Source organism: Zeus faber (assembly GCF_960531495.2).
Source record: "Zeus faber genome assembly, chromosome: 2".
Lineage (NCBI taxonomy): Eukaryota > Metazoa > Chordata > Actinopteri > Zeiformes > Zeidae > Zeus > Zeus faber.
This window is the reverse complement of record NC_137189.1, coordinates 20,540,820-20,787,414: the sequence shown is the minus strand read 5'-3', so window position 1 is coordinate 20,787,414 and position 246,595 is coordinate 20,540,820. Positions and strand designations below refer to the sequence as shown.

Genomic DNA, 246,595 nt, shown 5'->3' with positions numbered 1-246,595 from the left:
TATGTACAACTCATTGTCATACTCTGAGAGGTCTGTGTCAGAGTATTCTTCTTCTTTTACAGTTAAATCATCTCCAGGGAGTGCGGGGCAGCTCTGCTTGAGGAGAAGCTGGTCAGATATTGTTGGGCTATTGGCAGATGAGATGCAGCGTGGTTTGACTCGTTCTCGTGGTTTTGGAATCCAGGGACTTCTTGCCTTCCAGCCCAACACATATCGAACTGATCTCTGATTTCTCTCTCCATCCATGACATTCTTTCTCCGAGATGTGGGTGTAGAGGTGGCCACCTTGTGTTTCATTGCCTTCCAATCCTGGTTCTCATCGTCCTTCTGTCTCTTTGCCCCCACATCTTCCCGTGTGTTCCCAGTTAACATCTTGTGAGCACGCTGGAGGTCATTGTCCATATTCCTTCTCCTCCTTCTCGGAGTCCAAACCCTCAGGGTGCTCAGTGAGGTTTTCGGACTCCCTGCATAGCTCTGGATGTCTGGTTTGCTGTGCGATCCCTGGAGGTTGCCCATGCCCAGGAAGGCTTGGGGCTCGGTGATGGTTTCCTTAGCCGGCTAAGCTCAGCGGAACTGTCCACCCCCACACCCACAAGATTCTCTTTGAAGCCCATGAGCCTATATCTACTCACTTGAGGCCCCTGCAGGGTTTGAGTCGGCCCCACCCCCTTGGGTTGGAGCTTAGCCTGGTCCCAGCAGTGGGGAAAGCAGTGCCAACGAAGAGGGATCATTTGTTCACCATTTGTCTGGAGTCGTGCCACCAGCAGATATCTGAAACAATCCTGCCAAAAAGAATAAAAAAGGGAGTTTCAGAGTATCGTTTCTGTGGATTAAAACGAAATTTATGCGTACACATGAAATGCAGAAATACATTCTGCATTTGAAAATACTGAGGGTATTTGCAAGAAAATGCGTGGACAATTATTTGTCAGGTGAATGTGGTGTGTGACAACATCACCCATATTGAACAGAACAGTCATTGAAGTTCACTAAATACTCAATGTAAACATTGGTGACCCTGCAATCACTTCTGTTGTGAAGAAAACGAGTGTACTCTTGTAATATAACAAAAGGTTAATTTATATAAATAACTAAATAAATAAATAAAGGGATGAACGAACGATAAATGAATGAATGAATGAATGAATGAATGAATGAATGAAAAAATTAAAAGAAATCAACGAAAAACAATCAAACTCACATTTGTACTTTTTCCAGAACATCTCTTTGTCCCGGCGTCAACGTCATCTCTTCAAGGCTCGTGAGTTCAGCGTCGACTTTCAGGTGACAGAGACAATGCACCCGCCCAACGCAATGACGCACAGCACGTTTAGCTAATCAACATCAGCCGGAATGTGTGCCGCTTCTCCTAGAAACAGTAGGTACTGGTACTGGTACCGGTACTGATGCTGGTACTGGTGCCGGTACTGGTTCTGTTGCTGGTACTGGTACTGGTGCTTGTACTGATATTGGTACTGGTACCGATACTTGTACTGGTACTGATGCTGGTACCGGTAGTGGAAGGTTAAATGGAAAAACTTCCCCTCTGGTCATCGATTTAATCCCCTGCTTTCGGGATTCATTTCCCTTTTCGTTTGTTATTGGACATAGGTAGATAGATAGATAGATAGATAGATAGATGGATAGATAGATAGATAGATAGATAGATAGATAGATAGATAGATAGATAGATAGATAGATAGATAGATAGATAGATAGATAGATAGATAGATAGATAGATAGATAGATAGATAGATAGATAGATAGATAGATAGATAGACAGATAGATAGATAGATAGATAGATAGATAGATAGATAGATAGATGGATAGATAGATAGATAGATAGATAGATAGACAGATAGATAGATAGACAGATAGATAGATAGATAGATAGATAGATAGATAGATAGATAGATGGATAGATAGATAGATAGACAGATATACAGATAGATAGATAGATAGATAGATAGATAGATAGATAGATAGATAGATGGATAGATAGACAGATAGACAGATAGATAGATACAGTCGCTGTGTCTAAATGTAGTTGACTAGTATAATGGTTGAAATAATGAAATATTTTGACCTAGCGTCTCCCATCCACTAGATGTCAGTGAAGGTATTTCATTCTGTCTCTTTCCAGGAGGATCCACCGCCTGGAAATTATAGGAGACTAAAGAGTATTTACGCAATTTATTTCCTGACATAAAAGGCAAGTGAATTAGTGGTTTAATTATTACATCAAGTGTCATAAATTTACCCCTTTTCCAAAGCCCGATCAGAGTTCAAATAAACAAATGAAATAAAGTTAAAATTTGATTTCCCCCACACATGCACATTGACATACCTACTACATTTTTGTTTATATTGTCTGATTATTATGAAAAATATAATCTCTATCAAAAAATGTTTAATAGAACCAAACGGTGAGTATATATAAAACGTGTCAATATGTTATTATACTTATTTGGTACTTACTGATGTACTTACTGGTGTCTCATGTTTCTAATTGACTGTGTATACATACATACAATACACTTTCAGTGTAAAGTAGTTTGATTACCATTTGTATGATAATCGAGAGAAAGACATACTACTACTACTACTACTACTACTTCATTTATTATTATTATTATTATTATTATTATTATTATTATTATTATTATTATTATTATTATTATTATTATTGTTATTATTATTATTATTATTATTATTATTATTATTGTTATTATTATTTCAGAAAGCGGGGGGTGACGCATCCTAACTTTGTATTCAGCACTAGTGCTCAACACAAGTCTTGACTAGAAACAAATCACACAACAAAGACCCTTTATTTGCATCTTCTTGACTCTTATTGAGCATCACTTTACTGCCGTGTCCATCCCAGAGGGTGTTGGGTGGCTGCAGAGTTCAAGGTACAAGGAGGGTGCTGGGTGCAGGATGTGGGGAGAGTGCTGGTACAGGGTGTAGGCAGGGTGCTGGGTACAGGGAGGGTGCTGGGTGCAGGGTGTAGGGAGCATACTGGGTATAAAGTGTCGGGAGGGTGCTGAGTACAGGGTGTAAGGAGGGTGCGAAATGCAGGGAGGGTCAAGGGTGCCGGGTGGAAGAAGGGTGCTGGGTACATAGAGGGTGCAGTGTACAGGGAGGGTGCAGTGTACCCCCTGTACACTGCACTCCCCCTATACACTGCACTGGGTGCTGAGTACAGGGTGTAAGGAGGATGTGGAATGCAGGGAGGGTCAAGGGTGCCGGTGTGGGGAGGGTGCAGGGTTCAGGCAAGGTGTAGGGAGCGTGCTGGGTGTGGGGAGGGTGCTGGTTGCAGGGTGTAGGGAGCGTGCTGGGTAGCGGGAGGGTGCTGGGTTTAGGGAGGGTGCTGGGTTAGGGAAGGGGCAGGGTGTAGGGAGGGTGCTGGGTACAGGGAAGGTGTTGGGTGTAGGGAGGATGCAGTGTACAGGGAGGGTGCAGTGTACAGGGGGGTACTGGGTGTAGGGAGGGTTCAGGGTGTAGGGAGGGTGCTGGATACAGGGAGGGTGTGGGTGTAGGGAGGGTGCAAGGTACAGGGGGGGGGGGGGTGCTGGGTGTAGGGGGTTGCTGGGTAAAGAGAGGGTGCTGGGCGTAGGGGGGGTGCTGGGTAAAGAGAGGGTGCTGGGTGTAGGGGGGGTGCTGGGTACAGAGAGGGTGCTGGGTGTAGGGAGGGTGCTGGGTACAGGTGGGTGCTGGGTGAAGGGAGGGTGCTGGGTACAGGGGGGGGTGCTGGATACAGGGACGGTGCTGGGTGTAGGGAGGGTACAGTGTACAGGGAGAGTGCTGGGTATAGGGAGGGTGCTGGGTGTAGGGAGAGTGCTGGGTGTAGAGAGGGTGCCGGGTGTAGGGAGGGTGCAGGGTACAGGGAGAGTGGTGGGTGTAGAGAGGGTGCGGGATGTAGGGAGGGTGCAGGGTACAAGGAGAGTGCTGGATGTAGGGAGGGTGCTGGGGGTAGGGAGGGTGCAGGGTACAGGGGGAGTGCTGGGTGTAGAGAGGGTGCCGGGTGTAGGGAGGGTGCAGGGTACAGGGAGGGTGCCGGGTGTAGGGAGGGTGCAGGGTGCGCGGAGGGGGGTGGTGGTGGTGGTGTGCACGGAGCCCTATATGGCTGTGGAGCTCGACGCTAATATCGGCTTGAGGGGAAGAGCATCGCGTTTCTGCCTCCAGTCAGCGGTGGCTTCCAGAGTCTGAGCAGGCTGCTTTCCAGCCATGGCTGAGGGCGGAGAAGGGGAAGATGAGATTCAGTTCCTGAGAACTGTAAGTAGCCTAGAGATCGTCCGCTACGTCTCTTTTTAATGCATAGTTTGCGCTCAGTCTCTAGTTGTCTTATTGTTTTTTTTCTTCCTCGCATAACCAGTTGCCTGTCAGCGAGCGGTCAAATCACCGGGCTGAAGTTAAACGGTCGGATTTTTCTTTGTACTGGCGATGGAATTGGCTTGTGACGCGCGTTTCGGGGCTTATGTTGCAGATTTGTTTTATTTTTTAATTTTTTGGTGTGCACCGTGCTCACTTGCCGCAGGTGTCCTGCAGGGTGCCGCAGGGTGACAGGGCGTCATGTGCACCTGTCGACATGACCTCAACTGGGGAATTTTAATGAGAGTCCCATCTGCAGGTGCAATGGCAAAACGACTCCAACGCTGTCCTTTCCACATTAACACATAGGCATTAAAGTGGTAATCCGTCACACTATTTTGTTAAAAAAAAAAAAAAAAAAATCACAGATTGGATTCTCTATTAACCTAGCACTTTATAAGAAACAGACATTCTTTGTATTTGCGTTATGCGTCTGCTCCTTTCTGTGCTGTTGTCATTGTTGCTGGCGGATCTGCCTTTCTGAAAAAATAAAATAAAATAAATGCACTCACTGGCACTTGAAAGGAGTGAAAGGCGGCCACAATGAATATGATAAACCAGAGTGGCTAGTTGTGGTCAGCCAACAGTCAATATGGATGAATATTCACAAAAAAATCTGCAGCCTGGGTTAAAAAATATCCCCACCTCCTCAAGTGATTAAAAACCCCGCGTCACTCTGCATCAATTTATCAGAATGTACTTTTGAAAAAAGGAAGTGACCAGTCTAGGCTATACCTGGAAAAACTTGAAAAAAAACTTGTTGAGGTTTTGAGTGGAATCCAGGGACTTGTAGTGTAATCCAGCCAACACAGAGAATTTTATGTATTAGCAATAAGATTTTCTATTTATCACTCTTTATGAATTGTCATTGGCAGCGAAACAAGTTTCAGTAAGTTGTCAAGTGTAATTCACCCTCAGCGAATTACTATTTTAGTTGTTTGGCGCAGATTGCTCGGCTGTATGCGCAGCGATTCAGCTTGTAAATGATATGACAGATTCTATGTTTGTGTGGTGGGGATCGCCCATGCCGTATTAACGCCTCATGCGTTTAGTTTTTTTTAATATATAAATTAGGCATGTTACAATATCCAGTGATTTTATATCAGAACTTTGGACTGTCTACTTAGTCTATAGGGCCAAATTGATATAGTATGTAGGCAGGCATTGTTTAGTGCCAGAATTGATACTGGTGTAAGTTACATGTTTGTCTTGTGTATTTGAACGCTATAAGCAATATGTTTATGTGCAGCAGCATCCCGCCATGCCATGCCTTCCTAAACCATGTTGGTCTGTATCTTAGCTCCTCCCTAGATTTCTCTGCATTTTTATTTCTCAAATATCTGACCTCGCCCATATCCATTCTCTACTGGAATGAGGACGTTAAATGGCCAAGATAAAAAACAAGCAAGCTGGTTCTGCAGGCGGTGCTGACATTGAGACATTTTGTTTGTTTGTTGTTATGTTGATATTGACCAAAGTTTGCACAATTATGGCTTATTTCTTCAGCAATATTACTGCAGTATTACAGCAACATATATGTTATTCAGAAATATTTCCATCATTTAATCATCAACATTCTGAATGGGTTATTCGGTCGCTTGATGTTAATAGTCATTCAGATTTTCACGGTTTGGGATAGTATGTTGGATATAATTCAAATAACCCTAAAAATAAGGACAATGATAAAATAGTTGAATCTGCTTTCTGTAACTTGCAGTGACATAAGGGCTGACATGTTCATCCATATGGCCTGTGGGTGCAAGAGACAGGCAGGACCCTGCATTTAACAGCCCCTAGTGTCCAGTGTGCCTGCATATGCTGATCCTCAAATTCCACTGTCACAATGGCATGTTGATTATTTGATGACAACAGCTATTTCGAAGGGGGCTTCCCTCAAGAATACACACCCTTGTAATTTAACTTGGGTGCTGAGAGAAACATCTCATAACCGCAAGCCACCAACGAAAGCTTTTTTTAAAAATACACAGGAATCACTCAACGAAAAGGGCCTCCCGCGGCGCTCGCCTTGCGCCGCGTTGCATGTTTGATTTTCACGCCTCAATATTTGGCTTTGATCTGGACTCTTGGTTTCATTAGAGGATATGGTAGTGCTGACGTGTCTGCGCTGTTTGCATCAGAGTGTGTCTTTGTTGCAGTGAGCCACAGCACCCAAATAGATATTGTCTTTTTTCCCCTGAAACCAGCTGACGAGAAATGATCCGTTTTTGAAATTCCCAATAAGCGAATCTATCTGCAATACACCGACCTCAAGCGCTCCCAGTATTTGATATCGCTCTTGGCCAACGACGATGGCCGGGACATTCTGATTAAATTTCAGCCCGGCTGCATGACGCACAGCGCGTATTGAGTCTCACCTTGCTGTGTTAGTGTGACTGGGCAGAGAGGGGAGCCTTCCTTGTCAAAGGAAATAACAATGCAAAGGAGCCGAGAGGCAAAACAATGTTTCACCTCCCGGACGCAGACAGGCGGCCCTTCTTGAAACTTTAACCTGACTCTCACTCATTAATCGTTGATGCTTCCCGTCCTCCCCAAGCATTCATTGTTGAGGTCCTTCGAAGTTACCGTGCAATAGTGTGTAACTGTGCTTAGGCGCTCACATTGACACTCCCTCTACAGGCTGGGCTTGTTTTGCACAAGGCGTGGCAGATTTTGTCATCAGTCCTTCGGCTCAGAGTGACGGCAAAAGTCATTAACAAATTAATAGTTTTCTCTTTAATGCTTCATGTTTGCGCTCTAGCTCTGGGCGATCCTACTAGACGGTGTCATCACAAGTCATGAGATTTAAGAGTTAATCAACAAATTGCAGTAGTATGCAGCAGTGTGATTAAGGATTGATGTTATATAATCACTCCTTAACGAGAGTCCTCAAAATACTCCATAAGTCAATGATATTACCCTTCACACACTGTGATATCATGAAAAATAATGAAAATATACAACATGATATTTTGGCCACATTGCTCAGCCCTAGTGTGCACGGTATTATCACTCACTGCTTAGTAATTGAATTCATGATGGTGATCACAACTATGTGGACGGTGGTTTTTAAAATGTTGTTGGGAGCTTTATTTGTATGCATGTGTTGACTCTGCTGGAATGTGAACAGGAAAAAGTTGCTCTCGATAAAAACAAAAAAAATCACACACAAAAAAAAAACGCAACTTCATTGTCTTTAAAGCTGTATAGCCAGGTGATCCAGGCTTTCCTCTCCGCCCGGTAGCTGCTGCCCGAAGCTCATTTGGAGTTTATGTTGTTCTAGAAGCCTTGCTGCATACCAAGGCGGTTTACTCGGAGGGTTTAAATTTAGCCTTTTAAAAGCTAATGCTTCCACAGCACATACAGCCCTGGCTGCCTGGCACCCAACCGCACCGGGGTCGTGGCTTCATCCGGGCCACCGCGTGGCCAGTGGCACTGACGGCATTTTTATTAGGGATTAAACTACCATTTAGAAATCAACAGCTAAGCAACGCGAAGTGACATAACTATTACCCATCACAATGTGTCTCTCAAATGCAGCGCAATCACAAAGCAGGGGAGGGAGTGAAACCTCTTCAAAACACCTCAAGGGCAATAGGTTTCACTCTACGACAAATCCTTCGAACTAAACACGACGAGAGCCGGGCTTATTTGACAAATGTTTCGTCCAAATGCGCCAGCTTTCGGGAGTGGCTCTGATTTTGTTGGCACCCACTGATATGGAACAGAAACAAATGTATTCATCAGCTGCTTTGCACAGACAAGGAGTTTGACGTGGTGGATCTGGATGAAGATAATGATCCAAGCGGTGCTACCCTTTAAAGCACGAGCGTTGTAGGGAGTCATGTTTATTCTGACTTGACGTATTCACAGTAGAGGTATTGATCCATGAAAAGGGTTTGAATAATCATAACACGAGTACCCTGATATCAACCATTTGGGGATGACTATTGGTGCTTTCATAAGATATTTACACACAAGGAATATTTGCCAAACACTTAATGAGAGGCAACTGATGGGTAAAATGAATGTGTAAAAAGTGATGTGGATGAGCAGGTAGATGCATTGAACAGCTAATAAAGTAAACCACAATTCACCAAAATCCCAGACTATCTAGTCTCATATCACAATATTGATATTGTAACTGTGTTTTTCCCCAGCCCTAAGCACCATGCGAAAAAGTCAATCAAACAGTCTTTACAGTGAGCCTCTAGCAGACAGAGCCTGTAAGTGTGATTGCGTTGCACCAAACAAAGTTATCTCCGGCCGTGACTAATCCAAGGATAGAAAGAGAGAGAGAGAGAGAGAGGGGGAGAGCGAGGGAAAGAGAGAGAGAGAGAGATCCCCGAGAGGCGGGCAGATGGATGGAGACGGAGTGAGCCGAGTCGTGCTCTGCGGTAGAGCCTCAGGTGAACCTCCTCTCTGCGTTGAACTGAATTGAATGGGAAGGATTTCCTCCGTATTGATCGAGCCGCGCCCGGTGGTGCAGCCACCGCGCTGTGTCCCGCGGCGTGGCCGACGCCCCGGTAAAGCGCAGCGCTTGCGGCTGCTCTGTGGTGGGGGACAGCAGCCCTCTTCCTCCCTTCCTCCTTCCCATTCCATTCCAATTTCCCTCAACCTTGACATGAAGGTGGCAGACGCTTCAACCACTTGAACTTTACTTGCATGGGTTTCAATTAGGGGCGAGCCATTAATTGAGTATTCGATTTTTAAGTCAAATTACATTTTGGTAATACCGTAATATCGTAAGTCATACTGTGTGAAATTTTCCAACATGCGCCAAATGACAGCTGCTTGTCGTTGTTCCATATTATAGAATTAAAAGCTATTTTAGACGGCAAGAGGAATATATTAAGCAATTTCAACATGTCTGCTTGGAGTAAGATACAGTATCTTCCAAAGAGGATATATCATCATTCACTTTTTTTTACCCTGATTTTATGATCTATATGAATTGTATAGATTAATCAACTAATTACAAGAATATTTGAATGGTTCAAACAATTTGAACGCAATTTAAAATCTAAAAAATCTTCTGTGGCCCACCCAAATCTTTAATCACAACTCGATCAACACACGAGACATAGTCTAAGTATTTCCCTATATATTTTTTTATTTCATAAACAAAACCATTCTATGTGAACACGGACCTCTGACAATTTGTAAAGCAACAAATGTAAAAATAGGGTTTGCAAATAAAATAAACTAGGTTCGATAAATAAAGAATAACACGTAATTTAAATCCTATGGCTTTGTTTCATTGGCTCTGATTGCTTTTTTGAATGTAAACATTTTATGGTAATTTCAAACTTAATTACAAAATTTAAAATTGAAAACTATATGTTTATTTACTGTAAATGACCTCTCGTGGCCCACCTGCAGTAACTTCACGGCCCACCAGGGGGCCGCAGCCCGCACTTTGGGAAACACTGGGAGTTCTGATAGCAGGGCAGTGGGATGGAAGTTATTTAGCATCTTGGTAGATAAGTATTCCATTTTTCATTTACTTCTCTTTTTGTGCTGCACAGAAGTTCCTTTTGCAATTATGTGAAGGATTATGAATGCGAACCAATTTATGTTTTATGGACGTTTTCTGCTGATCATATTTTCACTGATTTCTCGACAACAAGTGGATGTGAGTGAAGCATTCTCAATACACACAAGCTGAAGAAACCCTACGTTTTTAATAACTAATACCACATGTTTTAATAGAAAATACCAAATTTACAGTGTTAGTGTAGTTAAATTGGTGATTCTCTTGTTTGGTGACTATATCTCATGTTTGTATAAGGACTTATACAATAAAACGGGTGTTATCACAACTGTAGACAGCGCTTTTATTTAAACCTGCCCCTGCTACTAGAGAGGACAGTGTAACCCCTTTCAGTGCCCCTGTAGCCTCTTTATTTGCCAGAGAGCTGTCAGAACTTTGCATTATGTGCACAACCTCAAACCAGTGTTGACAAGGCTTATGAAATGCCCATGAATTATGAAGGTCCTCAGACATGGCTGTTCATTGTCTCCGGTATGGGCCAACGCAGACGAAGAGGTCGGGAGTTCTCTGGAAAGGTTTTATCTCCAAAAAGGCCATCCATTCAAATACAATAAGGGAAATTGAATTTATGTTTATAGGTGAAATATATTTCGGACCGAAAGGATGTGTTTTTTGTTTTCAGTGTGTGGATTAATGAAGTAGAACTTGTGAAGAAACATGTTTTAAGGGGCCGTCTGTCTGCCTTCACTTGTCCGCTTGAAATGGCACAAAACAGAGAACTGAGAAGGACCGAGAAGAACTGATTCAATCAAAGGCGATAAGTTTGAGTGGCTTACAGTGACTACGCATTATGTCATTAATCATAACCTGAAATCTGATGACCCCGATAGACCCCTGATACCGATAGAATCAAAATTGTAGTAAACTGCTGGCCTTGTTATGGCTTAAGCACGGAAATGAAGGTACTTATTCTACAATGGACAGTAATTCATTGGAGGTCTTTGCAACGGTGGCATTAGTATTCACTGGGAGCTGTGGTGTAGGGAGACTCATCTTTAATAATTACTTTCATTAATCAACAGAAGACTGAAATTGACACAGACGGTCAGGCTCATTGAGGTTTGTTTTCGCTTGTGAGGTTACCAAGTTCATTCTCATTTAAGGCCGTTCCGCCTTGTAAGTTTGCATGTTGGAAAAGGGGTGTTAGTTATTTTTCATGGATCACGATGACGCAACAATGGCGTCAGTGCGAATTACTGATAGCGTCTCAGATCAAGTTAAATGGCCGCAGTGGCCCTTAATTTAAGGCAAACATCATACAATTTGTCAATTTGTTGTAAACTTGGCTTGAATTCCAACAGCTTCCTTAGGTACACCGTTTTCTATCTGCAGTGTGCGTCCCACCATGACAGTCGCTGTCTGGAGATGACGTTCCGTTGCTTGGAAGGGCCCGGGACAGATTCCACCGGCTCGTCGGGAGGTTTACCTTGTCAGAGGCTGCCAATGATCCAACCGTGAAACCCTTAAACACTCACTGAATCCCCTTCTGTCTGTCACGTCCGCTCTGCGGTGATGCGGGGGAAAAAAATCACTTGACTGGAGAATTTCTATTACTGCTTTTGTTTTGCTTCACCGCTCAGGTGTGCGGCTGCTTATTGTTTTTGACATGAGGTTTCATGGTGCGTTAGGAGAGTCTCAGAAGCCTACGCATGCATGCGGGTTGCACGTACGGACGAGGACAGGTGCACCGCGTGCATTCAAATGTGTCTTAAGAATGCACCGGACGCATGCATGCATGCGATGGTTAAAAGTCTGCATATCATTAAATGTGTTATTAAGAAAGATTCTATTCTATTTTGTTCTTTTCTATTTTGGCAGTCAAACCTATTTATAGTGGTTATAATTTGAGTGTGGTGAAACAGGATTTTTTTTCTCAAAGATCTCGCTTTTAATAATAGAAAGCCCCTGAGAGGATTGTCTGAGGCAGAGAGGCAGCTGAGATCAACTAAAAAAAGCTCTGAATCACACTGTGATGGTAGTGCTATTAATGTTTTTAGAAGTGCGGGAAATTTACACTTGGAACGGATATCCATATTATGATTCACCTCCATAAAAATGGAGGTAAATTGTAATTCTGTGTGTTGGACAGGCTGGAATGATAGTTACAATGTAAACAACAATTATGTATGATACAAAATTTTAATAAAGCCCATTTTCCATCTAATCCACATATTTATAGAAGGACTTAAGTAATCTCAAGGGGAGGCCTCGGTAATGAACTCAAAGGTTTGAATTCTGCGTTGCACCAGCCATCTGGTCCTGTCAGTGGTATACAAATAAAACACTGAGACACGTCATGAGGCATCTGAAGGATTTTCCGGACATTGGCTCCCGAGTGCCCCGAAGACGTCCACCAAGTGAATATGGACGATTGTAAGCATACACCGATTTATCCAAAGATTTTCTATTGAATCAGCTCATCATCACTGCAGTTGTCGGGTCTGCTGATGGATAGTGAGATGTGGACATATAACTCACAGGCACCAACATTTCATCTTTAGTTCCCGGTGCCCTGTACACAGCTGCACTTGTTAAAGGGGACTTGTTATGCTTTTACTTATTTTCTGTCATACAGGTACTCCTCACTTAACGACCTCCCTGTTTAACAACCGTTTGGACTTACGACCAGCTCTCTGATCAGTCTGCATTGTGTGGTTGCACGGGGCGCTGTAACCCAGGTTACTGTGCCCCTGGCACGGACCTCTCCGCTTCAGCGAGCCACGGCCACGGCTCACCCCGAGCCTCTCTCCCTACGGCTAACTGAAGCCGGCCCAGGGAGGGATGGGTCCCCCTGCTACCGGTGTAGGTACCAGATGTGCTCGGCCTGGCGGATCAGCTTGCACAGACAGAGGGTGAAACAAATCCCGTGGCGCAATGAAAGCGAGTGCTGGCGGAGGTGCGGGTGCCAGGTGCACCACTGGCCCGTCTCATCTGCGCCGTAAAGGAGGTGGAGCGGCTACATTTTGTATGAGCATTATTACTGGACATTTTGACTGACAAGTGTATATAAATTTTTATTTTTTATGTATTTATTTTACCAGCCAAAAAAAACGGTAATTACCGAGCCAAACATCAAGGAAGTGACGTAGTGCCACAAAGCCTTACACACTTTTCCCTTCCCTCCCCACTTGTTTTGTACCTAAACACAGAAATTACATAGTGCAATAACAGGTGTTGGGGGGGGTGCCCATTCTCCATATTACAAATCAGTGTACCATCAAAATGATTTTGAATATGATAACAAAGTTACAGTGTTGTTCTTTAAATTAGGCCTTGTAGATCCAATATGAGTGAGGAACTTGATTCAGCAAGTTGACTGCTTGTTTCTCACCTCAAATTTGTTTAGAAACAGATTTTAGTGCACTGATAAGGTGTCATCAGTGAAAGTTTACAGAGTGAATAAAACAGAAACCGGAGTAAAGGTCAAAACCCATTGGCTCAGAACCAGGGGCTTGGCTGCTCATTCACAATCAAAGCTACACACATTGAAATAGCCCCTTTAAAAATGTGTAATCTCAGTGGTATTTTCAGCAAAACAGCTCAAAGACATGTTTTTGGGACTTCAGAGACCTATATTAACATGTGTAAAAATAAGCATAATAGGTCCCCCTTTAAGGAAAAGGCTCGAAATATGGCAGTCCGGTGCTGCCAGTGTTGATAGCACAGTGCCAGGCTGACGATGAAGGGCTATTTTGGGAGGGAGTTACCAGGCTTTGATTTGTTTAAATCATCCCGGTCACACCTTCTCTCTGTTTGAACGTCTAGCTCTGATTATTCCTCCTACCTCTAGGGTTTTGGTATTTCCTGCACTGTGATGATTAGCCCGTAATTGTAATTGTAAAGGCAATTGTAATGGTTGATTACAGTGGCACAAGGAGTCTGAGTCCCTTGCTCTTTTTTACCTCTCTTGCTTTCTCTTTCACATCTGCTTTCTCTTGAATGACTCATTCTTTTTTGGACGTTTCTTGTAAGCTGTGCGACTCTCTCCGAGAAATGTGATCATTATTTTTCCCACTCTTCATATTTTTCTCTCCCAAGGCTAGAATGTTGTTTTTGCATTCAAGATTTGTTTGGCACTCGGGGCGTCCTGGTGGCTCAACCACATAAGCATGCGAACCATATAGGCAAAACGGCTGCGGTGGGTTTCAATCCAGCCTGCGATTATTTGCTGTGTGTCTCTCCCTGACTCCACCTCCCGTTTCCTGTCTCTTCCCACTGCTCTCTACAAAAAAAAAAAAAAAGATTAATTTGGCACATCATGAATAATAGGCTCATTATTTTTACCTACACAGCAGACGAGATAACTCATGACTTGTGAATCCAGTGCTTTTTTAGCTGCGGTCTTTGCTCACTTGTCTAGGCTGTGCTGTGCTTTTGATTTATTAGACCAGGGTTTGTTATAGTTTTGACAAGCTGCGGGGGACACGAAACTGCATTTGGTTTCCTATCCAGGGTGCCTGGCTCGTTAATACATACTGGTATCCTTGTTATGCGTGGGAACCATGGGAAACGGTGCTGTGTAAAGTGGGCAGTCTGAACTGCAGCTTTCAGAGGCACCAACTTCACCTGGCGAAAAGCTGATGCCTCGCACATCTACACAGTATCTTCTTTGATCTCAATAATCTTAGCTAAGCTTAACTGAAAACACGACGCTCAATCCTCACTTAGCGCCTTGCCTGACATTTACGAGGAACATGACCCCCTAGCAGCTATTTGGACTTGGACTGCGTAGCCAGACAGCGCGAACAAGGGGACAAAGTTGTCAAAATTTGCCCAATTCCTTTCCATTTGCCCTCCCTGGAGGTTTTCTCTGAACCCAAAGTCAGTCTCTCGGCCTGCACAGTATGTGTGCCGCATGCATGTCAAGATATCCTGGCTCAGGGATTGAGCAGATTCACCTTTTCTCAAGTTCACATCGGTGGCAGTGGCGGGGTGAGCGCTGGGGGTTTATTTGGTAAGCCGGAGCTCTGGGAGTTCTCGGGTTTCGGACCGATGGGATGCATCGGGCCATGCACACATACACACGCACACGTCCACACACAGACACCTGTCACTGTCCGTTTGAAACCGCCATGGAGGCTTGTTGAACGATGAGCGAGGGAGTGAGAGATTAGGAGAAAACAATTGTTTGTTTGTGGATGTGGGAATAAGAGAACAGTTTCCAGATGGATGGTAGTGCACTGGGCTTGACATAACGAAAGGCTGGGTTGTACATCAAACTTAGCTTGGCTTTATGTGCAGAATCAAGAAAAGTAACTGCAAGGAAGAATGAAATGCACTCTGAAAACTCGACTCCCAATGAATTTGTTTGAAGCGTTTCGGACACATAGGCCGTCATTGGGGAAATGCTTCTTTGATGGCAGAGTGTAAGGGTGAGCAATGGGCAAGGGTGGGTTGTGTGTCCAGAGTGAAAGAGGAATGGGGGGGTGCAAGGAAGTGGTGGGGGTGGGGAGAGGGCAGGGTCAAGTTGCTGCTCCCCCATCCCACTCCTCAAGCCCCAGGTGTGAGGGGCCAGGGGGGGTCCTATACATAGACCTTGAAGCTGCTCCTTAGCTGTCTAGCAGATGATCGTCGCAGATTCAGATTCTCTGGCTCTGCATCAAGACCAGCGTCGGTCCGAGAGAGAGTTTTAGAGCCTTTCGCTCTGGTTGACTCCAAAAATGAACAATGATGAAAATAATGATTGTCCACATCTTATACACGACATCAACTGAGTCCAGAACAGTGGAAAAATTCAAAACGTGAAGGTGGAGATGGGACGTGTACTCTGGTTGGGGTAAAATGAGAATCGGCCATGTCTTCTAGAGAAAAGACATATCAGGTTCTAATTAGCAGCAGCGTCTGCTGCATGTACCCTGCTTTGTAAGAAGATATGACAGTGATTAGTGTGATTTGACACTGTGATACATCTATTTCAAGTCCTGGAGCCCTAAAAGAAAGAGATTTGCGGTCTGTGAACGAGAAATTACATGTACCAGATGTATTCCCAAACAAGTGGTTCAATGCTCCAGACTACCTGACTCTACTGTCTATTGGCATTCTTAGCACAGCTTTAGGCTCAGTATTGTTTTCACAGAACAGACATACGAATCGTATGACTCTCAAGCATTATTTGAATGCATCAGTGAAAGCTGGTGCAGAACCATCGATGGATCCCTAATCATAACAGACCGTCAAAGAGCAATGGAATGGAATGTCAATATACAGCTATTCTGTGAAAAATATTCTGTTGTGAAAGATGTTCAGAAACTGCTATTTGCCATCTTGCCAAAACTTATTTTGCTCATTCAGTACATGCTATGACCAGTTTGCGTCCAGACACAATGCGACAATGTGACTGCCTCTGGTTTGGAAGATCCAATAGCAACATGAGCAAATTCCTTTGTGTACAGACTTGTCAGCTTGCCCTGGTCTGATCAGATGAACAAATTGAAAATGCCCTCGATTCACTCAGCTGACTGAATTTGCCAAACTGTTGGGCTGCCATTGCCATTTGTTTGGTCTCACTACCAGAATTCCAAAAAGCTAAAAAAATAAAAAGCTGTATATTTGCTTAATTTTGAAGAGGTGACAAGTCTGGGGTCAGCCTATTTCTATATTAGGTTTCCCTATGCTTTACGGAGGTGGGAGTGGTGGCTGGGGTCCTCCTTCCAGTAAAGGAATGGACGACTGTGAGCCAACATCGATGCTTTTGGTACTCCGTAATCGCTTGTCTGAGGACCCCAAGAGGGTGGATTAATTAATATGCCGGTCTGCTCTTCTTTGTGCTGCCAACTTGGCCTCTCCCTCAGTCTGCCCTGACATTTCACTCTGAGGAACCAAGCAAGCGCAGCGACTCTCCGGACCTGATTGTGTCCTCGCATCGTGTCGTCGTTTGCAGTCATCGTTTTGTTTTTCTCTCGGTTTGGAATTTGTGCAGTTGTGTGTGTACATTTTTTTTTTTTACGTTCTTCAGATGTGCAAGATTAAGATTAAGATTAGATTGTGTCAACTGTTTCCGACTGTTTGTTTTACACCGAGGCCAGCCAGTAATTGCTGCCTCACACCACCTATAACTCCAGGTGTCGTATATATCCAGATTTAGGTCCCAGGGTGTCAATTTTCCTAACTTGTGAATTGAGTCCAAGGCATTAGGACTGTAGTTGGAATCCACTGTTAAAATCTCTTTAGCTCTTTGCGCCTGGTACTTCATCGACTCCCCTGCACTGGTTTCATTTTAGCTTGCTTACACAGGATGCAAACTTCGTAGCCTGACCCCTTAGCTATGAAGGCTAAGAAGCCTTGTTAAAGCCTTGTTTGGCCGTGTGGGTGTAGATTCTAAGCCTTCTTCTCTATATGTCACCAATTGTCCAATGCTACCGATTATGCACCGAACCTCCAACTGCTCCTGGCGAGCTGGTTGTCAACTCGCACAGTGGACATCTCCGTCGGTGCGTCAATGTGTGTGCGAGTGGATTGCAAATCACTTTCCTTGAATCTCAGAAAATAAACCCTCATGTCCAGAAAGTCATCCTGGTGTCCGCGGTCAAAGTCACTGCTGCCACATCATAACTGGGGAACTGGAGAGATGCATGGCACATTTTTCTGTCTGGATTTTTTGATTAGACAATATAAAAATTGCACACCTACACCTACTTGCACATTCTTTCAAAGACAGAAATACCATCTAACAGTGTGTTACATAGCCTCCTTTACCATAGTACATTCATTAGCTTGCCATCGTTTCACATATTGTCTGCTTGACTGCTTATCTTCTCTTCTCCGTCTGTGGGAGCTCCACAAGCTGCCTTTTTATCTGTCAAATTAATACCCCCGCTAAGCTGCTGGGAGCCACAACCATGGCAACCATCACATGTGGGATGTAAGCTAGCAGAAAGTGCATACACACACGTAGCCTCCATCACGCGTGCATGGCCACACATCGATTTAGACACGCAAACACACACACAAATATGTTCAAACTTGGAAGGCACAAACACTAGGCTTGGGCGATATCCCAAATTTTTAATTGCGATGCAGTCCAGCCCAAATTTTCGATTCCGAATATCGTTTTTCCGTCAATAAAAACACTCTGTATTTGTTTTTTTGGAGAAACGATGAACCTTTACGTGGGATCACGGAGAACAGATGCTTTATGCCACTCCAACTAAGTTGCCCGTGGGCGTTCATGTAACATGCGTGTAAAAAGCATCTCCCTTTCACCAAGGAACAGTGATGAGCACCAAGCAAGCGCGAGTGAGGAAATATATAAGTAGAATATAAAATAAAAAAGCAATTGTACTTATTTTGGGATCAGCGTGATAAATCACGAGGTGTGGGATGTGAGCGTGTGATCTGGTTGATATGCGTGAAACGTGAGACTTGGCAGCTCTGTATAATAGTTTTTTAAAATTACTACAGGTAATAACCTGGACCCGCCACTTAATCACCGTACCATCCGCACCACCATGTCCAAATCTTCCATCCGCTTCCTTGCTGTTGCACGCATACGTCCACATACATCTGCTCTGCGCTCCGCTGGTCCGTCCGTCGATCACCCCGGCCCCGTGGGGGCGGATTTTTCGATACTGTGAAAATAGCACATAGGGTGGTGGCAGATATCGTGATATTCAATATTATCAAATATTGGCCTAAGCCTAACAAACAGATAAGCGCATGTACCAACAGACACCCAGGAAAGCACGGGGTCGCACACGTTAATAACTTTATAGATTCACATTCACTGTGATGTAACCGGCTCAGAAGCTATCTCCTCTCTCGCTCGCTCTCCTTGCTAGCTCTGTGATTAAGCTATTTCTGTTCCGTGTTTAGTTTCAACCTCCTGCTGTTCAAATGGCGCGTTTATTTATTGAACTATTTTTTGTTTGTGCTGCTGTATTCGATTGGATATATCTCAAAATCTCACCCTGGTATAAATATGTTTACAGATCAGCTGTTTATACACATTTCAGATATGTTATACATCATTTTTATTTTAAACCATAACAACAGGAATCAATCTATTCTATTCAGTGAAAGAAGTTATTTATAATCTTTGGAAACCTCTTGTATTGGTTCAAAATTAATCCCAGTGTTCAGTAATCAAAGTATTTTCACTTTCACCTTTATTTTCCAATTGGAAAACGTCAGCGTCGCCTTCCTGTTACAAAACAAAATGGCAGCAAAAGGTATTATTCCGTAAAATTTCATATGGTGAAGCATAAGCAAGAAAAGACACATTTGAGTCCCCTTCTAGTCCATTCGTCTGTACTCCATCTGATCCGCTGTACTTTGAGGTGGACTTACAACCAGGGCAACGTCAACAAAGTCAAAATCAACTCTCAGAACCAAATATTCTGTTTATGCACTAAAATAATTATCTGGAGCGTCAAAAAGCAACAATGGTGTTTGTCTGGGAAGGCCCTTCCCTCTCCTCCGCCTCTAACCCCTGCTTCTCGCCCGCCAGGATGACGAGGTGGTGCTGCAGAGCGTGGCCACCATCCAGAAGGAAAACCGCAAGTTCTGCCTGTCGGCCGAGGGTCTCGGCAACCGTCTCTGTTACCTGGAACCCACGTCTGAAGCTAAGGTGAGTGTCAGCACGTCATCGCACACGGTTATAACAGACGTGACGGGCAGAGGCTGGAGCCTTGTTTTGAAACATTAAGGGCCAGCCTTGAGAGCCATTTCATGAAGAAACAAGCTGTCTTATTGATTTCAGTGGATTGGTTTCATAGCCTTTAGCCCCAAATTGACTGTTTCTAGAGAAATTATTACTTTTTTTTAAATTCTGTATTATTATCAACTCACTTCATGCTCATATTGTTTTTTGGAATTATTGCTGTACACTGCCACCTTTTGCATTCCAACCATTTTTAATGGCCATTCCTTGATTCCTGTTTCAAGGTTCTCCCTAAGGTTTTGTTATTATTTTCATTGCATCCTTCCTTGGTGGGTGGGTGAGTGGTGTGGTCCTGCCTGAACTAGGGTTAAATTTGAAACTATGATTAAGGGATATTTATCCAAACTGTATTGATTTGGCCTTGATTTAAGCGAACACATTCAATGTTTACACAGACCCATCAGGCCGAGAGAGGCGGAGCCATATAATATCTTGTGTCCACAGTACAGCTGGCAGAACAGGGATTTATAATAACCCACATCATATCCACCTTCCTATTGAATTGACACTCTTTCATATACTGTATTTCCTCAAATATACACCAGTAGTCAAATAAAAACCAGGCCTCTAATAAATGCCGGGGGCGTGGTCTACAGGAACAAATACAAGCTTGCCTCAAATAAAGACTGGGGCAAAAACTGATGAGAGCTGAGGTGCTGTTTTTATGCGGAGCTCCGCTCCCAAACAAAGCAAAACAAACCAAACAGTGTCTTTTTTTTTTTTTGTAGGTGTATTTAATTTACTCTGTTTCCTACTGCTGCAGAGCAGAACATAGATCTCTTCATAGGGCAAACACCCTGTTCTGAGCACTCTCACTCTCCAGCGTTTAAGGCAAACTCGGAAAACGAATTCCCTTGTCGGCTAAGTGCGACTTTTACGGTGGCTACGAGCTCTCTTTTTTCACCATACATGTGTTTGCATGGCATGGCACCCAGACAGAAGTTCATACTAAAATATGATTAAAAATACTAATAAAACAGAGGGAATTAGATATAAAGCCTGCTTCTAATACAAGCCTGCTTCCAATAAAGGCCTGGTACCCTCTGCAGTTTAGGTAAATAGAAGTCCACGGTTGCTATTTGAGGAAATACGGTATTTCAATTTGGGTGGGGGATTTTCCCCAAATGATCGATGGCATAGCCTTCTGTTTGCATTATTTGGTCTAATTGAGCAAATGAGCATGGGAAACACGATGCTCCATTGAAATGAAGGGAAAAGCATTTTGTCATGTCAAATCCCACCGTCTTGCTTGTTTCTTGTCTCAAAAAGCCTGCTACATAGCCCGATGATCAAATCCCCATGCAATTAAATCAGGATTCATCCTCGTCTGTCTGATTAATTCTTCCGGTCAGATAAATGTCAGTGGCCCACAATGTTGTATCAAACATAAGTCACTCTGGACCGAAGTCCATCTCTCCAGCATGCGGGGGGCCAATGGTACTAGGGTTGCAACAAATTATTATTTTCATAATTGATCAATCTTAGCGCATTAGCACAACCAAAACTGCAATTACAGCAACTAACACTTAGCTGAACCGATAGAGGTTTGATGCATTAAGGATGCAATGTCTCTTCACGCTGAAACATGAGGTCATGTTGTTGATTTGACTTTAAATCCCTAGGGAGATTTAATATCCAGTACTTCAGTAGAATGCTGGACCAGAATAGTGTTTTTTCACGGTATTTATACCAGAGGCTTCTTCCGCCGTGTCTGAAAGATGTAGATGGGATGGAGGCGCCGTGGTTTGGCAGGGAGAGAGGGATCGTCATCTACGGGGGCAATAAACAGTGTTGACACCACCTTTTCTGGCCCCTGGACACTGCTGGCTCTCTGCCACTGCAGGTAGACAGGAACAAGGCACTAGAAAACAAAATATATATGTAAATAACATATTAATCTGGCGGAGCCCTAGTTACACAAAGCATTTTTATTAGGCTTTTGACCAAAGGTAAAGAAAATTGTTAATAAAGACGAATAACAATTAATAGATATTAATAGATATTATATTAACTTAAAAGTTCATTAGACAAATGTTGTTGACACATCTAGGACAAGCCCAAACCCAACGACACTGAATACCGCACATGGGTGAAGTATATGCATTTTTTAATTGGCCAATGATGTTTCAACTCGTGAAGGATCGTCACATCTTGAGCCAATTTGTGCTTCTAGATCCGAGTGGAATACGAAAAAATTCAGGCAATTCTTAAGGTCGACATGACAATCAGAAAAAAAAGAAAAGAAAAATCTCTCTCCTATTCACAGCTCCCAACAAGGGGCTGCATACATTCATACCGGACGAGCGGACCAATGATAATTGAGGAAATTGAGAGTGAATAATTCATGAGAAGTGTAAATTAAACAGCACGACGCAGAAGAGGTCACAGACTATGGGGTCAGGCCAGCTCATCAGGCCATAACCTGCTGCCGGTGCAACGTCCTCTGCGAAGCCTGCAAGATGCTTTCATGAAAAATTTAAAAATATCCAACGTTGCTGCTTTATCTTTCACTTATTTCCTTTACTTTAGTTTTTCCCATCAAGAAACCATCAATGCTATTCCAACACGTCAATCGACATCAATGGATTATGTTGTATTTGGTTCCTCTACTTGCATCTGGGTGGACGGACAGGAATCTCTTTTCACAGAATTCTGCATGCAGGTGCAGAATCTGATGGAGCCGAAGCCTGATGAATTAGATACCAACACAGTATAAATGGAGAACTATACAAACAGTGCACACACATAAACACACACACACAGACAAACACGCCAAGACACCCACACAACAGCAGCAGCGGGTCGTCTGCATATTTGTGTCAAGTTACGGGGCTCCGTCCTCATTATCGCCCGGGTGGTCCTCACCTCCGCTCGCTTGGCTGCGGAGTCCAGGCCTCAGTCTCACCGAGTCGCTTGGGTGCCCGAGGCCTTAAATCATTCCTTCTCCTGCGTCAATTTAACACGAGACAAATGAAACTCCATAAAAAATGTGAAATGAGCCACTCGGATGGCCTCCCACATGCACAGGGCGCTCTTGAAAAGGACAGCTGTAAGGATTATTGTAAAAGTCGATGTGGCTCCTCTGTCTTTTCAGTGAAATATATTCATGGAGGCGCTTGGCAAAACACACACGTCGCAGGGCCTCTTTGGTGCAACGCGAAACCTTATCATAGATCATAGGTTTTCAGATATGTGGCCGGCAGGGTTTGGACACTGGTAGTTTGAAATGCCCAGTGGACATTTAGTCACGCGTAATTTATTTGTTATTGTTTATGTTGTGTTTAGGTTACGACAGCCCCTGACGCTAAATGTTAATCAACAGTGCCATCTAGCACATGAAAATGAAATCCACCTTTCAAATGTGGATGAACCCATTCTCTGATACCAACTGAAGGCTGTTCATACTCATTCATTTCCTACTTTGGTTTTTTGTGATTTGCCAAAATAACTTTAAATCATCTCCGGCATTTTCTTGCATTTGGATATTACTTGAGGAAAGTCAAGGGATTTGCATGTGCATACATCTTCTAAATGTGTTTGATTTGCTACAGATGACTTTATACGAACGATATGACTACATTAAGCATCACGTCACACAAGAATGGTGCAGCAGAAGGGGGCAATGATGAAGCATTTAGAAGAAGAAGAAGAAGTAGGTTCGGCATTAATGACTACAGCGTAACTCCCGCAGGGCTCCCCACCTTTTGTGCAGATGCTCATCATCCCCAAGCCAGTGATTAAGAAAACATTGGCACAGGAAAGAGGCCCCAAGTCATTGGAATTATTTATCACCACCTCCTGCTAATAGTTTAATAAATTGGTTTCCTCCCTAAATATCGCTACTGCCGGAATGTATTTCGCCCTAATGCAAATTGCTGGATGTAGTAAAACAGTAGCGATCAGTCACTTTGAGTGAGTGACTGAATGAATTGGTTCCCCGAAAAGCAGAAGTACCGTCCGAGTATAACAAGGAGAGTGGAGAGGAGTTTTGGAAGTTTGTCCTTTCTTCATTCGTTTTTCATGTTGTTTCTCTCCCTCTCCTCTTCCCTCCCGGTGCAGTATGTTCCTCCAGACTTGTGTATCTGTAACTTTGTGCTGGAGCAGTCCCTGTCGGTGCGGGCGCTGCAGGAGATGCTGGCCAACACCGGGCAGAACAGCGAAGGGGTGAGTGCCGCCTGACACCCTGACTTCTATTAGCATAACACACTCATCAACATAATACACAGCTACGTGCAGACACATAAGCTGCTTTCACACATGCACTGCAACCCCGAAATTATCCGGACATTACCCGGAAGAGCTGTGTGAGCGCAAATGTCGGAATCAGTTGGACTGGAGATTAACCAGACTTTATCCAGCCAGCACCCTAGTATGAAGTCTGTGTAATATTCGATTGAGTGGTATGTGCGAACAGACTAGGTAATTGTCCGGAGAATACGCAGTGAGCGAGTGGGTGTATCGTGTGTTGATGATGTCTCTATCATGCGACTGGTGATGTCATCAACACATTCACTGAGAGTGAAGAAGGGTCATTTACTTTCTTCCAAATAATTGTGCATTGAGCGTAGCTGCTGCGTACTCCTTTCTGCTTTCCTTTATATTCCTTTCCACTCTTTAGTTTACATTACGGATACGTTCAAATACATCGTCCGCCATCTTGGATGTACTGTAAAACTCTGCAACATCATGCATCATTGCGTCACGTCCCGCCTCCTGCACCTTCCACCCAGGCTCCGCCACTCGTTTAAACTAAACAGATAATTTCCAGTGTGAGCGCGTCTGACTCCGGTTGTGTCCTACTTGTGTGAAAGGGCAACTCCAGACATGTCCGGACCTGATTATCTGGACATTGTCCGGAGTTCATGTGTGAAGGCAATTATACACACACATGCTCCCACACACTCACATACATACACACACAGGTACACCCATACCAAGATACACTCATACACACACAGAAACCCACAAACACACACACACACACACACACACACACACACACACACACACACACACACACACACACACACACATGCACACACACACATACGCACAAACACACACACACACACACAAACACACACACACACACACACACACACACACACACACACACACATGCACACACACACATACGCACACACACACACACACACACAGACACACACAGAAACATACACAGACACACAGAAACATGCACACACACACACACACACACACACACACACACACACAAAATCATGCGCAGACACACAGACATGCACAGACACACAGAAAACCTCTTAAATGTCCTTGCTACATGTTCATCTCGATAAAGGGGCAAGAGAGAGTTTCGTTACACAGAGTTTTCTAGGGCGCTTTTATAACTTGAAAATGCAGCCTTCTAATTATGCGTTCATATAGATGATAGCTCGTTAAATGTTTTTAAAGCGTGGCTAGTTTACGTGGTCGCAGTTATGAAGGTGAACATATAATGGAATTAGAGGCGATGAATCCCGCCCCGTCGTCTACTCATCAGAGGTCTGCGCTAAGCAGAGGCTGTCGTCTGCCAAAAGAAGGAGGGGAAATTATCTGAGTGCATTGTCTCCCCTTTCCTTCTTCTCCACCATCCATCCACCCTCCAGTTTGCCACGTGTTTATTGGACAAGGTAAGTGGGCAGGAATCTCTCACAATGCAGTTTTCCAGGGATTTAACCACTGGGGTTTGTCGGGTGTCACCGTTACTAGGCTCTGAGCGGAGGGGGTGGAGGTGGGGGTGGGGTGGAGTCAGCGTCGGACTGTTTGCATTTAAGCAGTAAGACACACCACCTTTGGTGTAATAATCCCACGTGTCATTTCTTTTCATCAACCTAGTACTCACAATCTTACCAACAGGCCTTAAATTATGAGCCCAGGCGTAAATGTGAGAACACAGTGCCTCGCAGATAACACGGCAAACAAAAAACAAGCCTTTTTCCAAGGCAATGGTCATCACTGGTCCTGTGGAATCCACTTTGGTCCGCGGCGGATGAGGAAATTATTCCCTTAATGACCGCGGTGATATTTCCGACGGCTGACCGCTGGCATTAGAGGCACAGAGATGACCATTGGTGGCATGATTTGTATTCTGGCTGGTAGTTTTTAGACATTTGCAGAAGCTCCACATAAAGTTATTTCCGTTCCGCTCACACTGCTACAGCTGCCGATGGCAAATAGACTGAGGTGATTGGAAAATCCGACTGATCCAAGTGCAGCATGTAAGCAGGGTGGGAACGTCTGCAACTGGCTACCACTGTACCATATAGCTTTAAACTGGCTGTTCTTAACTTCTTCACTTCAATTAAAAAATACCTACCATCCCTTCTTGGGAGATTTAGAGTAAACCAGTTAGCCTGGCATTGTATTCGCCCGCACAAGAAGGTCTAGTTTGTGCTGCCAAACAACAGCCGTGCTTGGCAGCACGACCTGGCTCGTATCAAACACAGTGTGCCAGCTGGACTAATATATAATTTCCCTTTTTCATTGCATACCCCGTCCCATCCATCCATCCCACCTCTCTGAATTGTTGCTCTCAGATGTCATTTTCACTGCCGTACATTAAAATAATGCTATTTTCACTTGTATTTGTCTGTTACTAGCACGCTGATCATTACAAATGGGTAGGTCCATCGGTTCATTCATTCGTTCATCATGTTGTCAGTGTGCATGGCAGCTCTACTGACCCTTAATATAGAAAGGCTCAACTTTTGTCACTTTCACTTCAGTGTTGCCTATTTTGCGATTGCCTCATTTGCATACTGAACTGAACCACTGTTGTGTTTTAGACCTCATCTCTCGAACATATCGATCAATCAAATTTGAGCTGATACATTTCCTTCCTTTGCATTCTTCAACTCGCACTTTCTCGATTCCCACAGCTTCAACATTAACTAGTAGCAATCTCAAAATAGAATATTTGTCACCTTGCGCACATGGCTATTTCTTGCTTGTTCTTTTACAAAATTGTACACGAGTGCAAACATTTGGAAGTGAAAGTGTCTGCTATTTAATTTACACAAGCCTCTAGCTGTCATTTAATGCTTTTAACAATAGAAAATTGCAGAAACTCGCTTATTGCTTGCTTAATGGTTTAGAGCTGACTAAAATGCACTGTAAACATGGATTTTCACCATTTAAATTGACCAGTAAAAAGATTTCCCTAATCTCTGAAGCTCTCCCATATGTCCCAAAAGGGCTTTAAAGCCAATGTGTCGACAGACGACTCACTTTCTTGTGGTGGTTTGTTCCGTCTTGGTTTCTAACATTGTGAATTTCAAGGGTATCAAACATGAGGAAATGTCCTGGAATCAGCCCTGATTCCAAAGCGTTTAGGGACACTGCCATTGAATCTTAACTGCTGTGGCTGGAGCATCGATTACCCCCCCGCCGCGCCTGCTCTCATCCCTCATGCACATTGTGTTGGGGTTAAGCTTTTTTTTTTTTCTTCTTTGCTCTCCTAGGGACTCTCCCTTATTATGAATCATAATTTATCATCAGGCTGTTTTTATTGATTGAATTGATTTGAATAAATGTAATGCAGGAGAAGACCTAAACCTGTTCATTCCACTGTTTTGAAGGGCCTGGCGTATGGGAATCCCATACAAAAGCACTTAATAAATCTGGAAAAAAAGCCCCCTCTGCTCCTTTTTATGCTCTTAAAATATGATTATTGACTGATTTCATCCATCCCGTATGAGATACCTGTGTTCAAAAGTGAGCATTAGAGGCTGATTACCGAATCACCTTTTTGGCCGCGACGCCTCAGCCCTGGCACAGATATCTCAGTTGGCGAGAGGGTAGAGTGCACATTTGGGAACACAGTGTTTCCCATTCTTTTTTCTGCCACGGCACATTTCTTACAATTAAAAAAATCCCACAGCACACCAACACACTATCCTCAACCAAATCTCAAAAAAAGAGTCAAACCTTTCATCACTACCAATAGTCGTCACTTTCAGAGTGAAACTCGTTCTGTTCACCACAGAGCTACTGTTCTGGCAGGAACTGATGAGCTGATGAATGCAGCCTCGCAATTTTGATGCTGCAACACAAAAGCTAATTTGCATTATTTTTTTTCAAGTTTGTGGAAGGGGAACTCCCAGTAGTCACGACCACCGCTTCAGGTTACAGTACATTTTTACAGAGGGCCATTTCCAATCAAAGGTCAGAGTTCCCTGCACTGATTTGTCAATGTGGCAGCATGCCTAAAATACACCCCCACCCCCCATTCCTCACCCCCTCTCTCTCTTTCACTATGGCTCCAGCTCCCTCCCTCGCTCGCGCTCCCACTCCCCTACTCCAGCTCCCAGCTGTTGCTGGATACTCCCGTTTTTCTTTTGATCGAAGCTGCCTTTCCTTTTTCGTCCGTCCGAACAGGCCAGCTGGGACTGACTCGGCAGGCGAAGGGGGAATATCAAATTGGGGGTCGGGTTCAATGGTGAGAGTTGCGGGTTCCCCTCAGGTCAGTTAAAAAGAGACCATGCTTTGATACGTGCAAATAACTACTGAGAGCTGTGCAGCAGCGGGAGGATAAACAAACCAGTGTTGTGTGCTGGATAAACTGGCGGTGAAAAGGGTTAGGCTCAACATTCGGGGTTCAGGTTTTCCTCTGTTTCACTGTCGAATGAGAGATGTACACTGCAATTCATTTCATAGATGGAAAAAAAAAATCTATTCAGATTTCAAGGCATCCCGTTTCTGAGGATATCTAATTGACTCCAATTGGAACAAAAGTAAACATTGCTATATAGTTTGGAGTGCTTGTCCAAAATGCAGTACCAATGTATGAGGTCCTAGGTTCCTCTCCAGTACTTAATGGTTTGACACCATTAATAACTACAATTTACTCAACTCTGATTGTGGTTGGACAATTCACTGCTTACTGAACCTCCACTTTCTGTCTCATGCTTCTAGAAGTTGGTAAAGAGGGTAAGTAGAGTCTCCATCGTTGTCATTTCATCGGAGGTTCTTTTCTTACACTACTTACACCCCACACATTTCCTCAGCCCTGATACTACAGTGAAATGAGCCTTTTGTTTTCATCCCTACAGTGTGAAAGCTCGGGGTTTGTGTTCGGTGGGTTTGTTTGTAATTGTGTGGTGTGGTTTTGTTTGTTTACAATCCTTTTCGCCATCTATTCACATTCGGGATAGGGTTCAGAAGTTCTCCCATATTCCAATTAGTGTTGACTGCAGATCAGAGGCAAAGTAGGGCTGGGTTTGTTGAACTGCTGAGACCATCGAGAGTGAGTAGAAGACACCAAGCTAGTATTGAGATGGCTCCTTACACACAAAAGAATCAGCCAAACAATGGTTGGAGAGGAGGCAAATTTAAACTGCGGTAGAACCCTGTTCCAGAGACCTGAGATGGGGCAACAGTCGAAGATGCTGTATAGCAGAGACAAGACAGGGGCCAGAAATAGAAGACAATCAGATATTGAGATAGTAGCCGTACATATACAGTATGTGATATAAGAGCGCGGTTGAAAATAATAGCATTCTTGCCACCCAGATTCTAGCACCCTAACTGATCCATGGCATGCGTTTCCTGCTTGCTCCCTGGCAGGCGGCACAGGGGGGCGGACACCGGACCCTGCTCTACGGTCACGCCATCCTCCTGCGCCACTCCTTCAGCGACATGGTGAGATAAGACTGTTTACAATGTGCGTAACATCATGTACCATCGGTAGACCTTGCTTGGGGCCACGTCAAACATCAGGAGCTTGATTTGAATAATGTGATAATATTGCGAGGGTAAATATTGTCGTCGTAAACTGTATGTCACAGACAATTAATGAAACGATCATCAGTATTGTAGTCATGGTGGCCAAGCATGTGGAGACTCATTGCTAATTTCACAGTCTACAAAAATTGGTTAACTTTACTGTTATGCAGCCTTTACAACCAGGAAAACACAACATTTTACCTAGATGATTATAAAAGATACATAGATATATAAATAAACATTAATGTCAAAATCTCAGACCGTATCCAGTCTCCTATCAGGATATCGCTATTATATTGATACGTATCGCCCAGATCTAACTACTGTTTGGAGAGTTGTGGGACATTTTTGGCATTTTCATTGCCGGGTTATGTTCAAAGCATTGAAAGAAAGAAAATTAGAAGAAAATTACTACCACTTACCAAAAATACTAAAGCGAATAGGAAATTTTGCTGTGAAATACTGAATCTTCATTGACCAAAAATGTTTCATAGGTATTGTGATCTTGTCCAATGATGATGATGATGAATGTGTACTTGAATTTGAGCTGATGTGTTTCCCTCTCCCAGTACCTGACCTGCTTGAAGACGTCGAGGTCTCTGACTGACAAGCTGTCCTTTGACGTAGGACTGCAAGAGGATTCAACAGGTAGGACTTCAGCAGTCAGTTTGAACTCCTGAATGAGCCATTTCCGGTCACCCTCACCCAGAAATGGAATTGGTATCCTGAAAGCGATACATCTGCCAGTAGTGCTGCTCCCTATTAAGGTGACACATGAACTACAAAAAGACCCCGCGCAATTCATCAAGCGGAAGTGATACTTCAACAGCTCCTTCAAGACTGACTTTTCAGCATGCCGTGGCTATATTTACGCTTTGTTTCCTTTCAGACACACTTGAAGGAGGAGAAAAGGACAAAATCCTTGTTGGCTTGCAGCTCTGCTGTCACACTGTGTTGTATTTTCATGACCGGTAAAACAAAAACCGGTAAAACAAATATATGTTGATGAGTAAGTCAAGATGGAAAGTAGACGCTTTTCACAGAAGTGTCACAGCGGCTTGGGTAATCCCAGATGCAGCTCATAGCATAAATTATCAGTCTGTTCCTTTTTGTTATGGCAGTGCACCAACATCCACAATTCAACTATGAAATAATTGTATTGAATCATTATTCTACATTGTCTACATTGGTGCACTAAAATGAACAGAGGCATAATGCATAATAATAACCCCTAATAAAATAACTCCCTTCAAAGTCCTAATTACTCTGTCAGGGGTTATTTTGGGATAATTGACCGCCTGGCCGCACATTATCCAGCTTATTACACAAATACATTGAGATGGAATATTGATTTAAAATGATTTTATAACTAGTAGGTCGAGATTAAGAGCTTCCTCGAAGAGAAATAGTCCACAAGAACGTCACTGCAACAGCGTAGCATATAACTATTCGGGCTACATATGGGGCCAACCTATTTTCTGACAATGGTCAGTATTTAGAAAGCACTTGTTGACGCTATTGATTAATCACAATCAAGTATTTAACAGCGGCGTATAATAATTAATGCCATGAGCCATATCTGTGTTAAACCGTGATGGGTGGTGGTGCTGTGCAGGAGAGGCGTGTTGGTGGACCATTCACCCTGCGTCCAAGCAGAGGTCCGAGGGAGAGAAGGTGCGCATCGGTGACGACCTGATCCTCGTCAGCGTGTCCACAGAGAGATACCTGGTAAGCGCCGTTGTGATTCCAACGACCCGCTCCCTTCATCAGGTTAACACTGTTAAACTAGCTTTGAGAATATAAGGACGCTGACTAGCAAACAGATGGCGTTGGCTGTGTGTAGCTACGTTTTATGGTTTTAGTCAAATTCTCCTGATATTATTTGGCTTTTGAAATTTTAATAGCCCGAAATGTCCTGTAAATGCAGCAATACTGTAACATGTACTCACTGTGACTGACTGCCACTTTCCCATATTGGGCTCACTAGTCACTAGTTAGCGTGGCGCTACTTCATGTTAACTTTGCTGTTCCTACAGAATGTTTGTTTGTTTATCCCATTTTAATTTGTATTTCTTTCTCTTTAACTTTTTTCATAGAAATAATTGCAATATATATATATATATTTTTTTTTTTTTCTAATTTTTTTTTTTTATGGCTTTTTTCCAAAGTATTTTCCTTGAGTATTTTCTTTTTGAACAATGTGACTGACCTCTAAGGCTGGATGTTTGGACAATTTTATTGATTTATCTCTTCTAGACTTTTAGCTATTTTTCACCATCTGGAACAATAATATACACAGACTTTGTGATTATTTTATACAACAATCATAATAAATACAGGTGATTTCAAAGACATAATTAATACATAATTAATTAATACATACATAATTAATTTTAGTTTTAATTTATACTTTATTGTAATTTTTTCTAACAATGTGCAATTGAAAACATTTGTTAAATCGAATACTTGTTTATATTTCAATACAGACAACATTTATTGAACATAAACATTAATTTGGAATTTGACTTATTACGGAAGGGCTCATGCTTTTTCTATTTTCATTTCATTATCGTTAGCTTTAGAAAGCTGCGTGTATATGATTTCTTTCTACAACAACGGTCTATTTTTGCCTTTAAAGCAAACCATGTGATTGTTCTTACTTACCTTATTGTTTGTGAAAAGATCTGGGGTCACAATGACGGAAGTTGACGTTTGGTGTCTTCTGGGGCAATGATGGGGGAAAGGTATAATATAATAAAAATCCTAACAATAACATCCCTACTGGATGGACCCCTAATAATAATAATAATTATTATAATATTAAGCGCATAAATGTGCATGAACGTGCGGTATACCTAAAGGTCTCGGTATAAATCCCATGGCATAGAACTCCATTTGGCCCAGTTCAGAGTGAAATAAAAAAGATATCCTTTATCATCGGTGAAGATATATTCATATTCTCTTAAGCAATCAAAGGGGAAAAAAGGTTGCTGCTCGTTCCATAAAAGACGGAATTGTCCTGTGTTTGACAATCAAATATTGTGTCCCGTTTTGAATCAGTACAGAATTAATCTATATAAATAAATCATAAGCATAAATCTAAGCTATCTAAAATAAAAATATAAAACTAAACTTTTTTAATGAGCAATTTAACCTGACAAAGATTTTACTTCTTAAATGTCAATGTTGCCAAGTGTAGGTGGGATCATGCATGTATATCAGTGCACAATACGGTTTGAAGCACACAAACTGAAATAACTGAATAAGTTCCTGACTAAAATAACTAAAGAGGGAATCAATGAACAAATCGATGGAACTAAAAGAACTGTAGGAAACAGTTGTGAACTATTTCTACCAGTTCTTTAGGTCCGTTCGCTGACCTTTTGACGGAAGGCGGGCTCAAACGAACTAATCATTTTGGGGAGGATTCAGTTCATAACGTTCACTTAAAAGATTCGGTCAAAAAGAATGAATCAATCGCAAACGACCCAACACTAGTCGGTACTCATACCTGGAAAAACTATAATGGTTCTTTGTTACATACCTGACCGCATTTCATCCCTGGATATCCACGCATATGTTGTATGTGATAATTTCTAAAGTGGCATTTGCGTCGTCCTTTCATCACATAAAAGTCACCCAGCAGGCCTTCAGTCAGCCTCTCGCGTTCATCTGTCTGGCTGTGCCGACCAGATTTCAGCTATGCTCCGGCGTACTCTTGTTTTGTGTTAATTTACTTTTTTTTCCCCCGGTTTATTTTTGCAAACACTGCACTGAGACCTCGGGGAGAACAGTGAGGGAAAAGCAAATGCAAAGAGTGGTTGTTGTTGTGTGGAGATGCAGACACACGTCCAGCGCCAGCCATCTCCAAAGTGACATGGCAATTCAAGGGATAAAAAGTTTCACTGCTATCTGTAATTAAAATCAGATTATCAGCCGCCTCGTTATTCAGTATTTTTATTATTATTTTTATGGAAGGCATCTATAAGACAGATGAGCCGGGACTATCCGTACCCCATCATTCGTCGCCAAATCAGTCGTTTTGACATTAATTGAAATTTTTCTGAATTCAATCGTATACAGTATATTGCTCAGCTTTTCCCCTCACACCATAGCAGAGTGCCTTACGATGTGTTTCATCTATTTGGAAGCAACATGGACTGCGAGAAGTTACTCATTTTGGTTTTTATCATTAACTCAACATGAACTCTGCCAATCCATGAACATCCAATTGATAGTTTCTACCTTTTGAGTTCTATTGAATTCCTAAGGCTCTGTTTAAGTTCCAGTAGCAGTATCAATCTAAAGTTTACCACAGTAAAAGTTTGAGAATAATGCCGATTTATCCCAAACAGTGACCTGGAGATAGAGAGCAAGAAATGGAGAGAGCGTGATCAGCAAAGGCTTCCAGTGTCTGCTCTATCCTTCAGGGAGGGGAAGTGTGTGATAAAAGCAGAGGTTGGAACACTGTCAGACTTTCGTCTGGACGGAAGGGAATCTTCACCTGATTTAGCCCCCAAACGCAGACGCCCTCCCGTCGGAGCGCAGATTGCAACTGAGACCTACATTGCGGAGGAATCGACTCTCCTTCATTGTTAACTACCGTAGCTGCTGTGGAGTAATCTAATGCAGCGTGGGGGCCCCTGGCACCCGCCCAGGGGGGTCCACAAAAATAAATCAGTTTTATGGTCCTCAAATAATGCACCAATTGCTCTACGCGATGTCAGGCAGGTCTAACCCTTTTCCACTGCAGCGGGCAGGTCAATGCGCCTTTTTCTTCTGTGTTTTGGCTCCATGTATCATTTATGGCCAATTGCCAATATCAATTGGCATTCAATATGTAAGGCGTTCCTGGAAATAAATCTCCCCTTGAAAATGTTGTGATGGTTTGTAGACAGGACCCTCTTGCAAATAACGGCAGATGGATATTTGAATGGGTTTTACTGGGAGTGACCCAGGAACACAAGGAACGCCCAACAGTGACTAAACGGAAGACTCCAACAGAAGTAAATATAATGAACTGCAGATCTAGTCCCTTATGGCTACAGAGACTCTGCAACCCAAATAGAACAAAGACAATATAATGTAAATATAAATATGCACTTACTAAATAATCACTGAATAATCCAGAATTTGGAAATAAAACTGCAATTTTTGTGTAATAGCGTGCCCAGGAGCTCACCAGCCATTGTGACAGAAAGAATGTCAATCAAACAAGTACCAGTGCTTCAATAGCTATTTGTCACTGTGTGTTCTTACCCAATTTGTCAGTGACAATCCTGGAGTTCAAGCCAACAAATCAGAAACAGCAACAACTGTAGTGGCAGACCATAACAACAGCAACAACTGTACCCTAAAGTAATCAGTATTAATACTTCTTTGGAAAGAGTAAGGGAAGTGAAACTCCCCTTCCACTGTGTTAAAATCAGCGTTTGCTGATTTGAACACAGGCATGAGGTCCCTGGGAAAATTTGAACATAATGAGAACCACTGGGCAAGACTATAGATACGCGCCTAAGTAGCTTCCGCTGATTGAATAGTCTCTTTGTGTGCCTGCTAGCGCTATAAAGTTGTCTGCCCTAGACGTCTCACATCAGGTTTAGAGCGGAGTCCAAATGGCCATCGTCATGACAGCCTGGCGAAAATGTGAAAGATTTGATATTTAAAGTGAGAGACATGATAGAATAGGATTGTTATCATGTGGCAGCAGGGGTATGGATGGAGAGCGAAGGTGAGTCGGGTAGAAGTTTCCACCACCTTATCACCGCCCTGGGGGAGACTACACACTGCAGTAGGGTTTATCTTCCTCCGTATCCCTCGGACGGTTCAGCTCGTTAATCGGGCCTCCAGACACATGGCTTACCCACTTGCCAAGAAGACACAGCGGTAGTCTGGTCAGTACAACAAGAGGCAGCTCAACAGATTTTGTTATTTTTAGATTCAAGAGAAAATGCGCAAATATACCTTTTTATACATGGCTGCAATTAAATGGATTAAACACCCAGTATCTCTGAAACTCATTGAAGCAGAGAGAAATTTCAAGCAGCCAAGGAATAAATGGCTTGCGTATAGTCTCTCAGAATAGGGACTGTGTACAAATTAACTCAAGAGTTGTCCGTTTTTGTTTTTTCTGTTATACTGTATATTAAATGGATATTGTATTTGCACCCGTCGGTTTTGCCGGGCTTGACATCTTGCTCACCCCCCTCCCTTAGAGGATCACAATGGGAATAAGCCTCTGGGCTTTATTGTGTAATTTAATCCTCGGCAGTTTGTAAGTGTATTTGATAACTGTCATCAGGTGGAGCAGTATTATGTGTATTTTATGATTTTCAAATACATCTATCTATCTAGCTATACAAGGTTCATTTAGATGGAATGCACTCCTACATTTTCACCACTGAATTCAAAAGCCAATTCGAAGGCATCTTGTGCTGAATCTTGCCCCATTTATAATGGATTGAAAAGCCATTTTCAGTCTTTTACACACAGTACTGCACAGGCAGTCTTAAGCTGCCAACCCGATCTGGAGACCAAGTGTTGGGCAGTTTTTTGCAGAGCTGAGGAGTATAGGCTTGATTATTTGGGTCTTCAGTTTAAAGAATTGGAAAAATAATGTATATGTTCAGTTGCACTGGTGGGTATAGTTAAGACACCCAAAGTACAGTGTAATGTACATAAAAAACAAAACACACACACAGGACCCTAAGGCTCCGTTTTACCCTACTAGTGACAAGTCAACAAAGTTATGAAATCCATGAAGAAATAACAGAAAAACAAATGTAACATTAATGAACAGTAAGACTTGAAGTCTTTATTTGGCAATGGAGTAATTGTCAGACGAGACAGTGCCTCTCCCACACATCTCCTCCAGGGCCAAAGGAACGCTGCAACCTGCAGTCTCCTGTCTCATCATGCACTATAACAATACAGTTGTTGACATATGATGATGGTTTCTCTACACCCATCAACCCCTAACCATATAATGAGAGATGAAAGGAGTAATTATGTTGGTATCACTAGGTATTGCTCTTTCTCTTCTCTCACTGTGTCTACACCTCTCTCGGCAGCACCTCTCCATCTCCAATGGAAACATCCAGGTGGACGCCTCCTTCATGCAGACACTGTGGAATGTTCAGCCTACCTGCTCAGCCAGCAACGTGGCCGTAGGCAAGTCCCACAACATCATACCAACAGCACAGTCTGTACAGAGGTGTCAACGTTTACAAAGTGTTCTCTTTGTAAAGTGTAAGTAAATCTCGAGCTTGTACTGTGAGCCCACTTCAGTATTCGTAGATGAGGTAACGTTCACGTGGGTTTCATTCTGGATAACGAGCCCAATCGGAATTCAACGTCCATCACAGAAATTGGAGTTTCCATGCAATCCAAGATGAGTTGTTAATGAATTGCGCAATGCTCTTTCCGATGAACAGGATATCTCATTGGCGGCCATGTGATTCGTCTGTGCCACGGCCATGACGAGAGTTTGACCATACCTGGTGCAGAGAAGAGCGAGGATGAGCAGAGGTCGGTCACTCCAAAAACTTCCATTTCCATTTAGTCCTAGTTTAGTTTCTATCTATCTGTCCGTCTGTCTGTCTGTCTGTCTCTCCACCGAAGCAGTGTATGCAAAGTCGTTCATTAATAAATGATGGCATACTGTGGCTGCACTCCATTGAAATTGTCTTGTAAGTGCGTGACCGTACGGGTGTGAAGTGCGGCGCTGTTAGGTAATTACCCATTTCAGGTTGAAAGATTGCTTGGCTGCTTATCATGCATCAAGTCCCACTCGCTCACTCTGAAGAGGTCATTCAATCAAAAGTTTTGTCACTGTACATTATTGTCCTCCTTATTCATTAATGGAATAGTCGGGACCCAAGTCTGCAGTGTTCAATCAACCACAGGTGTCCTTTTCTAAAGTGATTCAGGACACCTCAACGGGGTTGGGGATTTTGTTATCAAATTGCTCATTCAGTAAGATTTGTATTAAACCTATTATTGCTGGCTTCCCCCCTTGGCAGCAGCTGTACAAGTCTTGTTATGCACGCTGTAGCTTTGACGATCCGGTACTCAAAGGTACCCGTCTTGTGTTCTCCCAGGGTAGTTAACTATGAGGCAGGAAAAGGAGCGTCGAAGGCCCGCTCGCTTTGGAGACTGGAGCCCCTCAGGATCAGGTGTGTGCGATCAGACAGAAATGCTACACACACACACACACACACACACACACACACACACACACACACACACACACACAACTTCTTTAACATGAGGTTGGACATCATAAACAATATAAAGGTGGTGAATCTCGAGTTATTTGATGTATTCATTACACTATACCTCTGTGTAACGAGTACATTAAATAACTAACTCTTTCACTTTGCGTCACATTAAATTAGGAGTCTGGTTCTTGTTTTCAGCCTCTCTCTGGTGCCTCTCTCTTTTTCTCCTCTCCTCCCTGGTGCACAGATTTCTCTTAACGGCCCGCCCACGCAATTTCACTCTTCACTGTTCCCCCAGTTCTCACCGCGGCTAACTGTCACATTCCCTTCACTTTGAAATTTCAAAGGTGCTTTTGTTACGTCGCACCGCTCTCTGATTCAAACCCCTAACCCATCGACTAGGAACATCTGCGCATCGTCCTCCAAAAAATGTGTCGTTCAATAGCAGAAACCTCAAAAGCTCAGTTGTCGGGAAACGGTGTACCATTCCGGTTGACTAATTGTGAGATCACATACGTCTGCCATCCAAAAGAAACACACCACGTGTTTTAGAATATTCTGCATATCCCCAAATTGAAAATTCTGAAATTGAGAGAACCTGGTTATGTGGTTTCATGTTGCTTCTAGTAACGTGAAAGGTGAACCATACATGGTTTTGCCTTTGTGAGTTCACATTTACTTAACACTCACAAAAGTGCTAAATGTATATCCAGTACGTTTGTGTGTACGGTTCTTTCTGATGGGTTTCCCCACTGCAGCTGGAGCGGTAGCCACATCCGTTGGGGGCAGGCATTCCGGCTGCGGCACCTCTCCACTGGCTTCTACCTGGCCCTGACCGAGGACCGCGGACTGGTCCTGCAGGCCCGAGAGAAGTCCGACACCAAGTCCACCGCCTTCTGCTTCCGCCCTTCCAAGGTCAGTATTGAAACAACATATCGGGAAACCAGCAGCAGTTTCTCGGCTAGAGAGGGAAGAAGCCTAGTTTAGTTATCAGTGACCAATTTGTAAGGTCACTAGTATGACTTTGGTGAGTTCCCTTGTTTTCATGGCTTTCCACTTTCAGGATTCGACTGTCATTTGCTAAGAGAAAGCAGCAGAGCTGAAAGATTGACAGTGACAATACATCCAATTTTAAAAAACACACATTTATTTGCCCTTTCGAAACCCTAAGCAAGCTGGTAAAGCCTTTGCATGCAGCCTTTCAAGATCTGAGTTGACCTTTACAGGCTGCTGTTTTTTTGTCTCATGTCTCATTGGATTTTTGTCTTGAAGACTTCTGGGGATATGAGGCATTGATTGCGCATATGGTCTGCCACTACTATGACCTTTTCATTTGCAGTAATTACAATTTACAGTAAATGTTGGAGCAATTGGCCAAGCTGCATCTGGTCGTGTCATGGCAAATTTTAATTGCGAAGCCACCGTGCATTGATCCAAAGCAACTATAGTGTCTGGTAGTATGCTACCATAGCAGTTTTATGTGTGCTTTTATACTGTCTTCATCTTCCACCCACCTTTTGTATGTTTCTTTCATTTCTTTAACCAACAATCTAATCAGGACTCTTCCCTGCATGATCCCAAAATAAATCCGAACAGCCCAAAGTCATGCAAAATATATGAACATGTAACCAAGTTGATATTTTACGTAAACATTGGACTCTTCAATGATTACTCAAGGGTGTTTCCTTGTTGGGGGTTCATATCTGTTTTTATTTTCATACCTTTTTTTTCTCTAGTGAGGGGTTTGCATGTTCTCCCAATGCTTGTGTGTGTTTCTTCGAGGCAGCTCCGGTTTCCTCCCACTACACATGCAGGTTAGGCTAATTGGAGACGATGATGACTATAGTTAGGGTGTGTGTGTGTGTGTGTGTGTGTGTGTGTGTGTGTGTGTGTGTGTGTGTGTGTGTGTGTGTGTGTGTGTGTCTGGGTCTGTGTCTGTGTGTGTGTGTGTGTGTGTGTGTGTGTTAGAAAGTGTCCCACCAAAGTGCTCCCCTGTCTCATGCCCTTAGTGAGCTTGGATGGGATCCAGCCACAAATGACCCTGAACAAGAATAAACAACTCAATACATGATTGAATGAATTGCTTTGCTTTGTGATTTAATGGGGTTTCTGCGACCTGCTGTCAACTGTAATCAGCGGCGCAATTCCATTCCCACCGAGCTGTGAATGTTGCCGAGCTAACAAGGCCAGCGACTCAATCTCCCTGCAGGCCAATGAACACCTTCCCTCAACCTGGCTCTCTGATTCCCATCTAGTACTGATAAATCTTTGTTATTTTACTGTAACTAATTTTGCTATGGTATGTGTGTGTCTGCGTGTGTACTTTCTGTGCCTTCTTTTGTAACTGTATCAGGAAAAGGGGGATTCCGACGTGAAGCGGGACATCGACGGCATGTGCATGCCAGAGATCAAGTACGGAGAATCGGTCTGCTTCGTCATGCACGCAGCCACCGGGCTTTGGCTCTCCTACCAGGCGCCCGACGCAAAATCATCTCGCCTGGGACCCCTGAAGAGAAGGGTAAGAGGAGATATGCTGTGCTTTTAGTCTTTTTTTTTTGGATGGAATGGTGTCTGAAATAGTATACTAGCACACTACTTAGAATACCAAATTAGTATGTAAAACTTTTTAGTATGTCCAAAAGCATAATATACTCAAATAGTATCTGAAAAGTACCAGGATGACATACTATGTCCGATGACATACTACATAGTAGTATGCTAACTCTGCAAAGTACACTGGCAAGCGTATCCCACAATACATTGTGAGGTAAAAGCTTCTCTTTGGTGTTGTCATCAACCCGCAACCTGCCGAAAGGAAGTGGAGTGGCCAAATGGTGATGTAGTATGTCCAAGAAAAGCCATCGTTCTTTTAAAGCATGTCAGTCTGCTTGCCTGTCAAAAATCAAGGTTTAAAAAAAAAAAAAACTATTAATGCTTGACAAGTTTAAGCGTATGTTAGTGTTATATGACATTATGCCTTTTTTTTTTTTTACAGTAATCTTCAATGAATGCGTAGAATCTGAAGTTTTATTTAAAGTCATGTATCGACCGGACAAGCAAAAATATGGATGCCCACTTCCTCAGTTGCCACAGGAGTTGCCATAGATACCGGAACCATTTTTGACTAAAGAACAGCAAGCAGAGCGCTCTGGAAATATCAGTCCAGAAGACCCGTTCGTCGCTAGGTTAAAGATAACCCGACTGTGCGATGATAAGTCCATCCTGGAACTGACATCTGAAAGCATCAGATGGTCTGATTGGGGGGTTTACCTCCTTCTGCGTACAATAAAGTGTCATATAAGTCCATTGTGTACAGTTAACTGTGAGGTTTATTGGATATATTCCCCAGATATTTCCATTTTTCATGTCAATACCTGCGTCAAGCGTCACTTCACTAGCACGTTAGCAGTGCACACAGTACCCACTTAACACTCACCTACCCCATCCCAATGTCACTATTTAAATGCTGATGGAGGGCTGGGTGGGGGCTGAGGGGACGGGGGGGGGGGGTGAGGTGGAGAGTGAGAGGGCGAGGGCATGAGCCTGGGAAGGTGCTGGAATGGTACCGTTGCTCATCTCTGGGCGCACCTCCAAGTGTCCAGACCTAGACATGATGGCATGCCAGCACCCCCTTTCAATGTTAGAGGTAATCACCCCCACACACACCCCCACACTCCTAAGTCGATGTGATTAGCCCGCTTTATCAAAGCAAATCAGGTTTCAGGAGCACACACACAAACACGCAGCGGTGTGTGTCCGCTTGGGCTGTGGGATCTGGAATCATTTATTATCGCAATTGTCGAATGTGAATGTATGCCATGATTTTTGCTCCTTTAGATACTGTTGCAAACAACCTGTGAGGGATGTCATATCTTCTTAACATCAGTTAGTGGTTGGGATGTACAGGACAAATCTAGAAAGCTCTGTCTCTCTCTGTCTCTTTCTCTCAATTCGGTTAAATTCAAAGTGTGGGGCGAAACATACATTTACATTGCCAAAGCAAATAGAAAACAAAAAAGAAAATTTCAAATTACAGCAGAATCTACATGTTGCAGTGAAAAAAATAATATGAGGTAGCTACGTGTAGATAACCTGAAATGAAAACATATAAGTGTAAATAATGTAGTTTGTGTGACGTCAGTGATAAACAATAGGGGAGACTGTGTGTGTGTGTGTGTGTGTGTGTGTGTGTGTGTGTGTGTGTGTGTGTGTGTGTGTGTGTGTGTGTGTGTGTGTGTGTGTGTGTGTGTGTGTGTGTGTGTGTGTGTGCCCACGCACCAGGCCTGCCTACACCTTGAGGGCCACATGGACGACGGGTTGATCCTGCAGCGCTGTCAACATGAGGAGTCCCGGGCCGCGCGCATCATCCGCAACACCACCCGCCTCTTCAGCGACTTCATCAAGTAAATTGACGGCAGCTCCTGCAAACATACTCTCTCTCTCTCTCTCTCTCTCTTGCACACACACACACATACTGTACACATGTTATGTTGAAAGCTAACAGGTGAAAGAAAAACGTCCTCCAACTCCTCTAAAAGTTAGAAAGACATGCTGTACAGTATGTTGGTTATGGCAGTTCCACTGTGCGTGTGAAGCATACCAATGGGATTCAACAGCGGTCGGTCAGACAATATAGACTTGGAAAAGCGGTGACCCGCGGTACTTTTTCTCCCTCTGTCCGTCATCTCCACTAAAAGGGAACATTTATCAATGCGGGAAGACTCATTTTCAGTCTCATCATTTTGAGGTCAGTATCTGCTGATATCGCTGCTTGCTGCGGCTCGCTCTCTCTGTCTCACACTCGCTCAATTCCCAGCCAGCACTAAAAGATCAGAGAATATTTTGATTATGGTGTAGATCAGTGGATCTCAACGTGGGGTCCGGGGCGCCCCTTGGGGTCCTTCAAGAGCTTCCAGGTGGTCCCCAGCAAAGTGATTAATTATTGAACTATTTTATTTCATTGAAAGACATCATTAGATAATCTACAATAGTTACTGTTTTCATCCTAGTTTAACTGTTATCTCCTTAACTAGAATATAGACCGGTGAACAGGTTTAGACTCAATTAGTATAACGATATAAAGTCATATATAACGATAAAAATCTTCTCAGATTGGGGTCCCAGAGACAAAATCTTATCAAATGGGGCCCATGGCCTAATGCAGACTTGTCACTGTCGTTCCTCCCTGTTCCCTCTCCATCTCCGTTGACCTGCCCTGACCTGCCGCAGGGCTTTGGACAGCACCACGGCGGGTGAGAGCACGGCTGTGGCCGACTACGTGGAGGAGGTGCTGCAGACCCTGGGCGACCTGATCCAGTACTTCAAACAGCCGGACTCAGAGCTGGAGCATGAGGAGAAGCAGGGCCTGCTCCGCTCCCTTATCAAGCGCCAGGACCTCTTCAAAGAGGAGGTGGGGTCTGATCTCACAGCTGAAAAACATATGATCCGGTGACATTAACTTTACTAATATCTGTGTTGAATTTAGCCTCACCAAGCTCAAATGAAACTGTCAGAAAATTTTCCGTTGGTGTCGATGTTTCTTTGTTGTTTTTTTAAGTAAAGGAAATGCAAGCAGAAATGATTTTTGATTGTACAAGAAATTAGTTTTGTTCTTTAATCAAGTGCCTCTGCTGTTTTGGAGTGGTTTATTTGGTGCCACAAAATTGTTAAGAACCTAGGAAAGATTGAAAAGACAACAGGCAACTCAAGAATAAGATAGTGATGTTTTCGCAAACATCTTGAATAGTAAACTTCAGGGAGCAATGCATACCAGTTTTTGATTATATATTGAATTGGGCAGTGGCTCATGAAGCAGATCGGGTCATCTAGTAGTCAGATGATTGCCGGTTCGATCCACGGCTCCTCCTGCTAGCATGCTCAAGTGTCATTGAGCAAGACACGTAACCCCTAACTGCTCCAGATGGCTGCGTCCATCTGTGTATGAATACATTGTGAGTCGTTTTGGACAAAAGCTTCTATTAAATAATGTAATGAATGGGGAAAAATGTCTAATGGCGTTTTCCTAAATTATTTGTGTATCTGTTCGAAGATAAACTTTCCGTCTCTTCTCGGCATGCACGTCACCAGCAATCCCAAGCAAACCAAAGAAGACTGTTTGATTAGATTCTTGCCGTCCTCAGGGAATGCTGGCCCTCCTCTCCAAGTGCATCGACCGCATGAACCTGTACGACAGCGCTGCTCACTTTAGCGAGATGGCTGGAGAGGAGGCCGGTGCGGCATGGAAGGACATACTCAACCTGCTGTATGAACTTCTGGGTAAGACGTGTGTGTGTGTGTGTGTGTGTGTGTGTGTGTGTGTGTGTGTGTGTGTGTGTATGTGTGTGTGTGTGTGTGTGTGTGTGTGTGTGTGTGTGTGTGTGTGTGTGTGTGTCACCTGACAATATCCACATATGATGTATGAAATGGGAGTGGGTAGGGAATGGAGCAAAATATATAAAGATAATTCTCAGCAATCAGGAAGGGAGGCCCAGAAGCCTGGGAGAAGCTCAAGCCTGCTTCACACCGAATACAACAAACTGGAAGTCCATTCATTCCTATGGAGAGTCAGATTACGCACACAAAAAGCTGTGACACGCTGCTGTGCAGAATTTACGTATCCGATAGAGGGTCCGAGATGTGTACCGATTTTTAAACTCATGCGACAAGTTTCGGTCCAACACTATGACCGGAAGTGACGTTGGGCAAGTTTTCTTTATTGGAACTGGGCTAATAAGTAAATAAATCATGTATTTGAAAAAAAATAACATTAGATGTCATATTCACCATTAGTCAATCTCTTTTTATGTAAGTGAATTGTGAGTTATAGCAGTTTCGCCTTACATTACATTACATTTAGCAGACACTTTTATCCAAAGCGACTTATAATTATTCAAACGCCGACAGGCGCAGGAGCAAATAGGTGTTGAGTGTCTTGCTCAAGGACACTACAGCATGCCTATTGCTCTACCAGCCTTCCACAGGCTGAGGAGCAATAGGCGTACAGCCACCCTGATCCTGGGCCCAGTTACCTACACCCAAGACGGGTGTGGCTTCTCAAACCACACCACATAGCCCCCACACCAAACTTACGCCAGGCAGAATCCCTAGCCGGGCCTACCCCCCCCCCAGCAGAGAAAAGAAAAAGAAAATGCCTGGACTCTGAAACGGGGTGCCTATACTTTAAAATAATACACCACCGGACTCTGATACAGGGTTCCCACACCTCAAACAAACAGGTGTCCAACAAAACTGAATTGGTCTGGGACCTGGTTCCCCGGAACAACACGGTCAATTGGCAACCCCCCCCCCCAGGGCTACGAAGCAGACTATCCCCTCCTGCCTTCCGGAGCATGGGGCCTCGGGCTGCTGTGCTGGCTGGTGGAAGTGTAGCTGGGCTTGGCTGTTGCGGGGGCTGCTTGGAGGTGTGTCCTGGCTGCTGCGCTGCTGGATGGCTCCGGTGGTGGCTACTGGGTGGAGTTACCCGTGGTGGTTGCTGCGGCTGCTTCTCCCCCGGTCGGGAGAGTGTTGGAGCTGTGGTCATCCGCTGACCGACTGGTGGCTCCAGGGCGTCTTCGGACGGCCCTTCTGTGTCCCTTCCCCATGCCAGAGAGTCACTGTTCAGGTGCCACTGTGGCAGTTTCGCCTGTCACATGCCAACCCAGTGGCGTTTCCAGGGCCCTCTGGCACAGAGACACAGACGATGAGGTTGAAAACACACCAGTTTATTGTAGAAAGTGGGCAAGGTGGAACAAGCCCGGAGCAAGGGCTCCTCTCCTGTGTGTGTGTGTGGGGGGGGGGGGGGTTACCTGTTGCTCGTTGATTACTCTAACAAGCAACAGGTGAACAGCCACACTGTTCCTGGGCCCAATTACCTAGACCCAGGACAGGTGTGGCTGCTCAAACCACACCATCCCCACACCACATGAGTATTTTTTATTTTGTTTGAACTTTGCAAACACAATATAAAGGGAGTTTAAACTCATTCATGGAAAATAGTAAATGTTCAGCTGAGCAAACCACTCACTGTTTTACTGTAAAAAAGCAAGCTCTCCCATTTTTACATATTTTGTACGCAGTTCACCCGACAGGCACTAGGGAGAACTGACTGTCTGATGTGACTACGCATTCAATGTAAATCAGACTTAAGATATGTTTCAGTTTCCTTTCATACGCAAAACAATATACAAAATACATCTTGAAGGAAATTATCACCAAAAAAATGAGAAAATGTCCACACTGTTTGGTGTGTCACCTTATGTAGACATGGACACTTAGTGTCCCTATTATGATTTACTCCCACCACTCCTGACACAATTTTCAATTCAATAAAAAAGAAAAAAAGTGTTTATTGGCACCAAATTTAGATATTTGTATCACTGATCTAGCATACAGTGATGCAAGCATTTAGATAAATAATACATAACTGTGGGAAAACAGTGAAAATTGGATGTTTAGCTATGATTCTGTAGATTTTCTAGGAGCTCTAACATGCTATCAGAAGTTTAGTTGCTTTCAAGCAAAATGTTCTCTTTTTTCCAAAATGCTTTATTGTCATTTTGAAACTTAAAAGACAAGCATGATGTGACAAATTTAGTAGAATCTGGTGGAATAGGTGACGTGAAGAAGTGAAATTCACTCTTTGTTAGCCATGTTTGTACACGGCAGCCTGTGTTTACATGAGCCAGGCGGTGTTCGCAGAGTCTTGACTTTTCTCATTTTAGCAACAGCGTTCACCTTGCCTTGTGGGTTTCCACCCCCGCCACACACCCCTTTCTGTCCTAAACATCCCCCCGCTCCACCTTGCTTTTTCCCTCCTCTACGCCCCATCTGTAATCCACAGCTGGTGATGGCTGAAGGCATGCCAGAAATGAGAGAGAGAGAGAGAGAGAGAGAGAGAGAGAGAGAGAGAGAGAGAGAGAGAGAGAGAGAGAGAGAGGGTTTGTGTAAATAAATAAATGCCTCTTGTTCTTTGACATTTCGCTGGACTCACAGTTCAGTCAAGTTGCATCGCTATCATTGTAGCTTTACCCTCAGCATACTCCCCTCCGCTCACCTTGACTGCCCTCGTATTCATCATCCCCTGTGTGCACTTCAACACACACACGCAAACGGCAAGCGCAGGCACCTAATACATACAGACTAATGCAAACACACTCATTTTGGGCAGCTCAGACTTCCCATCGCCGTCCCAACACAGAGGTCACACGGCAGGATGCCAAGGCAGTCTGGTGGCGGGGGCTTGCGTGATGAATTATTTGTCCATTTAGTCTGCCCTCAAAACGCACACTCCTCTCCTCTACTCTTCTCTCGTTGTTTTGTTTCTATTTCTCATCTCATTTCCCCCATCCCACCAACCCGGTCTCCAGAGCGTTTCGGCTGGAGGCTCTCTGGTCTGTTGAGGCTGTTTAAATTCCCACTGTGCAACACATTGTGCATTCCCTCCCTGGTTCAGGAGGTGGCTTCTCCTGCCCGCGTGTTGGTATTGACTGATGGCTTTTCAGAGACTGGCAGAATTAAAATAGATTTAGCGCCCATCAGTATTCCTCTAGCATAAAAGCATCCGTATTATCATCCTGCCGCCATTATCTGTCCAGTGTTCCAGAGTCCTAATGGTGAAAAATTAGATGGCAAAGTCACAGAGACTTCTTAATGTCATCCTCTGGTGCAGAGAGGGGGCCTCGAGGGGAGCACATGAGCACTCTCAGAGCGCAGCGCTCTCACCCCCTGCATAACTTTTTTTTACCATTCATATGTTACCACAGACCTCACAAGAGTTGAAGCCAAGTCCTCGACTTGAAGTTTGAGGACAGTGAAGGACTTCAGTAGCTTTCAGAAAACCCTCAGCTAGCTAGCTCAATGCTAGCTTGCATTCCTAAAAAGTATAGTCAAGCCAAGTTCTGAATAAAGTTTTCACTGTTTGTCTAGCTTCTCTGATCTGCGGAAACCGAAACAACTGCACCCAGTTCTCCCAAAACTTGGACTGGCTGGTCAGCAAGCTGGAGAGGCTGGAGTCGTCATCAGGTCAGTACTGTGGGGAAGGGTGACTTATGAAGTCATTGCCATGGCCTCGGATCTGGCCTTTGAATGGATATAACTCTTGTCTCTGACCCGACTAGGCATCCTAGAGGTCCTTCACTGCATCCTGGTCGAGAGCCCCGAGGCGCTGAACATCATCCAGAGGGGGCACATCAACTCCATCATCTCCCTGCTCTACAAGCATGGACGCAACCACAAGGTGGAGGAACCGTATGGGCGGTGAACTTAAGGGCCCCATTTACGAAAAAATTTCTCAAATTCTTCTGACTTGTTCCTGAGAAAAGAAAACCAATGTTGAAGTAGTGTTGAAACGAAATGCACGAGACCCTCCTTTTTTTATATGCTTGAGGAGTACCAGATGATAAATGCCATTTGTTCCAAAGCTAATTGTGTGTGCCTGTTTGTGTTGATCAGGATACTGTAGCTGTTGACACTCACTGTCAACATGAAATGAATATAAGTCATCACTCTCAAAAAATCTATGGAATTTCCTGAAGATGCGCTTTCTATCCCATGCAGGCATGATTAGCTAATTGCTGTTGGGTGCTTGACATATTACCATTAATCCTTTGAACAAGTTTTGTTTAAATGTTTGTCATCAGTAGACTATTCTGTATGTAAATGTAAATGTCCGTTGTCTATATGAGGTTCAGCACTACGTTAACTGATCTTGCATACATAATAAGAGATTCTGAGTAGAAGCCACGTCAACATAATGCCTTCCGGCATATTTCAAAATGTTTTTTGCCCATACCAAGGTAGAAATTCAACAAAGGAAAAATAAATAATCTGTGGAATCCTTTCTGTCTGTAAACAGCCCTTGGCTGTTTGCCTCCGGACAAGGGGAAAGAGTAAAGAATTAAACAACAGAGACCGGCGATAGCGTTTGAGCATCGCTCATCACAGCTTGCCGGAATTGCTATAATAAATCTATGCCGTGTTTGTAAAAAAGCTCCGGGACTATTTAATCTGTACGTGTATGAATTAATAGCTTTATCCTACTGAGCGGAATTGTTCAAACATGTACACTTGCCAAGCAAACATTCATTCCTTTCAACAGAAGAATGTTCACTCTGAATAATCTTAGTTTATTTTAGACCCAAATGCTGTTCTCAACAATCAGAATTGGAGGGTAACCCCCCCCCCGTAGCAGGCCTTACCCTCTGCCTGATCCCCTCCCCGAAAATCCTCACTCCTCTCCGTCTCTCCGGGTGAGAACAACAAAGCTAAGCCCGGCACACGTCCGTTTGTGGCTGAGAAAGGATTTACATAGTGCAACATCTTGTCAGTTCGTAAAGCCCTCAGACAGTGTGAAGCCAGGTCAACCTCACAAGCTTCCCCACTGTCTTTGGCCCATTAACGATCTATTTAAGGCTTTGTCATATGCAAAACGGCCACGCATCAAATTACTTTGTTTGTTTTCCCATGACCTCCAGCTATGCAGTTTATATGCCGCGTAAACGCACCACCGTCTCGCAATGTTTGTTTTATGCGGCGATCTTTGGCATGGGGGATATCCTCATAAACAACAGCTGCTGATCAGGACTGGCAGGTGGAATTCTGTGGCCCCCTTGAGTGGAATTGAGAACCCATTGTGCGATCCTACACGCTATATAGGCGGCACGCACGCCCAGATTGTCATTGAGTGGTTCATTTTTTTAATTGAGACAAAATAACGAGGTGAATTGTCATCATGCGGGCCATGCAAAGACGAGTAAAACTATGTGACACCTTCATAAAACAGATAAGAGGGAGAGTGACAGCCTGTCATAGCATGGAGAGACCATAAGAAAGAGATGAGCTTCTTTCAGTCTTTCTTTCCGTAATTTCTTCCGTCCTCCCTTGCAGATTCTGGACGTCCTGTGCTCCCTCTGTGTTTGTAACGGGGTAGCCGTGAGAACCAATCAGAATCTGATCTGTGACAACCTGCTTCCAAGGAGGGACCTGCTCCTCCAAACACGACTGGTTAATGATGTTCAAAGGTAACGCAGAATGAAGGACAAAGCAAGTGATTTAAAAACATATGCTCCGTTGGCAGAATTACCACTTTCAGGTAATGATGAGGTAGGTACGTATGATTGTGGCTGTATCACTAAAGCGGTGCAGCCAAAAGGAACCCAAAATGTCTGATGACAAAAGTTTACCAGATGTGGAAACACATTAAATATAAAATAAAATAATTAACAGGGGAATGGATTTGTATTTTTTTTTAATCATTCAAGCTGCATTCAGGTGGGTAGTACAGTAACTAGTTACATGTACCTAGTTACATCCCCTGAAGGAACTAAATAAAATCTGTTTAACACTTTAGTCGAATCAAATAAACTACTCATGCTTTTACGACTAACTATAATTATAGTGTATCATTTTGAGTACTCTACCCTCCTCTGCTGATTCCTTGTCCCCCTTCTCCCGTTCCAGTATGAGGCCCAACATCTTCCTGGGCATGGCCGAGGGCTCGGCCCAGTACAAGAAGTGGTACTTTGAGCTGATGATCGACCAGGTGGATCACTTTATGACCAGTGAGCCCTCCCACCTGAGGGTGGGCTGGGCCAACACTGGAGGCTACGCCCCTTACCCCGGTGGCGGGGAGGGCTGGGGGGGCAATGGTGTCGGGGATGACCTCTACTCCTACAGCTTTGACGGACTCCATCTCTGGTCAGGTGGGTGAGGTGGTGGGTTTTGGAGATTTCAAAGCTTGTTGCCAAACAAATACCAAAACAAAACTTTTTTCATGGATCTCCGGTAGTAGCTTCAAAAAGGTGCTCACATGTGTTTTTGTTTGTGGATTTTATGAGGTCTTAAAAAAGTCTTGCACTATAAACAATACAGGTCTAAAATGTCAGAAGAGTTTCAAACAACACACCTTATTTCATAGCTACACCCTCGCCTCACTCACTGCGCTAAAAACTAGCCCTGTCACTCTATCTGTCCCTTCTTATCTCCCCCAAAGATGTCCCCATCTTTCCCTAAAAGCACGGCCCTCCCCAGTCCACTAAAAGCCCCATCAGCCACCCTCCAATTCTCCACTCACCTCTCTCACCCTGCACTACATTCCCATGACTTTGCTGCTGCTAGCAGCCATCCATTCATTTCTCCCCTCACCTCCCCTCTCTCTCGCTATCTCTCTATAAATCTCCCTCTCCCTCTGTGCTGTCTAGGCCGGATCCCCAGGGCGGTAGCCTCCATTAACCAGCACCTGCTGAACTCTGACGACGTGGTAAGCTGCTGTCTGGACCTGGGCGCCCCCAGCATGTCCTTCAGGATTAACGGTCAGCCCGTCCAGGGCATGTTCGAGGACTTCAACATCGACGGGTTCTTCTTCCCCGTCGTCAGCTTTTCCGCGGGTGTCAAGTAAGAGCTCCAAAGCCGAAATATAAGAAATTGGGAGCAAAATAGTCTTTGCAAAGATGCACAGTTCCATCTCGAAGACTTTAGGAATCAAATAAAAGCAGTGCTGTGTTTATGAGGGGTTAACATGGAAAAATGATTTAATATCATGGAAAAAGTACCTTTGAATAAAAGCCTTGTATAAAAAATATTGTTAGAAACTCAGATTAGGGTTTCCTCCTTGGTCTGGTGCACAGGGTTCGTTTCCTGTTGGGCGGTCGCCATGGAGATTTCAAGTTCTTGCCCCCCGCCGGTTACTCCCCATGCTATGAAGCACTGCTGCCCAAGGAGAAGATGCACATGGAGCCTGTGAAGGAGTACAAGAGGGACCACGAGGGGGTCCGGGACCTGCTGGGCACCACCCAGTTCCTCTCCCAGGCCTCCTTCATCCCCACCCCGGTGGACACTACCCAGGTGAGAGGTGTACATACTGTTCCAAGTTTTGGGATAGGCTCTTGTAAACTTACAACATCAATTCCCAGCTCAAAATCTTAGCTGGGATATTCTTCGAATGGCAATTTTCAACAAAGACAATATTTCCTTCCTAAATCACTTAACTGAGATGAATTTAATACACAGTTCATAAGTTAAAGCATGACCGACTGTGTTGATTAACAATTAAGTTTTAATCAATTTGGATCCCACTGTGTGTTACATTCCACACCCCCCTCTTTACAATCGAAGATCAAATCCTCTACCTCTTGAAATCTGGATGTCTTACAGGTATGGTTTGCACAGCAGAGGCTAAAGGGTTTAACTGTAATATGATAAAAGAATAAAAAGTACTGTCTGCATTTGCATTGTTAATTAAAGCTTATAAATGTCAATGTAGCTATAAGTCAGAATGAATGCCGTTTCCTAAAGGCATTTTTTGCAATACACTTTACAAATATGTTTTAATAAAGCTAAAGGGAATTGCTTTTATTCCTAGAAATACTAAAATATGTGACATGTTAAGTGCTATGTTCCCTACCTACCATGTGGGAACGGGGCACGTTCTTCTGGAATGAGGAAATGGATGCTGAAGAATAAACACTGGTTAATAACAACTCGCTTAACAAGTAAATACTTGTACTATTAATCAAAAGAAAATACAACACTCGTTAAGTGAATCCGACACTTGATGTCGGGTGGTACTTATTATCTTCGGCCACTGATGGGTCCATGAAAGAAATACATTGAAATCAGGCCATTGGCACGTCTTTCATTAGTCGGCGGATAACGAATAGTTTGGTTACAGATTGACTTAATAAATAACTCATGATGATACTCTTGACACAATTCTTCTTTAACACATAGGAGGATTGTAGAAAGGTCCTGAGGAATGTGTTCTCATTTCATGGTCAGGGGCCTAGGAGAGTTCACACCTCAGTGTGACGTCAGTGATAAACTGTATGTGTGTGTGTGTGTGTGTGTGTGTGTGTGTGTGTGTGTGTGTGTGTGTGTGTTTTTACAGAAGGGCAGTAAGGTTAGAAACACAAAGGTTGTGAGTCGCCTTGTTGTCTCATGGGGTGTCCAGACTTAGGGTCCGTGTTTGTTATATGCCCGTCAGAGTGAGACAGGTAGAGGAGTTACGAGTTCATCACAGTTCACTGACCCCCCTGCGGTTAGATGAGGGTGTTACATCTGCTTTTCCAGATCTGGTGACCAGAATGGAGCCGTTGACAAGAACACAGTTCAGAAACACATGCTTTCACATCTGCTCGTCTACCAGTAGGCGAGCGTTAATCCACAGTTCTGGTATGAAAAACAGGAGTCTGAGGCACTGTCCACTACAGAATATAAGAGATGAAAGTAACCCAGGTGAAAGCGAGATCCAAAATGAGAATGACATTCTCACTGTGACAGAAAACATAACAAAGGAAAGACTGAAAATTCTGTTGAAACTACACTACACTGAGATCTGCCTCAGATAGAGCAAGCCAAAGCAAAAGCCAGCATTGGGTTTCTCCTATGGCCCCAACCTACGATGAAATTGTTGCTCGAACCGAGAGTGTGGTATCTGCATGCCATGACCCCTTCAAACGCTTCAATGCCGGGAGCATTGTCACCACCAAGAAACGCAGGGAGATTGTGAAGCACTTGACAATGGGGGTGAATTCAACGATGAAGAAATTAGGGACATGGCTGAAAACTTAAACATTGAAGTGAAGACAACTGCAGCTTATCAAACCCTCACTGAAATCCCGATGAGAGTGAAATGAGACAACGAATGTGGCTGGAAGACAGCCCAAGACTGGGCTACAGTTCCTACCAGCTGGTGTTCCGGCAGAACCCAAATCTGCCTTCGGTTCTCACTGACAAGCTCTAGAAGGTACTGCGTGAGTACGTGGATAACCCAGCACATCACAGCATTACATGCTGCAAGGAGAGCATTTACAGAAGCTGAATGCTCTGAGAGAATCCGAAGAGCCTTGGTAAACAACTGAGGCCCACTGATGACCGATACAAAACATGGGACAAAGTCTACTACAAGCGGGTGGGTTGTACGGAGTGGAAAGGCCCAGGTGTGGTCATTGGCCAAGATTGCGCAGTGATATTTGTGAGGCATGGGGGCACCTACATTCGCGTACAGCACTCCAGGCTCGGAGAGGTGGATGCACAAGGAAATGAAGTACAAGTAAAGTAAAGTGTTAATATGTACAGTTGTAGTTATTCAACAAACATGACCCTTAAACAGTTGTGTGACATTCAAGCAGGGTAATATTTGCAGAATCCTCTGCAATATTGACCTGAAAAAATGCTGGCTGTTTGATTTAAGTTGGAATATTTCACTGCACTATACTGCAGCCTGCAAATGAGGACAAAGTGCTCCGTGAATTTAAATTATTCCCCACAAAACTTATAATTACATAGTCAAGGGTGAAAAAAGCGCAACTGCTTTTTTTTGGATGCTGTCCCCCTGGCAGCTCCTGATTTTCCAACTAAACCATCTGTCCTTGTTCCACTTGGCCCCAGGTCGTTCTGCCACCTCACCTGGACAACGTCCGAGACAAGCTGGCAGAGAACATCCATGAACTGTGGGGGATGAACAAGATCGAGCTCGGATGGACGTATGGCAAGGTACAGCAGACACTTAAGGCACTAGACCCCTTCAACATGGTGTCAGAGATTTTCCTTCCTTCTACAGTATATGTTGAGGATTTATTTAGTCACAAAGATAATAACAAATGCAAATTGGGAGGCATTTTTTAATTCTCAAGTTCTGAATAAATACATTTTTATATAATGTTTTAAATGCACATCTGCAATTCCACGCCCAAAATGATCTATGCATTATATATTTTTAGGAATCCTACTATGCAATACTTCAGCCCCATTTGTCAAACAAAATAGTAAATCGTAGGCATTAGCAAGCACTGGCTGCTGGGGGTGTCTCCCTCTCCGGTGTAATACAGTTAATGGCCAATTAGCCTGGACTTTTCTCGGTCATTTGGAAACAACAAAATGCAATAGGTCAGTGGAAGAGGGTCACTCCTCGGTTCGGCTGTCAGTATCACATTCAATTAGGGAAAAGTACACACTTCTACACTCGGGCGAATTCACAAAGAAACGGATTGCGGCCACCAGTAGCACCATAAGTTGTACATCAATTGTGCCCACTATCTGCGCTTTCTTAGCGTCCGATTCACAAAATATATTGCACTCATGATATGTCAGCGCAAACAAGCCCATACATTTTTGCATGTGATCGCAATTATCCATGTGGCAAGGAAATAATCCATGTGTCAGCATGGGGGGGTCTCCATTAGAAAGTAACATGCATTTACGCCACTGCTCTACACTGACCTGTTTTACGAATTATCAGTCTTAAATAAATATAAAACTAAAATAATTGTCGGACAGTAGTAATTTTGTAATAGTAATATAATAGTTATTTAAAGTGTTTAATGAAAATGTAAAATTATTAGGAAATGGAGGGTCGGTGGGTGGGGTAGGGGGCCTTGGGGGTTGGGGGACCACAGGTTTTCCTTTAGTATTTTTAGGTTTATGTGCAGTGACTATAAAACATTTAAATAGTATGAGTAAATCTATAATAACACTTACTCTTCCCACACAGTTAATTTATTTCATGAATAAAATGTACTTAAGAAATTCTAGTTCTCATTGAATCTTAATATTGCAATGTAGGAATGATGACAGTTCATTTAAGATATTTTGCTCTACAAAGTTCTGGGCCACTGCACGGAAAAGGCCGCGGCCTGTGGAGCTGTCCATGGTACCGAGGTTCGATTCCATCTGTGGTTCAATGCCAATTTTGTCCATTATATTCCACTTTTACTCTGTTCTCTATAACTTTTAGTTGTTTTATTATGATATCTTTTGAGTTTGATAGGAATTATGGAACAGTTTTTGTCAACGTTTGTAATACCTTTTTGTACAATAAATTATTTAAAGTTTCAGCAAGTTGCTTTCGGAGTGTGTTTTGAAAACCATGGATTGCTACCCGTTCCGCTAGCTACAGATGCCATGACAGTAGTAATAATTATAATTATAATGATCGCGCAGCTCTGTCTTTTTTCTTTTAGTTACCACCAGGTTTCTTCAGACGCTTATAATTTCACTCTAACTCTGTGTGGCTATTAGCGCTGGTGTTTGTGAATCTAACACTATTTGCAATGAGGATCCTTTGCATAGAAAGGGGCAATTTTGCAGAGACTATTTGCGTGGCAGCGCAGTTAACGGTGCATTTCAGCGTTTCTTGTGCTTTGAGAATTAGACGCTTGCTTTTTCTGTTATTTGAGCCGGTTTAGCGACCATAAAAGCCACACAATGGCTTTGTGAATCTGCCCTTCAGATTCTACGACAGCAGGACACTAGAGAATAGAGCTAAGAAGGAGGTGGAAAACCCAATATGTCTGTGTCTCATCAGATCCGTGTCTTGAATAATTTCATCCTGCATCCATTTTTCTTTCACTCTATTCTTTCACTCATATCTTTCACATTGTAATGGTTATCATAAATTCATTACCCAAGGCCTGTTGACACAGCGGCTATTTGAAAAAGCTTAATAGGTGTCTCACCTCTCAACGGTGTGACAGCCAGATTAATTAAGGCCGGGAAGCAAAGAGGCACATGTGGTTCGAAGGGCTTTATTTATTTAGTATTTAGCTACCACAGCTGCTGCTACAGCATTTAAATTTCTTCCGACGAGCCCTCAGCAAGTTCAAAGTGACCTTATCCGCCATCCACCTTGTCCCCCGCCCCCCAAATCCAGTAGGACCATGTTGGACAGGCTGGACAAACTTGGCAGGCGTCCGTGATGATAAGCATTGATTAACTCGGACGCAGCTACATTGTTTCCCCATCCAGTGAAGTCTTACACAGAATCTGGACATATAGAGAGATGGGTTGGAAAGGTTGTTTGGTCGATGAGCTGGTCAATTAATTGTAGAATTTGTAGAATTTGAATGATGACATTGGTAAGAAACATCCAGCGCTTTTTTTCAGTCATCAAAATCAAATCACCGCTCTTTCTCCTCAGGTTCGTGATGACAACAAAAGGCAGCACCCGTGCCTCGTGGACTTTACCAAGCTTCCTGAAACCGAAAGGAATTACAACCTGCAGATGTCCAGCGAGACACTGAAGTAAGGCTTACCCGGCGCCCTGTTTTCTAAACAATCCAATCTGGGATTCACAGAATACCCGCGCTAGGATCTGATTTCATCTGGCAGGGTGATTTGGGCTCCAGACTTGAGCATTGCCTTCCAATGAGTCAGACCGTTCCTGCAGAATTTTTTACGATTGATTTCTCGGGTCTGAACCTTATTTCAGCCAACCACTGAGCCATCCCACTGTACCAACACTGGGCTCAGATCCACAAATCGGATCCCTCTCTTGGCGCTTTAATCAGATATGCAATCTTGACAATTTCGTACCAGAAGAGCGTACAACACAATAGATACTGTGGCCACAGCCAAAGCAAATATTGGCTACTGCCCCAACCTGACGTGGTACCGATTACCAGGGAACTATCAATGTTCAATCGGCTGCGTTTAATCGTCTCGTTTTGATGCATTCCCCCGCTAGGCTTTTTCTCCGTTACATCTGAATGCTTATTCAAAATTGAATTGCCGCTGTTATAACATCTTCTGGTGGCTCATACTCTCTAGTTTGTCTACAGCTGTTTCTCTCCGGCTTTGTGTCTCCTCTCAGAACCCTGCTGGCGCTGGGCTGCCACGTGGCCCAAGTGAACGTTCATGCTGAGGACGATCTGAAGAAAATCAAACTTACCAAAGAGTATGGCCTCCCACTTCCACTTTGCCACAATCACCCCAGACACACATAGTATGAAAAACAACAAGGAAAAGTCTTTCTGTTGAAACATGAAACAGTTGGAATTGTATTATCAGTATAGAAATACTTAAGCTACTTGAATGAAATAACACATTGTCTCTACCGGTGCTCATATTATGTTCAATACATGGAACAGCGCCATAATTAATGCTATGACCTCAACGTGTGTGCTATGGCTCCATGAATCATTTGGTTGACTTGGGCACTTTGTCTTTTTCATCCCAGGTCCTAAAGTGACTTTCAGGATTTTCCGTGTTGCACTTTTAGCAGAGTTGCGATCACAGACCTTACACAGGTGCTGTGTGTTTTTGCTTGTAGTTACATGATGTCTAACGGATATAAGCCGACACCGCTGGACCTTGCTGACGTGAAGCTGACTCCCGGTCAGGAGGTTCTGGTTGATAAACTGGCCGAGAACGCCCACAACGTGTGGGCCAAGGACAGAATTAAACAAGGATGGACCTACGGCATCCAGCAGGTAGCGTCACAGTCCTTTCTAAGAATCTGGAACATTTGGAGGAATTTTCTAGAATTGTTCCCTGCACTGTTTTGCTCATAGTATCAGTTTGTGTTGTTCCCAGGATTTGAAGAGCAGGCGTAATCCGCGGCTGGTGCCTTATGCTCTGCTGGACGAGCGCACTAAGAAGTCCAACAGGGACAGTCTGAGAGAGGCCATCAGGACTGTGGTTGGATACGGTTACAACATCGACCCCCCAGACCAGGAGGGTGAGCGTGCAACCTTTTTTTTAAATAATGAAAAAGTTCATGAATTAAATATTATTATTGTTTATTTCTAGGTATATTTCTATTGGTTACAGTTCATTTCTAGGCCTATTTATATTTGTATTGTTATCATTAGGTCATCACATATTGCCAAAATTCTTATTCTTCACTGCTTATTTTAGGCTTATTTTTACCAGTTTAATGGAAGATTTAATTTTATTCCTATTGCCATTAATTGCATCAATTTTAAGGTTAATTGCATATTGGCCACTTTCCCTAACCTTTGTGCCTTCTAGTTCATCTCTAATTTACCGTATATTGGCCTTTTTTTTTGTTGTTTAAATTTAGGTTTATTTAAAAAATTTTTTTCGATTTATAGATTTATATTTTATTTGTCTAAATTTATATAAACAAATATTTCATTCATATATATAAATTTCATTCAATTATAATATTTACATTGTTACTTCTAGTGTCCATTACCAAATTTCAACTGTTCTATCTATCTCTCTATCTCTCTACCTCTCTATCTCTCTATCTATCTATCTCTAAAAAACTCAATCAAGCCCCCCTCCCTTTTTGTCTCCAGCTGTGCACATTACAGATGGCCAGAGTATAGAAACCATTCGCTTCTTCCGCGTGGAGCAGACGTACGCGGTGAAGACAGGCAAGTGGTATTTTGAGTTCGAGGCCCTGAGTGGCGGGGACATGCGCGTGGGCTGGGCCCGACCCCGCTGCAGGCCCGATGTGGAGCTGGGATTGGACGACCAGGCCTTCGTCTTCGATGGATACCGGGTAAAAAAAAAAAAGGCGTGGCAAGTCAAATAGACGCACCGTTCTAGAATTTGTCAATCATTTGCACTATTGTCCATTGTCCGTTTTCGCTTTCACCAGCTGCCCAGGGGATCATCATCATGTGTCATCTGGTGATTTTGTTGTTGTAATTTTGTGTCCCTCTCTCCAGGGTCGTCGGATGCACGCAGGCAGCCGATACTTTGGCCGGACATGGAACAAGGGTGACGTGGTGGGCTGCATGATCAACATGGAGGACAAGTCTATGATCTTCACTCTCAACGGGGAGCTCCTCATCACCAGCAAGGGCTCGGAGCTCTGCTTCACTGACTTTGAGACTGAGGACGGTGAGGTTCCTCTATCGGGTGTTCACTCTGAGAAGATATCCGGCTTCAGAATGGTTATACCCTGAACAAAAATTACTGACGCCCTTTTTTCAACTGAGCTTGCATGACAAATGTATTAATATCTTTGTGTCTTGTGTGTGTAGTTCTCATGTGTGAATTTAGAATGCATATTATCTGCACTGCACGCTGCCGATTTAAACAGCGTTTACTCTTCATGCACCTTGAATCCTCCAAAAAGTCTCTGAAGACGCATCAATTATTTCTTGGCAGCAAATCGTTAGGCAGTATCAAAAAACAAACAAACTGCGAAACAAGTAAAACACTAACAGTGTTACTGGGAATACTACATTTATTTGGCAAATTGACTTAAAATGAACTGACCTTTTTACAAAGACTATAACTCTGTGTCAACCACATTACTTACATTGCTACAGGCCATGCACGGTGGAGAAAATTAGCTGTATAGGAGAGGTGGGTAGTTCCATGTTATCTTTTTAAAGAGATTTTGGAACAATACAATACTAGATTTTGTAACAATAGGTAACGCTGCTTGAGCATATATGTTATGTTATATGTTATAAAGTAATGTCTTTTTACTGAGTTACATTTTGTCAATATCTTCTGGACACGTTAAAAAAAAACATTTTTGTTTTTCCAATTTCTCAATTAGTTGAGTAACTGTTTGACCTCTTACTCAAGTTGTTTATCATTAGTTATTTATTGACAAGCTACTTTTATTTATACTTGAATGAATCAAAAGTAGCTTGTCAATATTTGAAGTGCTTTATTAACTTGACTCTACCTTTTGGTGCTCTACCCAAATGTCAGCCCATGCTCTAAAACATAGGCAAGACAGGAATCATGCTTAAAAAAGCACTCAAATGTTCTTGACATTCATTTTGTAATGCAAGAATGAACCCTGACAAACACACTATTATTTCGTTCAATCTTTCAAAATCAGGCTTCATCCCAGTGTGCAGTCTGGCCATGTCGCAGATAGGCCGGATGAACCTGGGCAAGAACGCCAGCACCTTCAAGTACTACACCATGTGCGGCCTCCAGGAGGGTTTTGAGCCCTTCGCCGTCAATATGAACCGAGAGGTCACCATGTGGTTCAGCAAACGCTTGCCCACCTTCGTCAACGTTCCCAAGGACCACACCCACATTGAGGTAACGGACGTGAGGTTACTAGCTGTTGTCAAATGTGAGGATTGCACTAAGGAAATGGAGAAAGCACATTTTGTTTAAGATAAAATTGGTAGTTCACACAAATATAAAACAGGAAGCCTCTTGCACTTGACATTAATCATTTTATTCAAATTCCAAGAGTGGTTCAAAAATACTACCTTTTAGATAGGTATATAGATAGATAGATATGTAGATAGATACTTTATTTATACTGGAGGGAAATATCAGCGTCAGCAACAGCTTATATATATATATATATATATATATATATATATATATATATATATGTGTGTGTGTGTGTGTGTGTGTGTGTGTGTATATATGTATATGTGTGACCCAGAAAAAAACTAACTGAAAATGAAATGAAAATTTTAGTCATACACAATGAAATAAAGCGAGCAGTGAACCAAAAAGCTGCGCCTAAGATGAGAATGAGGCAATGTACGATAAACCTCATGACAAAACATTAAATATAAGCCTAAACAGAATTGATAAACCAAAAATGAAACAGTCAACAGAATGTCAATATTCTAGAATGAACAGTAAGGTTTTTAGTTATTTTTTTTACAATACATACTGGACCTTGTCGCTTAACATGTTCATTTTAGTTGTACCACACCCACACACCGGGGACGTGCAGTCAGGGGAGGCAGGGGAGAGAGAGCCTCACCTGTCATACTCCAATGAAAATAGCGATTATGAAAAGTATAAAAAATACAATATATATCTTTTTTTTTCATTTTATTTTTTATTTTTTTTCACTGATTTGCATTATGGATGTCATTACTCTATGATTCCAATCATTTTTTATGGTTGAAATCAGCAAATTTGCAGAGCTCTGCTTGTAGACCCCTTCATTACATGTCCTCACCTTCCATAGTCCAGGCAACTTATTTTGTGTATGTGTATAAACTTGGGATATTTCGGCTCGCTGGTCTCATCATAAAAGTGCAATGAAAAAGCACCCTGGGAGGCAGCGATGCCTCACTGAGGGGGAAGTGTCTTGAGCCAACGTAACACTCCCTCTCCCTCTGAGTTAGCTGACTAGACTAGTCTTTTAAAACTAAAAGAAAATGTAGAGGACTTCTACAACAAAGTCACTGACATCTTTGTCCAGAAGGATAGGCGAATGTACTTCATTTACTAGTAAAGGTAAGACCATGCAATATATATTTACATTTGTGTTGAAAGAGTACTGTATGAATAGTGGAACTGCATTTGCATATAAAATGTAAATCGAATACGTAACTTACCTGTATGTGTTGATAAAGTCATGAGATGTGAAACATACTGTCGCCATACCAATAGTCATTGTGCAACCTACCAACTGTATTTATTAAATTAATTTGGTGAATTTAAGCTACCTCTATCGGGTCATATGTGTGTAAATCTGGCTCTGATACTTGCCAGTACCTCTCCAGCCGTTGACGTTGCCGCATGTCACTGCCGCGCACACCTAACCACGTTTGCTTCCCCCCCGTGTCCATGGTGTCCGATTGTGAACCCCCCTCCTCAGGTGACGAGGATCGACGGTACCGTGGACAGCCCCCCGTGCCTGAAGGTCACCCATAAGACGTTTGGCACCCAGAACAGCAACAACGACATAGTGTACTGTCGGCTCAGCATGCCCGTGGAGTTCCAGTCGTCTGCCGCTGCACTGGACGAGTCGCTCAAACTCAGGTAAGATTCATGGAAAATTGCAATATCGATACTTAAAAGATAAAAAGTGGAAAAAGGAAATGGCGGTACACAATAAACCTCATAGTTAACAAGAGAATGGGAAAGGTGTTTGCATATACAATAAAATGAATAATCAACAGTAAAATAAAATTAAAATATGGTGATATACAATAATAAACAATAAATACAAACCTAAAAAGTAACGAAAAAAATTAGATAGTGACCATAAAAAATAAATGAGAAAAAATTGTCAATGTACATAAACCCAACACTAACTAGCGTAGAAGATGGATACATTTGCTATAAACAATACAGAGTGCCATAAATCTAAGATGTTTACAATAAAATGACCCAGAAAAATGTCCCTAAAGATAAACAATGAACGGTAAAGATTTAGTAAAGAACAATAAACATTCGGTTGGAAGTTACAAAACCATTTTCCGCTTTGAAATACCACTGTAGTTGCAAATAATTTCAAGGATTTAATTTCTGTATGAATTTGTTCTGTGAAACATTCTTTTAATGCACGTCGGACAGTACGTCGAAAAGTTGGTAGCAATTTGCATTATGTATAAAATGTCAATTCATTGTTATAGAATCATATGCTATGGGATTGAATGATTCTCAATTCTGTATTCTTCCCCCTGCAGTCAGCCTCCCAAAGAGGACGGAACTGTGGACTATGGAAGTATCACAACGGTGAGTGCACCTCAAAACCCTTTCCACAGATTAAAATGTGGAATGTTTCCAAATGTGTAATGTATCCATTGGGGAATGTTTCCGAATGTGTAACATTTCCGAATGTGGAACACATTCGAGTGTTTCTTCTGACACTGCGTGTTTCTCTACCACAGTACTACCACTCGGTGAGAGTGTTTGCTGGACAGGACCCCGCGTCGGTCTGGGTGGGCTGGGTCACCCCCGACTACCATCTCCACAGCAAGAGCTTCAGCCTCAGCAAGACACGCACGGTCACCGTGACGCTGGGTGACGAGAGGGGCCGCGTCCATGAGAGGCAAGGCGCTTTCCTACCCAATCACAGGGCCAGTGACGCCAGAACGCGCCAAATATGATGTAGTAGCTGTCCACTCATGATTCAGCCTGCTACCCGGCGTGGTCACAGCTAGCTAGGGTCATCTCAAAGCTTCTGCGTTACTGCGTGAAATGAAGTGGTCATGGAAACCATCAACTTTCCTTGAAATTATTGAGCAATGCACAAAGGGCGACATTGTTACGACGAACACACCGGTGTTTTTGGATTTAAATCCGCTGAGTTCTACACTTTGTCCTTCCAGGGATACTGTGGAAGGCCTGGCAAGCAGGCTGAATTTAAAGAGCTAAGATCCACTAGCGTAGTAACTGTAGTTTTCGGACACCGATGACACTTTTAATGCGTATCTCCACAGCCCTGGCCAGGGGACGTTACCCTGTCAGGTCATTAAATTACCTGTTTGCCAAAAGTGTTAAGACTGTTATCTGGCGTTTGCCTGGCAGCTTTTGCCACTTCCGATAAGACATGCAGGGTAATCACCCGTCAACGTCTTGTTTTAGTGCTTCTACGCAAGCCGGATATCATAACTTCAGACCATATGAACCTGTTCAAACCCACCCTTCCGATACCGCTAATCCCTCCACTTCTTGCTGGGTACCAGTGTCCAGAGGAGCAACTGCTACATGGTGTGGGGGGCCGACGCGGTGGGCTCCTCCTCCTCCGGACGCTCCAGCTCTGACCTGGAGATCGGCTGCCTCATTGACACGGCCACCGGCTTGGTCACCTTCGCCGCCAACGGCAAGGAGCTGCCCACCGCCTACCAGGTAACCCAGACCCTTTACTCAGCCAAAATTCTGAATCTTAATGACTGCAATATGTGTAATTGGTGGCCTGGTCAACCCCAGATGACCTGGATCATCTCAAGCTTTTGACCTTTCTGACCCAACATTAAAAGTTAAATGTTTTCTCAATTCCTATGGCATGTTCAGAGCCCTTTCCCTCGGCCCATTTTTTGTTTTTGTTTCACCGACTATGAAGTCAAGTGGCATATTAAACAGGGGGCTCTTTTCCGCTGCTGCTGCAGTCACCTCTTGTGACCCCCCCGTCTCTCTTTCTCTCTCTCTCTCTCTCTCTCTCTCTCTCTCTCTCCCCCCTTCTTCCATCTTTCCGTGTCTCGCTTTCTCGCTCTCATGCTATCGTCTTTGTGTCTGGTGCTCTCTGATGGCTGCCTTTGATATGCCACCACAATAGGCATAACTCCGGCATTTTAAACCCAGGTTATTCAACGAATTGTAGGTTGAAAGCCCTGAGTGACATTTTGTGTAATTGCCCCGACCATCCGATCTCATCATGGCCTGATCATAGCTACGTGAAGAGCAGAGACCCATGTGTTGGATTATGAGAGTTATAGATAATGGATCTGACTGGCAAGTATTCAACTCTGTGTTTCACTTTTCCTTTCTAGGTGGAGCCCAACACTAAACTTTTCCCAGCAGTTTTCGTGCAACCCACCTGTGCAAACCTCTTCCAGTTTGAGTTTGACAAGTGCAAGGTTTGTCACCCTGAAGATTCTTCCTCGCTGTCATTATTTTGAGACCGTGACTTGTCGCGGCATGCAACACTGTATGCATCTCAGTCACACAGCCATTACCATTAACAGTACCAGCGACCAGCATAACAAAGTCAAAATAATAGCATTGTCACTGGGACTTTCTTCAATTGGCATTTTTGGTTCTGATCTTGTGCAATAAACTTGTGCAATATTGTACAGTATGTGCAATAACACTGGTATTACACTGTAGATACTGTAATAAGCTGTAATAAATTAATATGTAGTAATAGTTAATATTTATAATTTAATATATCGTCACCAGCCTGAGACTTCTTGCTCCAGTCATTACCAATCGAAGGCTGTTCAATCCACTGCCTACACATATTTTAATACATTTTTACAAATACAATAATTATTGTAAATCTGGTCGAAGACTAGTCGACTGCTGCCAACAGTGCTGACTAGTGGTTATAGCAGCAGACTAGTTGACTATTTGGTGAATCCCCTACTATGGAGTCGAATGTGGAGAAACGCACCAAACCTCATCAGAACAAATTCCTGGTATAAGTAAATGTACCTGGCGAATAAAACTGATTCTGAAGTAAAAATAATAGCATTTTTATGGACTAGCGCACGCCTGTTCAAAGTGTAAGACTTTCTAAGACATTTGAATGGCCCAGTTTGACAAAATGTCAATGATTTAGTCCTGTCATCCACAATGGAGGAAGAAAATGCCGGTTAAAGTCGTACACCGGGGAGAGACGCTCTGTGTCTCAATCTCAGAGCCCTGAGTCAATGTCTATTAAATGTTTATTAATATTGTAGCCTGTCTAAATTGCATCAAATTCGACACTGCACATCCTTGGGTCTCCAGCAATACACCCGCGAAGTGTGAAGTAGATCGGAAAAACAGTTGTCAAGATAATCAAAGGACATACATACACACATAGACACACAGGCATAGAGATACAGACAGACAGACATGCAGACATTCCTTCTTTAATAGTTCGATATATAAATATCAAATATTTTCTTGGAAGATTTATTCAATTCGTTGGAAGCACTTTGTCTATTGTTTTTTTTTTTCCTTCATCCAGGACGCCATGCCCCTCTCGTCGGCCATCTTTAGGAGCGAGCACAGGAACCCGGTGCCGCAGTGCCCCTTGCGGCTGGACGTGCAGACCATCGTGGCAGTGCTGTGGAGCCGCATGCCCAACACCTTCCTCACCGTGGAGACGGCCCGTGTCAGCGAACGACACGGCTGGGTAGTCCAGTGCCTGGAGCCCATGCAGATGATGGCCGTGCACATCCCCGAGGAGAACAGGTCCCCATCTGAATTTCACTCCACATGCTTTTATATGGAAATAATGGTTAATTGTGAAACCCCTCTCTCGTGAATACCCCCGTTAGTGTTTTGATGGAATGTAGGATGTACCATCATTTGGAGATATATAGTTTCACTGTTTTGTATTAATGTTGTATTGGAAATGCTTCATGTGAGCCTATAGCTATAATAAGATACTTTATTTGTATCGAACGATTCACACATCAGCTGTAACTGAAAGTGCTTTACAGAAAATAAAAATGTAAGAAATAGAAAAGTGTAGTAAAAGGAGAAGTACAATCAAATAAGAAAGTGCATAAAGATTAAAATGGATGAAAAGATTAAAAATACAGGTAATATAGATAATTAAGATCAAATAGATTAAAAGAAGTAAAATATAATTACTGTACTATTTGTGTTAATTCATTGGCCGGCCTTTCATTTATTTTTTTTCCTACAATGAGATGTTTGATGCATCTTTTAGTCATAAATTAGGGATGTGTTACGATAGAATGAAAACATATTCTGGACCCAAGCTATCAGCCCAATATTGAGGTGCCATCAAGTGCATCAGCATCACAACCCTGAAGCATCTTAAGACACACTCTTATCTGTCATTTTTACCCCACCTGTGTTCTCTCCATTTCTCCCTCTCTCCTCCTCCTTCTCCCTCAGGTGCATGGACATCCTGGAGTTGTCCGAGCATGAGGACCTCAGGAAGTTCCACTATCACACGCTGAAGCTGTACTGCGCCCTCTGCGCCCTGGGCAACACCCGCGTGGCCCACGCCCTCTGCAGCCACCTGGACCAATCACAGCTTCTTTACACCATCGATAACCAGTACCTGTCTGGCATGCTGAGGGAGGGCTTCTACAATGTCCTCATCAGGTGAGTGTCTGGCCCAGCCTCTCATGTCACGGTGGCAAGAGCTCAGGAGGTAGAGTGCGTCCTCTAGTAAACCGAAGGCTGCCAGTTTGATACCCGGCTCCTCCTGCTAGGATGCTGACGTCGGCCTGAATAAGACACTTCACCCCTAATTGTTTCTGATGGCTGTGTCCACTGGTGTATGAATAATTGCATATAAATTGCTCTGGACAAAAACGTTGGCTCAATGATGGTGTAAATGGAATGCTCAGAAGCAGATTACCTAGTTATAAGGCTGAAATTAGGTCATTATTGTTAGCACGAACACTTGAAATATGATAGAAAATTATATGTGAGATTATTTTATGTTATTATTATTGTTATTATTTTAATGTGGCAATCCAATCCACCTGTGTTCGATGGATTACACTGCAACTGCGAGTCCCCGAAATCCATTTGAGTCTAGTTGGTTTCTTTTTGTGAATTTTGACAGTTTACTGAACACAACTAGTTATTAAACAACTAGTTACAATTTATTAAATGTAGCGCAGCTGCCTTTCACTTCTCACACGTGCCTCATCAGTGCATTCTTGGCAGGTAAGGCGAACCCCGCCACCAACAATGGAAACAGCAGAGGACCACATGCATAACAGAAATACATTGAATGTCTGTTCTTAAAAAGTGGCAACCAAAAAAAGTATCAAATCGAGGATTTCTGAACGATATAATATCCCGGATAACCACTTTAATTGTATTCCTTTTCAAGCATGCACCTGGAGACGGCGAAGGAGGCCCGCCTCATGATGAACAACGAGTTCATCATCCCCGTGACTGATGAGACCCGCTCCATCAAGCTGTTCCCCGACGAGTCCAAGCGCCACTTGTTGCCTGGCGTGGGGCTGAGCACCTCTCTCAAGCCCCGCGTCAACTTCTCCCCTGTGGGCGTCATCAATACCAAACGCCACCAGTACCTGCACAGCCCACAGCTCCCGATGGGCGTGCTGAAAGAGAAGGCCATCAGCATGCTGACGGAGGCCGTACAGGGTGGCGGTGTGCACATTCGGGATCCAGTGGGAGGCAGCGTGGAGTATCAGTTTGTGCCCATTCTCAAGCTGATCGGCACGCTGCTCATCATGGGCGTGCTCAACAGCGAGGAGGTGCGGCTCATCCTGCTGCTCATCGACCCCAACGTGTTCGGGGAGACACAGGAGAGTGCTGAGGAGGGGAAGGGACACGAGGTGGCACTGCCCGGAGAGAAGGAGGAGGCGAGCAGCAACGAGGAGAAGGCGGTGGAGGCCGGCGAGGAGGAGAGCAAGGAGGGTAAGACACTGCTGAAGGGCCTGCTGGAGAAGACGTTGCCCGAGCCGGTCAAACGCCAGGTGAGGCCGTGCCCCCGACCTCCACCTGCACACTTTAATTGAGCTGTTAGATATTGGTCATAGCTGTATATCTGCCAACTTTGCAATTTCCCTTAATTTTATTGGACTTGGTGTGTCTTAATTTGTCTGCTTTTCACATCTGTTGTCTTTTATCTGCTAGTGGTACAAACATCAAATGGATCCCTGAGCAGTTCACTGGCAAAATTGAATCACAACTACAAACTGTCAAGCACTTGTCACATTTTTCTATTCTAGAACTATCACATCAAAATTACTGTCAGTTTAAAATGTTACCAGATCAAGTACCAGAAAACTCTATTTTCAAATAACTATTTGAGTAACTGTGACAAAGCATTGAGTCAAACACTTAAGACAACACTTACACTTACACAAATCTCTTTTAATTTGAGCTTGAGCACTGAGCTTAAGCAATGCAGTTCTACTGATTAAAATATCAGTAGAAGTGCAATGCTCAAGCTCAAGTGTTTACATCCCCTCACACAGTTTGGCAGACTGAAGATCTTCCAAATTCAGCCCGGTCACATGTGATCGTCATGGAAATTTGACGCTCGTTCGTCAACAGTTTGACTAATTTATATTTAAACATCGAGGTAATGATGATTACTGTATCAAGGGAATTGCTAAAGCTATCTATGACAGCGCTGCAGATGTCCTGGGAAATAGCAGATTTGCTCCAAAAGAAAGAAATATTGTTTTTTCCTCCAAAACAGAGAGAGACAAAAATACACAATATGATTACATTTGACGATATAAAGATGTAATAATAAGATTATAAAATACAATCTTTCTTTTGACCTGTATCTGTTTCTCATGTGTGGTTTTGAGTTTGGAGTGCCCTCTTCACTGTATCACTATCTTTGATTCATAGCAAATGTGTGAACCAACACCTACATATTTTTATTAACGGCATATTTTTAAAATCTATCAGGAAGTGACAAGTATATTTACAAGTGTACTAAAATAGTTCATATATTAAGTGCTTTTTGCGTCTAAAACATCTGTACGTGATAACAGGAAGAAGTAGTGACCAAAGCCACTCACGGTTCTTATTATTATTTTTTTCTTAGATGTGTGAACTGCTGCACTACTTCTGCGACTGTGAGCTGAAGCAGCGCATCGAGGCCATCGTGTCCTTCTCCGACAGCTTTGTCTCCAAGCTGCAGTTCAACCAGAAGTTCCGCTACAACGAGCTGATGCTGGCACTTAACATGTCTGCCGCTGTGACCGCCAAGAAGACCAAGGAGTTCCGCTCGCCTCCACAGGAGCAGGTACTGTAGAAAAGCAGTAGGAATGAGCAGAAGTAACATTATGTCCGTCGGACCTCTTGGAAAAGGAGAATCCATACCCTTGATATTAACCTTTATGGCTTACAACCCTTGAATGACCACCTTTTTAGGCGGCCCTGTTCCAATCTTGTTTAACTGTAAGATGGGATTCTCAAAAGGCATATTTTGGCATCTGTAAGGCTAAAATAAACAGAATTTATCGCTAAAGGGAGCGTGTCTAGTATTTGAAAGTAAAAATTGCTTTTACCCCCAAATGGTAAATCATTAATGTGAGGTCGTTGTCAACATTTGACAAACTTCATGATATTTTGCTGCCGAAAACCTACATCAAGTTAATCATAACATCCCACAAGAGGGATAACTGCAATTTCTTCCCCATTTGAGACCCTCATACCACCTCACCCCCCACCACCCCCACTCACAGGCCCATAGCAGATGCTGGACTAATCTGCCTATTTTGATCTGAGAAGTCACACTCAGGTTTCCTCATGGTGTCCTTGGAGCACCAACTGTCCTTCACGGCTTCATTTCCTCCTCCATCATCTAATACAGTTATTGCTATAGAAGGTTGCAAGTCCTGGGCACCTCGTCACCACCTCCAAAGTGTCAAACAAAATGCACAGCAGTACCTCTTATCCATAGAGAGAGCAGTGCATCTGCAGGGCACGCCTTAAGGCGATAGCTTTGTTAAGAAAGGCCATGACATTTCTGTAATCATGCCTTAAACACAAACCGTTGTTCTCGTCATCCAAATGGCGTAGAAAACCGGTGTTAATTCATTGAGATCACGAGGTTTGAATTCACGAACGCAGCTTTTGCAGCTCGGAGAAATCAATCGCTTGCACCGTTATCACAGTAACCTTTGCACTGCACCGCACTTTTTAAGCATCAAGCTGCACAGTGTGTTAGGACTGCATCAGCATTCTGTAGGGCTGGTAGCACAAGCGCCTCACAACCAAAGACTAGGCTACATTACATCTCCAATTTTCTCTGTTTGCCTCAGAGCCAGAGGAGGAGGGGGGGACATTACTCTTCTTTTGGACCCCCAATTTTTTCTCCTCCCCTTGGACGGACACACACACACACACACACACACACACACACACACACACACACACACACACACACACACACACACACACACACACACACACACACACACACACACACACACACGCACACGCACATACACAGCTCTACTCTGATCTGTAGAAAAGAAAAAAGGTGTGTACTCCAAGCTCACTTTTCGCCAAGATCACTCAGTCCTCCCATGGTTTATTAAGAAGCAGTGCCAGAAAGCCAGAAATAGACACCGGAACAGTCTGAAGCGAATTCGGTGGCGGTCCGCTTAGCCTGACGAAACGCCTCATTTATATTTAGCTTGTTATTTTTATTTCCCAGTGAGCTAGAAATAATCCAGAAGGCACATTAGATGTGCAACTATCGAGAATCTCTCTCTGATTAGTTGTTTTTCCCTCGACATAATCTGACGAGTAATCACTTTTAAACCTCTGTTTTAGCCCATGGCAAGCTGCAAAAGTAAATTCTGCTGTTTAAAGTCACACTTTCCCTCCATTTGCCTTTGCCCACAATCTACCCATAATTGTTTCTATTGTTGTTTCATACATTTATATGATATTCTTTCACTATACACAATATTTCTTTCAGTTTGCATTCCCTGCACCAATCTAATCCGCTGTGCTGCTGTTGTGTAGATCAACATCCTGTTGAATTTCAGTGCGGGGGAGGACTGCCCCTGTCCTGAAGAGATACAAGAAGAACTCAATTCCTTCCACAACGAACTGCGACTGCACTGTGGTACTTTACCGCACCTAGAAACTCTTGATTTATTTCGGTTGAGAGACAAATTCATAATTTAGTAAAAAGAAAAAAAGAAATGCATTGTAGTCAATTGTGAATCAAGGATATGATAAAAGGTTAGAGTTAAGTGTGGAACTCTAGTAACATAACTATTTTATGGCTCAATAATAACCATGATATCACTAGCAATAGTTGTGCTATAATGAATATTATTTTAAATAATGGTATTTAGCATTATCTGATTTGATCAAAATCGAATGAACTTCCTTTATTAATGATGTGCTTCTCAGATAGAGGTATAAAGGATATGAAAGCTTACTCGGTGCTGTCTGTCGTCACACACACAGGCATCCCAGTGGAGGAAGAGGAGGAAGAGCAGGACACTTCTATCAAGGGCCGCCTCCTGGCTCTGCTCTACAAGATTAAGGGTCCGCCTCAGAAGACGGAGGAGCCTACTGAGCAGGAGCAGGCTGCACCCAGTAAGTAACCTCTCCCGGGAAGAAAATGATCAATCTAGTTTACTGATGATGGGATGGGGGGGGTTTCTAAAATAGGTGGAACGACAAAAATCCCACCTTGCCATCACCAATGGTGTTGCATAAGATGTCTCAGTTTTCTTGGAGAAACAGTGTCTTGTTTTGGTTGCATTTATAGAATGCTTGATTAAAAACAAAGCCATCCATAATAAACTTAAAGCTCCTCATATCCTCAGGATTCTCTGTTCATATTTTGATACCTGGAAGGAAACCGTTGCACAACCTTTACTGGTTTTAGGTCCATGTATCTCCACCGTTGTCAATACCAAACAGTATAAAGGGCGGCATGGTAACAAAGTATGGCAAGCCATTGGTGACAAAGTTGTGAAAGGCAATAAAGACAGCAAAAAAACACATTGAGACAAGAGCTATTGAGATTGTAATATTACCAAAAATGAAAAACAGAGACAAATCACAAAACAACCTTCCCATTAATGTCAACCTAATTTGATTACCTTGGTCCCTGTGGTATCACATATCGCACATGGAAGAACAGCTTACGCGATTAAAAACATCCTTCATCCTTATCCGCATGCATATTCTCCACCCACATCGAGCACCGTCTCGTGGTTCAAACGCAAGAACAGACCGATGGATAGAATCTCTGGGAGATATATTTTAGAATCCAATGAATTTTAATGCCTTGCACTAGACGTGTGTGCCCACCCTGAATTATTGACAAAGCTTTACAAGTCAAAAGATGATTTGATCCGGGGTGACTGGGATACAGGAGGGACATCTTGGCAGCATTACACTGAGACAGGTGCCAGAACAAAGTCCAATCTTTTCCGAGGAGGAAAGACTGCTTTATCAGTTGCTGTTATTAATAATAAAGTAACATAATAAAACTTTATTTGTATAGCACATTTCATACAAGGATTGCAGCGCAAAGTGCTTCACATCAGTAGTTTAAAAACAATAGGCAAGTGGTAAGTGCAGTTATTATGGAAGACAGTTAGAAATGTAAAAAGTATAAAAACAATAAAGACAATAAGAGCAATAATCAACATCGTATCCAATCCTGGTGTTCTGATAGGTTACTTTGAGTTATCATAATCTAGTTGCACAACAGACATGAACATACTAATTTATCGTATTAGATCCTAGTGTTCTAATAGGTTACTTTTGGTTATCATGATCTGGTTTCATACATACACAAACATATTAATTTGCATCATATCAGAGCCTAGTGCTTTGATAGGTTACTTCATTTACCATGATTTTCATTACACAACATACAGGAGGAGTCAGGGGAGAAAGAATAATGATTAAGAAAATAAATTTAAGTTTAGTAGTATTGAAAGTATTAAAAGTGCACATCGGAGTGTCAGATCATAGTGCAAGGATGGGGTAGTTAGTGAAATGCTTTGGTGAAGGGATATGTTTTAAGCTGCCTTTTGAATACATCCAATGTGTTTGCTTCTCTGATATTTGTGGGTGGTGTATTCCATAGTTTTCGGGCATATTAAACAAAGGCTGCATCACCAATCAATTTTTTACTGCTTCTATTGATCTCCTATAGCCCTGAGTCAGATGAGCGGAGTGTTCTGGCTGGTGTGTAATTTGTTAGTGAGTTTGCAATGTAGCTAGGTCCTTGTCCATTTATGGCTTTGTATGTGAGTAGCAGGACCTTAAAATCAATTCTAAAAGTTATGGGTAGCCAGTGTAGGGTGGCTAGAACTGGGGTAATGTGCTCTAGCCTCTTTGTTTTGGTTAGTAATCTAGCTGCAGAGTTTTGGATAAGTTGGAGTCTGCCAGTGGTTTTCTTTGGTAAGCCGGTGAAAAGGGCATTGCAGTAGTCTAGTCGGCTAGATACAAACGCATGAATTAGCTTCTCAGCATCATTTTGATTTATGTATGGTCGTACCTTTGCTATGTTCCTGAGGTGGAAGAAAGCTGTTTTGGTCACTTTGTGAGTTCAAATTTAGGTCTGAGTCGAGGGTGACACCGAGACTGGTTACCTCAGGTTTGATCCAGGAAGTTAGGCTTCCTAGGTTTTTTGTTAGTATCTCTCTTTTTGATTTGGGACCAATAAGAAAAACTTCAGTTTTGTCTTCATTTAATTTGAGGAAATTTGTATTCATCCATTTATTTATTGCCAGCAGGCAGCTTGTAATGGATGTTGTTGCTGTTGTATCGTTTGGTTCGGTGGATATGTACAGTTGTGTGTCGTCTGCATAAGTATGGAAGTCTACATTGTATTTTCTAATGATGTCACCAAGCGGTAGCATATAGAGAGAGAAAAGCAGGGGGCCCAGGCAGCTCCCTTGTGCAACTCCGTAACAGCTTTCGTATTTCTCTGATACATTGCTTCCCAGACTAACGTAGAACTTCCTCCCTCTGATATATGTCTTGAGCCAATTTAAGACACACCCGGAGAAACCAATATGTTTTTCAAGTCGATTCATTAGGATGTCGTGGTCAATGGTATTAAAGGCCGCACTGAGATCCAAAAGGATGAGGATAGACACTTTATTTGCATCCGAGTTTGTTCTGAGATCGCTGATTCATTTTGTAAGGGCAGTTTCAGTACTGTGATGTCTTCTGAAACCCGACTGAAAGTTTTCTAATATGTTATTTTCATTTAGAAATTAGTTTAATTGGATTGAGATTATCTTTTCTAGTACTTTGCTAATGAATGGAAGATTTGATATTGGCCTATAATTTGCTAGTGTGTTGTAGTCCAGGTTGGGTTTCTTTAGTTTATGCTTTACTACGGCTGTTTTGAAGCTGTCTGGGAGGACACCAGTTGTAAGGGACGTGTTTATGATGTCCAGTACCGGGCTTGAGATACTATCAAATACTTGCTTGAAGAACGTTGTGGATATGGGATCGACATCTGATGTGGTTGATTTGCTTTGAGTGACTGTTTTGCGTAGTTCACCCATTGTGATGCAAGTGAACTTACTTATGGTTATATTGCAGGGCCTGTCAGTATCTGTAACAGCGCCACTGCTAGTGATATTAGCTCTGATCGAAATTATCTTGTTCTTGAAGAACTGAGCCAGTTCTTCACATTTATCGGTTGATGATAGTGGGGGGGGGGGGGGGGGGGGGCAGTGTTTAGTAGCTGATCAATAGTGGTGAAGAGAACTCTGGAGTTTCCAGCATTGTTTGTAATGATATTAGAGAACTATGTTTTTCTGGCTAGGCGAATGGTCTTGTTATAGTTAGTGCATTTTTGTAGATCTCGTGATGAATGGTGGATTTTGTTTTTCTCCATTTTCTCTCTGCTGCGCGGCATGTTCTTTTTCCTTCACTGACATTTTTCATTTTCAGCCATGGGGATGTTTTGTCTGACAACTTCTTTACTTTGGTTTTAAGTGGGGCTACCGAATCTAACACAGATGATAGGGCGTCATTGAGATTGTCCACCATTTCATTAAGGGAGCATTCCTGATTTGGCTTATATAGACTGATTTCTTCTGTGAAGTTTTCTACAGCTTTGTCATCTAGATATCTTTTTTGGGTTAGGAGTTGGTTTGTTGGGTTTGTTATGTTGGTTGCGATGGTTAGCTCAAAGAAAATACAGAGGTGATCCGAAAGTGGTAGATCTGTTACTGGAGGCATTATTTAAGTTTAGGCCAATTGTTATCACTAGGTCTAGTGTGTTTCCTTTCCGGTGAGTTGAATCAGTTATGTGTTGAGTTAGATCAAAGCTGTCTAGAAGATTTAGAAGCTCAATAGTTCGGGGGTCTGTTGTTTTATTTACGTGGATGTTAAGGTCTCCGTTTAGGACTATTTTATCATATCTGGTGACACATAGTGATAGTCATTCAGACATTTTCTGTATAAATATTGGTGAGTGCTTGGGTGGCCGGTATATTATGACGAAGAGTATTTGTTCTGTTGTGAGCTCCATGGCAAGATATTAAACAAGCCAACAATCACATCGAATTCCAACAATACATAATGCACCCCACTTTGTTAAATATGAATGCAAGGGGATTATTTTCCTCTATGTTCCACTAGTTTAGCATTCATGTTGTTGTACACATCATACAAACCTCTGGAGCACGTTCGACGTTTTCTTTTGTTGCCTAGAAGTCAACCCTGAGCCTGTACTGCCCTGATTTGGAGACAAGCCAAGAGGTAGAATGCGACAAACTCCATCTCAGGGATTTGAATAAAGGACTTGGCTGCAGCCCAGTGCTGTAACTGACACCTCTCAAAATGTGTTTTTGCACCACAGGAACCTTTTCATAGTTTCAAGAACTTTTTGGAGGAATCGTCGTTTTTTTTAATGTCCACACTGCAGGAACTAGGAACGTTCCTAGTACATCGTTCTTGAGGGACATTTAAGCTCCTACTCCAGGGCAGGGACTAACTGGCACAAGAGGAACCGGCTCCTCGCACCCGACACACTGAGGACAGTCTCCCAGGTTGAGTTGCATCCCTCTGGGTGGGGACCAGCCCATGTACACTCAGCATAATTAAAAAAAAATACCAATAAAAATAGTATTTATTGTAGATGTATTCATTTAATTTGTTTTCCGATGTTAATTGGATTCATTAACGTGTGCCCCTTAATCCCCGTGCACCGTCCCATTGCGAGCCCTTTCCTTACAAAAGTCATAACTAACATTTAAATGCATCTTGTAGATCTATTGAGCGAAGATCCAGCAGCTGTATTTCTTATTTCTCGCCTCAAATCTGTTTAGAAACTGATTTTAGGTGACTGATAACGTGAAAGTTATGGAGTAAATACAACATGGAACTTGTGCTGAAACCACATTGGATGACATCGGCGTCACTTCAGAGTTTCAGTGCAGTGCAAACACAACCAGAAAAAAAAAGCTCTTGACGGTATTCAGTTCTCGGGGGACCTCCCCAGTTCCCCGGGAGTCCTCAGAACTGTTCGGTGCGAAAACACCTGAAATGGTGAAAATGGAGGGGGGAGAAGGGCGTGGGTTGGCGGTCGTTCTTCATACGTGAAGGGGAACCAGTACCCGGTGACACACACAGGAGAGAACGCTTGTTAGGATCTTGTTCTCGTCCCATTTCCTGCCGCTCTCCTCAAACATCAAAACAACGACATGAAGATATTTGAAAGATATATTGAAACAGTGTTGAGGATGATGCTGAACAGATGTGCAGCGGTGATAGACTCAGCCGCCCCCTCTCTTATTTAGGATTCTGGTCCCATCCAGCCGTATACGCGCTCCAGTTGCTCGGCTGTTTAACTTTAGTGCTCAATGTTCACAAAGGGCAGGACAGATGCCTTGGAAATGGCAAAGATTTAATTCAGGAATATCGGTGTGGACTGACTGCAAATGGTGTGCGTTTATCATCTAGTTGAGGGCAAATACGCTCTGTTTGTTTACCCGTTACGTCCCAAAAGGATTTTGTATGAGACGATAAGACAACCAAGGGTAGACCGGGCCAGAAATCGAGTTTGATATGACTCCGCTGCGTCGCTGAGCCGATCCTAAATAAATACACTAAGATTGACTAGCGCTCAGTTTCACAAAAACATTACACCTAATTGAGGCGCATAGAGAATACAATAACCCCAGCTTAGAACTCCTTGAATTGTTATTTCATACAAAAGCCATGAAATTGTATTCAGAGATGTTAGAGAGAGATGTTAAAATGCCCATTTCAAATGACAGCTGTATCAAACTATTTTTTTTATTCAGTTTACACAATTTAATCTAATCTAACTATTTGATATATTGTTTGCACATACAAGGACTAGATCCGTTTTTCAGTTAAAGGGTCAACAAAGTAATAATACAGAGAAGGCATTAATGGACTGGTAGCTTTGGGCATATTTACTAACAGTGTCTTTGAGTTGGAAAGGCAAAATCTCTGAAATCTCACAATTTGGCAATTATGTATACCTTTGCTGTTTAATAAGAGTATCTATTAAACCTTACGGTGTAAAGAAGTAACGTACCTGTAAGTAAATAAGTCACATCTGGGCTGTCTACTGAGTTGCGCATTGGAACCTGTGATAAAGCCTCGTAACAGTGGTAGCAGACAAGGCTGAGGAGGTATATTTCAGACTTATTTCCCATGTTGGTAAAAAAAATAAAAATAAAACAATCAGCAGTTAACCCACAGAAATAAAAAATAACAAACATACAGAAGGACAAGAATTCCTTATCCCGGATTTGCTTTGTCAAAAAACAAACACAGGACTGCCAAATGTACTCCTTATTCTACGCCAGCATGACTGACAACCTGGCTCTCCCCCTACTAGCCCAGAGTGACAGCTTATACAGAATATCCCTTTAGAAACCGCAGGATGGTACAAATTAACCTCACCTAAGAACATATGAGGCAAGTATGTTAACTTAATTCAATTAAATCATTGGAAAGACAGAACTGAATTCAAATCCCCCTGTACTTAGTTTCACCCTCGATGTCCTGTGATGATTGTAAGTGGACCTTCATTTAACCATTTCTAGCCACGCTCCATTTCTGTCCACATATTCAGTAATAATTGCATTCATTCGGTACAGCTATATTCACTAACCTTTCACATTTCGCACCTAAAGTCCATATCCCGTGTAAGTCTGCACCGGTAGCCCAATGCGCCACCCAATACAGAGTCTCCACCTCCACTGTGAGGGGAGCAACAGACGAGCGTCGCTGCAGATCAAATCAGTCGCTCCCAGCTGCGTCTGCTCCCAGCTGAGCCACTGCTGAAATGTGTAATTAGTGTAATGCTGAAAAACAGTCCAAACCCTGGATGGCTGGGACCCGTCCTGTTACAGGGTAGCCATGCTAAGTGATCAACAAAGAAACAAAAACCTCCACTGTGTTAAGTGTGTAAAAAAAAAAAAAAAGTGTAAATGAGTGTAAAATAGTAAATTGGTGGCGACTTTGCTTGTGGGACTTTGAACAGTGTTTCTTTTTAAAAGCATGAAACACCCGGAGATGGAACTCGATGCCGTACTCTCGGGCGGGGCAATCTCCGTCAGTCGTGATCCTGCGGTTAGTCTTCTTAAGCACAATGTCGCCTCGGTCCGTGTTTGTTTTGTGCGCTTGTGTTTGTTTATTGATTTGTGTCGAGGATGAAGTATCAACCTGGCTGCTGAGTTCTGACTCAGCTAAGTGCAATCACAATCACTGTGCCGGAAACAATGCCGCCCCCTGTCTTTTCCCGGGACATCTGCCGTGAACTCAGCATTGTTTTTGCCTGGTGCAACATTATAACATGTTTTAAAAGCGGTGGAATAAGGAAAAATAAACTGTTGACTGCAGTAGCAGTCTGTGGTGTATTTATTTTTTATTTCTTTGGTCACAATCCCGTTCATTATAGATGTTGTCCTAGCATTTAAATGAGCTGCATTTTGTTCTCCATATCTCTGTGCTGCGTTTATTTTTGGACTGTCATCAGTTTCCATCTGCATCGGGGCTGGGCGCTTGATTTCAATTGTTTTCATTTAATTTACATTTTTAATTTTCTTTTCTTTATCATTTCAATTGAATCTGCTTTAAAATGAGTACAGGACTTTATCCAAACAACTATGTATTACCTAGTATCTATTTCAGCTAACTAAGTATTTTCTACAGTGAGGGAGCTTTCCATTTAAATACTTGAGAAATATTTGTACTGCAGAAATGAAAACCGAGAAACAAACTTCTAAACATCATTCACATATCACAATACATATTCAACTGTTATTAAATAAGATGTAGGAAGTGTCCTTCCTACGCTGTTTCATCCTTGGAATGATTTATTAATGACCGCTATGTCACTCCTACAATGAATGTTTCTTTCTTGTTGACTACTTTTCACACAAAAACAGTGAAACGTAAGCCTCACATTCATGAGCCGAAATAAAATCTACTAAGACTCTTTTTAGTTTTTTTATAGGGTCTTAAAAATCTAACTTTGCAACGCTAAGGCACTGTGATATTCTGCCTTCCCAACCTGCCATCCTTTCTAAATCATATTGATAAAAATCTTTTGTCATCCAGCATAATTATTACTTGGATATTTTATGAGCAAGGTAAGTTCAGTGACATGCAGATGCTGCAGGGGACGATAGACTATACAGGTTACTTTACATGTTGTATGAGCCTTTTGCTATTGGAATAGCATCCCCACACTCGCGACAGGGTGACCTTGGACTGCATGCGCTCACTATCCCATTGCTCTCCAGCCAACCTGAAGGAGCTCATCTCCCAGACCATCACCAGCTGGGCCCAGGAGTGCCACATCCAGGACCCCGAGCTGGTCCGGGTGATGTTCAGCCTGTTGCGGAGGCAGTATGACGGCATCGGAGAGCTGCTGCGCGCCATGAGGAAGACCTACACCATCAGCGCCACCTCCGTGCAGGACGCCATCAACCTGCTGGCCTCGCTGGGTCAGATCCGCTCCCTGCTCTCCGTACGCATGGGCAAGGAGGAAGAGAAGCTCATGATTGACGGCCTGGGGTGAGAAGCTGAAATAAGCAAAGCAAAAAAAAAACATCTGGTGATGGTCTTTTTCTTTTTCAACAGTTTAATAATCAACCATTTGTAAAGGAATATCATGTGTTATCCACGGCATTATAAAATGGACAATATTATTTTACAAAAAACAATCCAAAAATATTATATTATAACTGCCTTTATAAACAACTTGGTTAACCAACTTGCTACAATGATTTTGACTGAGTGATAACAGCAGTCTCACCTGCGTAATGTATATTGACTTTTGTGTAATGTCTTTATTTGTTTTTTTCTTGACAGTGACATCATGAACAACAAGGTGTTTTACCAGCACCCAAACCTGATGAGAGTACTGGGCATGCACGAGACTGTCATGGAGGTCATGGTCAATGTGCTAGGGGGCGGAGACAAGTCACAGGTGAGATTACCAAAAGTTCAGGTAATAAATTACACACTAGGAGTTGAACCATATTGGCGTAGTAAAATGTACTGCCAGTGTTCATGATGAAATGTCATGCTGTCAGACGAGGGACAAAAAGGGCACCACGCCTTGATCTAAAGAGTCCTGGAGTGAAGTTTACCACTGGTACCTGAACTTGTATTCTTCCATATCAAAATACATCATTTTTGAGATCTGTTACATGCAAGGAATTTACACACTATGAACTATCCTGAGCTGCAAGGGGTCTTGATGTGGTACTGAAAGGTGGTTGAGCAGCACTGAAAGAAGTGACTATAATTTAAATCAGATCTTTGTGCAGGACCTTAGATGCACTGACAGACAGACAGACGTCGGGCTTTCATCTTTCACTCCAGTGGGTTCTTCATAGAGCCAGAGACATAAATTCCGACCCTATTTTACTGCCACTTGATATTTGCAGCTCACTCACAGTAGCCCTCTTAAGTATCAGTGGTGTAACTGTGTGTGGCACAGTAGTTCAAAGAGCAGGTCAGGCTCAAAATATGAACTGGGACTTTATTGTAGAATCGTCCTTATAGTATTAATGTAATGGAATGTCCTTGGTTGGAATAACACTGTTTACAACACTGCATTAGGTTTTCAAAACATCATAAAATGAGTAAATAACTGTCACCTCCAGTTTCGGAGGCATTTCAGGGTGTGCTGGTGTAATGAAGAGGAAAATGGTTGTTTCACTTTTACGAGAAGAGTGGGATTAAAATCTTTAAAATCAATTCTCTATTTTGTTCTCTCTTTCTCACAGGAGATCGCCTTTCCCAAGATGGTGGCCAGCTGCTGTCGCTTCCTGTGCTACTTCTGTCGCATCAGCCGTCAGAACCAGAAAGCCATGTTTGACCACCTGAGCTACCTGCTAGAGAACAGCAGCGTGGGGCTGGGTGAGCACAGTGCAAATAAAACAACTAGTAATAACAACATGAGCATAAAGGTAGTTAGGTGTTGGCTGGCAGAAAAAGAAGATTACTGGGTATGAAAATGTTAATGTATTGAAAGACTTTCTTTAACATTGATGAGAGAGAGACGGAGGGGCAAGAGAGATAAGTTAAATATGACTTGAAAGGCGGAGGAGACTGAGGGCAGGGGTGTTTGACGGAAGCCGGTTATTTATGCATGCAGGGTAGGAGGGATGAGTTGGGGGTCTCTGGCTGTAAAGAATGTCATGGTGCTATCAGGTGAACCCAAATGCAGGACACAGGGAGACTGAGGCAGGAAATGCTCAAACAAAGGTATTTTTACTAAAGAAACTTAAAACATTACAGGGTATACAACAGCACGAAAAGGGAATTTTATGACCGACAAGTGCTGACTGGGGAAGACAAACTTAACACAATCGGTAATGACAAGACGAAACACAGCTGTGGGGAAAAAACACAGGAATGCTTCAGGACAACACACAGGACCTGGAGGAAACCAAGAGAAAGGGGCAGCTAGAGAGAGACAGAGACATAAAGAGAACACAGGGAGATACCAGGGGCCTATACTATACTACTTACTATAGCAAGTTCAACATACCCAGTATATCTTTTCGTTAGCTGACTTCACTCAGCGTAACAACTGCAATCACACATAAGCGGTGTCATGACGGTGGTCATCAACTCAAGTCAATCCAGGTTTTCCCAATCTAGTCCATGTAAAAGGGGCAGGGTTCACAAACAGGGTCTACCAGAGCCACATATTTTACACAAGATGAGCAAACTCTAATATTAAACAGAATTTTGAAATATAATCGAGGCTAAAACTAACACAGTTGCTGCTGCCAATGGTAGGAAAGAATACCACTGGCAATCCTTGTATCATTCATTCATATTCATATCATTCATATAATTTCATATCCGATTTAGAATCCAAAATCAGAAAACCAATTACGGGCTGTTTTTCGTTATTTAGATTTTGTTCTGAAATTAAAAATAGACAGGCTGCTGGGTTCGAGACCTGGTGGCTTGCTCCAGGTGCTTTCTGGCATGCGGAGACCTGGCGAGGCTGCGGAAAGCGCCTCCAGGTGCCTTCCGGGGCATTCTGTCTGGTCGGTTGTGTTGCGGCCAGCCTCACCCTTGCGCGGGGTGTGGGTGGGCATAGGGGCCCCGCGGGTGAGCCTGAGGGGTGGGCGGTTCGGGCAGGGTGTTGGGTTGTTGGTCTGTCGGCGCGGGACCTGGCTCCGGACCTGCGGTCTGTGCCTGGCATCTGCAGCCTAGGTTCTACGCCTGCGGCTTCTTCTTGTGCCTGCACGTGGGGGTGGGTTGAATGTATGCGCCTCAGGGGTGCGGGGTCTCCTCGCATGCTACAGGAATGGGTCAAGCTCCTCGGGGCCGGGCTTGGGTGTTGCTCTGCGGGCTTCGGGCTTCTCTGGGGGCTGGGTGGTCTTCTTTGGCTGCAGGACAAGGTTCTGGGGCTTTCCTGCGGCTGTGGGGTGTCTGTACGGCTGCGGGCCTCAGGGATGGCTTCGGGGCCTTTTCTGCTGTTTAGAGGCGCTACGATATAACACCGACCTTATACTCCATAACCAATTGGGACAAGTCCCGTATACTCACCAGTGGACACACACACACACACACACACACACACACACACACACACACAGCTGCTTTGAACACACCCTCACCCTCCCGGTTACATCCCTCTCCTTTTCCTGCTTTCTCGCTTTCCTGGACTTAATTATCTCCTGTTTGTTTTTTTTCGATACATGTCGTCTGAGGTTTATGCTTTTTCATGTACATGTTGTTGTTTGTTTCTATGTTTGTTTTTCCATGTACATGTTGTTCTATTTTTTCTTTTCCCTTTTTAAAATTTTCATTAAATAACAACATGGTGGATGACCGAGGGTGGCTCGGTGCGACCCTCGACCAGGGCGGACTGTCCTCAGTGCAGAGGCTGACGCACGCACAAGTCAGGGTCTCACAAAACCCTGCGGCACAATGAAAGTGAAAGATTGAGGTGGGATCCAGCCCCCCGGGGCTCGGGCGCACTAAATTCGAAATAATTAAATGATAAAAACATGTTTTTTTCTCACATTCTATTTTTAATTGTAAAACAGAATCAAAACAACGAGCGAAAAATTATTGGTTTTCTGTGCACTCTTAACACTTGATTTAGCATGACTTTGGCGGTCTCTCTGGCTGTGGGCAATTTAGTCAGCGTAATAAAGTGAGCAACTTGGAGAACCCATCTACCACAGTGAGGATAGTAGTGTTACCTTCCGATGCAGGGAACCCAATGACAAAGTCCAGAGAGACATGGTACCACGGACGACGGGGAATGGGCAGAGTAGGGAGGAGACCAGCTGGCGGGAGTTATTTTTCTGTGAGCATACAGGACATGTGGCTACAAACTTCCGGGTGTCCGCATCTATGGATTCCCACCAGAAACGTTGTCAAGAAGGGAGATTCCTGCCTAGTCCTGGATGGCAAGCTATCTGGGAAGAGTGTTCCCACTTCAGAACCTGAGAGTGTACATCGGCTGGAACAAAAAGGCAGTTATAAGGGCAAGTGCTGGGAGATGGGTGGTTAAATAGAGAGTCCTTTACCTTCTGCTCCACCTCCCAGGTAACGACAACGATTATGCAGGAGGCAGAATCTTATCTGACTGTGAAGGATGACCCTTAGCTTGGTAGATGAGAGAAAAGGCGTCAGGTTTGTTGTTCTTTGAGCCCGGACGGTATGAAAAAGTAAAATCAATAAAAAAATAAAATAAATTAAAACGGCGCCCACCTGGACTATCTGGGATCGGATGTATTTGAGGTAGTTGTGGTCAGTCCAGTTAATGAATGGTTGCTCTGCTCCCTCCAACCAGTGCCTCCCCTCCTCCAATGCCATCTTGACTGTAAACAGCTCGCGGTTCCCAATGTCATAATTGCGCTCTGCAGGGGATAACTTGTGAGAGAAGAAGTTTTTGGTCGACAGCTGATTTGGGAGTGTACGGCCCCTACTCTTACATCTGAGACATCCACCTCCACCAGAAATGGAAGGGAAGGGTCAGGCAGGTTGAGAATGGGTGAGGAGATGAACCATCTCTATAAGCCACCGGAAGCCTTGTCTGCCACAGGTGAACAGAGGAAAGTAGAACTTTGTGGAGGTTAATGCAGTGAGTGGTGCCGCCACCAGGCTATAGTTCCAGATAAACCTTCTAGAATTTGGCAAACCCCAAGAACTGCTGCAACTTTTTCCTGAAGGCCGGTATCGGCCAGTAAATGACTGCCTGAACCTGGCCGGGTCCATCTGCACGTTACCTTCAGCAACGCTAAAGTACAAGAAGGAGTCCTTGGGCTCATGGAATTCTCACTTCTCGGCCTCCGGAGAACACACCTTACATGGCAGACATGCTCCTGCTCAGATCCCGAGACCATAAGGATATCGCCCAGGTAGACAAAAACAAATACATTAATAAAGTCTCTGACAGCATCATTCACCATGGCCTGGAAGACTGCAGGAGCATTGGTGAGAACAAAGGGCATTACCAGGTGCTCATCATGTCTCCTGGGGGTGTTAGAATCCGTTTTCCATTTGTCTCCCTCCTTGATGTGGACCAGATGAGCGTTCTGGAGATCCAGCTTGCTAACCATGGCTTCCCTGTGAAGGAGTTCGAAAGCAGAAGATATTAATAGAAGGGAGTACCTGTTCTTCACCGTTATATTGTTACGACCATGATAGTCAATGCAGGGTCGCAGCGACTTGACCTTCTTCCCCACAAAGGAGCCCGCTCCGGCTGGATATAAAAAGAGTCGAATATTACCTGCTTCCAACGACTCCTGTATGTATGAGTCCATGGCCTTTGTCTCTGGGATGGACAGGGAGTATAGTGCCCCTCTCGGGGCATAAAACCAAGAAGAAGCTCAATACTGCAGTCATAGGGGCAATGAGGTGGAAGCGAGGTGGACGGAACCTCGTTTAACACCTTTTTCAGCAGCAAGTACTCAGGAGGTACCCAGAAAAGACAGGCAATTCTGTGGAAGGAAGAGAACTAGGAACAGGAGACGGAGCAGTTCTGAGGCATACTGGAGTTACAATATGAACTCCATTGTAGAATGGAACCCGTTCCTCAGTCAATCTGCCAAGGATATTTGAGTGGAATCTATATGTTGGAATGTAAGGGTTTCATGATGGTTTCCTGATATGCGAAGATGTAGAGGGACAGTACGATGAGTGACGTCACAGTGAAGGTAACCATCCAGAGCTCTGGCTTCAACACCAGATCTTGATTCTGGTTGAGCATTTTTTCGGAGTGGATTGCATTGCTAACCAGCGTCCCCTGGTTGGCTGATGAGTTTCTCCTTTTACGGGACAGTTGGACACGTAATGGCGCCCCTGACCACAGTACAGACAGCAGTTCTCCCACCGGCAGAGGTGTCGTCCCGCTCACGAGAGCCTCATCATGCGAGCTGCATCGGCTCTGCTGATTGGCGAGGGGTGCTCGAGGTAGGATTTGACAAGGAAGGAGGAGGCAATGCTGGCAGTCACGGAAGACCTTGGGATTGACTGGTCAGCGCCCTCTCACACCTCTGCTCCAGGAGACGTTCATTGATGCGGACGGCCATGGCAAACTCACTGGACCCCCTGGGCCAGGTTAAAAGGTCCACGAGCAGCCTCACAGCCAGGTGTAGCATGGTTGAAAACCCTCCGGACACTGTCAGATAAGGCTGTCACCGAAGAGCAGAGGTTCTGCTTCTCCCAATCTGTGGTATTCCAGTCCCAAGCCCATCCCATGAGCTGGGTGACAATGAAAGCCACCGGTAGATAACTGGTGCTCTGTAGAAGCGTTCGAGAGTGGAGAGGTGAGGTTCCGTACTGGAAACGGCACAAGCAGGAAAATTGATAGCTGAGCAGCAGTTTTTCATGTCTCACCAAAGTGAGCTGCCAAATCCTGTCGCAGAGAGCCTCCAAATATTCGTCATGGCGTGCGGAGTATTCCTGGAATACCTCCGCAACGGCAGTGAGTTGTTGCTTGTGTTGGTGTAGAGCACAAGCCTGTGCCGCCATCTCTCGTCTGAGTCTCTCTGAATCGGCTGGGTTAATTTCTGGCGAGATTTTACTGTTATGCTCACTGTCTCAGAACGGATGTGAACCCTTAAGCACAACACAAGAACAATCAGGTAAAAAGTCCACAAGGTTTATAAAAAAAAAACAAAAAAAAAAAACAGGTAGCTCCACCAGGAGATCAGTCCAAAAAGGCAAACTTGTCCAGCAGGGAACAGGAGGAGGTTCGGACAGGAATCAGGAAGTAGTTGTAGTAGCTTACAGGCAACAGCACACATAGGGAATTTTATGACAGTCAAGGCCTGACTGGGGAAGACAAACTAAATACACTGGGGTAATGACGAGACACAATTGAGGGGAAAAACACAAAGGTCATCTGCAGGACAAACAACAGAACACAGGACGTGGAGGAAACCGAGAGAGAGACAGCTAGAGGGAGAGAGAGAGACCGAGAACACAGGGAGATACCAGGACAGGTGGACTACATACACTAGGGAGAGAAGGCTAACAACAGGGAACAGACAGAGGGCAGAGTCATGACAGAATAGCTGCTTCTGCCTGAGCAAAAGTACCCACCTGCATGAGATGGTGGAGAAGGGACATCCTTTTTGTACAGAATTAGTGGATGAATACCAATGAATTTCACTGGAAGTCTCTATCAGGAGCCATTTGTTAGCTGTGATGTGTCCAGCTGTTGATCTAGTTATCTTAATTAAACGCTGTGTAACCTGTCATTTATAATCTCAGCGGGTGCTGCAGCAGAGATGGAGGGTTTTAACTGGTAGTTGACTATTTGAATCACAAGTGTGTGAATGTATGTCTGTGCAGCCTCTGAGGCGATGAGGGGCTCCACCCCCCTGGACGTAGCAGCCTCCTCGGTGATGGACAACAATGGACTGGCTCTGGACTTGGAGGAGCCCGATCTGGAAAAGGTTTGCTGCATTAGCACCGCATACAAAATCAGACACTCTATGCTTTTAAAATTAATAGTATTATAATATATTTCATTAATATACTATATGGAATATGTGCAAAGTACAGTATATTCATTTGCATTGTATTGTATATACTATACAGTACAATGCATATAAATACATTTCTCTCTTCTTTCTTTGTATAAAACATATCTCCATTTCATGTATTGTGAAATAAGCTGAATAAAGAAACTAACTCACATTCTGCCACTACCAGTTTTCCTAATTAAAAATGATGCACATTTTTCTTGAGAGTTGAATTAGCTCTGTCAGTGCATTCAAGCTGTCGCTTTTTTCTGACAGTTCCATTGAAAAGACTGAGTGTTTCATTACAACACGAGGACAGGCTGACTGTGTGTGTGTGTGTGTGTGTGTGTGTGTGTGTGTGTGTGTGTGTGTGTGTGTGTGTGTGTGCGTAGGTAGTGATGTACCTGGCAGGTTGTGGTCTGCAGAGTTGTGCTATGCTTGTTGCCAAGGGTTACCCAGACCTGGGCTGGAACCCCATCGAGGGTGAGCGCTACCTCTCCTTCCTGCGCTTCGCTGTCTTCAGTAATGGTAGGTGTGTAGGGGAGCTACAGCGTTAATGAGTCTACATGATATCTCAATGTGATGTTGTCTCACTAACACCATAACGCTTCCTGTGGAGGCTCGAGCACCAAGAAGGCTTATTTTAAGGAATTGCACAGGCAACTAAAAATCGTTCTTCTCATGCATCGAGTGTCTTTCCAGGTGAAAGCGTGGAGGAGAACTCCAACTTGGTGGTGAAGCTGCTGATCAGACGCCCAGAGTGTTTCGGCCCCGCCCTGAGGGGAGAGGGGGGCCAGGGCCTGCTGGCCGCCATGCAGGAGGCCATCAAGATCTCAGAGGACCCTGCTCTGGACCTGCCCAGCTGCACCTCTGCAGTGACATCAGGGTAAGGGGTGCTACTGTCAATGTACTGTCAAAGGGGTGCCACTGTCAACTGTGCATCAGTTTAATTAGGAGTACAGCTTCAATGGTATTCAGTGGAGGATGAAGTAGTCGAAACAACGCCAAAACTGTCTAAAGTTTGATGCTTGATGTTTTATCATTTGTGTGGTCTGCCCTAAATTAGTTTTTGCAGCGTCTAGTTGAGATAAGCACACACTCTGGTCTTCACATGTACTGGTTAATGTTCATCCCTATACAGGAGGCATCCACAGCATAGGACATAGTGATTATAGATGATAAGTGGTATTTTGTGTTAGGTTTGGGCTGTGGCTTTGGCGTTAGGTATGGGATTTTTGTACTGGATCTTTAATACTACTACTCCCTTTTTTTGGTCTAGTATTAGACTGATACCATCCCTAACTAGCCGTTTAGGATTATTCTTCCCCTGCTTGCTTCAATACTGCAAGAATGCTTTGAGGCTTCAAGAAGTTGCCTGGGCACTTAGAATGTACTTTGGAATTTGATATAGTGCATTCTAGACATTATTTCAACAAGAACTATAATCGACAAACATAATCTAATGACATTAGTGTATGGAATTGTTGGTACAGTACCAGCCACTCAGAATGGCCACCCCAAGCTGGCTACCACCATATAATTAAATCAAATCGAACATTTACTCCGATACGCAGGTCAAAATGGAATTGATATTGCACCAGGGGAGTTGGAAGAATTGAAACACATAAAGAATCATAATAATATTGATGTCAACAATATGCTAAAACAATTACTATTAGAGTTTTTAAAGTGTGCTGATAGCTTGTGATAGCCGCTTGCCACAATGTAGAGATTCCAAATAGCTGAGAACTGTATCCCTGCCAACAGCACCATAAAAACGATTTGCTACAGAGGCAACATGTCAGTGCAGTGGAAGGGAATTGGGGAACAATCTATGAGAGTGAGCCATAAGTAAAATAATATATTGCAGGAAAATGGCCTTTTAAAGATGTTTGCATTCTTGCCCTTCCGCAAAGCAGCCATCAGTCATGTGTTATGGCTTTATGAATGTGTTCTTTCTCATATTATGATGATGATGATGAGTAGACAATGATGATTTTGTCACTCTGGGTCCCTATAAACTGTGTGCTTTTTGATAATTAGCTGTTACTCAATGATACAGTGGCGTGACAGTGTCTTTCCTGTCTGCATCGCAGATCTGGCGAGGAGGAGGAGGAGGTGAACCACATGGGGAATGCCATTATGTCCTTCTATTCTGCCCTCATCGACCTGCTTGGCCGCTGCGCCCCAGAGATGCACGTGAGTCTCGCCAAAAGGAAACACTTGCAGCTCAGGAAGCGCTTGCAGCGACCTGCTCTTAAGCACACAGTTTAATCTACGCCATTTATCTGTTTGTGTCTCCCCCAATAGCTCATCAACAAAGGTAAAGGTGAAGCTCTGCGTATCCGCGCCATCCTGCGCTCCCTGGTGCCCACCACAGACCTGGTGGGAGTCCTCAGCATCCCCCTCAACATGCCCATAGTCAACAGAGGTAAGGTCCTGTCTGCAGTCTCTCTGTCTGTCTGCAGTGTGTGTCTCTTGGTATGATAAGTGTCATTTAGGCCAACTAGTAAACCATCTGATTCCATTGGTTAGTAAGAGTACCGGAAGAGTAGTGGAACTTAATATTTGACAGTTTACAAGGAAAGAAGCACTAGGCGTGTCTTCCTTTAAATAGCTACTGTTAAACAATCTGTCCAAAGATATTATAATACTTATTTCCATTATTGAGATTAGATTAGATTAGATTCAACTTTATTGTCACTAGCAGAGTACAGGTACAGAACCAATGAAATGCAGTTGACGTCTAACCAGAAGTGCAAAAGAAGCATTTAAATACCAAAGTGCTATTTGAGTACAGTGTTTCTGTACAGTTATGTAGGCAAAAGAGATGCATTATGTACAACAGTGTAAGGTTGTAAATACAGGTTTGTCAGGAGTGTAGGGGGATTATGTACAGGGAGTATAAATAGACATTTTATATTAAATACTATATATGTACATGTAGTATATATATGTATATTGTGCAGGTTTTGGTCAGGTTATGGAATATATAAAAAAAGTTCAGTTAAAAAGAGTACTGTGCAGTTTTTTAGGTGATAGCAGTGCAAGGGCAACTGATGAAACAGTGCAGTAGTGAGTGTAAACAGTTATACAGTGCAAGGCAATAAAATGTAAACAGGTGAACATTGTGAGAAAGTGAGATGGAACAGGTAAGCAGGTAACAACAGGTAAGCAGGTAACCATTTAAAAGTCCAGTGCTAGAGGGGGGGTGGGGGTTTATTCAACAGTGTTACAGCCTCTGGAAAGAAGCTGTACTTGAGCCTGCTGGTGCAGGAGCGCAGGCTCCTGTATTGCTTGCCAGATGGGAGAAGGGTGAAAAGTCCATGGTTAGGGTGGGTGTCATCCTTGACAATGGATTTGGCTTTGTTTAAGCAGCGGTCATGGTATGTGTTGTGGATGGGGGGGGGTATACAGCCAATAGTCCTCTGGGCAGAGTTCACTAATCTTTGTAATGCCTTGCGGTCGGCAACGTTGCAGTTACCGTACCAGACAGAGATGCAGTTTGTAAGTATGCTCTCAGTGTTACAGTGGTAGAAGTCTGATAGAATCCTAGTACAAAGCTGTGCTTTCTTAAGGGTCCGTAGGAAGTGAAGGCGCTGATGAGCCTTCTTCGCCAGACTGGAGGAGTTGAGGGACCAAGAGAGATTTTCTGTGATGTGGACCCCAAGGAACTTAAAGCTAGACACACACTCCACCTCAGCACCGCTGATATGGAGGGGGGTGTGTGCCCTGCTCCCGGTTCTCCTGAAGTCCACAATGATCTCCTTGATCTTCTCGGTGTTGAGTTCCAGGTTATTGTTTTTACACCACGTAGTCAGATGTTGAACCTCATCCCTATATGCTGTTTCATCCTCATCTCTGATCAGGCCCACCACAGTAGTGTCATTTGCGAACTTGATTATGGCATTGGAGCCATAAACAGGGGCACAGTCATGAGTGAAGGGAGAGTAGAGCAGAGGGCTGAACACACAACTCTGCAGCACGCAAGTGTTCAGGGTGATAGTGGAGGAGGAGAGACTCCAAATGTAACAGCCTGGGGTCTGTTAGTAAGGAAGTCCATAATCCAGTTGCAGAGTGAGTTGCTGATGTCAAGCTGGCTGAGCTTGGAGATCAGCTTGGAGGGGATCACAGTGTTGAATGCAGAATTAAAGTCAATAAACAGCATTCTAACATATGTTTTGGGGCTATCCAAAGTGCTAGTGGGTGAGTGCTAGATGGAGCACTGTGGAGATAGCATCCTCTGTTGATCGGTTGCATCGGTAGGCAAATTGGTACGGGTCCAGTGAAGGGGACAGGCAGGCTTTCAGATGTGAGAGGACCAGCCTCTCAAAACATTTTGCAATGAAGGGTGTCAGTGCAATAGGGCGGAAATCGTTCAGTTCCTTGGCTGTAGAGTGTTTAGGCACCGGAACAATGGTGGCAGATTTTAAACTGTGGGGAACTGTTGATTGGGCTAGTGACATGTTGAAGATGTCAGTGAAGACACCAGCCAACTGCTCTCGCACTCTAGCACACATCCGGGGACTCCATCAGGGCCAGCAGCTTTCCAAGCATTCACCCTGCTCAGGATGTCGCAGACCTCTGAGGTGAAGAATTGGAACGTGTCCTCGTCTGGTGGAACAGCTGACTTGAAGGCTGCCTCCTTGTTTACCCGATCAAATCGAGCGTAGAAGTGGTTCAGCTCGTCTGGGAGGGAAGTGGAGGACGGTGGGGGAAAGTTGCATTGGGATTTGTTGGTGAGTGTATGTAGGCCCTGCCACATACGCCGGGGGCCGGAGGAGTTGAAGTGCTCTTCAATCCTTTGCTTGTAGTTGTGTGTGGCCCTGGATATTCCTTTCCTAAGATTGGATCTGGCAGAGCTGTAGGCCTCCTGGTCTCCCGACTTGAAGGCTGCGTTCCTGGCCTTAAGGAGAAGGTGAACTTCTTTGTTCACAACAGGGTTTCTGGTTAGGGAATAATTTCACTGTTTTATGTGTCGTCACTCCCTCTGCACACTAGTTGAGGTAATCCATGACGGATTTGGCTACTGTGTATGAATGTTGGTATGAGAGTCCTTGGTGGCATCAGCAAAAAAAACCTTTCCAGTCAGTGTGTTGGAGCTGGTCTTGAAGAGTGGGATCTGCATCTTCCATCCAGACTTTAATTGTTGGTTTCACACGTTTAATGAGAGGGGAGTATTTTGGCGTGAGAAACAGAGAAATGTGATCGGACTGACCAAGGTGGGGGAGGGGTGTGACTTTGTAAGCAGCAGCAACATTAGTATAACAATGGTCTAGAGTTTTACTGCCTCTTGTGAAGTAAGTAACATTTTGGTGAAATTTAGGGAGAACAGTTCTTAGGTTGCAATGGTTAAAGTCTCCAGTGACAATAAAAGCCCCATCTGGATGTTTAGTCTGAAGCTTATTAATGGCAATGGAAAGTTCCTTCATTGCCGCTTTACTGTTGGCATCAGGTGGAACATACACAGCAATGGCAACAATGCACCTGAACTCATGTGGAAGGTAGAAGGGCCTGCATCTCACGATTAAATACTCCAGTTCATCAGAGCAATGGGCATCAAGAGTGACACAGTCCGTGCACCAAGTTTTGTTTACATTAATGCATAAGCCGCCTCCTCTGCTCTTCCCCGTAGTCTCTGCAGTCCTGTCGGCGCTGAAGGTAGAGCGTCCTTCTAGTTCCACCACGCTTGTTGGAATGTCATTGTTAAGCCAAGTTTCAGTGAAAAACATGATGTTACAGTCCATAAGGCTTTTCTGTGTGAGGCTCCATATCTTCAGTTCATCCAGCTTGTTGAACAAAGAAGGCACGTTGGCAAGGAAGATGCTAGGCAGCGCAGTTCGGTGCGGGTTTAGTCTTAGCTTAGCACGCACTCCACCTCGCTTACCCCGTCTCTCCCTGCGGTCGCGTCTCCGTCTACGAGCCTTTCCGGTCAGTAAGAATTGTACATCTGGTTGCGGTGATCTGACCAGCTCCGGAGGGAGCTTTAACGGGTGATCCAAAACCAAGTTCTTGCAGCTTTGATGTATATCCAGAAGTGAGTTTCTGTTGTAGGTTCGTTTCGATCGAGTGTTTCGAGTGAAAACAAGCAGGATAGTCAGATAAATAAACACTAATTCGCAAAAGCCGGAGAGACGCCAAGCCGCGCGTTGTGCACGCGCTGCCATCTTGGATGCCCAATGTTACAAAGTTACACCAGTACACAAATTGCAATACATCTGGAATCGGCAGCTGGATGTTGTGTTAACATTAACTCGAAAAGTCAAGCTCAGCCTCATTACATTTCTTGACTTTGGGATCTCTGGAGCTTAGTCAGCAAGACACCAAGTCATGGTGAGTGACTGCTCCTGGCGCTCGTGCAGCTTTCAGGCATTGGTTTCTTTCCATTCCTCACACTGTCTGCAGGGCCTACACCCCCCCGTCTATACTTTATATAGAAATCATCACGTCTAGTCATTACCGTCTTTGCGGAAAAAGCTAAAAGGAAAAAGTCGAATTAAGCTGCCTGGATTTTTCACGACAGATTCTAACTTGGAAGTGAGCAAGTTTCCCACAGGAATAAGCTCCAGAGGTCCCGTTTTCAAGATGTCTCCAACAGCTTTATTTTTCCTATCTACTTTATCTCACTTCGTCTTCGTTCCTGAGTTAATGATGACAAAAATATCTACAGCATTTCCTGAAACACATGTGTGTTGAATTGACTTTGACTATCTGGATGTGGTGTAGATGATTTGTCTTTCTTTTGCCCATTATTTTCATTTCTGTCCATATGCACGTCCATTAATAAACTGACTATGAATTACTGGGGTGTGATTTTATTTAATATGTAATAAGAAAGTAACTGGAGCCTTATTCCTTTTCCTTCTCTTCTGCGTCCTGTTCAGATGGCTCAGTGACTGAGCCAGATATGTCGGCCAGCTTCTGTCCTGATCACAAGGCCCCCATGGTGCTCTTCCTGGACCGTGTCTACGGCATCGAGGACCAGAGCTTCCTTCTCCAGCTGCTGGAGGTGGCCTTCCTGCCGGACCTCCGGGCCTCCGCATCCATTGACACAGTGAGTGAAAGTCACACAGATTGGGACCACAGTTGTTGTTTGCTTGTTTATTTCAAAGCTTCTTTAGCTGCAAGCCTCATACCATCAAACTATGGCTGATTTGCCAGCAACAGAAATGAGCGTCTGATCACAGAGGTTATTCAGAGTAACCAAAACCTTATTTCCACCACAAGAACACTCTCTTATCAGCCCGCTGTTTGGGTACAGGGATTTGTTACATTACAGAAATTTAAGTCTAACCCAGTAAAGTAGACATTTTTCCTGGTAATTGCAGGAGGGACACACTCACACAGTTGTATTCTACACAAGACTTGGGCTTATGTCTAATTCAATAAGTAATTTGAATGCAAACATTGATCCAGGATTCTGGGCATCAATGAGAATCGTCTCAGCCAAAACAAACAATCAGCAGACACTTGCCGCTTCCATCAAACGAAGAATTTGTTCAGAATGTATATGTTAACAGCTACATCAAAGTAGCTCTGTAGAGTCCTCCATGATCATGATGTCATGTCAGAAAACTACATTGTCATCCATTAATCCTCTAAATGAGCCCTGTCTTAGGGAATCAATACCCATTTTGTGGGAGTAATTTCAAAGTAACTCCTTAACCTTTTTTTTTTTTTTTTTTTTTTGATATCAGTTTCTTCAGATAAAGCACTCCTCTGCAAGTCTTGTCTTGCACTCATCCAGTATTCTCTATCGGAACAGTGAGGCAGCCACTGCTGGATCAATGCAATTACTTTAGCATAATCTCCCAGGGAATAATAATGACATTCCAACTACAGTACCACTAATTCAGCCAAACAATTATATCCTAATGTCAGTAGGATCAGCTTCAATGCACAAACTAGATTATACTGAGGACATTGTGTGGCTTTGTCCGACGCGGTCAAAGTCCCTCAAATGGTGTTTAGAATGTGCTATGCAAACAACTGTATTTTGACTATGCGTCCTTGACCCTTCAAGACGTAGGTTGCCTCCAGGACAACTACGCCTGATTTTATCTGTTTTTTAGTTAAGCTTACAGATGTTAGAACACAGTGTTTTGTAACACAAATGGATATTTTTCTCTAAACTATCTATGCATCATTGCCCAAAATAAAAAAAATAATTCAAATGATTTAAATAAATCTGTTATAATTCACTTCCTAAGCAGCTTTGCCTGTACCAGACATGTAACCAAAGGACTCTCACTCACCCCGGGACTGGTCTGTCAGTCGGCCCCCGGTTGACAACCAAGTTGGGCTTCTACTTCACAAATGTCAACTCAAAACATGTATGAATTCCATGGCTTTTCACTAGTATTTCTTTCCTTTTTCTTCTTTCTTGCTTTCAAGTTCTGTGCTTATTTGTCACTATTATTTTGCCGCCCCTTGTGGTCGCCTGTGCGAGCTCCTCCATGCGTTGCAAAGACATTTCACTGCATATATGTATGAACGTATAATATACGTTCATACATATATGCAGTGAAATGTCATGTACAGTATATGTATGTGACAATTAAACCTCTTGAATCTTGAATCTATTTCATGGTGGTTACCATTACTCTTTTGCCAGTGACTCCTGATTCCTGAGTCATTTAAAAGATAATTTCACGATGAATGAAACGTTCGCAATTCTTGCATCACGGAAGCCATAAAACTAAGGTTTGTCTCACCTTGCTAATGCCACTGTCTGCCCCTCAGGAGGTGTTGAGCACCACAAAGACGGCCCTGGCCATGAACAGGTACATCGGCTCGGCGCTGCTGCCCCTGCTGACCCGCTGCGCGGATCTCTTTGCCAGCACCGAGCACCGCGCTGTGCTGATCGACTCCACCCTGCAGACCATCTACCGGCTGTCCAAGGGGCGCTCGCTCACTAAGGCCCAGAGGGACGCCATCGAGGAGTGTCTGCTGGCTGTCTGCAAGTAAGCCCCGTCGAATGGAACCAAATAGGACAGAGTCCTTATTGCTACAAGTTCTCCTTTTTATGTCATTTTTTTATAATAATAAAAATAATAATAATTATATATATATATATATTATTATTATTTTTTTTTTTTTTAATACTGCATTTGTCAAAGCACTTGTCCTCATGCCTTTTTGACGCCATAGAAGTGTACTGCCACCTAGTGGAGAGTTACTGACCTGGCCTTGGTAACTGTAACCTGTTACCTTGGAATGAATGACCATTTTAGCTTCAGGTATACCAACTTACAACTTGTATATGAACTCTATATATTATGTATAACTTACCAGGAAAATGTCCTGATATTTTAGGATTTTTTTGGGGGGTTAAACCAAACCCAAATTTGTATAGCAGAGCATATATTTTCATTCATTATTAATTGTTATCTTATGTTACCTTAAAGTTACAATCATTTAAAAGGTGATACATTTCAGAACATTCTCGTAATTTGATTCAACCCACCCGCAGACACCTGCGTCCTTCCATGATGCAGCAGCTTCTGAGGCGGCTGGTGTTTGACGTCCCCATGCTCACAGAGTACTGCAAGATGCCCCTCAGGGTGAGAACTCAAACATTTCATAATTTCTGTTGCCTTTCTTTCTTCAGATGAATGTAGATGGCTGAAGTGAGTGATTTTCTGCGTTTATTGTATGACTTGTGGCCGGTCTCACATCCACTGTGTGGACTGGATGGGTGCTTTTACCCCCATCCAAAATGACGAATCCATCCATCTTTCTCCCTGAGAACACACCAGCTGTCTGTCAGCAAAACAGATCAGTTGTCATCCATATTCATCCTCCAAATTCTGATTTTATTTAACACCTGATTGTATATAACACCTGATTGTATATAACCCCTGCATTCACACAAATGCAATCTAGTCCAGTTTGTTGAGCCACATGTAGAGCTGCTTATTGAGACAAACAAAAGGTCTTTGGAGACCTACACTTTATTTTACACTTTGTCACTTGACTTTCATGACTAATCGAAAATATAAAGTAAACAAAGACACTGTAATCGTGGCCTTCTCTCTGTAAATTTGGTTGAGGGGGGAAAAAAAATGTGTGAAATTCTTGGTGTTTTTTTTTTTAAGAAAAAAATCAGATACAATACTAGTGGATTTTAAGATAAAATAATTTCGCGTCCATATCTGTATTTTGCAGAGACATTTACGCTGATTTGTATGTTTCCCTGTAGTTGCTGACTAACCACTATGAGCAGAGCTGGAAGTACTACTGCCTGCCGTCCAGCTTGGGAAGCTCGGGCATGGCTTCAGAGGAGGAGCTGCTGCTTACCAAGAAGCTCTTCTGGGGAACCTTCGACTCCCTCTCTCAGAAGGTACAGCTGCAAACACCAAGTCCTTGATTGTTGACTGAGAGACTAAGATATGGTTGATTTCTCTGAAGCCTTCATATCTCCCTCTCTCTCTCTCGATCGCTCCTTTTTTCCTATTCCCTATGCGAGCCTTTCTTATACAATGGATATTTAGAAATACAAGTGGCTCGTTTCTTCAAATCACTGTCCCTGGTGTAAATGGAACATGTCCGCTAGCGAGGACCTTTTCGAGGCACAGTGCTATTTATTTTCTTGTTGATTCCGAGTTTCATGGCTTGAACATACTCCCTTTGGGAGTAATGCTCTGGGTATTCCACCCCAGTGAAGTGAGCAATGAAAGGCTGGTGAGGCTGAGCCAGAATCGCTGAATCATTCAACAGTCTTGTGCAGAACATTGCTCCATGCCGTGCTCTCTCTCCTCTCTCTCTGTCTCTCTCCTAAGTTCTGTCTCTCAGTCAAGGAGACTTTTCCTCTCTCATAAAATACAAATAGATACATACATACCCTCTGTTGATCTGTTTCTATATGGCTCTGCTGCAACATTATCCTCTGCAGAAGTATGACTCCGAACTTTTCAAGATGGCCATGTCCTGCCTGTGTGCGATCGCCGGGGCCCTGCCTCCCGACTTTGTGGACGCCAGCCCTGGTGCCACACTGGAAAAGCAAGCGTCGGTGGACGCCCAGGGCAACTTTGATCCCCAACCCATTAACACTGCCAAGTGAGTAGCCACAAAAGTGTGCTTCTTTGACATAACTGGTCAAATTAAAAGTCTAGTATGTGGAATAAATGTCGAGATTGGAAAGGGATCAGAAATGGAAGTGAACATCATTTCATTGAACTTTTGATTTATGGATACTTAACAGATTCTATCTGGTCGATGTTGCTCCCTTTCTTCTTTACAGTATCTCCCTTCCTGAAAAACTTGAGTACATTGCTAACAAATACGCCGAGCATTCCCATGAAAAGTGGTCCTCGGAAAAGGTTGGTAATTGTGAATATGATGTTAAACCTGTACAACAAACCAACCAAAACATCAAGGAGAGTTTGCCATCCAAGCTGGTTTTAATTTCCACAATAACAATGCATAATCATCCCTTTGTATAGGACAGTAAAATGGTAAGGTACCTTGTATTGCTCATTACAAAGGTAATGGGACCATGGTGTCAGTTTGTTAGCTCAATGCTATGTCGACCTACTCTGTAACCTGGAAGCCGGGTGTATTTCAAGGTTTTGGAATGATGATCTTTGCAGGTGTCAGCTGAATGGAAACTGGGTAATAGTGTGGACGACCAGGCTAAAACCCATCCACTGCTGAAGCCTTACAAATCTCTGAGCGAGAAGGTACATGAAATCACCCTCCAGAGCCACTGCTGTGGTAACACTGAACTGGGATGTTATAATATTCAACCTTTTGAAAAAAAAATTGTTTAGAAACTAAAGTTAATGTCACATTGCAAATCGTTATGAAACAAAAAATGCCTCATAATCGTCTGGCAATAGTCTTCATTAATGAGGAAATGTTCCCCGTGTTTGTGCGTATGCATGCTGTTTCTCATGTCTAGGAGAGAGAGACGTACCGCTGGCCAGTGAAAGAGTCACTTAAGAGTATGCTGGCCATGGGCTGGAACATTGAGAGGACCAAGGAGGGAGAGGCCTTGTTCCAGCAGCGAGAAAGTGAAAAGCAACACAAGTCCTCTGAGCCTCAGGTGGCTGTCCGTGCACAGGGTGACAGGGTTCGAGTCCTCAAGTGTAGACTTCTCCATTAGTCCACAGCAGTTTTAACCACATCTCAGACTTGAAATTGTAGTAACTCAGACTTGACTCAGTCTTGCGCAGTGGTTGAGTGTTTTATTTTTAATTTCTGTTTCTGAAATGCACAAATAGTACACACAAGTGCAGCATGCTATTGAATTTGAGTTAGTGTCTAGTGTCTGCCTTTACCAAAGTTTCAACCCCATTGGTGAATGTGGTTCACCAATTTAAAGTCTTGGAATTGACTGTAGACCATAATATTTGGACTCTTGGTCCTGCCTTGGTCTCCCTCTGGGTGGTCGTGACTAACAGTGGCAAATGATGATACAGTTAGAATATATCTGTTAAGGTATGGGAATGCACAATTCTTCTTTTTGCAATAAGTAAAAAATTCTCACACTCTTTCATCTTTGGTTATCTGATTTATTGTCAAATATGATTCTATCCTGCTAATGTCCGTTTTCAATTCTGTAGGCTAATGGATTTAGCCCTGCTCCAGTAAAACTGCACAATATCACCTTGTCCAGAGAGTTACAGGTGAGCCTTCACCCAGCAGCCAATATTGCCATTTTAAATCAATGCCAACATTTCAACAAAACGTAGCGTAAAGCAAAAACAGATTGTAAAAGGCATGTTTGGCCCCAAGATTCACATGAATTCGAATATGAATGAATGAATATTTCATCAAACTGATACCCCCACTGCTGTTGCAGGGCATGGTGGAGGTAGTTGCTGAAAATTACCACAACATCTGGGCCAAGAAGAAGAAAACTGAGCTAAACAGCAAAGGTAAGTAAGTGCACTCTAACATGTAAGATATTGTATTTTCACTTTGTATCTTGGAGTCTAACTTGTTGTTTTATTGTTGTTTCTCTGCACTGCTTTGTCTCGAAAGCATATCATCGCTGATATAAAAAAAACACCTGTAATCATGCTCTTCTGACTTGGTGTAGCAGGAGGAGGGACCCACCCACTGCTGGTTCCCTATGACACCCTGACAGCTAAGGAGAAGCACAGAGACAGAGAAAAGGCTCAGGAGGTTTTCAAGTTCCTGCAGATCAGTGGCTACGCCATCAGCAGGTTAGCCAGCCCCATGCTGTGCAGTCTGGTACAAAGAATCGATGTGACGTGTTGGTATCCATGCGCCATTTTGGTCACGACCCACTAGGAATGTCAGCTGCAAACTCGTACGATTTGATAGTGTTGAAACTCAAAAGTATAAAGAATTAAGAGTTAGCTGATACAGCCAACAGCTGAAATGCAAACCTCAATTGTCTTAGTCTTCAGTGTTGGCTGCCGACACTTTCAATGAGTTATGCTTACATATGTAATCCTTCACTATGACAGAGGTCTGAAGGACATGGAGCAGGACTCCTCATCAATAGAGAAGAGGTTTTCCTACAAGTTCCTCAAGAGGCTGCTGAAGTATGTGGACTCCGCTCAGGAGTTCATTGCCCACCTGGGTGAGTGTATGTGTGTCAGACTGAAGACACTGATTGTTGTTGGAACCATAAAACGGAAAAACGTTTTCAAGATTTAGATTAATGATAGAGACATAACTTACACGTGTTGGACTGTTGTTGATCCAGAGGCCATGGCCACCAGTGGAAAGACAGACAAATCCCCTCATGACCAGGAAATCAAGTTCTTTGCCAAGGTGTGGGAATCACTCTTCGTTAGTAGTCACCTCAAAATCATTATTTCACACCTGCATTTGGTGCAGCTCAAATGTCTTCAAATTGTTTAATGTGAAGTATCGGTATGGCTTTTCTCCAGGTGTTGCTTCCTCTGGTAGACCAGACCTTCAAGAACCACTGTCTCTACTTCCTGTCCACGCCCAGCAAGAACATGAGCAGCTGCGGCTATGCCTCCCACAAGGAGAAGGAGATGGTCACCAGGTAACACTGCAATACAATCTCAAGCCAACAGTAAGAAGTCAAATTACACAGGATACAAAAGCCCCTTTCCCACATGGAATCTGTAACATTGATGGATAAAAAAGGCAGTAGGTAGTCATTCCCACATAGCTTCCTTTACGGAAAAGTTCCTTATAGAGTCTGTTCCCACATACAGTAAATTACTGTTACGGATACATTACGTAATGCTGGCACGAGAGGTGCTTGATATCACGCGAGACTAGGCAACAGAATCGTAATTTAGACCAGCGCTTCGCTCCCCGTCTCCCCGGCCAGACTCTTCCCTCCACTGACAGTGAGGGGACAGAGCCCCGTCCCCGGACACAATAACACTTACCCAAAGTTATTAAATCAGTGTGGTCATTTTCAACCTATCTTACACTTTCTACCTCTGGAGAATGAACATTCTCCACCCGTTCTACCTCTCCGTGTCCACTTGCTCGAGTAGCATTTTTAAAGAGAAAAATAATAAAATTTAAGAATATAAAGACCTGTCTCCGTAGAGACCGGACGTGTTTTAGTTTCTTGTCTTTGCAGCTGAGCTCCACAGTTTGGTTCGGACTCGCCAATATTTGGTGTATTTGTTTGACATTTTTTAAATGTTTGTATGAAAAAACATTCGTAAAAAGCCACTATGTGTTCTTTATTTGGATTCGGCTCCACCCCTTCTTTACGGAAATGTTACTGCTTCCATTCCCACATACCTCCATTCACATCCGTTCCGGCAATTTGCCAGAAATTATACTACTTAGAGAGCGGGGAAATTTACAGAACAACTTTTCCAGAACATCGACACTGGCTCCCATTCCCTCATGACGCCGATGTGGAATATTGATATACATAATTGATATACATAAGATATACATAAGCATATTCCCCTCTATCTATTGATATACATAATTGATATACATAAGATATACATAAGCATATTCCCTCTATCTATTCCATTTTATTTCATTTTATTCTATATATTTTATTTTATTCTATAAGTATTCGACTTACTGTATTACGTTTTAGGAGTCAGTTAGTCGGTCTATTAGAAAAAAAAAAATTTTTATTGTGTGCTATCACCGCATTACATTTCACTGCATATATGTATGAAAGTATGTATATGTATGTGACAAATAAAAATCTTGAATCTTGAATCTTGCCTGTAGATTTACGGCTTTCGGTGCAAGTGGGAAAGGGGCTAAAGACACAGACCTTTTGGCAACTTAGCCGGCTGTTTATGCAAAAAGCAATTTCCATCAATTAGTCACTCTGTTCAACATCTGCATGTGTTGCAACCTAGAATTATTTAGGAATTTGCATATTGATTATTTGAACTAAAATAAGCTGAAATAGATCTAATTTGTTTACGCAGAAGATAGTCTTCCTTTTCATTGTATTTTGATATTGTTAATGTGCCAAATATGATTCTTATTAATGTAACTTAGTAGCGGTCAGAGTTCAGTATTAACGAGAGCGAGTGATGTCATCTATATGCGCAGTAGAGCGGGTGATGTCATAGATATGCGCAGTAGAGCGCGGCAGAAAATGGACCCACGTTGTATTTGCATTCCGTGTACTGAAAATGGCGACAGTCTTCTTTGGGTTAAACCGTTACGACCAAGAACTGAGGTGAATAAAAGTTGCCAAATAGAAGAGACAGAGTCATGTCTGCTTGAGGGTGCAACACATGTCTTAAAACACATTAGATGGATTTGACATAATGTTATACAGTATCTAAAAAATTAATTGAATATAAAGCAGTGGCATGAATTGCAGTCAACCACATAAAGACACAATGCTTACGTCCATATATCCATATCCGTCCAATTTCCTCTCATTGTATATAACCGAACCCATACACTAAGTGCATGTCTACATTTCCCTCTCCTCCCCTTCCCCTTTTTTCTCTAACTCTTTCGGTACTCTGTTCATTTCTCTCTGTTTTTTGCTTTCTTATTCCTTTTCCAGCCTGTTCTGTAAGCTGGCAGCTCTTGTCAGACACAGGATTTCTCTCTTTGGTAAGGAATGGGCATTGCCTCTACCCGTTTTCCTGCCTGGCTGTGTGTCATTTGTTTACTTATCTTCATAATAATGTGCCGTTCTCGCAGGCAGTGATTCTGCAATGATGGTGAGCTGTCTGCACATCCTCGCTCAGACTCTCGATACGAGGTAAACACCGCAACAATATACGTCCTCTACTGTTTTCATTCAGCTTCATGCCATACTTTGTTGAGCAATAATAAATACAAAAATTCTCTACACACTCGGAACTTTGCACAACTTTTTTATCCTTTAGTTCCGCTAAGCCTTTGTGGACCATAAATATTGGAAAAAATCCATCCATAATATATGATTGAATTTATTAAGAAAATGTATAATATAGGATTTATCTAGTCATCACTTTTAGATTTGCTCTAAATAATTTACCCTCAGTTTGGGAACCACTGCTCTAGCTGAAAAAAAACGCCTTTTTTAGGACGACATTGATCCTCCTGTTCTGTTCCCCTCTCTATCATTTTTATTTTTTCTTTCTTTCTTTCTTTTTTTTTTTTTTTTTAGAACGGTGATGAAGTCCGGCTCGGAGTTGGTGAAGGCCGGCGTGCGGGCGTTCTTCGAGAACGCGGCGGAGGACCTGGAGAAGCTGCTGGAGATGCTGAAGCTTGGCAAGTTCATGCAGTCACGGGCTCAGATGAAGAGCGTCAGCCAGAGCATCACCTACGTCACTGTAGTGCTGCTGCCCGTCAGCACCGCGCTCTTCGAACACATCAAGACCCACGTGTTCGAAGTGGACCTGCTGTGTAGGTTCAGAGTCCAATGTTGTGACATTTTTTTCGTTATTTACACTTCAACTCTATGAGTTACCTTGTGGTTTCTAATGTATATATTCTGGTTGACAAAAAGATGTTGAGGTTTGACCACCGGTTTGTGTTGCAGTGGATGACTTACAGCTTTCCTGTTACCGCATCCTGGCCTGCCTGTACTCCCTGGGCACTGGGAAGTACATCTATGTGGAGAAGTAAAGCCTCTTTATGGTCCAATTGAAAACTGCTTGTGGTTCTGTTAGAGTTTTGTCTCACAGGGTTTTAATTTTAGTTCATTTTTAGTTTGGCCACTTTTTTCACCCTGTGTATTAGGAGGAACACACTCTTTTGGAGTGGATATTGGCCATAACAAATTTTTATATTACATAGACAAACACAATCAATAAGATGTTTTTATTTTGAGCACAAAATAGTTGTGATTGCACTGTTCACCAAATAGCATATAAACATAAAAATGCTTTGCTTTGTTTGGTTCTGGAAATTAATTTTTTTTTTAAATTGAAATCAAAATTAAAAATGAAAAGGTACAAGGCTTTGGTAGAAAATAACTCAAGTAAAAGTGTAAGTACTGAATTTTAGTTTTACTCAACATGTTACATGTGAAAACGTACTCAAGTACTGTAATGAGAGTAGTTATAACTAGCTACTTGTTTTTTGAGAACAACCCTGTCCATGTCAATCTCACGAAACTACTCGTCAACCCAGGCTTTCGTTCTAGCTACATCACTTGGATACATGGTATTGGCGCCTCCAGAGTGCAAAAGAATACGTCTAATAACAAACACAGGAACCAAGTTAATGCGCCTGATGGGACTGACGTGTTATTCTGGTTAAGATAAAGTTGAAACAAAGTACTTTGATTGATTAAGGAAGAGCTTCCATGCATATGCTTCAATGTTTGAGTCCAACAAACATGTCAAACATTCCTGTGGGTTTCAGGGAAATGTTTTTTTTCTACTAGCATGTCGTTTTTTCAGGCACCTGCCAGCTCTGGGGGAGTGTTTGGCAACCCTTGTGGGAGCCATGCCAGTAGCATTCCTGGAGCCCCACCTTAACGCCTACAACCCACTGTCTGTCTTCAACACCAAGACCCCCCGGGAGAGGGCCAGTGAGTGTATTATGTATTACTAATTATCATCCTCTGGGACTCACAAAACGTACAAACAGGAGGTGTCTCACAATGCCCGGCTTGTGATCTGTCTAGTCCTGAGTATGCCAGACACGGTGGAAGAGATCTGTCCGGAGATGCCTCGACTCGACGGTCTGCTCAAGGACATCAACGACATATCAGAATCTGGGGCTCGCTACACCGACATGCCGCAGGTGCGTGTGGTCGATCTGAACATTGGATATTTGAAGTGCAATCCAGATGAGACACAGAGAAAATGGTTAACGTGATCATTTCAAATGGAAATGGTTTCACATGGCTACATTTTTGCCACCTCCTCCTTTGCATGTACAATACAACACAATCATTTTATAGAACGGAAACCTCTCAAATATTGAGTAATTTCGATCAGGACAAAATCGAATCAAACTGGATGGATCTTTTGAAATTAAACATTTTATGAGGTAAATCAATAGGCTCTATGGTTAAAACAGCATCGTCGTGTCATACTGTCCCCTGCTTAGGTGATTGAGGTGATCCTTCCCATGCTGTGCAACTATCTGTCCTACTGGTGGGAGAAGGGTCCGGACAACTCCCCAGCCGAGGCCCATTGCTGCACAATGGTGGCCTCAGAACACCTCAGCATCATCCTGGGAAACATCCTGAAGATCCTCAACAACAACCTGGCCATCGACGATGCTCCATGGATGAAGAGGATCGCAGGTGGGCACTCACAGTCTCAAAGCTCAGAAGACACATTCACAGGGATATTTGATTTGGATTGAAATGGCAATATTTTTAGTATACAAGAGCAATCGAGTCCACAAATGACCCAGCAACAAACAAGGCTGCTCTGGAGAACAAAGAAATGTATTAAAATCCCATGGACAATACTAAAGTACTTGGCAAATTGTGTAAGCTGAAACTTGTTAAGGGGAAATATTTCAGCAAATTATATTTGTGCCCCCATTAATTTTAATGGTGTCTATTAAACTCATGTGCACAATGTCTACCGCTGCAGTTTACTCTCAGCCAATCATCTGCAATGCTGCGGCTGACCTGTTGAGGAGCCACTTCTTGCCCACACTAGAGAAACTTAAGAAGAAGACAGTCAAGGTAACGAGACGAGAAGGAAAGGTGGTTTTGAAGCTATTAATTAATGTATCAAACCAAACATATGACCTTATTCCTGTACTGGAGGATGAATCATCTATTAAAACTTTTATGTGTATGAAGATCAAATGATCCAAAGACATGTCGATTGAATGTTTCCATAAACATAGGTTGTAGCTGAGGAGGAGCTGCTCAAGGCAGACAGTAAGGGTGACAACCAGGAGGCTGAGCTGCTGATCCTGGATGAGTTTGCTGTGCTGTGCAGGGACCTCTACGCCTTCTACCCCATGCTCATACGCTACGTAGATAACAACAGGTGGGTCGTACACAGCCGTAAGCTCCGGAAATGTAAGAGCGACCCCAACGTTAAGTCACAGAGGGCAGACAACTCGTATTTGGAATTACATACACACATACAAAAATGTAACTGCACTGGGAATGCACTGCCCCCACCCCCCCCCCCCCAAACCATGATGTAATTGTATTTTTCCCCCTTGAGAGACGATTTCATTGCTAAAGCTGAGTTATGTATATTATCAAATTTCCCATTGTCTGGACCAGTAACCACTGTATAATATAGATTAACCTTTGACCACCAGGTGCAGATGGTTGAAAGAGCCTGATGGAGACTCCACTGATCTCTTCAGGATGGTGGCCGAGATCTTCATCCTCTGGTGCAAATCACATGTATGTCTCACCTGTTCTAATTAGGGAGAATCTTTACAATATATTTTTTCAGAAAATCTAAAATCTAATTCTAAGCCAGTCTATCTGATTATGAATGTTTTCTTTCCCCATCTTTTGGACTCAGAACTTTAAAAGGGAGGAGCAGAACTTTGTGGTCCAGAATGAAATCAACAACTTGGGCTTCCTCACTGGAGAGGGCAGGACCAACATGTCCAAGGTGAGGTGACTTGTTCAAGGTAACACATTTAAAATAATAAAACTACTACAGTATGTCTGTATCATTGTATATATGGCTAAAAATAATTTACTTTAATTTACCACTTACTCAGTATACACAGCGAGTGAGAAGAAAGAGTTTTGGTGTAAATTATTTATATGAATTACATCTTGTAGAAGTGTTTAACATTAACCCAGCTGCATATGTTATGGTTGAAGTGACTCAGAATAAAGGAAAGACCCTGAGATGTCACTTTTTGGTGAGCCATGGGAATTCAGCTCAGTTACTGTATCTTCCTTATCTTCCTCTTTCCATTCTCACTATGTCAGCACTTTGTGGACGCACGTCCAAAAGTCTCCATTTCACTGATTTTAAACCCTGAGCGCTTGAAAGCTGCCATTTTAGTAGACGTTGCTAATGAAAAAAGATGTGGTGAAATGATTTTTCAGATGTATGCTGTAGGTTTGTATCGCTTGCTGGACTAATGCATTGAGCAACCTCAACTTATAGCCGTGACATGCTCTGAATGCCAGCTTTATTGGTTTAGGCTTGTTGAGCTGTTGTATACTACACGTATACATTGAGCTGTATACGTGTAGTTTTGACAAATGGTTTGCTTTCACGCAGACACCCTCAAGTTTATATGGATGCTTGCCCATTTATCTTGTGCTGTCAGTGTTTGGTCGGGCAGCTACTTGCGGAGCTGTCATAGTGAACATATGATGTGTATGTGTTTTGTCAGAGCCAGCAAGTGTATTTATTTCTCTCTCTCCCCCTGTTTTGAAGGGGTTACTCTCACTGAAGCAAAATTCTTCAGGTCCGCAGCCTAGAGAAGTTGGTCTTTTGCTGATTTATGACAAACCTAATTCCATAACATTGATTCACCACTCAGTCTTCGAGATAATTAATGATTTTATTTTTATGCCATACTGATTACTTACTTGCTGCCACTCAAAACTTATGACAAGAGTTTTGTATGCAACTACAGTTCTATGGATTTGATGACTGCAAGAAGGGGTGCTTATCTCCTAGCAACTAACACAGCTGTGGGAACCAGAGTATTTTTTATAGTGATAGTGATGAGAGAAACTCACTGGACTGTACCTTACAAGGCGATAGAAATTGATAGGGCATAGAAACTGGCAGGGCGCTAGTGTTTTGGGCATAAGATGGTTGGTTGGAGGTTAAGGAGGATAATGATAAACTTTCTTTGTATAGCACTTTTCATGCAGAGAATGCAGCTCAAAGTGCTTTTACATTTCAGCACAAAACAAAAGTAGAAATAATAAATAAACCACCCAATAATAAACAAGAACAAACCACACAATCCAAGGGGCATGAAACAGGGAAGATCATATAAGGAAAAGATTAAAACAATTTCAAGAATGTGATTAAAAATAATTGGTAAAATAAACAATTAAAAATAATAAGAACAGTGTTGCTAATTATAAGATATATTAAAATGGTATGGTTCCAGTTGCCATTTAATAATGCCCACTAACCCCAAATCGAATATTTTTTGGTACAGTGTTCCACAATTTAGGTGCATAGTGGATGAAGGCTGCTTCCCTAATTTTATTTTGGGGGACCTTTGGAATGTTTAAAGGAACTAATAGGGGTCCTAATAGAGGACCTTGTGAAGGGACATAAAACAACAACTCTAAAAGATATAAGAGCCAGTGTAGCTAAAACCCGAGAAATGTGCTCTCTCTTCCTTGTTTCCATGAAAAGTCTAGCAACAGAGTACTGAATTACCTGTAATTTCTCAATTTACTTTTTTTGGAAGAGCAGTAAGAGGAGCATTACAGTAGTCCAGTCTACTTGAAATAAAAGCATGACTGAGCTTCTGAGCATCCTGTTGACTTAAAAACGAGCGTACGTTGACAATATTTATTAGGTGGAAGAATGTTGGTTTGATCACCTTGTGTATGTGGGATTTAAAACTTAAATCAGAGTCTAGAATTACACCTAGACTTGTTACTTCCATTTCATTTTATATACAACATTTCCTAACCTATTAGAAAGTGCGTCTCTTTTGGCTTTGGGGCCAATTAAGAGTATTTCTGTCTTATCTTCATTTAATAAAAAAAAATATTGCTCAAAATGAACATTGTGTTCCCTGATGATATTACCTAGCGATAGCCTACAGTTTCTACAGTAATGACAAACAAAGGGGATCAAGACAGCTTCCTTGTGCAACACCTAAACATATATCATACTGTATTTATTTGATATGTGATTTCCAAGACTAATATAAAATGATCTCTCTGTAACGTATATTCGGAACCAGTTAAGAGCACATTAAAAGGGACCAACCCAGACGATTCATTAGAATGCTGCGGACATATCCAAAGAAAAATAACTGAGACCTTGTTTGCAGCAGCACTGAGTCGACTAGCACTGAGTCAACGATTTGGCTATTTTAGTTAGAGCAGTCTCGGTACTGTGATTAGATACAGTAGTAAAGTTGATTAAAAATTACCTTTTCAAGTATCTTGCTTATATAGAGTAAGTTGGATATAGGCCTGTAATAACTTAGCACACTTCAGTCTAAATTTGGTTTCTTCAATAGCGTTTTTATGTGTTGGAGAATACTCCAGTCTCAAGAGTTGCGTTAATTATTTTTAGAACAGATGTGGAGACACTAATAAAAACATTTTTTTTTATTTAGCAGGGACAGGGTCAAGACAGCAAGTTGACAAGTTGCCTTACAATCTTACAGACTCCTGCATCAGAGATGTGACTAAAGTTCCTCATAATAGCCTGGCTGTTACAGGGCAGCTCACATGGGTTGCTATTGTTTCTGACAATACCAGCTCTAATAGTTATTCTAATAGTTATAGAATTGTTAAAATTCTTCACATTTTGAGGTAGAAGCCAGGCAAACAATGTCAGAGCCCGGAGGGGGATTTTATAATCAGTCAATATTGAGAACAGTACCTTTAGAGTTTCTGCAATTGTCAGCAATGATCTTTGAAAAGTTAATCGCAAATGGTAAGTTTAATGCACTGCAGTAGCCCTCTTGCCAGACATGTAACTGGGGAATGCAACTGAAGTTCACGTCCCCAAAACAGACCAAGGGAATTGGGCAAGAGTTGTTTTCTGGAGTCAAGTAAGGCTTTTAAAATCAGCCTCCAGTTTTTCAGTTAGCCCAATTCTGATGTCATTAGACCCAATATTGAACAATGATTGTAGATGCGGTTGGGTGATCCTGAACTGTATATGGAATGGATGAGTTGATGTCTGAAAGAAGTGCTCCCGAATAGCAGAAGGTTTCGGCTGTTGGGATGGTTAGGTGCTGTACCATGGACCAGCCGACGACGAGAGTGGAGGAAGAGGGGGGTGCGTTGAAGGCCTCTCAAGGTTCTATTCCCAACGGAGTGAACCACAGTGCTCCGATGCACACCGGTGTGGCGGCTGTTTTGACTGAGTGGACCAACCCGAGAGGGCGCAGGCACTAGGAATGGCGGCGAAGGGCTGGATGTAGCAGCCGCAGGAGCAGTGGTGGCCGTAGGTGGAACTCCCGTAGCGACGGGTGAAGGCATTGGAGTAGCAGGCCCGGCTCCAGCAGCAGTTGCATAAGCAGCGGGACAGCGGCAATCATCACGCTATTGCTAATGCTAAAAGGACTGGGCTGCTTAAAATCTTAAATGTACATTGAATTGCAATAATCGATATTACTCGACGACTTGCTCAAGATACGTAAAATCCTCCACAGAGTGGAACTGTTTAGCAGGCGAAGTTCTCTCCCTCTCTCAGCGTGTCCTGCAGCGTATGGAAGTTGTGTGGGAAGCAGGAAATGCCAAGATTAAGGCAAACTCTGAAGCCAAGTTGTGGCCAATTTTGAACAGCAGGTCCTTGCCTCACCCCGGGGGTCTGCTCAATGCTGTTTATAGATCCTGCGTGAAGCCACTGTAATGAAGTTGTCAGGTCCTAACATCCTTGGCAACTGTCATGCAACCACAGTCGAGATAATTATTATCAGGCAGCCTTTATCTTAACCAACCATTGTACTTTGTGCAAACTACATAGAGTATCACAAAGAACATTCCCCTTTGTAGTCAGGTGGCGACCAGGAGAGGAAACACAAGCGGCGTCGTGGAGAGTACTACTCCATCCAGACCTCCTTAATCGTGGCCGCCCTGAAGAAGATGCTGCCCATCGGCCTCAACATGTGCACGCCAGGTGACCAGGAGCTAATTTACCTGGCCAAGATCCGCTACAATCTGGTGAGCCTGTGGATGACACATTGATAACGCTTTTTTTTGACTGATAGTATCGTCTCATTTCTTACGCGGGACATAAAAAAATGTTGTTGTGCAGGTCATTCTGTGAACTTTTTTCTCTGTTCAATGATACTAAGACAGTTTTAAAATGTTTGATTAACTTTGTTAATGCGTAAAAATAAGTATTTAATATGGTGACTATTAATAGATACCTATTTATCAGATTTGATGTTCGTTACATCCATGTACATTGATATACAAGGTTGTGCAAATGACTATTGGCTACTAATTACAACACCAATACAGCTATTATTATTATTATTTCTAATATCCTCTCAACATAGAAAGACACAGATGATGAAGTGAAGGACTACTTGCGTCAGAATCTCCACCTTCAAGACAAGGTAAGCCACGTGTGGAAGTAGCATCACATAACACTCATTTCATACAGTGCAATCTTTTATTCCTTCACTTCCATCGGTGTTTTACAGTTTAGAAGTCATAATAAAACAGTGCAGGTGATATGATATAATGTTGTGCTCTGTTGGTTGTTGTGCTGCAGTCTGACGACCCAGCGGTGCAGTGGCAGTTAAACCTGTACAGGGATGTGGTGGTGAAGAGTGAAGAGCCGGTAGACTCTGACCACACTGTGGATAGAGTTCAGAGTATCTCCGCTGCAGTGTTTTACCTGGAGCAGGTAAAAAAAGACAGACACACACAAAAAAGGACTATAAGGGATATTTAAGAGCCAACACTTCTGCAATAAGCTCCCCAGCAAGCCCGGTTCAAGCCCACGCTCCAAACCCAAACATTTACAAAAAAACGAGTAAAACAGAGTGATTATGGTAAATGCTTTTCATAGGATCATTAGTACACTTGAGCAAATAATAAATACATAACACTCAATAGTTTTCAATTGCATTGTTTTTGTAGTTTCAACGTAACATTATCTATGTGGTCTAACTAAAGTGATGTGTTCCTCATGGCCAAGGTGGAGCAGCCTCTGAGGAATAAGAAGTGTGTGTTGCAGAGGCTGCTCTCCAAACAGCGTAAGCGTGCCGTGGTGGCCTGCTTCCGCATGGCACCACTGTATAACCTGCCCAGGTGAGCCTCCCCAAACACATTGTCAAAATGTCAATAAATGAAATGTTGACGTGCAAGAATTGTAAAACAGCCTTCTTCAATCTAACTGGGTGTAACAAGCAGACAGCCAGTTGTATTGGGGTGGGGTGGTGGTGCATATTTCTTGACTGTGTGCCCCTGTTTGACCCCCGTCCATCATGTCCCTAACAGCATTCTCTCTTCTGTGTTGTTCTCTTGCATAACACCACACCAACCTCCCTCAGATACAAAAATAATAATTACTTCCTGAACGGATATCGTGAGGTTTGGCTGGAAAGGGCGTTCAAAGCCTCCAGCTTTGACCGCCTGTTCTCCCTGCTGACGGTAAAGTGAGACTGGGGCGAATGCTTCATTTGCTCAAAACCCCCGTTCATCCACCAGGCCTTGGACCAACCCTCCGCCTAGCAACCAACTGTCAGCACTGTTGATTCTGATTGGTCAACTAGAAGTACTGAAGTCAATATTATCCTTTTTTTTTTAATTTGGAGCAAGATTTCTATGCTTTCATCTGTGAAAAGGAAAAGGAAGGAAAGTGGAAAATATGGATTGCATACTAATGATGATTAGCTTTTACAGTTGTGTTTGATTTGGTCTTTGCTTTGTAAACAATCTGATTATTTTGTCTTGTATTAATGACTATTATGACAAGATTAAGATGTGTTGGTGTTCTTTAGTAAGACTGACACTCCTACAAAGGATGTGTTGGGGTTTTTTCAGCACACATTTGGGCTTTTGTTGGAGGAATGTACATCTTATGTAACTCATCAATGTGTAACCTCAACAAATGTTGATACTTAAGGTTTACTCTTGCCAGAGACCTTAGATGTGTTATGAATGAATTCACCTTCTAAAACATGCATGCTCTTTGAATTAATTTCACAGCGAGATGGCAGAGAGAGTTACAAAAGTAGGGTTTATTTGGTGACCACAAGTGACCAGTCAGAAGAGCCAGTGGGTCCCACATCGACCAATCACTGCCCCTGCCTGAAATTGCACTTCGTGTAACCCCCTCCCTCCTCGACATATCTCCTTCCTGTCTCCTCCTAAACTCACCAGAGCCCACCCTAATGCCACTCTGCCTCCCTCCCTTCCCGCTCCCCTCCATTCCTCCTTGCTCCTCCTCTCCCCTCTACACCTCCCTCCACCACCACCCTCCCCAGGCATCGCTCTATCAACCTCTTCATCCCGGGTTATCAGAGGCTATGGATAGAGGCAGAGGAGTACTCCTTTGAGGAGAAGCTAGTTCAGGATCTGGCAGTAAGTACCGGGCTCACCCGGCCCCTGCGCTCCGTGCCCCCCCTGCGCCCCGTTCCCGCCGTGCCCTGCGTTGGCACTGCTCTGCCGGTCCTGTCTGCCGAGTGCTTCTTTAGCCCTGCGCCTGTCGAGCCCTGGGAGCGCGCCCGAGAGGGGGCCCTCCCTGCGCCGTCCGGGGCCGCCCGCTCTAGCCGTGTGAAACCCTCCAAACAGAGATCGATCAGGGGTCAGAGGCTGCATGACCAACTCAGGAGACGCAGGGCTGGCGCCGGCGCACACAGCTCTAGAAAGACAGGCTATTCCTGCTATCTCACAGCCGTGGTAAGGAGGGGCCTGTTAGGACCTTATAGCTAGCCGTGATTTATTTTTCCACCGTCAGATTTTCGGATCCAACCCATAAGTTGTGGTCACGTCTATGGTGTACTCTGTAAGTCTGTAGTGTAAGTGTGAGGTGACGTTGCGTTAACATTCTGTGGCCGTGACATCAGTGGCATGCTCGAGTAGCCGTGTGAGGGTCATGCGTATTTATTTATTTCACGCTAGGTACAGCATATGGATTCAGTTAAACTGCTAGACTGTAATAAACACTATGGAACCTTTGAAAGTACCTCTAGTAAAGTATCAGATACATTTTTACTGTTGACCGTAAGGGAAAGAATTGTGTAAGACTACCAATATAGCATCTCTATTGGTAAAGTTTATATTGTCCCAGTGGGTCCAGCTTAGGTGTCATTAGTTTCCTGCTCATCGTCACCAAATGGCTTCCTGCTTGCACCTGTTTGACTGCTGTCATGCACGAATGTGAAGACTGGTTCCACGTTCATTCCACATGAACCTCCTTGTCTGATCCCTTCCATTCGACCACCTGGACATGACAGGTCTCATTTGCATGTGCCAATGGTCGTTGAATGTTATTGAAATTGTTTTTGTGTTTTATTTCATCTCTCTTTTTTGCCTTCAAATATGTTTTTATGGGCTCAGTTATCCCAAGTGTTTTCCTTGAGAATTCGAGAAATGTGCAAAGATATAGTCTATATATTTTTAAATGGATGGTTTAAGAGGATGGTTTCTGAGGGGTGTGACATACTGTGTGGCAAAGCTAACTGTTGATGCCTGCGGGCTCCTGCAGAAAACTCCGTTGAAGATCGTGGATGAGGAGGAAGAGGAGGAGGCCGAGGTCAAGCCGGACCCCCTCCACCAGCTCATCCTCCACTTCAGTCACAACGCTCTCACCGAAAGAAGGTGAGAACATGTTAGAGGATGAAATGTAACATCACTTGTTCAATGGAGGATTTGACTACCCTGCTGACTTCTGTACTCACTTTCTAGCTTTTTAGAGTTTTAAAGAATTTCATGCTTCAACCTTTTTTTCTGAAGGCAGAATGTCGTAAATGACAATCGTCTTGTTCTATTGACCCAAACCAATGGTAAAGTAATTAATCAGATGGGTACAGGGGATCAGACTGTACTTCATATTAAACCATCTGCATCTGCACAATCTTTATGTCCCACATTTACAAGCCTTTACTTGTTTTCAGTTACTTGGAAGAAGATCCTTTGTATATTGCGTATGCGGACATGATGGCAAAGGTAGTGGACTTCTAGCTTCTGTAGATTAAATGAACAGTGTTTTATTCATGTCATTTATGTGGAAATGAGTAAAACAATAACTTGTTTCCACAGAGTTGTGCTGAGGATGAAGAGGAAGAAGAGGAAGAAGGAAAAGAAAAGACATTTGAGGTAAGTTCATCTGTTCACGTAACAGGAATTCTTGAAAAAAAAAAAGTCCACTTGTATTGCTCACCTCGTTCAAAGCAAGACTAGGAAATAAATGTTTTGTATTGGTAGCTGTGGCCTGTTTTAAATTCAGTGAGAGGGGAGAGGACACTGATGAAAAGTTAAAGCAGCCTGTCCCGGGATACTGGGTAATGGGAGGAATGCATGAAGGTCTGTGGGACTGTGTGTTGTGATGGTCTGTCTCATCTCACTGGCACAGATTAAAGTCAGATCAGTGTATTATAGGGAAAAAAAATAATACTATAATCATTGCCAGGGAGTTTAAGTGTTCACTCTTAGTGGTGGAGAGAATCTGTCGTGGTGTTTTTGATTACATAGGCAGCTGCACTTACCTTTCAATCTGTGTGTGCCTATGCTCTGCCACAGGAAAAGGAGATGGAGAAGCAGAAGATTCTGTACCAGCAGGCGAGGCTGCATGCCCGTGGGGCTGCTGAGATGGTGCTGCAAATGATCAGCGCCAGCAAAGGTAACGTGTTGTTGTCTGAAATACTTTTTCTGAAACCCGCTTGAAACATGTCGGAGAAGAAGAATCTCTTTTGTCACACACACGCTACACATGCACTCATGCGGTGACGGCGACCAACACACACACACACACACACACACACACACACACACACACACACACACACACACATACACACACGCACACACACACGCTTTAAATGGCCGGGGAAATGAGATCTCTGACCCATCCTGGCTAGGACTTGACCTAGGGCTGGAGCAGTTACAAATGTCCATCGCTGGTCAGATGACGATGTTCTACATGTTTTTGGTGTGGGTCCTTACTGATGTTACATGGAGAAACCCCATGTGAGCATGGGGAGAACATACAAACGCCACATAATGCACTGTGCCACTGTACCCACGAAATGTGAAATGTGTTGTCTGAAACCTGTTTGAAACGTGCTGTCTGAAACCTGTTTGAAACGTGCTGTCTGAAACCTGTTGGAAACGTGTTGTCTGTCTGAAACGTGTTGTCTGAAACCTGTTTGAAACGTGCTGTCTGAAACCTGTTGGAAACGTGTTGTCTGTCTGAAACGTGTTGTCTGAAACCGGTTATCCTAAACATGCTGTCTGAGACATGTCCTAAAGTGCGAGGCAGAAGCACTCTTTTCAGTAATTCTCACAATATGTGAACTTGTGCCTGCAGTCTATGAGCAAACTTGCTCATTCCATGGTGTGCTAGAAACCTCCTGACCTCCAGCCGTAGCCCAGCTTCAGTAAGTTAGAGGACACAGCCGTTCAAATGCATGATTTAACGGCTATTTGTACGGTTGTTTGAAGTGACTGGAGGACAATAAAATGCAGCTCCAACCATGATGGGTTAAGAAATTGAGTTGGCGGCAAACGTAAACTGCAGAGATTTAATGGTGACCCTACACTGAAACATTGAAGCTTTTCTCTCTCACTCGTTGCAGTACTGTAACAGGCAGCTTTTCCCCTTCTATTCCAGGTAATCTTGGCCCGATGGTGACCTGCACCCTAAAACTGGGTATATCCATCCTGAATGGAGGCAATGTGCAAGTTCAGCAGGTCCGACATTTCCCACATTACTTTTCTCATTCTGAGTTATCATTTACTTTTTTCCTAAAGCTATTTTAGTCTCTTGCGGTTAAGAGAGATCCTCACTCTCCAGCTAACCCACTGAAGATGCTTTAATGTGTTTAATGGGACTGTGTTTACTGTACACACATGCCATTAAAACACTTTTGTCTAAATGTAGCTGCTTTCACACATGCACTGCAACCCTGAAATTATCTGGACAGTATCCGGAGGAGCTGTATGTGTGAACTCAACTGTCCAAATCAGTTGGACTGACATTAAAGAAACTTTACCCAGCCAGCACCCTAGTACAAAATCAGAGTAATTTAGCGGTACAGTGGTACCTCAACTTACGACTGCATCTGCTTACGACTAATCCAAGATACGAGGAGCGATATTCACGAAAATTTGTATTGACTTGCAACCGACTGCTCCAAGATACGACCGTGGAAATTTGCAGTAAGCGCGTCGGCAGCCAGTCAGCAGCTAGTCAGCAGCCAGTCAGCAGCCAGTCAGTCAGCAGTCAGTCAGCAGCCAGTCAGTCAGCAGTCAGTCAGCAGTCAGTCAGCAGTCAGTCAACAGTCAGTCAGCAGTCAGTCAGCAGTCAGTCAGCAGTCAGTCAGCGGGCGACCTACATCGTGTGTGCACGTAGTTGGTGGCTTATCGATATTTTTTTCATATTTACTGTTTGTGCTGTGTATTTTGTTTATTTTCACCCTTCATGATTTCATAATTTATATGGGAAAAATTTCTTCGACATACGAATGTTTTAACATACGACCGTTCTTATCAAACTAATTACAGTCGTAAGTCGAGGTACCACTGTATGTATGAACAGAGCAGGCGATCGTCTGGAGAATTCACAGCGAGCGAGTGGGTATGTTGATGACGTCACTATCATGTGACTGCCGCATGTAAGTGATGTCATAAACATGCCCACTCACCGACGGTGAAAAAGCGTAATTTACCGCCATAACATACGAGAACAAAGAATATGCAGATAATATACTTTTATATTGCAGATAAGTCCAAATACATGTATCAATGCAAAAAAAGTCACAATTTCTGATAAGATGGAAGCCTCATTCACATACATGCTACATGTGACAATGTCCGGACCTGACTATCCGGACATTGCCGGAGGTCATGTGTGAAAGCAGCTTATTATTATGAATACATCTAGTGTTTTATGATTTATTCATTATTCGATAAGTCTCTGTGTACAGCAGTGACATCACTGGACAGAAATGTATTTTCCTCTTGTAAAGATTTCCTTTGTTCTTTACATTACAGAAAATGCTTGATTACCTGAAAGAGAAAAGAGATGCAGGCTTTTTCAAAAGTCTCTCACGACTGATGCAGTCTTGCAGGTATCATTAATCACCTACAACGATCGTAGAAAAGAGGAACAACTTAAATATTTGACATTTGATCTTTTTATTCCAGTGTCCTGGATTTGAATGCATTTGAAAGGCAGAACAAAGCAGAAGGACTTGGAATGGTGACAGAAGAAGGATCGAGTGAGTTAAGTTGTTTCTAATTGTATGCACTGTTTATAAGATGATATTTTGAATATTGTGATTCATAAACTCCATATAAGGAAACATGTGTGACGGATGCTCTACAAGGACTCACATTTCTCTGCACCCCCCCCACATACAAACATACACACACACAAACACACACAAACACACACTTGACTTGGCACTTTTCATGTGGATTGATGTCTGTCTTTTCATCCTTCAGGCCTCTGCTGTACATTTTCAGAGTTTGTCTTTAACAATTCACCGTGTCTCTGTAACTGTTATTAATTTATCACCACAATCGAGTGTCAAGGTTTTGTGAACACATCACATACTAGACAAAGTGTCGTCCAACTATGTCCCTGAACCTCCCACTAAAATTATTATGAGTTGTTTCTTTTTGTTTAACGGCATGATGTCTTTTCGTGAGGTGACACTATCTTCATATCTCCCCCCTGTCTTCGTCTTCGTAGTGTAACTTGATGTCCTCTCTTTTCTTTGCTCACGTCCACGTCCGTGTGTTGTTTTTCCGTCTCCTCTCCCGTCATTCTAAATCCCATTGATGGCAGTCCACAACGAGCGGGGTAAATAGATTGACTTAGATTGTGTGGCTCACCTGGCTTTGCTCCTCGCCCACACCCTTTTAAATGTCCTTCGCATTACCATGGTTCTCACTGCTTTATTTCATACCTGCACTCTCCCATCCCAACCTTGCTCTCCCTGTGGTACCCAATTTTCATTAACCTAGTGTGGGGTCCATGCTTCCTGCATGACAGTAGAGTGTACATATCAGTCCACTGTCCATTGTGTGGTATCTGTTGCCACATCCTCCATATGTTCATCACGTACAGTTCCTGATACTGATGCTGATACAGGTACAGCGCTGGGTCGTATCAGTGCTCCCTTTCTGAGGTTTTTGACTTAAAGGGTTAGTGGAAACGTCCACATCCTCCGCAAAAGCTTTTGTCTGGCTTTGGACTTTAGGGCTTATTTCATAAAGCTGGCATCCAAATGTGGGCTTACCATTCACATGGTTTGAGCCTCTTTCAGAAACGCACTGAGCTAATTTCGTATATATCTATGGAACGGACTAACTGGTTGATTTTAAAATTGATCTCAACAGCAATGTCCACCCGTTCAGTTTTGCTCCTACAGGGTCAAACCCAGCACTCACTACACGTGAAAGTTATTTGGTGGTCTATTGCCAGCTCATTGAAATGCCCTGGTTTTTTTTTACAAACAGATCTTAAGGCCCTGGCAATGTCAAGATGAAAGAACTTGAGATATCTGTACTGCCTGCCTTATAGTGATGGATTTTAAAGGGGGGTTTCATATTTGATGGTCCTATATAATTAAACATCATATTGTGTTTTTAATAGCCTATCAGGGGGACAAGAAATGTAAAACATTTTAATGAACATCTCTTTCCTTTCAAGGTTCCAAGGTGCTACAGAATGATGACTTCACAAAGGATCTCTTCCGCTTTTTGCAACTTCTCTGTGAGGGGCACAATGGAGGTGAGGCATTTTAATCATTTGCTTGAAATTGTGTATGTTTATTTCAGACATAAGCGAAAACAGAAGTAGTGACTTAATACAGCGAGTAATTAGTTTGCGACCTCAAGAGTGTCATAAACATTTATCCCTGAAGGGGTGTTTTCACTTTATGTGCCGAATGTTCCACATGTTAGATTTCCAGAACTTCCTGAGGACCCAAACAGGAAACACTACTACAGTCAACATCATTATCAGCACAGTGGACTATCTACTCCGCCTACAGGTTTGAGACACATTATTCAAATAGCAACAACATTGTCTTTTTCACCATTGTCGTTGTTGTTGATTTTCATTCCCCACCACTGACAATTGATGCCGCTCCTTTAGGAATCTATCAGTGACTTCTACTGGTACTACTCTGGGAAAGACATCATTGATGAGACTGGACAGGTCAACTTTTCCAAGGCGTTAGCCGTGGCCAAGCAGATTTTCAATTCACTAACTGAGTACATTCAGGTGCTTCCCATTACTTTTTTTTGCCTGTTTGTTAATATATTCCTTTCACACTCCACCCCTTTATCTTCTCCTCTCTCCTTTGCCATCCTTCCATATTACATATACATGACTATCGTTTTTCTGTGATCTCTGTTCTGTTTTGGTTCTCCTTCAGGGCCCCTGTATTGGAAATCAGCAGAGTTTAGCACACAGCAGGCTTTGGGATGCAGTTGTGGGTTTCCTTCATGTATTTGCAAATATGCAGATGAAGCTGTCACAGGTAAAATACTGCTAGCTCTTGTTATTGGCCTGAAACATATTTTAGGAAGAGACAATTATGGAATGAAGCAACTAAAAAGCTTTTATAGCTCTGATAAATGTTTGAAAATTGTAATCACAGGTTGTTGTTTTTTTATAAGAAGTTCTAGTAACTTTGCCTGAAGAAAAACATGTGATCCTCTTGCAGGACTCCAGTCAAATTGAGCTTTTGAAGGAGCTGATGGATTTGCAGAAGGACATGATTGTCATGATGCTGTCTCTGCTGGAGGGTAAGAGCCTCAAACCGTCTGAGACAAGAGTAGCAACAGCTGTTAGTTTGTAAACATTGCAGAGAGAAACCGGCACTATATGAATTACATCACACAAATGGAGCATTTATGGAAATGTTCATCACATAACCCAGTTGAATCACACTGTTGAAACAGGCAGATGTATGGCTGACTCTAAAGCGTGTGTAATGAGTATGTACTGTCCTTAGGCAATGTGGTGAATGGAACAATTGGAAAGCAGATGGTGGACACGCTGGTGGAGTCTTCCAACAACGTGGAGATGATCCTCAAGTTCTTCGATATGTTCCTCAAGCTGAAGGACCTAACAACCTCCGACAACTTCCGTGAGTACGACCCAGACTGCAAGGGCATCATCTCCAAGAAGGAGTTCCAGAAATCCATGGAGAACCAGAAGCAGTACACCCAGTCGGAGATTGACTTCCTACTCTCCTGTGCCGAAGCCGACGAGAACGACATGTTCAACTACGAGGAATTTGTCGAGCGCTTCCACGAGCCGGCCAAGGACATTGGTTTCAACGTAGCGGTGTTGTTGACCAACCTGTCTGAACACATGCCCCACGACTCCCGGCTGACCACTTTCCTGGACCTGGCCGAGAGTGTGCTGAGCTACTTTGAGCCCTACCTGGGACGTATAGAGATCATGGGCAGCGGAAAGCGCATCGAAAGGGTCTACTTTGAGATCAGCGAGTCGAGCCGAGAGCAGTGGGAGAAGCCGCAGGTTAAGGAGTCCAAACGCCAGTTCATCTTCGATGTGGTCAACGAGGGCTGCGAGAGCGAGAAGATGGAGATGTTCGTCAACTTCTGCGAGGACACCATCTTTGAGATGCAGTTAGCCTCGCAGATCTCCGAGCCGGATGTGGTGGAGCGGCCTGAGGACGAGGAAGAGGAGGAAGGGCACAGCATCCTGGAGGAGCTGTCGAGTGGAGAAGACCAGGGCGCCCTGGAGTCAGCTTCGGCGTTCACTAGCGCCTGCCGCTCCATCAGGAAGAAGATCTCAAACATTCGTCAATCCGTGTCCGTTGGCAACATGCGCAAGCAATTCAAAAAGGTGAAGAAGCTGAGCGTTAAGGAGATGATTAGGGGCTTCTTCTCCTTCTTCTGGATGCTCTTCACAGGCTTCTTCAAGGGAATCTACAGCCTGGTCTTTGGCTTCTTCCACCTCATCTGGTCCTCCATGTTTGGCGGCGGTCTTGTCGAGGGAGCCAAGAATATAAAAGTGACAGACATACTTGGCAACATGCCGGATCCCACCCAGTTTGGTATCCATGGTGATGTAATGGAGGGTGATAAGGCCGAAGCAGGCGACGCCTTGGTTGGCATAGATCTGGCCATGGTACCGCCGGCTGACAAAGCAGAGGCAGACATGATGGTTGAAATGTTGAACCCAGCACCCAAAAAGGAAGGAGGGAAACATGTGGAGTCCGGGCTGGGCGACGTCTCCGAGATGAGCTCAGAGATCTCTACTGCTGAGCACAAGAAGGTGAGCGGTGACAGATTTATTATACTGTTACTAATACACTTATGTATACCAGCCATGATTTATGCCATATGGCTAAGAATATCACAAAATAAGCATCAATTGGCCGATTTAGGAGTCTCGTGTCAATTTGTATTTTAGGACTTTTATGATTATTTTAAGTTTTACATTTTTGGTCAAACAGATTAACCAATGTGTTTGTTCCACTCTTCTGTACAGAAAGCTATTGCTGCTAAGTCTGCTGAAACCCCAGAGTCTGAACCTGAGAAGGCAGAGTGAGTAAAATGCCCCCTGCCCCTAAATGAGTGTTAGAAGACATTTACAGCATATAAAAGGAAAATAAAAAAATATGAACAACTTTCTTCGTCCAGCACGGAGAACCAGGAGAAAGAGGACAAGCCAAAAGAGGAAGAGTGCAAGGAACCGGCAGCGGATGGGAAGCCAAAGTCCAAATCAGATCAATCAAAGGAGGCATCCCCTGCGTTCATGTCCAGTGTCTTTGCTGTTCTGGAAGTCTACCTGGCCAAGATACTGGTGAGCCCCCGCAAAAGCGTACACTTAAATATATAAAAATTGGTCCTTTGTTTGTTTCTTTGTAAAATTATAAAAGTGTTCACCAATCAAATCTTACGTTTACAGAACTACCTGGCTCGTAACTTCTACAATCTCCGCTTCCTGGCTCTGTTTGTGTGTTTTGCCATCAACTTCATTCTGCTCTTCTATAAGGTAATATAGCAGTTTAGTCAAAAAGAACAGCTAATCAGATTTTAAATAATATAAATGTTTTGTAGCCAAAATAACTGTACATATATTTTAACTCTTTTACATTTGTTTTTCTACAGTGAGGTTCCTCTTGTGTTGTAGCTTTACAGCCATTGCTCCATTAGATGTGATTACATTATGTTGACATGTCAATTATGGACTTTGTTAAGTGGTCTTTTAACACAGTACAGTCAAACATAAGCTACAGAAAGTCATGTTTGTGGAATGTTAGCCAACTAAAATCTAAACTAAAAACTATAATAATCTAAAGAAAATGTCTAATTCTCAGAATATAATACATACTACATATTGGAATGCAATTAACTCTGCTACTTTTAGGTAAGGCAAGCTTATTTAAATGAAATAGCACAATTTACACGGAAGGGCAGTTTAAAGGAGCAATAGACAACATTTTTGCTTTTACTTGTCATTATGAAGTTAATGTTGATTGCACAGCGTAATGGCTACAGAATAATGACACCATCAGAGTTAAGATTGGTTGCCTATAAGCCTCCATATCGCTATGCATTCGGAGCGCCACTGGGTACGATATCTCAGGAAAATGATTGATTTACGATGGTGCGTCAACCAATGTGCAACCATTAGCGGGAATGGCGGACGATGGAGCAATCAACACCTGGTAGATCATAAGCCCTTGAATTTAAAATTACTCATTGAAATCAGTTGAGAAATGTAAATCTTTTAGTGCTTTTCATCCGAAAAAAGTGCAGCTTCGCCGTTTACTTATATTTGTTTACAGGCCAGTTTTGTCTGTTCCAATATGGCACCGACGTTGACATATCGCAGCAACCAGTTGAAGCAGCCAATCCACCGTCTATGTGTATATGTCTAACTAAAATAGAGACAAATTCAATTGACCTCTTCAGTGATCATGCTTCTTTCTTCTCTCTTGTTTCCAAAGTGGTGTTGATCATTTCCACAGAGTGCTCTGAGTGATCGTAAAGCAACCCGGTTGTCTATTGTGCCTTCAAAGTGCTTCATGTTGAATGTATTCCTGTAGTCAATGATAATTGTTTTACAAAGTAGTTGATACCCTCAGTAGTGTTTAGTAGAGTAATTATTACTTTAGTCCTTATTAAACTACGATTTGAGTAATGTCATCAATACTGTTACTTGTAGGTGCAACATTTGGCAAGTCATGGTTCTTCTACTTTAGTTGAAATGTTCAACACCCTTTCAATACCTACATCTGGTCTTAGGTCACTGGTGAGGCAGAGGAGGAAGATGATGGCGGGGACCCGTGGGACAGCAGTGATGAAGAGGATGACGAGAACACCCTGTTTGACATGGACGAGTTTGTCCTCCAAGAAAGCACAGGCTACATGGCCCCCACTCTGCGCTTCATGGCCATATTCCATACGGTCATCTCCCTCCTCTGCCTGGTGGGCTACTACTACCTGAAGGTAAGGAGAACCAGGCCCCTCCTTTGAACAGACTGATGCGAACCCATGAACCTGCAAAACGCACCTGCCATTATGCAAAATAGCAAAAACAGCACTTTCACACAGCACAAATAAACAAAAAGATGTGAAATAAATACTACTTGATATGGTCAACCAGAAAGAAATGGACCCATGCCTAGCTGCGGTATCACTGTGTAAAAGTGTTTCACCTATGGAGATATATATTAAATACTATTTCCAAGACTACATACCCAAACAGGGCTCTCTATACTGTATATCTTAAGCTGTTGACATGAAAGTGTACGAAGTTCTAATCTGTTCATATATTATCACACCTTTCTTCTTCGCTCAGGTCCCTCTGGTGGTGTTTAAGAGGGAGAAGGAGATCGCTCGCAAGCTGGAGTTTGATGGCCTTTACATCACAGAGCAGCCGTCGGACGATGACATCAAGGGTCAGTGGGACAGGCTGGTCATCAACACCCCGTAAGTCCTCAGCACAGTGCATTAAGAAAACCCTAAAAAAGAAAAGGTCCGTTGAAGTGTGTGTGTGTTTGTGTGTGTGTGTATATATGACTTAATCAGTCAGTATTATTGCATCTCCAGCAAATGACAATCTATTCATTTTCCAGATCTTTCCCCAACAACTACTGGGACAAGTTTGTCAAGCGTAAGGTGAGTTTGGCAGGGGTATTGTGATGCTGAAACAGAAAAGGGCCCTACCCAACTGTTGCCACAAAGGAAGTGCAACATTTTCTAGAATGTCATTGTGTCTTATAGCATTAAGATTCCCTTCACTGGAATTAAGGGGCCTTGCCCAAACCATGAAAAACAGCCCTGGACCATTACTCTTCCACTACGCATTCAGGCAGGTAGTGTTCTACTAGCTTCCGCCATCAGCCTGCCAGATGGTGAAGCGTGATTCATCACTCCAGAGAATGTGTTTCCACTGCTCCAGAGTCCAATGCCGGTGTGCTTTACACCACCCCAGCTGACACTTGGCGTTGCGCATGGCAGAGTTTCCGTTAGAAAAAATTGGTGCCGGTCAACGTGTCCTGGAAAATTCAATTTCCTGGACAAATAGGAGAGATCCCGGTCAAATATGATCTGTGTTTACTGAGCTTAAAAACAATTGATGAGCAGGCTATATAGAGAATGACATCATCAAGGCACGTAGATGTATAATATTTTTTTATTGAATATTCAAAATAAAATAAGTCCTGTCACTTAAGCCATTTTAAAAATAAATAATATTTAAAACATTTTTTTTTTAAATTACGAATATTACTACTTGAAATCAAATAATTTCCGTTCGTGAACAATAAGTAACAAGTGCAGCCGCTTTAATTAACATTTCACTAAAATAACATTTTGATCAAATCAAAAACAAAATAAATCTAACAAGTAGGTCTAAAAAAATAATAAAGTTTGTGGCGTTGTCCGTCTTCGTCGGGACGTCCCGTCAGCATATTTTACACAATGAGTATTTACCGTCTGCTTTGGGTCAGAACTTAAATATCCAAACAAATACACCAAACTATGAATGTATGTTTCCCAACAACATCATCTTTCTGTTTCTCCTCAGGGTTCTAGCTGCGGCTCTGTGTCCGCTCCATGTGTGTCGACTGCGTTTACAAGCACAGCCTGTCAGCGAGGGCGGGGGCGGGGCTTAGTTCTATATCGACAAACGTGATTGGTTAGAGGTGAAAGGTCACCTTTAGATCGTCCAAACTGATTGGCTTCCCGTTGCCACTTGCTGAGCATGGAAACGAACAAATTTGCGGACTTTTATCGAAATGATCCCCCCAGCACTAATTCAAATTGTGCTTGGAGGGAATTATTTTCACCAGACATTATGACCGGAGAGATTTAAAACAGAGCTTTGACGAAACCGATTTGTTGGAAAAGAAAGGTGGCATCCTATGACAGTGCCACGTTGGAGGTCACTGAGCTCTTTAGTACGACCCAATCTGTTGCAAATGGTGGAGGAGATGGCATGGCTGTATGCCTGTTCTTATGCACCTGTTAGTTATTGGTTTGGCTAAAATAGCCAAACCCTTAATTCAAAGCGTTGCCCGCACACTTGCCTCAATATTTCTAGAAAACTGTCTAGAATGTACATTTTCTCTCAGTATATGTGTACTCCAGACGGTAAACCAGTGAGACTGTTTTTGCAGGTGATCAACAAATATGGGGACATGTACGGGGCCGAGCGCATTGCCGAGCTGCTGGGTTTGGACAAGAGCGCCCTGGACTTTGATCCCACTGTGGAGACAGTGGAGAAGGAAGCCTCACTGGTGTCCTGGTGAGACACCGCATCTACAGTTTAGTTTGTGTACTCTAGTCTTCCACCTCCATCCATTCTTACTATGCTATTTTCATGACCATGTTTTAAAACAGTGCTGCCCATTTCTTTCTTGATGACAGGCTGAGCTCCATCGATACCAAGTACGACATCTGGAAAATGGGTGTGGTTTTGACTGACAATGTGAGTGGATCGTGTGAGGACTTATATACATTTACATACCAGACACAATCTTTAATGTGAAACAAAATACAAACTCAAGTGCCTTTTGTATAATAATGTCATAATCAATAATAGTCCCAGTTAACCAAACTGTGTATATTCTTATCTTTACAGAAGTAACCCTTAGAACTTTTTCAGGGTTTGACACTAACGTAGGTGAATTTCCAAGAACAGAAGCATTGGGAGAGTAAATGACAAGAGGAATATTAAAACAGATGGGTGATTGAGGAATAAGACCGTAAATTATAATAGTAACATTTCCTGCCGCAGTTGCTAGAAAGATGTAAAAGGTTAACAATAGCTTAACAAGAGATATCAATAGATTCACTTGACCCGTTATCAATAGAGTGATTCATCAACTTGTTTTAACAAGAGCTGGACCCAGAGGAAACAGATTTCTATTCTCCTTTCATCTGCATTTCATGACCTTTAGTCATTCAGCTATTTGTTCCAGTGACTTCCACAGAGTACTTTCATGGAGGTTCTGAGCTGCTTCTCTCTCTCGCTCGCTCCAGTTGTTCCTGTATCTGATCTGGTACACCACCATGTCCATCTTCGGACACTTCAACAACTTCTTCTTTGCCGCGCACCTGCTGGACATCGCCATGGGAATCAAGACCCTCAGCACCATCCTGTCCTCAGTCACGCACAACGGCAAGCAGGCAAGTAGACGACCACCAGGGGGAGTCAACGCAGCCGAAACAGAGTGTGGCGCCAGCAGCCTGTAGAGATGGGCGAAAGACTTAACATCATTCCTCTAAATGAAAAAAGAAAGGGCGGCGGTCGCTTTATCTGACTCTGCCATTTCCTCCTTCGTCTCCAGCTGGTGCTGACTGTGGGGCTTCTGGCCGTGGTGGTCTATCTGTACACCGTGGTTGCCTTCAACTTCTTCCGCAAGTTCTACAACAAGAGCGAGGACGAGGACGAGCCGGACATGAAGTGCGACGATATGATGACTGTACGTCCGGAGAGTCCGACAGAAATCCCCGCTGCTCCTTTTTTCCCTGCTTTGCTCCTCAGTCGTTCACATTTGAGCAGAGCGCGTGCACTGCACTCCTCAGTCACTGTGACATGTTTCCATTCCAGTGCTACCTATTCCACATGTATGTGGGCGTGAGAGCCGGAGGGGGAATCGGCGACGAGCTGGAGGACCCGGCGGGGGACCCCTACGAGCTCTACCGCATCCTCTTCGACATCACCTTCTTCTTCTTTGTCATCGTCATCCTCCTCGCTATCATCCAGGGTGTGTAGTCGCGTGTGTGTAGTCGCCTGAATTACTACAATGTACTCCACCGTCCGGGAACTGAGGTTGTGCTCTTCCCTCCTCAGGTTTGATCATCGACGCCTTTGGCGAGCTGAGAGACCAGCAGGAGCAGGTGAAGTCGGACATGGAGGTAAGAGTGTTGAGCAAGACAAGTGGAACTGTAATGAGGTGAATTGAAATAAGGGTGGAAAAAGTGACATGTTGAAGTTAAAGATTCTGCAAAAAATGTACAAAAACTTGAGTATGACGACAACTCTGCCAATTCTTCCCTTTTCCAGACAAAGTGCTTCATCTGCGGCATTGGGAATGACTACTTTGATCGGACGCCTCACGGGTTCGAGACCCACACCTTACAAGAGCACAACCTCGCCAATTACCTGTGAGTTTCCACATCCTGAAAAACCGAGTGTGGACGGGTGATAGAATCAGGTAAAGCCACTTTTATCCTCTCTGCGCAGGTTCTTCCTGATGTACCTGATCAACAAGGACGAGACGGAGCACACGGGGCAGGTAGGACACGGTTCTTTGTTTTTTTAATGTGGCCAGTACTCATACAGATGTGTTTGATTTGTATTGCGAACTCTTGTTTATTATTTTGTCTCTACACGCTTAAAGTCTTGTTACGTTCAGATTTTACTTGTGCTTGATGTCACCGCTTCTCCCTCCCCAGGAGTCGTATGTGTGGAAGATGTACCAGGAGAGATGCTGGGACTTTTTCCCGGCCGGAGACAGCTTCCGCAAGCAATACGAGGACCAGCTGGGCTAGTCTGGACAGCGCCGCCTGGCGGCTTCCCAAAGCCCTGACAGTGACCTTCCTTCTGTCTGAAAGAGACATTTATCTGACCCGACATCCCAACCTCAACTCTAGCTGGACTCTGCTTTGCTGCCGTGGTGTTGAACAGTGTTAAGTAGAACCCTTCACTTCAAATTATTTTTTGTAATAATCAAAAGGTACGGACCGGACAAATTTGTGCGCATCCACTTTGTCGCTTTTTACTGAAAATATTCACATGCCACAACACTTGTTTTATGCAAAACTATTTATGACTATACATTGCCTTTTCTCTTGCTTGACCTCCGACCGGTTGCACAATTTGGGTGAAGATGTTGGACACACGTGGAGGGTTGCAGCACGACAAGTGAACGTCTGAATATGCACAAAAACGAACGCGATGTTACTGTAACTTGTTACCAAACAAATGAGAAATGTGTGTTGCAGGTGATGATCATTCTAGATGTTGATTCAGTTTTGTCACACAGATCGAGTGAGTCCAGCCCTGCCTTTTTAAAAGCAGGAGGAAAATCCCTGGCATTAGATGGAAAATTCTAAAAGGTTGGTCGTCCACGGCCACAGATGACTTCACTTAGGTGTTTTTTTAAGAGCCGACGTGCCTTACGAGAAAAGAAAAATAACTACACTATGCAAAACCATTTTCGTCCGCCCTTTACCCACTATAGTGCTCCAGTTTTGGATTAGCTCCAAATGGATTTTAGATTAAGTTCGTTTTGTGGCTTTTAAGAAAAAAATTACAACTGTATAATATTTAGGTGATCCTTGTGTAAATGTCGCCTAGTTTTGTTCTGAAGCTGTGGTCTCCTGCCTGCACTTCTTCCACAGTAACAGAGAAACACACACCGTGACAAATGCAGAGAAAATGAGACGAGTTGGTTTAAGCATCCATCACACACAAGACTATGTGGTTCACTGCTTGTATGGCCATTTGTATGTATGTAGTAGCTTTGGTAAACAGCTAATTATTTTGAAAATGGCGGGTAAATTAATAAAGTAATTAATGCAATAAACCCAAATGTTGTCTTGTGCTGGTGCCCTCGTCCACTGAAATCCCTCTTAAAAAAAATCATGATAAACAGCTTCTTCCACAGCCATACCAGCTTCAGATCATTTCATTTCCCACCAGACTTTAAGTAAAGGAGATGAAAATAACCAATAATTCCAAAACCAAACCAAAAAAAATCTCTGCAGATGCTGGCATCCACTTCCAGGAACTCTGGTGTCAAGTTAGAAAAAACAGATCAGACACGGTACTTTCTAGAGACGCAACAAATGCTTCTGTGTCACTTTTTCTTTTAACATGCAGTGATAAAACACATTTTTATGTTCTGGTACAGGACAAATACCTGAATACAATCCGATATCTGTTTTGGTACAAACAACTTCATCCACCACTGACACAAATGAACAGGCTTTTAAAATGTCAAAAGCTGGGATGAATGAATACTCTAAATTTGGTTGGAATAAATGGGACGGAAACAGCAAGTATATTGATAGAACAGCAAAGAATAACTACATAATAGAAAGCTCTCTCAGATCAACAGGAAAATGCTGCATGTGATGTCTGACAATATTAGAGCTCCCGCCAAGATTCATGTGGTCACTTCACAATTGTATTCATTTTTTCCTTCTGTTCCCTAGCGGTGAACTTTTGGAGTGTAAACTTTCCATTTTACTCCACCAGTGGCATTGGCAGCACAACTATACCAATTACCTCACATCCAGAAAACCTAATATCATACACCTTAAAAACAATACAGAAAGGTGGGAAAGGAAATAACACAAACACTGCATGAAAAAGAAGTTTAACCCTAATTTACCAATGTGAACCAAGAGAGTCTCAGAGTTTGAACATTCTGCGGCCGACTTACAGGTGCATCAGTAGAGTCTCCGACAGCTTATGCCAAACTTGGGACGCGCATCAGCGAGGCAGCCGAGTGGTGGGTGCCGAACTCATCCATAGGGACAGACGGAGATGTAACAGGTGTTGGAAAAATGTCACAAAATTGAAGCAGCGCCTAGGCGTCCCAGTCTTAAATATAAAATAAACTACAGATGGTGAGCTTGGCAAAGAAATTTCTTGCATCCAAGACGCATCACCTGGTGTGACAAGCACAAAATCTGGAACCCACAGCAATGGAAGAAAGTCATGTGGTCTGAAGAGTCATATTCACCCCATTTCCTACATCCAGACGGTTTACGTTTGGAACCAGTCAAAGGATGCATTCAACCCATAATGAATTATTGCTTTGCATGGTTGCATAATGGCCAAGGTTCTTCCCATGCTGGTGGGAGGACCGTGGCCCTGACATTGTGCTAAACAATGTCCACAGGCAACCCATGTCAGCCGATCTGAACGTCACTGAACCTTTACGGGGAGTTCAGGACTGAAAAGTGCGAGTATGACTCCCACTTCCTACACCTCTTCACTGGAGGATTTTCTACTTTCCGAATGGTGAGACGTCCCATGACACACAGTTAAAGACTCGTACGACAGCATTCCAAGTCAGGTTACAGCTGTTCTGAAGGCAAAGGGCCACTGATTATTAGGCACCCGATATTAATATATTGCAGTGCCTCCATTGTATTGTCCACCTGTTTTATATCTGCTGCATGCAGGGGAGATTGTGCAGCAGTGTGTCACCACGTTCTTCCTGATCTACCTGATCAACATGTACAGGTAGGACACATGAGTTCAATGCACTGTTCCCTGCTGCCAAAAGATGCATTCCTTCGTTCCTGCACTTGACTTACTGGGAAGATGCAGTATGTGCACTCTTGACTTTTTCTTCATTGCTCCCGGCGGGCTCCGCTTATGCAACACATTTGGGTTGGATGTGGGAAGTCATGTTGCACAAGTAAAGCTTCACCAGGAGCAAGAACACGTGTGGGTTTTCTTTCACCTTCTTTCAGTCTCGACCTTTTCCGTCCTCACTTCAACTTCCTTCCTGGATGTAGCAGCATTTGCAGCTTTTCCCCCCTAACTCTAAAAGAGCTTTTTCATTATGCAGTCGTCGATATGTTGTATCAATATTGTTTGGACACATTGTATTGATCTCCATTCAAACCTTCTGTTAAACTTGGTTCATGCTTTTATTCTTCTTGTTCTTTCTTGTTTTAAACCTCCTTGCCAATTCCTTTGTTGGCACACTGTAGAGTCAGACAAGCATATTTTAGTTTGGTGGCTTTGATGACGCATAGCTTAAAACAACAAAAGAAAGTACAGCTGAATAAAATGTAGGTGCTCGTTGTGTAAATGTTTAGTTTTGTTCTGAAGGTGTGGTGTCCTGGTTTGTTCACTTATTTGGATCCCCATTAGTAGTTACCTCTGCAAGCAACTTTTCCTGGGATCCACGATACAATATGTCATAGTCCAGAAGGACAGTGTCCCTGCTTCATCAGCAATAACAAATCAAAATCCCGCTCAAAGGGTTAGGGTTAACCCTTAAACTCTGGCCACAAACAACTTTCAATGTTTAATAAATGGACATTCCGATGCCCCCTCACAACGGGGAGGGATATGAGAATTATTTTGACCTTATTGACAAGTAAAAAGTGATGCACTTTCACCAAGCTTCCTCCTGGAACCTATAAAGACACTGGACGGTTTTCATGACTCACGACTGACTCCTTTCCCTGTTGAAATTAAGTCCTGTCATTTGTCCGTCTTGATAAATTGTCCTCGGACATGATTTGGTTCAAGAAATCATGTTGTCGAGCCAGTCCTCCAGGTCCTCCTCGGTCACTTCCTGTTTGGCCGGGACCTTGTTCTCCTCTACCTCCTCCTTCATGTCCTCGGGTCCTGCAGACAAATCAGAAACCCAGCGCTGGATCATCTGGACATGGTTTTATCGGTGCTCCTTAACTCCTGTTAAATCGATGAATTGCAGCAAAGGGCGCCGTACAAATACAGTAAATAGCTCAACAATGCAAGGGTTTTGGATGCAGCTAATTATACATGGTAGGTATGATCTGACCAAATGACCATGAACTGACTTTATTTTTCAGTGGCATACCATAATGAAAGAAAGATACATAGACATCATTTTGCAGCATAAATGAACACTGAGAAGATATCCTAATTCTGAAATATTTTCGTTAACACTACCATATAGTTCAGTGTGATGGACTATTGCCGTCTCAAACATGGCAATCTGAAGTAACAAACTCAAATCCCGAAATATATTGATAATGTCGAAATTCTACCACCAAGCCCTCTAAATAATGTTGTATAAGGTTAATATAGATCCTGTGCAGTGCCGTGTGCCTTTGGAACATGTAACATCTCTCTGGAAATGCATATTAAATTGGACACCAAGAGTTCTACTCACCATGACTGTGAACAGTAGTCTCTTCCGCTGTAACCTCGATGGGCTGTTCTACTGAAGTGTTGGAGTCTGGCTTGTCTAAGCCGAGCAGCAGGTCCAACTCTTCATCTGTGTCGTCCACCGGGGGCTTGGCAGGGGCACAGGAAGCCGGAGGTGGTGTAACGGACGCTGGGATCGCAGCCAAGGACAGTCCAGGGCTCAACTTGGGGCCTTTCGAAACGGAGGGAGGAGGAGCGAACGAAGGCGCGTCCAGACTGGGCGCTACGCTCATCGTGGGCACTTCTACCGGAGTGGAGACCTAGGACAGCAGCGTAAATGACCACGACTGAACATGAAGGGAGCTTTGCGTCTCTTTGCAAAAAGCTGATAAACTGGATTCTTAATATGTCGCAGTTTGAGCATGTACTGACATCAACAATGGTGACACGCAGGTATGGGGTATCAATCCAATATCAGGAGGAAAGACCCTTACTGTGTAATTATATACATTTAGTAAAAGTAATTGATGAGAACAGTACTCTTATTGTGAAAGGTTAGGACTTTGAAACGACTTGGACAGTGTAAAAGAGGTATTTCAGTAGGTGTGGGAAGTATATGACAGATATTGCCCCACCTGTACTAGCTCCGCCTCCAGGTTGAGTCTCTGGTGGAGAGGAAGCTCTTGGAGACGCTGGGCCAGCGTCGGGAGGTCCACAAACACTGCAGTTATCTGGAGGGCAAACAGCCAAACATTACCGAGAGCGACACTCCTCAAACCTGGCACTAGAAATCTGAACTGAAGTTGTATTTCTGGAGAAACTCAATATGAGACAAACATAAAGGACAAACATTGGGAACAAACAAGGCCAAATAATTGTATAAAATTTGAAAAACAAAACTGCATTGGAGAGCTCTCAGGGAAATGAATCACTCAAACGGGATAGTCTTTACATCATGTTTTTGTTTAACCAGCTACAATACACTAGCGCTCCCTCTAGTGGTTGGAAAGAACAACACACTGCATTAAATGAATTACATTCATAAAAATTATGTCTGGAAATGTCATACTCTACTACTCTTTTAGGATTTACAGATAAATCTGCACAACATTTTTTTATTCTTTTGTTTTTGACCTAAAAGACATACTTAGATCACAGCATTAAAACCATCCTTTAAATTCAAGAATGCATTTAAACGCCTGAGGAATCCATAGCTCAGTCAATCAATGCCTGCTTGAGTCCAATCCATATAACACAAATTAAAATGCCCACAAATTGGTTGCAGTAGGGAAACGCTATGGATTTACCTGATTGAAGGCCGATGAGTCCACCTCCCAGTCTTTTTCCTCAGAAAAACGAAACTGAGAGAAAGAATCTCCTAAGGGAAAATGGCAGACAGAGAGAGAGAGATGGGATATCACTGAGATGTCAATTTTTAGTGTGCTTTGAAGGAACAATAGAGTATGGGTGAAACCAACACATGCACATTAAATACGTTCGTTATTTTATTTTAACACAAGGCAAATTACAATGTAGGGCTGTGTTCAACAAAGCTAATTGAAATGCGCTTTTACTTCTAAAACCATGACCTCGGCCATGTCGGTTTCTCTGGTAACTTAAAAAGCAGTCGATAGGAGTTTATAGATCAAAAGAAGAGTTACTCATTAAAGCCTTTGTTGTGATGCCTGTTAGATTTCCAGCACCAATTAGCTGAGGCTTTTAAGCTACAGCAAAGACACTTAGCACATCAATATGCCCAATAAAAAATAATTGCAGTACGCTTGTGATGAGATGGCTTAAGATTTATTCTTTTCTTATTGCCAGGCAAATCCAACACAACTGGGCAGGTAGATACCATGTCACTGATACACCCAAAACATACAATTTCCAAAAAAAACAAACGTCATTGTCAAAATCTGGCAAGTATTCAGTGTATGAAATCAGTTTCTTGCTTTCTCATAAACAGATTAAAGCTCTTCAAAGTACTCTAGTTGATACAAGCCCACTGTGCAAAACAAGGGAGGGCATAAGTCATCAAATCAAATATTTTGATTTACAGCTATGAACATGAGTGAGATTTTGAAAAATGCATGTTCTGCTGCACCAGAGGCCTGGAGGCCTGATGGCAGAGAACTGACGGCATTCTATAATGAAGCCTTTGAATACATTTTGGTCAGAGGCGTTCTGGAAAATGAGAGCCACCCAGAAAATGACCAAACTTAGCCATTTATCAGGCACGGTCATCCACTGGGTCGGGATATGGTGGTGGCACATCGTTGGAGAGTGCTGTGATAGAAAACTATTAAAAAAGAAAAACAAACAATATCTCAAATAAAAAATATATATGTAAAAAGGATATTCTTAAGATATATTCTTCTATAATTCTATACTTCTATATAGGCTTCATGCTATGCTGATAGCGAAGCAGGTTCACCTCACTGACCATGCAGCGGATCCTGGATAACTGGAGGTACCGTACCGTGGTTAAATATTGCGATAGCCTTTATTATCAATCAGGTACAGATCGTGGGGAAAGCTAAATATCAGCCCTTCAGACAGACATGTCACCACCTGTGTGCAGCGTATGGTAGGAACACACAACTCAGTGAAGAGAGGATCGTGGTTAAATAAAAAAATTAGTATCAATCGGAATTGTGTTTTTTTTAATTATTTTTTTAAATTAATAACAAGCTTGACATAATTTAATATATAATTAGTAAGGTATAAATATATAAATAACTCTTGATATAAATATTGAATCAAGAGCCGGAGGGACAGCGTGGTGGCACCTCTCTGGTTTTTTGACGTCTCAAGAGCAGACGTGACGCTGATCGTCTGGTCATTTGTTGTGTGTTTTAAAGTGACATGCTGGTTGACTTGTCGTCTGATCTGCTGATCAGTCAACATCATGGTGTGATATGGTGTTTGTGTCCATGGGTGTTCAAATCCTTACTGCCTGCTTTTCCAGAAAAGCTGGTAATTGTTTGAAATATAACCCCCCCCCCCTTGCCTTACTGCTCTCTCTGAATGTTGCATTGTTGAAGCACAATGAAACAAAATCAATCCAATAATAACAAAGTAAATATGGATACGATATATATATAAAAAAAAATCCCACCCCTGCTGGTCTGCGCTGTATTCAGACACAGGTTTGACATTAAAGAGAATGCTCTGTCCTAGCTCATCAATTTGTTTCATAGTATAGACGGGACACACACTTTTCTTTTTTATTATTCCATTTTTTTGGAGGTACTGGTGCTTTAGTTTTCGCGGCTTCCTTTCTAGCCGGTTTCAAGCGGCGGCCCATTGCGTGGTTGGCCTGTGCTCTTTCCACCTTGTTGTTCATTTTCGACAGGCACTCCTATAGGGTTTTATTTGCATTTATCCTATTAGTAATAACAACTTCCCATGAATCCTGAGCCATCTTATTGGGGTTTGGGATGTGGGAAACATTATGAGAGACCGACCACATGGCCAATAGATCACGCTGGAACACATATGGATGTTATGATTTGGGAGTGATTTTATCTGAGTGATTCAGAGTGATTTAGTGTCTTGGGGTGCAATGCGTACGAAGCATAAGCATCATTACACAACTACCTGGCTGATGAAATCCAGATGAAACAAGTGAATGCAATAAATGCGGAATAAGCGGTGTGTGTATGTTGCACATAATGGATCAGACTAAGCCCCACACATGAAAGCCCCTGGCCAAAGGACAACAGTATTCATGATTAATACTCTCATAAAATATATCGTTGAGATTGCTGGCAACGAATATTGCATTGGCCTGAAATAATTTAGAAATAAAGTGTGTAAGTGTAGAATCATAATCTCATTGACAATTTTTTTTCCCCTCCCTCATTCTTTTTTCCCCCTCTCCCGATTCCATCATCCACTGAAATGGGGGAGACGAGAACGAAAGCCACTGCAACAACAGAGTTGACCGGGCTGGCCAAATGTATGGTCGACAAGCATGGAAGCCACACGTTACAGCAATTGCACTAGCAAAGTAACAGGAGTTTTAGATGAAACCAGGATTTAAAGAAAAAACTAGAATGTTATGAAGAGGGCATGAAGAGAAGAAAAGAGAGAGTGGATTGGAAAGCATATGTTGTGCGGGAGAGAAGTGAGAAATAGGGAGGCAAAGCAGAAACAAAGTGACACCACCCAGATGGTTAATGTCCCGGCGCTTCCAAGTCCACCAAGAAAAACAGAATGTGGCAAGTAATGTGCGCTGCGCCGCAGCAGATGAGAACTTGCAAATGGCTCAACTGTTTTTCTGTAAGAGAAACCAATGGGGAAAAAGGAAAAAGGAAAAGGACCAGGCAGACCAGATCACACCCCAGGCCGATTAGGACTGGGGAATGACGGTGACTGTACGGTTGTACTTTATTACTGTAACAAATATGGACTTTATGCCCATTCCTGTTCGAAACAAATCTAACAGAAAGGAGGACGAAGAGAAAGGCGCCTGGAACGAGGATGGAGTGGCTGTTCACTTCTCGCAACGCAGACGACGAGCTAAGCAATGACGGTGTCCCGAAGCAGTGCCGGGGGAAAACAACAGCCCCGCCCAGCCGACGCTCCCCCTCCAGATGCCTCAGGAAACCCCAACCTAGAAGACGCCTTCGTCCTCCCTGTTCTGGCCCCAGCTGACCGATGCCCGACCATCATCCTCCAGATAAATGTTGAGCCAATACCATTTCTCATAGACTCCGGTGCAAGATATTCAATGCTGTGTGCTAATGATTCAAGATTCAAGATTCAAGATTTTTATTTGTCACATACATATACATACTTCCATACATATATGCAGTGAAATGTAATAAACTCACATCAAACCCACAATTATTGGGACGCTTGACCACTGTTGCAGGAGCAGCAGGACTAAGGATGGTGGAGAGTTTCACTACACCTTTAAATGTAATTGACAATGGAGAGTATTTGAATCGCTCTTAGAAGCACAAATGATTACCTGACCTACTGTAGGTGATGCCGCACATCAGTATGTCCAAATCACCCTTACTTCTAAACCTGATACCCCTGACATCTTTTCCCCACCCCCAAATGGATCCTAGGTTCCCCTTATGATGACGATGACGACAAAGACGATGTTTGTGTCTAATTATATGTTTACCCGCACTTCTAGCATGCATTAATCATTATGTTCACACAATGAATTTCTGTTGTTGTCGTTATTAAGTGATAATCACTCCTTTATTCTATTATAGCTGCATAGCAGCACATGACATTCCACTTTTTAAGGGCAGTAGCTGAAATGTTTTAGTTGATCGATGGCCAAACTTACTTGTCTGAAATGGAAAATGTAGGCCTATTAAAAAATAAAACCAACAGGGATTTGGACAATTATCATAATTTCTTAATGTACAAAACATTAAATTAATAGGTACCAATTACAATAAATAATGTATATGTACACAGTAAAGTATTTATATGGGTTGGGCGATCATTTCTACTTTCATATTGTGCAATCGTGGCTACTCGAGATAGGTGATTGCCGATAGACGATCCGATTGCCAGGGGGCAGCGGGAGTAGGAAGGGAGTTACATCACAGCATGCCAGTGAAATGCCAGCATGGACGATGTGAAAAGAAATATTTATTCATTTTTATTAAAAAAATTGATTCTTTGTTTACCATCTTTTAAATAATTGATGTGAGAATTTAACTGTGATTAAAGATTTTGAATAATCATCTTGAGCGTGGCTCAGCATCTGGTGGAACTTTGAAATAATTAAACCTATAAGCTTTTACAATTTACATCACTAAATGCTCTCCAGTGAACATAGTTAAATGATGATTCTAACAGAACCATTCAAATGTTCTTCACTCCGTTAGAAGAATATAACATTTAATTAAAAAAAATAGGATAGGATTTTTTTCATTAGATGCCTTGCTTTCATTATAATTGTATAATTTGTTTAAAATTGAGTCCAGTGACAATAAATTATTTTAAGTACAGGTACTCCTCACTTTACGACCTACCTGTTTAACGACCGTTCAGACTTAGGACCAGCTCTCTGTCCAGTATGTATTGTACGCTGTGTATAATACTGCGGCGTCTCAGCATCAAGCATCTCATGGCGCATCACCCTTTATATATTATATACACTACATACACTTTATACATTTTATTATACACTTTATACTCTTTTTACTCATCACTGTTCTCAGTTTCAATCTCGTTCCCGCAGTCTGTCAGTATTCACTACACTGGCGTTCGCAATGGCCACGCCCCCTTACCGTGAAATAACACGGGTCCTCGCTTATCCACCAATTTGCTTAACGACCTGGTTGTAGGAACGAAACTCGGTCGTTAAGTGAAGAGTACCTGTAATGTTGTTCTTTGTAGTGGGATAAATATGACCAAAATATTTCACACAATTTCATAGTTAAAATAAATGCTTAGGAGCCAGCTCTTTTGAAATGAGAAACTTTTTAACGCAACTGCAAGTAAATTGTGTATTCATATAACCTCTCCATGTTTTGATGATTTTTTTTGTTTTGTTTGCATTTCTTAGGTTTTTTCCCCCCATCAGTGCAACTTTTTTTTCCCCCCATAGTGTGTCATCAGAAGGATTAAGATAACCCTTTTGGGCTTTTACTTTTCCCTGGTCAAGTGTGGGAGAAGAAGTTTGGCCAATTTGAAAAGCAGCGTGTCCCGCGACCCCTGCCTGTCTGAGGCTTCTTTTTCATAACACACGAGTTTAGGTCTTTCCCAGCGAGACAGGACTCTCAGGAAATTTTCTGCAGATAGGATGATTTCTCAGACAAACATGAAGGTTTGCATTAACAGATTTGGGTGATTTATTTTTTGGATAATCTGATTTCTCTGAACCTTTTGCCTCATTTATATACATATGTAGTGGTCGACCGATATGGGTTTTTCAATGGCCGGTGCCAATATTTAGAGAGCAGGGTGTGGCTGATGGCCGATATAAAATGCAGATATCATGTTGTTTTTTGCATTTGATGAATTACAACAATTTAATAATAAGAATAAGACAAAATTGCTGAACTTAAATGAACATTTATTTAACACTAATGTTATTGTCTGCATTGTCTCTGTTTGCTTAAGTAGATCTGCACTCTGTCTGCAGTGCACTTATTTTAAATACAAATGTATCAACTAAATAAATGTCCACAGGTAATCAAAAATCTAAACTTTGTTTAAAAAAACACGTCAATGAAAAATAAATAATAAATAATTCTAAACTATAAAAAATATAATAAACTGTATAATACTAAACTGTGTCATATAAAAGTCTTCCTGATTACAGTGCCGGATTTATTATTTACAAGTAAAATATTTACACAAAAACATCCCATTTTTACAAAATGAAGTCCCATAGCAATGCGTGGGACAGGACACAGGGTTTTTTGTAACGGGTCAAAAAGGAACTGTCCCTTAACTCAGTTGTGTTTAAAATTAGTTTAATACAAGTAGGAAACACACAAAAAAACATAGATCTAAAATAAAAACATAGGAAAACTGGCACGGGAACCTATGAGGCACGCACGGCACACCACTGGCGGAGGAGAAAAAAACTCCACTCCAATTCTCTGAGTTAGGTTTACGTTTTCCCTCAAAAGCAAAGTATTTTCAAACATCACGCCTGCTGTTTTCTTTGTTAACCAAAACTGGTCGTAGAGGTTCTGCACCTGCTATCTTGAATGAGCTAACACCATAACAAACCAGAGAGAATTATTCAGAGTTCATTAATATTATGTGTGTCTCGTGTCCAAATTGTACCACGTACCATTGTCCACGTCCTTTGGTCCCCAGCAATAGACCCGCCAAGTGCGAAGTTGATGGGATGAACAGTTGTTGAGCTAATCGAAGGACATTCATATATACCTGCAGAGTTTCCGAGAATCATAGACAGACCGACAGATAGATAGCGTGGCAGGTTTTCCTCACTGACCACACAGCGGAAAATGCTCTGACAGTGGATTTACCCGATGGGGTGGCGGCCCCTGCCTGCTATACACACTGTGCTGCTCTATGGTAAACGGAACAGAGAGACTGTCCCTCGCTTTGTGACCACCTCTTCAGTCAAAACAACACGATTCTTTCAGACACAAGGCATGCTTTGGAGGAAATGACAGTAGCCCTTGATTGCTGTGCAGTGTGTGTTACTGGGGGAAGGAGTGGCTTTTACTCAGTGGAATGCGCCCTAGGTGTCAATCAGGCGTAGAAATGTTGATTTATGGATTCAAAATGCCCTAAAGGCAACAATGACTCGGAGGCACGATGATAATAAGGGGGGCCTGAAGATGTCAAATGTGTGGGTAATGGGGAGGCGTGGAGGAGGGATTGATGTTTTCATGTTGCAATGTTGGAGAAAATCAGTCAAAAAGGCAGACCGACTTGGCGCCCTCGATAAGGTGGACGTCAACTCAGCAATGCAGCCCAATGCAGCCCACTAGGGGTGGGCGGATTGATAACAAAAGTATTTATACTACTGATACTACGTCTCGCTTTGAAGATCAATTCTAGCGTAAATAGGATTGATACCAAAAAAGGGATCACTTTCTCTCCCCAAAATGAGTAAATTCTTATGTTTCTTTCAATTCTACGTATATATTCCCTCACGTTTGCTTGCTTGGTGCCCGGCACTGTCCGTGTGGTGAACGGGATCCTTGCCGCACGCACGACACGCACTTGGAGCGCTGTGTAGCGATGTGTTGGTTCTATGATATGGCCTCCAACGATGGGACCTGCCTCCCATTTCTTTCCTTTCTTTTTTGTAAATGAATACAAGACAGAATAATAGATTGATCGTGTCACGTATTTGTTAAATACGAGCAAGAAACGTCTCACTTTGGTGAAAACATTAAGACATTAAGGTGAAACTTTTGTTTGTTATTGGGTCAAGTCACGCATGTTCATATTATATCATACAAATTAAATTTAAATATGTCGGCATAGAGTTGTGTAATTATTTACAACCTATACTATTTCATCAGTATTGTTGTTTTTGTTATACAACTAGGATAGTTATTCTTTAACCATCAATATGATGAAAAATGAATAATTCAAGTGATATATGTGCACATATATCAAAACATTGCTAAATTTAGCTGAAATATAAAAGCCAGAAGTGGTTCAGAATGAAGAGCCGTGTGGCCGGCTCTTTTTTCTGAGCTGAGCTAAATTATCCAACTCACTAGTGCCACGTCACACTTTGCAACTTAAGCCCCCGGGTATTAGTATCTGGTATTAGTTGGTATCGGATTTAAACCAAATTCTGCGGTATCACCCACCCCAACTGAAAACCCGATTTGTGATTCAACAATGATATGAAGGTACAGGTCGATCAACAGAAAAAAAAAAGTGTGTAACTAAACATGTGCAACTAGACCTTGTGTGCAATACCAGAGATGTTTTTCAATGATGCCGATAGTCTTGCAGGCCGTCCGTTGTGGGTCATCACCAAATGGACACACAACCATCAAGTAAGATTGGGGCAGGCTTCACGATGGCGATAGCTCCAACAAGTCCTCCAGTTTCTTTAGCATGTTGCCCAATCGTTTTCCTTTTATTGTTGTGGGGGGTTCCACATCCAGATTAAGTCTCCTTCGATCTCCTTCAAACAAGGAACTGCTGACATGGTGGAGCTGCCTCATGCCTGCTCCCCAGCAGGACAGATCCATGTTGGCAGAACGGAGATGCAAACGCGGTACCTTGCAAAGCAGCGACACAGCCATGGCAACAGCTGCCAGGGGGGTGACAGAGGCTTCTGTCAAACCTTCACAACTAGACTTGGGATGGGTGTGGAGGTGGGGGACGGTTGTGTCATGGAGTGACAGGACGCAAGCAAAAAGAAGTGAGAACAGTACCCACTCAGCTAAATTGACTAATACGGTTTAGATTTCCTCATCTGATCTTTGTAGGAAACTTCTTAGTTTGAGACTGTCAACTCAAGTCAGGTCACCGAGCTACAGCAAACAGCTCGGTGACAGCTGACATTTTCTTACTCTTGTGTAAGTAAATTTTGCCTTTGCTACAAAAGTGTCACCATTTAAACCACTAACAGTTTCGTTCACATGAAAGTGAAAGAGAAAATCAGGTAAGAAGAACAAGTGAGCTTGGCAGTGTGATCGTCCTGTGTGTCTGTGGTATATCCACTAATACACTGTGGGGCAAGCTTCTTTCTTTGTTTTCCACAGCTTATAAACGGTGCATTACTCATGCTGTGGGATAAGTGGACAAGTTGGCATTGTGTAACTCCTGTACGTTGCGGCGTCCCGTCTCTTGACATTGTACCAGCTAACACACCCACACAGACAGATGTGGCTTTGCAGGCAACCTCGGCCATGTTGAGCTATCTACGGCTCTGAGCTCTGCCCTCCATCTCTCTCTTGGATATACAGTATACTGGGTTCTGTTCTGTGCTCTCTCTCTCAGCACCCTGTCCTTGCAACTCTGCTCTTTTTCTTTTTTTTTTATAGCTCCACTCAAAAGCCACTCTGTTCTTATTACCCTTCACCTTCAACCAGCTACTCGTGTCCCTTCCCTCTGTTCTGCTCTGAGAGAGCTGTCTAAGCACTGGTACAAAGTCAGGGGATAAAAGAGAAAATAAACCACTTAGTATGGATGCACCGATTGTGAAATTCTGGGCCGATACCAATGTTTGAAATAACAATTTGGCAGATAGGCGTTGCTTTTTGTTGTTAGTCATTCCCCCTTTTGTGCCAGGGAAACAAAGAAATATTCATTCAATCTTAACAATCTTCATCTTTCAGCCCTTCACACTATCTTTGAAAGAGAACAAATTCAATCGTACAAATTTATGAAACAACCATTAATATAACCTTTCAAGATGACGTAATGTAATTAAATGTAAATGTAAAAGCCATAAGAGCAATAAAATAAAAATAATCAAGTCAATAATCAATAATCACTTTTTGCTGTCCTCCGCAACAGAATTACAGCCGGATGTTACGTAGCTACCTTACAGAGGCGGAGAAAGCGAGGAGCCGACTCCACTGCACATGTCTGCTGCGGCTGCCGGAGTTTACAGAGCCAGTAGATGCCGTTTTCTCTGAAATGTTGAATAAAAACTGTGGATTGATATGAACGTTTTTTTTTCTAATAATTAATTGCATGGAGGCTGTTTGGTGCTATAGCGAGGAAGCAGATGCAGGATTTGGACATGGTGGTCACCCGGTTGGTCCGATGATAAAGTTGCGGCTCCGGGTTATTACTAAATTCTCATATATTATAACAGACACAAAATAATTAAGTTTAAGATATTTTATTCTGGTTTGTTCCAGTTGTTCCAGTCCAGTTCTCACCATGGCAACATATCGTCACGCTTGTGTCGTTTTGTCGTCGTACTCCCCCCGTGCCATTCAGAAAGTGTTATCCCATTCCCGTCTACCGTGTTCCATCTGAACGTGGCATCAGTCCGCAAATTAACAACACAATATAAAGCCATCGTAAAATTTATGCGACACAACAGATAAACATCGGCCACTGCCATTGGTGAATACCATCTTATTTGCCGATAGGTCTATGGCAGTCAACAAGGCGAATATCGGCCAATATACCGTATACCGATGTACGGCCAATCAATCAGCGTATCCACACAACTTAGCAATGAGAGTATGACACCGATATCCATTCAAACATAAATAGAATAGAGAGAGTAGGCTTATTCAATATCATCAAATATCGCCCGAAGCCACTTAACAGCCACAACATTAAAACCACCTCCTAAATATTGTGTAGATCCCCCTTGTTCCGCCAAAACAGCTCTGACCTGTCGGGACATGGACTCAACAAGACCTCTGAAAGTGTCCCGTGGTATCTGGCACCAAGACGTTAGCAGCAGATCCTTTTAGTCTTGTAAGTTGCGAAGTGCGGCCCCATGGATCAGTCTTGTTGTTCCAGAAGATCCCACAGATGCTTGATCGGAGATCTGGGGAATTTGGAGGCCAAGTCAACACCTTGAACTCTTCGTGATGCTCCTCAAACCATTCCGGAATGATTTTAATGCATTATTCTGCTGAAAGAGGCCACTGCCATCAGGGAATACCGTTGCCATGCAGGGGTGTACTTTGTCTGCAACAATGTTTAGGTAGGTGGTACGCGTCAAAGAAACATCCACATGAATGCCAGGACCCAAGGTTTCCCAGCAGAACATTGCCAAGAGCGTCACTGCCTCCACCGGCTTGTCTTCTTCTCACAGTGCATCCTGGTGTCGTCTCTTCCTCAGCTAAACGACGCACACACACCTGGCCTTCCACATGATGTAGAACAAAACGTTACTCATCAGACCAGGCCACCTTCCTCCACTGTTCCATGGTCCAGTTCAGACACTCACATGCCAATTGTACACCCTTTCGGCGGTGGACAGGGGTCAGCATGGGCACTCTGACCGTTTTGCGGCTACGCAGCTCCATTTGTAGCAAGCTGTGATGCACTGTGTTCTTCACCTGGTTTTAATTCTGTGACTCTTTAATACAACACTGAGCTTATGAACAGTAAAGACAGATTCATGTTAACTTGTATTGGTCTAAACAACAATACAATTAAAAGAAAGGCAAGAACCTTAACTCAAACTAACTCAGATACTTTCTGTCTATACTTTATTTATAAGTATTTAAGTCAAGTGCCAAAGCCTTAAGACCATTTGTTATTACTGTGGTCTACGTGCAAGAGAAGGCAGTGAGGGTGCAGAAGCATTTAGCTTGGTGGTGTTTCTTGTTTTAAGGTTAAGTTACTGCAGCATTTCCCAACCTTTTTTCTGCCACCAACACTTTTGAAAATGATATAACCCCACAGCACACCATTATCCTATTAACCACTAAACGTGACAAAACATTCAAATAATTTAAATCACTCTCAAGTCTGGAGCCACTCTGGCAAAAGAGTGGCGAGTGAAATTTGAAAATCTCTGACAGGAAATAGCTACTGATGGCAAAAGGGCCTCGCAATTTTGCAACAGAAGAGCTAATTTCCATTCATTTTCAAGTGGAAGTTGAACATTTCTCACAGCGCTCAACACACGGTTCAGTTTACACCTGCCTTACAGCTCAGCGCAAGAGCGGGATAGTTTGCTGCTTGGAATGGGCTGGAGAGGCTGGAATCCACTCAAGACAATCTCACTTCCTGCTTCGGTACAATGCCGGGCTGGGGCAGGGCCTAGTGGGGTGTACGAGCAACGCAGTTTCACAACACTGATTTAGCTGAAACAGGACAAGATGGGTACAGCAATGTCTAGATGTAGGGCACACTGCTCAATCTCTAGCAACACCTGTCGTAAACTGTTGACTATTCGTGAGACCGAAAAGTAGGGATGTTAACGACACCGTTTTTTGCTTGACGAGGTGTCGGAGGCACTGATGAGTTGTTTTTCATGTGCGGTTGTTTTGGATTCTGATGTAGACTTATTGGCCTAAAAAATGCACGTGTGTCCCACCACAGCAAGAGCCGCCATCTCACGCATCTCTAAAATTGCCAGGAGCAGCCAAATAAGTTGAAAAAACCTTTCTTGAAGGAAAATTCGATTTTTCCAGATTCCTGTTCCTTTGTGTTTCTCTCAAAGTATTTTCAAAACTGAGTTTGATTTATAAATAGTAGAAAAATGTTAAACCGTAGAGTTAAATATTACTGGCAGATTACATGAGGAAACGCAGTTCACTTACTGAGATGCAGAACAGCACTTTCTTTACTATGTTTTGGGCTAGGCCTATAGCCTACACTAACATTTATTAAACTATTTCGTAACACTGTTACAAAACATTGTAACACCTGTTATTATTGCAATAATTACATGAGCTTGTAACGTGATGTCTGAAAATGAAACCATTTTGCTGAATCAACAGTGCATTTCTTTGTGTTCATTTGCAACTGTATAGGCTAAAATAAATCAATTTATCATGGTAAATTAGATATTCAATTAAAAAAACGCTACAGAACTGCGTGGTTTTACCCACACTAGTGGCAGTCTGACATACCGAGATGATGACAAAGCGCCCTCTGAAATGAAACCTCATTTCACTATGCCACTCATATGTGCGATGTGCGTGCATTATGGGACAGAACAGGAGGCAGTTAACATCGTGGGCACAAAAAAAAAAATTAATCTATGACTGGCCCGCCTCGGAATTCTTAGAGAGAATTCTGAGAAAGCAAAACTCCTGCAGCGCACACCGCCACGTGCACACTCTCACACTCTCCCATTTGGGAAACAGCACGGTTAGTTTTAAATTTTATTTTGAATGCTTTGAATAGGCTATAAACGTTTTTAGTGTTTAAATGTGTAAAAAAAATATATATATTTATTTACTGTCGACACGGAGAACCCGTTGACAGTCGGTCCATTAGTCCACACATTATAACATCCCTACCAGAATGGGGCTGAACTACTCTCTCACACAAAACACCACCACCACCATGCAATCTGCTTTGCAGCAGTAGGAAATGGAGTAAATTAAATACATCTACAATAAAAACACAATGTTTTTATTTGCTTTGTTTAGGAGCGGAGCTCCACACTGAAACAATGCCGCAGCTCCGATCAGTTTTTCCCCCGGTCTTTATTTGACTACTGGTTTATATTTGAGAAAATACAGTATGCTAGAACTATCACACATGCACACACCAACCATATAGTAACTGGGTGGTAATTAAGAGGGTGACGTTGGGAGAAGTGGTCCACTAGAGCAAAGGGAAATTCAAAAAAAGGAAGGAGGGATGAATGGAAGGAAGGGAAGTGATGAGATCGCAGACATTGAGTAAACAGAGAATGTTACACTTTTTCAAGCTTTTCCCTCCTGTTTAGATGTGAGCAGCTTATCCTAATTGCGGAAGCAGAGCGGCTGCCCTTCAGATGGTCCATCTTGTCACGCCTTTTAAGTTAACCAAGCCAATTATCCCAACATTCTGATGACACGGAAACGCACCACGCCGCCAATCACTGTGTGTGCTAATTGCAATTAAAATCCAGAGCAAGCCAGGCGAGACAATTAAGAGAAGCTTAGCCATTTATGTTAACTCGAGGCTGTGTTTATGCCACGGTCATATCAGAACAATTGCACATCCCTGGAGGCATTTGCTCCCTTTACTTTACTGCCTTTACTTGGCTTAAAAAAAGAAGAAAGAATAAGTTAATAATTTGATGAAATACATTTTTTTTATTTAATTGATTAAAGGATAAAGAAAAAGAAAATCAAGACACATTTTCTATAAATTATTGGTATCAAATGCCACAACATTTTGGCATCAATACCATTAAAGTAATGAATTTCAATATTCAAGTCACAATTAAGCAAGTCCTATGAGATTCATTTAATTTGCTATAATGTTATTATGTGATTATGTCGTTATGTTAATGTGGCTTAGTTCATAACTTTAAATAGAGATAAACCCGGTAGGAGAACTGCAGTAGAAGGATGCCAGAGTGGGAAGCTTATGTCTAGGGCTGGGTATTGGTACTCAATACCTTTAAGGTTGCAAATGAAATAACCCAATACCAAGTAGTATCAAAACTTCTCCAGTGAAGTGATACCTACATTCAATCCTTTTTGTACCCAGATCTAGAAAAAAAAGACTATTTGTATAGTTTTTCTCACAGCTAAGTACCACAAAATGCATTTCTCTCCATTTTACCCATCCTAGTAACGGATGTATCTAGAACCCCTTAGTACTTGTACTCTTGCAATGACAATTCGTTGAATCTAATCTAATCTAATCATAAGCGTCATTTAATGCGACGTGATTGGCTCACTACCGCAGCAGCAGCTTCAACAGTCTGTCAAAGGATAGGTTCACAATTTTTCAAGTATGTCTTAAAACAACAGACAGACGTGTCCATATGAACAGTGAAAGTGGTTTTTCCTTGCTGTAATCATTCCTCCTGTACTGGCAATTTGTTTAAACTTACACTGCCCAAATACTTCATTTTACAGTTATTTAATAAGTATTTAAATAATTTCACACTCTCAAAAATGTATTAGTGTAAAACCATTTGGATGGAGAGGAGTGGTGGCATTTTACGCAATTTAATGCTTCCATTCACATGATTGGCATAGAACTAAGAATAGGTATCGAATTAAGTACTCTATTCGTATGGTAATCTTTTTATATGCCATAAAGGAGTACAATACCAACGAAACGGCTGACGTCAGGAGCAATGACAAAAGTATTCCCATAACAATGAAAAGTCAGAACTGTTAAATTTAAAGTTGAACATCCCTTTCTAGTAGAGGTACTATGGACAGTATAACACCACTGGATTAAAAATCTGGAGTATACGCCCAGAGACACTGCAATACCAACTTGGAGTATAAATATTTTGACTTCACTTACTGGTCAATTACTAGAACTGCTGTTATATTAGGATCACTCCCTACTATCACCCTTATTAAAGCAGCACTATGTAACTTTTAGTATTTGTAATTTGGGACCGCTACAGTTTCTGAGTGCAATTGGACTTTTAGACCACTGCCTTAAAACTCAGAAAATAATTTATTTTACCAGTCAATTTGAACTTTTTTGGTCACGTTTCAATAATGGTCTATGTTACGAATGCAAATACAATGTAAACCTAGGTGACAGCGGCCCTTGCATGGACCTCGTCGCTGCCACGAGCACTCAAGTCTCAGATGCAAACATCGAGGAAGTGACGTAGTGCCATAATGCACCTTTCCCGCAGTTTTGTACCCAAACACAGAAGTTACATAGCAAGAACAGGCATTCGGGGGGTGGGTGCGAATGACAGAGCTGCCATTTTCCATATTACAAGTCAGTGTACCATCAAAATGATTTTTAAGCTTTTATTTTAAGGTTACCCAGTGTTTCTTTAACATTAGTGGTGTAAAAGAAAGTATTTGATCCATATAGATCGCCCCCCACAGTTCGGCTCGCATGTGGACCGCAGCTTAATTGCAAAATGTAACCATCATAGTGAAATACAGTTTCACTGCCGCTGTTACTTTTTGAAGAAATAATTCCCTAAATCCCGATGCAGAGTGAGAGATGCAGACTACTCTACAAAAGGGACTGTAACTCACTAATTCTAAACCGAGGATGCGCTATAACGTGCTCACGCCACCGACACCTGCTTTGAACGACCCCAGCACCCTCCTGGTTGCATCCCTCTCCTTTTCTTCCTCATTTACTGCCATAACTATGACAGGAAGAGGCCACGTGTCCAATTGCTGTTCCAGTTTTCCTTGACAAAATTAACTCTTGTTTTTGCGATACATGCTGTTTTTTTTCCTGTGTTTGTGTTATTCCATGTACATGTTGTTTGGTTCTATGTTTGTCTGACCCGTGGTGAATGTCCCCCTCTTGGAGTAGTGATAAGTTGTTTATAGACCCAAACATGGCAAAATAGTTCACCAAAGAGGGGGATTGGTGCCGGTTCTGTTTAACAGAAAGCTGTGCTCTTGTCATCCTACAGGTTGCCCACAGGACAGAGTTATTGCAGCAGTTCTTGATGAATTAAGAATTAATAAAGAGTTGCATTGCAGGTTGAGAACTTGAACTCCACTTGCAGACTAACTCTGTCCTAGATGCAATAGCATACAAATACTCGAAATAAAGAGGGTATCATGCCTGCCTCATATTGCACTTAAATTTAACAACTGAGAATTTAATATTTTCTAAGATATTATTTAAAGCGACAGTTCTTAAACACTACTGGACAATTTTTGGGTTCACTAAATATGCCATAGTAGTCTTACATGTCACTGTTTATAACACGGCAGTATATCCTTTGCTGGACGGGCCACTTATAAAAAAAACTTTTTTGGCAAGAATTTCCACTGATTATATGCATACAATATAGTATAATTGAAACTATACTTTGTTTTGTCCACATTATCTGTAGCAAAACGGTGAGCCTTATTAATAGTGAATGATTCAGTACTATTGTCAAAACTAACAAATGTGTATTGTTTCACAACTATTTTCTAGGTGTGAAAGGGGCATGTTACCCCTAATCATATTCAGATAAGACATTTTGACCAGGATCAAAAACCATTGCAATGCAAAAAACATTCTTTAATGTCATCATGGTCAATGTCATCGATGAAAATTCCAGATAGGAGATGGGACAGACTGGGTACTAAGATCAAGAAATTCTGTTCTTCAGACCGGCCTCGAGACCAGGATCAATCTGGATAATCGCAACCCTTGCAACGGCTGCGCTGTTTATCTTGTCATACACATGACTCTTGTTCTTTTTTAGCATATGTAAAGTACTTCAATAGCCCGGGCATACGCTGGCTCAATAGCGAGGCCAGCCGGTCGGGTAATTAGTGGAGTGAATGAGTGTGTGCTTCAGGCTCAGCTGCAACGTCCCCTATGCAGGTCGCTGTGGCTAACTAGGTTGGACATCAGTCTACGAGCGTGGGGACATCTGGGTCTCTCATTAGCAAAGGGACCGGGAAGCCTCAGCCTTTTGACTAACTGACTGGCCCAATTATGCTAAGCTAACATTGATCAACGTTCCGCTGAAAGTAGATTATTAATAAGTTACAAAAAAGCCGACACTCAACTTGTTGATGCGGCCACACATAGTTCCTTTATGAATTCACAGAATGTGCAGCCATTTATAATGTCAGTACTCCGGTGAGGTAGAGCTGGGATTGCAGTCCTTTTTGTTTGCAAAATAGCCCTATACTAACATTGACCACGGACAACATCTTATACAGTTCAAGACTAGATATCGTCTGGGACTTCTGCATTATTGAAATACCTTTATATTGCTTAAACCTCTTCCTTGTGTTAAGGTTGCATTACAATAATCAATTTTTCGAAGTGAACTGATTTGCTTGGTCACCATGGCGACATTTTGAATGATTGTTTTACAAATAGTCTTGTGTACTCTTAATAACTCAAGTTAAAACAAATATACTAACCTTAACCCCTGTCGCCCTGCTCCAAGTCTCATTTTTCACAATTAGTCAGAATGTAGAAAAACATCACCAGAACTGCTTGTGGCAACTTAAGACTAAACTAAATAAATTCTGATTAATCTGAAAGGCCACAGTGTATGGAAGAAGAGTAAATTGGCCGAGTCAGAACAGGGAATCACATCACCTCAAGAAAGCGAAGTGTAGTACCCCATCAAGTACAAAACTCTGAATGCGAAAGTATGACAGCCTTCACAAGTGACTAAAGCCAAGCAGATATACCGTATGACTAGAATAGCAAATGACTCGCTGAAAGGCTCGGTTTTTTTTCTTCATCAATATTAAAAAAGCTTTTTTTCCCCAAAGCTGTCAGGCATGAATCATAATACAAAAGCCTGGCTCGGCACTCGTCACCATAGTTGGAGTGCATTCCTTATGCTGCTGTTCAAGTTCAAGTCTTTTCTAAAAGCATTAAGCCAAGATGTCTTGATTAAGAAAATGCTGACCTGTACTTGACAACAGAGTTTGGTGATGACATCAAGAGGTTCCACCCAAAAACCAACCTTACATTTAATAAAGCTGATATTCTGCCAAAAAACTTCAAAATAACTTATTTCCCTGAGGCGATTTTATATCTCTGTTGAATATTCCTTTTAATTGGCCCTTTCTGGTTCTCCAGACACACTGTATTGCAGAAATCCCCCAATGAGGGAGAAATTACAGTCGGAGGAGAAAGTCTCAGAGAGCACATCAGAACTTCTCACATTAAACGTGCAGAAAAGGTTGTCCAACAGACACCAGCAGCTCAATTGGGAACTGTCCTTGTATGATATTGAAATGTATTATTTCCTTTGCCGAAAAATACACTTGGAACAAATGAAAACCCCATTCAACAAGACATCTTCAATTTAATTATTTCAGAGAAATTCAGAGATTCTTCAATCTCAGGCAGGTGATTGGAAATCATTTTGACTTGCAAAAGCAAAGTGTAAGCACTTTTTAGCTTCACATTCACTGACCACAAACTAATGTCAATATTGAACAAAAATATTAGTAGTATTTAGCCAAATTAGTAAAAATGCCTTATATTTTGACTATGTAACAGTAATTATGTGCATGTTGACACATTCAAATTTTGGCATTTGCTTATATCATACTGTACTCCTGTTCTCCTTGTCACTACTTCTGTCATGCTACCATGGGGATTTGTTTTTGCACAGAATGCATGAAGCAGGCTTCACAGTTAATTGGAACCTGATATGGATTTGCTCCAAGGATGATATGGATGGATTTGGAAAATAAATTTAAAAAAATACTGGAACTTGGTATTCATGCCAGTTCTACCTGAAATACCACTTTCTCCTCAGAACACATTTTCATTTAGTGCACTTCTACTTCTGCAGATTTATCTTATCGGATTATATTGATCTTTATTACTCTCCTTAAATCAAATAATGGTGCTAGTTCGGAGTTATTCTGCATCGTCACTCGCAATGTACAATAACTGCCTTCATATACACTATTGCAGACACTAAATCTATGGGAGGGCCACTCAAAGGTTGAATTAATTCAAGCACCGCTTTCTCAAAGTTCTCAATGTATTCATGTCAGGCACAAACACCGCATTGGCGATGCATGCTCAAAGTACCATGCAAACCGGTGGCACACTGCATTGCAGTGCTGCGTCAAAGCGAGAAGGTCCTGGGTTTGTTTCTCGCCTGGGGTGCTGTTGGCACTGTGCTCCGGCGGGTTATCTCCCAATTAGGGGCCTTTCGGTGTGGAGTTCGCATGTTCTCCCTGTGCTCACATTGGGTTTCCTCCATCTAACATCAGCAAGGACCCCCACCAAAAACATGCACACGTCATCGTCTGACCGGCGATGGACATATGGCACCAGGTCCCCAAGCACGTCGTCGAATGCTACCCACTGCCCCTGGCTGCCTCCCCCACCCCCCGGAGGAAGGACAAGCCAGAATGGGTCAAATGCATAGGGCCCATTTCACCGGCCACCATCCAAAGCATGTGCGTGTGCGTGTGTACGCATGTGTTATAGTGGCATTTCGTGTGACAAATAAAGATTAGTCTTGAAATTAGTTGAAAAAACCTTTTTCCAGATTCGAGATTCTTGTGGGGTTTTTTTTAAAATCTCTCAACGTATTTTCAAAACCGAGTTTGATTTATAAATAGTAGAAACATTTTCAACCGTGGAGTTAAATATTCCCATTAGATTACATGGGGAAACACAGTTCCCTTACCGAGATGCTGAACAGCACTGAACAACGCCGATCGATCATTTCCTTTAAAGCGACCATCCAGGTGAAGATCATTCCTCCATATTCCATGTTATGTACGAGTTCAACCTTCAAATATTACTACTTTTACACACAGAGAGACATCATTGTGGCGGGGGTGTATACCAACGTGTACCATCGAATAAGAAATGCTGACGTAATTTCCGTAAACAAGACGAGGATCCGGTTTCACTTGTCTGTGAAAACGTTCATCTCCGTGTCGTTATGGATTACGAGAGGCGGATGGAGGAAGATCCAAATCATATCGTAGACCTTAATCTGATACGTGCAATAGATCCAAGTCAGTGTAAGCAGCGCATACTGGACTTCATTTTCCGCAATGATAGTCAGTTCTCCAACAGCAATGCTGAGAACGACAGCGATGCTGAATCTGTTATTATCCCAGACTTGGAGAACATTTCAAACAGCGGATTTGAACCTGAATGTAACGATAAAACTTAATATGTTTAAGAAGCACCGGAGGAGACCAACGATACGCCCGTTGTCGTTGTTACAACAGAAGAAGTTGATGACGTGATGAAGTCCGTTGAGGTTGGTGATGCAGATTATGAACAAGTAGTAATGCACAAGATTCTCAAGCTTACCTGCAAATGCAGCCAGGGGCCAAAAGATAATGAAAGGAGGCCCCAAACAGGCTCTCAGAGTGTAGCTGGGGTAGGGTTGGGGTTAGCCCACATAACTCCAACAACTTTGAAGATATTTAGCATACGCACATTTATCAACATTCAAGATGTCCAATGTTTAAATAAAATCTTAAAATATATAAATCATTCAATACTGATCCGTTAGTATCTCAATACTCAATTGTTCAATTAAACTGCAATATGAGGCGCGCATGCTTCCTTTAAACATGTCCCTTAGTACCAACTGAGCATGGTTTAAAGGCCACAGCATACCTGAGTATTGTAGCTGATTGTGTTTTCTTCAAGTATGTTTTCCTTGCACTGCATTCTCTGTCTGGTTGTAAGATTAAATAATGTAATGCTATTTAAAATTACTTTTAGGAGGATTTAAATGTATATTTAATACAACACAGTCAATTAATTCTATTATATAATTATAGGACCCAGAATCGCGATTGTGGCGCCTCCCCTTGCGGCTGCCTGTGCGAGCACCTTGTGTCGATTACGCACATTTTGGTATTTTTTAGTATTTATAGAGCTTATTGTGAGTAATCACCGGGTGTCATGACATTTCACTGCATATATGTATGAACGTATGTATATGTATGTGACAAATAATCTCTTGAACTTGAACTTGAACTTGAACTTATATATTAAACGACGCACCAAGGCTGATATATAGAGACTCATATTATTGATACTCTACATTTTGTTGTGTTGTCCGCACTTTTAAACATGTTTATTCTTACTGTTCAATAAAAGCTTTTTTTAAAACAAAAGATGTTGTGTGTCAATGATGCTGTTCAACATTTCCTCAAAAAACAAGAACAATGCAGAGATTGCCCCATTAAGCAGGGTGTCAAGTTCCCATTCAGCAGGGTTTCAAGTAGCCATGTGACAACTAGCTAGGCTGTGTTGGTCCTCCAACCATTTCCATTCTGGTAGCTGTCTGAATGAACCAAGTGTGGGGGGAAAACTTTGCAGAAACACAGTTATTGTCTCAGAAACACATTTGTTCCACACCCTTGTTATTAACAAGTCATAGCTTTAAAAATATTTGCACAAGTAACACCTTGTTTGGAAGCTCTGATTCTTCAACCTCAAATGATGCGAAAAAAAAAGTCAAAAGCCACCAAATATACCTAAAGTATGCGGTGGGTCACATAAATATTTAGGTAAGAAAATTAGAATGTTTTGTTTGGCTGATCAATGCTAATGAACAGTTGACTAGATCTGCTAAATGTTCAGGTTGAAGGTGGACTGCTGTAGCGACAATCCCAAAATGCTTTTAGAGCCATGCTTCTGCTGGAGAGCTTAATGGGCCATTATTTAAAGCACTGCTATTGTTATTTACCACAAGACAAGTGATACAGAGTGGGAGTTTTGACGCACGCAACACAATTACCTATAATTGATGCAGAGAGCCATACCATGAAATGCCTATTTTATTACTTTTTCCCCACTGTAAACACTAGCCCTTTGAAATAATTGGCTTAGATTTTAGTTCAAGGTTATTTGTGCAACAAATTATGCATTGCTTCTGAATGAAATCAATAATGTAAGAGACAACTGCTTCTTGAATGATTTACATCCACAGAGAAGCTTTTGTTAAACACCCTTTTCACCTTTTGTATTCGTGGTACAAATCTGAAGTACTTGAGGGATGAAGCACAAAGTAAAATTGAATTTTGGGGAAAATATAAACGATTACATACTGTAAAAAAAATGAAGTAACTTTTAGAAAAAAAGTCTGAATGATTTATTGTATAGCAAACAGCCAACGTAGATTAAGCATGTCATGTTAAGGACAGCCCAGCTTCTGAAAGTGACAGAACCAAGTCCAGGACCCTGAGGTCAAGATGAGATAGAGACGACACCGAGGAACGCTCTAGTTGCAGGTGCCTCACTGTCACTAGTCATTAATCAAAGCACTCAGGCTATCTAGCTTCCCTTATTCCAGGGTGAGGATATATTTGCCAGATAGCTGGTGGCTTCTCATTTACAGACATCAATTTACATACATGGAATCAAAAGCGACAGCAGTCACTCTCTTTTTCTGCTGCTGGACAATCTCAATTGAACTTGAGCACTGAGGCTGAAATGTCACACGCTAAGCCCATGTGACGAGTTTTCCACAGTGAAATACCCCCACACATTCTAGTAATAGGCCACATCGCCTGTGAGCCCAATTTATTATAAAAGTATCGGTAAATAGGACCGAAAAACTGTTCTGGTGTCAGTAGGTCTGGGCGGAGGACTGTGATGTGGCCCCAACACAGTCCTCGTAGCCCAATCACAGTCCCCGGGCCAACCTACGGAAATCGAGCCAACGGCATATAGTGTATCTGCATCCCTCATTATGTTACCTTTTCCCGCGGAAATACATGATGTGTGCCTCATATCCTCTCTATTGCATTCTCCTGATAATCAATAGAGATCCTGGGGCACTGCGATCCATGGGGGAATGCCTGGTGGTCTGCCTGGTGTCATCATCAGGGTACATGTTCACATGAAAGAAACGCCCAGCGACCAGCCTTCTCAATCAATTAAATCATACAGGCTGAAGATGAAACAGCTGTGGTCCTTTAGTTACAACAAGCAAGACTTCAGCTTCAATCAGTCGTGAGTACTTGTGTGAAGGGGCTAGTACAGATGTCACTAAAATCCTTTATTCAAGTCAATAGATCTCACAATGAGCTGAGAATTGTGGCAGCTGTAATGGCTCGCTGTGTTGTTAAAGTGTCAGCCGGCAAACTGCTAGTTCAAATGCCACAAGTTTATGACAAACATAGACACAACTATGAACCAAACCAGCAGAGTTACCTAGAAAAGGAAGAGTTGCATTGCCCCTGTTTTTTTAACCTTTTTTTTAACACTTACAGTATATTAAGAATTGGAAGATCGACATGAAAGTGAACATCCTACATTAGTGTCATACTTCATGAACTCACAACTGTCTGAGTCAGCTTCTTGGCCAGATTGCTGCAGCGAGTAACCATCTACCACAAGACTCTGTAGTGGCTGTTAATGGCATGTTGTGCAACATACTTACACCACTATAGTCTCATTGTGTCACCAGTGTTCACTGAGCTGATCCAGAGCAGAGCAGGCATCACTTGGTTGTCTAATGTGTCCTAATTTATCGGTGCTAATGAACCCTGAGCTGAGGTATAGCTGCAAATCTGGCAAATCAGGATGTCCAGGTCAGCAGGACGCAATTACGTTTTGGTGTGAATATGTTTCCATGTCAACCTCCCGATCACACCAAATACACGGTAGACACTTTGAAGGGAACAAACCTTCTAGGGAGGTCTTTATCTGCCACACAGAAGCACCTGCTCTACCGTGGTGCATCACGAATCAATAAAGTTGCCTCGCGCCAACCCACAAGAACAACTTCCTCCAACTCCCAGTGGAGTGAAATGTTGTTCATGAACAGTAAACAGTAAATAGTGTGTGTATTTTGGTTGGGGATTTTTTCTTTACTGCTGTTCTTGCATCATCCGCCAAAGCAAGAGAAAAAGGTTGTTAAACACAGCAGCGTATGAGCTAAATGCATGAATGAATGCATGTCAAGTATTTACCATAAAACTTAGCTTTGAGGAGAACCATGTCAATAATAGATGGGTCTCTCTGGCTATTGATCTATTCCATGGGCCCCCTCATACTCATAATCCGATATATACAAAATAACCATTATTGGTTCCAAACTGATCTGTTTTTATGAGTGTGTATGTGGGGGCATGGTAGCACCGTAGGCCGACTGGAAAAAGGCAGAGCGGATAAACAAACCCTCCATGAATTAGGGAGAGGTGTGAAACTGTGCACGGATCCAGCAGTCAGGTGCATGGGAGTCGTCTGAGAACCATGTTTGCTTTGCATGCACATATAAGGCTGGGTATAGTTTCAACATTTTCAATTTCTCTAATGACCCCAATTTTAAGCTTTATATATATATATATATATATATATATATTTAATTATATTTATATATTTTTTTATCCATGCTTTCATGTTGTTTACGCCAAATTCTGACCCTACCATGTGAATGTCGCAGCTGAAATAGAGACTCATCAGACCAGGCAACGTTTTTCCAATCTCCTATTGTCCATTTTTGGTGAGCCTGTGCAAATTGTAGCCTCAGTTTCCTGTTCTTAGATGACAGGAGTGGCACCCGGTGTGGTCTTCTGCTGCTGTAGTCCATCTGCTTCAAGGTTCCACGTGTTGTGCGTTCAGAGATGGTATTCTGCATACCTTGGTTGTAACGAGTGGTTATTTGAGTTACTGTTGCCTTTCTATGGTCTTGAACCAGTCTGCCCATTCTCCTCTGACCTCTGACATCAACAAGGCATTTTCGTCCACACAACTGCCACTCACTGGATATTTTCTCTTTTTCAGACCATTCTCTATAAACCCTAGAGATGGTTGTGTGTGAAAATCCCAGTAGATCAGCAGTTTCTGAAATACTCAGACCAGCCTGTCTGGCACCAACAACCATGCCACGTTCAAAGTCACTGAAATCCCCTTTCTGATGCTCGGTTTGAACTTCAGCAAGTTATCCTCACCATGTCTACATGCCTAAATGCAATGAGCTGCGGCCATGTGATTGGCTGATTCGCTATTTGTGTTAACAAGCAATTGAACAGGCGTACCAAATAAAGTGGCTGGTCAGTGTATATTATATATATATATATATATAGGAGATACTGTGTTAAAAGGCGCCTATATTGCTTACTAAAAGCAAAATACATGACATTAATGTTATTTTATGAAGTAATGTAATTACTCAATTATTTAAGTAATCTATACACCATAAAATCAGAGTAATCAGGCCTGTGTTAAAATAGTATATACCTTGAATCTGATAAAGAAATTTGATCAGTTCAACTCAATCAGTTAATTGATTAATCAAGCAATTGATTGCTTGATTAGTTACATAGCATTAATGAAATTCACCCACACACACACACACACGCGCGCACACACACACACACACAGACACACACAGACACACACAGACACACCCTCCTCTTCTTACCCTCCCCACAATCAACCTGTTAGCTTCTCCCACCCCTCCCTTCTCTTAGAAACTGATCAGCCGTTGTCCTCGTGACGTGCTTTCTGGCCCAGTGGGAGGTTACACTCACATCTCCTCATCATTTCCAGCGCAGAGCAGGAGCATGGAGCCCAGGCAGAGTGGCTTCTCTAGCTGCTTCGGCATCTCAGGCACCCAGGTAGGAAGGAAAGAGGACCAAATTTCCACCAACGCATGCCCGGAGGTGGCGAGTGGGGAATTTGAAAAGCAGACAAAGAGCAGAGCCGGATAAAACTTTCTGCAGGAAGAAGAAAAGGTGAGACTTCTCCTGACCAGTGGCAAACTCTTCCCCCTCCCCCGCCTTGTCTTGTTTCTTCAAGAGGATGGTAAAGTGAATGACAGGGTTCGGATCAATTCTTTGACACCGCTACAGCCGAGAACGTAGCCGGCCGTGGACGATGTGAAAAACAGGGTCTGCTGGGGCTTCTGCTTGGGGACACTTGTGGAGCTAAACTGCAGTTGAAATCACGTCAAGAGGAGAGAAAGAGCTGGATTTGCCGGTTTACAGTGCAAAGGCACTGAAACAGCGGTGCTTGCCAAAGATGCTTCGGCAAGTGTGATGTGGCAAGTGAGAGTCCCACCTTGTTTCGCATTTTTTGTTTCATTAGAGTGCGGAGCTGACAGAAGTTTGAAAAAAAACAAAAAACAGAGGTTTGACAGAGGAAGGGAGGGTGAGAGAGAGTAAAGCCAGAGCAGGTGTGGGGAAAACACTGGGAGAGTCGGGAGAGAGAGTGAAGGCGCAGGGGACAGGGGAACTGGAAATCTGAGGGCGCTCTATTCACCACTTAGGAACGGGGGATTAGGGTGGGTGGGTGGGTGGGGGGTATCATCTCAAAGTGCAACAGTAAAGCGTTCCTGTTTATCAAGACTGTGGAGCACCTCGCACCTTGATGTCAGAGCTTTTTGGGGTGAGTTTCTCTTCTGTCCACTATAGGGTACTATTACATGGCATATTAACCATTAACCATTAACCATTTCAGAAGAGTACAGCCATCTGTGAAGTGTGAATTAAAAAATATGATTTAAGGGCACTTGATATTTCGTCATTGATGGAAAGACTTATTATATAGACTATATTGATAAATTAAACCTCAAATGTTGATGCAAGTTGATAGTTTCAAAGTAATCTATGTTAATCTTATCTATGTAATCTATGCCCTTTTTATTGAAGCCTGCTTGCTGTATGTGTATACATACGCTTGAGGGAGGTGAGAGCTTGGAATTTTATGTTCGTGGGGGCAGAAACGTAACAGACTCGTATCAGACATAATTGAAAATATGGAGATGACAAATCACAGTGCCCTCAACTGATGGAGACCGAAATTTCTGCACTGGCTCAAGTGGACAGAGTGTAGGAAAATCTGATTGAGGTGGTCATTGATCCAACTGGCGGCTAATTGACACTGACGTGGGTCAAACAAATGTCTTCATTAAACAGCTTAACCATATTTAGCTAACCACAAAAAAGCTATATAAGCTTTGTTATGTGCGTTAATTCACAGTGCACCTCATTCCGCTGCTTTGCTAACGGTCTCCAACAGTCATCCCATTCGGCTAATCAAGTATCCATAACAACACTGGAACAAATAAATGAACGCCCGTGATTGAGACTATTCATCTTGCTTAGGAAAAAAGAAAAAAAAAAAAGCATCCTTGTGTTTGCCAATTTGGTCAGGTGAATCACTAAGTCCTTAATGTGATTTCCTTTTGTCTCATTATGATTGAGCCCTGATAGGTGCCCATTAGAGGCCTTGGCAAACTATGGCTGCGGGGGAGGAGGATTGATCCTTGCACAAGCATGTACCGATTGATGAGGACTGAAGACCTAAGTAACTGTTCTCCCTATACACATACCCGTATGGAACCAGGGAATTGCAGTGTGCATGCACGTGCATTACCCATGGCAACAGCAAAATCAACCCCCAACAAGGAGCCCAAAGAGACGAGACCTGAGAACGATGCTGTTCCGATGGTGGGCTACGGAAAATTCAATTTTTCTACATTACATTGCATTTAGCAGATGCTTTTATCCAAAGCGACTTACAATTATTCAAACACCGACGAATGCAGCCATCAGGAGCAATTAGGGGTTAAGTGTCTTGCTCAAGGACACTACAGCATGCTAGCAGGAGGAGCCTGGGATCGAACCAGCAACCTTTAGATTACTAGACGACCAGGTGAAAAAAAAGTATTTCCTCTTCAATTTATATGTCTATAAAAGGTTGTTTTTTTTTTCTTCCTTTCCGAAGAAGTAATCTGAATGAATCCTTCATCATTAAGGGCCTGTACACTTGTCATAGGTCGCAAAACCATCCAACTCCAAGTTGCTTTTTAATTGGTTTGGGCAAATTCCGCCATCAGGGTTTCCATTCCAACTGCATCTGAGAAAGTAAATGAATGGTAGAGGTGAGGGCCTGGTAAATACGTCAAATGTCTCCAAAATTCCAGCTCATCAGTCCCCAGCAGGACTTCCCTTTCACTCTACCACCCTATTCCATCAAATATCACAGTATAGGTCAATTACCACAGTAAAGTAAAGGAGTGGTTTCATACACGTTTAAAAAAAAAAGGAATACATTTATTAGTTCATTAGTGCATGAAAGTATCATACATTGTGCCGACAATCTGCGTAAAAAGTGATTTACTAAGCCAGTGTCAAATTCTGCAATCAGCGAATGGAACCAGCTCAGTGCAGAATAAAAGTGGGGTTCTTTTCTGCATCATGAACCAGGTCAGGAATGAGAGGAAAAGTTTAAATTCAGTGATGCTCAAGAAAGTAACAGAACAACTAAATATTTTGGAGAGTCAATGAAACTAAAACTGAATGGCTGCAAATGGTGATGGACCATGGCAGAGAGGCAGTTGATCCCCATGACATCCTTGTTTTAATATACCTGTGCTCATTATGGGCAGATTCATTTGAAAATGCAAAACTTACCGATGTAAATTGTGTGAACATTAGAAGATATGTCTGCTTAACAACATTCATCATATCTCATAACTCCACCTTTTGCATAATGCCCCCTCAAATTCCTGGGCTTAAACGGTGCACTTCAGATGACAAATTACTCTTCCAGGCCTGCTTAACAAGAGCAATATATACTTTGTAAATCTGAGCCCGAGTGTATACACTGCCTCACACAAAACACAGGCTTATTCTAAACAAAAGCCAACCCACACACACTGAAAAGCCCAGTGTCATTTGTTTTGAATAATCCACTTTTAAAATGGTGAAGGTCTTCAAGGTGATACTCACATCGAAACAAAGGAGAGTTACATAAGAACAAAAGTGTGAATTACTTCCTACACAGTCGAGTATGAACGTGGTGGATATGACAATAGTTGATTGGTCCATAAATAGTGATACGCACTTCCTTTACTGCCTAGATTTTTTTGTATTTGAGATCTCACCATTAATTCATCATATTTACCTCAAATTAGACATCCGCCCTAACCTAGCTTTGACCTCTCTGAGTCTCCCAGGGACATAAAGAGCAAGTGCGTTGCCAAATGACCATAGTCTCTCATTCCTTCCGGAGAATGCTCCTCTGACTTACAGCTGTACTCACAATGTCAAGGGAAACAAAAGCAGCCTCTGATCAGTTCAATCTATCCACAAAGAAATTGCTACAGCAAGGCTACCAATTCAACAGCTTGGAGCGAACACTGCTATTAGTGGAGGTATCAGTCATTTTGACCTCCATCAAATGTCCTACTGCCCCTGGTCCTTTGCAAGTATTGCTTTGGTCAGCCACAAATGTTTGTTCTATTGGTTATTCCTTTATGTATTCAGCAAGTTTAACGCTGCTTTATGGTGGAAAATTTCCCTTCATGTCCATGGCTCAGCTTCAGCTATCAATGGATTATTCTTAATTTCACGAAACGCTACAGGGAACTCAAAAATGTGAACTTGCGATTCTTGCAAAACATGAGAATAATATACAATATAATAATGACAAGCGACAAGAGAATGTTCATAAACAGTAAATAGTGTGTATTTTGGCTGGGAATTTTTTTCTTTACGGCTGTTTTTGCATCATCCGCCAATGCAGGAAGAAAAAGGCTGTTAAAGACAGCAGCGTATGACTTGAATGCATGAATGAATGCATATCAAGAATTAACCATAAAACGTAAAGGGTATTAGCTTTGACTAGAACCTTGTCAATAATAGATGGGTCTCTCTGGCTATTGATCTATTCCATGGGCCCCCTCATACTCATAATCCGATATATACAAAATAACCATTATTGGTTCCAAATTGATCTGTTTTTACGAGTGTGTATGTGGGAGCATGGTAGCACCCTAGGCCGACTGGAAAAAGGCAGAGGGGATAAACAAACCCTCCATGAATTGGAGAGAGGTGTGAGACTGTGCACAGATCCAGCAGTCAGGTGCATGGGAATCGTCTAAGAACCATGCATGCTTTGCATGCACATATAAGGCTGGGTATAGTTTCAACTCTCTCTGTAATGACCCTAACTTTAAGCTTTAACCCTCCAATTCATGGAGGGTTTGTTTATCCCCTCTGCCTTTTTCCAGTCGGCCTTGGGTGCTACCATGCCCCCCCCCCACACACACACTCATAAAGACAGATCAATTTTGAAACAATAATGGTTATTTTGTATATATTCGATTATGAGTGTATATATATATATATATATACACACACACACACACACACACATACATATATAGCTTTAGCGTCACATGTTTTTTGTCAAATGTACAAGATTCACAAGAACCACAAATAACAGATTACAAAACATATTCAATAAACACTACAGAAAAAGCACAATAGATTGTGGAAACCTCTAGCCCTATGGTTAATGGGACGAACCCGCCACTGCTGCCATCCCTGGCTTCTCCATCAGACACAGGGAGAAGTGGCATGCTTTCCTGCTGTTAACAGCCGCAATGTATTTATAGATTATTACTCATTCCAGCGACGAAACACGTTATACTGTGAACGAATCCAACAGTGTTAATAAACAGACTCCAAATGTGAATGAAGTGAAAATTAAAAAAGGTTGAAAACCAAAGCAAAGATTCACTTATGCAATGAAAGTTGAGAAATTTCACAATTTGAAGTTTAAAGTCTCGAGAATGCTGCTTATGCGAGCGCGTCGTAGAAAGAATGGAGTCAGACCCGGGTGGAATTGACGAATCGTCAAATGACGCGACGCTTTCGTGTTGATGTGTCGCTCACGATGCTTCTGATGTGGCCCAGGGGGTTATGGCTTGAACTGATGACTAATAGTCGACTAGGAAAAGTTGGGGGCAGCCCTAATATACACTCGTTGTGCACGTTATTAGGTACACCTGTTCAATCCAATGTAATCCAATACACCAGCTCTACCATGAATTCTACTTTTATGACGTTCAGCTTTTGTTGAGAGTTGGAAATTTGTAGATTAAATGATACACTACTCACAAAAACGTAGGGATATTTGGCTTTCGGGTGAAATTTATGGAAAATGTAAAAAGTTCACGCTACAGTCATATTATATCATGAAAGTAGGGCATTTAAGTAGAAGCATTCAATGGTGATTTCCTCATCTCAAACAATTTATTGAAATAAAAGCCAACAACAGTGGTGGGTATACCACAACAAAAAATGTCAATGTCTCAATAACTTGTCATGTGCCCTTGAGGATTAATTATAGCTTGACAACGACGTCTCATGCTGTTCACAAGTCGACTTATTGTCTGCTGAGGCATGGCCCCCCCACTCTTCTTGAAGAGCGGCCCTCAGGTCATTGAGGTTCTGGGGTACAGAGTTACGAGCCTCTACACGGCGTCTAGCTGAGCCCATAGGTTTTCTATGGGATTCAGGTCTGGAGAAAGTGCAGGCCACTCCATTTGAGGTGCCCCAGTCTCCAGCAGCCGTTCCCTAATGATGCCACCTCCATGAGCTGGAGCATTGTCGTCCATGAAGATGAAATGAGGCCTGTGTTGTTCATGCAGGGGCACAATGACTGGATTAATGATGTTATTCAGGTAGTATGGGCTTGTCACTGTACCATTCACAAAGTGTAGGGCAGTTCTGTATTGACTAGACACACCTGCCAACACTGTAACACCACCACCACCAAGGGCTCGTCTGGTGACAACAGTGGCTGATGCATAGCGCCCTCCTTGACATCTCCAACATCGTTGGCGGACATCATTTCTGCTCAACGTGAATCGACTTTCATCAGAGAACAGCACTGAGGCCCAGTGGTCCCTCGTCCAGCGTAAATGCTCCCTGGCCCCTGCAAGACGATGATGCCTGTGCCTGGTGGTGTGGTCAGGTACCCTTGCAGGTCGTCTAGCACGCAGAACACGCTGATGTAAACGGTTTCGAATGGTCTGACGTGACACTTGGGTGCCTCTCACCTCCCTTAAATGTGCCTGGAGTTAAGTTGCATTCATCATCTGGTTCCGCAGGGCACTGTTCACAATGAAGCGCTCATCAGTGTGGGATGTGGCCAAAGGACGTCCACTTCTATGCCTTTCTGTGACTCTTCCAGTCTCTCTGTATCTCTGTTGCAACCTGCTGATGACACTCTGTGACACTCTAAGCTCAGTGGCCACTTCCCTCTGACAACATCCTGTTTGAAGCCTCGCAATGGCGAGGTACTGTTGATCAATTGTTAGGTGTCGTCTTGGTCTCATGAGGTCAAAATGTGAACAGCATGATGAAGAGGACTGTTTAAATACCAATTCTAATTGAACGAGAAAATGTATTGGTCTATTCATGGATCAAACACCTGTTGTGAATTTTGCCGTTCAGCTCCTTGTTAGAACAGCAAGTTGTGCAAAAAGTGCTGAAACACTGAACAGTTGGACATGTGCATTCAAAAGTTTAGAGAAGGTCAAATTAAGTTCACCTGTAAAGGTTATAGTGCATTTTAGGTTCATCCTGAAATTTCACCCGAAAGCCGAATATCCCTAACTTTTTGTGAGTAGTGTATGTTTATGACAACACCACCACCAACTATGACCTTGATGGTAAAACATATCCTTGAATTAACACCTCTTCTTTGGCAGGGTAAAAAACCCTGAAAATCATAGGCAACATAAAGCAAGATTTATGGCTGAGAGCCTGTTGAAAAGCACTTCATCCCACGTAAATAACAAAACCCTCTGGAGAGCGACGGGCCCTGCTCTGCATGGTGTGACTAATCTGACAATGTGGGCAAAACACTGACAAGAGACAAGAGACTGACTCAAAACAACTCACAGAGCAGCACCTTTGGCATAACTGCAAAGAAAAGGAGGGTAAGAGACACAAAGAGAGAAGAGAAAAGGAAAGAGAAAACTCTCCAACGCCAAGGGAGCAAGTATTTTAAAACCTCTTATAATAAAGCCTGACAACCCTTGCTGAGTTTATGACCTTGTATAAGGCCTTGTAGTGGTCGGTTATGACAATGGCAAGCTTCACACTGCAGGTGAGAAACCCTGGACATCCGCCCCGCACAACAGCCAGGCAAACTTGGCTGATCACAGAAATTGGATACTCATTATAAACTAGGTTTAAAAACATTTGTTCTTTTGCTCAAACAGACTGATTTGAGCAGTGAAACCACGTGAACTGAAGTTTAATTAAATCAAGCATAACATGTTAACCACTATTTATTTGCATTACACCTCTATTCCAAGAATACGCTGGTAGTACAAAAACAATGTTATTTCCAAGCTCCCCATAAAACCCTGTAGCCTTACATAATTTTAATGGCCTGCATATTAGATAACACAGAAACATTTGTAGTCCAGCCACTCGACTTCAACATTAGATAACACGGTAAAGCAACAATACTGTCTAATAGGCTTGAGCAGATTTACGATTAAATTGTCTATCGGCGATCAACTCCACCAATCGCGATTGACATTGATGAAAAAAATCAGATCATCAAAATCAGAGCATTGAAACAGTGTAAGTTCAGTTCACCGTGTTCTGGTAAAGGGGAGGGAGGGAGGGGAAGAGGGAAAGAGAGGGTGAAGGCTCCCGCCCTTTCCACTCACAGCTGTGGAGTAACCACTAGTGATCGGATCTCACTTTCCCGCTCTACCATCCCATGAAGAGACTTTGAGGTACAGGTGCTTGATCGATCGATCGATCGATCAATACATAGGTATAAATACATTTAAAAAAAAAAAAGGCACATTGACCCCCAGCTCTGGTTCTATGAATTTTGCTCTGCGCTAATGGAGCAGCACAGCAGAGCACAGATCACGCCCACGATAGTGCGCATCAGGACACCCGTGATTTGCGCTCCGCTGTGCGCACATAGCGACAACTGAGTTAAGAGACTGTCCCATTCCGCCTCGTTCAAAAAAGTCCTCTTATTGCTTTCGGTTGCTTTGGGACTTAATTTAATAAAAACCGGATGCTTTGTGTAAATACTTTATTCCTAAGTAATAAATCCTGTACTTCTATAAAGGGGAGACAGCATTTGTCACATTCTATGTGCACACACACACACACACACACACACCCCGATAAAATTGTAAATTGGTGATGGCTGCCCCCCAGCAATCGGTGATTAGAATTTAGCATGATCGCCCAAGCCTACTGTATAGTGGCAGGGGCACAGTGAGGACCTTCAGATCGGTACCAGAGAACCAGCCTGGAATATATCAATGATTCTGCAGTCATATTAATGGTGGAGAGGGAGGGGAAGAGTGAGAAAAGGTTTGTGTGCAGTAGTAGCGAGAGCTCCTTGAACTTACTGATGGGCAAAGCCTCATTAGGATGCTCAGAATTAGAGGGGATAAACAGCACTCAGGGAAACCAAAAAAGGGGAGTTTCTTACAAAACGTTACAAAAAAGAACTAAAACTTCAGGACATTCTGTGCCTGCAAGGATCTTGACTAAAATCCAGAAAGTTTCTGAAAAAAAAACAAAAACTCTTTCCCAAGGGGTACTGACATTTTCCCATCAGTACCTAAATAACACAAATCACATGTGAATACCACAAATTGGTAAAAAAAAAAAAATGTATTGATTTATTATTAGGCGAGAACTTGGTCTATGAAAGAGAATTATGGCCAGCAAGAGAAAAAATGTATTGCATTTCCAGAATAAAATTTAAATCATAACATTAAACTCTAAATAGCAAGATTAGAAACATGGTATATTTTGAGAATACATTTGAAATTTTGCTATTAGTTTTGACTGACCATTCTCAATGATTAAAAAAAATAATAATAAAAATTAAATAAATACAATAACAAAAATTTTACTTTTTCCCCCTTTAAACTTCAACTATAATCTTGAAATGCTGTCTTCATTCTTCTTGTTGAAATAAAACCTATTTATGACTTAAATATGCTTTCATATTGGTACGATAGGCATCGCGGTTCTAAAGTTGTTTGAAACTGCTGGTGTTATCAGTTGTTACTGGAACTCCAATACAAATATGCAGCTTCCCTTGAAACAAAGGACATGGAAGCTTTGTGCACTCCTTCAGTAGTCATTATTGATACAATCAAACCACTCTCTTGCAGAGCTGGTGGAAAACCAAGTCCCCACGTCCTTCTTTGATTGGCTTAAAGCAACACTATGTAACTTTTCTACCCTAACAGCTTCAAAATCATTTTGATGGTACACTGACTTGGAATATGGAGAAAGGCACCTCCTTTATTCCCACCCACCCCCCGAATCCCTGTTCTCGCATTATGTAACTTCTGTGTTCAGGTACGAAACTGCGGCCAAATTTGCCAGTCAAAATGTCCTGTGATAAGGCTCAAAACGTAGCTGCTTCACCTCCCCAACGGTGCGGATGAGATGGGCCAGTGGTGCCCGGCACCCACACCTCAGCCCTCACTTTAATTACGCCACAGGAATTGGTGCCTACACCGGTAGTAGGGGGCTCTCTCCCCATTCTCCCCTGGAGACGCTGTAACCTAGGTGTACAATATATCTGCGTTTGTAACATGGACTGTTATTGAAACATGACTGATAAGGTCCAAATTTGTCCAGTAAAATACATTTTTTCACAGTTTTACAAAAGCGGCGTAAAAGTGCAATTGCACTAAGAAACCGTAGGGGCGCCAAATACTACAAGTTATATAGTGTTGCTTTGAATAATTTTAAGCAAATCATTCTGTTTTTGCATGACTCAAATCTATGCTTGTACCAGCAAAGCGTAATGATTGGACACAAGACCCTAGGAGAAAGGCAGACATTGCTAAAACAAACCCAAAGACGCTCTCGCACTGCACCAACCTGCGGATTCCAGCAAGACATGGTAGTTCGTCCCCCTCTGGGTGGGCGTATCGCTGGCGGGTTCCTGCTTCTCAGACTCTGCATAGCGATCCCAATTTGACTCCAGCTTCCTCCTGGAAAATACCTCCATCCCATTCTCCCCCTCTGGCCATAGCCCACTCTTGTCATCTGTGCCCTGAAGGAGAACAAAGCGGAAGAATATTTATACAATGTGAGAAAAAACTACAATTGTTTTGTCTTTTGTTACTAAGTTCTATTGTTTTTCCCATTTTACACCAAGTACTTGCCCTGGACAGCATGTGGAGTGATTTGCTTCACTGTAATGTAACCTTGTTAAAATCTAATTATAGATACAGTGTACACTTGGATGTTTATTAGGAAAAGGCCAGAAGAAGACAACACCATGAGACCCCAGTACCGTTTTGTACATATACATGCAATTTTTTACTATCAAACCATCCCCCACAATTAAGTTTTAGATTTGACCCTCCAAGGGGAAAAAAAAGCTTAAACAGCACTGGGATTTTAAATTAATTCGTTTATTTTGTTTTTCCCCATTCATTACGTTTTGCTGTGGTCCAATGCCAAAAAACATTGTATTTCAGCCAGTTGACACATAATTAAATCTTTAGCCAAACAGTGCAAAAACTGCCAGTTATTCTTGTGTTAAGTATATGTAAGCCCTTGGGGCCTCAGTGGCAAGTCAAGCCAAGCTGGAAAAAAGGTTATAGCTCTGGGATTTGTAAAGTCATAACGTGCAAATGTGTGAAAAGAACCAAGATGCTCTTAATAGTGAATGAGGTTTGTACAGCAAAATGTAGTGAGCTGTAGGATTCTAGGTTGAATGAATGAATGAATGAATGAACGAATGAATGAAAAAGGCATTCAGAGAGCTGATGTATTGCCATCACAAAGCAGCCATTCAATGAAATGGCATTGAAATTGGATTTGTGAAATAAATTCTGCCAAGTGGTGTTAGACTGAAAGGCTTCATAATACAGATTAGTCTGGTATCTATTCAACTTTCCTTCTTTGAGTTCAGAACAACCCTACACGGTCCGTCGTCATGGCAACATCAAATACTTTAGTAGGTTGAAATATTTTCAAACCTATCTGGTGACTTTTATAAATGTATCACAAAACAGAACATTGGAACGGGTTTGTTAAGCCTTCAAACTTTTGGTGCTCGTAAGCTCTGCAACAGATTTAACAATGCTTATTTCCATAACTAACAGATTAGTTAGTTAGTTAGTTAGTTAGTTAGTTCCTCCCGTTCCTTCTGGAACATTGGGCGACGAGCCCCCACCATTTGCTCCTCACCAGCATGGCTTCTTCTCGTCGTTTCCGTAACATGCTTTTTTTTAACGGGGTGAGGTTGTTAACCCCACGCCCAACCCCCAACCTGGAGGACCGGGTGCTGACTTACCTGTGTCACAAAGGCATTCTTGGCAGTGCTGACTTACCCGTGTCACAAAGGCATTATTATTATTATTATTATTATTATTATAACTGATAGTATACAAATATTTTGGCAGTAATTTGAAGTGCTCGTATTTGGGTTCCTGCTGTTACACACAAGGTAGATGCCTTTCTATTCATTTTAATTCTATACACAGAAGGTGGCAGCCCATAATATCGTCTGCTCTGGGCGGATTACACTACAAGTCCCAGAATTCTATTTGAACCAGCACCCCCCCGCCCCATATCCCCATCTTCACTCCAAAACGGTCACTTTGATTGATTGATTTTGATATGTTTTTTTTCTTGTGTACTTGAGTTGGTGGGGATGTTTATTTGCCTGAGAATATTCTTTTTAGCGAATATTCAACCGTTTGGGTGAGTATCTTTCTGTATGAAATAAAAAGTTTACAATTTTAAATAATAAATATAAAATGTACGTATTTAAAGACATATTCACCAGTCAGCCACAACATTAAAACCACTGACAGGTGGAGTGAATAAAATTGCTCATCTCATTCCGATTGCACCTGTCAAGGGGGATATATTAGGCAGCAAGTGAACAGTCAGTTCTTCAAGTTGATGTGTTGGAAGCAGGAAAAATGGGCAAGCGTGAGGATCTGAGCCACTTTGACAAGGGCCAAATTGTGATGGCTAGACAACTGGGTCTGAGCATATCTAAAACGACAGGTCTTGTACGGTGTTCAGTGGTTATTACTATGGCTGGACGATTAATCGAATTCAACCAGACATTTAAAAGAACGCAATTTTCAAATCGCAGAGGCTGCAGCTTCAAAAAGCAAATTAAATATTCATATAAATATTTTTTTATGTTACACAATCCAACCCATAGGGCTATCCAGCATTGTCTCTTCCGAAAGGCGAGATAGGCCGCTTTGCCATAGCAGTGTTTTTGTTTTACATCTCCTTATTAGTGGTTTAATGGATCATAGTTTATCCGTGATACTTATGGATCGCCCCCCCATGGTTTGGCTCGCATGTGAACCGCGGATCAATTGCAAGATTTTACCATCATAGTGAAATACAGTTTTACTGCTGTTTTACTAAAGTCATAATTCCAGAAATCTCAACGCAGTGAAAACAGATGCGTGAAGTATTTTACTCTGATGCGCAATAATTGTGCCACGATTCCGTGAATCGATTGGAATGAGCGTTCCATTTTCGAACTTCGAAATCATAATCAGGTTTGTGATTCTCCCCCTAATTTTGTGGGAAATATTGCTCGACATGAATGTGATCTGTAATGTAACATTATCTCGAAATAAACTGTACTGTATCGCTGAAGCGGAGCTTTTAGGGGCGGTTTTAGCTGGAGCGCAGCGTGTGTGTTCTAATAATTGAAAGGAAAAGTGTGCTCGGATTTAATAAAATGTGATGTTTTACATATGTCCACATGAGAGGGTAGAACAGAGACCAGAAGCTTGTGAGAAGGGCTTTAGTTAGCATTACAGATATGATTTGAATTGTTATATCAAAGATAAGATAATAATGTTAAATGGAACATAATGCTGTGATATGATGAATAGTTAGGAAAAAAGTCAGATTAGAGAGGAACGTACAGAGTGGACATGGATGTGGTGGGCGGAGAATTGACACTTGCAGTGTGTCGAAAAGTTTGTCTCTTTTCAATGAGCCAGATCAAGCATTTATTTTATCTATGAAAATGTATGAAGTATTTTGTTTATATTTACTCCACCACAAAAAAATAAAATTATTTATAATGATTAATGTGGCTGCACTCAAAGATACAGGATTAGGGTTAGTGCTGAAAAAAATACACGTTTGAAACTAATCAAATCGTGTATTGAGAGATAGACTCCTCTTCAACAACGACTGTAACCAGCTTAATTTTGAACCGATTTTCATGAAATTTAGTTTGTTATAAACGTGAGAAATTGAACATGATACTGAAATTAAATTGTAACTGAGGACTGATCTAATATTTTCCACTCACTATCATGTTTAAAGGAAGAAGATATCATGTGTGCCTCATATTGCACTTTAATTTAACAATTGAGTATTTTATATATGTTAAGATTTTATTTATACATTGGACTTCTTGAATGTTGTTTGCCATGGGCAAAAGGTCCTTGCTTTAAGTGTTTTACAGAATAAATAGAAAGCATAGTTATATTTGTCCCCCCCCCCCCCTGATACAAAAGATTATACGATCCGAACTGTGAGTTTTGTGATCTGTTGCACCCCTACTCCTTATGGAACGAAACAAGCGCATAATGGAATCAAAGCGTGCGTAATGCGGACACTTTCTCCGTGACTCTCTTATTCCCCCCTCTAGATCGATTGTTTTAACCAAACCTCCGCGCAGCTGCCCGATGAGACCCGGTGCTCCGACCTGGGCCACAGTGTGCTGTACGGGACGTGTGCTACTGAGTCCAGAACACCTCTTGAGTCTGGACAGAGCCTCTTCCAGAACACTGCCATTGTGTTGGTCACACTCCAGAAAGATTTATTGCTTGCGTTTAGTGAATAATACAGAAGATAAAGAACTTTGCATACGAAGATTAAGAAAAATTGCATACTAAATCGCAATCGCAATATTGGACAAAAATAATAATAATAATAATAATAATAAGTAAATAAATAAATCACATTTCCATTATATTCTCAAATCGTTCGTTCCTTAGTACCAACTAAAGAGTTGTTCAAGGTAGGACAACCGGTGATCCGGTGACAGGGTCACGGGCACCCAAGACTCATTGATGCGCATGGGGAGCGAAGAGAACTACTGCAGCACAAATTGCTGAACAGGTTTATGCTGGCTATGATAGAAAGGTGTCAGAATCCTTTTAAAAACCCATTCACCACAACGACTCTGTCAGCCTGGTGAAAATTCAACAAACTCAGAGGTTACTCTCCATCACAAAACAAATTTACTCCAATTTGGCACAACCCAGACTTTCTCGTTAAAAACAAACCAATCTTCAGGTCTTGGAAATGACAAGGAATAACTCATCTGGAACTAATTTTTGAATACAACTCACATATCTTTCCTAACCCTAATCCAAAGGTATAATATCAGTGGTGGTCAGTTTCCTGCAATTCCTTCAACTGCCGCAGTCTATTAAAGTAAAAATAAAATGAACGACCAACGTCCTCCATCCACCTCCAAAGATAGAACATCTTACTTATATACGCAATTAATAAAATCCCTTTCCCAGAACATACAAACTCTTATATACACCGTGTTCCAAATTATTATGCAAATGATATTTTTCTCTGATTTTCCTAAAAAGTCGATGCAAATGACAGTCAGTATAATTTTCAAGTCATCAACCGTTAGGGTATACTGTAATTTGAATGTTATTAAACAAACCTCCCAATGATAACAGTATTTTTTTCCAAAAATAAAATTCAAAATGCACTGTTCCAAATTATTATGCTCAACAGAGTTTCAAAACATGTTATAGGTTGTAAAGAACTGAAAATGGTCATTTGTTGAACTTGCAGCAATAGGAGGTCATATTTACTGAAATCAAAAGCCCCTTCTTTGATATCACCTTCACAATTTTGGCATCCATTGAACTTGTGAGTTTTTGGAGAGTTTCTGCTTGAATTTCTTTGCAGGATGTCAGAAAAGCCTCCCAGAGCTGCTGTTTTGATGCAAACTGCCTCCCACCCTCATAGATCTTTTGCTTGAGGATGCTCCAAAGGTTCTCAATAGGGTTGAGGTCAGGGGAGGATGGGGGCCACACCATGAGTTTCTCTCCTTTTATGCCCATAGCAGCCAATTACACAGAGCATGAGTGCATTGTCATGCATGAAGATGATTTTGCTACGGAAGGCACGGTTCTTCTTTTTGTACCATGGAATTAAGTGGTCAGTCAGAAACTCCATATACTTTGCCGAGGTAATTTTCACACCTTCAGGGACCCTAAAGGGCCCTACCAGCTCTCGCCCCATGATTCCGGCTCAAAACTTGACTCCGCCACCTCCTTGTTGATGTCGCAGCCTTGTTGGGACATGGTGGCCATCCACCAACCATCCACTACTCCATCCATCTGGACCATCCAGGGTTGCACGGCACTCATCAGTAAACAAGACTGTTTGAAAATGAGTCCCCATGTATTTCTGGGCCCTCTGCAACCGTTTCTGCTTGTGAGCATTGGTTAGGAGTGGCCGAATAGTAGGTTTATGCACAACTGCAAACCTCTGGAGGATACTACACCTTGAGGCTTGCAGGCACCAGCAGCTTCAAATACCTGTTTGTTGCTTTGTAATGGCACTTTAGCAGTTGCTCTCTTAATCCGATGAATTTGTCTGGCAGAAACCTTCCTCATTATGCCTTTATCTGCACTAACTCGTCTGTGCTCTGAATCAGCCACAAATCTCTTCACAGTACGATGATCACGCTTAAGTTTTTGTGAAATATCTATTGTTTTCATACCTTGTCCAAGGCATTGCACTATTTGACGCTTTTCGGCAGCAGAGAGATCCTTTTTCTTTCCCATATTGCTTGAAACCTGTGGCCTGCTTAATAATGTGGAACGTCCTCCTTAAGTAGTTTATTTAATTGGGCTCACCTGGCAAACAAATTATCACAGGTGTCTAAGTTGATTTAAGTGATCCAAAGAGCCCTGAGACACAATACCATCCATGAGTTTAATTGAAAAACATAAAAGTAAATGTTTGACACTTAAATACCATTTGCATAATAATTTCGAACGTGGTGTACATGGGTAATACATTAAAAGCAGATGACACTTTGTCTCTACCAACCATGGAATGGGATGGAGACCTTGCAATTTCCACAGATATCCACCTCTGGAAGCTTATTTACAACACGTTTTCTATGACCCACAATTACAAAATTCAACTCATCCAATATGATATTTTGCACAGAGCACATATCACTAAACACAAAATATTGAAAATGGGATTCCTGGATAAAGACGCTTGCTCTCATTGTTCACCTCAATACCAGAGATGACTACTTTCATGTAGGCTTGGGCGATCGTGCAAAATTTGATGCATGTGCGCTGGGGAGGTTCGTGCGCGCATAGAACGTAATGTAGCAGAAGTGCAGTGGATTTATTATTTACAAGTAAGTCTTTTACCATGTGGGCCCACCACCTGCAGGGATAGGCGTTGGGGTCGGGTGCAATGTCAGCCGGGCGGCGGGAAAAGGCGGGGGACTGGGCCTGCTGATCCTCGGCATCGCAGACTAGTTCTAGGGACGTGGAATGTCACCTCTCTGGCTGGGAAGGAGCTGGAGCTGGTGCGGGAGGCGGAGCGGTACCAACTAGATATAGTTGGGCTCACCTCTACGCACAGCACTGGCTCTGGAACCAAACTTCTGGAGAGGGGCTGGACTCCCTCCTTTTCCGGAGTTGCCCAGGGTGAGAGGCGCCGGGTGGGTGTGGGGATACTCACAAGCCCCCTGCTGAGTGCCGCTGTGTTGGAGTTCTCCCCAGTGAACGAGAGGGTCGCCTCTATGCGACTACACGTTGCTAAGGAAAAATCTCTGACTGTTGTGTGTGCTTATGCACCGAACACCAGTTCAGAGTATTTGGCGTCTCTGGGTGTACTCCGAGTCTCTTGGTGGCGTCCTGGAAGGGGCTCCGCCTAGGGACTCTATAGTTCTACTGGGAGACTTTAGCGCTCAAGTGGGGAACGATGGAGAAACCTGGAAGGGGGTGATTGGAAGGAATGGCCAGCCTGATCTGAATCAGAGTTGTGCTTTAGCATTGGACTTCTGTGCTAGTCATGGATTGGCCATAACGAACACCCATGTTCTAGCATAGGGTGGCTCATAAGTGGACGTGGTACCAGACCACCTTAGGTCAAAGATCGATGATCGACATTGTAGTAGTGTCATCAGATCTGCGGCCGTATGTCTTGGACACTCTGGTGAAGAGAGGAGCAGAGCTGTCAACTGATCACCACCGGGTGGTGAGTTGGATCAGATGGCGGGGGAGGCTGCCAGACAGACCTGGTAAACCCAAACATGTAGTGAGGGTGAACTGGGAACGTCTGGTGGATGCCCCTGTCAGCGAGGTCTTCAACTCCCACCCCCGGAAGAATTTTTCGCACATCCCGGCGAGGTTGGGGACATGGAATCCGAGTGGGTCATGTTCAAAACCTCCATTGCAGAGGCGGCTGCTAGGAGCTGTGGTCAGAAGGTAGTCGGTGCCTGTCATGGCGGTAACCCAAGAACCCGTTGGTGGACACCAACAGTGAAGGAAGCCGTCAACTGAAGAAGGAGGCCTTTTGGGCTTGGCTGGCCCAAGGGTCTCCAGAGGCAGCAGACAGGTACCGGCAGGCTAGAAGGGCTGCGGCTTCGGCGGTCACTGAAGCAAAAACCCGGGTGTGGGAGGAGTTCGGGGAGGCTATGGAGAAGGACTTTTGGTTGGCCTCAAGGAAGTTCTGGCAAACTGTTTGGCAACTCAGAAAGGGAAAGCAGGGCTTGGCTCAGGCTGTGTTCAGGCGGCGAGGAGAACTGCTGACCCGGACTGGGGATATTGTTGGGTGGTGGAAAGAGCACATTGAGGAACTCCTGAACCCGACCAATACATCCTCAGGGGAAGAGGCAGAATCTGAAGACTTGGGGGAAGTCTCGTCCATATGCCTGGCAGAGGTCTCTGAGGCAGTTAAAAAGCTTGTCGGGGCAAGGCGCCGGGGGTGGATGAGATTTGCCCTGAGATGCTGAAGGCTCTGGACATTAGTGGCCTGTCTTGGTTGACAAGCCTCTTCAGTGTGGCGTGGATGTCGGGTACAGTACCTGTTGAATGGCAGACTGGGGTGGTGGTTCCCATTTTTAAAAAGGGGTACCGGAGGGTGTGCTCCAATTATAGGGGTATCACACTACCCAGCCTCCCCGGGAAAGTTTACTCTAGGGTGCTGGAAAGGAGGCTCCGGCAGATTGTCAAACCTCAGATTCAGGAGGAGGAATATGGATTTCATCCTGGACGTGGAACAGTGGACCAGCTCTTTACCCTTGCAGGGTTTCTGAGGGGGTCGTGGGAGTTTGCCCATCCAGTCTACATGTGTTTTGTGGACCTGGAGAAGGCTTTCGACCGTGTCCCTCAGGGAATCCTGTGGGGGGTACGGAGGGAGTATGGGGTACCGGGGCCGTTGATATGAGCCATCCGGGCCTTGTACAACCAAAGTGAGAGCTGTGTTTGTATTCTCGGCACAAAGCCGTTCACGCCAAACACGTTCTCAGCGGGTGTTGGACTCCGCCAATGTTGCCCCTTGTCCCCGATTCTGGTTGTGATATTCAGGACAGGATCTCAAGGTGCAGCCGAGGTGAGGAGAGTGGGGACGTTTGGGAACCTCAGAATTGCATCTTTGCTTTTTGCAGATGATGTGGTTTTGTTGGCTTCATCAGACCGTGACCTCCAGCACACACTGGGGCGGGACTCAGCCGAGTGTGAAACGGTCGGGATGAGAGTCAGCACCTCCAAGTCTGAGGCCATGGTTCTGTGCCGGTAAACGGTGGATTGCTCCCTCCGGGTTGGGAGCGAGTTGCTGCCTCAAGTGAAGTAGTTCAAGTATCTCGGGATCTTGTTCACGAATGAGGGGAAAATTGAGCGTGAGATGGACAGGCGGATTGGTGCGGCGTCAGCAGTGATGCGGGCGTTGTACTGGACCGTTGTGGTGAAGAGGGAGCTGAGTCGGAAGGCAAAGCTCTCAATTTACCAGTCCATCTACGTCCCAACCCTCACCTATGGTCATGAGCTCTGGGTAGTGACCGAAAGAACGAGATCGCAAATACAAGCGGCCGAAATGAGTTACGGTGGCTGGGCTCAGCCTTAGAGATAGGGTGAGGAGCTCGGACATCCGGAGGGAGCTCGGAGTAAAGCCGCGGCTCCTTTGCGTCAAAAGGAACCAGTTGAGGTGGTTTGGGCATTTGATCAGGATGCCTCCTGGGCGCCTTCTTTTAGAGGTTTTCCGGGCACGTCCAACTGGTAGGAGACCACGGGGTAGACCCAGAACACGCTGGAGGGATTACATATCCCAGCTGGCCGGGGAACGCCTCGGGGTCCCCCAGGGGGAACTGGAAAACGTTGCCGGGAAGAAGGGGGCCTGGAGCTCCTCACTCAGCCTGCTGCCACCGCGATCCAGCCCAGGAAAAGCTGAGTAAAATGGATGGATGGATGGAAGTAAAGTCTTTCCAAAAATAAAAATCTGGTTTTTACTAAACTAAGTTCCAAAGCAACCGAAAGCAACCGCGAGACCTGCGCATCCACTGTCCAAACAGTGGGGGGGAACAGGTTTTTTTTGAAACAGTACGGATCGGGACAGTCCCTGAACTCAGTCGTGTTTAAAAATAGTTTCATACATGTAGTAAACAAACAAAAATAAGGAGATCTGAGATAAGAGAGGCACGGGAGCTGGCGCGCATTGCTGTCTGGAGGAGAAACGAAACAAACTCCACCCTAGTTCGCTGAGTTAGGTTAACGTTTTTCATTTTCCATACGAGTAAGAATCTAAGGAAATAAAATAAATCAAAATCTTTCTCTGTGACATATTATATATTGCTATATTATAATCACAAGATGTGCATACTGAGCGGCAGGTACGTGCGCGGGGGGGACCCCACGGTGCACTTTTTAATCAGGCACTTTATTTCATTTTTTATTTATATATATTTTTTAAGCGTAATGGGTATCAAGGTAGCGGATTGTCTGGGCAAGATATATTCATGAGGAACACCTCATGAACCTCCCACCTTGGCGCACGTGCAGTGTGCACACAGCAGCTCCACCGTGCTGCTCAATGCCCAGAGCGGCAAAATGTTCCAGTTTCAGAACACTGTAAACTGCACTTACATCGTTTCAATGCTCTGATTTTTCCTGGCAGATAAAAAACGGGGATGGTTGGATGTTACGTCTGGACTTCCATCGTCTCACCTGGCTGTCCAGGTGCTCTAAGTGCACAAGGTACTCGTGGCTGGGGGGTCAAGCTGTAGGTGGGGGGCTGTCTGCCGTCGTCTGTTCTGTGGTCCGCATGTGCAGTGGCCGAGGGCTGATAAGGGGCCTGCTGGGAGCGAGCCTCTCTGCACCTGTGGCTAGTCGCTGTGGGTTGGGGTTGGGGGGCTGTGACATGTCTTGTCATTTCTTATTCCAAACAACACACCAGCAGACCTGGGTCCTTGGGACAGGAAGGGCGTGAATGACCTTGCAATTTTAACTCCTTTACCAACAGCACACATTGAGCCCTGGGGTTTTCGGGGTGGCAGGATGCTGGTGGGTTGGTGTGGTTGGCGAGGGGTGGCCGGGTAGGCCCCCTGCCAGCTGGGTTGGGTCCTGGAAGATTGCCCCTGGTGCTTGGTCGTTTCTGGCCTGTTGCAACCCTGTGATGCTGCGGGGAGCACCACCGGGTGGTTCCAAGGCCCCTAGGAGGCTGTTCGCCGTCATGGGTGAGAGTTGCAGTGCAGGAGGCAGTTGTCAGCCTTGCTCCCCCCTGCATGGCTTCCCTGCGGCGGGTGCCCTGAGTGCCGGCGGTGGTGGAGGTGCCACATATCTGGCCATCTGCAGGAGTTGGTTGGGATGTCCTGTTCCATGCACACTCTGCTAACCAAGTGACATTCTGCCTTGGATCAGGACATTGGATTGCGTAATGGAGAGGGAGTGACAACTGGTCAACTGTGTGTCTCCGAACAAAGAAATAATTCAAGTTTATTTTAGATGTATTTATTTTGAGGAGAACGGCACCCAGACGACCATTATGCCCAGGTTACTATTTGAAGAAATATGGGTACGGTCAAAAAATTACATTGACTTTGATTTCAACATTTTTTCTTTTTCCTCAACTTTACCTCTTGAATTTTGAATCTTTTTGTAAAGCCAAGCCACTGCCACTTCCTCTCACTGTTGATTTTGTGCTTCTTTCACCACAGAGTTCTCATTGAGTATCCTGCTGACGGTGTTCTGGGACATGTTCAGAGGTCTTTCAGAGCTGTTTCATCGGCACGAGGGGGACCTACACAGAATAATAAATATAGCTGTAGGCAGCAAATGTGGGGTCCAGGTTGTTAAATTGTGACTGCAGAAGTTCACCACAGGGTTTCCCCCTTCAACGTGGAAAAATAAGGGACACCTGACACAAATCAAGTGGTGGTCTGGGGATCATTGAGTCACAACTCAATGTGAGTAAAGCACAGTTGCATCAATTAAATTAAGGATTAATACATCAGATCACAGACATGCAAAATGTTTGGTCTGTCAAAATAAACTATTTGGTATATTTGGATGAAGCAAGAACCCACTGATATACGAGGAAATGGCAAATTACATGGTAAAGATATATTTTTGGCATTTTCATGCTTTATTCAATAGTGACAGGCAGGGGACCGAGAGAGGAGATGACAGGCAGCAAATAGCCATGCCGGAATCAAACCCGGGCCGCTGAGGTAAGGACTCAGCCTTTTATTTGCTGTGCTCTACCCGGTGAGCCCCCGGGGTGCCAGCAAATGATGTGGGTAGAAACCACGGGTTTGTAGGTAGATGTAGGTATTGAAATGAAGATCAACCTGTTCCAGAAAGAGGGAAATGTGGAGAAACAAAATAATTGCGAATTTAAAAAATTTCAACTTATACGTATATGTAGAGCTGTCCCCTGAAAGTTGAAACCCGTCAGTCGACTGAGATTCTTCCAATCGAGTAGTGGTTTTGTTTTTTTTCCCCAACTCAATATCCATTACAATAACAGGATATCACAGATAGTTTACAAAATGCACAGGATTAACATTCCATTGAGGAATTATAAATGAGGGGCATCATAAATATATTTTTATACATGTGAATCGTCCGCATCCGGACACAGCTCTTTGTGTGCCCCAATGGCGGAGGGCAACACGGAGAGCCATGCCCCGTTGCTCCAAATAAAACAACTGGAATGGGGAATGACTCGTAGCCTCGTTAAGATTATTTTCTGCGCATAACAGATGGAAAGGTGGTGATCTGGGAGAGAGTCGCGGGGAAAGTGTCCCCATTACAAACGTTTTCGCTTGCACCCCAACGCTGGCAGGTGCATCGCTGTCACGCACATTGTCTGTACCGATAGACCGGAGAGGGAGACAGGTGCGCAAAACACTCCCCGATCGCTCACTGTCTGCGCCCCGGCAGGGAGCCCTAGGCGGCCGTCTATCTTGCCTATAGCAAGAGCCGAGCTGGCCCGGCCCACTTCCAGGAGAATTGTCCAATATTCACATTGAACAGCCTAATCCAATTCGAGTAACAAAATTCTGAGTCAGGTACAGCCCCTTCCTACATATATAATATATACTGTATGTAGTTAGGGGCTGTACCCGACCCGATGTGGAATGAAGGTTAAAATTACATTCATATTATGAATGTAAATGTAACCGTCAGTCCAACACCTTTCAGGAAGGATGGGGTAGCCTAGCATTTAGAATGTTGATTTCCACCAAGTGGGGTTATTGGTTAGATTTCACTCACAACACACACACACACACACACACACACACACACACACACACACACACGCACACGCGCACACACACACACACACACACACACACACACACACACACACACACACACACACACACACACACACACACACACACACACACACACACACACACGGGTGGGTCTTCTGCTTACATCCTCAGAGAAGTGTCAACTTGTGTATCTGGAGAATGGCAAGATGATGACTTCTAAACACAGTACAATCTAATAACAGCAGTACAGTTCTGGGGTGTCATGAGTTGAGCGACTCCACTCTGCATCTTCTGAACAGTCCGCCATGGGTGACATAAAATATTCTATGGCAAACTGTGCAGTTTGCCTTGTACTCATTCCCACTGACAGGACTGCCCCACTCGTGGTCCTGTGGTTCAGATCAGTATTTGGACAGGCCTTTTCTGTTTATGGGCGGACTTGCGCTAAGCTTGAGGTAATCGCCCACATTTCTAAAGGGAACCTTTATGCGTTTCCTTATTTTCTGTCATATATATATATATATATATATATATATATATATATATATATAATGTAACAATGACAGATGTTCATATTAGATGTGGCCAAAGTGTCAAATAATGAGGTAAACTAATGACAAAATAATTACTGTGAACAAAGGTCTACTCTCTGTAGGAGCTGATGTCGGCTTGTGCCGGATTTCTTTATATGTTCATATGCTCCATCCGATCCACTGGGCGTTTTATTGTCGATGTATTTATTTCTTTTATAATTTTTTTTTATTTTCCAACATTTACGAGAGTCCATTGCCGTCCGTGTCTCCCACAAGCCTGGAGCATGGCAACCAAAGTTGGAACAAACTTATAAATTATTGTAGATCTAATATGAGTGAAGATTCAGCAATTGGATTGCTTATTTCTCACCTCAAATTTGTTCAGAAACAGACTTTAGTGTACTGATAAGGTGAAATTAGTGAAAGTTTACAGAGTAAATAAAACAGAGACCAGCGTAAAGCTAAAACCCTATTGGCTCACACTGAAACTGTTTTGGAACACTATGGTATAGCAGCATGTCACAATGGCTTGAATGCATAATCTGAGCGGTATTCTAAGAAAAAAAATTCAAAAACTTGTTTTGGGGACCTCCTCAAAAAAGGAACATAATAAGTTCCCTTTAAATACTGCGCGCCTGAGTCTCTGTATTCTTCGGGTCAGTTGCAAAGCCATTTCACTGCATATACGTATGAACGTATGTATATGTATGTGACAAATAAACCTCTTGAATCTTGTCTGCGGGTGCAGTGGATTCATAACATCCACACACCACTGACGTCAGGTTTTGTTTTATTATCAAAAACAAAAAGGGCTCACGCCGCTTCGGGGGCTTTTATGACGCACGTGTATATAAAACTCTTGCTTTTCGACTCCTCACCCGGTGCTGGAAGCCAGCTGCGCTCCCCCCGCGCCCGCGCCCGCGGTGATGGTCCCTTTTGCCGCGGCCTCGGTGATGGCCTCCTCTCCCTCTGCCTCGGTGCTCACCACCTGAACCCTCGCTGTCTTGGCCGCCGCCGCCGCCTCTTTTCCAACTAGCTCCTCTGCCTCTGTTGGGTCTTCCCTCCATTGCTCTCGTTCGGTGCACACACGGAAGGATTGCGCTGTAACACCGTTACCAGTTTGATTTGGTGTTACTTCTAAAGATGTCCGCTTGACACAAATGCCAATAGACTGTTCCGGTTTATGTTGATACGTATGTGAATGATATAGATGGGGGAAAACAGAAAAATATATACGAAATGCTATATATATATATATACACACACACACACACACACACACACACACAACTAATAACGTAATCCATGATAGAAATGCAACCACTGCAATCTTCCCTAAATACTTTTCTCTCTTTTATTACAGGGAAATCGATGAAAAATCTGGATGGAACAATAAGCACGTTTTGCTCACTGTCTTGCTGCGACATAAACACTAACACAGCATCATGGATGCAGAGGATCTTCCGAATATCACCGCCACGTTAAATGGCAACATGTCACTTGCTAAGCCTTTAACTCACCGCCTGTGGGAGGTCATAACCATAACTACAGTTTCAGCCATTGTCAGCTTGATTACTATAGTTGGTAATGTACTCGTGATGCTGTCCTTTAAGGTCAACAGCCAACTCAAGACTGTGAACAATTACTACCTGCTGAGCCTGGCCTTTGCTGATTTAATCATCGGAGTATTGTCCATGAACTTATACACTACTTACATCCTAATGGGATACTGGTCATTGGGGAACCTAGCATGTGATTTATGGCTAGCACTTGATTATGTGGCCAGCAATGCTTCAGTTATGAATTTGCTTGTCATCAGCTTTGACAGGTATTTCTCAATCACTAGACCACTCACATACAGGGCTAAGAGGACTCCAAAACGAGCTGCCATCATGATTGGCCTGGCGTGGCTGGTGTCTTTTGTGTTGTGGGTGCCGCCCATATTATGTTGGCAGTACTTTGTAGGTGAGAGAACCGTGCCCCCAGACCAGTGCCAGATTCAGTTCCTATCTGAGCCTGTGATCACATTTGGCACAGCCATTGCTGCTTTCTACATCCCCGTGTCAGTGATGACCATCCTATACTGTCGAATCTACAAGGAGACAGAAAGACGGACAAAGGACCTGGCGGAGCTCCAGGGGCTCTCGTCGACGGGTGTCTCAGATGGGACAAGGCCACAGAAAACCATCATTCAGTCTTGCTTTCGTTTCACTAGCGATAAGCGAGGCAGGAGTCAAGCCTCTTGGTCCTCTTCCAACCAGAGCAACGCCACAAAGACCACCACTCGGTCGGATGAAGCATGGGCCAAAGCAGACCAGGTCACTTCCTTCAACAGCTACAGCTCATCAGATGAGGAAGAGCATCACACCTCTACGGAGACGCCACAGGGATCGTTCAAAGATCAAGGGAGCGGTCAGGGTAGTAAGAACGGCCAAATGGCCGATTACGAAGAGAAAAGCTGTTTTGCGACACCCGCAAAGAAGAGCAGCAAGAAGTCCATCTCTTACAAGTTCAAGCCCATCGCCAAGGGCCAGAATGGGGACCCGGCCGCCGTGTCCCTGGGGCCCGTGATGCACACTGAACACGGCGAGAACCCCTCCCCTCCCCCCTCGGCCACCTCCAAACCCATGGACCCGGTCCTGAAAAACCAGATCACCAAGAGGAAGAGGATGGTGCTGATAAAGGAGAAGAAGGCGGCACAGACCCTCAGTGCCATCCTCCTGGCCTTCATCCTCACGTGGACGCCCTACAACATCATGGTGCTCATCTCCACCTTCTGCTCCGACTGCATCCCACTGTCTCTGTGGCACCTGGGCTACTGGCTGTGCTACGTCAACAGCACCATCAACCCCATGTGCTACGCCCTCTGCAACAAGACCTTCCAGAAGACGTTCCGCATGCTTCTGCTCTGCCGGTGGAGGAGGAAGCGAGGTGAGGACAAACTGTACTGGTGCGGTCAAAACGCAAACATCACCAATAAAATGACCTGATGGTAAAAATAGCTTCCTCAACAAGTGTTTAACTGCTTTCTGCAAAAAAATAAATAAAAAAATGGATTTAAAGGTTTTTCAGTTGGGGCTTTTAGAGATTAATGCTACAGTTATGTAAAGTACATGTTGCTCAAAGTTACCAAAGTGTTATAGAATTTTAGACAAGTCTCCTGAGATATACCAAAGTAGCGTTCATGAAATAGTGAAAGTTTGAAGCACATAAAATTATTCTCTACTCTGCTACTCACTTGCACTGTACATACTGTTATTGAGATGTTGTGGGCTTATACATGTTGGCACATTTTAACAATTAATTTAATGGATTTCACATTTTAAGTATGTTAATTGCCTTGCCTTTATTAGTGTTTTGTGAATGTTTTATAAATGACATGATCTTTAACCCAGGCTTTTTCCGTTCACTATTTGATCTTGTGTTAAAGGGCTAAACCGCACAATGTTTACATTTGTATTTTGACTGTGGAACTATGATTTTTTGATACCCATCACTGAAGAAATTGATGTGCAAATTTAAGAAGCAAGAATATCACAACATCTTGGCAGAGTCCCTGTAATTTCCTTGACATATTAGGCTATAGAAATTTGCTTGCAAAAGATGTTTTCTCTGTGATGTCACGTTCGATGTATTTTCCCCTTAACTCTGTGCCTCTATTTTTGCTTTGACTGGTAAATAACTGTTTTGTGTGTATATCTGGACCCATTTTCTGTCAGTATGCACGGAAAAACAAGTGAAATTGAGGGGTTTTTTTTTTGCCCTTTTTCTTGCATGATCGCACTCTACAACTGAAAAGCATTCTGCATGTCACTGGTGTTGTACTTGATCCTTTATTTTTTTCAACAATGAAGTGTTTTACCCCCCCAGCCTCTACAAGCTGTAATTTGCTGACCTTGTGCACGTCGTCAGGGGCTACCGGTTCCCTGGGGACTCGTCAAAAAAACAAAAAAAAAAAAAAAAAAGTTGCCCTTATAGCAAGCTGTTCCCTCTCATTGGTCCCTGGGCACCACGCTAACACACATTTGCCTCCCTACGTCAACATTTCTCCTGTGAAATGCACCCCTATTAATGTGACTCATTAATCACTACAGTTGTCCTTTCAGCAAGACGGAGAGTAATTCATCAATAGCTCACTCTCAGGACATTCACAGACACATTTTAATAAGCCTGTGTCCCTTATTAAAAAACAACAAAAGTAAAGTGAGTATAGCCATTCAGCTGGGACATTTAAGCAATTACAAGGGTATTTCACACTCACAGGGACTGTTTCATACGCAGTTCCAATTTTCCCCACATATAAAATCTCGTTATTCATATTGTAAATAGCAGCATATGTAGGCTCAAAGGCCGTCAAATGTGGCAATGGACTAAAAATAAATGATAAAAAAATAAAATAAAATCCCTCCACTAATTGTTCTGAAATAAACCAAACAGAGTTGATGGTTGATATATAATCACAATGTATTTATTAATGCATTTTAAATAAGTCTGTTTATATATTTAAAATTCAATCCATCTTCATTCACAGTTGTACAAAGCAACAACAACAAAAAAAGGAAATCTCTGAATATTGTTAGAAATCATTTTTCAAGTAGTGGAGTTAGAAGTGATAGATTTTCTGAGGATCAGCAGCAGTTGAGAATGTACACCGGAAAGCTAAAAAGAGCAAATATTTTTTTGTTAAACCTCAAAGAGACTGCAGATACAGCAGCGACGCCGATGAAGAGTAACATCTTTTGCGCTGAGTTTAAGAAGACTTAACAGATCAGGGGAAAACAAGAAAAGAAAAGCGAAATGAAGAATCAGTGCCTATATTAGACATCTTGACTTCAAGGTAAAAAGAGGAAAAAGCCTCTTGGAGATATTATGGTGGGAAAAAAAAATGGACAACAGACCATCGGAGCAGAGGAAAAAAGAAAAAAAACAAACAAAAAAAAAATACTCTTTAAAATGATTTTGTTTGCGTGGCGGTACACGGCCGTGACTTCCTCGGAAAGAGGTTACTACCTCCTCTTGACTGCTGGCCGGGTTCCTTTGCTGGTACCGCCCGGCTTCCCGGAGCCCTTGGAGCCCGAGAAGAGCTTGGTCATGAACTCGGAGACGTCTGGCAGCTCCGGATTGGGGTTCAACATGTTCATGGACTGTTCCATTTCCTGGAGGGTGCAAATAAGCATAAGGACTCCAATCAGGTGCTTTAGCCTGTGTATTAATATGTAGTGGTCAACACTATCCAATGCTGTGCTAAGGTCTAATAAAACCAAAACCTAGAGAGAGGGGGCTCGGCATAAAAGGTCAAAGCCTCAAAGTCAACGAGTCGAATCATCATTTGGAAACTTGTCTGTCGACTGAGATTGTTAAAGTCGAGCAGTCGGTTATTTTTTATTAACAGATAAGTTAATAAATAAAAATAAGCTTGATGGCAAATCAGGAAAATCCATAAAATCCAGTAGAGAAATCCCAATGCTCTTACAAAATGGTTAATACAATTAAGGCACATTATCTGAATCCTCCCAGATAAAAAAAAACAAAAAAAGAAGAACACTTGGGAAATATACCTCAACATACACAGCTCAAAACACTTTAGAATTGAGGAGTTCTCAGTTTTAAAAGAAAGAATATGACCTTGAACATGTGGCTTTTAGGAATCGTAGCTTTGCACCAAGTGTGCGTACATGATCACGGTACCGGGGCCGGATATTGGTCTGGCCTACCTTTCTCATCTCCGGGTCATTGGTGTTGACAACCTTGGGCAGCAAGACGATGATCAGCAAGGGCAGGACCATCATCATAACCTGTGTAAGAAATCAAGATGAAAGACTTAAAAAAATATATCAAAATGGAGGTAATGGGGATGGTGGTCTTTTAAAACCGTCTGTCTGGAATAAAGTGCTGCAGGGATGTCGTGTTTTTTGAGGCCAACCCAGACGTGAGCATCGCCCTGGTTCCCTTGAACCAAAAGCCAATGGGATTTTTCCATTGGATTTTGGATTATTACAGAAAATAAGCTCTGCGGCAAACAAAAGTTAATCATGCTTAAAAGTTTTGTTCAGCAAGATAATTTTCCACAAATCAACACCACTTTTATGATTTTGAAGTGTCAATGCAATCACCAGACGTAAAACGCTAACATCAGGCTATAAACAAACTACACCACGGTCACATTACTTCAATGTCACCACCACTAAGTTTCCAAATTGTAATTGGATTTTGTACGCTTACCTCTTCTAAAAAAGGTCTGGAGAGTTTGAGTTAGAACAGATTGCAAGAGGGTGAGTATAAACAAAACTAGAGACTTTGAAGGCGGACCAATGAGTAGATGACTTTCTTGTTAGCAACCACCTTTTTAAATACATGTAAAAGCCTCAAAATGACTAACTTATTTTATGTCGTTGAACCAAACGTGAACATTTCTTAAGCTTGTATTAACCACAGACCTTATTTCGGGCATATAACCGAAAACCCATTGACCTCGGGACGTGGGTACCGGAAGTCTGGAACTGCCTGAGTAATGGAGGCGCATTTTGAGCAAATTTCTCCCTCTCCAACGGCACCCACGATGCGTGCGCTAGCAATGGGGTGCCCATGATCAGCGCGTTTTTAAAGAAACGTGGGTATGGACGGAAACCGGGGAAACTTTCTCCGTGACTCGCTCCCCGATCACCCCCTCTCCATGCGTTATGCACAGAAAATCATAACGAGTCTACAAGTCGTGCTCCGGCCCCACATTGTTTTTACTTGTTTTATTTGGGAGGACAGGGCACGGCTCTCTGTGTTGCTCTCTGGCATCTGGACGCACGGTTCGCGCCTGTGTCCAGACATTTCACACATAAAAAAAGATATATTTATGTGTCACCTTATTTATAATTCCTCAATGAAATGTTATCCCCGTGAATTTTGTAAGCTTCTGTTTATCCTGTTAATGTAATGCACACTGACTGACAAAGAAAATAATAAAAATAACCGACTGCTCGACTATAACAATCTCAGTCGTCAGACAAGTTTCCGACTGATGATTCGACTCGTTGACTTTGAGGCTTTGACCTTTTATGCCGAGCCCCCTCTCTAGGTTTTGGTTTTATTAGACCTTAGCACAGCATTGGATAGTGTTGACCACTACATATTAATACACAGGCTAAAGCACCTGATTGGAGTCATAATCCTCCTTTCCCACGGACAGGACTCTCTCAGTCTCTGTAGGTGAATTTGTGTCAGACACTGCTGCTCTGTCATGTGGCACCTCCCTGGGTACAGTCTTGGGGCCTATATCATTCTCCATATTCTCCCATCCACCACAACATTCTTCCAATAGGATAGATTATCAGTAGTTCCAGAAATATCTTCTATAATTTGTACGCCGATGGCATCCAGCAGTAATTTTCCTTCAAACCTGATTAGCTTGATAGACTTTCCGTGTTGAACAACTGTTTAAATGCAATTAACAACTAGATGGCAATTTATTTTCCGCAGCTAAATCTGATGTCTTGATTATTGATCCTGATAACCTTCACTGTGGATCAGGCAGAACCTTTGTGCATTACCCTCGTCTTCTCGGTTTAGTCTACAAAATTTTGGTGTGATTTGACTAATTCATGAGTTTTGATGCTCATATTAGGACGCTGACACGATCATGTTTCTTTCACTGAAGAAACATAGTGAAACTTAGGTCTGTTGTGTTAAGCGCTAAAATAGAGATGCTAATACATGCTTTTATCTCATCATGTCTGTACTACAGCAATTCTCTTAATATCCGCCTTAATAAATCTTCCCATGACCATTTACAAACTGTCCAAAATGCTGCTGCTAGGCTTTTAACACAATCCAACAGCTGGTCACACATTATAACCTTTCTGAACAGGCTTCCTGCTAATTTTAGAATTGATTTTAAAATCTTGCTGCTCACAGAGAGCCCTACATGGCCAGGCTCCCCATTATATCATGGAGCCCCTGCACCCACACACAAGACGATCTCTCAAGTCCTCCAACCAGAGTCTTCTAAGTGTCCCGCAGACACGTTTTAAGACTCGGGGAGATCATGCTTTCCAGTCGGCAGCACCTAAGCTATGAAATAGTCTCCCAACAAATCGGAAGTCTTTGGACTCTGTGGACACTTTTAAAAAGCAGCTAAAAACCCATCTGGTTCAGACAGGCATTAAGGTAGCATGGGGTTTTTACTTTAAGGTCTTAACTTGTCTCCATCTATTTTAATTTTTTGATTGTATTTCCTTGTGTTTTATGTGATTTTTATTTTATTGTGAAACACTTTAAAACTGGTGTCTGTGAAAAGGTGCTAGACAAATAAACTTGACTTACCTCTGCATTTCAAGGACTTCACCCCCCGCCAAAAAGTAGTGTGACAACCATATCCAGATTTTTATAACAGCGGCCCTACAGAGCAAGTTTTCCCATTTGTATGTGTTTGAACATAGTTACCATTGGATTCATGAGGAAGTCGGTCCAACCCCAGGTCTCCCTCTTCATGAAGTAGTTGTGTGGGCCGTTGGACCTAATCTGGAGAGGGTACGGCAGTCGCACCACTTCTGAGGGCTTGATGTAGTTCACTAAACGTGCCCTGAAAAATGGAAACGTGGTTTGGTGAAAGCTGCCATCGAACCCTAGATTGACGCACCCTGTAAAGCGAGATGCCCTCGAAGCTCAGCACATTGCTGTTTATCTAGATGTACATGGAAACGGATATCACCCAATACTGGTTTCTTACCTCATTTTCCCTTTCGATGTGATGTCAACGCGCACAGAGTCAAATTTATATGCCGGCGATACGATGTCGACAACGTAGGATCCTGAAGGTACATCGTTGACGGCGAAACTCCCATCCGTTCTAGAATTAAATGAACATGCATAGAAACTAATTGTGAGAGTGCAAACCTGTGCAGTCCTTTAAAAACATTGTTCTGAAGTATCAAACCTGAACTCAGGAATCATCTAAAAAAAAACAACAAAAAAACCATGATGCATTAATGCAAAGATTTATCCGATTTTACAACCAGCCAGTAACATTATCAACGTGGGGTCCGGGGGACGCCCAGGGATTCTTCAAGAGGTTCCAGGGGGTCCGCAGAGATATTATCGATAAAATAGATCACCATTATTTCATTTACAAGGCGTTTGCATCATTAGAGAATGAACAAAAATGACTGTTTTGATCATGGTTTTCTCCTTAACTATAACATAGACACATATGGAAGTTTGGACTAAATCATATCTTAACAAATAAAGACGGGTTGGTAGGTTCACAGACATGTCCTTTAAACAACATTAATAAATTGTACGATAACTGCCACGATCATGACATTTCAGTCGACAATTATCATACAAATAATATAAGTAACAATTGAATAGGCCACTTTGTGCCACTCACCATAAAATAAAACTTGTAATAATACAGTTCATGCCTAGAGGGTATGTGTGACGGCTGCTATGAGTTGCTATGGACACCGCTCATAATCTTTGGAGGATCACTTCCATTCAATTGAATAGCAAAACAGCTAAAATATACGAAATGTACGAAAATGGAGAAAAAGAAAAGGTGCGGGTTTCAGACAAGTTTTTCACCTAACAAGCCTCCAAGCCGTCTGTTAACTCATAATATGTCGACCGACGTTCATTCACAAGTCACTGCGGGTGATTCCCCAAATATGGCGGCTTGCTCCAGCAATATGAAGTGAGCGTCACATTCCCCATTGTTGATTAGCTATTGACACGGAGACAACGGAGCGTTAACGTGGGTGGACAGTTCGTCAGAATCCGACTGGTGGAAACTCGCCTACATTCACATCGTATTTTTTTTTTTTACGACGGTTTGTTGTACAAGGGTTGACAAAAATCCCCTCAATTTGGATGGAAACGTGCTGCTATTGAACGTCGATCATCGCAACCAGCTCCAACTGCGAATCGCGATTATGTGATAACCGTGACAGCTCTGTCTTGTCGCGCTCAGCCCGCGGCGTCGTCTGATTCAGGACTCCAGCAGCCGCCGTTTTGCGATATTTGGCCAGTTAGCCGCTAACACGCTACGGCTAACGCATAGCACGCTAGGCTAGAGCAGGGCGCGCACACACACACACACACACACACACACACATACACACACACACGAATTTGGCGGTTTACCTCATAAAGCCCACGTATTCTTCACCTTCCACGAGCACGCGGGCCGTGGACACCCATTCCTGCGTTTTCATCCCGGGGACGATCGCCCGGCCCTCGATCCTGAACCGATCCCCGTTCTGCGGCGTCGCGACACCTGCACCGGGCCCCGTCTCCAGGTCGCTGAAGCAGCGCGCCAGGGCGAGCGAGGCCTGCACAAAGAGCCACAGCGGTGTTATTTTCTCCGCCTTTGACATGTTTTTTTCGACCGGCTGCTCAACGGACGGAAGGTTAATGCGACCGCGGGCATGTAGTCTCCAGCGGGGGTCTGAGGAACCGGGGCGTCAGCTGTCGCCACACAGTGACGTCACATTCAAAACAGCTTTATTGACCGTCAGAGACGCGCACAAGATTATGATTCAAATTTGAATAACATTATTCTATGATCTAGCGCTCATGTTGTACAATTGTAATTTTCGGAGTGGATCTTTACAAGACCGTATCTGGAAGTAGATTCATTTTCGGAGACTTTCCTCTTTTGCTCCGTAAATTTCAAAATAAATATGAAAATGTTTTTTTTTTGTTTTTTTTTACTGTAATTAGAGTTCCACTCACGCTGCTTCAGCTGTTTTCTTTTTTTGTTTGTTGTTTTCTAAAATTGGGGACTGGATCTACCAAGCTGCTGATTCGGCATCGCCCATCAGTGATTCATTAGGTTCATATCCAGCATCTGTACTATTTGATTATAAATCGTAATCAGGATCTGCAGAAAAATCAACAGGAGACACTTTGTACCACATTGAAGGCGCCGTTGTATCAGGGCACTCGATATGACAGATACATTTACTTTAAATACTTTAAGTACAGTACAGCAAGTACTTATACAATTCTGCTAACATGTCAGTGTGGTACTTTCACTGGAGTTATTCGGTGACTATGATACTTCAGCATAAACTTCATATTTCTGTGTAACAAAGTGTGAATTTACTGAAAGAAACTTCAAAGGACATGGCAAAACAATCATTGGTGTTTATTATTGGTTATCATTGGTGTTTGTATGTACAACACAATAACAAAACACAAAAAACAACCAAAGAATTAAAAAAAACAAAAAAAAAAAAAACACTGAACACAGAAACCCCCGCAAATACCCAGTCTGATTTTTAGCAATTTTATTCAACAGATGATTAAAAGAATCAATGCTAAATCATTACATAGTCAATTGTCATATGAAGAGGCAAATTGAAAACAAAAGCATTAATAATTTAAGACTTTTGCAGGTTGAAGAACTTGACTCTGATGAACTCAGGTGCAAAACACGATAGGGGGGAGCGTTGTTTACATCCACATGTGCGTTGTGTGGTGAGGAGCTCTGCACTCCATAGAGCGACTTAAGACCCACTCTCACAGAAAGGTCTGTTTATGCCCCTTCAAAAGACAATCCACTTCAATGTGAAGCAGTCATTTCCTGTTTCTTGCAAAGACGTCCTTTCGCCCTCCTCAACAGTCCACTGTTCAATTTGAGGGAATTGCATGAAAATGCACAGTTCGTCGGTAGAGGCTGAGTGGACCAGTCCGTTTCTCAGGCACTAGAATGAGCTCAACGAGCAGCCATGTCACGGCAGTAGTGGTCACATCCGTTGTGCTACACTATAAGTTAGTGCAGTCGAGTTAAAGAAGAGTCAATGGCCTATATGAGGTACAAATATCAGAAAGTTATTCTTTTTGGCAAACATTCATACACCAAAGCAACTCTCAAATATGAATAAGGGTTGACTTGCATGTAGACACACTCATGCCTGGCAGTTCCTATGTTTGACTTATCTATTGAAGACATGCTTCTGACTAGCAAAGATTAAGTGGAATCTACAAAAAGATTGTCGAAAAGCAATAAAATGACCAACTTGCAAGATTGACATTCAACGTTTGAATACATACAGGTATAACATAGCCATGCACACCCAGTAATTGCTTTAATGGATCCTTCATCTTGTAATCTCACCTTTGCCATTTCTCCCGTAGTTCCTGGAACTAAACATAAACGGGCCCCCTCGTTCCACAAATCCTTCAGCCGCTGCTTCATGACTTCGATATTCCTGCCACCGCAAATCAAATAATACTTAAATGGTAAATGGACTGCATTGATATTGCACTTTTCTAGTGTTGCGACTACTCAAACCGCTTTACAATTTGTGCCTTACATTCACATGCATATCCATACGTCGATGGAGGCGGCAACGTGAGAGTAGTGGTCGATTGATACAGGTTTTTCCAATGGCGATATTTAGAGAGTGGGGTGGCCGGTATATAATGCCGATACCATGTTGACTTTTTTGTTTTACAACAATTTTCCCAAACAAATACAACAATTTAATAATACCAAATGAGACAATTGTTGAACTTAAATTAACATTCTTTAAATACTATAATGTTATTGTCTGCAGTGCACTTTTTTTTTCAAATAAAAAAAATGTATCAACTAAATAAATGTCCACAGGTCATCAAAAAATTTAACTTTGTAAAAAAAAAAAAAAAAAGGAAGAACAATAGAAAAACAAATAATTAGAAGCAAATTAAAAAACAAATAACAAAAAACTGCGTCGTATTAAAGTCTGGTCGGGAAATACAGCTTCTCCCGTAAGGGAGAGAATGAGATTAGTGTCGAGAAGAGCACTGTGAGTGAGTGAGAGGAGGCGGGGCTATGTGGGTGCTGTGTGCGGTGTGTGTCAACTTGCTGTCGGAGAGAAGAGAGTGAGAAAGCGCAGCTGCTACCTATTCATTTATTGATAGTGCAGAAAATTGGTATCGAAATAGTTTCAAATATTCAGAATTTATATGTACAGAAAAATAGATATTTTTAACACTAGTCTGCAGATTCTTTTTTGTTTATCAGCCTTGTGAACGCAGGCATCGGCTGATGCCGATTACCTCAAAATGTACAAATATCAACTGACTGATTCATTGGTTGACCACTAATTGAAAGCAGTGAGGGGGTTACGTGTCTTTCTCAAGGACACTTCAGCACACAATCAGGAGGCGCCGGGGATTGAACTGGCAAACTTCTATCACTAGACCCGCTTTACCACCTGAGCTAATTGCCCCCCGATACCACCACGATATAACCAGATTATGATTGTCTCAGAAAAAGATTAAATATAAACCCTGTGTCCAACTAAGTCACGCAAGCACAAGAGAAAATCATTCAACATAAGACATTCACTCAGGTAAGAATGATACAAATGCACAAATACTTAAATGTCATCATAATACATGCTTAAGTTATAACTAGCATTTACAAAGGCCAAATATACTCGAGTAGCATATTTATTATTACTTATAATTATAAATTAAATAAAAGACCCTTTGGTAGATAAGTCTATGTGGTGTTGTCACCCTATGTCTCACAAAACTACAAATATCGATTAACATTTAAAACACACTGTGGGTGAAAACATTGGGAGATATTAACGTCAACAAAACTGATATACAGGTATATTATTGCTGCATTTGAATAAAGCCCCCACCTGTGTTCTGAACAGGTGTTGGGCAGGCTTTTTGCATTTGTGGAGAGTTCCGACCACCATTTCCTGATGACTGATTGGACCCAGTGTAAACCCACAATGATGTGCCTGAAATATATTAAAAACAGAATAAACACAGACTGATGTTCTGTACAAATCAACAAGGAACATAATTTCAAATTTATCAAAATAAAATCCCCCACAACACTTACTCTTCGTATTTACTGGAGAGAATCATTTTCACTTGTGGCAGAAGGTCGACACAACAGCCAAGGGATAGACATGGCGCTTCGGCTTGAAGGCTAACAATCCAAAAGATAGATGCACAAAGAAAACAAAAGATCAAATTGCACTACGTCAGGGACGGAAATTAACTTGATCTGCAAAGAACATTTGCACGGCCAGTGAAAAGTGTCCAGAGTACACAGTTGAAATAAATCCTGTTAAAACCATTATCTAGGTGGATTGATAATTATTTGAGGGCGGGGGTGAAGCAACAATTAGGAAAAGCAGTTAGTTAGCAATAGTTTCATGGAAGTACAGTTTTTTGGCTAAAAAACAAACCGAGGAGAATATCTCCTTTTCAAGTATTTCAGCACAAAAGGGGCTATTTTTAAAGGTATTCGGGTACTTGGATTTCTGAGGACAAAAATTAAGCACTTTAATGACCCGGGAAAAACCCTGTTCATACTCCAATGCTACATTGATTGTTTTAATGACCAATCGTAATTTATTCCACAAATGGTCATTTAGCAGTTTAGATACATTTGACAAAACAATATATTTTGTAGATGGTCAGGAAGATTAGAGCGACTAGAGGTGGCTTCCACATGCATTCCTTAGTGATCTCATATACATTTCGTAATCCAGACATACTTTTTTGTGAGGACAGGTAGGCAGTCTAGAAGCACACCCGTGTCTTGAATTCTGAGAAGCAAAAGAAGGGAGTATATAAGTTTGATACAGCATGTTTAATTGTAAATATTATCCTCCTCAATTCAAATTACATATATCAAATATTGTGAATAAGTGACAGAAGGAAATGTGGGTTTTACCTGATTAGGTAGGCCACCAATTCGCTGGCGTTTCGTCGCCATAGTGTCAAAGCTACATTTAAGCGCAAACTCCTTCCAAATAGTACATGAGTCATAGCTTCATGGTCCTTTGATAGCTGTGACAACATTTAAACAAAGCGATTTGGTGATCTAGAAATCAAACATGTTCAATATCAAAAAGAACAAAACAAACCACAATCATGTTGCCGGAAAACTCCAAGTAAAAGGCACAATTCACCGCTCACCTCGGCCAAGTTATCGATATGTCTGGAGCCGGCCCCTGCCATCTTGGGGGCCTCTGCAGTGTTCAGAGGGAGGCCGCAGTTGTCATTGTAGTGAACACCCCACATGTCCTCGGAGCAGGCCAGCTCATTTTCCTTGTTGGCCATGCCACTGTCACGGGCTGGGCCTGCGCGGGGTTTTTGGCAGCGCACCTTTTGGCCCACCACCACCAATGGAAGACCCTTCCTTTTGCACAAAGACACTTGTTTGGCCTTCGCCCCACCGTCTACGCTGTGAATCACTTGAAATCTGCCACAGAGAGAAAGCTGCAATGAACTACATGCAACACTGACATGGGAGCGTTACGGAGTGACAGCTTTTGACACGGTGCTCATGGGGCGTGGGGAAAAGTGCCTCTGTGATCCCGCGATCGACAGTGATTATCTATATCATGCAGATGGTGACGGGTTAAGTGGCCGCGGTGAGCTGAGCCCCGCAGATGGAAGAAACTCAAGAACTCACCTCTCTTTATCTAACGCTTCCTTATTTAAAAAATCCACCTAGAACAAAAGGATAGGGAATAAAGCCACCGCTACAGTTGTTGTGAACCTAGACGACTTGAATATCGTTTTACACAACTCAACATCGTGTTTACACTCCACCTGCTTCATGTTCTTCTCAGCAGCGGGATGCAGGCTGGGTTGTGAAAGGCCATGAGCTCTGTTTTGGGGAAATGCCTTCAATCTGCCGTCTTTGCAGTCATACCCTCCAGCGGCCATAATAAGGGACACTGCGGGGGAAAACAACCACGGGAAAGACACCTTGAGTCACCAAGTGGTCTAAAGCAAGTCAATCAGACACGCAATGCATTCGTAGTGTCCCCTTAAAGCAAAACAAACCTTACGATTTTTATAAGAAAGCATACAAGGCAAGGAAAGCGGTGGTTCGTGAACAGCAACAACACCACAATTACCAGCGAGGAAGGCGTTGGCTACTGCGAAGTAAACATTGACAAACGCATAACCCTGCACAACTGGATACATTCGGGACCCGGCGTTAACTGGCTAAGATTTGCGTCCGCGTTTCGTTTCTCTACGCTAGCGTTGCGTGTACTAGTCCCACAGTTGTGTCGCTGTCATCGAGTCATACCTGCACAGGACGTACTAACAGAGCAGCGCTGGCCTGCGAGCTAAACAAGCTACACAACTTCAAACATATGGCCGGAAGATCCCGTTCGAGAGTCGCCAAGCGGTTACCGCAGCCCTCGCCGGATAAATACCGACCGTTTCATTTTGTCAAGTGTCCACTTGATCCCCTCGCTCAGCGGCGGTGCTCAAACAAAACAAAAAACGTTGGTTTATATCTCATCTTTACCGCATAACATGCTACGCTAGCTTGCTATCGTTAGCGCTACGGACTTTTACCATTCAAATGAATACACCGACGCAGTGCATTGTGGGATTGATGTTGGCAGAACCCGAACCAGCCTCCAGCGCGACGAGTGGGAAGTGAGGAATGTTTGTTTTTTGGGGTTTTTTTTCTGTGTTTGTGTTTAGACAAGCATTTATTTAACTTTGTGTAGCCAAACAAGCTACACAACTATATATATATATATTTTTTTTTTATTATTATTATTATTTTTTTTTGTTGTTTTTTTTTACTTTATACTTTTCAAGTGTTGAAGAGCACATTTGTTAGACAAAGATACATCACTAAAGTGATTATTCTGATATTGTATCGACATTTTTCGTCGATCGATAAATGGGTGTTTCGATCAATTGTTTGAAGTGGTTTCGTGACCCTCTTCGGTGAACTCGACCATCAACAGCAGTGAATACGGCCACCGCGCCCCCTGCTGTCCTCCGGTGGAATAGCGGTCTAAGCAAAAACTGTCCGACTGACACCTAGCGGTTAGTTTGGTGAACTGAAGAATTTAATTTAATTTTTTAGTAAAAATAAATGAGCGGCAACGGAGTCGACATTTAATGTGACGTTTTATGGACAACTATTTATTGTATACAGAGAAATAAACTTAAAATGAAGTAAATCCAAATAGACTGCATTCGTTGTTTGAATAACCTACCTAGGCTAGATATTGCTATGATAGTCATTGGGCCTCATCCATTCAATCAATGCAAATCAATTAGGAAACACTTTGCACTTGTCTTTATCCGTCTTAAAGAAAATGTCCAATCACTTAAAACAATTTAAAGGATGCAGTAAATTCTGTAAATGTTCACGAATTACTAAATACAATTATTGATTATTGCTGACTTCATTACTGATTGTGTTGCTCACCGAAACAGGAGCGCATTGACCGGTTATGGCAGGGGTGTCAAACTCAAATATACAGTGGGCCAAAATTTAAAACTTGGACAAAGTCGCGGGCCAACATTGATATTTATTGAAAAAATGGACCAAAACAAGTTCAAACCATATGGGACAAGCAAAGCTTGATATAACTTAATATTGCACACATGCAAAACAGAATAAAAAAAACAAACAACAACACATCAATGGCATTCATTTCTTAAATAAAATTCAAATATAAATCGTTTGTCTCTTTTTTTATTTGCAGCCTTCTTTAAATTTGAATTTAACAGTCATCTTTTTCCACAGGCTACTAATACATTTAAAAATAAAATAACAATAATAAACCGATTGACCAATATTAGTATCCTTCAATGAACGTGCAACCATTCAAGCCCATGCCTTGGACTAGGGAAAAAGTGCATAAAGACAACTTTAATAGTAGCTCAGTTTGCTACACACTGATCTACTCTGTGTTCAAGCCAGATACCTGGCATCTCTTCTTGGACGCTAGTTCATCAATATCTGGGCTCAGGCTCTGAGCTGAGGAAATCCTCAGGATCGAGCAAAGGTGTTCATCTGTCAGACGACTCCTGTGAGATGTTTTGGTCATCTTCATGGAGGAGAACAGTTGCTCACATAGACAAGTGCTGAGCATCTGAGCAGCTTGGGTGCGGAGTGTGTCAGGGATGAAATGTGGAAACTGTGCGGCACCCACAGCATCATACTTTGACTTCAGCGTGTCACTGCATTGGAGTTCAATCAGCTCCATTTGTAGGTTGGTAGGTGCGTTTTCCACGTCAACTGCAAACGGATTACCGAGCATTTCAAACCTACATTTCTGGACATCAAAGTCGGCAAATCGCCGGGTAAACTCGGCGCCGAGTACGTGGAGTTTTTCAGCAAACAGCGCACATGGGAACAGGGCGGTAGAGATCTGCGTTCTAATTGTTTGGCAGCAGGGAAAATGGCCCAGGTTTCCTTGCAGCATCTGATTCTCCCACAGGCACAATTTAGTTTTAAAACCCCTCACTGCAGCGGACATGTCTGTGATGATACGCTCCCGCCCCTGAAGCTGCAGGTTCAGCGCATCGAGATGGCTCGTGATGTCACACAGAAACTTTTGCTCCCGGAGCTCTGCTGTGTCTTTCCCTTTGCCTTCCAGAAACTGACATATTTCCCAATGGAGCTCGAAACATCTGTTCAGTAATTTTCCTCGGCTTAACCATCTCACCTCTGTGTGATAAGGCACGTCTGCGTATTCCGAACCACACTCCTCCAAAAGAGACTTGAACTGGCAGTGATTTAGACCTTTGGTTCTTATAAAGTTAACTACTGGTGTTACTATGGTCATAACATGTTCCACCTTTAGGGCTTTGCCACACAGTGCTTCTTGATGTGTAATGCAGTGATAAGCAGTTAGCTCACCCGCACAGTTCTCCTCCCGCATCTTCTCCCCTGCCCTGCCCACCTGTCCACTCTTTTGACCGCCCATCGCTGGCGCACCATCTATCGTTAATCCCGGGAGTTTATCCCAAATCACCTTCATTTCAGTTACACATTTGGAAACCTCTTCAAAGATTTCCTTTCCCGTGGTTGTGCCATGGATTGATTTTAACCCCAAAAGTTCCTCCGTCACACACAGATTTAAGTCCACTCCAGGGATGAAGACTGCCAGCTGGGCAGTATCAGATGTGTCGCTGCTCTCATCCACAGCAAGGGAGAATGCAACGAAATCTTTTCCCTTTCCCATCAGCTGGTCATATAGAATGGTGGCAAGATCACATGTGCGATCAGCTACTGTGTTTCTGCTCGGGCTCACATTTGAAAATGCTTGCTTTTTCTCTGGGCACACGAGGTCACAAACTTTCATCATGCACTTTTTCACAAACTCTCCCTCATTGAAGGGCCGGGCTGATTTTGCGATCTCTGCTGCCACAATAAAACTCGCCTTTACAGCAGCCTCACTTTGTGATATTACTTGTTTGAACATAGTCTGTTGTGAAACCAAACTTCTTTTCATCTCCTCTACCTTCTGGCGCCTTTGAGTCATGTGCATGTCCTTGTACTTGTCGTGGTGTTTCGTTTCATAGTGTCTTCTAATGTTGTACTCTTTGGTTATAGCCCCGTTGGCTCCACATACAAGACAAACAAGTCTGTCTTTTACACATCTAGACAGATATTCTGCCTCCCACCTGTCCAGTCCCATCTGCCTTTGTTTTTGCCATTACTGGGATGGGTAGCACGGTGCCAGTAGCAGCATGAGGTCACTGACTACTGTCAACAGAGGAGAGGGTGTTTATGGGTCCTGTACTGATTGACGGCCAAAACACGAGCAGAGCATTCTGGGATTTCTAGTATTATCGTATTATACAGCATGCGCTGTATAATACTGGCGGGCCAGCTCTAGTAGTCATTTAGTATTGCCTCGCAGGCCAAATATAATTACACTGCGGGCCAGAGTTTGACACCTATGGGTTATGGAATGGAAAACGAAGCCACCGCCACCTTCTTGTCGGAGGGAGTTACTACACGCACTTGAGCAACAAGGATACATTGATAGAGGAATAACATACACTGCAGTCACCCCAGTTTTGGAATAACCTGCCTTCCACGTTTTGCTATTAAAGCCCCTTCAAGTTCCTCCACACTTTTTAAACAATACTACTTTGTTCTATAGAATGTTTAGCTGGCTGTGACTGTGACCTACAGATGGTTTGATGGTGTGACCTATTGTAAAAAATGTCCGATAATTGACATATGTATATGTAATGACATAATGTAATAATCTAATGACATAACGTACTGACATAATTTAATAATGTAATGACATAATGTAATGTAATAATGCATTTTAATAATTAAATGTAATGATGTATTGTAATTATGTGATGTAATAATGTAATTAATTAAATGTCAATGTAATTTAATAACAAAATGTAATGATGTGATGTAATAATGTAATTAATTAAATGTCAATGTAATTTAATAACAAAATGTAATGATGTGATGTAATGATATAATGTTATGACAATGAAATGACATAATGTAATGCAATAATGTCATGTGACAATGTAATGTAATAATGTAATGACATAATGTAATGATATAATGTAATGTAATAACATAATGATATAATGTAATGTAATGATGTAATGTAATCATTTAATACTCCAATGACCCAATTTTACCCGGAGATCGTTGTGAATCGTAATAATCAATTTAGCAATTGGAAAATGCGGAACATTCATCTTTTTGAATATTTCTTCAAATATTTCTTTGTGTTAAATTTTTCTATAAACATTTCTAGTGTTACATACATCTTCTCTCTATATTGTTAAACTTCGTCAATTGAAATTTGTCTCCCATTTAGCTTGTAAGAAGTTTCTCATCTAAATGGCACGTGCCAACAAAAAAAGTGAAGAGTCAACAACAGTTAAACAGCAATAAAAGTAGCTTGGGTCTATTTTTGTCAAACAACCAATGTTGCCGATAAAACAACGATAAATATAATTAGTAGGAGGGATAATGGTACTTCCTAATTATAATGCGTGGACAGGGACCTTTAAACCACCGTCCATAATGACGCGTAAAGGTCTCCGCAACCCTCACAGTTAGGATGTAATACCATTCAGATGGTGCTAATTCCCTTAATCCTGCCGAGACAGATTTTTATTTCATGGCACTTGCAGCATGTGCTCACAGTTACAGGGTACATCGTTCTTCCCATTAGCACGAATTAGCACGCTGAGATTTAATCTTGTAATCGAGGCAGATTCCATTAGTGTGACTGTGTAATATTATTTAAGGGGAATCTATCCCTTGATTTCAATTTAAAAAAAGAAGGAAAATACTCAATTGTCAATATTCAATTTATTTATTATGATATATTTATTAATGAATTTATTTGTTTGTTGATTTATCTGTTTTTGTTTGTTTGATTATTATTATTTTTTTTATTTGATTATGTCTTTGTTTTTTTTTGTTTGTTTGTTTGTTTATTTGATTATTTAATTGTTAGTTTTTCTTTACTTATTTGATTAATCGTTTATTTATTTATTTATTTTTATTGCAATGCTAGTATTTTATGATAATATGTTGAGTGTGTTGAAATCCTATGTTGATTCTATGGAATTGTCTGAGATTTCATGCCTCTGAGTATATTTCCGAGTAACACATTCATGCTGCTCCCAAAAGCCGCTGCCCACCATGTCAGTAAGAGTATTAACAGATTTGGCCTCACAAAGCAGTTTTTTTCAACGACACACCTCAGGACGGAACGTTTGTTGGCTGTTCAAAGTGGAAGCAGAATTACACTTTCTTCCTTAAGTTGTGTCGGTGAAAGTTGTCCCCGCGGTTTAAGCGAGGCTGCAACTCTCCAAGCAGGATGTTGTCATTGTGACTCACAACTCGTGTGAAGGCAGTTTTCAAAACAAACTTTTTTTTTTTTCCTTCACAGAACAGCAGACATTACTTTGAGTTGTGCCCCCCAGCTTGAAAAGCCATTCAACAAATCAAAGAACGACCAAATCAAAGGCACTTTTATTTATTTTGATGACAATGAAATGGAAGATTTGCCACAAATGGAACCATGGTGATTCTCTCATTCTTTTCATCATAGTCATCATTGACAGTCATCATATTCAGCTTCCTGCGGGCACGATTGTTTTTGTATAAATTCGAAAATATATACTGTATATATACATGTTGATTTATGATTAAGCTCATGAACCCTTCGCGGCAAAAGTTCGAAACAAACCCCAACAAAACCAGTGGAGGTGATTTATCCTATAAAGTGAGTTCTGGACTTGCTGAGGACCAATCTTCTTTGCCCCGTCATCTTCTTCGCCCCCCGTTTTGCAGAAGCACCGAACCGGTGGGATTGGGATCAAGATGAGAGAGAGAGAGAGAGAGAGAGAGAGAGAGAGAGAGAGAGAGAGAGAGAGAGAGAGAGAGAGAGAGAGCGAGCCCTGTTGCTCTTGGCTCCGTTTCTTCCCGTTGTCGGAGCTAAATAGTGTTTGCTAATTGTGTTGACATTAGATTTACATGACGCCTTTTTTGCAAGGTGCCTAGCCGGACGCACGCACACACACACACACACACACACACACACACACACACACACACACACACACACACACACAAAGCCTCTCTACAAAACGCGGATGGTTTGGGAACCTTGTCACTCGGCGCCGCAAACCCCAGAGAAAATCAAAGGGACGAGAAAAGGTGGCACGGATCTCAGTGCTCCCGTCGCGTGATTTAGGGATGTATGCCCAGGAGGTAGTCAGTCCCTGGCTCTCTTTCCCAGAGAGAGAGAGAGATGTTCCCTAGGGAACAAACACCGTTCCAATCCTTGGAAACTGCAGGGTGGACCCTCTGTCAAATGGTCGGCCTGGCTCGCCCTCTATAGGTCTTTTGTTTTCAACGGGTGTCTTTGGATGTTCTCATGAAGTCACGGCTGCTGAGGAATCTCCAAATGAGAAAATGTGGGTGAAGTCATTTTGTTTTTCAGGTGGTGAAAACACACCATCAGCGGTTTGGCCTTGAATCGGGGAATGTTTCTCGACCGTGTCAAACGATCACACTTGTCAGCGAACTGTTCCGCTCAATTGGGACGTCTTGGATTTGGCCCCATTTCAATTATTTCTATTGGACGCAGTTTAAGGAGGAAAAACGTAAGTATCGCTCCATTCCGCGTTAGAGGTTTCCCCATGGCCAGGGACAGAAATTGCTTGGGAAAAAGTTGGGTAGGGTGGAAACGCTAGCACGAGGCACTTTATAACGTCCCGAACTCTGCGTACCATTACGAGCCACCTTTGATTTGCTAAAGGAAATTTGTCACGCGAATGAAAACGCGGCTTGCACAACGCACACAACCGCCGTTTATTCGTCAAACAAATTTACGTGGAATGAAACTTAAAAAGGTCTCGCTGGCGAGGAGAGAAAAATGCGAGACACACAAGGGGGCCTTCTCCTCCTGCATGTGCCACATGTCGTTCACTTTGCTCGGTTACCGCTCTCTGGTTATACGAGGGGGAGTGTGTTGGGATGAGCGGCAGACGGCTTTTGTTGTGCGGCTCTCCATGTAGGTGGCCCCTGACGGCAAACAGATGCTGAAGGTATGCGTCTCTCTCTCTCGAAGACAAGAGTTCCTCATCTGCTCCACTAGATGGCGGTGTTCATCTGTGGGCCGCTGTGTGTCTGGCCACCCGGTAGCCGCGGGATTCGGTCGAGCTCTCGCTCCAGCCTGAATGGTCTTACAGAGGTTTTTTAACGCGGCCACGGGGGCTGCCAAGGCCTCTATCCCCCGAGGAGCTACAACTTCTACTCAAGAGTGTTCTGAGACAGCCAGCGGTGAGCGCTTAAAAGGGAAAACGCTCACTGCTGGACGGGGGGGAAAACATGGCAAGGGATGCTTCAGACTTTAGTGGCTGGGCTGTTTTATTGGACCTAAAGATTCTCCCTGAGTTTTGATGATTTTTTTCAATGAAATCTGGTCAATATTTGCACAGGGAGGTGCTGAGCTTTTTCTATGTCTGCATATGCTGCATTAGTAAAGATGATTTTTTCAAACATTCGATTTTTTTTTTTTTTTAAACATGACGTCTATAAATGGCAAGGCCTGTACTTCCCTGTGCTTCTTCACTATGTATGCAACCTCCTGTGGGATGCGGATATCCACAATTAGCTTTTTACAACCATGCACCAGAGAGCAAAAGGGCCAGTAATTCAATTAGGGCCACAGCACAACAACAAAACAAGACCTAAGAACCACTGCCGACAAGCCGTAACTCAGGGCCTAACCCACCGTCAGACCCAAGCAAACACGCTGACAGTCTCCCACTAAACCTGAACCTCAGAACCCCTTCACCTTTGGTTTTTGACATCTGATTGTCATTCAAGCTCCTCTCCACTTAACAAGTTTGAAGTTCCAGGCAGTGCTATGGCTTATTCTGGGACAATAATGATATTAGCAAAATTATTATTCGCAAAGGGCCCCTTGGGCTGTCAACGACATGACAATGGATGGCCAATGTACACACCAATATACTGTATGAAACAGGAGCTTTAAGTTTCTCTTTATTTTTCTTCACTTTTGTAGTGAATAAATTGCCAATGGGCTTTGTTTTTTTTTTAAGAATCAGCGTGTGTAATTGACAGGAAATAGCTGCCTCACCTCTCTTCCTGTCAAGACAGGGCAGCCATATTTACACTACAGGTGGCCCCCGTGGCTTAGACATTTTCTTTGGAGCGTGCCAAGGGTTTGAGCTTGGTCAGGGGGTCTCCAGTGGTCTTGACAGGACCCCCCTTCCCCAACCGCAGTCAGGCATAAAGCACCATAGAACCAGTGTACTTAAAGACTTGGGACTCAACTTTTATGTCAAGTTGGGCTTTTATGCACACATGCTTGATTGAGGAGGTGGCATGTCTGAGGGTTCAAATGTGCTGGGAAACGTGATGTCCGGGCACAGATGGACACGTTGGAAATAGCGACCAATTCATATCTGATTCAAATCTTTAGAATTTGTAAGGACTCTCTGTGTAATATACCATCGAAAGCCTGTCAAGTAGCGAAGTGCCGGCAGTAATCTAATGGTGTGAATGTCAACATGCCGCTCAGTTGGTCGGAGTCCTCATGGGCTCTCGCCCCACTCGGCCTCCGCATTGACCTGTCACTTGACACGAGTGTTCCACACTTCAGGAGGAGTTTCGCAGTCTGCTAGACTGAGACCAAGCACCGGCGGGGGGGGGGTCTCCAGCTTGCAGGCACACAGCCCACTTGGATCCCGTAATCTTTCAATTGTGAACCTGGCCTACGTCTTAAAGGGAATTTAAGCCTGATACGCTTGTGGTCACACACAAAGGCTGTTTGGAGAGACATTTTTACCAGGAGGTGGGCTGGTCACCCAAGTCCTCCTGGTGACTAAAAACAACAGAAGGCTAGTGTAATTCTCTTCTTATCCGCCTAACATTCTACCTCCCTAACTGCTGCCATCTTACCTTTTTTGGGAGGGGGTGTTTGGCAACCTCAAGTTAAACAATATCCTAACTCTTGCGGGCCAGAAGGAGATATGCAAGAGTGGCCCTGTACAGGAGATTAGCTGTCCCACCCATTCCTGACACACATACTCTACATACAATCGGCTGTATGGATGGATAAATGAATATCACCCGCAGTTTCTCAAGGGCTGATGATCGCCGATGGCTAGACAAAACAGTCCCTTTAATTTGGGGTGCGGACAGGAAGAAGCTGTCTGGAGAATTGGTAAACAGTTTTTTGTTGTGTTACCAGGCTGGATTTCTATTTGTTGAATGAAGCTGAGGGCACAAGGTGGTAGAGATTACGGATTTGGACACAGGCATCCTTGTCAAATTCCAGATCCTGGTACACAAGTTAAAATGAAGTGAAATAAACACACACACACACGCATGCATGCACACACACGCACACACACACGCACGCACGCACGCACGCACGCACACACACACACACAAATCCAAACATAATTGTCTCAATCGTCCTTTCTGTTGGACAAGTGAATCCACCCATGTCCCTGAGGGGGAAGAAATATGTATGTGCCACATGTAAATATTCTCATACAGAATATTTACATGTGGCACATACATATTTCTTACCACGATAGCTCTAATGTCACAAATACAGACATCACAAAGACTGGCTGTTTGTATATATATATATATATATATAAAAATCATAATAATAATTGTATATATATATATATACAATTATTATTGTGATTTTTTTTTTATTGAGCTGCACTGTGTTTGTGAAGGATTTTAGCTGCATTGAGTAGTTTGATTAAACCAGATGGGGTTCCATCCATCTGCGACAGTATCCTATCAAATAGTTTGATCTATGAGCTCCTTCCTCCATGCCAAGCTCCCCCATGTCATTGAAGAAGGGAGAATGCATTGTGTTTGTCTTGACATTAGAGGAATTGGTTTGAATGAATAAGCTACAAGCCATTTTGACACAGTAGGCCAAGGGAATACGAATGCATATGCATTTGTGTGTGTGCGTAGATGCATATGCATTTGTGTGTACATCTTCATAAACACGTGCCTGTGCACTTTCTCATGATGCAATCATCAGCTGCACAATTTCGGAACAAATTGTTTCCATTCGTCTCCTTTTTGGACACTTGGTCAAAGGGGTATGTGCCTGGACCGCCAGCTCTGCTGTTTTTTTGGTTCATCGTACAATTACCATTTTTGCTGCAGATCAACTTGGCAGTGTTTGTATTAAAAACTTGAAAAAAATGGACCGCAAAACTGGTGTGCCGAAATCTCAAGAGCTGGGGTGAAACTAATACGTTTCCCTCATGTTGAGCAACCAGTCTGTTGAGAGCTTACCTGATGGAAAAACATTTCAGATATACAGTACATACATGGGCTGTAGGCTTTTCTGATTGCATAGGAACAAGAAGCTTTGTCTTCCGCAACTGCGCAATTGTGCTGTTGTATGATTTACTAGTTTACCAACAAAACCTTTTATTGTCAATGAGGGCTAAGTGTGCCTTATGTTCAGACATCTATATAAATCCTGATAATATGAGGCAAATATTATTTGTTCAAGATTCAAGATTCAAGATTCAAGATTTTTATTCGTCACTTACATATACAGACTTTCATACATATATGCAGTGAAATGTAATGCAACGCACCCGGTGATAACACACAATATGTCCTAGGAAAAATTTCTAATAGCCCAACTAACTGACTCCTAAAACGTTATACAGTAAGTCGAATACTTATAGAATAAAATAAAAATATATAGAATAAAATAAAATACAATAAAAATAAAATGAAATAAAAAGAAATAGATAGAGGGAATATGCTTATGTATATGGAATAGGCAATTATGTATATACAGATATGTGCATTAAAGTGGCACGTGAATAAATTGAGGTAGTGTTTGGGATAATACAGCACAGTATACAACAGTATGCTACATACAGTCCAGTAAGGTGTGTGTGGCTCAGTGAGGACCCCTGGTGAGGTCAGCATTGACAGTTCTTATGGCTTGCGGGAAAAAACTCTGTCTCAGTCTCTCTGTTCTCGCTGTGTGACTGCGGAGGCGCTTGCCTGACTGCAGCAGCTGGAACAGTCCGTTGTTGGGGTGATGAGGATCCTTCATGATCCTGCGGGCTCTGCTACTACACCTCCTGGTGTATAACTCCTGCAAGAAGGGGAGGGTAGTTCCAGTGGTACGTTCAGCTGAACGCACCACCCTCTGCAGGGCCCGCCTGTCCTGAGCAGTACAGTTCCCAAACCAGGCAGTGGTGTTGCCTGTCAGGATGCTCTCCACTGCTCCACAGTAGAAGGACTTGAGGATCCTCACCGAGACCCGGAATTTCCTCAGCTGCCTGAGGTGGTAAAGACGCTGCCTCGCCTTTCTCACCAGAGTGTCTGTGTGTACAGTCCATGTTAAGTCCTCTGTGATGTGGACTCCCAGGTATTTGAAGCTGCTCACCCTGTCGACAGAAGTCCCATTAATCACCAAGGGCGCGTGCGTCCTCGATTGTGATCCTCGCCTAAAGTCCACAATCAGCTCTTTAGTTTTGCTGACGTTCAGGTGGAGGCTGTTGTCCTGGCACCAGAGTGACAGGTCAGCCACCTCCTCATTGTAGGCCTTCTCGTCGCAGTCGGTGATCAGGCCCACGACCACGGTGTCGTCAGCAAACTTTATGATGGTATTGGAGCTGGACCTGGCCACACAGTCATGTGTGTACAGGGAGTACAGTAGGGGGCTGAGGACGCAGCCCTGGGGGGATCCTGTATTCAGGGTGAGGGAGCTTGACATGTGCTTCCCCACCCTGACCACCTGGGGGCGGGCTGTGAGGAGGTCCAGGATCCAGGCGCACAGCGGTGTATTCAGTCCGAGCTCCTCCAGCTTGACAGCCAGTCTGGTGGGGACTATGGTGTTGAAAGCTGAACTATAATCGATCAACAGCATTCTCACATAGGCCCCCTTCTGGCCATCCAGGTGCGTGAGGGTGGTGTGTAGTACCTGAGAGACCGCGTCATCCGTGGATCTGTTTTGCCGGTACGCGAACTGTAACGGGTCCAAGGTGCGGGGGAGGGAGGCGTAGATATAATCCTTAAAGGCACAGATATAATCCTTAACTTTTCTGACTTTCCTTTTGTCTTACAGTTATTTTGTTTAAATAAAATAAAATAAAATACAATTTTAATATATTATACTCATAATATAATGATATATACAGTGGGGCAAAAAAGTATTTAGTCAGGCACCAATTGTGAAAGTTCTCCCACTTAAAAAGATGAGAGAGGCCTGTTATTTTCATCATAGGTATACCTCAACTATGAGAGACAAAATGAGATAAAAAAAAATCCAGAAAATCACATTGTCTGATTTTTAAAGAATTTATTTGCAATGACAGAGGTCAAACGTTTTCTGTAAGTCTTCACAAGGTTTTCACACACTGTTGCTGGTATTTTGGCCCATTCCTCCATGCAGATCTCCTCTAGAGCAGTGATGTTTTGGGGCTGTCGCTGGGCAACACAGACTTTCAACTCCCTCCAAAGATTTTCTATGGGGTTGAGATCTGGAGACTGGCTAGGTCACTCTAGGACCATGAAATGCTTCTTACGAAGCCACTCCTTCGTTGCCCTGGCGGTGTGTTTGGGATCATTGTCATGCTGAAAGACCCAGCCACGTTTCATCTTCAATGCCCTTGCTGATGGAAGGAGGTTTTCACTCAAAATCTCATGATACATGGCCCCATTCATTCTTTCCTTTACACGGATCAGTCGTCCTGGTCCCTTTGCAGAAAAACAGCCCCAAAGCATGATGTTTCCACCCCCATGCTTCACAGTAGGTATGGTGCTCTTTGGATGCAACTCAGCTTTCTTTCTCCTCCAAACACGACAAGTTGAGTTTTTACCAAAAAATTCTATTTTGCTTTCATCTGACCATATGACATTCTCCCAATCCTCTTCTGGATCATCCAAATGCTCTCTAGCAAACTTCAGACGGGCCTGGATGTACTGGCTTAAGCAGGGGGACACGTCTGGCACTGCAGGATTTGAGTCCCTGGCGGCGTAGTGTGTTACTGATGGTAGCCTTTGTTACTTTGGTCCCAGCTCTCTGCAGGTCATTCATTAGGTCCCCCCGTGTGGTTCTGGGATGTTTGCTCACCGTTCTTGTGGTCATTTTGACCACACAGGGTGAGATCTTGCGTGGAGTCCCAGATCGAGGGAGATTATCGGTGGTCTTGTATGTCTTCCATTTTCTAGAAATTGCTCCCACAGTTGATTTCTTCACAACAAGCTGCTTACCTATTGCAGATCCAGTCTTCCCAGCCTGGTGAAGGTCTACAATTTTGTTTCTGGTGTCCTTTGACAGCTCTTTGGTCTTGGCCATAGTGGAGTTTGGAGTGTGACTGTTTGAGGTTGTGGACAGGTGTCTTTTATACTGATAACGAGTTCAAACAGATGCCATTAATACAGGTAACGAGTGGAGGACAGAGGAGCCTCTTAAAGAAAAAGTTACAGGTCTGTGAAAGCCAGAAATCTTGCTTGTCTGTAGGTGACCAAATACTTATTTTACCGAGGAATTTACCAATTAATTCATTAAAAATCCTACAATGTGATTTCCTGGATTCTTTCCCCCCATTCTGTCTCTCATAGTCGAAGTGTACCTATGATGAAAATTACAGGCTCTCTCATCTTTTTAAGTGGGAGAACTTGCACAATTGGTGGCTGACTAAATACATTTTTTGCCCCACTGTATGATGTATTATCATAACAAAATAAATAAATTACAATTAATGTAATTTTCAATTCATCATCATTTTCATAATAATCATAATAATTTTAATTTCAATTCTTCATAATTTTCTCTCTACTCTAGGGTTGCTTTTCAATTGTTTTTTTCAATCAGCTGAAGCATCATTGTATCACCGCAAGCTGTAAAACTGGCGGTCTCATGTCCATAAAACAGGATTTCTGTAATTGACAGCAGTTGATATAAAGCAGACTAAAAACATTACAGGGTCAAATTGATTTCTCGAGCGAAGCGTTCTAGAATATTATCTTGTAGCAATCTTACACATATACTCCTGCACATATCGATAAGAATCTGTTGTCTGTGAATGAACTGCCACGATGCGAAAACAAACTCCCGGTTATTGTCTGCGTGTCCTTAGAGCTCCAAATCGGTTCGGCCGTTGCAGCGCAAACAATGGATAATTACCCACAAACATTCCAGGGACTTGCCTCCTCGCCACTGTGTAGAGGAAGAGTTGGACTCCAACTGGCTTTCCACTGCTCTCTCGCTCACCCCTCAAATTGGAATGGGAAATAATCACACCCACCTGGAAACAACACGAATCAACAGCTACTCCAAGCAGCCATTTAAGCAAAAAAAAAGCTGAGATAAATAGTGAAAACAGCTTTAGCAAAAATCAAGTATGCCAATGACTGTGTGCAAAGACTAAACAGCCACAGGAAACTTGCAATGATTGGATTGGAAATGTAGTCCTGTTGAAACTTCTGATGTGCAAGTGTTTTGTGTGTGTGTGTGTGTGTGTGTGTGTGTGTGTGTGGCATGCGTGTGTGCGGCCATGCGTGCGTGCATGTGTATGAAAGGGTTGCGTCTGGAAGTGCCCTGATATACAGGGTGTCCCAAGACGGACAAACCGCTTAAACACATGCGCGCCTGCACTGTCTCTTCCATTTGTCTGCTGAGGATCCTGATCCTCTGAATGGACCGCAGCACCAATCACGAAAGAGAGATAAGACGACGCTCGCGCTTTGCACATCAACACAGAGCGATCTGAGAGAGAGAGAGAGAGAGAGAGAGAGAGAGAGAGAGAGAGAGAGAGAGGGGAAAATAAAAAAAACAATAGCTAACTGCTCACGTTCTCCATGGCGTGCCAGAGGGGAAATGAAGAGAGTGAGAGAGAGAGAGAGAGAGAGAGAGAGAAGGAAGGAAAATGTGAGACAGACAGAGAGGGTGTCAATCCTCCATTCATCAAAATAGATGATGTAGCTCAATAGCACATTGGGGAGAACAACAGTAATTGATTTTGACGCGCATGCATGTCTGGTAATATTTATCTTTATACAACTATGCTGACAAAAAGGCTTTAGAAATACAGTTGGATAGAGTCTACAACCTCTAACTAACAAACCCCTTTGCCTGTGTTTCAGTTACAGGAGCATGTAGTTCAAATGGTCTGTGACCCAAATATAGAGCTCCAAACACTTGTCTCCTTTTAAATTGGGACAGGAGTTATTCTCTTGGCGTCAGAAACACCAGAGGAAAAAGGCAAGACCACCTGTGGAGGGGGCGACTACACTTGTCAGAGGAACCTGGGTCCCGACATACCGAAACGCCTCGCCGAATAAAATGAACTATCTGGCAACTGTCGGCAACTGCAATCAGTTAATAACTTGAATCATGATGATATGTGGTTTGTGTTTAGCCGCTAAAGTAAGAATCCAAAGGTTGAAATGTCTGGTGTCACTTGACGGCCAATTGGGAGCCAATACTGAAGCTGGGATGAATGAAATTACTGAACAACCAATTAAAGTGTTAACTGTGACCAATCCTGGCCAATCATTTACAATTATGGTGCTGGGCAAAAAGTCTTTCCAGTCTAGTCATACATTATCCTTTACATTCAATGAACATCTCCTCATTGAAAGGCGATATTGGAGGTATTGTCACGCGGGCCACAAATTTCATCTTCCTTTCGCACCCTGAGCTGTCCTACATTCCTGCCAGCCCTGATTAGTCAGTAAGCCATGGACTCTGTTATTATTGTAAGACTATCTCAGGTCATGAGACTTAAACACCGCAAAATTCCTGCCCTCTGGACCTCCGCTTAGGTTCTGTTCGTTAATGCCACGAATTACAGAGTCATTCCAGGCATGAGCTGAATGGACGCCCCAACCCTGGTTTGTCGAAAGCCCCCTAGACCTTGCTCTGCAGGTTTTCAGGCTACTGTTAAGTGATGTGTACATTAAATATGATTGGTAACTGTTTCTTGGGGGAGCCCCGTGGAATGCTTTGCCGTCTTGTTCAGGTTATGCAGTTATTAATTCAGCTGTACCTCAGAGAAAAAGTTTACACGGGCCAGTTGACAGATTGGGTGAGGGCAAAGCATCTGTCTTTAGCGCAGTACAAATTTGATCCATTAAATTAAATCCCAAATTAGATTACAGTAAAGGGGTGAAATTAGGGCCATGAAGGAGAATACATTAACTGGAAAGCATTAGATCTTTACAATTCTTATTTGGATATGACCCCTTGTAGGCCGGTGTCATCTGTGTAAAGATGCAGCATGCAGCATGCAGTGAAACAACATTCAGTGACGCGCTCACATATCAAGGTCAGCCTCCAAATTCTTCCCGGTAGATGCCCTGCCCTGACTGGATGGACAAACACTCGTGCACGTTCATACAGAAAAACATGTCCATGTCCAGATGTCTAAATCACAAGTCATATCCATTACCCGCCTGGCCAGACGAGGTGACGATAGGTTTCTACTGATAAAGCCTTGCACCCTTTAAAAGAAAATACTTTACATCTTTTTTCTTTTTTTTTGAGGTGTCTGGACTCAGAGATGGCGATTTGGACTCAAGTTTCCATCCACGATGGGACCAAGGGTGAGAATACACATGACTTAATCGGTGACATTCAGGGAGCTGGACCTTTGCAGAGTGGAGGGATCAAATTACCCAGGTAAGGCCCAAAGGAATGTGCCATATACATCTTATCAACTCCAGGACTGGGAGCTGATGAAAGGTCGACCTTTTTGATGATTAAACGTGATGTAACCGACAATGGTAATAGTCTAGAGGCCATGGGACTTTGCTGCAGGTGGAGACCGTCTTGAAAGTGCGACCAGGTTTGTAGCCTGGACATGGCATGTGTTCCTAGGGGTCAGTGTAGGCTATTACCTAAAAATGACACTTGATTAAGTTTGGAACGGCAGTTTACATATATATTAATATATAATATATATTAAAAAAAAAATCACAATATGATTATTTTAGCTAACTAATTTTACCAGCACTGTTGACTGTAATCTGTGTAATGTTCAGTGGAAGCTTTTCCACTACGGTCTTATCCCGATCCATACACTTTCCGTCTTGTGGACTTAACTGGTCGTTCCCACACCACTGTGCGATTATGTAAGTGCATGAAAACACTCAACACACAGCGCACTTAATCCACAGTAACGCACCCAAAGTGTAATGCCACTTTGGAGTGGTACTCAGTGCATCCCACAAGTCATCAGATTGATGATTTTTGTCTTGCTGAATATGGTGAAGGAAATTGACCAAGATGTCAGCACATAAATGTTTTCTAATGTAAACTATTAAAATATATTTACGTCATAGCATAGGTTTCATGAAATACAGCCAAAGGATATGTCCAGTACAAACCAAATTGCGTTTGAACTATATGGGCAATTGTGATTATCGACTAGACCACTTAACTAAACATGCCCTCTGACCATACTTTCAACTTCATAGATTCTGTGCAGAAAAAAGTTTACAGGAGCAAAGAAATATGAAGGATGAATGAAAGATTCAAGTCAGGCTTGAGAACATGCATGTTCCTTTACTGTAGCATGGCATAGGCTCAGTTTGGTCATGGTTGAGTTTGATGAATTTTACATACATCCCATCATTTTCCCGCAGAGGACCCACGTTACATTGCATCCAGAGATTGCTCAAAGAAAAAAAAGCATGTTTTTTTTTACATCCAAGTGAAAGATTGGGGTCATGTATGGGAATCCACCTCAGGTTCCACCCTTAACCAAAAGCAACAAACGGCTTCCAAGTCAAACTTCTGCAATGCTGTAAGACACACTTTGTATCCACTCCACTAAGACATTTCCAGGATGGAGTAGACCTAATAGGCGATGGCATCACCTTGTGCTAAAACCTAGCGAGGAGCAGATTCATCAATGGGAAAGGGATTTATAGATTGTCCATGTCACGATCTGTGTTTATCCCAGGCCTTTCAAACTTTTACCTTCCTACATTTATCCCAAATAGTTTCCTTTGATTTATTTAAAATCGTCTCAATGGACGTTCGTTGTCGTTTAGAACAGTTACTTTAGCAACTCACCCGGGAGGCGGTGATACGTGACTCGGAAACGATTTGTTCATAGCGGGCGCATATTTTAAATGACTCAGGAGTCAGGAGTCACTTCAGCAAAAGAGCAGTTCATTCACGACTCGATAACTGCAGGCAGGCATGCAGGCATTCACAGTCTGCATATGAACAAAGAACAAACTTTAAAATAGCGTTTGAATAATAATAATAAATAACATGATTTTAAAAAAGCTTTCAAAGTAACAGCATCATGACAGGGAATTTACTATTTCCAAAAATACACACTGTACCTCACTGCAGCGTAACATGAACCCTAATACAGAATATAAACATTGTGGCTAAACCCGGGTTTGATGTGCAGCCCCTCACTGCCTGACTAATGCTAATACAGGGCAGACACTGAAGCTTAGGCCCCTGCACTAGTGAAGGGGCCTTTTGAGAGAGGCTCTCTTTGGCCCCTCCGTCTATCCCAAGCTCTAATCTCCCCTGTCTGTGGTGGGCTCATCTCAAGGCCTTGCTTATTTGACTTTCCTTCCTGTTTACCCACCGCCCTCTTCTGCCACAGTAATGCAAAGTCAGAGGATTTCACAACATGCTCATCAAAGGTCGACTTAAATACATCTGAGATGTAGTGTGGACGGAGACTCCTTACACGTGGCCGCAGCTTTAAGGGTTTCATCTCTGTAAATATTTTTGTTGTGAGTCTGCGCAGCCCTCCAGAATTTGCGCAAGTCTAAAAAACACAATGATTGTCACCATAATGTTTATCATTGCCAAATACAAAGAATGAACAGATAGGCGTCAGCAATTACTGTCAAATAATATAATCTTAAGCATCTAAGGAGTTTGTCATGTTTACCGTCATATAAAACCAAGGGCGAGTTATTATGTATGTCATGAATGAGGCGGATAGGACCCAGAGGCAGCACACACCACGGGGAAAGTATAGAAGTTTTTTTAACAAGGGGGGAACAAAATGATGTGGGAATGGAATAAAGGGCAGGTGGGTTGTTCGGGGTCCAGGTGGGCAGGCTGGAGGCACAGGGCTCGGAGTGTGATCAGGCCGTTGGTGAGCCGTAGGCAGGCGGGAGGTTTTCTGGAGACGAGGGGGGACAGGATCAGAGGAGCAACAAATACATGTGAATACAATCTGGAGAATACAACACTAGGTGACAGCACATTCAAACAAGGTCTGGATGAGGAGCCGGGGTTCTTATGGAGAGGGTGATGAATGTGACGAGGAGCAGCTGTGCCAGCCAGGCCTGGAACCAGGAGCCACGACATTATAGATACAAGAGGGAAAAGAGAGGAGAGATACATAAGGAGTCCAGCGGACAGAAAGGCACGGCTGGGGCTGTGACAGTACCCCGACTAGATGGGAGCCCCCAGGCGACCCACAAGGTCTTCCTTGCTGGGCAAAGTGGAACTCCCGGATGAGGGAAGGGTCCAAACTGGAGCGCCGCGACACCCAGCTCCGTTCCTCAGGACCATAGCCCTCCCAGTCCACCAGATACTGGAGGCCCCGGCCACGGATGTCTAGGAGCTGGCTGATGGTGTAGGCGGGGTGGTCCTGGATGATCTGGGTGGGTGGCGGGGGAATGGTCGGAGGCAGGGGGTGCTGGTGGAGATGGGTTTGAACTGAGAGATGTGGAAGGTTGGGTGGATGGACATTGTGCGTGTTAATTATGCGGGTTATTTCAAAAGGACCAAGGAACCGGGAAGACAATTTCTTGCTTGTGGATTTCAAAGGGATGTCTCGTGACGAGAGACAGACCTGTTGACCGGGTGTGTATTTGGGGGAAGGGACCTGACGGTGTCGGCAAGGCGTTGGTTCCGTTGGGCAGTCCGAAGCAGGGCGGCCTTTGTGTCCCTCCAAAACTTGTGACAGCGCCGGATATGGAGCTACACTGACACTTCCTCCTCCTGGGCCGGGAACAATGGGGGCTGGTAACCTAGGGAGGACTCAAAGGGAGAGAGACCAGTAGCAGAGGGAGACAACACGGTGGAGACCCGACTCGAGGTCCTGGTTGGCGTGTTCAGACAGCTTGTTGGTCTACGGGTGAAAGCCGGATGAGAGGCTGACCGTGGCTCCCAAGGCCCGACAGAACGTTTCCCAGACCTGGGAAATGAACGGGGGGCCACAGTCGGAGACGATATCTACCGGAAGGCCTTGCAGGCGTAGACATGGTAGACCATGAGGTCGGCGGTCTCGTCAGATGATCCCTGTAGAGAGTGACTCATGATGTACCTCGCCATGGTACAAAAGTGTAAATGTAATTCATGATGAAAAAAAAAGATCAGTGTAAAGATTGAGATAAAGATTGTAATGTAATCCACCCAACACAGAAGATTTTACGGATTTCCATTTAATCTTCAAATTTCAATGTTAAGATTCAAAATATCTGGATTTCCAGAATCTCATGGAGCAATATACATATGTGCCTAAAGACCAGAAAAGCCTAACTGCATAGCAGCAATTATTTTATTATCAGTGACGATATTAGGGGTGGCCTGGAGTGGCCACTTAATTCTCATTGGTGTGGTCTCCCCGGATCTGACAGGTAGTTGGTGAAGTTCATCAACACAAATAGGCGTGACTCCGGGACTCCCGTGCATCTTGCACGCACAGACTCCGGCGCCGCTCCCACTCCCTTCATGGTTCTCTGTAGTTCAAAACCACATTATAAGTCTTAAAATAAACATGTTAAAATATACATGTTAAAATAAACACGTTTAAATGAATGTTTGTTCACTGTTAACGGTACGCGCCACCATATTGCTGTGACATTACCAGATATGAGATGTATAAATTAGACCAGCAAGGAGAGATTTGAGGCGATATACCTCATAACAGACAAAGGGCGGGAAATTGCCGTGGGATTCTGTGTAGTAAAAATAGCGCTTTTATATCCAGATTCTAGATAAATAAATTAATAAATAAACATATATATATATATATATATATATATATACTTTATCAGCTGAAAAATAGTAAATTGATTGTTCAGATAGAATCATAAAAGTTAACCTTGACTATGTCATTACCGTATCTGATGGTGTCAAGAACTATTTAATCAAAAATGTTGTTTCTGGTCCTGAATCTTAGTTGTGAGACACATTGCGTTGGGCCCAATGCAATAACACCCTTTTAATCGCCTACAGGTGCCTCAGTACGGCAGTCTGGCTCCTCTTCTTTATGCTTTAGACGGTCTGCAAATTACAGTATAATAATGAACCTTGAAACTTTTGTGGTCCTTTTATGCATTCTCCCATCATATCTGAATAGTTGCGGCGCCCACACTCTGCAGACATTTCATGTTTTATATACAGTAGCTCAAAAAGCACAGAAAGGCCAATTTAGTCATAGAAGACTACAGTAATATATAGGAAAGTCATTGGAAGCTTCTGATCGTGACCCTGAACTACACACAACAGGGTAAACCTGGAAGCATGGGTGATATTTCCCTTTCCCTGCGATGTCTGGTTCAAGCTCACATTTTACTTATATCACATGTAATATTTTTCAAAGGTCACTGGAAGCCCAACCAGCGGGGCTCCTGCATGACGACCCTTCCGGACCAACAAATGGTTCCGATCGGCAAGCAGGGAAAGCTCAGCCCAGCGGGCAGGTCGGTCAGCATTATTTTGTCCTTTGATTTGTAGTGGAAAAAGATGACAAAAGAGACAAGCTTGCATAGTGCTGGACAGATAGCCTCTCGAAAGCCAGACTTTGTGCATACAGTGCGAGGTCTGGGCTTGATCCTCGGTGGTCCCTCTCAGCCCGTCCAGCTGTGGTACAGACAAATCGGAGGCTGTCGTTCTAGGAGGCGAGTTCATTCATGACGTAGTAGAGAGCGCGTCGCATTTCAGAACAGCAGTAATGGTTGCAGATGACTGTGCTTATGCAGCCACAGCATCAGTTTGAGCAGAAATGGATGTTATTAGTGGATTGCACAAGTGCCTTCATGTTGTCACTTGACGTCATCACTTCAACTTAAAAACTTTGAGTTGTTGCTAACAAGACGGCAGCATTTTGATTTCACTTAAAATTAAAATGAAATGAAACCAACACCTAGGCTTGTAAATCTTCACCAAAGGAAGTTTTTTCCAAGTTTTTCCACTGAGTGGAAAACCAAGAGGGACTGGCTGTTATGGGTTTATAATTGGTGACCACACCAGACTAGATGTCTTCACGGGTCACAAAATTCAGACCCGAACCCGGTTGGACCTAGGACATGAGTGAATTGTTATAAATGATTTAAGTAAATTGATAAATCTATGAATCTATGATATATGATATCTATATATACAGTATATATATAATTATTTTTTTTCTTTTTTTTTTTTGCTGCTCCGCCAGTATATTCTATCAATGTTTTTTGGGCACTGATGATGTCATTCCTGCCTGGGCTATATCTGCCCAGTTCAAAGGTCGTCTCTCTTAATTTGCTACATTGGTTTCAATTGGTATGTAGGCAAATCTATGCCTCATAACTGTGTGATGAGACTGGAAACAGTCGCTCTATTGAGTCCTCAAACTTGATCGCCAAGAAATGTGATGTAATTCAGCTGGGATCAGCCAGACCGTCTTGTCACGGTTCGCATCTTCTCAGCATTTTGGACCGTTTTGGCAGAAGAGCTTCTGTGCGTCCAGACCCTTCCCTGTGCAGAACCTGAGCGCCGCAGGAAATTCTCAGTTTTGAATTTTCAGAGAGCCGTGGATGCGTTTTCTCCGATGGAAATGAACCATTAGGGCGACGGGGGTTTGGTTTCCTTCCTGCGAGTATGGGAACCTGCGCTCTCTTAACGGCGAGCTGGCGTTTTCCAAAACAGGAAGGGAAGCCTTTTAAAAAAAAAATTTAAGTGATTGGTTACGGTGGAATTAAAATATCATCCAGTCACGTTAGAGGTGTGCACGGAAGTCACCGCAGGGTATTGAGATCCTCCGTCGAATTAAGAAATTCAGGGGAAAAAAACTAGGAAGGGAGAAAGCTTAAGGCGCTGTTTCTCATGAGAGGAATAAGGATGGCGATGAAGGAAGACGATAAGGTAATAGCGGTGGGAAAAATCCCCCCAAAAAGCCCCAATTGCATAGTTTATTTTGTATTTAATTAATGTTATCTTGTGTAATGAAATGGGGCCAGGCGTTGAGGTATGGAGGTAAGGGGGCGGTGGAGGGGATAAGGCACTGGTATATAGTGTGAGCTTATGTGAGTCCACCCTGAGGGCCCCGCACAATGCCCCTCTCTGTCTGCCCGGCTCAGCCAGCTATGGTCTGATACTCCCCCACATACCTTCCCCTACCACCAGATATGTTCCCGGGGGCCTGGGCCTCTGTATATTTCTCTTCCAAGCACAAAAGCTTAGGTTTCTTGAGCGAGAGAGAGAGAGAGAGAGAGAGAGAGAGAGAGAGAGAGAGAGAGAGAGAGAGAGAGAGAGAGATGGTAGCCCTTCTGGTGGAATGTACCTTGTCTTCTATCCCGGCAAATGCAGCAATCCCGCCTACAGTGCGAATACTATTCACCTATACATGCTAGCACGATGCACGCACACACACACACACACACACACACACACACACACACACACACACATGCACATACATTTCCTAACCATGTAAGCTTTGTGCTGCACGTTTGCAGGTGCGCAAACCTGAAACAAAATTAAAAGCTCTATGGTTGAACCTTCAATCAGCCACCCCTCCAATCACCTGCCTCCACCTCCCCCATCTCACCTGCCAGGTTCAGCCTCCATCCCCCCGGTGAGACAAGACCCCCTTCCACGCCATCAAAAGTTATACTGCCCGAGTGGAGATTATTCAACCCTCGTGCCAGAGGCGTCCTTAGCTCCAGGGAGGTGGATAGTGCCATGGGGCTGTTCCAGGGATGCCTCTGTCTGTGTCTGTCGGACCGACAAGCATCTGCTGGGCTGTTATGTAACCTGTAATAAGGTTGCGGTTTGGGTCCTGGCTCCTAACAAGAGGAGGGCTGTACCCAAGGCCAAGAAAGAATGCTCTGCCTGCCTGTCTTCCTGCCTGCTTGCCTGCTTGCCTGCCTGCCTGCCTGCCTGCCTGCCTGCCTGACTGCCTGCCTGCCTGCAAGCCTGCCTGCCGGCCTGTCTTCCTGCCTCCCTCCTGCCTGCCTGCATGTCTGTCTGTCTGTCTGTCTGTATGTATGTCTGTCTGTCGGTCTACATGCCCATCACGCCCATTTCGCCTCTTTTTCTGTGACTAATCACACACACAAACCAATGCACTGAAATAATTTGATTAATACAAAACATAAATTTTGCAGAAGCTGACAAAGTTTTCAAGTCTTTTCATGAAAAGACACACACACACACACACACACACACACACACACACACATATGTACATGCGCGCATGCACGCACGCATGCACGCACTTACACACATACACACACTTTCAAATAATTTATTATTCTTTCCAGTCATCTCTCTCTTCTTTTCTTTCCTGCTCCGCCATTTGATGACAGATATCCGGCTGTCTTCTAACTGACAACATGTTGTTGGATTCTCCTTGCCACGTCCTGTCATCGGCGGTGACGACGACCTCCACCCCCGCAAGTGTGTCGCTTCTTGTAACACAAATGTTGAGCCTGTGATGAATTAATGAATGACATTTTAATAAAGGAAAACAACTTTACAATTTTAATATCCTCTGAGACACATTGGTAACGGTGATGAACGGCTCGGCTCTATTTTCAGACTCAGTTTTCTGATGACTCTTCGTTTGTTTGGTTCAGTTGCTATAATGCATGGTGAGCAAGGGAGGACTTGAATTGAATGACTCTTCTTGTTCAGGAATTGAGAGTCGAGACGCCTGTGGCCGGCTGCAGTTACCCAGTGCCGTGCGACTCCCGACTCCCGAAGTTGTTTGCTACGAATGAAACGTTGCGAATCTTGCATAGTGGGACCGACAGGATAATGACACTGGTGGAGGTAGGGTGGCCTGGATGGAAAAGTGTAAGAGAGGGTAGACATTTTTTTTTTTTGTCATTTTTGTACTTCTTTCACTCTGGTGGGAAATTAGTTCTCTGCATTTGAGCCGTCCTAGTATCTTACATCATAATGGTTCAGCACATTTTTAGTTCCTCTGACTCCGCTGATGACTGATTTACTTAAAGGAAAACTCTGTGTTTTTTAACCTAAATCTAATTATTCACTGATCAATAGAAGAATACTGCTTGTATTGCTGCAGCAGGCAACAAACATCAACAACTATGTAGGGTGTCTCCTTTATGGTACGGACAGTCCGTCGTCATCACTTTGTTGAATGTAACACGCAACTGTCGAGAGTTGTCGTAAACAGTTTGGGTTGGTGTAGCATCACACTCACACTCTGTATAAAATGATTGTAGGGGGGTCTACTCTTTGTTGAAGCCAATGGTTGTAACCCTGAACAGAAAAGAAAGACCTCACACCAGGGCGTGCTAATCTGCCGGCTTAAGCAATCGTCCAAGTTGAAACAAAAAACAAGAAGTGGTTTGCACCCAGTGAGACGCACCAAGCAGCGACTTTCAGCTAGGCCGATGACTGATCAACATAATCAACTGCAATACCGAGTGCAATGGGACAATTGTGACCACATTCTTTGGTGACGTGATTGCCTCATTGCGTGGCAGTCGGTTGAAGCTATTCTCTCAATACTGGATCAATTATAAATATTCTGATGCCAATCACTCAGGTGGACTCCCATTGATGGAAAAATATGGCTATGGCTAAAAAAAACCCACAGTCTTCCTTCAAGCATTCAAAATGTACTTAAGCATTCCGGATTTGTAATGTTGCTACCTAGTGATCACATTTTTGGTTCATGGATTTTTAATATTATATATATTCAAATATTATACCCTCACACACGAAGCTAGCTTCCCCTCAGTGGTGGTCCAGGGGAGAATTCAGACAGCCTCCAGGCTGCCTCAGCGATGCCCCTGGCAGGTGTCAGGTCTGCCCAGAGGCCCCTGTCCCACTGCTTCCTTTCCCTCCTTTTCCGAAACTAAGTTGGTAAAGCAAACACATTGGGGAGGGATTGGGGTAGGGGGGACTCCAGCACTGGGATGCTGTTTTCGGCGGGGGTAAAGAGTCCTGCCAAACAGTGGGCAGGACCACAGGAATTGAGAGAGGGGGGTGAACAAGCAACATGAGAGCGGCTCTTTGTGGAGAGGAGATTGAGCCCGGTCACTCTGCAAAAGGCGCAGCGCAGTTTTCTTTTTTTTCTCCACGGCCATATGCCTTCTTGACCCCTACCCACTGACTACCTACAATAAAGGCAGACACAAACAGTCACAGGGGATTTTTGGCTTGCACCTCCAGTGAAAGACCCAGAATGGGTGAGAAACCATTTCCTTGTCAACAACCCATACATACTCCAATGCTGTGGGCGCCAGCGCTAGGGTGTGTGTGTGTGTGTGTGTGTGTGTGTGTGTGTGTGTGTGTGTGTGTGTGTGTGTGTGTGTGTGTGTGTGTGTGTGTGTGTGTGTGTGTGTGTGTGTGTGTGTGTGTGTGTGTGTGTGTGTGTGTGTGCGTGCGTGCGTGCGTGCATGCGTGTGAACGGATCTGTCAGCACGTGCCCTGGCACTGTACCAGGGGGTAAATATGAGAAAGGAAGATATGAGCCTGAGGGACACCGCTGACCGAGATCTGAAGACAGAGGGCCTTACACATAAAAGGACAGCTATCTAATTCATACACTGTTCATGTTCACGCTTGGACGCATGAGGAAGAACTCAAAATTGGAAAACTGGGTCTGTTCTAATCCAATTCAAAAAAAATGGAACGGGCTCTTCAGATTCGTTGCGACAACAAACAAAAAAATCACGCTGTGAACTGGTATTTGAAATAGATCACAGTGTATATCGTACATACAGTGTCGATCATTGAAGGCCTTACAAGGAAATATTTGTCAAAGTTGTTGTATGAATGTAGGATATGTATGAGAAGTTTTTTGTGAGCCTCTTGAAGGTCCATAAATGTGTTTGGACCTACCTACCTATATAGGATCTATTATGAAAGGTTGCGAATAGTCCTCTAGGGCGCAGGACGATTTGCGTTCCGCTTCTGGGCTGCTCATGAGCCGTGCGCCCCTCCTCTCTGTAAAACAGACAAAACATTCAGAAAACTCCCTGCCTTGATTTGGACCATTCAGCTCAGTGCGGGCGCTGATTGTACCAATTCGAGGCAGCTTGGTGGCCGTGGGAAAAGGGAACTGTGCTGTCGTCCGCAGCCGGTGCTTGACCACGCCCCTTTGCCCACCACATAAACCTTCCTCGAAATGTAAAAATGTCAACAGCTCCGAATGCAAAGGGTGACAGAGAGGACCCAGGCATCTTCGATCATCAGCTCATTAACACCTTGTTTCACCTCACAGGTGCTACTGAATACACTCAACACCTTCCGTCATTTATTTCTTTTTTTTGAAACTCAAAAACTCAAATTTTTCAGTTAAAAGCCGCGGTGAAAGGTCATACCACAGGGACCACCTCATAAGTTTTATAGGTAGTGGTATGTGGGCAACACCACACATACATTGACAATTACTGTATTACTGTACTGTATAATACAATTTTTTGTGCTCTGGTTCCCTCATTCATGTTTTTCTCTTCTTTTTCTGGATTATACGTTGAAATGATCCCTCCTCACCACCCCAGTGGCATTACAAGGCTTCATGTTAATAGGGAGGTATATGCCACTGCATAAGTTAAAAAAATGATGATGGATTTCACTGCTACTGGACACTGCAGAGTTTTTTTATGAATGAAAAGCCAAGCGCCTCTAAGTTTTCTGTCCAATAGATGAACCCCCTGTCATTTATTTCAAATTTTTGTAACTTGCTCTTGGATCTGACCAAATCTAGCGAACTAAAGATGTGAAAGCAGCCTTAGATAAGTGTACCAGGATCTTTTTTGCGTGGCTTCAGGGCGCCACTTGAGCTACCATTAGGTGCTGCTTAATTTGGGTCAAATTATCACCCAGACATTCTTAAGCCTTGTCCAAGATAGAACATATTATCTAACGCTCTTAAAAGTCTGTTACTACTTAGCTTGTGATTTCAACACGAGTAGCGGTCAGATAGGGGCAAAATATCTCACCGCTGCTTTCTTATAGCTTCCTAGTTGCACCCTGGCCGAAAAACAGAGGCTTTTGCCACAACAAACCTGACTTTCCAGTTGGGGGAGTTTTATTGGGGAGAAACGACTTTCTTTAATCGCAAGCCACCCCAGCATCCCTACCCCTTTCCTACCCAACCCCCAGCAGCTCCTGTACTCAATGGAGGTTTGCTCCCAGAACGGCCTCCCGTTAATGAAATAGTTGCAAAAATCTAAATGGACCAAAATCAAAGGGTTGATTCTGCTGCATCGCTTCCCTTCCACAAAGATGCAGTTGATGCTCAGACGTCACTAGTGAATGGAAGATGGAGGAGGGGTATTTTTGGGCTGTGGAAAGTGCTGATCTCTGTTTCCTTCAGTGTCTTTATTTAATTTTTTTCATTTTACTCTTAGAATTCATATTCCACTTGTACAGCTTCCAAGCGTCGGGCGAATAGACGTGTTCTCCATTTAGTCCCATCCAAAGACATGTCGCACAGCTTCACGCTGGATGTGAAAGGTCCCTGTATTCAGCTTACATTACTCAGTCACCCTATGATCTGTATTCATGTGGAAAAATCTGTTCTTCCATCAAAGTAATTGCTGGTGAAGTGCACAAGTTTCCATTATTCCTCATGGATTTGCTGAAAGGTTTTTTTTTTTCTCCCCCTTCTAAAATTATATCGACACCTGTTCTAAAATATTGTCCTACCATCCGACACGTGAATATAGGCATTTGTGCCTTAGGGACATTGAAGATTCCTTGCCATCTCTCAGAAAATTTAATTTAAATATTCAACACTTTGACTTATGAACAAGGATCGGTCCACAACACCGCAGCTGCCCCCGCTACTAAAACAGAATGGCCTTTAGGGCAACGATGGGTCAACACCTTCTGCAACAACACCCAGTTTGGAGAAATTCTTTCCTCCCTGACCGTGTCCCATGAAATCGTCATCTCCATTCTTTTCACGTGAGGGACCTTTTCTGGGTTCATACTGCCAGTTTAAGATGCTGTGGTTCTCATTTATCAATCGTAAATGCGAATGAATTTGCGTGTTTAACTTTTGAGCCAACTTTACGTAAAAGTTGGCATTAATCAATCTTTAAGCACTTTTTCTGTATGTACAAATGCAATTTACAATCCGAGACCATATTTCTCTCATCTGTCAGTCAAATGAGGCATTTCTTCATTTCCAAAATGAAGGATAGTTTATTATGCAACAAGCATAAAAAAACAATTTTCTCTTCTTGTTATACCACTCATTCACACTGTTGAATAATCATATTTCTTAATTCCATTTCATTCAGTGGCACCTGAGCGATAACCCATCATGAATTTTATCACTTATTGCTTCATACTTTTATATCAGCTCGTGCCCTGTTTATTATGAACAAACGTCATTGGCAGTCTGACACATTTATGGGCCTCAATACAAAGCACACACCCCGAGTGGTGTGCCAATGCTTGGAATGAAAAATCTGATTTTCTGAACGTAGCTCCCAGTATGCAGTTTTGTGGCAGCAAACATATCACAGAACACAATTATGTGGCAGTAAAATTGTACCCCGATGACTAACCCGGTCTCACGCTTTTTTGTGCTCATAGTCACGAAAATGTATCTATTGAATTGTATCCCAGAGTACAGTTGTCCGACTTTTTTCGTGCTGTGGGTAGGTGTCTGGAGGTGTACAGTGGCATAGTGTATTGCACTGCTGCCTCACAGCAAGAAGGTCCTGGGTTTGATTCCCGCCTGGGGTGCTGTTGGCACTGCGCTCCGGCGGGTTATCTCCTGATTAGGGGCCTTTCTGTGTGGAGTTTGCATGTTCTCCCGGTGAACGCATGGGGATTCCTCATTGTAACATGAGTGAGAAACCCCGCCAAAAACATGCAGAACATCATCGTCTGATCAGCAATGGGCACTTGTAATTGTCCTGGGCGCGTCACTGTATGCTGCCCACTGCTCCTGGCTGCCGCACAGATCTCATTTCACCAGCCACCCTTTGAAGCGTGCATGTGTTGCGATAAATAAAGAATCCTCTTCTTTTTAAAGGTGTGGGGGCATGGATGTATTAAAATTTTAAATGCGTGGGTTTCAATTTTGTTCTATCACAAAAGCAAAGTGGGATACTGGTTTCACTTTCTCTCTTTTGGATGGTCTGTTAAATTCAAGGTTGGGTGAGATTAGGGATATGGGTTCACATCCTCAGTCTGAATTTCATTCATAGATACAATTTAACTGAATATAAATATAATATTGTTCACAATTCTGCGCCATTATTATATGCACCTTGATGCAATTGGCTCATGGGTAAGGTAGTTCTATTATTATAAACCTGAAAATGAAACATTTATGGGTGAAAAACAACACGCATGTGTAACTAGGGGTTAATTTGGTCGGGGAATGTAGCTGCGTTGTCAGAATTTACATATGTTATTTGCAAAGCCCTGAAATATGTGTTAGGCCATTTTAAGTGGCACCCCCTATAGACACCCCACCCTCTAAATGTACATGTCCAGAGCTGTCCAAAACACTTCACCTTGTTTTGGTAGCTCTTTTAATTACTGAGGTATAGGGGTTCAAACGTGACCTCTGGTCAGGCTTAGTCAATATCTCAGTTTAGGTTCCATTGAAATCTCTCGTAATTACATATGTTAACCTACAAGATGACCCCTTTCCAAAAATGTGTTTGGTGTTGTCCTACGACAAAGTAAAAAAATAAAAAAATACAATTGTTCCATAGCGGTGGAGTGCGAAGTGTGGATTCCCAGACCATTCACAATCAAAATGGAATGAAATCTGATGTTTTTCAACTTTTTTTTACTTTCACAGGACCCCACCAACACCCGCCACGCAAGGCAATGCTCACCATACCGCAACCAGCCAGATGCCCCACCATAGGACACTCTGACGTCAGCCCCCCTCGTAATATCTCGCTTAATATCTTTTTAATGCTCCAGGTTGAAGTTCATTTTTGTGCAATTGACAGAACATCACTTTTCCTTAAGGACAAGTTGATTAAAAATCCTTAAGCAGGTTGTCTCAAATGATGTAACTTCATGTTGGAAATGGAAATGAAAGAATTGGCAAAATACAATTGTAGAAATAGGCTTTTGATTCAGTCATTGACTTGTTGTGTGTGTTGATGACAATAAGACCAATGGGTAAAAAAAAGGTACAAAAGCCTGGTTTGAAATGCATTTTTTTAATGTACTTTATGCCAAGCGCTGATGTGCTGTGGCGACCCCTAACGGGAGCAGCCGAAAGAAGAAGAAGAAGAAGAAGAAGAAGACTTTATGCCATGTGTACAGCTGGAAGACTCATTCATGATTTGCCAGTCAAGGTACGTACGTATGTTTAAAATAATTATGACAACATGTATGTAATTGTACAGTTCAGGATTAATTACTTGAGCACTGATGAAATGTAAATGTAAAGCCGACATTAGAATTCCAACAGTGAAATGTCTCACATCTCAAGCCAAGAAAGAAAATGTATTTTTACAGAATAACATTTTTTGTATGAAAAAGAAAACAACTCTTCCACTAAAAAAAAAAGTTTTCTCCTGGAAGTATGTTAATCTTTAAACCGCGAAGAATTAAGCCCTTAAATAAAAAAAATACCTTACCTCAAACAGGCTTCTCAAAAGTCGTGCATGTGTTCATAGGGATTTCGTTTGACAAGTGGAGTAGCAGAATGTACGTTCTAGGGTTTCTTGGGAGGTTTTATACACTGGGATTGACTGTGGTTGTGTTTTATTAAGAAATCCAATGCGCTCCCGACGAGACTGTATTCTTAATCTTGGATATGTTACATATCTGAATAGGCTGTACTGCATCAGCTGTATTATTGATTTGTTGTCATGGTGGATAAATCTTGCTGGGATTTAGTATCGTTGTACAATCCATTTTGATGTTGGCATTCTTTACTTTTCAATTTAAAGAAGGTATTTTTGAGACAATCATTGCCAATTAATACCTATACTGGGGAGGTATAGGGGTATTATCCAGTTTTTATTTCAATGTGTGAACTGTTACATACCTTGTCTCATAATGAATTGGGTTAATTCCATAATATTCTTTATTTTTTATTTTTTGAGGGAATGCCCCAAAAACAAATAACCTGGAGCTCATTTTCGACGCTGATTACGGTTACCGGCCCTTAGCCCAGTCAGACTTGGCATCTGGAACCCAAACTATTGTCGGTGGTCAAACCTCAAATATGGTGTATATGATCAAGATCTATAGAGGCATAACTGCTGCCTTTGTTTTTAATACAGTATTCATGGCTTTTTGTCACACAGGAAACTGAAACTGGACTGGAAGCCACTGGAAAAAAGCCTTTTGGCTTTTCTCCACTCTATGGTGCGTGCAATGACATAGTTGATGGAAGGGTAAGAGGTTGGCGGGACTTAAGGAAGCTATTGATTTTGGTCACACAAATGTTTACATCTATACACTTTGTTACGGAAATGTTACTTTTCCAGTAAATGTGAATGATATATAAAGTACATTTGCAAAAATGAGTGCTCTATAGTGCTGACCTGGTGCCAGACACATTAATGAAGAGATAAAATGCCTTTTCAGGGACAACCCGCCTCTTTCTCACACACCCCGTGGCTTTGGGGGGCTTTGATAGGCATGTTTGCTCAACTGGAGGCAGAGCACTGAGGGCCCTCTCTCTTCTCTTCGCTCCCCTTTGGACAGCAAACACACCAGAAGGGGAGAGATGGAGTGGCTCGCGATGGGGTGATTCTGACAGCCACATAGAAAGAGGAGAAAGAGGGCGGAGACAGCGATGGAGCACAGAGGGGACATTGGGACAGAAAAGGACAGAAAATAAAGAGGGCAGATCCTGACGGACAAAGAGACCCTGACAGGCAAAAACACAGATGGACAGAATTAAGAGATGATACGTAACAGGAGCCGGGGGCTCGAGGGAGCAAAGCACTGCGCCTTATCAGCCTGTTGCATGCACCCAGCTATCAAGAAAGATACTCTTACTCTGTATGTAGAGAATTGCTCCAGGGCTCAGGGAGAAAGGGCAAGGCCAGACAAGAGGGCGTGCCATGAACCCATCGGTCCAGGCGTAGAGAAAGACTCCTGCCACTGTGCAGACATCCAAACATAACAGCGTTCAAAAAGGATCGGACTTAAGTGACACAAGTTTGGGTACCTTCAGAATACTGCCCTGGAAAAGATGCCAGGCAACAGAATGTGTTCATCACTGTCTTGCCATGAATTATCCATCACTGATACCAGCAACTTCTCCCTAAGAAGGCTGTAGATCATACAACATTGCAATATAATATATCAGAGCGCTTTGAATAAATGCATTATTCCCACTGCTGGAAGGAATAGAAAGTGTATTTCAGATGTATTATGGCACAGTGCAGAACTTCCGAGACCTAAGGCCAGATATCAGAGCTTCAGCCAGATCTTCAATTGGATCAATCAGAAAACCGGCAATTCAAGAGGAGCGTTACGGATCAATCCCTATGCGAGGACAGTGGCAGGCCACTCAGAAATGTCCTAGGACTCCTTATCTGATGGGCCCTGTGTCGCTAGTAACTGCTGACTGGTAAACTGACCCTCGCAGGCCCTGGCCTGAGGGACGAGATGTGCTGCCCGAAGACATCTCCGAGACCCCCGGCCCCTGCCCTTGGTCACGTAGTTTTGATGTGTATCAGAGCTTTGGTCTGGAGGCTCAATGATTCACACAGAGCATTCTCACCTGTGGAGGCAGCCCCTGTTACGTAACTCTCTGAAGGTCTTTCTCTGATACTTACGGGCACTATGCAATGCTGCAGATGGAGTGGAATGCCTGATACCTGTGGAAGATTAAGGCAGTCTCAGATAAAGGCAGTCTCCTGTGTTGTTGTTGATACGGTATAGGTATGCAACTGACATCGAAAATGAATATGTCCATGAGTGTGTGATTAGGTGAATGTGCTGTAGGCAGGTCAGATTTTGCAGAGTTAGGAATGATTCAAAAGCCATAAGAGGTATACATTACTGCACACCACATCCAGACCGTGGCACATAAAGAGTTTAAATGGAGTAATATTTTTCAGACTGTTTGTAAACTTCAATTATGTTTTTTCAGTATGTGGAGAACAGAAACGAATTCCTAGCTTCGCTATTGCCTTCTCATTGCCATCTGCTCTGCTCTCATTCCGTCCTCAGTCCTTACCATCTGTGTGGCCTCTTAGAGGGACATTGCACCTTGCACATTTTGTGTGCCAAATACTATTAGTTCAAAAGAGGATTGCACATTTTACCCACCAGGGCCACTATGGCAAGAAATTAATACAACTCTCGAGTGGACTTTTAAGGTTGAGGAAGGTAAGACCTCTTTTGTTGGTCAAAGTGTGGTAGAGGTTGATGTCGTGTGTTGTAGAACCATACTGGTGTTTCCTCAGGTGGCTGAATATCTTATTTCTGTAGAAAACAGTAGAAAACCATAGCTGTTGCCGTATGTTTAATGTTTTTTATCCAAGTCCAAAGCAAAGCAGCACAGCAAAAGGTTGGCGGAGGAAACCACCCAGCAGAGCTTCTCTACACATGCAGTTGTCGTCCATGACCTCTGCCTAACCAAGGAAAACAAAAATTAGTAACTTCCTTTCCAATTTCAATAAGGTAAAAAAAAGAATGGATGTAAAATGGAAACATTGTTAACCATTCAGGTTAACACAGACTTTTCTGTGTACTGTATATACTGCAGTAAAGCTACTCCCTGGTTGGAAAGGGAACAGTGGAGAGTGTATCCAAAGAACCACCAGGAGCGGTCCAGCCAATGAGTTATATTAAAAAAAAAAAAACTCCTCTGGAACCATCCGTGACTTCAACTCAATGGATTACGATGGCGAAATCATTTTGGCAAGGATTAATCCTTTTTCCATTCCTGAACACACTCAGACATCAACGTCTGTCATTTTTCGTTATGTAACACATGGGAGCGTATCCCTTTTGAAAAAAAAAGAGGCAAGATTTCCTGCCTCGGCGGCGCCAAAGCAAATCCACCAGGGTGGACAGAGCAGGTAAATGGAATTGATATCCACTTCCTCCTCGTTAAACAAAATTACCAAAGCACATCAAGCGAGTGAGGCACAAGTTCGCTTTTTTAAAAGACATTTTTCAGGTTATGTTGACGGAGCAGGTAAGAAAAAAAGGAACTGCTACGCCCACGCCTAGCTAGATACACTGGAAGGTTTCGCTGAAAGAAAACCACGCGGGTCAAGGGAGAGGTAGGATGGTGGCAGTGGTTGATGTGGTTGGGGTGGGGTGGGGTGGGGTGGGGTGGAGGGGGCAACAGAGTGCCGAACACTCCTTCCACAAAGGCGGCATTCTGTGGGTGTAGAGTGAGGAACAGCAACACCCAAGGAAAGTATGAGACAGGTAAACTCTGCGTTCGGTTCAAAGCGGCCTTCCACTTCTTCCTCAGCACACACTGCCTTGTTCTCCTAATTACCCAAATTCCTCCTGCCCAAAATAGGAAGAGATATGGAGAGAAGGGGGGCGTGGGGGTGTGTGGGGTGGGGGTGGTGTGGGGGGATGGAATGGTGGTGCCAATGGTGGGTTTACTTTGCTTCGCTCTGTTAAATAACATTCCAGAAAGGGGCGAAACATGGGCAGACAGGGGATTGTGAGTAAGGGAGAGAGAACTAAAGAAATGCTCCAGCATTGTTGAACCCAAACCTTATTGTTGGACCATTCCGTCGATCCAAGTGAGAGATGTATTTAAGACTGACAGTAGAGCCGCAGGGAGGTGAGGAGACAGACATAAGAGAGAGATGGAGTCTGAATGTGCCGCTCGTCTCATGTACTATAAAGCAGCAGTGCATGGACACAGGGCAGTAAGCCGGGACGAGGCCTGATGGCGAGCCTTGCCCCTGAATGGGCGGCCGTGTGCTGTGTTATGCTAGTGGGAGGAGGGGGGTGTGGGTTGTCTCATGAAAGGCGCTTCATAAATTGGTAAACCTAGAAGGCCGGCTCCACTTGCCCCCACGGTGCTTATTTTCACATCTCGAAGGCCTTAACGATGAAACGGACGGAGGGCAAACACGACCGCTCACAGGCATCTCTTTATGAGGCCGGCGCACACCTGCAGCAGGAGGGACGCACTGTCCTGTCTGTCGGGTAGAGGATGGCTGGGGTCAAGAATGCTGTTACAGTGGGCCTGTATTCCCCACGCTGCAGGGATAGGAACGTCTATGTAATGGTCCGGTCGCCGCTCAGCGTGGGGGAACATTCGACCAGTTCACGGGATGTTCTGTCGAGCAGCGAAGTAACCACATTTTTCCAACAGGGCATCAACACTAGGTGTAGAACATCCTGATGGAAAGTATTGTACCCGGACATTTGCTTTTGGTGGATCACTTATCGCTGACATACATGAATATCGACAATATTTCAATGTGTCTGAATGGCTGAATGAAGGCTTTTCAGCATACAGCCAGACGAAGAATCTCCCTGTGTGGAGGCAAAGCGTGCACCACTAGAGGAGACACATCTGTTTTTCCATTCCAGAATTCAGCTCCCAGAGATGAAGGCGTCCTCATCCAAATGGCATCAAATGCCGAATACTAGATAATCATGATTTGCTCCCATGAAGTCACTTTCAATAGTGGTGCCCTTTGGTTTGAGTCCTCTCAGATATGATTCCAACCTAATTTGAAGTTTATGGAAAAGAGGTTGAATATTAAAAATCCCAAGCACACATTTGGTACTGTGTAGTAGCCAGAAGTGGGTAGAGTACCCAAAATGTATACTCAAGTTAGAGTAAAAATTATTTATAAATTACTTAGTACTGAGTACATTTAAGTAGTTACTACCTAGCTCTGGTAGCAGTCACTTAATACAATTCTGTTAAAAGACATTTTGCATTATTTCTCCTGTATGGCCAGTTCATTTTTCCTTTCTCTGATACCTAAAGGTAATGATATTTATTTTAGTCTAACCCTAACCCACCAAAACAATAAGTGACAGTAATCACAATATTTTCAGGAACTATACTACTAGGACTTTACTACTAGGAGACTATAGGATATTAACCAGATAATGTTCCAGGATATTCCATCTCAGTTAGGCTTTGTTATGATTTTGGACAAAAGTGCTGGTTTAGACAAAAGTTCAAGTTAGGATAGGCAGGATTTTTCTACTCAGACTGTAATCTTATCACTGTACAGTATGTGTGCGTTATTTGTTATTGTTGGTTTCAATGTTCCCTTTAATTCAGTTCATTGCACTTTAAATAAGTAAAATCACCATAATAGTAAAAGCACATGCACTACAGTCAACGTGTCAGTGCATGTGACTGGTTCTTCTCGGCTCCAACATCTGCATCGCCAAGTGTGGTTACATTATCTTCATCGGTTTTCCTTACCGGAAAACTACTTAAGTCAATAGCTTCGCCATGTCCCAGCTGGGAACAGACATGTCACTTATCTGTGAATCTAAACCTTAAATCTAAACACGGGCCAAGCAGTCATTGCTGTTTGTTGTCAATATAAGAAAAAAAAGAAGCATCAGCAGCACCGGAGTGAGAGGGGAAAAAGTGTGACTTTTGTCCCAGTGGACAACTACCTCTTGTTCGATTTGCAGAGTAACAATTTGTTTAAACTCTCTGGACAATTACGATGAGTAGAGTCTTTACTTGAATTAATTTTCTTCATGATCAGGAACATGTTTACCCTAGTTCATAAAAACCTGGAGAGTGGGAACTTCAGAAACTTCTGAAATACCAAAATGTCCCTCATTGGGAAACAAGTCCAACCCGACAAGCATCAATATGGAAATTCAATTCATGCTCTGCTGATTTCCAGGTGCCGATCCAAGCCCAGCAGACCTCCCACAGGTAAGCTCCTGACTCTGGCTCCGGGGCTCCTCGTGGATGTGTGGACCGGAGGCTTTGACCGGTTACTGGGAGTTGATTCAGCCCTGGCAGGGCCTCAGTTCACAAGAATTGAGCCAGAGCTTACGGAAGGCGGAAGGCTCCTTGGACGCAAACGCACAGGAACTGCTGCTTCGTGCAGTGGTTTGGGCCCTGAGTGAGCCCCGCGTGGCTTGAATACATAGATGCTGCGTTTTTTGGTTGGATTAATCGTAACCGGAAAAAGCTGCGGGGACACTTGAACCCGCCGGGGGAGATGACAGTCAAGACAAAGCATCATGTATCATCAAATCTATCATCATCTATCACCATCATCTATCAACTAGGTGATGATAATGTGATTGCGAAGATTTTGTCAAATTTCAATTAAACATGAACATGGGTGTGAAAAATACCTTTTCAACCACCTTCTTTCCTCTTGCTACATCTGTTTCCACCTATATTAAACAACTCTGTGGGATATTTCACTCTGATTGGTCAATAGCGGCGATCAGCCATCAGTTATATGACTGAGGCTGAATATATAGGCTGAATAATGACCGCTGTCTGGTAATAAGGACCATTGTCACAGGCAACCACTTCTCCCTGCCTGTATTCACGTCACTCATTTCATTTTGCCTACATGGTAATGCTGACACCAGTTACCGGAGACACCTTCCCACTATGGTGACCAGACAGCCGTTTTGTCGGGGACTGTCGCTGTTTCGTGTCCCGGTTTTCAACATTCACTCCAAATAATAATAATAATATTATACTTGTTTTCAGCGTTTACATGTTTTATACTCTGTATAGAGGCAGAAAAGAGCGTGCCGAAGATCCCACCAGAGAAGATGGCGTCGTTATCAACAACAATTCACTGACTTGCTGTGAATTGTGTGCTTCAGGGGTGTGTGTGTGTTTGTGTGTGTGGTTGGGTGCGAGCATGTGCGTGTGTGTGTGTGTGTGTGTGTGTGTGTGTGTGTGTGTGTGTGTGTGTGTGTGTGTGTGTGGGTGGGTGTAGGGCGGCACTTCTTTAGGCGACTCCCCTTTTCTTACCCCTGCTTCTAGCTAACAGAGTGCCGAAATGTGCGATACATTTAAGGGTCCCGGTTTGGGGTTTTCAAAATGTGGTCACCCTACTTTTGACACTACATAGCAACCACAATGAAACTCTAGATAAAGTTTTATCTCGTCTGGCAAATAGTTTGCTACATTGTTGACTGTTTTTCTCAGTAGAAGCTGAGACAGGGCAGCCACGCTCCACTGGGCATACATTATGAAATCATTTAAAAATCAATATTAAGTCTCAATGTATTGTTTCGTTTATTCCTTCATTGGGCGATACGGTGGCTCAGTGGTTTGCGCTGTTGCCTCAAGAAGAGAAGAAGGTCCTGGATTCAAACCTTGCCCGTACCTGGTCCTTTCTGTGTGGGGTTTGCACGTTTGCGTGGGTTTCCACCGGGTGCTCTGGTTTCCTCCCACCACCAAAAAAAACTGTCTGTCTGTCAGTTAGAGTTCATGTAAATGTGTTAATGTGTTGTGGTGGATCCTCCAGATCATGAGAGGACACTGGCATGTATTTCCCCTCTTCTCAAATCTGAGTCACAAGACTGTGTGTAAAGCAACCTTGGGTTGAAAGACAATATATAAATTAAAGCCTTTATTATTTAGTAAGTAGCTGTGTAATAAACAGGATAATGTGCAGCCAGCCGGTCATCATCGCAAAATAACCACCTTCAGCGTATTTTGCAATAATGACCAGCTCGTTGCACATCACCTATTTATTCCTCATTCTTTCTTTCTTTCTTTCTTTCTTGATTGATTGAATCTCTGCCCCCCTTCACTCTTTCCTCCCCCCTGCAGCCTTTTAGCTGAATACAGAGCATATAACAATCTGTAATTGAGGCAGACTGAAGGGAAAATGCTCAGAGAGGGAAAAAGCTCTGATTTTTAGCGCACATGCAGACGGGGAACGGTTCTTGGGAGGGACTGGTCTTGCATGACTGTAGGGAGACCCCGGTTGTCTTGTAAACACAAGAACAGGGAGCCAGGAGGCTCTGTCTCCAAAAACACCATCCTCCATCCTTCCATCTAGCCATTCTCCACCTTTCCCAGGGCTCCTTGCAAAACAGGGGGTTAAAGGGGATCGAGTTCAAAACACTTGGTTATAAATAGTTGAGGGAGGAGGGTTATCCTGCACAGATGTGAAGGAGAGAGAAGGTACTGTTAGCTTGACCCTTACACTTATGGACAGTGACACAAACATGCCCCTCTTTGATGACTTAGATTGAGATGTCTCCCAGGGAAAATGTGGTGCACGCCATAGCATTAGAACTTGCCTTTATATTAGCCTTGTCCGTTTAATTTTAAGTTAACTTCTGCGAGAAGTTAAAGGATCAGTTTGCTTTATTTCAACCCTTAAATGTTGATTTAAATTAGAATTTATTAAAATGATTTAGTTTTTTATTAAGGCTTGCCCCATTGGATTGTATTGAAGCACAGCGAGAAGCCGCAGCAGAGTAGTACGTTTCTCAATAGTAAAGCCTTCAGTGAGGTTGTGATATGAACAGATATACTGTAAATGATGGAAACCAACATTTTAAAAAGGCCTGCATTGAAAAAAGTGGCAAACCTATCCTTTAACTTAGACATACAGTACATGAAAGCCAGGTTGAGCTTTTAAACAATGTTGATGAAAGAGCTATGTCCCTAAATTTTCCTAAAAGTCTTTCGGTGGATGATATTTTCAGCAACCCTTATTCATACACTATCGTGTCTGTGGTGTCCACGCCTGGTGGTTAAATTCACTCACACGCACCTAGCAGCAGCTCTAGCCAGATGCACAGACTCTCTCTTAGCTTCTCTTGGAAGGTATTTTTCTAACCTTCAGTGACTGTTTTAAGTAAACATCTATTTCCAGTCAACATCGCAAAGTAGGTTTTTCACATTCACAAAGATCTCACTGTCCCCATATCGACAGATGCTCAAATACTGTACAACAAACCACATTTTGGACGTTACATATTTAAATTGCCTGAGCAATTAAAGTATGTACTATAGCTGAATATGAATTTGTAAAAGCAAAGTGGGTATATGGAGTCCTCTCCGTGCCGCTTGGAGACGCGCCGGTGATATAAACGCAGGGAGCTGAACGGAGGATGTGGATTTAAGCGATTTAGAAACTTCATGAGATCCAGCTGTGAAATCATGCTAGAGCGGCTGTTTTACGGCAAAGCGGTGAACTTTTGTGCAGCTTGACCGGGAGGCGAAGACGGTGGTGGACAAACTCCACGTGCCGCCTATGCGCTGTAACCACAGACCTTTCTACCTTTCGACTGTCCTGGCGGTGTGTCAACGTGACAGGCCATGACGCCACTCGGTGGAGCAGGGCACATAAACACGAGGATACCACATGCCAGGCGGGAAGAGAAGCACGCCGCGAAAACAACAGTACAGTAAACACCGTCTAATGCAAGTGCCTTGCCCTTGACACGTGCTGATCAATTTGTCCCCATGTTGCACATTTTCCACAGGGTTATAAGACTTATGCTTTTACCCTGCTACAGGAGCTAGTTTTCGGTAAATTCCACAGCCCTATCATTGGCGTGGTGGTATCAGTGAAATTCACGTAAAAATCACCTGATCCTGCCGCTAAGCAGGAACATCATACTCATTGTGGGGAACAGAGGGTAAGCAATGGGAGATTGCGAGACGGCAAATCGAGCATGTGAGTCAAACACACAAGTAATATTTGATTTAACGCTCACATCTGGGATCTATTCAACAGTTCTTCATTGATGGTAATTATTGCTGCGGGAGGAACAATGGATAACCTCTATCACATGTAGCCAGGCAGGGAGAAAGAAAGAAAGAAAAAAAGCATTCTTAGTCCAAAAGCTGCGAGTATTTGGTTAGATTTAGCTTTTTTTTTTACAAAATCAGTGCCTGTTTTCTCAAGATCCTTCTCAAACGATATAGCCTTGGGGAGGCAGATTTTTCTTTTTCCGGGAGTATAAAATCTTAAGTACGGTGCCCCAAAGGCAGGGACTTCTGACTCCTCTCCCTTTATCTTCTTCTCGGGGGTCAAAAGAGGAAGGTGCATATGGAGAAGATCCACAAGCACGTTTACAGGGTCTTTGAAAAAAGAAAGGAAACACTGCGTGTTACGCTTTACCAAAAAATAGAATGCAAAAGGCAAGACGACGATATGGAAATTGTGCCAACACAATATCAAGGGTAACGATTACGGTATTGCTTCAATAATTCAACCCTGAAATGTTAAACAGTTGTACTGAAAAAGTGCACTGGGGGTTGAAAGATGACTAGGAATTAAATAATGTTCTACTGATTACACAAACATGGAGGAATCCAATATCAACAATCACAAAGAGCTGCATTCATGAAATTCTCTTGAACCATCATAATCCCTTTTTCGAGCTGCACGATCCTCCCTGTATCGTCCCGCTAAAAAGTAAAAACATTTGTCTCATCCTCTCCTTTTCACCTCGGGTCGGAGTTCAAACATCTCAAGGCTCGAGGATTTCCATGCATCTGTTTTGCCCACATCTGCTAAATTGCAGTCCGCCGAATGCTTACCGCTCTCCTCTTCAAACAATGGGATGAGGGGAACAGCGGGCTTTATTAGACTATGCAAACCACACACACACACGCACACAAGCACGCACACGCGCACGCACATACACACACACACACACACACACACACACACACACACACACACACACACACACACACACACATATACTCCAATCAATTCCCTAATGGGAAACTGCTGTGCTTTCAAAGTGGGAGACTGGGAGAGCCACCCTGGGCAGATTCTCCAGGAAGGAACCGGCTTCATAAGGAAAAGAACAGGAGGAAGGGGGCTCAAAAGTGGGCATTATCTGCTCAGCCCGGATCAAGCCTCGGCCTGGACAGGGGGAGGCGGCCAGGGGACACAAAAATTGTCCCAAACTGAGACAAGTTTGGCTGACAACATCCTCCTCTGCGATTAACAACACAACGGGGAAATGACGGGAGAGAGCGGGAGGTTATGTGACCGCAAACTGCCTTTGATCGCTTTCAAAGGCTTTTAAAGCGTGGAAACACCACCTTTCCTCCAAACTACCGTGAACACAAGATGCAGTCTGGGTGACCCCAACCACCCCCACAGTAGAGAGGAAAAAGGGTGTCAGAGAAGAGCCGGCTTTGAGTGCAGGCTCGAAAATAGCATAGTGGGTCCCTTTATGACCAAAAAAACCAACTATGATTCATGTAGAAGCAGGGGAGGCTACAGAGCCAGGACCAGACACCCTTCCCAGCGGAATGTTTAACACCAGGCAGAATATTCAGATGTGAGATGTGGCAGTAGATGCAAAAACCCTTAGTTGCAAGACAGCTTGGTCTATCCATCCAGACTTGATGAAATGGTAACGTTTTAATAAGATGCCACGAGGCTCCTAAAAGCATGCAGTTGGCATCAAAGTCAACATAATCGGTGGTACATTACAGCGTTACAGCGTCAAATAAAACCAGCCTGATAGCTCCGCTAAAGCTTGACGTGACTATCATGTTTCTGTGTCCCATTTTCACCCTTGCCGGTCACCCCGAAACTGCTTATTAAAATCATTTCATCATTAGTTCAAAACCTCGCTGGCACCATACAGAATTAGGCCACATGTGGAATATTAGCCCATGTGTATTATTTTACCTCGTAGGCACTCTGATATGTCTAGTAGCTGGTGTGATCTGGCAACTGCTATGGATCTGACATCGGTGATGTCCATTACTATGCAAAACCAGACTTGAACTGCTTATCCTCCATGGTTGATCTGCAGTTTTATTTTCTAACATAGGCGGTGGGATCTTCAAAACCAGAGGGCTGTCTGGGAGGACTGTTAAAGCCTTTACTGCCAATAAAAACCAATATGGGCTCCCAGTTCTGGGAATTGTACCTACAGTGTATGGATCTTCACACAGGCACAGACAGAACTTACAAAGTGTACTGAACAAACCTAGAGCTTTTGGTGTGTCTCTCAATTATTTTGGACAAGCTGTGTTATTTACCTTCAAGAAATCAAACAACTGGAATACACCATGAATTTGTAGCTGGTAGCTCAATGTTTGTCAAGGTGCATCTTGGAATTAGTTCCATATAAAGTTTGTCTTCACTCCCTTCATGTGAGTGGGAAGACTTTGGTCATATCTTTGGAGTAAATCACTGAGTTTATCGACTCCCACAGACAAACACCTAGTCAACGTGAAACTACGTAGTGAAAAAAAAACAAAAAACAAACCTCCCAGTTCCAGGGAAAGTATCAGTGTGATTCACAGGCGCCCATGCCAAATATTAGCCAGCGGGGGAAAACATAGTTTTACTAAATGCTCATCCGTGGTGTGTCAGAGGAAACAGCTGCTCTGGAATGCGGACCCCCTACTGAGGGAAGAGGAAAAACAGCTTTTTAGGTTGTGGACAAATATTGTTGGCCTTTTCTATTACCCTTCATGTAATCATCACACCTTTGCAGTGCAAACCCACTGACCTGCGACTGGCATTCCTCATGTTACAGTTGTAAATTGAAATGAGCATCCAGGGGAGAAATTAAAATTTTCATCATAAATATGTTAACCGTGATTAATGGGGGAAAGCGTGGTGGCACGTTTTTACGATCAACCCTGGTGTCTAAAGGGGACCGAGTATGAAAAACTCACTTTTTCAGTTCTTGTACATACATTTGGATTTCTGACAGGCCTGCTAACATGCAAACTGTGAAATAAGACAACCCAGTCAGTCTTTCCTGAGCTGTATGTTTCAGAAAACATGTCCTAAAACAAGCCCTTCAGCTTTGCTGCCCAAATATACTGTACGTCATCACAGTAACATTATGTCACCAAGGGCATTATTCTAATTTGAAACACACCTATCTGAGTAACTCCACCCACGGTTGGAGCGAGACCTGTCCGGCTGGCATCAAAGCTCAGAGCTAATCATAGGAAGTGCTCTGTTGTTGGATGCAGAGACCAGCACAAATCTTTTCAAAGAAAAAGGAATTAATACCAATTGTCTGTGACAAAATTGCAGACGAGGGAAATGCAGTGTCGTAACTACCACTGGTGTAACTGATGCAGCTGGGGGGCTAGGGGCCGCTGGAGGGCTAGGGGCCACTCCCCAGCCTGCAGAGCTCCCGCGTTGATCTGATTGCGCTTGCCTATCCTTCCCAGTGCCAAAGCTCATACTCAGTACATACACCAAACAATAAGCCTAGGGCTTACAGAATGGGTGGGGTGCAAGCAATGTGGTTGGGGATGTGGCAGGCGGCTGCCATCTTGCCTGTCGCGCTCCTGCCCAAGCAGACTTCTCGTCTGTCCCGAAATTTGAATCCCACTCATATTAGCTTAGAACACATACACTTGCACAACGATCGTACTCTAGACAACGCTCCACCAGACCAGGGTCTGTTTGGCAGGAGGGGTGCAAGTGATTCAGGTTCTATTTGCTTGGAGGACTCGCACCCCACACTCCGCGATTTTAACTGCAATTGCCAACAGCACACATTGAGCACTGGGGTTTCCGG

General features: G+C 43.0%; 5 protein-coding genes across 6 annotated transcripts; 2 read left to right on the top strand and 3 right to left on the bottom strand.

The window, feature by feature from the left end:
• The first annotated feature begins 4,216 nt into the window (after nucleotides 1-4,216).
• ryr3 (ryanodine receptor 3) lies at nucleotides 4,217-130,825 on the top strand. Of its 2 annotated transcripts, XM_080024059.1 has the most exons (106): nucleotides 4,217-4,279; nucleotides 19,372-19,491; nucleotides 23,644-23,748; nucleotides 26,202-26,222; nucleotides 29,167-29,241; nucleotides 29,895-29,973; nucleotides 30,941-31,053; nucleotides 36,396-36,495; nucleotides 36,759-36,852; nucleotides 37,425-37,499; nucleotides 38,303-38,459; nucleotides 39,898-40,062; nucleotides 41,826-41,947; nucleotides 42,774-42,954; nucleotides 43,685-43,820; nucleotides 47,469-47,564; nucleotides 47,660-47,778; nucleotides 49,428-49,561; nucleotides 50,001-50,242; nucleotides 50,741-50,933; nucleotides 51,167-51,383; nucleotides 53,928-54,032; nucleotides 56,455-56,558; nucleotides 57,127-57,210; nucleotides 57,586-57,745; nucleotides 57,849-57,993; nucleotides 58,580-58,785; nucleotides 58,955-59,129; nucleotides 60,091-60,299; nucleotides 61,834-61,997; nucleotides 62,648-62,696; nucleotides 62,852-63,012; nucleotides 63,650-63,812; nucleotides 64,454-64,540; nucleotides 65,638-65,864; nucleotides 66,540-66,752; nucleotides 67,495-68,107; nucleotides 69,196-69,396; nucleotides 71,130-71,232; nucleotides 71,583-71,714; nucleotides 79,889-80,162; nucleotides 80,460-80,577; nucleotides 81,383-81,515; nucleotides 87,432-87,535; nucleotides 87,997-88,132; nucleotides 88,307-88,490; nucleotides 89,701-89,803; nucleotides 89,915-90,035; nucleotides 94,489-94,658; nucleotides 96,347-96,567; nucleotides 97,077-97,167; nucleotides 97,806-97,946; nucleotides 98,499-98,662; nucleotides 98,847-98,925; nucleotides 99,196-99,285; nucleotides 99,507-99,650; nucleotides 100,171-100,233; nucleotides 100,410-100,485; nucleotides 100,650-100,776; nucleotides 101,044-101,159; nucleotides 101,286-101,353; nucleotides 101,473-101,594; nucleotides 103,572-103,621; nucleotides 103,712-103,772; nucleotides 104,163-104,401; nucleotides 104,538-104,619; nucleotides 105,403-105,533; nucleotides 105,630-105,748; nucleotides 106,058-106,256; nucleotides 106,555-106,649; nucleotides 106,817-106,962; nucleotides 107,246-107,333; nucleotides 107,458-107,550; nucleotides 111,612-111,779; nucleotides 112,121-112,180; nucleotides 112,339-112,473; nucleotides 112,768-112,880; nucleotides 114,059-114,155; nucleotides 115,282-115,394; nucleotides 115,691-115,742; nucleotides 115,836-115,892; nucleotides 116,316-116,415; nucleotides 117,406-117,485; nucleotides 118,788-118,864; nucleotides 118,941-119,014; nucleotides 120,454-120,534; nucleotides 120,708-120,796; nucleotides 120,901-121,029; nucleotides 121,184-121,288; nucleotides 121,475-121,556; nucleotides 121,766-123,057; nucleotides 123,274-123,329; nucleotides 123,426-123,588; nucleotides 123,694-123,780; nucleotides 125,037-125,240; nucleotides 125,593-125,723; nucleotides 125,870-125,912; nucleotides 127,415-127,542; nucleotides 127,665-127,725; nucleotides 128,280-128,426; nucleotides 128,588-128,722; nucleotides 128,851-129,007; nucleotides 129,094-129,158; nucleotides 129,307-129,407; nucleotides 129,487-129,538; nucleotides 129,699-130,825. In XM_080024059.1, exons 1-106 carry the CDS (start codon nucleotides 4,232-4,234, stop codon nucleotides 129,792-129,794), a joined length of 14,571 nt encoding a protein of 4,856 aa, XP_079880185.1. In that variant the 5' UTR covers nucleotides 4,217-4,231; the 3' UTR covers nucleotides 129,795-130,825. The 2 variants fall into 2 exon arrangements, with proteins under 2 accessions (XP_079880185.1, XP_079880184.1); XM_080024058.1 differs by lacking the exons at nucleotides 4,217-4,279; nucleotides 19,372-19,491; nucleotides 23,644-23,748; ... (3 more) ...; nucleotides 30,941-31,053; nucleotides 36,396-36,495 and having other exon boundaries at nucleotides 36,763-36,852.
• A 333-nt stretch (nucleotides 130,826-131,158) lies between these two features.
• aven (apoptosis, caspase activation inhibitor) lies at nucleotides 131,159-185,770 on the bottom strand (the record flags this gene model as incomplete). Its single annotated transcript, XM_080024230.1, has 6 exons — nucleotides 131,159-133,623; nucleotides 134,153-134,447; nucleotides 134,763-134,858; nucleotides 135,435-135,505; nucleotides 171,264-171,438; nucleotides 185,582-185,770. The coding sequence occupies 6 exons, from the start codon at nucleotides 185,768-185,770 to the stop codon at nucleotides 133,520-133,522; spliced, it is 930 nt and encodes a 309-aa protein (XP_079880356.1). The 3' UTR covers nucleotides 131,159-133,519.
• Nucleotides 185,771-186,148: 378 nt separating this feature from the next.
• Nucleotides 186,149-187,693, top strand: chrm5b (cholinergic receptor, muscarinic 5b; the record flags this gene model as incomplete). Its single annotated transcript, XM_079996668.1, has 1 exon — nucleotides 186,149-187,693. The coding sequence occupies one exon, from the start codon at nucleotides 186,149-186,151 to the stop codon at nucleotides 187,691-187,693; it is 1,545 nt and encodes a 514-aa protein (XP_079852794.1).
• Nucleotides 187,694-189,160: 1,467 nt separating this feature from the next.
• On the bottom strand, nucleotides 189,161-195,158 carry emc7b (ER membrane protein complex subunit 7b). Its single transcript, XM_079996848.1, has 5 exons — nucleotides 194,835-195,158; nucleotides 193,423-193,542; nucleotides 193,137-193,275; nucleotides 190,418-190,498; nucleotides 189,161-189,859 (listed from the first exon to the last, which is right to left on the bottom strand). The coding sequence occupies exons 1-5, from the start codon at nucleotides 195,065-195,067 to the stop codon at nucleotides 189,710-189,712; spliced, it is 723 nt and encodes a 240-aa protein (XP_079852974.1). The 5' UTR covers nucleotides 195,068-195,158; the 3' UTR covers nucleotides 189,161-189,709.
• A 686-nt stretch (nucleotides 195,159-195,844) lies between these two features.
• On the bottom strand, nucleotides 195,845-200,651 carry katnbl1 (katanin p80 subunit B-like 1; the record flags this gene model as incomplete). The annotated part of the gene is made up of 10 exons (XM_080024469.1): nucleotides 195,845-196,500; nucleotides 196,813-196,906; nucleotides 198,335-198,439; nucleotides 198,544-198,633; nucleotides 199,208-199,258; nucleotides 199,387-199,502; nucleotides 199,632-199,917; nucleotides 200,131-200,168; nucleotides 200,271-200,398; nucleotides 200,582-200,651. The coding sequence occupies 10 exons, from the start codon at nucleotides 200,649-200,651 to the stop codon at nucleotides 196,468-196,470; spliced, it is 1,011 nt and encodes a 336-aa protein (XP_079880595.1). The 3' UTR covers nucleotides 195,845-196,467.
• Nucleotides 200,652-246,595: the final 45,944 nt, after the last annotated feature.

Bases quoted from the DNA above. Each gene is read 5' to 3' on its own strand.
- ryr3 (XM_080024059.1), top strand. From the start codon at position 4,232: ATGGCTGAGGGCGGAGAAGGGGAAGATGAGATTCAGTTCCTGAGAACT. The intron at 116,416-117,405 runs GTAACGTGTTGT...CTTCTATTCCAG, and splicing joins AATGATCAGCGCCAGCAAAG to GTAATCTTGGCCCGATGGTG. The intron at 129,408-129,486 runs GTGAGTTTCCAC...CTCTCTGCGCAG, and splicing joins CACAACCTCGCCAATTACCT to GTTCTTCCTGATGTACCTGA.
- emc7b (XM_079996848.1), bottom strand. From the start codon at position 195,067: ATGTCAAAGGCGGAGAAAATAACACCGCTGTGGCTCTTTGTGCAGGCC. The intron at 193,543-194,834 runs GTAAACCGCCAA...ATTTAATTCTAG, and splicing joins GAATACGTGGGCTTTATGAG to AACGGATGGGAGTTTCGCCG. The intron at 190,499-193,136 runs GTAACTATGTTC...TTTCTTACACAG, and splicing joins ACTTCCTCATGAATCCAATG to GTTATGATGATGGTCCTGCC.